The 258,567-nt window shown below is 35.0% G+C and overlaps 14 protein-coding genes, 1 long non-coding RNA gene and 2 pseudogenes across 21 annotated transcripts; 11 read left to right on the plus strand and 6 right to left on the minus strand.

The window, feature by feature from the left end:
- Nucleotides 1–124,095: 124,095 nt before the first annotated feature.
- Nucleotides 124,096–124,878, plus strand: LOC116107626 (protein GRIM REAPER). Its single transcript, XM_031393918.1, has one exon. It carries the CDS (start codon nt 124,146–124,148, stop codon nt 124,614–124,616), a length of 471 nt encoding a protein of 156 aa, XP_031249778.1. The 5' UTR covers nt 124,096–124,145; the 3' UTR covers nt 124,617–124,878.
- A 1,066-nt stretch (nt 124,879–125,944) lies between these two features.
- LOC116107625 (putative RNA-binding protein YlmH) lies at nt 125,945–130,245 on the minus strand. Its single transcript, XM_031393917.1, has 11 exons — nt 130,206–130,245; nt 129,925–130,112; nt 129,632–129,735; nt 129,386–129,517; nt 128,759–128,832; nt 128,550–128,655; nt 128,050–128,118; nt 127,543–127,607; nt 127,355–127,453; nt 126,526–126,625; nt 125,945–126,452 (listed from the first exon to the last, which is right to left on the minus strand). The coding sequence occupies exons 2-11, from the start codon at nt 130,079–130,081 to the stop codon at nt 126,390–126,392; spliced, it is 969 nt and encodes a 322-aa protein (XP_031249777.1). The 5' UTR covers nt 130,082–130,112; nt 130,206–130,245; the 3' UTR covers nt 125,945–126,389.
- Nucleotides 130,246–130,876: 631 nt separating this feature from the next.
- Nucleotides 130,877–135,830, minus strand: LOC116107617 (proton pump-interactor 1-like). The gene is made up of 8 exons (XM_031393908.1): nt 135,631–135,830; nt 134,619–135,005; nt 133,690–133,878; nt 133,431–133,610; nt 133,107–133,301; nt 132,201–132,299; nt 131,601–132,107; nt 130,877–131,508 (listed from the first exon to the last, which is right to left on the minus strand). Exons 2-8 carry the CDS (start codon nt 134,973–134,975, stop codon nt 131,194–131,196), a joined length of 1,842 nt encoding a protein of 613 aa, XP_031249768.1. The 5' UTR covers nt 134,976–135,005; nt 135,631–135,830; the 3' UTR covers nt 130,877–131,193.
- A 12,782-nt stretch (nt 135,831–148,612) lies between these two features.
- On the plus strand, nt 148,613–152,579 carry LOC116107619 (beta-glucuronosyltransferase GlcAT14B-like). 2 transcript variants are annotated; one of them, XM_031393909.1, is made up of 5 exons: nt 148,613–148,974; nt 149,625–150,370; nt 150,492–150,567; nt 150,651–150,766; nt 151,690–152,579. In XM_031393909.1, exons 2-5 carry the CDS (start codon nt 149,797–149,799, stop codon nt 152,187–152,189), a joined length of 1,266 nt encoding a protein of 421 aa, XP_031249769.1. In that variant the 5' UTR covers nt 148,613–148,974; nt 149,625–149,796; the 3' UTR covers nt 152,190–152,579. The 2 variants fall into 2 exon arrangements, with proteins under 2 accessions (XP_031249769.1, XP_031249770.1); XM_031393910.1 differs by lacking the exon at nt 148,613–148,974 and having other exon boundaries at nt 149,328–150,370.
- A 4,548-nt stretch (nt 152,580–157,127) lies between these two features.
- Nucleotides 157,128–157,979, plus strand: LOC116107609 (annotated as a pseudogene).
- A 6,427-nt stretch (nt 157,980–164,406) lies between these two features.
- LOC116107608 lies at nt 164,407–166,684 on the plus strand (annotated as a pseudogene).
- A 1,958-nt stretch (nt 166,685–168,642) lies between these two features.
- Nucleotides 168,643–176,883, minus strand: LOC116107606 (protein SPA1-RELATED 3-like). Of its 4 annotated transcripts, none has more exons than XM_031393898.1 (9): nt 176,781–176,883; nt 176,557–176,659; nt 174,495–175,556; nt 174,207–174,364; nt 172,116–173,076; nt 171,892–172,038; nt 171,448–171,759; nt 170,088–170,147; nt 168,643–169,104 (listed from the first exon to the last, which is right to left on the minus strand). In XM_031393898.1, exons 3-9 carry the CDS (start codon nt 175,398–175,400, stop codon nt 168,913–168,915), a joined length of 2,736 nt encoding a protein of 911 aa, XP_031249758.1. In that variant the 5' UTR covers nt 175,401–175,556; nt 176,557–176,659; nt 176,781–176,883; the 3' UTR covers nt 168,643–168,912. The 4 variants fall into 4 exon arrangements, with proteins under 4 accessions (XP_031249758.1, XP_031249757.1, XP_031249756.1 ...); XM_031393897.1 differs by having other exon boundaries at nt 176,557–176,664; nt 176,781–176,875; XM_031393896.1 differs by lacking the exons at nt 176,557–176,659; nt 176,781–176,883 and adding an exon at nt 175,867–176,102.
- Nucleotides 175,428–182,803, minus strand: LOC116107613 (L-type lectin-domain containing receptor kinase VII.1-like). Its single transcript, XM_031393904.1, has 4 exons — nt 182,344–182,803; nt 182,100–182,199; nt 181,381–181,423; nt 175,428–175,556 (listed from the first exon to the last, which is right to left on the minus strand). The coding sequence occupies exons 1-4, from the start codon at nt 182,801–182,803 to the stop codon at nt 175,428–175,430; spliced, it is 732 nt and encodes a 243-aa protein (XP_031249764.1).
- A 288-nt stretch (nt 182,804–183,091) lies between these two features.
- LOC116107610 (probable serine/threonine-protein kinase At1g54610) lies at nt 183,092–189,289 on the minus strand. 2 transcript variants are annotated; one of them, XM_031393900.1, is made up of 9 exons: nt 189,051–189,289; nt 188,177–188,743; nt 187,151–187,435; nt 186,498–186,815; nt 185,772–185,999; nt 185,313–185,413; nt 184,824–184,938; nt 183,795–184,271; nt 183,092–183,646 (listed from the first exon to the last, which is right to left on the minus strand). In XM_031393900.1, the coding sequence occupies exons 2-9, from the start codon at nt 188,588–188,590 to the stop codon at nt 183,434–183,436; spliced, it is 2,151 nt and encodes a 716-aa protein (XP_031249760.1). In that variant the 5' UTR covers nt 188,591–188,743; nt 189,051–189,289; the 3' UTR covers nt 183,092–183,433. The 2 variants fall into 2 exon arrangements, with proteins under 2 accessions (XP_031249760.1, XP_031249761.1); XM_031393901.1 differs by having other exon boundaries at nt 188,177–188,902.
- A 9,022-nt stretch (nt 189,290–198,311) lies between these two features.
- LOC116107620 lies at nt 198,312–205,390 on the plus strand. Of its 2 annotated transcripts, none has more exons than XM_031393911.1 (10): nt 198,312–198,512; nt 198,651–199,262; nt 199,642–199,923; nt 200,163–200,376; nt 200,571–200,680; nt 200,762–200,961; nt 201,547–201,650; nt 203,578–203,765; nt 203,844–204,043; nt 204,924–205,390. In XM_031393911.1, the coding sequence occupies exons 2-10, from the start codon at nt 198,980–198,982 to the stop codon at nt 205,140–205,142; spliced, it is 1,800 nt and encodes a 599-aa protein (XP_031249771.1). In that variant the 5' UTR covers nt 198,312–198,512; nt 198,651–198,979; the 3' UTR covers nt 205,143–205,390. The 2 variants fall into 2 exon arrangements, with proteins under 2 accessions (XP_031249771.1, XP_031249773.1); XM_031393913.1 differs by having other exon boundaries at nt 198,651–199,152.
- A 7,652-nt stretch (nt 205,391–213,042) lies between these two features.
- LOC116107614 lies at nt 213,043–215,064 on the plus strand. Its single transcript, XM_031393905.1, has 5 exons — nt 213,043–213,112; nt 214,194–214,448; nt 214,525–214,627; nt 214,725–214,785; nt 215,011–215,064. Exons 1-5 carry the CDS (start codon nt 213,043–213,045, stop codon nt 215,062–215,064), a joined length of 543 nt encoding a protein of 180 aa, XP_031249765.1.
- A 1,760-nt stretch (nt 215,065–216,824) lies between these two features.
- LOC116107621 lies at nt 216,825–218,257 on the plus strand. The gene has a single exon (XM_031393914.1). It carries the CDS (start codon nt 217,390–217,392, stop codon nt 217,822–217,824), a length of 435 nt encoding a protein of 144 aa, XP_031249774.1. The 5' UTR covers nt 216,825–217,389; the 3' UTR covers nt 217,825–218,257.
- Nucleotides 218,258–224,134: 5,877 nt separating this feature from the next.
- On the plus strand, nt 224,135–224,632 carry LOC116107615 (transcription termination factor MTERF15, mitochondrial-like). Its single transcript, XM_031393906.1, has one exon. It carries the CDS (start codon nt 224,135–224,137, stop codon nt 224,630–224,632), a length of 498 nt encoding a protein of 165 aa, XP_031249766.1.
- A 6,246-nt stretch (nt 224,633–230,878) lies between these two features.
- Nucleotides 230,879–231,543, plus strand: LOC116107616. The gene is made up of 3 exons (XM_031393907.1): nt 230,879–231,002; nt 231,107–231,298; nt 231,455–231,543. The coding sequence occupies exons 1-3, from the start codon at nt 230,879–230,881 to the stop codon at nt 231,541–231,543; spliced, it is 405 nt and encodes a 134-aa protein (XP_031249767.1).
- A 1,238-nt stretch (nt 231,544–232,781) lies between these two features.
- On the plus strand, nt 232,782–234,762 carry LOC116107622 (cytochrome c oxidase copper chaperone 1-like). The gene is made up of 2 exons (XM_031393915.1): nt 232,782–232,895; nt 234,295–234,762. The coding sequence occupies exon 2, from the start codon at nt 234,324–234,326 to the stop codon at nt 234,564–234,566; it is 243 nt and encodes an 80-aa protein (XP_031249775.1). The 5' UTR covers nt 232,782–232,895; nt 234,295–234,323; the 3' UTR covers nt 234,567–234,762.
- A 2,139-nt stretch (nt 234,763–236,901) lies between these two features.
- Nucleotides 236,902–237,377, minus strand: LOC116107624. Its single transcript, XR_004124500.1, has 2 exons — nt 237,293–237,377; nt 236,902–237,186 (listed from the first exon to the last, which is right to left on the minus strand). It is a non-coding gene; the product is annotated as an uncharacterized LOC116107624 (long non-coding RNA).
- A 734-nt stretch (nt 237,378–238,111) lies between these two features.
- LOC116107623 (cytochrome c oxidase copper chaperone 1-like) lies at nt 238,112–239,285 on the plus strand. The gene has a single exon (XM_031393916.1). It carries the CDS (start codon nt 238,847–238,849, stop codon nt 239,087–239,089), a length of 243 nt encoding a protein of 80 aa, XP_031249776.1. The 5' UTR covers nt 238,112–238,846; the 3' UTR covers nt 239,090–239,285.
- The last annotated feature ends 19,282 nt before the right edge of the window (nt 239,286–258,567 follow it).

Here is a 258,567-nt window from a genome sequence, read left to right on the forward strand (position 1 = left end):
TATATATATATATACATATAAGGCTTCAATTGACAAAACCCTAGCCATTCTCATCCCTTGGGCATGCCACCTTCTTCCCCCATTTCTCCTCCATTTCTTCAAAGTCTTCAAAGAGAATTACATGAGGATTCATGCCTAAGTGAATATATGTTCATTTTGTTGCTTTCTAAGGTAAGAATTTTAGCAAAATTTTGTGATTTGTGTTTTATAAGTATGAGTTCTCATGAATTTATATGTTTTAGCATGAATCAATGGAGAAAGTGAGCAAAGGAAGCAAAGACAAGGATTCTTGCAAGAAAAAGGTAAGTAAACCCAATCTAAGCTTTAATTTGAGTAGTATATGTGTAAGTTGATTCTTGAGTGTTTGTGTATGATGTATGATAAGAAGTATTGGCTGTTTAGATGCTTTTTTGATGGAGAATAATGTCTAGAAGTTCAGCCAAGATGAGTAGTTATGTAGATGTGATGTTTTTGTTGAACTTTGGACGAAATTTTGATGAGTTGATGTTGGAATTTGGAAGTGTTGAATCCGGCCAGATTTGAAGTTAAGTTTGGTGAGTTTTTGCTCCAATTTTGGTGAATTTGGAGAGATGTGGAAGTGTGGCCAACCAAGTATTTGCATGTGCATGTGAATTGTTTGATGAAAATTCAAAGAGAAATGCATGCATGAGTTTGTTAAATCTTATTGAAGAAATTGTTTGAGAAAGGAAAGAATTGGAGTTGAAAGGTTATGTTAGGCTTAACCAAGTGTAAGTTTTAGTATTCAAGAGTGCATTTTGTTATGCCAAAATTTAGAATATCACTTGGTCATGTTAGTTCAATGAGATAAATGGCTTTTAGTGCATGGTTCAAGTTACTTGAACCTTTAGTATTTCTTCAATAGCACATTTTATTTAGTTATTGAATTAGAAATTGTGAAACTTATGACTTTGGGAAAGTGTTAGAAGGGATTTACATGTTAAATTGTTACTTTGATATGACATTGTTGATAGTAGAGAATGGTAGATTATGTCATGACATATCAATATGCCATAATAAATTCTCAAGTTTGTGTACTTGAATTTAGAAAGATTATCCAAATAATGGCTTGGCCAAATGAGTATATTGTTGTTTCTTGTTTTGAGATTAATTACAAACAATATGTAATAAGTGATTTTATTGTATAAAGAATAGAAAAGCTTTCCCAAGTATAGATATCAAAAGAAACATCAAAGAAATAGAAGTTTGGTTTATGTATTAAATACATGACCATTTTAGAAATTGATTGGTATGAGTATAGTTTTCATGCCTTATTATATATTACAAGCTATAGAATTGTGCTAGAAGATCTTGAGAATATGTTGTATTGGCCAAAAGTTTAGTTAAGAATGTTAGAAAGAAATTAGAATTTAGCCAAAGTATATATGTTGTGCCATATGTTAGATTGAATTTACAATGATTAATATGGCAATATAGATTAATGTATAGAATGTAGCCAAAAGAAAAGAAGAAAGAAGGGCATGTATAACAATTGAAGTTGATGGTCATGTAAGAGAATGCAAATTTATGGCATTAAGATTTGTATTTAGAAAGTTGTACAAGGCATGTTTGTTACATTAGAAAAATATTAGAGAGTTGTTTAATGACATGGTTATGTGACATATAAGTTTGAGAAAATCTAGTAGCATAATTGGGCAAGTTAGTAGACTTAATACCTAAGTTGTGGCATAGATTTTTATAGAAGAAATTAGATTGCCCAAAATGTAGAATTCATTCCCTAGTTGAATTGTGCCGTTTAAATCCATGCCTCAATCTAGTCCGATCAGCAAACCAGAATAGAATACAAAAAGAATTTCAGAAAGAAAGAAAAATAGAATACATAAAGAATTTCAGAAAGAAAGAAAATTAGAATACATAAAGAATTTCAGAAAGAATAAGAACATGATCATTTGCATATGCATTAGACATTTTATGTGCATTGCATCTTATGCATTTATGCACAGATTAAAGAGTTTATTTTATTATGTGTGTCTGACTAGCCAAGAAAAGAAAATAGAAGCCCGTGAGAGTAGAGAAGAGAAGAAAAGAAAATAGAAACCCGTAAGGATAGAGAAGAAAAGAAAATAGAAACCCATGAGAATAGAGAAGAAAACAAAATAGAAGCCTACGAGAATAGAAAAGAAATTAGAGATATACAAGAAAAGAACAAAAAATAGATACATGCTAGAAAAGAACATAAATTAGAAACATGACAACTAGCAAGGAAACTTAGCGATTTGTTGAGTAGAGAAAGAAACAGAAAGTTATAATCTAGTAGAGAAGAGAAATAAAATGATAAAGAATAGCACAACACTAGAAGGATTTAGAAAGATTTGAGAAAAAATAGAAGACTACTAAGTAGTATGCCTGAGACTAAAGAGAGAAAGCAAGCAGAAATTTAGAAGCAGTATAATGAAAACGGGGACAACAGAGTAAAAGCATAGTTAGATTTGGTTTACTTACTAAGCATTTTATAGCTCACCCCGTTGCTTTCTTTATTTTGCAGGTATTAGATTGTAGTGGTCGGGAGACGTCAAGCTAGCAAGAGTATTGCACACACCGTCTCAGTGAAGGAATTAATGTGGATTTATATATATGAGAAATAGTCATTGTGTAATAGTATGTTATAACTAGATTAAAGATAAAAATTTTAGATGAACACTCTTTTTTAAGCTAGCAATTCTCTAGATTCTCTCTATAAGATACTCGGTGAATACTTGCCTAGTGAGATATTACTATAAATCCGATGACTGCCAACATAATAAAGAGCCTACGAGTCACACACATTAAAGGCACTTTTATTGAGAATGAAAATAAAGGGTAGTTTCATCTTTTGGACAAAAAAGGTATTTTAGTAATTTTGCTATGCGATTAAATTCGCTGAAGGTCATTGCCAACATTCAATATTTATATTGAAGTTAATGTATCAAAGTTGTAATTATATTAATATTAATGTAGAGCATTAATATTAATATGGATTAAATATATGGAATAAATAAAACTAATATAATTAAATATATTTAAATATCCCATTAATTAAATATATGGATAAAAAAATATTTATATTTATTTATTAGGAATATATATTTAATTGGGAAATATTGTTAGAGTTGGTGCCCTAGAGCCAATCAATTATTGTAAAGAAATGGTGTCAATCTCAATTATCTTCGATATCGTTGATAGGCAAGCAGTTTCGCTGAATCCGAATCTATCGGGTGGCCATGATGCCTTGCTAGAGGCTAATCTTGGTCTTTGTTTAGTGAGACAATTGATTGGTGTCAATCGCGAGACTACTCAATGCCGATATGATGAGGAGCTTTCGGGTCACACACATAGAAGACATATTAAGGATAAATTGGTGAGAAAATGTATTTTCGTCATTTATGATGGAAATGATATTTTTGTCTTTTGAGATGAAAGGGCATTTTGGTAATCTCACAATGCAATTAAATTTGCTGAGGTCGTTGCCTATATTGAATTTCATATTGAAATTAAAATTAGTGAGATTACGTATTTAAATATATTCAGATATTTAAATATTATATATATATTATTTAATATTAATATTTGATGATATTAATATTAGTGAAGATAATATTTATGAAATATGAAATTCATATTTGAATTTAAATATATATATATATTCAATATTAATATTTGATGATATTAATAAAGATAATATATGAATATGAAAATCATATTTGAATTTGAATAAGATGCCATGTGGATTATTACCTTGTTTGGTAATGAGGATTTACTATTCTAGTCATGGAATAAATTTATTCCCAACTAGATTAGGGTATTAATTTTTGTTGCATATAAAAGGCAACTTAAAATTAAAATAAAATTGGAGAACACATTAATTAAATCCAAGCCACTCACCTCACTCTCTCTCACGTTTTTCACTTGGTGGAGAAGAGAATTTTTCTTGAAGAAAAATTCTGCATCCTTTTTGCTTGTGTGTCTTTCTAGCATTTGAGACCGCAAGTCGATCGCCATCCTGTCTTCATGTGGATACCAATAGTTCACTTTTATCTTAAAGTGGGAGCGATTCGTATTGATTGAAGGAGCCTCCAAATGTTGGTATGAAATCTGGAAATTTTATATTCAATATCATTTCATATGTAAATAACGTAAATCGGGTATAAGGTTCTTAGGTTCAATGTTGTTGTTGGGGATTTTATTTTTGTTTTCTGTTGCGTAAACCCTAGTGGCGACTAACAGTGGTATCAGAGCCTTCCTTATACCTTTTACATTGTTATTCGACGTTTGGTTGAATTGATTTTGATATGTATCGATTATGTTATTGCATGATGTGTAAAAACTGATTTTTATTTTGTGTTAAAAATCTGCTGCTATTTATGTGTTGCTAATCTATTTTTTTTTGCATTTGTTTTTAGGGGATTGAAATCAAACAAAGCTTGATTCCAATCAGAGGAGGATGCTGCCTTGTAGGGTGGCGTGTTGCTACTGTGTGATGCCGCGCACGACAGCAACAGGAAGCAGCAGCAACAGCGTGCAAACATGTGTTGCTGCTTCACAGATTGCGTGCGGCTGTTGCGCGCTGTCGCACGAGGAGGAGTGCTGGCCACATGCTCCAGCATGTGGCCTTGGGTTGTGTCATTGCAAACGGCACAGCAGTAGCCTTGTGTGACTACACCAAGCTGCTGCCGCATGTAACAGTGGTGAATGCGAATGCACCGCTACTGTCCTCTTGATTGGCTGCTATTTTCGGGCTGCCCCATGGTGGCCAAGTGCTGCCAGCACTTAGCCTCGGTTGGCACTTGGTTTTTCAGCCAAGGGCCTGATCTGGTGCGTGTTAAAATGTGCACCAAATCTGGATTTTTTGGGCAGCCCACGTAAAGATGCAATGGGCTAAATTTTGGGCCGTGATCGCATTGTTGTGTGATATTTTTAATCCATAATTTTCTATAAAAAAATTTTGCAGCATGATAGAAACATTCTAGAGGCTCAATTGAGTGAGGTCCGATAGCAAAGGACTAAAATGAAAATTTTAAAACTTGTTGGACTTAAATGCAACATTGCCAAAATTCAAGGGGTAACTTGTAATTTACCAACCTAATCAAAATTAAATTTTGATGCGTGATTCTTGTTTGTGAATATGCATGGTGATAAGTTCTTGAAAATACACTTATACTTAGTGGTTTATAGGTGTTGTTTGTGGGAAATTAGGATTAATTTGCATGAATTAACTTAATTGTTTCATAAACGTACTTTTCGGGATGACGGGTATTTTTGTTGTGTTTTCAGGGAATAAGGCTTAAAAATAATATTCAAATGAGAGATGATGTTGGTGAGAGAATTTGTGATGACTGGAAAAAAACGGATCAAGAATCGAAGTTGAATTGAAGAAGTTATGGCAATTTGAAGTTAAAGAGGAAATTCTAGATTATGCACCAGTTTGAGCATGTCTCAGTGTTTCGACAATAATATGAGCTATATATATTGTATCGAGATGATTCTTAAACCATTGGAAATATTATTTAAAGGGCTAAATTTCATATGTTTATTACATTTCCAGATTCCATTGTTATCATGCTCAAAAATTACCATCTCTGGAGTGTTGAAGAATGATGCAAGGTTAGAAGAGGAATTGGAACATGCCGCAGCACTGTGCTGCAGCACAGTTAGTCCAGAACCAACCATGCCGTAGTACTGTGCTGTAGCACACTTAGTCTAGAACCAACCATGCCACAGCACTGTGTCGTAGCACACTTAGTCCAAAATCAACCATGCCACAGCACTGTGCCGAGGCACAGTCACGATAGTTGGAAATTTTTCTTCCGTTTTTGACTAGGAAAATAGGGTTTAAGAGTCCTAAACTAACTAGAATTAAGGAAAACAAAACCCTAACCCTTGTGGGATATAAATAGAAGTCTTTTAACATTATTTTGGGGATTTCTTTTAGAGAAAAAAAAAAAAAAAGGGACTTTGTGTTTTATAAGTATGGTTCTCATGAATTTATATGTTTTAGCATGAATCAATGGAGAAAGTGAGCAAAGGAAGCAAAGACAAGGATTCTGCAAGAAAAAGGATAAACCCAATCTAAGCTTTAATTTGAGTAGTATATTGGTAAGTTGATCTTGAGTGTTTGTGTATGTGTATGATAGAAGTATTGGCGTTTAGATGCTTTTTTGATGGAGAATAATGTCTAGAAGTTCAGCCAATGTAGTATTAGTAGATGTGATGTTTTGTTGAACTGTGACGAAATTTTGATGAGTTGATGTTGGAATTTGGAAGTGTTGAATCCGGCCAGATTTGAAGTTGTTTGGTGAGTTTTTGCTCCATTTTGGTGATTTGGAGAATGTGGAAGTGTGGCCACCAGTATTTGCATGTGCATGTGAATTGTTTGATGAAAATTCAAAGAGAAATGCATGCATGATTGTTAAATCTATTGAAGAAATTGTTTGAGAAGGAAAGAGGGATTGGAAAGGTTATGTTAGGCTTAACCAAGTGCAAGTTTTAGTATTCAGAGTGCATTTTGTTATGCCAAAATTTAGAATAACACTTGGCTATGTAGTTCAATGAAATGAATGACCTTTAGTGCATGGTTCAAGTTGCTTGAACTTTTAGCATTAGTTTGAATGGCATATTGTATTTAGTCATTGATTTATGATTTGAAACTTATGACTTTAGAAAAGTGATGGCAAGAATTGCATATTAATTGTTGCAATAGTGTAGTATTGATGATAGTAAAAGATGGGTGATTATTATAATATTTACAATATGCCACAAATAATTTTCAAGCTTGTATGCATGAATTAGAAAGATCATTCAAAGAAGGGCTGGCCATGAGTATTTATGTTTTCTGTTTTGAGATTTAATAACAATATGTAATAAGTGATTTTCTTGTAGAAAGAAGAAAACTTTCCCAAGTATAAATATCAAAGAACTAAAAGAAATAGAATTTTTAGTTTTGTATTAATACATAGCAATTTAGAATGATTGGTATGAGTATAGTTTTCATGCCTATTATATATTACGGCTATGAATTGTGCTAGAAGATCTGAAATATGTGTATTGGCCAAAGTTTAGTTAAGAATGTTAGAAAGAAATTAGAATTTAGCCAAAATATATATGTTGTGCCATATGTTAGATTGAATTTACAATATTAATAGCAATATAAATTAATATATAGAATGTAGCACAAGAAAGAGAAAGAAGGGCATGTATAACAATTGAAGTTGTGTCATGTAAGGAATGCAAATTTATGCATTAAGTTTTTGTATTTAGAAAGTTTACAAGGCATGTTTGTTACATTAGAAAAAAAATTAGAGAGTTGTTTATGACATGGTTATGTGACATAAATTTGAAAAAATCTAGTAGCAAATGGGCAAGTTAGTAACTTAATACCTAAGTTGTGGCATAGATTTTTATAGAAGAAATTAGATTGCCCAAAATGTAGAATTCTTCCCTAGTTGAATTGTGCCGTTTAAATCCATGCCTCAATCTAGTCCGATCAGCAAACCAGAATAGAATACAAAAAGAATTTCAGAAAGAAGAAAATGAAACATAAAGAACATGAAAGAAAAGAAATTAGAATAATAGAATTTCAGAAAGAATAAGAACATGATCATTTGCATATGCATTAGACTTTTATGTGCATTGCATCTTATGCATTTTGCACAGATTAAAGAGTATTTTATTATGTGTGTCTGACTAGCCAAGAAAAGAAATAGAACCCGTGAGAGTAGAGAAGAGAAAAAAGAAAATAGAAACCCTAAGGATAGAGAAGAAAGAATAGAAAACCCAGAGAATAGAGAAGAAAACAAATAGAAGCCTACGAGAATAGAAAAGAAATAGAGATATACAAAAAAGAACAAAAATAGATCATGCTAGAAAAGAACATAAATAAGAAACATGACAACTAGCAAGGAAACTTAGCGATTTGTTGAGTAGGAAGAAACAGAAAGTTATAATCTAGTAGAGAAGAGAAATAAAATGAGAATAGCACAACACTATAGAGGATTAGAAAGATTTGAGAAAAAATAGAAGACTACTAATAGTATGCCTGAGACTAAAGAGAGAAAAAGCAAGCAAATTTAGAAGCAGTTATGAAAACGGGGACAACAGAGTAAAAGCATAGTTAGATTTGGTTTACTTACTAAGCATTTTATAGCTCACCCCGTTGCTTTCTTTATTGGCAGGTATTGATTGTAGTGGTCGGGAGACGTCAAGCTAGCAAGAGTATTGCACACACCGTCTCAGTGAGGAATTAATGGATTTATATATATGAAATAGTCATTGTGTAATAGTAGTTAAACTAGATTAAAGATAAAATTTTAGATGAACACATCTTTTTTAAGCTAGCAATTCCTAGATTCTCTCTATAAGATACTCGGTGAATACTTGCCTAGTGAGATATTACTAAAATCCGATGACTGCCAACATAATAAGACCTACGAGTCACACACATTAAAGGCACTTTTATTGAGAATGAAAATAAAGGGTAGTTTCATCTTTTGGACAAAAAAGTTATTTTAGTAATTTTGCTATGCGATTAAATTCGCTGAAGTCATTGCCAAACTTCAATATTTTTATTGAAGTTAATGTATCAAAGTTGTATTATATTAATATTAATGTAGAGCATTAAATTAATATGGATTAATATATGGAATAAATAAAACTAATATAATTAAATATATTTAAATATCCCATTAATTAATATTGATAAAAAAATATTTATATTATTTATTAGGAATATATATTTAATTGGGAAATATTGTTAGAGTTGGTCCCTAGAGCCAATCAATTATTGTAAAGAATGGTGTCAATCTCAATATCTTCGATATCGTTGATAGGCAAGCAGTTTCGCTGAATCCGAATCTATCGGTGCCATGATGCCTGCTAGAGGCTAATCTTGGTCTTTTGTTAGTGAACAATTGATTGGTGTCAACGCGAGACTACTCAATGCCGATATGATGAGGAGCTTTCGGGTCACACACATAGAAGACATATGGATAAATTGGTGAGAAATGTATTTTGTCATTATGATGGAAATGATATTTTTGTCTTTTGAGATGAAAGGGCATTTTGGTAATCTCACAATGCAATTAAATTTGCTGAGGTCGTTGCCTATATTGAATTTCATATTGACATTAATAATGTATTAAGTGTGCTAGCCATGAGAATAGAGTGGTAGAAAGATTATGGAAAATACATGTGGTGAGATGCTGAGATAAATATGTGTTTGTAAAGTAATAGGAAGAAATTAAAGAATAAGGGTAAAATGGTCTTTTAATTCACAACTAGATGAAAGAGTGGGGAGTGAAAATGACCAAGAACATGTGTTAAATCCATTGAAAAATGAGGGTATATCGGTAAATGCACATATGGCATAATTGGAATTATCATAAAAGTGTAAGGGCAAAATGGGAATATAAATATATATATATATATATACATATAAGGCTTCAATTGACAAAACCCTAGCCATTCTCATCCCTTGGGCATGCCACCTTCTTCCCCCATTTCTCCTCCATTTCTTCAAAGTCTTCAAAGAGAATTACATGAGGATTCATGCCTAAGTGAATATATGTTCATTTTGTTGCTTTCTAAGGTAAGAATTTTAGCAAAATTTNTAAATAGTTAGGATTAATTTATTAATGCCAATTTAGGTTGTTTAGTACGGAATCGCTTTATTAACCTAAATAACTAATGGTAAAGGGTATGCCTGCATACATGGGGGGTAATCACTCAAGATAACTAAACTGACCATATGAGTTTAGCCTTGATTCAGTAGGTCTCTCGCAACTTAATGTTTGTATTACTTTGAATCTAGAGATCGTATCCTAGGTTATTTAATAAAACTGGAATTGGGTTATGACCATGTCTAGTCCAACGACTCAGTAGGGAGAGATGGGACTTATTAACGTTTGGTATTTTCTGAACTGATGTGATCAAGTGGGTAGAAAGTTAAAAAGTGCTTTTATTATATGTAATCCATGTCTAGTGGTGGCAAATAAACCTTCAATCTTGTTTCTCTCATTGATTTCTCTTTCATTATTAGTTGTTTGATTTACAATGTTTGCTTTTAGATTGTTAGTTTTTGTTGAGTTTTTATAATTCGTGACAAACCTCGTTAGAAGTAGATAATTAATTACGTTCACAAATCCTCTGCGGGAAAGACCCTTACTTGCTCTTTGCTACTACATGACTTTGCAATAGAATTTAGTGAGGTAAAATTAGGTGTTGCATTTGCATGCATCAGCATTAGCCTACGAACCTTGTTTAATTGTTTTGGGTTATGTAATTTAAAATAGGACCTGCGTGCCCTGCCTTTATCTAAACCTCCAATGTAACTTCTTTCTCTCATCTCACTCCCCTCGAATGTAACTCAAGGTTTCATTTCAATAATGCAAAATGTAATTTTATTTTTGAAAGTTGTGTAATGTTCGAGAAGAAGAAGTGATTGAAGGGAAGGAGGCGAAATTACTTGAAGAATCCATTTCCTTTTAAACCTAGGTTGACCTACCGATTCCTTTTGACTTGAGGAAATCGGTTTTAGTTAAGGTTATGCACCAACACGTTTATTTTACACTATGTATGCATGCTAAGGGTGTATGTTATGACTATAACATGCTAAGAAAGATAACATTGGTGAGACATAAAATTAAAAAACCTCTCAACTAAAGTATATTAAGTCAAAATTGAAATGCCTTCCGTCACCATGTCTTTAATAAAACCACTGTTTGTTGGAGCCTTGTTCACCAAAGCGAAGGGTACACTTCTACCAGTGGGAGGTTAAAGTTCATTTGAGTTTTCCTTAATGGTGATGGGTTGACTTAAAATGACGTGTTTTGCTTGTTCACCAAAGTGAAGGTTGATAAGCATGTCATAGGCATAGTAGAGAAGTGCACTTGTTATGTGTACGTGACGGCATGTAGTGTCCACTCTACTGATACTAAGAATCACACTTGAGGACAATGGCTTCGGTCATCGTATTGTTTGATTGGCTTGTTGGCCTGTTTCACATTTGAGGTTGGTAGTGGGAGCTATTAACTGATGTGGATTAAGTTTCTTAGCCTACCTAATCAACCCATTTTGGTTTGTTCCCCTAAGCGAAGGTTTGAAATGGGCTAGATGGGATCTCAGTCCACTAGGAAAGACAACGGGCTTTCCCAAGTTAATAGTGAGGGCTATTGGCTTGAGGAAAATAGTGAGAGCATTTTTAATAAAAGACCATATTAAAATAATAATAAACATTATATTGACTTTACTTTTCTGTATTGTAGATTCATTTAAAAATGAGCAATATCAACCTACGATCGATAATCAAGAAAGAAAACAAGTTAGATGGATCTAATTTCTCGGACTGGTATTGAAATCTTCGGATTGTACTGAAGTCCGAAAAGAAATTATATATCCTTGACAAGCCTTATTTGGCTGAGCCTAATCCTGATGCCACTCAAGAAGTAAAGGAAACTTACCAAAGGTTCCTTGACGATGCTGATACTGTTCAATGCCTTATGTTAGCATTGATGACGCCTGAGTTGCAAAAGTAGCATGAGAAGATAGACGTTGCTGCCATAATTCTACACCTCAAGGAGCTTTTTGAAAGAAATGCTTGACATGAGAGGTACAAGATGTCGAGTGCGTTGTTTAGAAGTCATATAACTGAGGGAGCCCAAGTTGGTCCTCATGTGCTCATGATGATTGGGTACATAGAGAGGCTTGAGACTTTGGGATTTGGGTTGGATGCAGAATTACAAATGGATTTAATTTTGTAATCCTTACCCGATTCTTTTGCACCATTCATTATGAATTTCAATATGAACATGATGGTGAAATCCTTATCAGAGCTTTTGAACATGCTAAGGACTGTGGAGCAGGACATGAAAAAGTCCAAGCCTGTTTTACTGGTTGCTGCCAATAAAGGAAAGGGTAAGGGCAAGGGAAAGGCCAAGGCCAATCTCAATCCCAAGCCCAAAGGACAAGATGCTCTCAAGCCTGAGGGTGGCATTGGGAAAGGTGGGAAGGTAGTCTGCTTCTATTTTTTGCAAGCTTGGCCACTGGAGGAAATATTGTAAGGCTTTCCTCGCGAACAAGAAGAAGTCAGAAGTTTTGACTTCAGGTATGTACATGATTGAGATTAACTTCTCTCCTTCAATATCTTGGGTCATTGACACAGGGTGTGGTACTCACATTTGTACTAATGTGTAGGGACTAAGGCATAATAGGTTACTCGCCAAGGGAGAAGTGGACCTATGAGTTGGAAATGGAGCACGTGTGGCTGCATTAGCTGTAGGGACTTATTGTTTATCTTTACCTACGGGCTTATTATTGGAACTCAAAAATTGTTATTTTATACCTGCAATTTCTAGAAACATTATTTCAATATCCGCTTTGGATAATATAGGATATAATTTTTAGATTTCTAATGGATTGTTGTCCTTTAGTTTGAATGGTATTCTATTTGGAATTGCAAGGTTGTATAACAGATTATATGTTCTTGATTTAAACAATAAGGATATTCTCAACGTTGAAACTAAGAAAGCTAAACATAGCGATCAAAACCATACATACATCTGGCATTGTAGATTGGGTCATGTTAATTAGACCTGCATTGCAAAACTTTAAAGAGATGGAGTTTTGGACCCACTTCCAATCATTTGAGGTATGAGAGTCATACCTTTTAGGCAAGATGACCAAGTCACCTTTCACAGGACAAAGTGAAAAGGCCACTGAACTGTTAGGCATCATCCATAGTGATGTATGTGGTTCACTAACTGTAACGCCCACATCATGGTACGTAGCTTTACGTATCCCCTAATACCCTTAGTTGAATTTTGTTAAAGGTATCTTGAACAAGTGTGAAAAAAATGCCTTAAAATTTCATTATAGGTAAAATGGTCTTTTCACTTATAATTAGTTGAAAAAGTGGGGAGTGAAAAGAGATAGAATTTCATGGAGAAGTTAATAAAAATGAGGGCATTATTGTAATTGACTAGGGGCATAGATGGAATTTCATAGAAAGTGCAAGGGCAAAATGGGAAAGTAGAATTAATAAATGTGATATTTTGAGTTCATTCTTGAAAACTCTATCATTCTCTACTCTCTCACACGCCACTTTCATCTCCAAATTCTCTAATTTTCTTCATCAAATTTCCAAGGCAATTTAGAGGATTTTTGGTTGGATATTGGTAGATATTCAATCCTAAGCATCCAAAGGTAAGAGTTCTTGCAATATGATGTGAGATTAATTTTTAAAGTGTTGAATTCTTATAGTTATATGCTTAGGGTTTAAGAAGAAGAGGAGATCTACCCAAAGAGAGAGTTTCTAGTGTGGAACTACCCAAGTTCAAGGTAAGTAAATCCAACCCTAAGTTTGATTTGAGTAAGTTTGTAGAGATTTGTACATGTATGTATGTGCTTATGTTTTTGAGAAGTTTTGATGAGATTGATACTTGATGATAATTAAAATTCAGCCATGAGAATGTAGACTTTGCCTATATGGTGATTGATAGAAGTTTGGTTGAATTTAGAAAGAGTTTGAGTAGACTTTATGGAGTGTAGTTTCCTAGCCAGGTTTAGTGTTGATTTAATGGAGTTTTGCTCCAAATATTGGTGGCTTGAGAAAGAAGTAGAAGTGTAGCCAAATAGAGTTTGAGTGTGCATGCAATTTGTTTGATGAAAATCCTAAGAGAAAACATGTTACCATGGTTGCCGTGTCACAAGTGTGACCTTCTGAGTGATCTAAGCTTTAAAACAAGACCAAGATCGTAGCAATCCAATGTGTATAACTCGAGATATGCCTTCTTGAATATGACCTATGCAGAATGACTACCTCGAAATATTTTTTAGTCTAATAATCTATGATTGATTTCAAGTATGGGAATGTTGTTGGTAGAAAATACTAGTTCTCTAATGATATTTTTATATGCCATAATGCATTCTCACATTCCCACATTTACATTTAGAAAAAATAGCAAAGAATGAGCATAGTTCCATGCACATACACATGGATAAGAATAGTACAGAATAAAGAAAAAGAAAGAAATGAATTAATTGTAAAAAGATAAGAGAAGAGAAGGTTGTTGCGATGGGGAACCCATGAGTGACAGAGAAGAATAGTCCCACATACATGTCGCCTTCAGTAAGCGGCCTCAGAATCAGAAAGAAGTAAGTGGATAGTTCGTTAGAAGTGTATGTGGATGAGAACTGTACCAACAGAATTTACCAACATGCACGCCGCCTTTAGTGAGCGGCCTCAGAATCAGAAAGAAGAGTTGTACAATATGACAAAAGTGCATGTAGATGAGGACTGTACCCACTCACATGGTCAGGGTTCCGAATCCATGCCTCAACCGAGTTCAATCGGCATAGAAAGAAAGAATAGAATGAAAGAAAGAGTAGAACATGGAAAGAAAGAACAGAACAGAAAGAAAGAAAGAAGAGAACACAGAAAGAAAGAAGAGAAACAGAAAACAGAAAAGAAATTGCATTCTTTATGCATTTATGCACATGCATCATGGCATTCATATTATTCAGAATTAGTTTCTCTAATTGTGCTTACATGTTAGTAAGTGAGAAACAAGAATAGAGAAAGAACAGAAAAAGAATAGAGAAAAAAACAGAGAGATAGAACAGAAATGGAATAGAGAAAGAACAAAGAGAAAGAATAGAAAAGAACAGAGAAGAAGAGAGAAGTGTGATGTAAGGAAAAAATTCAGAATATGAGCAACGGAGATAGAAGGGTAGCATAGCGGGTTTACTTACTGAGCAATTAGTGCTCATCCCGTTGTTTTCAATATTTTTGCAAGTAATAGATGAGATGCGGTTGCTTGGAATGTCAAGATGCGGAAGGGTCGGGCAACACTATCTAGCTTCTTGAGAAATTTATTTACACTATGTATAATTTTGTATATATAAAGAAAAATTGGGCCCATTATTTTATACTCATCTACATGTATATTTTTGTAATATATATATTTAGTGAATTTTACTGTTTGTTTTACGAGTATACTAGCTAGAGAGGGAGTTATTACATTTTTGGTATCAGAGCAAAGATTTTGGGATTTGACAGTGTGCCTCTCCCGCCGCATTGATGTTCCGTAGCCGACCGTTGTAAGTTATTTCTTTCCTTACTTGCAGTAGATGAGTTCATTGCGTTGACTAAAAGTGTTGGTGTTATGTAGATGAGATGTAGAACTCGACCAGGCAATAAAAGGGCAACGAGTACGGGTGAACCTTCCAACCTGTCAGAATTTACTTCCCTTGTCCTCGATGAAGCGAGGATTTGTAATTATACAATAAGTCTTGGTAGAGACTCAGGGAGGCTCGATACTGGAGAGAGTTGAGACCCCAGTTATTGTACAGACCCCTAGAGAGGAGAGAAAGAGGCCGATACCCCTGATAGTGCATAATCGTATTGAGCCGATATATGGGTTGCCTAGTCAACACCAGCCGTCAGAATTCAAGGGTATGACGGACCCTATAGTGGCAGAAAAGTGGTTTAGGTTCGTGGAGCGTACAACAACATTGTTAAAGCTGATGCCCCCAATAATAGAAAGGTGAGAAATAAGAAAAGATTTCAACCCAAGAAAAACATGTGGGTTTGGCAGAATAAAAGGCTGAGAACTATTCCATTAAGAAAGAGTTACTAGATGGTGTTAATGTGGTAACTAAGGAGATGCTTTCAAGGGAGTCCGTGGTGATCCATGGAAGGGAGTTGCCAGTGGATTTGATAGTGTTTGATATGCCCGATTTTGATGTTAATTTGGGCATGAATTTCCTGGGGAGATTTGGAGTAGAGATTGATTGCCGGAATAAGAAAGAAAGATTTAATCTTGATGATGGTGATAAGTTTAATTTCGATGAGGGCCACCAACTTAGTATGTTGATTAGCAGTGTAAAGGCCAGAAAGATGCTAAGAAAAGGGTGCTTGAGGTATATTGCTCATGTAGTGCACAGTAGTGATGTCCCACAACCAGAAATTCAGATTGTGCCAGTAGTTCAGGAGTTTTTCGATGTATTTCCGAAAGTTTTGTCGGGTTTACCTCCGGAAAGAGAAGTATAATTCAGCATTGAACTAGCACCAGGGACAACACCAATTTCTAAAGCCCCTTACCAGATGGCCCCAGTTGAGCTTCAGGAATTGAAAAAGCAACTTCAGGAACTCTTCGACAAGGGTTTTATTTGCCCTAGCCATTCTCTTTGGGGTGCTCCAATTTTATATGTAAAGAAGAAAGATGGATCCTTATGGATGTGTATAGGTTATAGAGAGTTGAATAAAGTGACAGTGAAGAATAAGTACCCGTTACCTCACATAGATGAATTGTTTGATCAATTGAAAGAAGCAGCCATGTTTTCACAGATTGATTTGAGGTCGGGTTATCACCAAGTAAGAGTGGCAAAGCAAGATATTGCCAAGACTGCTTTCCGGACTAGAGATGGTCATTATGAGTTTGTGGTGATACCTTTTGGGTTAACCAATGCCTTAACAGTCTTTATGGACTTAATGAACCGAGTGTTCTAGGATTGTCTTGATCGATTTATAGTGTTGTTTATTGATGGCATCCTGGTGTATTCTAAGACAAAAGAGGAGCATGAAGAACACCTAAGATTTGTGTTACAGCGATTGAGAGACAAGAAGTTGTTTGCCAAATTTTCCAAGTGTGAGTTTTGGCTGTATGAAGTTATCTTTCTGGGCCATACTGTTTCAAATGAAGGTATCTCAGTGGATCCGAGTAAGGTGAGAGCAATTCTAGAATGGCAAAAACCAAAGACATCTTAGGGCTAGTAGGCTACTCTAGACAGTTTGTAGCAGGGTTTGCTTAGTTAGCTAAGCCGCTTACAACTCTTATCAAACAGAGGACTCCTTTCATATGGTCAGATGCCTGTGAAGACAGTTTTCAAGAGTTAAAGAGAAGATTGACCACAACTCTTATCCTTATTTCAAGGACTTGGTGCAGTATTGATGCAGTTGGGTAGAGTAACAGCTTATGCTTCTCGGCAATTAAAAGAGTATGAGACGAGATACCCTACGCATGATCTAGAGTTGACTGCTGTATTTTTTGCACTAAAAATATGGAGGCATTATTTGTATAGAGCAAAGAGCAACATTTATACGGATCATAAGAGCATGAAGTACTTCTTCACCCAAAGGGAGTTGAATATGAGGCAAATGAGATGGTTAAAGCTGGTAAAGGAACAGATAGAGGTGATACTAGGAAGGCTTGCCAGGTTAGAAATTTAGCCTACTTTGCTAGAAAAGATTAAAGAAAAACAAGTTGTTGATGAGTGGTGTCAGAAAATAAGTCAGCAAGTGCTTGAGGGCAAGATATTAGAATTTCACCTGTTAGATGGTGTCCTCCATTTCCGGAATCGTATATGTATTCCCCAAGATGTTGAGTTGAAGAAGAAGATTTTTGCGGAGGCTCATGAAACACCATACACTGCTCATCCTGGAGGAACCAAGATGTATTAAGATTTAAAGAAAAGTTATTGGTGGCCAGGTATGAAGAAAGATATTGGAGATTATGTGGCCAAGTGCTTGGTTTGTCAACAGATGAAAGTAGAACACTAAAGACCATCAGGTTTGCTTCAACCACTCAACATTCTTGAATGGAAATGGGAAAGTATATCAATGGATTTTATTACAGGCCTTCCAAGAGCTTAGAAGGGGTATAATGCAATATGGGTAATAGTAGACAGATTAACAAAGTCAGCCTATATTTTTCCAGTAAAGGACTACCTTAGAGCAGCTGACTCAAATTTATGTCAGGGAGATAGTTAGATTCTATGGTGTGCCCAAGACAACAGTGTTAGATAGAGATTCTAGATTTGTGTCTGCTTTTTGGACCGGTTTATAGAGAAACTTGGGTACCAAATTGGCCTTTAGTACAGCATATCATCCTCAGACAGATGGCTAGACTGAGGATATGTTGAGAGCATGCTATATAGATTATAGAATGACATCTTGGCATGAGATGTTACCTTTAGTAGAGTTTGCCTATAATAACAATTATCAGTCTATAATTAAGATGACTCCTTATGAAGTCTTGTATGGTAGACGGTGTAGATCTCCATTACATTGGGACGAGATAGGAGAGAAAGATGAGTTACAGACAACTCTTGGGCCAGCAAAAGATAGAAGATGTCCAGCTGATCAAGCGTAAAATGAAGTTGTTAGAGTAGATGCCCTAGAGCCAATCAATTATCGTAGAATTGACTGTTTGTAATAATGTTCATTAATCAATAATAAAAGGCATCTTATTCTATATCGCGTAAATCATTATTATTGCAATATGTATTGATATATGTCCTTAGAATGGTAGAACCGTGACGCGGGTATCAAGTGTTTCAAATCTTGATAGTGAAAACCCTATGAGCACATATGGTGGCCATTCTAAAAACGTCCGTAGCCCCAGTATTATTCTGAAGTAAGGGCACAGATAATACGGTAAGGCTATCATAGTGTTGAATAACCCTGTCGAAAGGCAGTGATTGATCTCAATTGCCAAGGTTATTTGGTGACAACCTGGTGCAACACATGGGTGCTTGCTGTAGGTGAATACACCGCAGCAAGTTCACTAGACTGACTCACCAGAGGATTCCATATGGATGGTAACCCTAGTGTCTATGAAACAAATCCTCTAACGAATGGTGGTGCATGTGATCCTTAGACTTGAGATCACCAGAACGCCTTGTGTACCGATTGGTGTAGTTTGACACTAGCCTAACGCAGTTCTATTCAGAGCTGTCAATACAGTAGTGGTTGGCTACATCAAGGAGTGTATCAAGACTATGGTGGATAGACAGAGGATTCATCACTCCTGAGTACGGGAGAAGTTATCTCACAGCACAATTCAGTAAATGGCAATGACACTAAAACTGTGGCCACAGTGGGATTGAGTTGTTGCTCTATCTAGTTTATAATACAGGTCATTGGTCCAGTAACTGAATACACAATATCGAGAGTAACCGAAGGTTGACACTATTTCTATGTCTCAGTCTCGTCAAGATAACGGATGATGAAATGATCGAATTGTACGGTAGCCATATCGTTGACAGGTAGCTACTTTGCTAAATCCGAATCTATCGGGTGGCCATGATGCCTTGCTAGGGGCCAATCTTGGTCTGTGTATAGTGAGATGATTAATTGATGTTAATCACGATACTATACACTACCGGTATGATGAGGAACCTATGGGTCACACATAGAAGATAATTTAAGACTTAGGAAGTAAGAAGGGCGTTTTTGTTTTTTTAGGCGAAAGGGTATTTTGGTAATTTTACAGTGCAATTAAATTTGCTGAGGTCGTAGCCTTTATTTAATTTATTAGAAAAATTAAATATGTGAGATTACGTTTAAATATGTGTTCGCATATATTTAAATAAGTTATCATTATTGTTAAATGTTAATATAGACTAAACATATATTAATTGATTTTAATTGAGATAATGATGAACTAAAATAAATATCTAAATGGGAGTGTTTGGATACAAGGGGTGTTTGGGTTGGAGCCCAAGCCTATTCCATATGGGAATAGGGCAATTAAACTTGACTATATAAACTTAAGTTTAATTGAGAGTTATGTGAATATTTCATTATATCATTTTTCATTTGAGAGAAAAACTTTCCAGCCCCTAAACACTCTCACGCTAGGTTTTTGCTTTTGCTAAGAATCAAAGTTTTCTTTGATTTTTGTTTCTTGGTTCTTAAGGCTAAAGAGGATCTAGCAAATCCCTCTTTAGTTCCTTGCGATTATCTTCGTGTGGACTATATCGGTTCGATCCTACACTTGGATCAGTAGCAAAATACGTTCAGAGACAAAGTTGGAGGAACCTCCAAACGTGCGTATGATTTCTTAAACTCTAAATTGATTTTTTGCAGATTCTTATTTTGATATAAAGTGTAAATTTGTACCCAAATCTTGGTTCTATGGAACGATCCGTGTGATTATTATTTTTGTTTTTCGCTACCTCAATGGATCGTTTCCTAACAGTGGTATCAGAACCTAGGGTACCAGATTTTACAGTTTTATGTGGATGGTTGACTACATGTATTTGATTGATAATATGTTGCCTTAAAAAATCTGCGTAAAATCTGCCTTAAAAGCATGTTTTAAGAAATCAATTAATCGATTAATTTTAATTTGTTGATGATCTGCAGGTTTGGTATATTGGATGATGGATTTTTGTTTAAATAAGTGTTTATAATTGATTGCAAAATCCGGAGCTGCAGATCAGTGTACGCTCGCCGCGGCGATATAACCCATCACCGCTGCGTGCATGTTTGTGTAATGACTTCTTTCTTCTAGTATACTTTAGAACATATACAATAAAAACATACATACTTAGCATATGAAAAATAGTTGGGCCCAAATTTTTCTTTACTTATAAAATATATTTCTTTACATATACCAAAATAACAAGTACAAAAACTTTAGCAACGGTGGATAGTAATGCCAATTCTCTCCACTTGTAGACTTACTTACGACCGTTGCTCACCTATTTCTTGCAAAACATGGAAAAACAACGGGGTGAGCACAAAAATGCTCAGTAAGTAAATCCCTTATCTCTTCTCCTTCTTTGGTTCTTTCCTTACTTAATTCTCTTCTTCTTTCTTTCGTTCCTAGTTCTTTCTCTGTTTCTAATTCTTACTATTCTTCCTTTCTTCCTAATTCTCGTTGTTCTTTCCTTCTCTCTGTTCTTTCTTTCTATTCTTTCTAACCATGATGGAATTCATGGTAATATGCATAAATGAAATGCATATGCAATAATGCATAAATATGCATTTTCTTTCTTCTTTCTGTTTCTTTTTCTATTTCTTTTCTTTCGTGTCTTGCTTCCTCAAGCTTCTCTTTTCTTTCTTGTTTTTCTTTTCTTTTCTTTTCTTTGCTTATTTTTATTCTTTCTTTTTCTTTCTTTTCTTATTCTTTGCCGATCGGACTCGGTTGATGCATGGATTCGGAACCTTGGCCGTGTGAGTAAGTACAGTCCTCATCTACATGCACTCTTGCGAACCGTACAAATTCTTTCTTTCTTCTTAGGCCACTCAATTAAGGTGGTGTGCATATAGGAATTCTTCTTGGTACAACCCTCATCCACATACACTCTTACGAGCTGTACAATTCTTCTTCTTCTTATGCCACTCAATTAAGGTGGCGTGTATGTGGGAATTTCTTCTTAGCACTCACGGTTCCCCATCACAACAACCTATTCTTCTCTCTTCTTTAACACTTTTTCTTTCTTTAATACTTTAGTGCTTTTTCCTTCTTTCTCTTTATTCTTAGAGTGTTTTATTCTTACAATTCTTTATTCTTTCTTAAGTACTACCTATACACAAATATATGCATATGGATGGCTCATACTTAGAATTCTTACTTAAATGCACTCATGAAATGCAAATATGCAATGTTGCATAAAATTAAGGTTTCTATTCATACTCATGCTTCTCTTAGGCATTTCATCAAACAATAAATATGCATATACAAACTCTACTTTAACTATAATTCTATTTGTTTCTTAAACCATCCAAAATGAGAGTAAAACTCTCTTGTATCATCACAATCCCTATCACGGCAAAACACACCCAAAACTTTCTTAAACTCTTCCAATTTCAACCAAACTTCAATCTATCATCATACAATCAAAAACACTTCTCATACTCAAATATATCCAACAACAAGCATAAATAATCACCAATCTCATCTCAATTTCCCAACAATCATAACATATACATGCTTAAAGAAATCTCTACTCAATTGATTTCTTAAACTTTAACTTGAGTTGGATTTACTTACCTTATACTTGAGTAGTCTCCACTAAAGCTCTCTATTCTTGTTGGACTCAAATTTCCCCTTAACCCTAAGCATAAACTTAATAAGAATTCAACTTCTACACAAGTAAATCTTATATATAGAGCAAGAATTCTTACCTCTTGTTGCCTAGAACCAAAACCTTGTCAAAATCCACTCAAAAGCCCTCAAAAATCCTTGGAAAATTGAGTGAAAAGTTGAGAGAAAATGGAGAAGGAAAGTGGCGGTGGAAGAAGAGAAATAAGGGGGTTTGTAAGACTAAACCCTTAATATCTTATTTTATAAACATACTTTCCCATTTTGCCCTTACACTTTCTTAAAAATTTCATCTTTGTCCCTTAGTCAATTACCATAATGCTCTCATTTTTATTGCATTCTCCATGAAATTCTATCTCTTTTCACTCCCCACAATTTCAACTAATTTTGAGTGAAAAGACCATTTTACCCTTAATACAAGTTTAAGGCATTTTCTTCACATTCTCTCAAAATAACTTTAACCAAAATCAACTAAGGGCTATAAAAACATAAATTAAATTACATACCTCTGTTTGGGCGTTACAATTCTCCCCCTTTTATAAGAATTTCGTCCCCGAAATTCAAACAAACAACTCTGGGTGACAGTTATGCATATCTTGCTCCACCTCCCTTGTAGCTTCTTCAACTTTATGATTTCTCTAGAGGACTTTCACTAAAGGGATACTCTTGTTCCGGTGCTCTTTAATCTTTCTGTCCAAAATCTGCACTGGATGCTCCTCATACACAAGATTCTCTTCCAAGTCTACGTCCTCTATGCTCAGAATATGGGAGGGATCACTTATATACCTTCGAAGCATCGAGACATGAAATACATTGTGAACTTTGTCCATATTGGGTGGTAGTGCTAATCTGTAGGCCACCTTTCCTACTCGCTGTAACACCTCAAATGGACCAATGAATCTCGGTGCTAACTTTCCTTTATTACCAAAAAGCATCACCCGTTTGTAGGGGGAAACTTTCAGAAAAACTTTGTCACCTACTTCAAACTCAACTTCTTTTCTTTTCAGATCAACATAGCTTCTCTACCTATCTTGGGCTTGTTTCATTCTGCTTCTGATTAGTTTTACATATTCTATCATTTTTTGAGTCATTTTTGGCCCAAGAGCTATATGTAACTCATCTTTCTCGCCCATCTCATCCCAATGCAGTGGAGATCTACACCGTCTACCATACAAGGCCTCGTAAGGAGCCATCTTAATTATAGACTGGTAGCTACTATTATAAGCAAACTCCACCAAGGGTAACATCTCATGCCAGGATACTTTATAATCCATACAGCATGCTCTCAACATGTCTTCAAGTACTTGATTTGTTCTCTCCGTCTGGCCATCTGTCTGAGGATGATAGGCGGTAGTAAAAGCCAACCTGGTACCCAAGTTCCTCTGTAAACTCATCCAGAAAGCTGAGACAAATCTGGAATCTCTGTCTGATACTATTGTCTTGGTACACCATGAAGTCTTACTATCTCTTTAATATACATTTGAGCCTATTGATCCGAAGTGGTACTCTCCTTTACTGGAAGAAAATGGGATGATTTAGTCAGTTTGTATACAATCAATCATATAGCATTGTATCCTTTTTGCACTCTAGGGAGACCTGTAATAAAATCCATCGAGATACTCTCCCATTTCCATTAAGGAATACTAAGTGGCTGAAGCAACCCTGATGGCCTCTGGTTTTCTGCCTTCACTTGCTAACAAATCAAGCATTTAGCTACAAACTCTGCAATATCTTTCTTCATACCTGGCCACCAATAGCCTTTCTTTAAATCTTGATACATCTTGGTTGCTCCATGATGAGCAGTGTACGGTGTGTCATGAGCCTCTATTCTCAACTCATCATCCTTAGGAATACACAACCGACTCCTAAAACAGAGGACATCATCCAACAACTGAATCTCTGATGTCTTGCCCTCATGCACCTACTGAACTATTTTCTGACACCACTCATCGGTTAGTTGCTTTTCTTTAATTTCTTCCAGTAAGGTAGACTGAACCTCTAACCTGGCAATCCTTTCTAGTATGACCTCAATATGCTCTTTACACAACTCTTCTATTAGCTCTTTCTGTCTTATGAGTCGGGACAAATAAGCTTTTCTGCTCAAAGCATTGGCTACTACATTAGCTTTCCCCGACTGATACTTAATCTCACACTCATAATCTTTAACCAGCTCTAGCCATCTTCTCTGTCTCATATTCAACTCCTTCTGAGTAAAGAAATACTTTATACTCTTATGGTCGGTATAGATATTACTCTTGGCACCATAAAGGTAATGCCTCCAAATCTTCAAGGCAAAGACAACTACTGCCAATTCTAAATCATGTGTAAGGTATCTTGTTTCGTACTCTTTCAATTGACGAGCAGCATAAGCTATAACCCTACCTAGCTGCATCAATACGGCACCAAGTCCCTGCAGTGAGGCATCTGTATAAATGTCATAATCTACACCCTCATGTGGTAACACTAACACGGGAGATGTCGTTAATCTTCTCTTCAACTCTTAAAAACTCTCTTCACAGGCAACTGACCATATAAAAGGAATTCTCTGCTTGGTAAGACCTATCAATGGCTTAGCCAACTGGGCAAACCCTGCCACAAACTGACGGTAGTAACCAGCTAGTCCCAAGAAACTCCTCACTTCTTTTACTGTCTTCGGCCTTTGCCATTCTAGGATTGCCTTTACTTTACTAGGATCCAATAAAATACCCACGAAAGAAACAGTATGGCCCAGAAATATCACCTGATCAAGCCAGAACTCACATTTAGAAAACTTGGCATACAACTTCTTTTCTCTCAATCACTGTAGCACAAATTTTAAGTGTTTCTCGTGCTCTTCTCTCAACTTCGAATAAACCAGGATGTCATCAATAAATACCACTATAAACTGATCCAGACAATCATGGAACACCCGGTTCATTAAGTCCATAAAGATTGATGGGACATTAGTTAACCCAAAAGGCATCACCACAAATTCATAATGCCCATATCTTGTCCAGAAGGCAGTCTTAGCTACATCTTGTTCTGCCACTTTTACCTGATGATAACCTGACCTCAAATCCATCTTGGAAAATACTACTGCACCCTTTAACTGATCAAAAAGATCATTTACCCGAGGTAACGGGTATTTATTCTTCACTGTCATTTTATTAAACTCTCTGTAATAATACACATCTGTAATGACCCATCTTTCTTCTTTACAAAGCAGATTGGAGCTCCCCAGGGAGAATGACTTGGTCGGATAAAACCCTTATCTAGGAGCTCTTGAAGTTGCTTCTTCAATTCTTGAAGCTCGGTTGGGGCCATTCGATAAGGGGCTTTAGATATCGGTGCTGTTCCTCGTGCCAGTTCAATACTAAACTCAACTTCTCTTTTCCGAGGCAAAGCAGTAAGTCTTCCGGAAATACCCAGAACACCATTTTCTTAGCATCTTCCTAGCCTTCATGCTACTAATCAACATACTCAACTGATGACCCTCTCCGAAACTAAACTTATCTCCACTATCAAGATTAAATCTCGCTTTCTTCTTCCGACAATCAATTTCTACTCCATACCTCCATAGGAAATCCATACCCAAAATCACATCAAAGTCAGGCATATCAAACACTATTAAATCAACTGCTAACTCCCGACCATGGATCACCATGGACTCTCCTGACAACATCTCATGGGTCACAACACTAACCCCATCAGGTAACTCTATCTTAATGGGTCGACTCACTCTAGTAGGTTTCAAGCCTAATCTTTATATCATCCTATAAGATATAAATGAATGAGTGGCTCCAGAATCAATTAAAGCATAAAGAGGAACTGCATGAAATAATAACTGACCAGTAACAGTTGATGGATTGTCTTCTGCTTCACCTTGTGCTACTCTAAACACCCTGGCATTAGTGCCTCTGGAATTCTGTGCTGCAGATAGAAGAGGAGCTTTACAATCTTTCATCAGATGCCCTGGCTGCCGGCATCAATAACATACATTACGACCTAACTCTCTCAGACACTCTCCTGGATGAGTCTTCCCACATTTAGGACATGAGGGAAACTCCACTGTTCTCAGCCGTTTATTCTACCAATCTTTTATGTTCTTCTTTGGCTGAAACTTCTTCTTATTCTTCACTTCTCTATTTCTTGCACTCTCAAATCTTTCTCTCTGCGAAGCGGGAGATGGTTCACTTGGTCTCGCTGGGGTGAGCTTGTTTACAAAAATTTCTGCCCTTAAGGCCCGCTCTAAAGCTTCACTATAGGTTTGAGGGGGCTCAGCTCCTGTCATTACATCCTGAGCTATCTTTGGCTTCAACCCATGGACAAACTTATCTTTTCTCAATTCTAGGGTACTGACTATTCCGGGTGCAAACCTAGCAAGGGAATTAAACCTTACAGAATACTCTTTCACTGTACTTGACCCTTGCTTAAAATTAATAAACTCTTGTATCTTCTCATGTACCCGATCCACTGTTCTGTACTCAGCATCAAACAATCTTCTAAACTTGCCCCAGGTCATCACAGGAACATCATGAGTGTCTTCCATCAATTCCCACCAAATTCAAGCATCACCCCAAAACAAGAAACTGGCATACCGGATCTTCTCCCTGTCCATCATAGGAAACAGTGCCGTCATACGCTCAATGGACCTAAACCATTCTTCTGCCACTAAAGGGTCCATTGTACCTTTAAATTCTAACGGCTGATGTTGACTTGGAAGCCCATAAATTGGTTCAATCCGATTCTACACTGTCTGAGGTTCCGGCCTTTCTCTTTCCCCTCTAGTAGGCGGTATTTGAACGGGGGTTTCAATTCTTTCCAGTTCAACTCTCCCCTGTCTTTCCACTAAGACTTGCTGTACAATCCCCCGAATTCTAGCTTCATCAAGGGGGAGTACTGGCGAGTTAGAAGGTTCTGCCGTACCCACTGTTTTCTTACTACTTGCTCGGGTTCTACCTCTCATCTACAAAACAACCACATTTAATCAACTCATGCAACACTTTAAGTAAGGAAAGAAAATTTAACTTGCAATGGTCGGCTAAGGAACATTGCGACGGTGAGAGTGGCACACTGTCAAATCCCAAAATCTTTGCTCTAATACCAAAAAATGTAATGACTTCTTTCAACTAGTATACTTTAGAATATATACAATAAAAACATACATACTTAGCATATGAAAAATGGTTGGGCCCAAATTTTTCTTTACTTATAAAATATATTTCTTTACATATACCAAAATAACAAGTACAAAAACTTTAGCAACGGTGGATAGTAATGCCAATTCTCTCCACTTGTCGACTTCCTTTCGACCGCTGCTCACCTATTTCTTGCAAAACATGGATATACAATGGGGTGAGCACAAAAATGCCCAGTAAGTAAATCCCTTATCTCTTCTCCTTCTTTGGTTCTTTCTTTACTTAATTCTCTTTTTCTTTCTTTCGTTCCTAGTTCTTTCTCTGTTTCTAATTCTTACTGTTCTTTCTTTCTTCATAATTCTCGTTGTTCTTTCCTTCTCTCTGTTCTTTCTTTCTGTTATTTCTATTCTTTCTAACCATGACGGAATTCATGGTAATATGCATGAATGAAATGCATATGCAATAATGCATGAAAATGCATTTTCTTTCTTCTTTCTGTTTCTGTTTCTATTTCTTTTCTTTCTATTCTTTTCTTTTCTTTTGTGTCTTGCTTGCTCAAGCTTCTCTTTTCTTTCTTGTTTTTCTTTTCTTTTCTTATTCTTATTCTTTTTTTTTTCTTTTTTTTTTCTTTTCTTTGCTTATTCTTATTCTTTCTTATTCTTTCTTTTCTTATTCTTTGCCGATCGGACTCGGTTGATGCATGGATTCGGAACCTTGGCCGTGTGAGTGAGTATAGTCCTTATCTACATGCACTCTTGCGGACCGTACAAATTCTTTCTTTCTTCTTAGGCCACTCAATTAAGGTGGCGTGCATGTAGGAATTCTTCTTGGTACAACCCTCATCCACATACAGGCGAAAGGGTATTTTGGTAATTTCACAGTGCAATTAAATTTGCTGAGGTTGTAGCCTTTATTTAATTTATTAGAAAAATTAAATAAATGAGATTACGTTTAAATATGTGTTCGTATATATTTAAATAAGTTATCATTATTGTTAAATGTTAATATATATTAAACATATATTAATTGATTTTAATTGAGATAAGGATGAACTAAAATAAATATCTAAATGGGAGTGTTTGGATACAAGGGGTGTTTGGGTTGGAGCCCAAGCCTATTCCATATGGGAATAAGGCAATTAAACTTGACTATATAAACTTAAGTTTAATTGAGAGATATATGAATATTTCATTATATCATTTTTCATTTGAGAGAAAAACTTTCCAGCCCCTAAACACTATCACGCCAGGTTTTTGCTTTTGCTAAGAATCAAAGTTTTCTTTGATTTTTGCTTCTTGTTTCTTAAGGCTAAAGAGGATCTAGCAAATCCCTCTTTAGCTCTTTGCGATTATCTTCGTGTGGACTACATCGGTTCGATTTACACTTGGATCAATAGCAAAATACATTCAGAGACAAAGTTGGAGGAGCCTCCAAACGTGCGTATGATTTCTTAAACTCTAAATTGATTTTCTGCAGATTCTTATTTTGATATAAACTGTAAATTTGTACCCTGATCTTGGTTCTATGGAACGATCCATGTGATTATTATTTTTGTTTTCGTTGCCTCAATGGATTGTTTCCTAATAGAAGCAAGCTCAAGACAAACAAAAGAGCTATGCGGATTTAAAGAGAAACGATGTAGAATTTGAAGTGGGTGATAAAGTGTTCATTAAGATTTCCCCCTACAAAGCGGGTAATGCGGTTTTGTGATAAAGGAAAACTAGCGCCTAGATACATTGGCCCTTTGAAGTGTTACAACGAGTGGAAAAGGTAACTTACAAATTGGCGCTACCACCAAATATGGATAGAGTGCACAATAGTTCCCATGTATCAATGCTTCGAAGGTATGTCAGTGATCCTTCCCATATACTAAAAGTAGAAGAAGTGGACTTAGAAGAGAATCTTGTTTATGAGGAGCAATAAGTACAGATCTTAAACAGAAAGATTAAAAAGCTTTGAAACAAAAGTATTCCACTAGTAAAAGTCCTATGGAGGAATCATAAGGTAGAAGAAGCAACATGGGAGGTAGAGCAAGATATGCGGAACCGCCACCCTGAGTTGTTCGTTTGAATTTCGAGGACGAATTTCTTGTAGGGGGGGGGGGAGAAGTATGTAGTTTTATGTATCCCCTAATAACCTTGGTTGAATTTTGTTAAAGGTATCTTGAACAAGTGTGAAGAAAATGCCTTAAAATTTTATTACAGGAAAAATGGTCTTTTCACTCATAATTAGTTGAAAAAGTGGGGAGTGAAAAGAGATAGAATTTCATGGAGAAGTTAATAAAAATGAGGGCATTAGTGTAGTTGACTAGGGGACATAGATGGAATTTCATAGAAAGTGCAAGGGCAAAATGGGAAGTAGAAGTATAAATGTGATATTTGAGTTCATTCTTGAAAACTCTATCATTCTTTACTCCCTCACACGCCACTTTCATCCCCAAATTCTCTATTTTTCATCAAATTTCCAAGGCAATTTATAGGATTTTTGGTTGGATTTTGGTAGATATTCAATCCTAAGCATCCAAAGGTAAGAGTTCTTGCAATATGATGTGAGATTAATTTTAAAGTGTTGAATTCTTTAGTTATATGCTTAGGGTTTAAGAAGAAGAGGAGATCTACCCAAAGAGAGAGTTCTAGTGTGGAACTACCCAAGATCAAGGTAAGTAAATCCAACCCTAAGTTTGATTTGAGTAAGTTTGTAGAGATTTGTACATGTATGTATGTGCTTATGTTTGAGAAGTTTTGATGAGATTGATAATTGATGATAATTAAAATTCAGCCATGAGAATGTAGACTTTGCCTATATGGTGATTAATGGAAGTTTGGTTGAATTAGAAAGAGTTTGAGTAGACTTTATGGAGTGTAGTTTCCTGGCCAGGTTAGTGTTGATTTAATGAGTTTTGCTCCAAATATTGGTGGCTTGAGAAAGAAGTAGAATGTAGCCAAATAGAGTTTGAGTATGCATGCAATTTGTTTGATGAAAATCCTAAGAGAAAACATGTTACCATGGTTGCCCTGTCACAGCCGTGACCCTGAGTGATTTTTGGGCATCTTACCGATTGAACTGGGCTAAGCCCTAAACATAAAGTTGTAGCCCTGTCTTTAAGCTTAAAAATGAGATTAAGATCATAGCAATCGAATGTGTATAACTTGAGATATGCCTTCTTGAATATGCCCTGTGCAGAATGACTACCTCAAAATATTTTTAGTCTAATAATCTATGATTGATTTCAAGTATGGGAAGTTGTTGGTAGAAAATACTAGTTCCCAATGATATTTTTATATGCCATAATGCATTCTAACATTTGACATTCTCACATTTGCATTAGAAAAAATAGCAAAGAATGAGCATAGTTCCATGCACATACACATGGATGAGAATAGTAAAGAATAAAGAAAAGAAGAAAAGAATTAATTGTAAAAAGATAAGAGAAGAGAAGGTTGTTGCGATGGGGAACCCATGAGTGACAGAGAAGAATAGTCCCACATACATTTTGCCTTCAATAAGCGGCCTCAGAATCAGAAAGAAGTAAGTCTACAGTTCGTTAGAAGTGTATGTGGATGAGAATTGTACCAAAATAATTTACCTACATGCACACCGCCTTTAGTGAGCGGCCTCAAAATCAAAAAGAGAGTTGTACAGTCCGAAGAAGTGCATGTAGATGAGGACGTACCCATCACATGGCCAGGGTTCCGAATCCATGCCTCAAACGAGTCTGATCGACATAGAAAGAAAGAATAGAAAGAAGGAAAGAATAAAGAATAGAAAGAAAGAACAGAACGAAAGAAAGAGTAGACACAGAAAGAAAGAACAGAACAGAAAGAAAGAAAGAAAGAATAGAACCAGAAAGAAAGAAAACTAATAGAAGAAGAAGAGAAACAAAAAGCAGAAAAGAAATTGCACTTTTATGATTTATGCACATGCATCATGTCATTCATATTATTCAGAATTAGTTTCTCCAATTGTGCTTTCATGTTAGTAAGTGAGAAACAAGAATAGCGAAAGAATAGAAAAAGAATAGAGAAAAAACAGAGAGATAGAATAGAAAAAGAATAGAGAAAGAACAGAGAGAAAGAATAGAAAAGAATAGAGAAGAAGAGAAAAGTGTGATGTAAGGAAAGAATTCAGAATAGAGCAACGGAGATAGAAGGGTGCTAACGGGTTACTTACTGAGCAATAGTGCTCATCCCATTGTTTTCAATATTTTTGTAGGAGTAGATGAGATGCGGTCGCTTGGATGTCAAGATGCGGAAGGGTCACTGCGAGCTTCTTAGAAATTATTTACACTATGTATAGTTGTATATATAAAGAAAAATTGGGCCCATATTTTATACTCATCTCCATGTATATTTTCGTAATATATATATTTAGTGAATTTTACTGTATTTTACGAGTATAACTAGCTAGAGAGAGAGTCATTACACTAACAGTTGAAGCCAGAGGGGATATTCCTACTTCATCACCTTATAATGATTTCAGTGATATGGTTATGTGTCCTTATGAGACATAAATCTAAAGCCTTTGATTAGTTCAAAGAATTCAGGAATGAAGTACAGAATATGTTGGGCAGAAGTTAAGGCTCTTCGGTCGGATCGAGGAGGTGATACTTGAACTCAAGGTTTTCTGAATAACTGAAGGAGTGTGGGATAGTATCACAACTCACCCCTCCATATACACCCCAACACAATGGAGTGTCTGAAAGGAAGAATAGGACCTTGCTTGATATGGTAGGTCCATGATGAGTTTTAGTGATCTACCGACTCATTCTGGGGTTTACCCAAGAGACTGCGACTCACGTATTGAATCATTTGCCGTCAGTCTATCGATAAGACCATTTGAACTATAGAGTGGGCGAAAGCCTAACTTGTCTTATCTAGGATTTGGGGTTTTGAAGCTTATGTTAAGAAATTGACTTCGAACAAGCTGGGCCCAAAATCCTATAAGTGTATATTGTGGGGTATTCGAAGGAGACCAAAGGATACTATTTTACCACGCAGAAGAGCGCAAAATTTTTATTGCTCGTACTGGCGTCTTCTTAGAAATGGAATTTTTCCTAGGAAGTACTAGGGAGAAAAGTAGAACTCGATGAAGTTCTAAAACCACAAGATACATTGACCAAGGACGAGAATATGTGCATAAGAGGTGGTTGAACATCGTGAGAGGGTTACTCCATATCCATGGATCAAAGTGAACCACCTCAAGTAGCATAGGAGCTACGAGGTTGGGAGAGTACGTCATGAGCCCGAGAGATATGGTTTTCTTGTGATTTAAATGAGCGTATAGTCTACCAAGAAAATGAGCCTAGAACCTACAAAGATGCTATATGGATCTAGATTCCGTTAAATGGCTTGAAGCCATGAAATCTGAGATGGACTCCAGTAGAAACCAGTTGTCCTGGTGAATCCACCTGAAGGAGTAAAACCCATAGGGTGTAAATAGGTCTTCAAGAAGAAGACTGACATGGATGGCAAGGTGCATACTTATAAGGCATGATTGGTTGCCAAAGGTTTCAAACAAATTCATGGTATTGACTATGAAGAAACCTTCTCACCAGTTGCCATGATTAAGTTCATCCAGATTATGCTTGCAATTGCTACATATCTGACTATGAAATTTGGCAAATGGATGTCAAAACAACTTTCCTAAATGAAGACCTTGAAGAGGATGTGTATATGACACAACCTGATGGCTTCGTTCTTGATGGACAAGCTGATAAAGTATGCAAGTTGCAGAGGTCCATTTAGGACTCGAACAAGCTTCAAGGAGCTGGAATATCGTTTTGATGAAGCTGTAAAGGAATTCAGTTTTATTAAGAATGAGTTGAGCCCTGTGTTTACAAAAAGATAAGTGAGAGCACAGTGGCATTCTTGGTGTTGTATGCGACGACATGCTTCTGATCGAGAATGATATACCGAACTTGTAGTCGGTAAAGACATGGTTATCCAAGTGCTTCTCCATAAAGAACTTAGGAGAAGCAGCCACCTCCTCGGATAAAGATCTACCGTGATAGATCATGTAGGTTGCTTGGCTTAAGTCAGAGTACATACTTTGATAAAGTATTGGAGATGAATATTGGAAGAATCCAAGAAGGGATTTCTTTCGATGTCACATGGTGCCTATCTCTCTAAGGATATGTGTCCTAAAACACACAATGAGAGAGAAAAATGAAGAAGATCCCAATGGTTAGAAATTGGATCCATCATGTATGCATGATGTTACTCGGATTGATGTCTCATGTGCATTGTTCACGTAGTAGATATCATCGGATCTAGGTGAGCGTCACTGGATAGCTGTCAAGAACATCCTTAAGTACCTGAAGAGGACTAAGGACATGTCTTGGTTTATGGGGGGAACATGAGCTCACTGTAAGAGGATACAGTGATGCTAGTTTCTAGATAGAGAAAGAGATATGTTCACAATTCGGGTTTGTATTTTGGGGGTACAGTGAGCTGGAATAGGGCCAAGCAAAAAATTGTAGCGGACTCTACAATGAAGGTTGAGTATATCGCATTATCCGATGTAGCCAAGGAGGCAGTTTGGATAAGGAGTTCATCACCGAACTTGGTGTGGTCTCCACAATTGTTGATCAATATATATCTATTGTGACAATAATGAAGCAATAACTCAAGCAAAGGAACACGGTCTCACCAGAAGTCCAGACACATACACTCAGACGGTTTATCTCATCAAAGAAATGATTGAGAGGAAAGATGTATAGATCAGTAAAGGTGCATAATGATGACAATCTCATTGATCCAAGACGAAGCCTCTGTCGCAGTAGAAGCATGAAAAACACTTAAGGTCATTTGACAATAAATACATGAATGATTGGCTATAGTGCAAGGGGAAATTGCTAGAGTTGGTGCCCTAGAGCCAATCATTATGTGAGAATTGACTCCTTGTAATAATGTTCATTAATCAATAAAAGGCATTTATTCATATAGCGTAAATATTATATTGCATATGTATGATATATGTCCTTAAAATGGTAGAATCGTGACGAGGGTATCAAGTGTTCAAATTTGATAGTGAGAACCCTTGAGCACATATGGTGGCCATTCTAGAAACGTCCGTGCCCTAGTATTATCTGAAGTAAGGGCACAGTAATAAGGTAAGACTATCATAGTGTTGAAAGACCCTGTCGAAAGGCAGTGACTAATTCACTTGTAAGGTTGTTTGTGACAACCTGGTGCAACACATGGGTGCTTGCTGAGGCGATTACACCGCAGCAAGTTCACTGGACTGACCCACCAGAGGATTCCATATGGTGGTTTCCCTAGGGTCTATGGAATAAATCTAACGAATGGTGGTACATATGATCCTTAGACTTGAGATCACTGGAGCGCCTTGTGCACCGATTGGTGCAGGTTGACACTAGCCTAACGCAATTCTATTCGGAGCTGTCATACGGTGGTGATTGGCTGCATCAAGGAGTGTATCAAGACTATGGTGGATTGACAGATGATTCATCACTCCTAGGTAGGGAGAAGTTATTCACAGCGCAATTAGTATCGGCAATGACATTAAAACTATGGCCACAGTGGGATTGAGTGTTGCTTATCCAGTTTATAATAAGGGTCATTGGTCCAGAAACTGAATACGTAATATCGAGAGTAACCAAAGGTTCCACCTATTTCTATGCCTTCGTCTCGTCGAGATATAGATGATGAAAGGATCGAATTGTACGGTAACCATATCGTTGACAGGTAGCTACTTGCTGAATCCGAATCTATCGGGTGGCCATGATGCCTTGCTAGGGCCAATCTTGGTCTGTGTATTAGTGAGACGATTATTGGTGTTAATCACGATACTATACACTGCCGGTATGATGAGGGCCTATGAGTCATACACTAGAAGTAATTAAGACTCAAAAAGAAAGAAGGGTGTTTGTCTTTTTAGGGGAAAAGGTATTTTGGTAATTCTCACAGTGCAATTAAATTGCTGAGGTCGTAGCCTTTATTTATTTGTTAGAAAAATTAAATAAGTGAATTACGTGTAAATATGTTTCGCACATGTTTAAATATATTACATTATTGTTAATGTTAATATATATTAATATATATATTAATTGATTTTAATTGAGTAAATGGGAAAATATAAAATATCTAATTGGGAGTGTATGGTACAATGGGGTGTTTGGGTTGGAGCCCAAGGCTATTCCATATGGGAATAGGGCATTAAAGTTTTACTATAAAAGAAAATGATTATTTGTAAAGATAAGGGTTTTCATTAGTTCATTTTTCTTTGAAAAAGAACAACACAAACAGCAGCCCTTAAACACTCTCTCACGCCAGATTTGGTTTTTTGCCAAAATCAAAATTCCTTTGATTTCTTCTTCTTGATTCTTAAGGCTAAGAAGGACTAGCAAATCTCTCCTTAGTCTTGTGATGTCTTCGTGTGGACTTCGTGGGTTCGATCTACACTTGGATTGGTAGCAAAACACGAAAGAGACAAAATTGGAGGAGCCTCCAAAAGTGGGTATGGTTTCTAAATCCAGATTTATTTTCTGCAGATTTGTATTATAAAACTATAAAATTTATACCTTTGATCTTGGCTCAATGGAACGATCCTAGAAATTAGTTTTGTTTTCTGTGCGTTAACGGGTCGCTCCTAATAGTGGTATCAGAGCTAGGGTACTAAATTTTACAGTTTTATGTGTATGGTTGATAACATGTATTGATGATATATGTTGCCATATGAATCTGCGTAAAATCTGTCTTAAAAACAGTTTTAAGAAATTATTAATCGGTTGATTTTTAATTTGTTGATGATCTGCTGTTTGGAATATGGTTGATGGATTTTTTTTGAGATCAATGTGTTTGATTGATTACAAAATCTGTTTAAAGTGTTATAGGTTACTGTATGAACAGATCCAGAGCTACAGATCTATGTATGCTCGTCGCGGCGGATAAACCATCTCCGCAGTGAGCGTTGTTCACGTTGGTGTTGGCGTGGTGATGAAACCAGCGCTCGCCGCGGCGATATAAAGCATCACCGTGGTGATTGTCTTCTGGGAGGTTGTACGAAAACAACGTCGCTGCGGCGATAAACCCATCGCCGCGGCGATCGTCCTTAGGACAGGCGCTATACCAAATCGCCGCAGCGAACGTACGTTAAGCGTGAACGTCAAGTTACCAATGCATGAACAACGATCTAACTCATCGCTGACAGCGGAGCGATTCCGAGTGTGTAGGGACTAAAATGTAAATTTCCAAACTTTTGGACTAAACTACAGTTCTGCAAATTGTTAGAGGGTAAATGGTAATTAACCCACAACTTTCAAAAATTGTTGTTTTTGAATGTAGCTTTGTGCTTGTTTGTATATTGCATGGGTGCGATACATGAGCTTAGACCTAAGGTGGATGTTTTAAAATATTTTTGGGTATGTATGGTTGATAATTTATTAAATAGGGCCTGCGTGTCCTGCCTTTCTCCTATTCTCGATGTACACTCTCTCTCATCTCATTCCCTGAATGTAAATCGAGGTTTCTAAATTTATTGATGTAAAGAATTTGTATAATTATTTATTGTAAATTATAACGATATTTTTTGGTAATGTACTTGAGACGGAGCAAAGGACGAGGCAACCATAACTTGAAGACTCAAGATGTTTATTACAGGACCCTAGGTGACCACCGATTCCTCTAGGCTCGAGGAAATCGGTTTTAGTTGGGCCATGTACGCGTACGTTTTAATATTTTGTTTAGAATGACTAAGGTTGAATGTTCAATAACATGCCAAACAATGTCATTCTACACAAAGATAATAATCTGGTGACATTAAATAACAAAAACTCAATTAAAGTAATATAAGTAAGTAAGCCTTCCATACCATGGTTAATCAAACCACTGTTCGTCGAAACCTTGTTCACCAAAGCGAAGGGTACACTTCTACCAGTGGGAGGTTAAAATGCATTGGAGTTTTCCTTAATAGTGATGGGTGACTTAAAATGACGATTTTGCTTGTTCGCCAAAGCGAAGGTGATAAACGTGCGTATAGGCATAGTAGAGTAGTACACATATGGTGTGTACGTGGTGACATGTAGTGTCACATACTGATACTGAGAATCACACTTGAGGACGATGGCCTATAGTGACCATTGGATTGTGTGATTGGCTTGTTGGCTTTTCACATTTGAGGTTGATAGTGGGAGCTATCATGGTGTGGATTAAGTTTGTTGGCCTACCTAATCAACTCATTTGGCTTGTTGCCAAAGTGAAGGTTTGAAATGGCAAGATGGGATCTCGGTCCACTAGGAAAGTCACGGGCTTCCCGAGTTAATAGTGAGGGCTATTGACTTGAGTAAAATAGTGGGAGCTTCGTTAATAAAAGACCATATAAACAACAATAATGAAATGGTAATAACGGTTACTTTTTTTCTGCACTTGTAGATTCACTTAAATTGAGCAAAATGATCCAACATCACTGCGACAAATCATCGAACTGGGAGAGAAATGGAATGGTGAAAATTATGTTGACTGGTATGGAAGTATAAATAATATACTTCAGTCAAGCGTAAATTATCACCATTGAGCAAGCTCTATCACAGAGCCTGCGATAGTTCTATCCATGAGAATGGGTATGTATATGTGAAGCATACACATGAGCAAAAGCAGAAATGACTAAATTATGCTTTCATCAATGACGCCGGTATATGCGACAACAGTGCCAGAAAATGGATTTAGCTTCTATTCTTCATTTTCTTCGAAGAAAGAATGAGAGCATATGTGTCTCGCGTTATTCAGATGTAGGATGGAAGAGGGTACCAAAATTGGCGATCATACCACTCAAGTGGACCAAGTATATGAACAAGCTTGAGATTTTGGGATGTGGACTTAAAGAAGGTTTAGCAATAAACCTAATATTACAGTCATTACCGGATTCTTATTCTCAATTTGTCTATGACTTAATTGAGGAAGATAAGAAGAATACCCTTTCCGAGCTTCTGGATTTGTTGAAGGCCACTGAGTCAGGCATGAAAATGTCAGAAACATTGATGTTGGTTGAAGCCAGCTTAAGTGAAAAGGAAAGGGCTCATAAGTCAATGGAAAGAACTATTGCAGAAAGGAAAAGCGTTTGTCCTCACTATGGGAATCCCAGCTACTGGAGGAAACATTGCAAGGCCTTCCTGGCAAAACAGAAGAAGAATGTCACTTCTTCGTTAGGTACGTTTTGAGATTAACTTCTCCTGTAAACATCTAGTTGACACAAGATGTGGTTCTCACATTTGATTGATGTGCAGGAACTATGGTAGAGTAGATTGCTCGCTGAGGGAGAGGTGGACCTACCAGTTGGAAATGAAGCACGTGCTGTAGGATCTTATCTTCTGATTTAGCCAATGGGCTTGTTTCTTAGAACTTGTGGATCATTATGATTTTTTCTTCAGTTTCTAGAAATTATATTTCTGTGTCCACTTAGGACTAGGGGTGTTCGGTTCCGGGTACTCTGCACTTTTTGAAGGAACCGGAACCGACGGTTCCTTGAAATTTGGAACTAGAACCAGAACCGATGGTTCCGGTTCCTAGATACCCAGAACCAGAACCTGTAACAACGGTTCCGGTTCTGGGTACCTTGTAAAATTCATGACCCCCCAAAATTTTTTAAAATGGCAAAAAAACCCTTAAAAACTTACTAATACCCCCCCCTCCCCAACACCTGGCACTTATTAACAAAAATAAAATTACAAATTATAAATTCAAAATTACAAACTCCATTACTTTGTAAAGGTAGATTCTCAAAAGTCAAACTAACTTACTTTAAATGTTATGAAAAATAAATATAAATGTATTCACATTACTTTTTCTACAAAAGTTTTTATTAACCCCCATAATCTTTAATTTTATTTTATATTAGTCTCGGTTCTTGGTTCCTGGTTTCGGTTATGGTTCCTAACTATAGGAACCGGAACCGGAACCGGAACCGGAACCGCACAGTAACGGTTCCAAAAATTTGGAACCGGAACCTACCTATTGACGACTGGTTCTGGGTAGGAACCGGAATCAAACCCAGGGTACCCGCTGGTTCTGGTTCCAACCGGTTCTTTTGAACACCCCTACTTAGGACAAATGAGAATATTAGTTTACTAATGGATTATTGTCCTTGAGTGTAAATAATATTCTTTATGGAACTGTTTAATAATAATATGTTCTTGAGAAAGACAATAAGGATAATCTCAAAAACGACAATTATGCCAACTTTGGCAAGTTGAGCTAAACATACCTGAAGGGATGTGGGATAGTATCACAACTCACCCCTCCTTATACACCCCAACACAATGGAGTGTCAGAAAGGAGGAATAGGACCTTACTTGACATGGTTAGGTCTATGATGAGTTTTAGTGATTTACCTGCATCATTCTGGGGTTATGCCCTAGAGACTGCGACTCACGTTTTGAACCGTGTGCCGTCAAAGTCTGTAGATAAGACTCCATATGAGCTATAATGTATGAAGACGCGAGCAAAGGACGATGGCAACCATACTTGAAGACTCAAGATGTTATTACAGGACCCCTAGGTGACCCACCGATTCCTCTAGGCTCGAGGAAATCGGTTTAGTTGGGCCATGTACCGGTACGTTTTAATATTTTGTTTAGAATGCATGATAAGGTTGAAGTTCAATACATGCCAAACAATGTCATTCTAACAAAGATATAATCTGGTGAGACATTAAATAACAAAAACCTCAATTAAAGTAATATTGTCAAGTAGCCTTCCATCACAGTGGTTTAATCAAACCACGTTCGTCGAAACCTTGTTCACCAAAGCGAAGGGTACACTTCTACCAGTGGAGGTTAAAAGCAGTTGGAGTTTTCCTTAATAGTGATGGGTCGACTTAAAATGACGATTTTGCTTGTTCGCCAAAGCGAAGGTGATAAACGTGCGTAATAGGCATAGTAGAGTAGTACACATATGTGTGTAGCGTGGTGACATGTAGTGTCCACTCTACTGATACTGAGAATCACACTTGAGGACGATGGCATATAGTGACCATTGGATTGTGTGATTGGCTTGTTGGCTTTCTCACATTTGAGGTTGATAGTGGGAGCTATCATCTGGTGTGGATTAAGTTTGTTGGCCTACCTAATCAACTCATTTTGGCTTGTTTGCCAAAGTGAAGGTTTGAAATGGCAAGATGGATCTCGGTCCACTAGAAGTCAACGGGCTTTCCGAGTTAATAGTGAGGGCTATTGACTTGAGTAAAATAGTGGAGCTTCGTTAATAAAAGACCATATTAAACAACAATATGAACATGGATAACGGTTACTTTTTCTGCACTTGTAGATTCACTTAATTTGAGCAAAATGATCCCAACATCACCTGCGACAAATCATCGAACTGGGAGAGAAATGGAATGGTGAAAATTATGTTGACTGGTATGGAAGTATAAATAATATACTTCAGTCAAGCGATAAATACACCATTGAGCAAGCTCTATCACCAAAGCCTGCTGATAGTTCTATCCATGAGACTGGGATGTATATGTGAAGCATCACATGATGCAAAAGCAGAATGACTAGATAACATTATGCTTTCATCAATGACGCCGATACTGCGACAACAAGTGCCGCAAAAATGGATTTAGCTTCTATTCTTCATTTTCTTCGAAGAAATGAGAAGCATATGGTTCTCGGTCGTTATAGATGTAGGATGGAAGAGGGTACCAAAATTGGCGATCATACACTCAAGTGGACCAAGGGAGAAAGTTATCTCACGGCGCAATTCAGTATATGGCAATGACACTAAAACTGTGGCCACAGTGGGATTGAGTTGTTGCTCTATCCAGTTTATAATACGGGTCATTGGTCCAGAAACTGAATAAATAATATCGAGAGTAACCGAAGGTTGACACTATTTCTATGCCTTCGTCTCGTCGAGATAACGTATGATGAAAGGATCGAATTGCACGGTAACCATATCGTTGACAGGTAGCTACTTTGCTGAATCCGAATCTATCGGGTGGCCATGATGCCTTGCTAGGGGCCAATCTTGGTCTGTGTATTAGTGAGACGATTAATTGGTGTTAATCACGATACTATACACTGCCGGTATGATGAGGAGCCTATGAGTCATACACATAGAAGATAATTTAAGACTCAAAAAGAAAGAAGGGTGTTTTCGTCTTTTTAGGTGAAAAGGTATTTTGGTAATTTCACAGTGCAATTAAATTTGCTGAGGTCGTAGCCTTTATTTAATTTGTTAGAAAAATTAAATAAGTGAAATTACGTGTAAATATGTGTTCGCACATGTTTAAATATATTATCATTATTGTTAAATGTTAATATATATTAAATATATATATTAATTGATTTTAATTGAGATAATGATGGAAAATAATAAAATATCTAATTGGGAGTGTATGGTAACATGGGGTGTTTGGGTTGGAGCCCAAGGCTATTCCATATGGGAATAGGGCATTAAAGTTTTACTATAAAAGAAAATGATTATTTGTAAAAGATAAGGGATTTTCATTAGTTCATTTTTCTTTGAAAAAGAACAAACACAGCAGCCCCTTAAACACTCTCTCACGCCAGATTTGGTTTTTTGCCAAAATCAAAATTCCTTTGATTTCTTCTTCTTGATTCTTAAGGCTAAGAAGGATCTAGCAAATCTCTCCTTAGTTCCTTGTGATTGTCTTCGTGTGGACTTCGTGGGTTCGATCCTACACTTGGATTGGTAGCAAAACACGATCAGAGACAAAATTGGAGGAGCCTCCAACGTGGGTATGGTTTCTAAATCCAGATTTATTTTCTGCAGATTCTTGTATTTTATAAACTATAAAATTTATACCTTTGATCTTGGCTCAATGGGAACGATCCTAGAAATTATTGTTTTGTTTTCTGCTGCGTTAACGGGTCGCTTCCTAATAGTGGTATCAGAGCCTAGGGTACTAAATTTTACAGTTTTTATGTGTATGGTTGATAACATGTATTTGATGATAATATGTTGCCATATTGAATCTGCGTAAAATCTGTCTTAAAAACATGTTTTAAGAAATTATTAATCGGTTGATTTTTAATTTGTTGATGATCTGCATGTTTGGAATAATGGTTGATGGATTTTTTTTGAGATCAATGTGTTTGATTGATTACAAAATCTGTTTAAAGTGTATATGGTTACTGTATGAACAGATCCAGAGCTACAGATCTATGTATGCTCGTCGCGGCGATATAACCCATCTCCGCAGTGAGCGTTGTTCACGTTGGTGTTGGCGTTGGTGATGAAACCAGCGCTCGCCGCGGCGATATAAAGCATCACCGTGGTGATTGTCTTCTGGACGAGCGTTGTACGAAAACAACGCTCGCTGCGGCGATATAACCCATCGCCGCGGCGATCGTCCTTAGGACAGGCGCTATACCAAATCGCCGCAGCGAACGTACGTTAAGCGTGAACGTCAAGTTACCAATGCATGACACAACGATCTAACTCATCGCTGCAGCGAGCGTACTTCCGAGTGTGTAGGGGACTAAAATGTAAATTTCCAAACTTTTGGACTAAACTACAGTTCTGCAAATTGTTAGAGGGTAAATGGTAATTAACCCACAACTTTCAAAAATTGATTGTTTTTGAAATGTATGCTTTGTACTTGTTTGTATATTGCATAGTATCCGATACATGAGCCTTAGACCTAAGGGTGAATGTTTTAAAATATTTTTGGGTATGTATGGTTGTATAATTTATTAAATAGGGCCTGCGTGTCCTGCCTTTCTCCTATTCTCGATGTACACTCTCTTCTCATCTCATTCCCTTCGAATGTAAATCGAGGTTTCTAAATTTATTGATGTAAAGAATTTGTATAATTATTTATTGTAAATTTATAACGATATTTTTTGGAATGTACTGAAGACGGAGCAAAGGACGAGCAACCATATTGAAGACTCAAGATGTTATTACAGGCCCCTAGGTGACCCACCGATTCTCTAGGCTCGAGGAAATCGGTTTTAGTTGGGCCAGTACGTCGGTACGTTTAATATTTGTTAGATGCATGATAGGTTGAATGTTCAAAACATGCAAACAATGTCATTCTAACAAAGATAATAATCTGGTGAGACATTAAATAACAAAAACATCAATTAAAGTAATATTAGTCAAGTAGCCTTCCATCACCAGGTTTTAATCAAACCACTGTTCGTAGAACCTTGTTCACCAAAGCGAAGGGTACACTTCTACCAGTGGGAGGTTAAAATGCATTGGAGTTTTCCTAATAGTGATGGGTCGACTTAAAATGACGATTTTGCTTGTTCGCCAAAGCGAAGGTTGATAAACGTGCGTAATAGGCATAGTAGAGTAGTACACATATGTGTGTACGTGGTGACAGTAGTGTCCACTCTACTGATACTGAGAATCACACTTGAGGACGATGGCATATAGTGACCATTGGATTGTGTGATTGGCTTGTGGTTTTCACATTTGAGGTTGAAGTGGGAGCTATCATCTGGTGTGGATTAAGTTGTTGGCCTACCTAATCAACTATTTTGGCTTGTTTGCCAAAGTGAAGGTTTGAAAATGGCAAGATGGGATCTCGGTCCACTAGGAAAGTCAACGGGCTTTCCCGAGTTAATAGTGAGGGCTATTGACTGAGTAAAATAGTGGGAGCTCGTTTAATAAAAGACCATATTAAACAACAATAATGAACATGGTATAACGGTTACTTTTTCTGCACTTGTAGATTCAACTTAAAATTGAGCAATGATCCAACATCACTGCGACAAATCATCGAACTGGGAGAGAAATGGAATGGTGAAAATTATGTTGACTGGTATGGAAGTATAAATATACTTCAGTCAAGCGATAAATTATACACCATTGAGCAAGCTCTACACCAGAGCCTGCTGATAGTTCTATCCATGAGACTGGGTATGTATATGTGAAGCAATACCATGATGCAAAAGCAGAATGACTAGATAACATTATGCTTTCATCAATGACGCCGATACTGCGACAACAGTGCCGAAAATGGATTTAGCTTCTATTCTTCATTTTCTTCGAAGAAATGAGAAGCATATGGTGTCTCGGTCGTTTTTCAGATGTAGGATGGAAGGGGGTACCAAAATTGGCGATCATACACTCAAGTGGACCAAGTATATGAACAAGCTTGAGATTTTGGGATGTGGACTTAAAGAAGGTTAGCAATAAACCTAATATTACAGTCATACGGATTTTATTCTCAATTTGTCTATGACTTCATTGAGGAAGATAAGAAGAATACCCTTCGAGCTTCTGGATTGTGTGAAGGCACTGAGTCAGGCATGAAAATGTCAGACATTGATGTTGGTGAAGCCAGCTTAAGTGAAAAGAAAGGGTCATAAGTCAATGAAGAACTATTGCAGAAAGGAAAAGCGTTTGTCCTACTATGGGAATCCCAGCTACTGGAGGAAACATTGCAAGGCCTTCCTGGCACAAACAGAAGAAGATGTCACTTCTCGTTAGGTACGTTTTGAGATTAACTTTCATGTAAACATCTAGTTGACCAAGATGGGTTCTCACATTGATTGATGTGCAGGAACTATGGTAGAGTAGATTGCTCGCTGAGGGAGAGGTGGACCTACCAGTTGGAAATGAAGCACGTGCTGTAGGATCTTATCTTCGATTTAGCCAATGGGCTTGTTTCTTAGAACTTGTGGATCATTATGATTTTTTCTTCAGTTTCTAGAAATATATTTCTGTGTCCACTTAGGACTAGGGGTGTTCGGTTCGGGTACTCTGCACTTTTGAAGAACCGGAACCGACGGTTCCTTGAAATTTGGAACTAGAACCAGAACCGATGGTTCCGGTTCCTAGATACCAGAAACCAGAACCTGTAACAACGTTCCGGTTCTGGGTACCTTGTAAAATTCATGACCCCAAAATTTTTTAAAATGGCAAAAAAACCTAAAAACTTACATACCCCCCCCTCCCAACACCTGGCACTTATTAACAAAAAAAAATTACAAATTATAATTCAAAATTACAAACTCCATTACTTTGTAAAGGTAGATTCTCAAAAGTCAAACTAACTTACTTTAAAGTTATGAAAAATAAATAAAATGTTCACATTACTTTTTCTACAAAAGTTTTATTAACCCCATAATCTTAATTTTTTTTATATTAGTCTCGGTTCTTGGTTCTGGTTTCGGTTATGGTTCCTAACTATAGGAACCGGAACCGGAACCGGAACCGGAACCGCACAGTAACGGTTCCAAAATTGGAACCGGAACTACCTATTGACGACTGGTTCTGGGTAGGAACCGGAATCAAACCCAGGGTACCCGTGGTGTGTTCCAACCGGTTCTTGAACACCTACTTAGGACAAATGAGAATATTAGTTTACTAAGGTTATTGTCCTTGAGTGTAAATAATATCTTTATGGAACTGTTTAATATAATATGTTCTTGAGAAAGACAATAAGGATAATCTCAAAAACGACAATTATGCCAACTTTGGCAAGTTGAGCTAAACATACCTGAGGGATGGGGGAAGTATCACAACTCCACCTCCTATACACCAACAAATGGAGTGTCAGAAAGGAGGGATAGGACCTTACTTGACATGGTTAGGTCTATGAGGTTTTAGTGATTTACTGCATCATTCTGGGTTATGCCGAGATGCGACGATCACGTTTGAACCGTGTGCCGTCAAAGTCTGTAGATAAGACTCATGAGCTATGGAGTGGGCGAAAGCCAATTGTCTTATCTAAGGATTTGGGGTTGCGAGACTTATGTTAAGAAATTGACTTCGAACAAGCTGGGCCCAAATCCTGTAAATGTTATTGTGGGGTATCCAAAGGAGACAAAGGATACTACTCTACCACCCGGAAGAGCGCAAAATTTTTATTGCTCGTTCTGGGTGTCTTCCTGGAAAGGAATATTTCTAAGAAGTACTAGTGGGGAAAAATAGAACTCAATGAAGTTCTAGAACCTAAGATTACTAGACGAAGGACGGAATGATGTGCCACAGGAAGTGGTTGAGCATCATGAGGAGGTTACTCCAAACTTGTGGATCAAAGTGAACCACCTCAGGTAGCACAGGAGCTACGTAGATCTAGGAGAGTACGCCATGAGCCCGAGAGATACGGTTATCTCGTGACTTAACATGGTGACGTACTGGTCTACCAAGATGATGAACCCAAAACCTACGAAGACGCTATATCGGATCTAGATTTCGTTAAATTGCTTGAAGCCATGAAATCTGAGATGGACTCCATGTACCAGAACAAGTGTGGTCTCTGGTGGAACCACCTAAATGGGTAAACCCATAGGTGTAAATGGGTCTTCAGAGAAGACTGAATGGATGGCAACGTGCATACTTATAAAGCACGACTGGTTGCCAAAGGTTTCAAACAAATTCATGGCATTGACTATGAGAAACCTTTTCACCAATTACCATGATTAAATCCATCCGGATTATGCTTGCAATTGTTGCATTCATGATTATGAGATTTGGAAAATGGATCAAAACGCTTCCTGAACAGAAACCTGAGGAGGATGTGTAATGACACAACCTGATGGTTCGTTCTTGATAGTCAAGCTAATAAGGTATGCAAGTTGCAGAGATCCATTATAGACTCAAGCAAGCTTCAAGGAGCTGGAACAATCGTTTTGATGAAGCCGTAAAAGAATTCGGTTTTATCAAGAACAAAGATGAGCCTTGTGTACAAGAAAGTGAGTGGAAGCGCAGTAGCATTCCCAATGTTGTATGCGATGACATACTTTCTGTCGAGAATGATATACCGAACTTACAGTCGGTAAAGACTTGGTTATCCAAGTGCTTCTCCCTGAAGGACTTAGGGGAGCAGCATACATCCTTGGAATAAAGATCTATCGTGATAGATCGTGTAGGTTCTCAAACTAAGTCAGAGTCATAGACAAGGTACTGAACACATTCAGTATAGAAGAATCCAAGAAGGGATTTCTTCTGGCATATGGTGTCTATCTCTGTAAGGATATGTGTCTTAACCACACATTGATAGAGATAGAATGAAGAGGATCCCACATGCTTCAGCAAGTGGATCCATCTTGTATGCTAGATTATATCAATGTGCATTAAACACTTGTAGTGGATATCAATCAGGTCAAGTGATTCCAAGCATTGTAATCCAGTACGTTGTACTATGTAACAATGGAGCATTGTTATGGCTGAGGAATCACGGTCTCACCAGTAATCCAAAACTTACTTAGTTGATTCAATCTGATCTGAAGGATCTATAAGAAAGGGAACATGCAGAATTCCAGAATACTATAACCCACTATTGAAGTTTTCTATGTAGCAGAAGCATGATGGGCATGGGTCATTCAATGTTGAGTGCATGAATGACGGCTATAGTGCAGGCACTTGGGTCATTCATGTTGAGTGCATGATGATTGGTATAGTGCAAGTGGGAGATTGTTAGAGTAGATGCTCTAGAGCCAATCAATTATTGTAGAATTGACTCCTTGTAATAATGTTCATTAATCAATAAAAGGATTTTATTCTATATCGCGTAAATCATTATTATTGCAATATGTATTGATATAGTCCTTAAAATGGTAGAATCGTGACGAGGGTATCAAGTGTTTCAAATCTTGATAGTGAGAACCCTATGAGCACATATGGTGGCCATTCTAGAAAAGTCCGTAGCCCCAGTATTATTCTGAAGTAGGGCACAGATAATATGGTAAGACTATCTAGTGTTGAACGACCCTGTGACGAAAGCAGTGACTAATCTCACTGTTAGGTTGTTTGGTGACAAACTGGTGCAGTAACCCCAGTGTCTATGGAATAAATCCTCTAACGATGGTGGTACATATGATCCTAGACTTGAGATCACTGGAGCGCTTGTGCACCGATTAGTGCAGTTTGACACTAGCCTAAAGCAATTCTATTCAGAGCTGTCAATACGGTGGTGGGTTGGCTGCATCAAGGAGTGTATCAAACTATGGTGGATTGACAGAGGATTCATCACTCCCGGGTACGAGAAGTTATCTCACGGTGCAATTTAGTATACGGCAATGACATTAAAACTGTGGCCACAGTGGGATGAGTTGTTGCTCTATCAAGTTTATAATAGGGTCATTGGTCCAGAAACTGAATACATAATATCGAGAGTAACAAAGGTTCACACTATTTCTGCCTTCGTCTTGTCGAGATAACGATGATGAAAGGATCGAATTGTACGGTAACCATATCGTTGACAGTAGCTATTTTCTAAATCCGAATCTATCGGGTGGCCATGATGCATTGCTAGGGGCCAATCTTGGTCTGTGTATTAGTGAGACGATTAATTGGTGGTAATCACGATACTATACATTGCCGGTATGATGAGGAGCCTATGGGTCACACACATAGAAGATAATTTAAGACTCAAGAGAAAGAAGGGCATTTTTGTCTTTTGGGCAAAAGGGTATTTGGTAATTTCACAGTGCAATTAAATTTGCGAGGTCGTAGCCTTTATTAATTGTTAGAAAAATTAAATGAGTGAAATTACGTTTAAATATGTGTTCGCACATGTTTAATATATACATATTGTTAAATGTTAATATTATTAAATATATTATTATTGATTTTAATTGAAATAATGATGGAAAATAATAAAATATCAATTGGGAGTGTTTGGTAACATGGGGTGTTTGGGTTGGAGCCCAGGCTATTCCATATGGGAATAGGGCATTAAAGTTTTACTATAAAAGAAAATGATTATTTGTAAAAGTAAGGATTTTCATTAGTTCATTTTTCTTGAAAAAGAACAAACACAACAGCCCCTTAAACACCCTTTCACGCCAGATTTGGATTTTTGCCAAAATCAAAATTCCTTTGATTTCTTCTTCTTGATTCTTAAGGCTAAGGAGGATCTAGCAATTCCCTCCTTAGTTCCTTGTGATTGTCTTCGTGTGGACTTCGTGGGTTCGATCCTACACTTGGATCGGTAGCAAAACACGATCAGAGACAAAATTGGAGGAGCCTCCAACATGGGTATGGTTTCTAAATCCATATTTATTTTCTGCAGATTCTTGTATTTTATAAACTGTAAAATTTATACCTTTGATCTTGGCTCAATGGGAATGATCCTAGAAATTATTGTTTTGTTTTTCGCTGCGTTAACGGGTCGTTTCCTAATAGAAGTCACTAAACAGACCCACCAAAGGATTCCATATCGATGGTAACCTCAGTGTCTATGGAATAAATCATCTAACGAATAGTGGTACATGTGATCATTAGACTTGAGATTACTAGAGCACCTTATGTACCGATTGGTGTAGTTTGACACTAGCCTAATGTAGTTCTATTCAGAGCTATCAATATGGTAGTGATTGGCTGCATTGAGAAGTGTATCAAGACTATGGTGGATCAACAAAGGATTCATCATTCCCGGGTACAGGAGAAGTTATCTCATAGCGCAATTTAGTGAATGGCAATGACACTAAAGTTGTGGCATTGGTCTAGTAACTGAATACAAGGATATCAAAGATAACTGAGGTTGACACTATTTTTGTACCTCAGCCTCGATGAGATAAGAGATGATGAAAGGATCGGTTTGCACGGTAACCGTATCGTTGACAGGCAAGTTGTTTTGCTAAATCCGAATCTATCGGGTTGCCATGATGCCTTGTTAGAGGCCAATCTTGATCTGTGTTTAGTGAGACGATTGATTGGTGTTAATCGCGAGACTACTCAGTGCCGATATAATGAGGAGCATTCGGGTCACACACATAGAAGACATATTAAGGATGAATTGGTGAGAAATGGTATTTTCGTCATTTATGATGGAAAGGATATTTTTGTCTTTTGAGATGAAAGGGCATTTTGGTAATCTCACAATGCAATTAAATTTGCTGAGGTCATTGCCTATGTTTAATTTCATATTAAAATCAAAATTAGTGAGATTATGTATTTAAATATATTCATATATTCATATATTATATATATTATTTAATATTAATATTTGATGATATTAATAAAGATAATATATGAATATGAAAATCATATTTGAATTTGAATAAGATGCCATGTGGATTATTACCTTGTTTGGTAATGAGGATTTACTATTCTAGTCATGGAATAAATTTATTCCCAACTAGATTAGGGTTTTAATTTTTGTTGCATATAAAAGGCAACTTAAAATTAAAATAAAATTGGAGAACACATTAATTAAATCCAAGACACTCACCTCACTCTCTCTCACGTTTTTCACTTGGTGGAGAAGAGAATTTTTCTTGAAGAAAAATTCTGCATCCTTTTTGCTTGTGTGTCTTGCTAGCACTTGAGACCGCAAGTCGATCGCCATCCTATCTTCGTGTGGATACCGAGAGTTCACTCTTATCTTAGAGTGGGAGCAATTCGTATCGATTGAAGGAGCCTCCAAATGTTGGTATGAAATCTAGAAATTTTATATTCAATATCATTTCATATGTAAATAACGTAAATCAGGTATAAGGTTCTTGGGTTCAATGTTATTGTTGGGGATTTTATTTTTGTTTTCCGCTGCGTAAACCCCATCGGCGACTAACAAATATCCTATTGCAAAATAGGAAGGTATATTTAATTGGGAAATATCCCATTCCAAAATAAAAGGGTATATTTAATTGGAAATATCCCATTCCAAAACAAGGAATAGAAATATTCCTATTCTTAATGGGGAATATTTTATTCCCCACTCAATAAGAAAAGGAATGGGAGAATTAAATAATAAGAAGTTCATTATTTTCTCCCAAGCAAAAACCCTAGCTTTTGAGAGAGAATTTTTCTTTCTCTCAATTGCATGTTCTCTCTTCTTGCACCCAAGCATTCTAGCAAACTTCCTTGCATGTGGATTAGCCTCCTTGCCTTTGTATGGACTTCTCAGGAGCGATTCCATCCTAAATCAACTAGCGAAAAGCAAATCAAATAAACCCAAAGGAGCCTCCAAACACAGGTAATAACAACAAACTTTGTATGGGTTGTTTTATTTTATAAACGGATTTCATATATCAATCTTGATCGTGGGATTAATGGGTTAATTGAATAAAAAATTTGCTTTATATTCCTCGTATTATTCAACCATAACCCTACAGTGGTATTAGAGCTTGGATTGATATATGTTTTCTGTTATTAACATGTTGAATGATTTGATAGAAAATTTCATGTTAGGGTTTTTCGTTTCAATTGTTCAAATTGAAATTGATTAAATCTATTGTTAATCCTATTGATGAATAATGACTTTGGTTCGATTAGGGTTACAAAACCCTGAAAACATGGCTGTCGTAAGGCTGCGTGTTTTGGCATGCAGCCACTGTCCCAAGGCTATGCGTGATTGCGTGCAGCCCCCTATGGTGGTTGTGCTGCTAGCCCTTGGCCATGTGTTTAAATGCATGGCTGGCCAGGGCCATTTTGGGTTGTGCCCAAGGGTCTGTCCTTATGCCATGCACAAATGCGGGCGACATTGTCCCATGTCAAGTCCAACTGCGTGCGGCCTACTATTGGTCATGCACACCCGTGCGTGACTCTTAACCGTGGCCTGTCACAGCCCATGCGCTCCTACACATGGCCTGCCCTTGACAAGCCAGGGCTACGCATTCACGTGCGTAGTTTCCCGGGAGTTTTTGGTTGCGCGATAACATGTGCAGCCTAGTGGGAGAGCCCGTTTTGGGCTTATATGGATGTTGCTGTTAGAGTAGGTGCCCTAGAGCCAATCAATTATTGTTAAATTGACTCTTTATTCATTAATCAATAAAAGACATTTTATTCTATATCATGTAAATCATATTGATATGTGTTGATATATGTTCTAGCGATAGTGGGATGAAGTCCACCCACAAATCTCTCCAATCGGATCTGTAGTGTACTGACCAGTGTGATTGCAAACTTAGCCAATGAGTTGAACTTGATTGAATACTCTTTGATCGTCATATTTCCTTGTTGCAGACTAATAAACTTTTGCAGTTTAGAGGATATCATATCCACCATCCGGTACTGTGATGCGTTGTTTTGACAAACATGCATATGTGTAGCAAGTGCACTAGTCGCAACAAGTAATAGAATGATGAGTAGAGTATCGTTCCCACGAGCATTGCGTGTCAAGTACTAATTTTCCTAATTTGTATCAAGTTGGAGCAAATGAAAAATGGTTGGATTTGTGGGAGACAATTAAACTAAAATTAAAACAAAACTTACAATGTAGTTTAAAATCTAACTAACGAAAGCAATATCAATTCAAGAAAAATATCAATTAAGACAAAGCGGTTAGGGTTTTGACTTCACTAGGATTTTATGAATTAATCTACGATTTCTGTTACTTCTACATTCACATGCAAGGATTATAAATCGGACACCCTAACATGTAAAACATACCTTTTCAGGCTATGTTTTCCTACTTATCCCTATTAAGCTTCCGCACCCAACAAAATGAAGGTTAATAGTTCCAAGTCTATTAAGCTAAATGGAATCCTAAATTGATTTCATGGATTCTCGAAGCTATCTCTAGCGTTCAATCAATCAATGGAATTTACCCTAAGAGGCTAATACATGATTCACTTCTCAGTCTCATCATGCTTAACAAGTAATTTCAATAAAAACAAGAGTAAATACACAATCCATGCAATAGAATGTAAAAGCAACACCAATTTATTGATTGGACATTAAAATCCCAATTAATTCAAAACCCTAACCCAAAAGTGAGTTAGTTCATACTAAAATTAAAGCAAATCAAAATAAAAACTAAAAATGATGGAATAACGAAAAGAGAACAAAATCTTCCCTATTTGATGAATCCAATGACTTTCAATCTCCAATCTTCTCTTCTCCTTCCCAAAAGTGTCGAACCCCTTCAAAAACAACTACGTCTCACTTATATAGTCAATCCCAAAACCTAAGACTCATCCCATACAATTAAAACGCACAGTTTTAATAAACTGTAAATTGCAGACTTCGTCGCGGCGAAGTTTATCGAGTTGGCTTCTATTTCACTATCTGACCCAAGAGTTTCTCGTCGCAGCGAAGAATATACTTTGCCGTGGCGAACTTTTCTGAATTATTCTAAATTTACGAAATTGCCCTCCGCTTGCTTCTTTGCTTGAATCTTCAATCTTAGTGATCTCCAATAGGAACAAGCTTTATAGTACTTCGAATCCGCATCAAATCCTTCCCGAATCCTGAAATTCGCTTGATTTTGGGTCCAAAAACTCAATTCTGCTCAGTTTTGCTCTAACTGCACGTTTTGGCCTGAAACGTAAAATACATGAAATTAAGTAGCAATTCAGGCACAAACTTAAGAAGAAGTATCAAAAAATCCAGCCAAAAAGCATAAATAAAATAGTATAATCCTAAGATTATCATACTGCTCCTCAAACAATTCCTTGAACCCTGACCAAGTGAGAGTGGTTGTATCTTGAGTCTGCTCCATAAGCTCCCACCATGTCATGTAACACCTACTGAAAACTGTACAATGCATGCATAATAACAATAGAAAAGTTAGGCCCAAAGTTTTCTTTTCATTACAATTCATGTGTCTTTTATACATAAAGAGTACTGTTTACAAAAATGTATTTTAAAAGACAAAACAGGGGAAAACAGTGTAGCTATTCCTCATTGCTTGCCGACGCCCCTCCGACCGCAACATCATCTAGAACCTGCATCCACAAAGGAAAATAACGGGGTGAGCACAAAATAATGCTCAGTAAGTAAAACTCTCTATCTGTCTGTCCCCGTATGAATAACTCTTAATTCTTTCCTTATGCTATCTCTGATTCTATTTCTGTTTCTAATAACATCATGGCCTCATCTTACCGGAGGTACGGCCGGATGGCGTTCACACAGCACCATCTCACTCTCTATGGCTATCGGGTGGAATTCACACAGTACCAACCCGTTCTTAGTGACTACCGAGTGAGGATCACAAAGCACCAACTCGGTTCTTTCTAACTATCGGGTGGAGATCACCTAGCGCCTACCCGTTCCTCATGAATTTTGGGTAACGATCACCAAGCATTTACCCGTCTCTAGTCACTATCGGGTGATGGTCACAAAGCATCAACCCGTTTCTACTAAATGTCGGATGATGATCACAAAGCATCAACCTACTTATCTATCACTAACCGGGTAGCGGTCACAAAGCATCTACCCATCTCTACTACTCATCGGGTGACGATCACAAAGCATCGACCCATCACTCTAAGGGCTATTCGGATGATGATCACCAAGCATCAATCCGATTCCCATAACGGTCGGGTGATGATCACAAAGCATCATCCCAACTATACTACTCTTCTAATTCATTCTATTGTAGCATTTTTCAATGCTCTCTACCCTTAGAGTAATTTTACCCACTAAGCTCTCTACTCATAGGGTAATTGCATACACCATTTCCTTACACTTTCTTAGGTCACTTTTCCATGTACAACTAGTGCCTATGGATGGTTCATCTTCACCAATGCACTTATGAGATGCCAACATGCAATGTTGCAAGAATTAAGGTTCATTACTCACACTCAAACCTCTATTAGGCATTTCATCAAACAACTCATGTGCACTACAAAACTCTATCATAGCCATGATTCTAAAACTTTTCTTAACCATCCAAAATGGGGAAAAACCCCTTCACAAAGCCACAAAACCTGCCATAGAAAACACTTCCAAAAAGGGAATACATAATACCCCTTAAATTCCATCTCAACTACCTTGCCAAACCAACAACCCATTTCTCAAATTTGCAAGGTATAAACAATCACAAAGCATAGAAATCTCTATTTAATCCTTCATACATGCTATATTACATGCACATCACATACATACATCATTTCTATCAAAACCCTAATCAAGAAAATTCATAAATCTCAACTTGGGTTGGGTTTTACTTACTTGTTAAGGAGAGACTTCACAAATTCTTCCTTTCACTTGTTTAACTTGATATCTCCTCAAATCTTAACCAAAAGAATGAAAACCCTCAAACTTCAATATGGGTTAAAACTCCCAAATCACACAACTTAAGAAGAAATCCTTACCTTAGGAAGCCTTAGGTTGCTTTTCTACCCCAAAATCCTTCAAAAATCCCTTGGAAATCCTTGATCAAAAGAAAAGAGAAGTTGAGAGGAGAAGAATGGAGAGTCACGTTGAGAAGAAGAAAATGAGAGGGTTCTTTGATTCTAATTCCTTTTAATGAAATATTAACACACTCATTCCCATTTTGCCCTTGTTCTAATTTGGGAATTCCATCCATATCCTTTGATTCATTACAAACTCACCCCCATCTCAACCTATTCTCCATGAAAAATCCTTACAATTAACTCCTCACTTTTCCTGCTAATTAGGGGTAGAAAGGTCAAATTGTCCCTAAGGAAGAAAATATCTAAAACTCAATCAACCTTTTATTCGGCCCGTCGCCGCGGCGAAACTGTCCAGGGAGTTCCCCTTGGTTTCAACACATCTTCGCCGCGACGAAGCTTCTTCTTCGCCCCGGCAAAGAACGGCAGACTGAACTTCTTCTGTTTTCATCCAATTTTCAGGGCAAACATTCAACAAATAATAATAACAAAAACCAACTCGATTAAGGGCAAAAGAGGAAACAATAACAACGTACCTCAAGCGGGGCGTTACATGTCATAACATCTCATCTCAATAGGTACGTAGCATACTAGATCTTTTCTTGATCTACCATAGGAAATAAAGCAATAGCTTTCTCCACCAACTTGATCCATTGTTCTGCTACTACTGGATCATTAGTGCCGCTAAATTCTGGAGGCTGATGTTTACTTGGGAGGCCATAAATCAGTTCAATCTGCTTTGGACGAACCATTGCTTCTGGGGTACTCGTCCCTATTTCTTGACTTGATACCACATTGGTCGTCACTGTTGTCACCGAAGTACTTTTACTTTCCGACGGGGTTCTCCTTAAAGCTTTATTAACAGCCTTCTAGATCATACACTCCAATGTTGCAACATCTAAACCCGCAGTGCTTGAAGTAGCAACTACTAGGTTAGGAGCTTCAGGTGCAGTTGGAACATCTTGTGCATTTGAAGCATCACTGCGACCTGGATCTGTTCTCCTGGTTTTCCTCATATTTATTCCCTATCATAGTCACACATATAACGTTAATCATCTAATCAATCCTTACATAAAATCAAGAAAACATACTTACAACGATTGGACAACTAGAGTAGTGGAACTTTACATGAGAATACCGTCATCAACTCTCATAATTGCATGACTCCGCAATAGAAAACATCTTAAAACACCCATTTTTAAAGTAACAAAATACTTGATCTTATACCAAATGTAAAACCCCCCATCCAGTCAGGTATCCTCTGAATATTTCTCAATGAGAATCTCGGGGATACATGTCTGGAAAAAGAGTTGTATTTAGAAAAAAACCTGTGTAAGGATAATAATAATAATAATATCCAAAACATGCATATAAGATGTCACGCAGGATCCAAACTTATAATTTCAGAAAACTTTAAGAATTTATCCGGAAATTACACAATCAAAACATATTTATAGGGTGGAAGCTTCCAAAGGTGTTTCACAAACATTTATCATTTACATTATTTACATCAAGATAAAAACATCAAGATGACAATAAATCATCTCCCCTCACGTGTAGCCCTGCTGTCCCTAACATTTTTCGCTTCTGGTCTACCTGCAAAGCAATCAACAATGAAAGGGTGAGCGCTAATCGCTAAGTAAGGAATGATCCATTTCATTCTAAATGTGCTATTTGACCTTCATTTAAACATATTTGTTAACACATCACTCATCTTTTACATCTAGGTATACTTCCCCTTTTTTCTTCTTCTAATTCATATGTTTTTCATCATTTTATCCCATGGCTATATAAACATCAATGCATACACATACAAATAAGTATGTAAACATAGTACACACACATTACATGTCATGACATGACATAACATCTAAATATCATCTAACATGAGTATAAATCATCTCATGATGTAAATAACATCATAACTCATGTAATACAACTAAATACATATGAAGCATTTAACGTGTAGCCGATCGGACTTTTCTTAACATCTTAAGCACTTCATATCATCTAGCCTCAAATTCATCTAAAGCTCATATCATCGGGAGGTGTGCTTACATGTTATTTAGCATCTAAAACATATATTCATCTTTCCACAACCGGTATACGAGAATATGCTTACGTATTTTCCATCATGTCTATATGCAGCTCTAACATCTTATCACATGTAAATACATATTTTAGTGAGCTTAACACTTTTAATTCATCTATGGATTATCAATTCATTTACATTACCTCTTGCTCACATTCATCATCTTAAAACATGTATTACATTGCATCTTCATGCCATTTCATAACATTAATCATGCATTGACATCATGACCATGTATATCTTTCAAAGATCATCTAACTAATGGGTAAACATTAGTACATGGCTTAATCACGTCAATATATAATCAATTCATAATCATAAGAATTAATTATGTTAAATATTAAACTTTAATATCTAGAAGCTTATACTTCAGGCCATTTTCCATCCATTTGATAAACGAATTGGCTCTTGGCCTAAATATAAAAGTTGTAGGGCTATGTCTTAAATTCTAGTGCTTCAAGAATCATCTCATTTCAATTTTTAATAACTCAAGTTATGGTCGAAATACTGAAGCATGTTTAACATAACCTCTAAGCTTACCAAATCCGAATTTTTTTTCATATTAAACTATGCCACATCAATTCCTATTGACAATTAACCAATAGGTCAACTTATGGATCAAATAAACCTCCCCTTAATAGTCTTTAGCATCTTAAAGGAAGTGTAAAATCTCATTCCCATAATCATCCATTATTGTTATAACATTGTAAGCTAATGCAAACAACACATCAACACTTCTAATAGCAACCATTCAACACCATGTGGCCTCCAATACTACAATTTTTGCCACAATCAATATCCACACTTCATTTTCTTCAATCAAACATAACAACTCATAAAACATAAAGAGCAATAACTTCATGTATAATGAATTCAAGGCAATAAGTAGAATAAATGAGTTCAACTACACTTGCCATCAACTAATTCTATGCCTTAAAGCCTTAATTTAAGGTTTCATAAAAATCTACAAACCCTAGCATAAACCCTAAAGTCATGGGAGGTTCTTCCTTACCTTTTTAAAGACTTCCTCCAACAAATCCTTTGCCTTTGACTTCTTTTACACCTTAATCCTACATATATAACATTATACCTCAACATCTACCTCAAATCTTCAAATCACATCAAAACTAAAGTTTTTAATCCTTACCTTAAACCCTTCAAATTGAAGATCCAAGGCTCCTATCTTGTTCTCCTTGAAAAATTATGCAAAACTCCTTGAAAACCTAGAGAAAGAAAGCTTGTTTCATGGAAGATTTGAGAGAAAATGGAAGAAATGTTGAAGAAAGGCTCTCTCCTTTGGCTTGAACGAATTTCATCTCATTTATAGGAAAATATTTCATTTATTTTCCAAAATTATGCAATTGGCCCAATTATTTTAATTGTATAACTCATAAGTCCTTAATTCTTCATATAAGGGCATTTTGGTCATTTCGCACTAAACATAATTATTTCTTAATTAATGCCATTAAATGCAATTAAGCCTACTCATCCTTAACTTTTTCAATGCTTATCCATAGGCAAAATGACTATTTTGCCCCTAATACCTTTCTATGGATAATTGATTCATATCGTTCCAAATGAATTGACTATTTTGCCTTTAGTTAGATTTTATGCTTTTTAACATAAAATTAACATCTAAAGGACTATTTTGAGTTAGGAACATACCTTTGACATCTTGGGTATTACATCTCCTCCCCTGTCGGATCGGAGAATCATGATATTCTTGCCCAGTTGATTGTGTACTTCGTTCTTGAATTCTTTGAACTTGTCAAAGGATTCAGCTTATGTCTCATTAAGTAAACATATCTAAATCTACTGAGGTATCAGTAAATGTGATGAAGTAAGAATATCCACCTCTGGCTTGTACTGTTAGCGGTCCACATACATCACTATGGATGATGCCTAACAATTCCTTTGCCCTTTCACTGTGCCTAGGAAAAGGTGACTTAGTCATTTTGCCTACTAGGCATGACTTGTATACCTCATAAGACTTGAAGTCAAATGGGTCCAAAACTTCGTCCTTATGGAGTTTTGCTATGCGAATTTGGTTCACATGACCAAGGCTACAATGCCATAGGTAACTTTGATTAAAGCCATCAACCATGGCTTTCTTATTTTCTAGATTGAAAATCTCATTATTATTTAATTCTAGAACATACAAACCATTATGTAATCTTATAATTCCATAATGAATATCATTCAAACTAATTGATAGCAATCCATTAGTCATCATAAATTGATATCCAACAGTGTCCAAAACGGACACAAAAATAATATTCTTTGAAATTAAAGGTACATAAAACAATTTAAAAGCTCTAGTTCAAGGCCCAAAGGCAAACTTAAATAATAATCCCCTACAGCTAATGCAGCAACACGTGCTCTATTCCTAACTCATAGGTCCACCTCTTCTCGATCGAGCAGTCTACTCTATCGCAGTCTCTACACAAAAGTGCAAATATAAGAACCACATCCCATATCAATAACCCAAGATGTAATAGGAGATACATTGATTTCAATCATGTACATACCTTGAGAAGAAGATGTAAACTCCTTCTTTGCTAGGAAGATCTTACATTGTTTCCTTCAGTGGCCAAGCTTACCACAATAGAAGGAAACTACCTTCCATAATCACATATAGGCTTAAGAGTATCCTAAGGTTTGGACTTGAGCTTAGGTTTGGTGTTAGCTTTAACCTTACTCTTGTCTGCCCCTGTATCAGTGTTAGTGACTACTATCACTACTGGCTTTGACCTTTTGCTCTTACAGTCCTTAAACAAGCTCAAGGAGGGACCATTCATGCTCATGTTATATATGAATTGAGAATCTGGCAAGGCCTAAGTTGATTACCAAGTCACTGTTCAAACCAAAACCCAAAGTCTCAAATCTCTCGATATACCTAATCATGTTAGGTACATGAGGATCAACTTTGGTACTCTTATCCATCTCACTGTTCCTAGGTGATGTCTCATCTTGCTCTTAAGGCAGAGCTTGCCCAATGGTATAATTTTCTTACAGACTCCTAGTATAATTCGAAGATATCAATACATGTCCGTAGATTTACTACCATACAACCTGTTTCCTTTTGATGATCGATCGCTATGGGCGTCAACCCATTAAATGGATTTCTACAAGTACAAATTTTAAATATAGTTAATAATCTTTTATTAATTAATAAGGCCTCTTATCAATTAATATGCTCCAACTATTTTTACTCAAGTTAATAGCCCTCACTACTAAACTCGGGAAGGCCCGTTGGTCTTCCTAGTGGGCTGAAATCCCATCATTCCTAATTTGACCTCTTACGGGGGCAAGTAGACTAAAGTAGGATGAGTAGGTAGGCCATAAGCTCTAGCTTACACCATTTAATAGCACCAACTTATTACACTCAAATGTAAGTATGTCAAACAAACCAATTACACAATCCAACGGCCCCAACCATTGGCCTCAAGTGTAACTTTCAAATCGGTGAGTTTGGACACTAAATGCCCACTTGTGCATTTTAAATATGTGCTAATCTACCATGCCTCTAGTTGTACTTATCAACCCTTCGTAGAGGCGAATCCAACAAAGTACGACTAGTTAAGTCATAATCCATCACCATTAAGGAAAAACTCCAATGAAGATTAACCTTCCAAAGGTAGAAGTGGCTCCCTACGAGGGCAAGTGAGACCATGACAAACGATGGTTTGATTAATCCCATGGGATGAAAGGCTCGATTTATTTTTGACATAATATCTTTTATGAGGGGTTCATGCTTTAATGTTCTCACCATTTTATTATCTTATTTAGCATGTTATTGTTTGACATTCAACCTTAGCATGATTCTACAAATAAGATACTCCATAAACTCGTTTTGGTACATGGCCATTCTAAAACCAATTTCCTCAAGCTTAAAGGAAGTTGGTAGGTCACCCTAGGTTTATTATTCTATTACAAAGAATAAAACATCTTCGGGATTTGTCACACCTTCGCCTCATCATCAAAGCCTATTATACTTTACATATAAATTTAAAGAAACTTTCAGTTATATTCGAGGGGATTTAGATAAGAAGAGAATTTGCATTGAAGAATGGGAGGTAAGGCAAGACACGCAGGCCCTATTTAAAATAAACAAATCCAAAATAATAAAACCTAAGGTCTATGGCCGAGTACTAAACACCATGCATAATATACTCCAATCATATAATGCATAAATTAAAATTTACCATATTTGAATTGTCGGGTAAATTTCACTTTACCCCCTTTAATTTTGTAGAGTTTTTATTGGTCCTTAAACTTTGTAAAATTATTTGAGTCCCTGTCTAGTTTGAAAAATGACTAAACAGTCTAGAATAGCGACAACTTATTCTTTTATTGATGGCTTAGCATAAAAGTTCAAAATGCTTTTCTCCAATCCCTAAAATACCCTTATCCCACGACAATGGGATAATTCCTTTTCAACCCTCTAATTCCCACACGAAAGATCGCGGTGCTTATCCTCACCGACGGCAACAACCATTAAACCTTTGTAGCCCAAAACGGAACACTCCTACAAGGCCCAAGCACGAGTGCAAGGCCTATAAGTCCCAGGTAGTTGGGCACATTAGTGTCTATCCTTGTCTTGCCAAGGCAAGGCATTGCCGCGCAGTCGCCTGGGACTGTCGCCACGCACTTGTGCACAGGGTTGGGGAAAAGTGTTGCACGATTGCATGTGTAGTAGGCACCATGCACCAAGGGGTAGTGCGCTGTGAGGCACACAACCCCAAGAGAGAGGGCCAACCATGCATGAAGGCATGGCCAAGGGCTCTTTGGGGCAGCCTGGTGGTTCATGACAATGCACAACCAGGAGCAACCATGTGCGAAATGCGTAGTAGGAGGTATTGCCGCGAACACCAACGTGCAGTAAGAGGTAGGGCTGTCGCGCGCACTAACACATAGCAGAAATGGCAGGTTGCCCAAGGCTATGCGCACCCATGCACAACCTTGTTCGAGTGGTTGTGCAGAGCCATGCATAGTCATAGAATAAGGGTTGTGCGTAGCCCACAAAATTCAGCCACCAGCTTTAGGGTTTTTGAAACCCTAATCCAACCAATCTTCAAAGAAACTTTATCAACAAAATCAAATAAAAAATAGCAGGTTTAAAATTAAAATTAAAACCTACACATGCCAATCTAGCACCCAATCACATACATGCAATTAATAGCCGAATCAAAGCTTTGATACCACTTGCAGGAACCATGTTGTGGCAAGTGCGGAATTACAATAAAAAAATTCTTGCCATGGCATGATTCCATTACCCAAGATCACGATTTCGACATATTAATCTACATAATTTAACCCATACAAGGATAGAATTATACCTCCCATTGGTGGCTCCTTCTCTGGATTAGAACTTTCAGAACAATTCATTGGCACTGTTCACACACTATTCACCAGTATTGTTCATGGATACTGTTTACGAAGGCACTGTTCATAAGTACTATTCATGATTACTGTTCACAAATACCGTTCACAGGTACTTCACTACTGACCCAACGTAGGATCGGGCACGATAGTATCCACATGAAAGTAGGCTCGGGATCACCCTAGGATTGATTGCTAGACCAATCAAGGGGTTTAAGGGAGTTGGTGGAAATTAGAGAGAGAATATCTCTCTAGGGTTGGCGGCGGCTAGGGTTTTTGGGAGAGTTAATTTTGCTATTCAATTTGCAAAATTAACTTTATGAGAATTGCTCTATTAAATCAAAACCCAATGACCATTTATATAGGCAATCCCAAATAAGAATCCAATAAGGATGTAAATCCTTAATTCCTATTCGGATTGGATTACAATCCCTTTAATTCCTATTTGAATTGGATTACAATCCTTCATATAAGGGATTAGAATATCTCTTAAAGATATTCTCCTTAACTATGAATCCTAATTAAATATATAGTCCTATTTATTTATTTCATATAAAAATACATATTCTAATTAAATAAATATTACTATTTATTTAATCCATATATATATTTATCATATTTAATATATGGGTTTTAATATATATTTAATTAAATTAAATATAGCCACCGGTTCTCGGTCGAACCAATTCAACCAGCTGGGCCGGGCCGAGTTTTAAAACCAAGCAACTAAACACTTATTTTACTGTTTAATCTAAATAGGATAGTAGAAAAGTGCTTCTAAATAGGATAGAGTTTTAAAAAGCTAAGGGCTTGTTTATTACACTTTTTAGAAGCACTTTTCTACTATCCTAATTAGATTAAACAGTAAAATAAGTGTTTGGTTGCTTGGTTTTAAAACTCGGCCCGGCCAGGCCGGTTGAACCGGTTCGACCGGGAACCGATGGCTAGGTCGGGTCAGCTCATATAAAAAATCAAAAATAGCAATTGACCCGTTTTCACCTGCAGTTGAACCGGTCTTTTTGCAACGAACCGTCGGTCCAACCGGTATAAACTAGGTCAGCTACAGTAAAATATAACAAAATAATTAAAAATTAAAAATAATAAAATTAAAACAATAAAACTTAACCCTTTTTAGTTTTCACTTATGCATTTTCTCTTCTCCCTTCCCCTTCGACAAAACCTAACAGTAGAGAGAAGAAAAATTAAAAACCCATTTTACCAAAAACGAAATCAGCTTCTACGATCTTGGGCTTCTTTGATTCTGATTTCAATTATCAAAATCTTCAACTAATCTTCAATCTTCGGACCTTGGACAACTTCTAAATCTCTAATTTTCTAGATATGATTCCAATTTTGTTAAAAATTCTCCCAATAAATTGGACAATGGCGTCAACCCCTTAGCAAAATTACCAAAGTGCCCTTTTCACCCATAATGACAAAAATGCCCTTGGACTCCCAAATTACCAAAATACGCTTTTCAGCCCAAGGATAATATTGTCCTTCCATTTCCATTTCTCACTTAATTACCTTCTATGTGTGTGACTCAAAGGCTCTTCACTTTGCCAGCAGTGTCCCAATAACTAATTAAGCATGAAGCAATTAGTGTTTTCGTACACCAATCAAGATTGGCCTCTAGCAAGGCATCGTGATTCTTCAGTAAATAAAGAATTAGTGATTTAGGCTTACCTTGTCTACGGTATGGTTATCATGCAATTCGATCCATTTCATCATCTTTTATCTCATCAAGGTTTGAGGTATAGAAATAGTGTCTACCTCAAAAGCTACCTTGACATGTTCTATACGTGGTTCTTGAATCTAATGACTATGAAATTAGATTCGAGCACCAACGTGATTCCACTGTGGCCACAAATTTGAGGTCATAGTTCTTTAACCAAATATCTTGCTAAGATAAGATCTCCTATAAATAGGAGTGATGAATCCTTTATTGATTCACCATAGCCATAGTGTACTTCTTAATGTAACCAATCACCACCGTTCTGGTAATCCCTAAAAGAGACGACGTTAGGCTAGGGTCAAATCACATCTACATTTACACGCGACGCTCTGGTGATATCAAGTCGAAGGACCACATGCACCACCATTTGTAAGAGGATATATTCCATAGACACTAGATTTACCATCTCGTGTGTAATCCTCTGATGGGTCAATCCAGTGTACTTGCACAAGAAAGCACCCATGCGTTGCACCAGATCTGTTACTACCTTTTGATAGGGTCGTTCAACGCGATGATAGTCTCTCTGTATAGTATATGCCCTTGGTCAGATTTATACTATGACTACGAATGGTTTAAGAAGGGCCACCATTTGTACTCATAGGGTTCTTACAATTAAGATTTATAACATTTAATTCCCTCGTCACTGGTTCCAACCTTTCTAAGGACATATACTATTTTCTTTACGTGTAGTAAATAGATGATATAGTATATATGCTCATAAATAAGCGATGCCTTTTACTCATTTATTTGGAATGAGTTTACAAGAGATAAATCGTTGGCTCTAGTGCACCTACTCTAACATCTTGTACCTTGTCAATATATGTACTTGACTTGTGCCAAGCAACCTATGAGATTTACCATGATAGATCTTGATACCAAGGATGTAGGCTACTTCCCTGAAGTCCTTCATGGAGGAGCACTTGGATAACCACTTCTTTACTGTCTACAAGTTCGATATATCATTCCCAATAAGCAATGTGTCATCGACATAAAATACTAGGAATGCCACTACGATCCCACTGAACTTCTTATACACATAGAGCTCATCTTCATTTGTGATGAAACCGAATTCTTTAACAACTTCGTCAAAATGAATGTTCCAGCTCCTTGATGCTTGCTTAAGTGTTAGAGTTGGTGCTCTAGAGCCAATCAATTATTGTAAAATTGACTCTGTAATAAATGTTTATACATCAATAAAAAGGCATATTCTACTATATCCTGTAAATCATAGTTATATGTAATGATATATGTCCTAAGAATTGTAGAACCATGATGAGGGTATTAAGTGTTTCAAATCTTGATAGTGAGAACCCTATGATCACATATGGTGGCCATTCTAGAAACGTCCATAGCCCCAGTATTACTCTGATCAAGGACACATATAATATGGTAAGACTATCATAGCTTTGAACGACCTTGTCAAAAGGTAGTGACTGATCTCACTTGTCAAGGTTGTTTGCCGACAACCTGGTTCAATGCATGGGTGCTTGCTGGAGGCAAGTTCACTAGATAAACCCACTAGAGAATTCCATATGGATGGTAACCCCAGTGTCTATGGAATAAATCCTCTAACGAATGGTGGTGCATGTGATCCTTACACTTGAGATCACTAGAGCACCTTGTGCACCGATTGATGTAGTTTGACACTAGCACAACGTAGTTCTATTCAGAGCTATCAATGCAGTAGTGATTGGTTGCATCGAGGAGTGTATCAAGACTATGGTGGATAGATAGAGGATTCATCGCTCCTGGGTATGGGAGAAGTTATCTCACAGCCCAATTCAGTGAATGGCAGTGACACTAAAGTTATGGCCATAGTGGGATCGAGTTGATGTGCAATCAAATTTATTATTCCGGTCATTGGTCCAGTAACTGAATACAAATATATTGAGGATAACTGAGGTTGACACTATTTATGTACCTCAGTCTCAGTGAGATAACAGATGATGAAAGGATTTGATTGCACGGTAACTATATCGTTGATCGGTAGTTATTTCGCTGAATCCGAATTTATCGGGTGGCCATGATGCCCTGCTAGGGGCCAATCTTGGTTTGTGTTTAGTGAGACAATTGATTGGTGTCAATCGAGAGACTACTCACTGCCGATATGATGAGAAGCCTACAAATCACACACATAAAAAGACAGTTTAAGGATTAATGTGTGAAAGGGGTATTTTCGTCTTTTCAGACGAAAGGGTATTTTGGTCATCTCACAGTGCAATTAAATTTGCTAAGGTTGTTGCCTGTGTTTAATTTTAATCATCTCACAGTGCAATTAAATTTGCTAAGGTTGCTGCCTGTGTTTAATTTTAATGTTAAAATTAAAATTAGTGAGATTATACTTAAATATATGTGCGCATATAATTATATGGATTATTATTATTAATTAAATGTTGATATATTATTATATATTAATTGATTTTAATAATAATAATAATTAATTAAAAATTTAATGTTGATATATTATTATATATTAATTGATTTTAATTATTATATAAGTGCAACTTAAAAATTAAAATAGTAAGAGATAATTATTTTTCACTCAGCCAAAACCCTAGCCTCCTTCACATTTTCTCTAGAAAGAAAAGAGAGAATTTTTCTTGAAAAATTTTGCACATCATTATACTTAGAGCATTGATTTAATCTAGCAAATTAAATCATTGTGAGTAATCCTGTCTTCGTGTGGATCAATGTTCGTGAGATTCCATTCCTAAATCGATAAGTGAAATCAAAGCCTTGAAGTAGCCTCCAAACGTATGTAAGTTATTTTGAATCCTTGTATGGATTTATCATAATGTTTTTAATGCAAAATTTATAAACATGTAAACATTATAATCTGTACCCAGATTTGGGATTAAGCATTTGATTAGTTTCTTTTTGTTTTTGAATATGAGTTTTTCCGCTACGTATACCCGATTACTTGCGTACATTAAGTCCATAAATGGACCTTTGTAACTTGCATACCTTTCCTGCTTAACCTTTAAGAACAAAACCATCGGGCTGTGTCATATAGCATCCTCTTCAAGGTTTCTATTCAGAAAAGTAGTTTTGACATCCATTTGCTAAATTTCATAATCATTGTATGCAACTATTGCAAGCACCATTTGAATAGCCTTTAGCAATGCTACTGGAGAAAAGGTTTCATCATAGGCTATGCCATGCTTTTGCTTGAAATCTTTGGCAACCAGTCGTGCTTTATAGGTATGCATGCACGTTACCTTCCATGTGTGCCTTGAAGACCCATTTACATCCTATGGGTTTTAGCCCATCGGGTAAATCCACCAGTGCCCATACTTGGTTCTGGTACATGGAGTCCATTTTGAATTTCATGGCCTCAAGCCATTTAGTGGAGTCTGGATCTGATGCAGCATCACCACAGGTTTAAAGTTCATCATCCTGATAAACCAGTACGTCCTCGTGCTGAGTCATAAGAAAACTGTACCCCTCAAGCTCACGACGTACTCTACTAGACCTACATAGCTCTTATGTCTGAGTTGGCTCGCTTTCTTCCACAATCTGTGGAGTGACCTCCTCCTGATGTTCCTCCATTTTTAGTGGTACATTTGCATCTTCCTCATTAACCATATCTTGTAAAAGTCGAAACTTCACTGAGTTCAACCTTTCTACCTCTTGTACTATTTTGGATAAATTCCTTTTCCAAAAATACCACAGATTGAGCTACAAAAACCTTTCTCTCTTCTAGCTAGCAGAAATAGTATCCCATGGTTTCCCTAGGATATCCCATGAAGATACATTTGTCAGATATTGGGACAAGCTTATTTGACATCAATTTCTTGACATAAGTCATACAACCCCAAACTCTCAAATAAGACAATTGAGGCTTTCACCAATTCCATAGTTCATATGGAGTCTTATCCGTTGATTTGGACAACACACGGTTCAGTGTGTGACTCACAGTCTCTAGGGCATAGCCCTAGAATGCTGCAGGTTGATAAGCCAAACTCATCATCGAACAAACCATATCAAGTAAAGTCCGATTCCTCCTTTCCGATACGCCATTGTGTTATGGTGTATCTGGAGGTGTGAGTTATGAGTCGGGATACTATCCCACATTCCTTAAGGTATCCACCAAACTCCAAGCTCAAGTATTCACCTCCTCAGTTCGATCAAAGGGCTTTAATACTCTTTCCAAGCTGGTTCTGTACTTCATTCATAAGCATTTTAAACTTTTCAAACAATTCAGATTTATGTCTCATCAAATAGACATAACCATATCTACTGAAATCATCAATAAATGTGATCAAGTAAGAATACCTTCCTCTTTCCTGAATTGTCAGAGGACCACATGCATCACTTTGGATGATCCCTAACAATTCTGTGGATCTTTCATTGTTCCCAGTGAAAGGCAACTTGGTCATCTTGCCTAAAAGGCATGACTCGTATACCCCATATGATTTAAAATCTAATGGGTCCAAGACTCCATCCCTATGGAGTTTTGCTATGCGAGTTTGATTGACATGACCTAGCCTACAGTGCCAAATGAATGTTTTGTTAAGATCGCCATTCCTGACTTTCTTATTTTCAAGATTGAATATCCCTTTATCCATATCAAGAACATATAAACCATTATGTAACCCACCATTTCCATAATGAATACCATTCAAACTAAAAGAAAACAATCTAATAGCTATATCAAAATGATATCCAAAGTGGTCCAAAGTGGACACCAAAATAATATTCTTAGAAATGGAATCTACATAATAACAATCCATCAGTTCTAAGATAAGGCTCAAAGGCAAAGATAATTAATAAACACCTACAGCTAGAGTAGCAACTCTGGCCCCACTCCTAATGTGTAGGTCTACCTCCCCTCGGCTGAGCAATCTACTCTACCGCATTCCTTACACATTAGTACAAATGTGAGATGCATATCTTGTATCAATGACCCAAGATGGGTTAGGAGATAAGTTTATTTCAATCATGAACATACCTTTAGAAGAAGATGCAGCAACAATCTTTTTCATGTTCACCAAGAAGGCCTTACAGTGTTTCCTCCAGTGGCTGGGATTTCCACAATGAGGACAAATGCTCTTCCTTTCCTTTATGTCTCCTCCCATTAGCTCATGAACTAAACCAACATTAGACTCAGCATCAACTTTGTCCTTGTCATTGCTAGAGTTAGCATCAACCAACATCAAAGCTTTATCCATGTCTTGCTCCATGGCTTCCAATACCTCCAGAAGCTTGGTAGGGTTTTCTCCTCATTGTTCTTAACAAAGTCTTGAACATATTGAGAATAAGTATCTGGCAGGGATTGTAAGATTAGGTCTATTGTTGTACATCATCAATAGGAAATTCCATTAATCCAATGCTTCAGTGTACTCTAACATCTTGAGTACATGAGGCTGTACTTTGGCACCCTTATCCATCTTGCACCTGAATAAATTGTGTGACACCTTAGACCTCTTAGTTTGATGGAGTGTCAAGACCATGGCGGACAAATCCATGTTCTCACACTGTTTTTGTAGTTTTGGTGTCAACGATAATAGCATGAGAAACCTTACACGATTAATGTTGAATTCATGCTGACATTGTCAATAACCGTCCCTTGGTTCTTGGGAGGAATCATTACCAAGCTCTAAGGCTTGTTCCATGGTATATAATTCACCATTAGCCTCAAGTACATATTGAAAATGTTTATACCAGCTTTTGAAACTATTATTACCATCAAATTGATTTTCTCTCATAGAGTGATCGCAATGATAGGCTGTTTGAAGTCATTTTGAGATTTTACAAGTGCAAAACAAAGTGAGTTAATATCATGTTATAAATTTAATTAATTAAGGACTTTTAATTAAACGCTCCCATTATTTTATTCAAGTTCTAATATCCCCCACTATTAAACTCAGGAAGTCCCGTTGGCTTTCCTAGTGGACCAAGATCCCATCAATTCCATTTTTAACCTTCATTGATTGAAAAGGCAAAAACGGGTTGATATAGGTAAGCCACAAACTCAGTTTATACTAGATAATGGTGCTGACCACTAATCCTCAAATATACATTCTACAAACAAACCAATTACACAATCCAATGGCATCGACCATTGACCTCAAGTGCAACTCTTGGATCCATAAAGTAGATACTACATATCTCCCGTGAATTATAAAATTACACTTTCTCTATGTGTGCCTCTAGTATGTCTTTGACCTTCGTTGATCGAAAAGCCAAAACTACTAGTTAAGTAAACCTGACATCATTAAGGAAAAACTCCACTGCAACTTAGCTTCCCATTGATAGAAGCATACCCTTCGTTATTCGAAAAGGTAACGATGATCTATGGTTTGACTAAGCCTATGATGTTAAAAGGTGTTAATAGACTTAATATCGTTTATGAGGGATTTTTTCTCTTTTGGTCTCATCAGTTTTATTATCTTTATTAATCATGTTATATCCATAACATTCAGCCTTAGCATGCCAACTAAAGCAATAAAGATAAACATATTTGTGCATTGCCTTAACTAAACCAAATTCCCCGAGCCTTGGGGAATTTGTATGTCAACCTAGGTAACTAAATTACAAGAGGACTTTCAATTTAAAAACCAGCCTTTTTCAATCCAATGCTTCTTCTTCTCGATCATTACTCTAATTAAAAATAATTTAACTTTACACCAATAAAGTGTAAGTTTATGAATCAAATTTGCACAACGGAATGCAAATAAAAAAGCTTTGATCCATAAACCTTGAGCCCTAGATCTTTATACCCGTTTATGGTGTTTGCATATGAAACATATATTAAACTAAAATCAAATTTTCATACCAGCGTTTGAGGCTCTTTCAATTGATGCAAGTCACTCCCACTTCAAGTTAGAAGTGAACTTCCGGTATCCACACGAAGACAGGACGTCGATCACCAAGCGGTTTGATGTGCTACCCAAACCTACAAGTATCAAGGATGGAATGCAGAATGTTTCTAAGAAAAATTATCCTCCTTCAACAATGGAGAGTCCACGGTTTGGAAGAGAGAGAGAGAGAGAGAGAGAGAGAGAGAGAGAGAGAGAGAGTGGACGGCTAGGGTTTAGTTTTGTGAATAATATTATTTGTTTTTGATTTTAAGTACACTTAAATAGTGTACACCAAAAAAACCCTAATTTAATTTTGGAATTATATCAAATAATTCCATAATTAAATTAAAAATATATTCAATTGCCAATATCAAGGTAATTTCCCACATGGCATTTTATATTTCAAATTCAAACTTGAATTTGATTTTATATTATCTTTAACAATAATATTATTCAAATATTAATATTAATGTTAACATAACATTTAAACATATACATTTATTACTATATATATTTAAATACATAATCTCACTTACTTTAATTTCCATATGAAATTAAATATAGGCAACGACCTCAGCAAATTTAATTGTCTTGTGAGATTACTGAAATGCCCTTTCATCTTAAAAGATGAAAATACCCTTCTCACTTATTTATCCTTAATCTGTCTTCTATAAGTGTGACTCGAAGGCTTCTCATCATATCGGCAGTGAGTCTAAATACAAACGAGGATGCGTGCTATCGTAGGCACCCAGAATTAAAACCCTAAAAAATACACGTAGTAGTGTGAGTAGGGATCGTTCCCACGAAGAGTGTCTAGCCGAATTTAATGTTACGTGAACAAGGCTGGGGGGTTTTGAGTAAAACAGAAATAATTTCAGGAAAAACAATTCAAATTAAACTATCGAAATCAATCAAATAACGAAACTTGGTCTAGGTCAACATCCACCATTGGAATCTTACAATTGATCATCGATACAAAAATAAATCAATTCATACCCTGAATATTCACCGTTGAAACTATTTTCCTATCTCTCCTTAGTTATAATTAATTAAGAAACAAGCGATCTAATTAACCTTACTACTAAACAACCCTAGACAAGCACTAAAGATTTAATCTAGTGGCAGCCTTAAGACCTAGAGAGATCGATGAAGCTAAACAACACAAACTCAAGCGGTTGCATTTAATTCAGTCCAATGTTCTTCTTAAGACTTAATAGTTCCTGACGCAGTAAATTCTTAAACCCTAATTACTTCACAAGTTAGAGGGATCAAACAATTACAGATTTGATATCTAACTTAGCAGTAGATTGCAACAATTAATAAACTAGTAGGCCTCCTAGTAATTAAATGCAACAATCATGAAAATATGCATAGAAGAACATCCAATACTCAAACATAAATTGAACACTTAAAGAAAAAAACCAGATTGATCTCACAGTTTATTGATTCCGAGGTCTTGTTTCCTTCGACCAAGTTATAAAAATTAGCCACTCATGGCCATCACGAAAATTCAAAGGAAAAATGAAAATCCACCAGGGAGAGAAGAGAGAGGCGTGTGTGATATGTGTAATCCCTAATCTAATCTCCCTCTCTCCATATCCAATTCGAATTTTAATTCTACTAAATCTAAATCTCCTAAAAATATTCTAAAATCCCAAAATAACCTTTATCCTAATCTGAATAACTGAAAATAAAATAAAGTCTTAATACAAAATAGGAAAGTGGTGTGTCCAGCTGTAATTTGTGTGCAATAGGTCTTCAAATCTTCCAATAATAAAATGCCTATTTGAATTTCATGACAAGGCAGAATGTTCCAGAACGTCCAATGTAGAAGTGTCAACTTTAAGCCTGATTATAACCTTTATGCAGCGCGTATCTCTCCAAACTCAAAACATAAAAGTTGTAGATCTCTTTCTTAGCGTTCCACAACATTTTGAATCATCTCAATCGGAGCTTGGATGGGAGAGTTATGCCCAGATTACAAAATGATGTTGAAACTGTCCGAATTCACTTAATTAGTTCCGTTTTGCAATTAACGTCTCCATTTGCATCCTAAATCAAAATAGAATAATAATGAGTACATTTAGGCAGAAAATAAGTATAAAAGACTAGACATTAAGGGGGGTAAATATGTCATTTTGCATTCTCATCAATTGGCCTCAAGCAAGGCATCATGGCCACTCGATAGATTCAAATTCAGCGAAACAACTTACTTATCAACGATGTGGTTATCGTGCAATCAAATCCTTTCATCATTCATTACCTCATCTATTAGAGTAGGTGCCCTAACCCAATCAATTATTGTAAAATTGACTCTGTAATAAATGTTTATTTATCAATAAAAGGCATATTCTTCTATATCGTGTATGTAATGATATATGTCCTTAGGATGGTAGAACTGTGACAAGGGTATCAAGTGTTTCAAATCTTGATAGTGAGAACCCTATGATCACATACGGTGGCCATTCTAGAAACGTCTGTATCCCTAGTGTTATCCTGGCCAAGGTCACAGATAATACAGTAAGGCTATCATAGTGTTGAATGATCCTATCGAAAGGCAGTGATTGATCTCACTTGTCAAGGTTGTTTGCCGAAAACCTGGTGCAACGTATGGGTGCTTGCTAGAGGCAAGTTCACTATATAGACCCACATGAACAGTAGACCATGAACAGTAGATGGTGAACAGTAATCGTGATCAGTGACCGTGAACAGTAATCGTGATCAGTGACCGTGAACAGTGTTCCTGTCTGAAATCAGAGATGTTTAAAGGAGCCTCCAAACATACGTAAGTATTCTAATCCTTGAATGAATTTATTTTATACATATTTTGTTTATACATATGTAAACGGTATAATCTATACTCGGTACTTGCCATAAAGGTAATTGATTTACCGATTGAATTTTTGTTTTTCGCTGCGTTTGGTAGATCGATTACTAACAGTTGTATCAGAGCCTCAAGTATTAGATCATATTGTTTAATTGATGTTTGATAACATGTTATTGCAAGATTTGAAGTGTTTTTTAAATTTGGAAAAAATTATGTATGTTGAATGTCTTAATTAATCAATTGATTAAATAATGTGTTGATTGAATGTGTATTGGTTGGTTGGTATCCTCGTCAAATGTTTAAGCATTCGATTTGATTTGGATTCATGTCATTATGTGAAAAATTGCAAAAGACGTTACTGTGCCTGATTCGCTGTTTTGCGACGTTAGTCGCGGCGAAATAACACTTCACCGCAACGAGATGCAAAAAGTGAATCTGGCCGTGGCGAAATAAACCTTCGCCGTGGCGAGATTCTGAAAAAGTAGATCTAGCTGCGACGAAATAAAATTTCGCCGCGAAATAAACCTCTCTAGCACAATTTGTGTTATCTGGAAGTCCACGATCGCCGCGGCAAAATAATACTTCGCCGCAGCGATCATGTGTGCATGAACTTCACCGCAGCAAGAAACATATTGTTCCATTTTTGCTTTCTGTTTTTCGCATAGGGGCTAAATTGTAGTTTTTTGAACCTTTAAAGCCAATATTCATTCTGCACGTGTAAAGTGGTAACTTGATAATTCAACCCACCCAATTAAAAAATTGATTGTTTTTTAATGTATGCAATGTTCTTGTTTGATAATTGCATGGTGCCCGGTACATGAGCCTTAGACCTATTGTTTATTGTTTATTGGGTTTGGTGGTAATTTTTTTAAACAAAAAGGACCTGCGTGTCCTGCCTCTCTCTCTTAAATCTCCATGTAATTCTTCTCCTCATCTCACTCCCCTCGTATGCAACGCGAGGTTTCTATTTTATTGATGTAAATTAGAATATGATTTTTATTATAAAATTATTTGTAATGATCGTGAAGAAGAAACAAATGAGCTATGAAGAGGAATGACTTGAAGACCCAAGATTAACTTTTAAACCCTAGGTTGACCTACCATTCCTCTAGGCTTGAGGAAATCAGTTTTAGTAGGCCATGTATCGGCACGTTTAATTTTTTGTTTAGAATGAGTGCTAAGGTTGAATGTTCAATAACATGCCAAACAATGTCATTCTAACAAAGATAATAATACGGTGAGACATTAAACAAAAACCCATAAATAAGATATACTAAGTCATGTATGCCTTCCATCACCATGGTTTTAATCAAACCACTGTCCGTCGGAACCTTGTTCGCCATAGCGAAGGGTACACTTCTACCAGTGGGAGGTTAAAATTCATTAGAGTTTTCCTTAATGATGATGGGTCGACTTAAAATGACAGTTTTGCTTGTTTGCCACAGCGAAGGTTGATAAACACGTCATAGGCATAGTAGAGAAGTACACATGTTGAGTGTACGTGGCAACATGTAGTGTCCACTCTATTGATACTGGGAATTACACTTGAGGATGATGGCTAGGCCGTTGGATTGTGTGATTGGCTTGTTGGCTTACTTCGCATTTGGAATTGGTAGTGGGAGCTATCAACTAGTGTGGATTAAGTTTGTTGGCCTACCTAATGAACCCATTTTGGCTTGTCCGCCACAGCGAAGGTTTGAAATGGGCCAGATGGGATCTCAGTCCACTAGGAAAGCCAACAAGCTTTCCCGAGTTAATAGTAAGGGCTATTGGCTTGAGGAAAATAGTGGGAGTGTTTTTTAATAAAAGACCATATTAAGAAATAATAAACATTATATTGATTTTACTTTTCTGAATTGTAGATTCACTTAAAAATGAGCATTATAAACCTGTGACCGATAATCGATAAAGAAAATAGGTTGGATGGATCCAATTTCTTGGACTGGTATCATAATCTTCGGATTATACTTAAGTCCGAAAAGGAATTATATATCCATGATAAGCCATACATGGTTGAGACTGATCCTGATGCCACTCAGGAAGTGAAGGATACTTATCAAAAGTTCCTTGATGACGCTGATGGCGTTCAATGCTTGATGTTAGCATCGATGGCACTAGTGCTACAAAAGCAACTAGAGAATGTGGACATCAGGAAGAGGTTACTCCACAACTTGTAGATCAAAGTGAACCACCTCAAGAAGCACAAGAGCTACGTAGATCCGAGAGAGTACACCATGATCGTGAGGGATACGGTTATCTCGTGACTCAACATGGTGACGTACTTATTTACCAAGACGATGAACCTAGAACCTATGAAGAGGCTATATCGGATCCATATTCCGTTAAATGGCATGAAGCCAAGAAATCTGAGATGGACTCCATGTACCAGAACCAAGTATGGTCTCTGGTGGAACCACTTGAAGGGGTAAAACCCATAAAGTGTAAATGGGTCTTCATGAAAAAGATTGACATGGATGGCAAGGTGCACACTTATAAAGCATGACTGGTTGCCAAAGGTTTCAAACAAATTCATGGTATTGACTATGAGGAAACCTTTTTGCCAGTTGCCATGATTAAATCCATCTGAACTATGCTTGCAATTACTGCATATCATGATTATGAGATTTGCCAAATGGATGTCAAAACGTCTTTCCTGAACAGAAACCTCGAAGAGGATCTGTATATGACACAACCCGATGGTTTCGTTCTTGATGGGCAAGCTAAGAAGGTATGCAAGTTGCAGAGATCCATTTATGGACTCAAGCAAGCTTCAAGGAGCTGGAACATTCGTTTTGATAAAGTCGTAAAAGAATTTGGTTTTATCAAGAATGAAGATGAGCCTTGTGTTTACAAAAAAGTGAGTGGGAGCGCAGTGGCATTCCTAGTGTTGTATGTCGATGACATACTTCTGATCAGGAATGATATACCGAATTTGCAGTCGATAAAGACTTGGTTATCCAAGTGCTTCTCCATGAAAGACTTAGGAGAAGCAGCCTACATCCTCGGAATAAAGATCTACTTAGGATACTTTGGCCTAAGTCAAAGTATATACATTGACAAGGTACTAAAGAGATTCAGTATGGAAGAATCCAAGAAGGGATTTCTTCTGATGTCACATGGTGTTTATCTCTCTACGGATAAGTGTCCTAAAACACATGATGAGAGAGATAGAATGAAGAGGATCCCATATGCGTCAACAATTGGATCCATCATGTATGCCATGTTATATACTCGGATTGATGTCTCATGTGCGTTAAGCACTTGTAGTAGATATCAATCGGATCCAGGTGAGCGTCACTGGATAGCTGTCAAGAACATCCTTAAGTACCTGAAGAGGACTAAGGACATGTTCTTGGTTTATAAAGGGGAAGATGAGCTCACTATAAGAGGATATAGTGATGCTAGTTTCCAAACGGATAAAGAAGATTATCGATCGCAATCAGGGTTTGTATTTTATCTCAATGCGGGTGCAGTGAGCTGCAAGAGCTCCAAGCAAAACACTGTAAGGGACTCTACAATGGAGGCTGAGTATATTGCATTATTCGATGCGGCCAAGGAGGCAATCTGGATTAAGAAGTTCGTCACCGAACTTGGTGTGGTTTCCATGATTGTTGATCCGATAGATGTCTATTTTAACAACAATGGAGCAATTGCTCAAGCAAAGGAACCACAGTCTCACTAGAAGTCCAGACACATACTCAGACGTTTTCATCTCATTAGAGAAATGGTTGAGAGGAAAAATGTACAAATCAGTAAAGTGCATACTGATGACAATCTCGCCGATCCATTGACGAAGCCTCTGCTGCAGCAGAAGCATGAAAAACACTTAGAGTCATTCGGTATTAAATACATGAATGATTGGCTATAGTGCAAGTGGGAGATTGTTAGAGTAGGTGCCCTAGAGCCAATCAATTACTATAAAATTGACTCTGTAATAAATGTTTATTTATCAATAAAAGACATATTCTTCTATATCGTGTATGTAATGATATATGTCCTTAGGATAGTAGAACCATGACGAGGGTATCAATGTTTCAAATCTTGATAGTGAGAACCTTATGATCACATATGGTGGCCATTCTAGAAACGTCCGTAGCCTAGTAATATTTTGACCAGGGACACAGATAATACGGTAAGGCTATCATAGTGTTGAACGACCTTGTCAAAACGTAGTGACTGATCTCACTTGTCAAGGTTATTTGCCAGCAACCTAGTGCAACGCATGGGTGCTTGCTAGAGGCAAGTTCACTGGACAAACCCATGAAAGGATTCCATATGGATGGTAACCCTAGTGTCTATGGAATAAATCCTCTAACGGATGGTGGTGCATGTGATCCTTAGACTTGAGATCACCGGAGCGCCTTGTGCTCCAATTGTTGTAGTTTGACACAAGCCCAACGTAGTTCTATTCAGAGCTATAAATACGGTAGTGATTGGCTATGTTGAGAAGTGTATCGAGACTATGGTGGATCGACAAAGGATTCATCACTCCTAGGTACGGGAGAAGTTATCTCACTGGCTAATTTAGTAAATGGCAATGACACTAAATCTGTGGTTACAGTGGGATTGAGTTGATGCTCAATCCAATTTAATATTCCTATCATTGGTCCAATAACTGAATACAAACATGTCGAGGATATCTGAGGTTGACACTATTTCTGTACCTCAGTCTTGATGAGATAACAGTTGATGAAAGGATTTGATTGCATGGTAACCATATCGTTGACAGGCTACGGTTTTGCTGAATCTGAATCTATCGGGTGGCCATGATGCCTTGCTAAGGGCCAATCTTGGTTTCTGTGTAGTGAGACGATTAATTGGTGTTAATCGCGATACTACTCACTGCCGATATGATAAGGAGCCTACTGGTCACACACGTAGAAGATAATTTAAGAATCAATTTGTGAGAAGGGTATTTTCGTCTTTCAGGACGAAAGAGTATTTTTGTAATCTCACAGTGCAATTAGATTTGCTAAGGTTGTTACTTGTATTTAATTTTAATATTAAAATTAAATTAGTGAGATTATATTTAAATATATCTATGCATATATTTAAATGAATTATTATTATTAATTGAATGTTAATATATTATTATTTATTAATTGATTTTAATTATAACAATAATTAATTAATTAAAATACCATAAAGGGTGTGTTTGGTTGCAAGGGTGAACTCGGGTTAGAGCCCATGTCTATTCCTAAGTGGAATAGGGTTTTAATGTTTGCACTATATAAGTGCAACTTAAAATTAAAACAAAATGAGAATTATTCATTCAATTAAAACCCTAGCCACCCTATATCTCTCTCTCTCAAGAAGAAAACTTTTCTTGTTCTTCTTTCTTGATTCTTGAAGCCCTTGATTTTTCTAGCAAAATAATCAAGAGTTCTGCGGATTATCTTCGTGTAGACTTCCGTGAGTGCGATCCTACTTTGGATCGATTGGCGAAAAATCACGCGAACAGTAACCATGAACAGTGATCGTGAACAGTAATCGTAACAGTATTCCTGTCCAAAATCAGAGATGTTCAAAGGAGCCTCCAAACGTACGTAAGTATTCTAATCCCTGAATGGATTTATTTTATATAGATTTTGTTTATAAACATGTAAAGGTATAATCTATACTCGGAACTTGGCAAAAAGGTAATTGATTTACCAATTCAATTTTTGTTTTCCACTACGTTTGGTAGATCAGTTACTTACATCATCATGGCTAAGGTATACAAGTAGTGTCAACATCAGATATCCCTGATATCTTGGTATTCGGTTATTGGACCAACGACCGGAAACAGATTGAATTACATTACAATTCAATCCCACTCAGGTCACAGATTTAGTGTCATTGCCATTTACCGAATTGGTAGGTGAGATAATGTCTCTCGTACCTAGGAATGATGAATCCTTTATCAATCCACCATAGTCTTGATACACTTCTCGATGTAGCCAATCACTACCGTTCTAATAGGTCTTAATAGAATTACGTTAACCTAATGTCAAACTACACAAATTGGTGCACAAGGCACTTCGATGACTCAAGTCTAAGGATCACATGCAACACCATCCATTAGAGGATTTATTCCATAGACACTAGGGTTACCATCTATGTGGAATCCTCTGGTGGGTCTGTCCAGTGAGCTTGCCTATGGCAAGCACCCATGCATTGCACCAGGTTGTCAACAAACAAACTTGACAAGTGAGATCAGCCACTGTCTTTCGACAGGGTCATTCAACACTATGATAGCCTTATAGTATTATCTGTGTCCTTAGTCGAAATTATACTGGGGCTATGAACAATTCTAGAATAGCCACCATATGTTATCATAAGGTCCTCACTATCAAGATTTGAAGCACTCGGTACCCTTGTCACGGTTCTACCATTCTAAGGACATACGTTATGACATATAATAAATATGAATTACATAGTGAAGAAAAAGCCTTTTTATTGATTATAAACATTATTACAAGAGTCAACATTACAAAATGGATTAGCTCTAGGGTACCTACTCTAACAATCTCCTGCTTGCACTACAGCTAATCATTCATGTATTTAATACCAAATGATCTTAAGTGCTTTTCATGCTTCTGCTATGACGAAGCCTTTGTCAGTGGATCGGTGAGATCGTCATCAGTATGTACTTTGCAAATCTGCATATCTTTTCTCTCAACCATTTCTCTGATGAGATGAAATCGCCTGAGTATGTGTTTGGGTCGTTAGTGAGACTGTGGTTCCTTCGCTTGAGCTATTACTCCATTGTTGTCACAGTAGATATCTATTGGATCACCAATAGTGGAAACCATACCAAGTTTGGTGACAAACTTCTTAATCAAAACTATCTCCTTGGCTACATCGGATAATGCAATATACTCAGCCTCCATTGTAGAGTCCCCTACAGTGTTTTGCATGGAGCTTTTCCAACTCACTTCACCCCTATTAAGACCAAATACAAACCCTGATTGCGATTGATAATCATCTTTATCCATTTGGAAACTAGCATCACTGTATCCTCTTACAGTGGGTTCATCTTCCCCTCCATAAACCAAGAACATGTCCATAGTCCTCTTCAGGTACTTTAGGATGTTCTTGACAGCTATCCAATGACTGTCACCTGGGTCCGATTGATATCTACTACAAGTGCTTAACACACATGAGACATCAATCTGAGTGCATAACATGGCATACATGGTGGACCTAATTGTTGACGCATATGGGATCCTTTTCATTCAATCTCTCTCATCGTGTGTTTTAGGACACATATACTTAGAGAGATAGACACCATATGACATCGGAAGAATCCAAGAAGAAATCCCTTCTTGGATTCTTCCATACTGAATCTCTTCATTACTTTGTCAATGTATGTACTCTGACTTAGGCCAAGCAACCTACGTAATCTATCTCGGTAGATCTTTATTCCGAGGAAGTAGGCTGCTTCTCCTAAGTCTTTCATGGAGAAGCACTTGGATAACCAAGTCTTTACCGACTGCAAGTTTGGTATATCATTCCCGATCAGAAGTATGTCATCGACATACAACACTAGGAATGCCACTGTGCTTCCACTCACTTTCTTGTAAACACGGGGCTCATCTTCGTTCTTGATAAAACCGAATTCTTTTACGACTTCATCAAAATGAATGTTCCAACTCTTTGAAGCTTGCTTGAGTCCATAAATGGATCTCTGCAACTTGCATACCTTCTCAGCTTGCCCATCAAGAATGTAAACCCCGCGTTATTATTCTGATGCCCTAAGGTATGAAATTTACCTTTTCAAGTAATTTTCTTTTTTGAATGGAAGGGTAAAATGGTCAATTTACATGTATTTCGGGATGTGGCCATTATAAAGTGTAAAGGGTGATGTCATTGAAGAGAAATGAGGGTAGAATGGTCATAAAGTTGACTGATAAGGTTAAATGGCATAAACGGTAACCAAGGGTATAATGGTCTTTTCATACAAAACCATATGATTAAGTGTCCATAAAAGTGCACCAAGGGTAAATTAGTCATTCACCTAATGGGATTGCTTAATGGTTAAGTGTTTTAAAGAAGTCAAATGGCATTAATTGAGTGGCTTATGCTTTATGTTGTGGTGAAATGACCAAAACGCCCTTATATGAAAAATTTATGCCAAATGACCCTTATACCTAACTTTTATTGACCAATCACATTAGAGCAACAATTGAATAAATATTTACAAGGTTTAAAGAGAGAGTAGTCGCCTTGTACACCCCAAACATATCATCTTCTCTTCATCTCTCAAATCCACCATAAGCCACTAATCCAAGCTTTTATTCTCAAATTTCTTAGATTTCAAGTTGATTTTCAAAGGAGATCACTATCCACCCTTAAAGAACTTCAATTTCGGTTAAGCTGAGTTTCAAAACCCTAGTTTTTCTAAATTTTGTAGTTAAAAGAGAAATTCATAAGTGGTTATGTGTGTAAGGTGAAAGGGTGAAACTTTGGAGCCAGGAGGAGTACCTTTGTGCTTTGAATACTAAGGTAGGGAAAATATCTCCCTTGACTAAAATTGATAACACCTAGGTTTATGAAACTTACATTTATTTATGTTAATTGAGTGTGATGCTATTTTTGGTTATGGATGTTTAAATGGGTGTTTGATTGGTTTATGTGTGCATGGGGATGATTATGCCAATTAAAGATTTGTAGTTGGACGATGTTTTGGCACTTTTTGGTTCTGTAAAAAGGAGTTTTTTATGCCTTTTATACCTATAATGACATGGCAAATGATGTGAATGTGCAAATGAAGGTGACATGGTTAAAATGAATAGAATTCGGATTTGGCTTTTTAGGACTTAACTGTACATGCTTCACTGAATCGGTCATAACTGAAGTTATAGAAGTCCGATTGAGTTATTCTTGAAGTATTAAAAGTGAGAAATATACCTAAAACTTTTAGTTTTAACCAAAAATCAATTCGAATTGGAAGATAAGGGAAAAATTGCTTGAAAATTGACAAACATATGGCATCCACCTTCTTCATGGAAATTCCCATTTTTTTTTCTAATTCTAATAAACCCTGAATAATCTTACTACTGAATTCCTTGTATTGTATCAGAAATTGAATGAATTAAGTTAATGTTTAGTAGGAGAATATAGTATGTTGAGCATGGGAGATGTATTCCATATATTTGCATTCATAATGGTAATGCATATAGCTATTTAGTTGTTTTATGAAAAATTTATGAAATGTTAAAGAATGAATTCCATGAGTCTCTTGAGGTATAACCAAGATCAGAGGAATGGAATTCTTATGGAAACCAGGAGTCCTTTGAGGTGACGACTAAGAACAAGTTAATGGTTCAAATGAATCCGTCGGATAACAAAGACTAATGAAACCATTAAGTATAAAGACAAAAGAAATAAGCATGCCTATACATGAATATTCATAGTCATATATGTTCTATGTTTATTATGTATGGTTATGTTATGACTTTTGTTTTTGAAAAAGTCCAAGTGTATGATATGTTTTATGAACTTGTTATGTCAAAGAATGAAGGTTGTTTTTTAGGTAGGGAAGGTCCTAAGTAATATCTTGTATAATGAACCTTAATAGTTTTTAATGGCCATATTCCTTACTGAGCGATTAGCGCTCACCCCACGAAATGTTTTAAATGTTTTGCAGTAAGGTTAGGCATGAACTGGGAGAGATTCCGAGGGACCTATGAGCTGAAGGGTTGTTTTAATGATGATATTGAATAGTTTTGCTAATATTTAGTGTAGTAATTATGCTCATATTTCATAATGTAGTAAATATGTCCATGTTCTATAGTGGAGTAAATATGTTGTATTAGTAAAGGAAATCAAATTACTAGTAAATTTTGTAAAAGTATATAGTTCTAGTAAGTATTACTATGGATTTCATAATTTACTCCAAGAAAGAAACTATATTTCTTTTTTGACTTATACAATGAACTTATTATAGTTTAGAAATTGAATTAAATAATAAATTACTAATATGTTTATAAACTACAAATTTATTCTTTAAATAGGATTTTAAAATAAACTCTTTTCTGGCGTGCGTTTTGTAGGTTCTCATGGCCAAGGGATACTTAGGAAATACCTGGTATGGGAGGGTTTTACAAAGAATGAACCATTGGGTTGTGTCTATAAACATCCTCTTCAGGTTTCCATTCAAAAAGCCGTTTTGACATCCATTTGCCAAATCTCTTAATCATATACAACAATTGCAAGCATATCCGGATGGATTGAATCATAGCAATCGGCGAAAAGGTTTCCTCATAGTGAATACCATGAATTTGTTTAAAACCTTTGGCAACCAGTCATGCTTTATAAGTGTGCACCTTGCCATCCATGCTAGTCTTCTTCTTGAAGACCCATTTACACCTTATGGGTTTTACCCCTTCAGGTGGTTCCACAAGAGACCATACTTGGTTCTGGTACATGGAGTCCATCTCAGATTTCATGGCTTCAAGCCATTTAACGGAATCTAATCCGATATAGCGTGTTCGTAGTTCTGGGTTCATCATCTGGTAGACAAGTATGTCACCATGTTGCGTCACGATATCATATCTCTTAGGCTCATGGCGTACTCTCCCAGATCTACGTAGCTCCTAGCTACTTGGGTGGTTCACTTTGATCCACAAGTTATGGAGTAACCTCCTCCTAATGTTCAACCACTGCTTGTGTCACATCTTCTCGTCCTTCGTCAGTATATCTTATGGCTTTAGAACTTCATTGAGTTCTACTTTTCTCCTACTAGACTTCTTAAAAAAATTCCTTTTTCTAGAAGACACTAGTACGAGCAACAAAAATTTTGTGCTCTTTTAGTGGTAGAAATAGTATGCTTTGGTCTTTTTAGGATTCCCACAAATATACATTTGTAGGATTTTGGGCCCAGCTTGTTCGAAGTCAATTTCTTGACATAAGCTTGGCAACCCCAGTACTTAGATAAGACAAATTGGCTTTCGCCCATTCATAGTTCAAATGGAGTCTTGTCTATAGACTTTGACGGCACCACGATTCATAATGTGAGTCGCAGTCTCTAGGCATAACCCAGAATGATGTAGGTAAATCACTAAAACTCATCATGACCTAACATGTAAGTAAGGTCTATTCCTCCTTTCAGACACTCCATTGTGTTGGGGTGTACGGAGGGGTAAGTTGGATACTATCCCACATTCCTTCAGGTATTCAGAAAACCCTGAGCTTAAGTATTCACCTCCTCGATCCGACCGAAAGCTTTAATAGTTTTGCCTAACATTCCTGTACTTCATTCTTGAATTCTTTGAACTTATCAAGACTTCAGTTTTATGTCTCATGAGGTAGACATAACCTATCTACTGAAATCATCAGTAAATGTGATGAAGTAGGAATATCCACCTCTAGCTTCAACTATTATGGACCACAAACATCCTATGGATAATGCCTAATATTTCAGTAGCCCTTTCACTTTGTCTTGTGAAATGTACTTGGTCATCTTGCCTAAAAGGTATGACCGCATACCTCAAATGACTGGAATCAAGGGTCCAAAACTCCTCCCTTTGAAGTTTTGCAATGCGGGTCTGATTAACATGACCCAATCTATAATGCCAAAGGTATGTATGGTTTTGTTCGCTATGTTTAGCTTTCTTAGTTCCAACGTTGAGAATATCCTTTTGTTCAAATCAAGAACATATAATCCATATATAACCTTGCAATTCCAAATAAATACCATTCAAACTAAAAGACAACAATCCTTAGAAATCTCAAAACGATATCCTATATTTCCAAAGCGGATATTGATAATGTTTCTAAAATCGCAGGTAAATAACAGTCTTTAAGTTCTAATAATAAGCCCGAAGGCAAAGACAAACAATAAGTCCCTATAGCTAATGCAACCACATGTCCTTTATTTCCAACTCGTAGGTCCACTTCTCTCTTGGCGAGCATCTACTCTATCTTAGTCCCTCCGCGTCAGTACAAATGTATTACCACATCTTGTGTCAATGACCTAAGATGTTGAAGGAGAGAAGTTAATCTCAATCATAAACATACCTGAAGTCGAAGCATCTGACTTTTTCTTGTTTACGAGGAAAGCCTTGCAATGCTTCCTCCAGTGGCCAGGCTTGCCACAATAGAAGCAGACTACCTTCCTACCTTTCCCAATGCCACCCGTAGGCTTAAGATCATCTTGTCCTTTAGGCTTGGGCTTGGGCTTGGGCTTGGGATTGGCCTTGGCCTTTCCCTTGCCCTTACCCTTTCTTTTACTGGCAGCTACTAGTAAAACAGGCTTGGACTTCTTCAAGTCCTGCTTTACAGTCCTTAGCATGTTCAAAAGCTCCAGCAGGGTTTTCACCATAGCGTTCATATTGAAGTTCATTATGAACGGTGCATAAGAGTCAGGCAAGGATTGCATAATTAAATCCACTTGTAATTCTGCATCCAACTCAAACCCTAAAGTCTCAAGCCTCTCCATGTGCTCAATAATTTTGAGCACATGAGGGCCAACTTGGGCTCCCTCAGTCAAGCGACTTCTAAATAGTGCTTTTGAAACCTTGTACCCCTCATGTCAAGTATTCCCTTCATAAAGCTCCTTGAGGTGTAGAATACTGGCAGCAGCGCCCATATTCTCACGCTACTTTTGCAACATTGGTGTCATCGATGCTAACATCAAGCATTGAACGCCAATAGCATCATCAAGGAACTTTTGATAAGTATCCTTTACTTCCTGAGTGGCATCAAGATCAGGATCAACCATGTATAGCTTATCAAGGATATATAATTTCTTTTTGGACTTAAGTATAATCCGAAGATTACGATACCAGTTTGAGAAATTGGATCCATCCAATGTGTTTTCTTTCTCGATTATTGATCGCAGCTTCATAATGTTCATTTTTAAGTGAATCTACAATTCAGAAAAATAAAGTAAATATAATGTTTATTATTTCTTAATATGGTCTTTTATTAAAAAACACTCCCACGATTTTCCTCAAGCCAATAGCCCTCACTATTAACTCGGAAAAGCCCGTTGGCTTTCCTAGTGGACTGAGACCCTTCTGGCCCATTTCAAACCTTTGCTGTGGTGGACAAGCCAAAATGGGTTGATTAGGTAGGCCAACAAACTTAATCCACACCAGTTGATAGCTCCCATTACCAACCTCAAATGTGAAGTAAGCCAACAAGCCAATCACACAATCCAATGGCCTAGCCATCATCCTCAAGTGTGATTCCCAGTATCAGTAGAGTGGACATTACATGTCACCACGTACACTCAACATGTGTACTTCTCTACTATGCCTATGATGTGTTCATCAACCTTCGCTGCGGCGAACAAGCAAAACTGTCATTTTAAGTCGATCCATCATCATTAAGGAAAACTCCAATGAATTTTAACCTCCCACTGGTAGAAGTGTACCCTTTGCTATGGCAAACAAGGTTTTGACGAACAGTGGTTTGATTAAAACCATGGTGATGGAAGGCATATGTGACTTAATATATCTTATTTGAGGGGTTTTGTTTAATGCCTCACCAGATTATTATCTTTGTTAGAATGCCATTGTTTGGCATGTTATTGAACATTCAACCTTAGCATGAATTCTAAACAAAAAATTAAACGTGCCAGTACATGGCCCACTAAAACCGATTTCCTCAAGCCTATAGGAACCAGTGGGTCAACCTAGGGTTTAAAAGTTAATCTTGGGTCTTCAAGTCATTCCTCTTCATAGCTCCTTCGTTTCTTCTTCATGATAATTACAAATAATTTTATAATAGAAATCGTATTCTAATTTACATCAATAAAATAGAAACCTCGTGTTACATACGAGGGGAGTGAGAAGAGGAGAAGAAATACATAAAGATTTAAGAGAGAGGGCAGAACACGCAGGTCCTATTTGTTTATAAAAATTACAAACAAACCCAATAAACAATACACAATAGGTCTAAGGCTTATTTACCAGGCACCATGCAATTATCAAACAAGAACATTGCATACATTCAAAAACAATCAATTTTTGAATTGGGTGGGTTGAATTGTCAAGTTACCATCTTAAACGTGCAGAATGAATATTGGCTTTAAAGGTTCAAAAAACTGTAATTTAGCCCCCAAACAAAAAACAGAAAGCAAAAACGAAACAATAGGTTTCTTGCTGTGGCAAAGAAATTCTTCGCCTTGGCAAAGTTCATGCACACATGGTCGCTGCGACGAAGTTTTATTTTGCCATAGCGACCGTGAACTTCCAGAAAACACAAATCATTCCAAAAAGTTTTATGTCATGGCCAGATTCACTTTTTGCATCTCATCGCGGTGAAGTGTTATTTCGCTGCAGCTAACGCCGCAAAATAGTGAATCAGGCACAGTAACGTCTTTTGCAATTTTTTCACATAATGACACGGATCCAAATCAAATCGAATGCTCGAACATTCGACCAGGACACCAACCAACCAATACACATTCAATCAACACATTATTTAATCAATTGATTAATTAAGACATTCAACATACATAATTTTTCCAGATTTAAAAACACTTCAAATCATGCAATAACATGTTATCAAACAAAAATGACATGTTATCAAACATCAATTAAACAATATAATCTAATACCCGAGGCTCTGATACCACTGTAAGTAATTGACCTACCATACGCAGCGGAAAACAAAAATTCAATCGGTAAATCAATTACCTTTCTTTGCCTAGATCCGAGTATAGATTATACCGTTTACATGTTTATAAGCAAAAATTTGTATAAAGTAAATCCATTCAAGGATTAGAATACTTGCGTGCGTTTGGAGGCTCCTTCGAATATCTCTGATTTCGGACAGGAAAACTGTTCATGGTACTATTCACGGTTACTGTTCACCGTCTACTGTTCACGTGATTTTTCGCCAATCGATCCAAAGTAGGATCGCAGTCACGGAAATCCACATGAAGATAATCTGCAGAACCCTTGATTATGTTGCTAAAACAATCAAGGGCTTCAAGAATCAAGAAAGAAGAACAAGAAAAGTTTTCTTCTTGAGAGAGAGAGAGATAGGGTGGCTAGGGTTTTAATTGAATGAATAATTCCTCTGCATTTTAATTTTAAGTTGCACTTATATAGTGTAACAATTAAAACCCTATTCCACTTGGGAATAGCCATAGGCTCCAACCCTAGTTCACCCTTGCAACCAAACACACCCTTTATGGTATTTTAATTAATTAATTAATATTATATATTAATTCAATTATTATTATAATTAAAATCAATTAATATATAATAATATATTAACAGTCAATTAGTAATAATAATTCATTTAAATATATACATAGATATATTTAAATATAATCTCACCAATTTAATTTTAATATTAAAATTAAATACAGGCAACAACCTCAGCAAATTTAATTGCACTGTGAGATTACCCAAATACTCTTTCGTCTTGAAAGACGAATTTACCATTGTCACAAATTGACTCTAAAATTATCTTCTAAGTGTGTGACCCGTAGGCTCCTTATCATATCGGCAGTGAGTAGTATCGCGATTAACACCAATTAATCGTTTCACTACACACAGACCAAGATTGGCCTTAGCAGGGCATCATGGCCACCCGATAGATTTGGATTCAGCGAAACCACAGCCTGTCAACAATATAGTTACCATGCAATCAAATCCTTTCATCAACTGTTATCTCATAGAGACTGAGGTACAGAAATAGTGTCAACCTCAGGTATCCTCGACATGTTTGTATTCAGTTACTGGACCAATGACAGGAATATTAAATTTGATTGAGCATCAACTCAATCCCACTGTGGCCACAGATTTAGTGTCATTGCCATTTACTGAATTACGTAGTGAGATAACTTCTCCTATACCTAGAAGTGATGAATCCTTTGTCGATCCACCATAGTCTCGATACACTTCTCAATGTAACCAATCACTACAGTATTAATAGCTCCTAATAGAACTACGTTGGGCTAGTGTCAAACTACACCAATTGGTGCACAAGGCGCTCCGGTGATCTCAAGTCTAAGGATCAGATACACCACCATCCGTTAGAGGATTTACTCCATAGACACTGGGGTTACCATCCATATGGAATCCTCTGGTGGGTCTGTCCAGTGAACTTGCCTCTAGCGAGCACCCATGCATTTCACCAAGTTGTCGGCAAACAACCTTGACAAGTGAGATCAGTCACTGCCTTTTGACAGGGTCGTTCAACATTATGATAGCCTTACCATATTATCTGTGTCCTTGGTCAGAATAATACTAGGGCTACGGACGTTTCTAGAATGGCCACCATATGTGATCATAGGGTTCCCACTATCAAGATTCGAAACACTTGATACCCTCGTCATGGTTCTACCATCCTAAGGACATATATCAATGCATACAATATGATTTACGTGATATAATAGAATATTTCTTTTATTGATAAATAAACATTTTTTACAGAATCAATTTTACAATAATTGATTTGCTCTAGGGCACCTACTTTAACAATCCAAACACTTACTTAGTCAATTCAATCTAATCTGAGAAGTCAATCAGAAAGAGAATGTGCAGATTTGCAGAATACCTACTAACCCACTGTTGAAGTTTCATTTGGAGCAAAAGCATGATGACCACTTGGGTCATTCGTTGTTAAATACATGAATGATTGGCTATAGTGCAAGTGGGACATTGTTGGAGTAGGTGCCCTAGAGCCAATAGATTATTGTAAAAAATTGACTCTGTAATAAATGTTTATTTATCAATAAAAGACATATTCTTCTGTATCATGTAAATCATAGTTATATGTAATGATATATGTCTTTAGGATGGTAGAATCGTGACGACGATATCAAGTGTTTCAAATCTTGATAGTGAGAACCCTATGATCACATATGGTGGCCATTCTAGAAACGTCCGTAGCCCCAGTATTATTCTGACCAAGGACACAGATAATACGGTAAGGCCATCATAGTGTTGAACGACCCTGTCATAAGGCAATGACTGATCTCACTTGTCAAGGTTGTTTGCCGATAACCTGGTGCAACGCATAGGTACTTGCTAGAGGCAAGTTCACTGGACAGACCCACCAGAGGATTCCATATGGATGGTAACCCTAGTGTCTATGGAATAAATCCTCTAATGGATGATGGTGCATGTGATCCTTAGACTTGAGATCACCAGAGTGCCTTGTGCACAAATTGGTGTAGTTTGACACTAGCCCAACGTAGTTCTATTCAGAGCTATCAATACAGTAGTGATTGGATACATTGAGAAGTACATCGAGACTATGGTGGATTAACAAAGTATTCATCACTCCTGAGTACGGGAGAAGTTATCTCATTGGGTAATTCAGTAAATGGCGATGACACTAAGTCTGTGGCCACAGTGGGATTGAGTTGATGCTCAATCCAATTTATTATTCTGGTCATTGGTCCATTAACTTAATACAAACATGTCGAGGATATCTGAGGTTGACGCTATTTCTGTACCTCAGTCTTGATGAGATAACTAATGATTAAAGGATTTTATTGCACGGTAACCATACTGTTGAAAGGCTGCGGTTTCGTTGAATCCGAATCTATCGGGTGGCCATGATGCCTTACTAGGGGCCAATCTTGGTCTGTATGTAGTGAGACAATTAATTGGTGTTAATTGAGATACTACACACTACCGATATGATGAGGAGCCTACGGGTCACACACTTAGAAGATAATTTAAGAATCAATTTGTGAGAAAGGTATTTTCGTCTTTCAGGACAAAAGGTATTTTGGTAATCTCGTAGTGCAATTAAATTTGCTGAGGTTGTTGCCTATATTTAATTTTTGTATTAAAATTAAATTAGTGAGATTATATTTAAATATATCTATGTATATATTTAAATGAATTATTATTATTAATTAAAATCAATTAATATATTATAGCTCACTACAGCTCTATTAAGATAAAATATAAACCCGGATTGTAAGCGAAAATCATCTTTATCTGTTCAAAGATTAGCATCACTGTATCTTCTTACAGTGAGCTCATTTTCCCCTCCATAATCCAAGATCATATCCTTAGCCCCTTTTTGGGTATTTAAGGATGTCCGTTGACGGTTATCCAGTGTCACTCACTTGGATCTGATTAATATCTTCTACAAGTGTTGAATGCATATAAGACATCAATCTGAGTACATAACACATTGCTTACTAAGATCCTATTGATATCTTCTGCAAGTGCTTAATGCCCATAAGATATCAGTCCAAGCATGCAATCACAACATCGCTCTCTTGGATCCGATTGATATCCCGTACAAGTGCTTGATGCACATGAGACATCAATCTGAGCATACAAGATATATCCACTTGCTGAAGAATGTGGGAACCTCATCATTCTATCTCCCTCAATGTGTGGTTTATGACACATATCCTCACAGAGATGGACACTATGAAAGAGATTCCTTCTTTGATTCTTCCACACTGAATCCCTTCAGTACCTTGTCTATGTACTCCGACTTGGGCTAAGCAAACTTCCTGATCTATTATGATAGATCTTCATTCCGAGAATGTAAGCTGCTTCTCCTAAGTTCTTTATGGAGAATCACTTGGATAACCAAGTGCTTACCGACTGCAAGTTTGGTATATCATTCCCGATCAGAAGTATGTCATTGACATACAACACTAGGAATGCCACTACGCTCCCACTCACCCTTTTGTAAACACAGGTCTCATCTCCGTTCTTGATGAAACCAAAGTATTTTATGGCTTCATCGAAATGAACATTCCAGCTCCTTGAAGCTTGTTTGAGTCCATAAATGGACCTCTGCAACTTGCATATCCTTTTAGCTTGTCCATCAAGAACGAAATCATCGAGATGTGTCATATACACATCCTCTTCAAGGTTTCCATTCAGGAAAGCATCATTGACATCCATTTGCCAAATCTTATAATCATGATATACAGCAATCGCAAGCATAATCCGAATGGATTTAATCATGGCAACCGACAAAAAGGTTCTTCATAGTCAATACCATGAATTTATTTGAAACCTTTGGCAACCAGTCATGCATTATAAGTATGCACCTTGCCATCCATGTCAGTCTTCCTCTTGAAGACTCATTTACACCCTATGGGTTTTACCCCTTCAGGTGAATTCACTAGAAACCATGAATGGCTTTGGTACATGGAGTCCATCTCAAATTTTCTAGCTTTAAGCCATTTAATGGAATCTGGATCCGGTACAGATTCATCGTAGGTTCTAAGTTCATTGTCTTGGTAAACCAGTACGTCACCATGTTGAGTCACGAGAAAACCATATCTCTCGGGCTCACGACATACTCTCCCAAATCTACATAGCTCCTGTGCTACATGAGGTGGTTCACTTTGATCCATAAATTGTGGAGTAACCTCCTCCTGATGTTCAACCACTTCCTGTGGCACATCATCCCATCTTTTGTCTAATGTATCTTGTGGTACTAGAACTTCATCGAGTTCTACTTTTCTCCCATTAGTACTTCTTAGAAAAAATTCATTTTCTAGGAAGACACCAGTATGAGCAACAAAAGGTTTTGTGCTCTTCTAGACGGTAGAAATAGTATCCTTTGGTCTCCTTAGGATACCCCACAAATAAACTTTCGTAGGATTTCGAGCCCAGTTTGTTCAAAGTCAATTTCTTGACAAAAGTTTCGCAACCCCAAATCCTTAGATAAGACAAGTTGGGCTTTCACCCACTCCATTATTGATACAATGTCTTATCTACAAACCTTGGTGGTACACAGTCTAGTGTGTGAGTTGCAGTCTCTAGGGCATAACCCCAGAATTATGTGGGTAGATCACAAAAACCTCATCATGGACCTAACTCCCATATTCCTTTAGGTATGTTTAACTCAACTTGCCACATTCGGTGTAGATGTGACTTTGAGAATATTCTTATTGTCCATTTTTGAAAACATATTATCATGAAACAGTTCCATAGAATATTATTTATACTAAAAGACAACAATCCATTAGTAAATCAATATTCTTACTTGTCCAAAGTGGACACAGAAAAATTATTTCTAGAAATTGAACGAATATTATAACAATCCACAAGTTCCAAGTAACAAGCCCATAGGCAAAATCAGACAATAAGATCCTACAGCTAATGCAGCATCATGTGCTCCATCTCTAATTAGTAAGTCTACCTCTCCCTCAACAAGCAATCTACCATGTCGTAGTCCTTGCACATTAGAACAAATGTGAGTACCACATTCTATGTCAATGACCTAAGATGTTAATGGGAGAAGTTAATCTCAATCAAGAACATACTTGACGAAGAAGTAACATTCTTCTTCTTTTTTGCTAAAAAGGCCTTGCAATGTTTCCTCCAGTGGCTGGGATTCCCACAGTAAGGACAAACGCCATTTCTATCTATAGCAGTTCCTTCCAATAACTTCTAAGCCCTTACCTTCTCACATGAGTTGGCTTCAAAACGTCAATGTTTCTGACATTCTCACACCTAACTCAATAGCATTCAACATATCCAGAAGCTCGGAAAGGGTATTCTTCTTATCATTCTCAATGAAGTCATAGACAAATTGAGAGTAAGAATCTGGCAAAGACTATAATATTAGGTCTATTGCTAAACCTTTATTAAGTCTACATCCCAAAATCTCAAGCCTGTTCATATACTCGGTCAACCTGAGTATATGATCGCCAATTTTGGTACCCACTTCCATCCTACATCTGAATAATGACTAAGACACCATATTCTTCTCATTTCTTTGAAGAAAATGAAGAATAAATGCCAAGTCCATTCTCTGCCACTGCTGTCGCAGTACTGGCATTATTGATGCAAGCACATTGTATCTAGTCATTTCTGCTTTCACATCATGTGTATGTGATGAGAATGCAAAATGACATATTTACCCCCTTAATGTCTAGCCCTTTATACTTATTTGTTGCCTAAATGTACTCATTTTTATTCTATTTTCATTTAGGATGCAAATGGAGGCGTTAAATGCAAAACAAAACTAATTAGGTGAATTCGGATAGTTTCACATCGCTTCGTAATCTAGATATAACTCTCTCATCCGAGCTCCGATTGAGATGATTAAAAATTCTGTAGAACCCTAAGAAAGAGATCTACAACTTTAATTTTTTGAGTTTGGAGAGATACTCACTGCATCAAGGTTGTAATCGGGCTTGAAGTTGACGTACCTGCACTGCTAACGTTTTGGAACATTCCGCCTTGTCATGCAAGTCAATTAGACAGTTTATTATTGGAAGTTTTGAAGACCTATTGCACGCAAGTTACAGCTGGAAACACCACTTTCTTATTTTATATTAGGACTTTATTTTATTTTCAATTAATTAGATTAGGATAAATGTTATTTTAGGATATTAGAATATTTTTAGGAGATTGAGTAGAATTGGATATTTTTAAAAGGGGGAGAGAGATCAGATTAGAGGAGATTACACACGCCTCTCTTTCCTCTCTTCTGCAATTTTCTCTTTTTAGTTTTGATGATGGCCATGAGCGGCTAAAACTTTTATAACTTGGTCGAAGGAAACGAAGGCTTCGGAATCAATAAAACTATGAGATCTAATATGTTTTTTTTTAGTGCTCAATATATGTTTTGAATATTGGATGTTCTTCTATGCCTATTTTCATGATTGTTTCATTTAATTACTAGGAGGTCCACTAGTTTATTATTTGTTGCAATCTACTGCTAAGTTATATATCAAATCCGTAATTGTTTGATCCCTCTAACTTGTGAGTAATTTAGGTTTAAGAATTTGTTGCGTCAGGAATTATTAAATCTTAAGAAGAACATTCAACTAAATTAAATACAACCGCTTGTGTTTGTGTTGTTCAGCTTCATCGATTTCTCTAGCCCTTAAGGCTGCTACTAGATTAAACCTTTAGACTTGTCTAGGGTTGTTTAGTAGTAAGATTAATCAGATCACTTGTTTCCTAATTAACTACAACTAAGGAGAGATAGGAAAATAGTTCCAACGGTGAATACTCAAAGTAACAATTGATATATACTTGCATCGATGATCAGTTGTAAAATTCCGATGGTGGATGTTGACTTAGACCAAGGTTTGTTATTTTGATTGATTTCGATAATTTAACTTGAATTGTTTTTCCTGAAAGTGTTTCCTTTTTACTCAAACCCCCGGCCTTGTTCACGTAGCATAAAATTCGGCTAGACACTCTCCGTGGGAACGATCCTTACTCACACTACTACATGTGTTTTTAGGTTTTAATTTTGGTAGCCTACGACAACACACCAGATTTTTGATGAGAATGCAAAATGACATATTTACCCCCCTTAATGTCTATTCTTTTATACTTATTTGTTGCCTTAATGTACTCATTATTATTCTATTTTGATTTAGGATGCAAATGGAGGCATTAAATGCAAAACGAAACTAATTAGGTGAATTCAGACAGTTTCGACATTGCTTTGTAATCTGGGCATAACTATCTCATTTGATCTCGGATTGAGATGATTAAAAATGCTGTGGAACCCTGAGAACGAGATCTACAACTTTCATGTTTTGAGTTTGGAGAGATACTCGCTGCATCAAGGTTGTAATTGGGATTGAATTTGAAGCACCTGCACTACTGACGTTCTGGAACATTTTGCCTTGTCATGCAAGTCAATTAGGCAGTTTATTATTGGAAGTTTTGAAGACCTGTTGCACCCAAGTTATAGCTGGAAACACCACTTTCTTATTTTATATTAGGACTTTATTTTATTTTCAATTAATCAGATTAGGATAAATGTTATTTTAGGATATTAGAATATTTTTAGGAGATTGAGTAGAATTCAAAGGCTTGAATTGGATATTTTTAAAAGGGGAAGAGAGATCAGATTAAAGGAGATTACACACGCCTCTCTTTCCTCTCTTCTGCAATTTTCTCTTTTGAGTTTTGATGATGACCATGAGCGGCTAAAACTTTTATAACTTGGTCGAAGGAAACAGAGGCCTTGGAATCAATAAAACTGTGAGATCTAATGTGTTTTTTTTTAGTGTTCAATATATGTTTTGAGTATTGGATGTTCGTCTATGCCTATTTTCATGATTGTTTTATTTAATTACTAGGAGGCCCACTAGTTAATTATTTGTTGCAATCTACTGCTAAGCTAGATATCAAATCTGTAATTGTTTGATCCCTCTAACTTGTGAGTAATTAAGGTTTCAGAATTTGTTGTGTCAGGAATTATTAAATTTTAAGAAGAACATTCAACTAAATTAAATACAACCGCTTGTGTTTGTGTTGTTCAGCTTCATCGATTTCTCTAGCCCTTAAGGTTGCTACTAGATTAAACCTTTAGCGCTTGTCTAGGGTTATTTAGTAGTAAGATTAATTAGGTCGCTTGTTTCCTAATTAACTACAACTAAGGAGAGATAGGAAAATAGTTCCAACGGTGAATACACAAAGTAACAATTGATATAAGAATAAGAAGAGAAAGAATAAGAAAGAATAAGAATAAGAATAAGAATAAGAAAGAATAAGAATAAGAAAAGAAAAGAAAGAATAAGAAAGAATAAGAATAAGAAGAGAAAGAATAAGAACAAGAACAAGAATAAGAATAAGAATAATAATTAGAATAAGAAAGAATAAGAATAAGAATAAGAAAAGAAGGAATAAGAAAGAACAAGAACAAGAAAGAAAAGAGAAGCTTGAGCAAGCAAGACAAGAAAGAAAAGAAAAGAAATAGAATAAGAAATAGAAAGAAGAAAGAAAAATGCTTTTTTATGCATTATTGCATATGCATATCATTCATGTATATGGCCATGAATTCCATCATGGTTAGAAAGAATAGAAAAAAATAGAAAAAATAGAAAAAATAGAAAGAAAGAACAGAGAGAAGGAAATAACTGCGAGAATTAGGAAGAAAGAAAGAACAGTAAGAATTAGAAATAGACAAAGAACTAGGAACGAAAGAAAGAAGAAAAGAATTAAGTAAGGAAAGAACCAAAGAAGGAGAAGAGATAAGGGATTTACTTACTGAGCATTTTTGTGCTCACCCGGTTGTTTTTTCCATGTATTGTAGGAAATAGGTGAGCAGCGGTCGGAAGGAAGTCGACAAGAGGAGAGAATTGGCATTACTGTCCACCGTTGCTAAAGTTTTTGTACTTGTTATTTTGGTATATGTAAAGAATTATATTTTATAAGTAAAGAAAATTTGGGCCCAACTATTTTTCATATGCTAAGTATGTATGTTTTTATTGTATATGTTCTAAAGTATACTAGTAGAAAGAAGTCATTACATTTTTGGTATCAGAGCAAAGATTTTGGGATTTGACAGTGTGCCACTCTCACTGCCGCGACATNATCCACTTCAATGACCACAGTCCACAAACAGGAACCAAGAAAGCAAAATGGAGAAGGCACAGCAAGCGGATAAACAAACTGAAAACAAAACAAAGGAAAAGCTTACCAAGAAAATTAGGAATACGAAGACGTACCTCTTCTGAGCAGCCAAATGATATGATAGTTTTAGAACTTTTGAGTATTTCATTCCCACAAACTTCAACATCTGGAAGATGCTCTTTGTTATTTAAGTAATTGTATACCTCCTTGAATAGTTTAGATTATCCAATATGGATTTAGATATTCTATCTGCATTACTTTCCAGAAATTTGCGTAAGAGAATCTTGTAGAATTGCTTTATTCATAATTTTGTAATATAATTTTTATGTCAGAGAAATTTGAGTATATATAATATTATCTTTTGTAGTATTTTTATTTTTATTTAGGGGGCGTTTGGATCATATAATGTTTTATTATAGGAGATGTTATATTAATTGAAAGATAGATTACATTGAAGATTATTGGGAATATTTATGAAATGTGTTTAGTTGGTTCGAATAAATTAGTTAATAATATGTTTGGTTGGGAGGATAAATGGGTGGGAATATTATATAAATTACTAAATTGCCTCCTTTTTAAATATTAATATAATATTATTGTTTTTGAATCATTTTTTTAACCTCCTATATTTGAAATTTTGCTAAAACACCCCAGTCATATAAAACTTTAATTTGTAACAAAATACCTCCACCCACCCTAAGCCACTGCTGGCAGCCAACCACCATTACCATGCTAGTAGTCGACGGAATGGCCCACGACTGGCCATATATGGTCAATTGTGCGCTGGCAAAGCCATCTCCGGCCATGGATCACAAATCCATGGCTGTGAAACGGCCAAATCTTTGGCTGTGAAACGGCCATAGAAACGACCTTATCGACGCGCAACCAACTAGATTCCGCTGGTCATGCACCATTATGGCGACTACCGCCGGTAGATAGCAGTGGTCTTGGGTGGTTGAGACTATTTTTTAATTTTTAAACTTTTTTGTGGCTGGAGTGCTTTAGCTAATTTATCAAATATAAGGGGGTTGGGTAATTATTATTTGGTAGACATTTGAAGGTAATTGTATCTAAAATGGTATTTAATTAAGGGTAAAAAAGTAAGATTACCCCCTAATCTTTTAAGAACAGCACCTGAGGAGGGTATCTGATTACCCTTACATTACCAACAGTAAACACTATTTGCAATTAAAGATACCTATAATATTTTTATTACTTGCAAACCAAACAATGGAATCTTTTAAAATAAACGAAGATTACCCCTGTTATCTTACATTACCCCAATCCAAACGCACACTTAAGGGTAAATAACTATATGGGGACGTTTGGTTCAGGAATGCTAGATTACTAGGAATATTGGATTACTGGAAAGATAGATTACCTTGGAAGATTACTAGGAATCTTTAAGAAAATATGTTTGGTTAGTTGGTGGGTATGTAATATTAATATGTTTAGTTATGGGAATAAATTGGTGGGTATGTTATTTAAATTACTAAATTGACCCTCTTTTAAATATTAATATAATATTATTTTTATTATTAATTTTTGAATAATTTTTTAACCCCCAATATTTCAGATTTAGCTAAAACACCCCCGCTTATATAAAACTTTAATTCATGACGAAATCACCCCCACCTCCTGCTGCCGCCGCCTGCTGTCACCGCGAACAACCGCTGGAAAATTACCGGAGCCCCTAAAAACACTGAAAATTCTGTGGGAGGCTCCGGGAGGCTTCGATATGGCCGTTTTTTGCCATATTGATGGCCAAAAACGGCCATATCGAGCTAGATCTGGCCGTTAACGGCCAGATCCCTGGCCATTATCGGCCAGGTCTTCGGCCATCAATATGGCCAAAAAAGGCCATATCGAAGCCTCCCGGAGCCTCCCACAGAATTTCTAGTGTTTTTGGGGACTCCGGCAATTTTCCGGCGGTGGTCCGTGGTGGTTGACCCGCTGTCGACGGTGGTGGTTGGGTGGCTGTGGTGGTGGTGGCTTGGTGGCAGTGGTGGTCTGTAAATTATTTTAAATATAAGGGTATTATTGTCCAAAATTTTAATTAAACAAGGGTAAAATTGAAATAGGATATTAATGTAAATTTGTTTTAAAGTAGGGGTATTATTGTCCAAAATTTTTATTAATAAGGGATAAAATTGTAACAAAAAAAGATAACCTTGGTAATCTCAGAAAACCTAAGAAAATGGAGGTAATCAGATTACCTCTTATATTACCAATAGTAACCACTATTGGTATTTAAAAATTACTGGTATCTTATATTACTTGACAACCAAACGTGGTAATCAAGTAATATAAGATGACATTACCCCAGTAATGCCACTTAACCCCGAACCAAACTGCCCCTATAGGTTTACAACTCAACGCTTTCATTCAATACAATAAGGACGCATTTGGTTGGGGGTCATCCCCCATTATTGAGATAATGTCATCTTATATTACTTAGATTATCACGTTTGGTTGTCAAATAATATAATATTCTGGTAATCTTTCAAAACCAATAGTAATTAATATTGGTTATATAAGTTGTAATCTGAATACCACCATTTTCTTAGGCATTTTGAGATTATTTAGCAATCTTATTTTTGTGACAATTTTACCCCTTATTAATAAAATTTTAGGACAATAATGCTCTTATTTTGAAATTAATTTACATAAATTGCCATTACATTTTTACCTTTAATTATTTAAGATTCTGGACAATAATTCCCTTGTATTTAAAAACAAATTGCAAGCCACTAACCACCACCATCGTTTGCTCGTGGCCATCACTGGATGAAGTCGCTAGAACAGCACACAATTGACCAATCGGCCATGCACTATTCTAGCCACTGTCATTGGTTGTGGCCGTTAATGACCATGGATTTGGCCGAAAATGGCCAGATCCATCGATTAGGTCGAAAAAGACCATAATAGATCTAGTCACTTTCGGGCAGATCTAATGGCCATCTGGTCGTTTTCGACCACCGATCTGGTAAAAAACAACTAGATTGGCTTACATCCAGCCAGATCCGACCGGTCGTGCAACGTGGCCACTATCTTCGCAATCGACGATGGTGGCTTAAGGTGGGTGGGGGTGATTTTGTTAGAAATTAAACTTTTATGTGGTTGGGCTATTTTAGCAAAGTCTCAAATGTAAGGGTTTAAAAGAAATTATTAAAAAAAAATTATATTAATATTTTAAAGTGAGGGTAATTTAGTAATCTATATAACATACATACCGATTTATTCCTCTCAACCAAACATATCAATATACCTACCAATTTATTCTTGTTATACGGTAAATCCACAAGGTACAAAAGCATGACACGTATCCTACGACTAGGCAGTTGGCACATAATCACTTACCACGTGCTTTATGACCATGCATGTATTTGAGCCACGTGTTATACTAAGAGAGGGTGGCTTCCTCTGTAAGACTGTCATGGGTTACTTCGATAGTAAGATTCGTAATTGAGTTGTCATCTAGGCATATGTCACCTTATGAGATGACTGCTTCACTATTAAGTGTCCAATCAGGGTGGTCTGTCAAACCACATGTCATAAGATAAGAGGGTTGCTTCATGAACAAGACCCCTTATGCAATAGTATAAATAAGGTCTCCCACGCCAAATTAGGGATGCAGACTTTCATATTCTCTTTATAGCTAAGAGCAATTGCCTCACTTGAGAGCAACTAGCATTTGTAAACACATCAATAAGATAATAGTGGACGTAAGACTTGCACCTTGCTTTCGAACCACTTTAAAAATTGCTCTTGTCTATTTTTCTTATTTATTTACTTGCGATATTTTTATTATTGCCCACGGGTTCAGCATCATATTTCACGATCTCGCACATACTCTTTGCGCGAACTCCCTTAAAAGGCTCACGTACTTCTCGTTGATGTGAAAAATCATAAGATTTTAGCGCTAGAAGGAGCGGCCTCATAGATCTCTTCAGCTTTTCCAACACATTCCTTCTCATTTCACTAGTTCGTTTGATGTCATCATGACACACACCACAAAGCTAACTCAAAGAATAAAGTTGTCACCAGCCAAGTCGAAGGGGCTTCTACCAGCCACCGAAGGCCAGCCTCTAAGCAACGTCCTCCACTAGCATGAAGAACGCACCACCTGTCACACAAGTGGACCCCTCGATGGCAAATGTCCTTGGGACACTCACTACCACTCTCCAAACTTTGTTACAAATTTTGGATATTGTCCCAACGATCCTAACAATGACACCGAGAACCCCAAATCCTAGCCAACAGAACATTCTCCTGATGACGACAGTTAGGGGGAGCAAGTTGCATCTGCGTGAATTGCAACATCTTCACAAAGTTCAGATGAAGATAAAGAACAATCCAACCGGTAGAGACACGTGTGAGGTGTCTTAGAATGCGAAACTCCAAATCCTACTAAGCGTGATAGTAATAACTCATGCCAAGAAGGTGCTCGCAATGGAAATGGCCAACACGGCTCACGTCGTAGCAACACTCAAGAGAGATGTACTGGAGATAACCTGACTCACTTTGCCCATGACGAGCATGTTAGTCAGCATTCACAACGAGAAAAAGATCACTCCCCTCATACAGTTAGTTTATTCTTGTCAGACAATAACATGCATTCAAACATATTTGAATGACTGGGGAAAAAGGGCGAAAAGCCCCACACAAAGGCCACCGTGACAAGGCAAGGGCACCACAAAATAGCCAACGAATTCACATTGAGATCACGGGAAGTAGTCACCCGATGATCCCACACATGGACACATTGTCTTAGGTGAGCTCAAAGCTTGACAAAATGATCATGGTGCAAGACGTAGAAGATCTCTATTCTTTGCTAATGTTCTTCACAACCTAGTTTGTGAATTCGTGTATAATTTACAAATTCTCGTATTTTATCAGCACAACCGAATAATTCACGAACTATATGCCCCAACGTATAATTTGTGAATTATTCGGTCATATTTTTGCAAACAAAAATTTGTTATTTAATAAGAGAAAATAGTGCCGTTTTAGGGTGGAGTTTATCAAACGAAATGAAATCTCCTCTTCTTCAGTTCTTCTCTTTGTCTCTTCTTCAACTGTTCTTCTCTTGATCTCTATGATTTATGTCCCTTGATCTTTACGAATTCTTTTCTTCATCTGTTGATCTCTTCTTCTATTCCAATCTCCAGCCACGGTTCCCGCTTCTCGATCGTTAGTCCGTCAACCTTCACTTTGAATTTCGTTAACTCTTTTTTCTTCATCTCTTGATATCTTCTTCTCTTCTCTTTTTAACTCTCTTCTCCGAGGTTCAAGTTCAAGACTTCAAGCCTCAAGGTACACACTTTTGTTATTAACCTATTAATTATTATTGCTTTTTTTATTCCTTTTTTTGCTTGATTTGTTTATGAAATGATTGATTGATTGTGTGTGTCTGTGTTATCCATAGTAAAGCCTTGTGTGCGATTGTCTTTTTTATTTGACTGTCTTGGATTCTTGTTATGTTGGTGGATTGCTTGTGTTTGTGCTAGTGTGCTAGTGTGCAAGTAGTAGTAGTAGTAGTAGGGGCTAGCTTGCTGTTTTAATTGGTGGATTCTTGTTATGTTGGTGGATTGACTGATTTGTTTATGTAACATGTTTGATGAACTGCTTGTGAGGAATGGTTCCTTACATTTAACGATTGAATATAGTAGTCATGTCCTCAAAACTCTTAAAATTCTGGAGATTATATACTGTTCTGGAAGGCCTTGGGAACAATTGCCATGTTTAAACATATTGGTTATCAATTATTTCACATTTTACTCACAATTTAATGTTATTATAAAGCTTTTTTCTGCCAATGGATCCATTGCAATAGGGATATATATATACCTGTTTCTTTGAAGTTTATATTATTCTGTAGAATTTAGAATATACATGCTTATATGTTATTAGGGGATGTGTATAATTGATGGCGACAAAACAAGAAAACTAGTAATATATGCTTGGAATAATAGGGTAATACAATCATTAATTGATTAGTAATGATGAAATTCACATGGTCTTTTTTTTTTTTATCAATCTTTTTTCCTTTTGTATTTGATGATGTTCTCTTCTCGGTCTGTTCTTTTAAATGTAGACTCAAACCAATATGATACAAACAGAATATAAAATTTAGGAGCATGTTGGGGAGCTCCAAGGGAATAATTGGAAATGTAAATTATGTCAAAAAGAATTGAATGGTGGGGCTTATAGAATTAAAGCACACTTGTCGCGAATTACCGACCATGATGTTAAGATTTGTAATAAAGTTAATCATGAGACACAAGCATATGAATTCTTAGCGATGGCTGGAAGTGGAAGTAACAAAAAATTAAAAAGTTCAGCCGATTCTTCTATTGCTTTAAACTCTAATGATCATGAGGAGGAAACAGATTCACCATTTTCACCACTTTCTATAGGTAGCCAAAGACGTCAAAGTCAAACATCTTTACTAGAAATGAATAAGAAAAAAGACAAGGACTTTGTTAATAAAATGTTTGCTAAGTGTTTTGTGGTGAACAATATCACTTTTAATGTTGTTCAAATGGGTGCTTTTGGAGTTAAGGCAGTGGATGAATATGGTGCAACATACAAGCTTCTATCTTACTCAACTCTTTGAGCTAAGTTAATTCCATAATCTAGAAAAGGTGTTGATGAGTATGTTGCTATGGTAAAGCGTTCTTAGGATACATTTGGATTTGGTTGAACTATAATAACTTATTTATGGATTGATATAGGGCACCAATCTTTCATTAATTTTGTGGCATATTCACCTAGCGTGCAATATTTATAAAATCATTGGATGTTTCCCAAGAAAGAAAAACTGGGATTTGTCTTGAAGAAATTGTTGTTTTTGTGATTGAATCAATTGGACAAGAACATGTTGTGCAATTCATAATTGATAATGGTAGCAATTTCATATCTGCTGGAGACATGCTTATTGGATTGTATCCTCGAATGTATAAGATGAGGTGTGTTGCTCATCGAATTTAGCTTCTTATGAAAGACTTAAATGATGAAGTTAATTGGGTAAAAGTTGCAAAGATGAAGCAAGAATAATAGTTATGTTCATGACACGGTACACAATTCTTCATGCATCAATGAAATAGTACACCAAAGATAGACAATTGAGACAACCTTGTGCCACAAGTTTCGCTTCAAACTTTTTAATGCTTCAATCTATGTTGGATTTGGAGAATGAACTTCAACTTTTTGTTGCTTCATCTGAATGGACGGCTTTTGATTATTGTAAGAGTAAATAAAGTAAAAGGACCACTAAAATTGTTCAGAGTGATTTTTGGGCTAGACGAAGGGAGTTTACAAAATCTATTGAACCATTGGTTCGAGTTCTTCATTTGGTTGACGGTGATGGATCTACTACTGGTTACTTATATGAAGCAATGATAAGAGCAAAAGTTGCAATTAAGAAAAGATGTAATAGTGAGGCAAACAAGTATGAGAGAATTTGGGAATTGTTTGAGAATCGTCAGGTCAACAACATCATTCATCCAATACATGACAGCAATTTCATTCATGAAAACCTGCTTCTAGTAGAAGAAAAGCATCCATTTATGAGAAGAGTTCAGTTGTATTGTAGTAGGTAGGGGTGTTCAAAAGAACCGTTCGGAACCGGAACCGTTGGGTACCCGGTGTTTGGTTCCGGTTCCTACCCAGAACCGATCGTCAACGGGTAGGTTCCGGTTCCAAAAATCTGGAACCGTACTGTACGGTTCCGGTTCCGGTTCCGGTTCCTAGAATCAGGAACCGGAACCGGAACCGAGAACCGGGACTGAAATGAAATGTTATTAAAGAATGGGGGGGTTATTGTAATTTACCTGCCACATATAAATACTTTAGATTAGGGCAAAAAAAATTCATCTTCTTTCTTCCCTTCTCACGCTCTTCATCTGCTCCTGCCTCCTGCTACTCTCTGTCCATTCACTTCAAATTAAGGTAAAATTTCAGCTTTTTTTCCTTGCAAAATAGTTCATTTTCTTTCTTCCCTTCTCACAATTTTCGTCTACTCTTGCTCTCTGTCCACTCAGTTCAGATTAAGGCAAAAACTTCAGCATTTTGTTCCTTTAATTTGCTTGGCTTTGTGAAATCGTGATCCTTGGAATCTAGAAGAAGACACTAAAGCACTCCAATTTCTTAAGGTAATTTCCATTTCTTTCTTTTTATTTTATTTTTGAATCTTCATTTCTGCNAGGTCAAAGGACTACATCGTGCACTGATATAACCAAACGATAAATCATTGACTACATGCTTTTCCAAGTGATTTGTCGTTATTCGGTCACGTTCGAAAAACAGTTCACCAACCGTTAATCCATACCAATGCCCTAGTGACATGACTATCATCGTCATCCGTACTTATATCAACTCATGATATCTTTCGGAAGCATCCGGTATGCCTACTGTACAATATAGTTGCCCAAATTTATATTGCTTCCGCAGGGAACCTTTTTCGATAATTCATTTACCTATTAAATGAATCATCTGGACAATTCATATACATACTTTATTTTAAATGCATGACTGAATAAAGGAAGCAATTTACATATATGAATTGAAGAACTCTTTCTTCTATTATTTATGATATATATAGATACAAGACAAAATGCTCTGAAACCGACAACACGAATGGTTTCTAGGGCATACACTAATATACACTAACAGATATGCCTAATATTGTTAAAGAGTATCTCAAATGTGCGTGCACAACATAAGTCATCCAACATGCGGTAACACTTTGAGAAAATTTTCAATGAGACAACCAGCATAGTAGACCGAACGAAGTGTTCGTATTGTGGAAAGATGTTGGTGTATAATGTGACGAATGGAACTTCTTCTATGCGTAAGCATTTATCCAATTGTAAGAAATGCCCAAGCAATGTAGATAGAAGCCAAACACTTATCTCATCTTTCAAGACCATAAACAAAGAAGGAGAGGAAAGTAGTATGATTAACACATAGAAATTTAATCAAGAGGTGTCTAGGCAGTTGCTTGCTGAAATGGTTATTATTATGGAAGAACCTTTTCGAATGGTGGAGTAGCCACCGTTTAGGAGATTTCTAAATTCATTGCAACCTTTGTGGTCTAATATTTCTCTCATCACATTGGCTAGGGATGTTGTGAAGCGTTTTGATTATGAGAAGGTTTTACTGAAAAGTAAGTTGCGGTCTCTAAAGTCTAGCATTGCTTTGACTATCGATATATGTGTTAGAGTAGGTACCCTATAGCCAATCAATTATTGTGGAATTGACTCTTTGTAATAATGTTTATTAATCAATAAAAGGCATAATCTACTATATCATGTAAATCATAGTTGTATGCATTGATATATGTTCTTAGGATGGTAGAACCGTGACGAGGGTATCAAGTGTTTCAAATCTTAATAGTGAGAATCCTATAAGCATATGTGGTGACTATTCTAGAAATGTCCATAGCCCCAGTATTATTCTGACCAAGGACACAGATAATACGGTTAGACTATCATAGTATTGAACGACACAGTCCAAAGACAGTAATTGATATCACTTGTCAAGGTTGTTTGCTGATAACCTGGTGCAACACATGAGTGCTTGTTGTAGGCAAGTTCATTGGACTGACCCGCCAGAGGATTCCATATAGATGGAAACCCTAGTGTCTATGGAACAAATCCTATAACGAATGGTGGTGCATGTGATCTTTAGACTTAAGATCACCGGAGCACCTTATGCACCGATTGGTGTAGTTTGATACTAGACTAACGCAGTTCTATTCAGAGCTGTTAATATGGTAGTGATTGGCTGCATCGAGGAGTATATCAAGACTATGGTGGATCAACAGAAGATTCATCACTCCCGGGTACGGAAGAAGTTATCTCACAGCGCAATTCAGTTAATGACAATGAAAGTAAATATGTGATCACAACGGTATTGAGTTGTTGCTCAATCTAATTTATTATTCCGGTCATTAGTCTAGTAACTGAATACAAATATATTAAGGATAACTGAGGTTGACATTATTTCTATACCACAGTCTCAATGAGATAATATATGATGAAAGGATTTGATTTCACAGTAACCATATTATTGACAGGTAGCTATTTCGTTGAATCCGAATCTATTAGGTGACCACGATGCCTTGCTAAGGGCCAATCTTGGTATGTGTATACTGAGATGATTAATTGGTGTCAATCATGATACTACTCACTCTCGGTATGATGAGAAGTCTACGGATCACACATACTAAGGAGACAATTTAAGGATGGTTAACTATAGAAAGGTATTTTCGTCTTTTGGACAAAAGGGCATATTGGTAATTTTGTTGTGTAATTAAATTTACCAAGGTTGTAGCCTGTGTCCAATTTTATTGAAATAATTTAGCAAAATTACGAGTTTAATTATTGAAGTTATATTTAACTAAATAATTAAACAGGGGCCTATATGCAATTTCGCCTAAGTCGGTTGTTGCAAACTTTGGGGGTGGAATTGATATTTGTCTGTTCTATTTAAAGAAAAGCAAAATAGGTTTTGTAGAGAGAATTCATTATTCAGCTGTGGGAGTGAAAAAATTTGAGAGAAATATTTTCTCTCTTCATCTCTTTTCACTTTATCCTTCGAAACCTTGAATCCTTAAAGCCAAGGATTGGTTCTAGCAAAACCAATCTTTGATCTTTGACGTACTGTCTTCATGTGGATGACGTAAGTTCGATCTTACACTTGGATTGATTGCGAGATTGCTTTCACAGATATTAACGGAGCCTCCAAACGTCGGTATGATCCGATCCTTGCTTGGATTTATGTTATTTCAATTTAAGCATGTAATATATATATATCAAACCTTGATCTTGGGTTCATCAGAGTAATCGATGAGAAATTTTTTTTTCCGTTGCGTTTACCCAATCGATTTACTTACAATATGGACTTTAATTCAAAATATTAGCCACTTATGTCTCACTGGTCACTACATTGATGAAAATTGGCTTATACATAAAAAAATTCTTAGTTTTATGTCCATTAGTAGTCACAAAGGAAGGGAGATAGGGAAAGTGGTTGAGAAGTGCATTTTCAATTGAGGTATTGAAGATAAAATGTCTACTATAACGGTGGATAATGTTAGCACTAATGACGTGGCAATCGCTTACTTGAGGGGCAAATTAGCACTACTTCTGTATGGTGAGTTCTTCCATATGAGATATATTGCTCATATTATGAATTTGATCATGAAGGATGGTTTTAGTGAGACAAATGATTGTATTAGCCAAATTCAGAATTCGGTCAAGTATTTGAGGAGCTCCCTTGGTAGAGTCAAAACATTTCAAAGATGTGTGAAAGAAGAAAGTATTGCTTATAAAGGTGGTGTGTGTCTTGATGTTGCTACTAGATGAAATTCCACCTATTTGATGTTAGATGTTGTAGTAAAATTCAAGAAAGCTTTTCAAAGGTTAGAAGATAAGGATCCCAACTATGTTGCAGATTTGTCAGATGATACACCTTTTGATGAAGATTGGGAAAAAGCAAATGTATTTGCTAAATTCCTTAGAAAATTTTATGAAGCTACAAAAAAAAAGTCAAGGGTCAAACTATGTCACTTCTAACACTTACTTTCAAGAGACAATTGGTATTGTACTTTGTTTAAATGACTAGGAGAAAGACACAAATCCAGTATTTAACAACATGTCAAAGAAAATGAAAGAGAAGTTTGATAAGTATTATGGAAGTGTTGATAGATCGAACATAATGGTATTGATTGCAGCAGTTTTAGATCATCGGTTTAAAATAAAATATGTGGAGTGGGGGTACAAAAAGATTCATGTCAATGATTTGCAAATGGTTGGGTTGATGTCTAGAAAGTTGAGAGATTTGTTACAATGGTTGTATGATTTTTATGTGGAGGTTGTATCAAGTTTCCAAGAAAGCCAAGCTTCCAATTCCTCCTAAATTACTGGAATTGGCCAGTCTTCAACTGCTGGTGTGAGTTGTGATGATAGTGAGTATCACCGCTCCTTAGATGAGTATGAGGAGGAGATGGAGGTAGAGGTTCATGATATGACCAAATTAGACTTAGAAATTTATCTCGAGGAGAAATGTCTACCCGTGAAGTCCAACTTGAACATACTAGATTGGTGGAAAGTAAATGCTGCAACGTATAAGGCTCTCTCGCATATGGCAAGAGATATGTTTGACATTTCGGTATCTACAGTTTATTCTGAGCAACTTTCAGTACATCAGGTCGTGTACTTGATCAATTTTGAAGTTCTTTAAGTGCACCCGTTGTGGAAGCATTAGTTTGTGCATAAGATTGGTTGAGATATGTATATACCCCAACTACTTTTGAGGATTACTTGATGGATGCAGAAAGTTATGACTCAGGCAACAATATAATATCAATCTTTTATATTTATATTTAGTTAATTTATTCCCAAATAATTGTATTCAATATTTTGAACTTATTAATTAACTTTCTTGTATTTATTTTGTAGAAATTAATGCACATGAGGCAAGCAATTTAGAGCATGGAGCATGAGATATTTTCAATTTTTCATATTTGGATACTATTAATTGTTATATTACTTATTTTATATGTTATGTAATCTCATCATTTTAATTTTGGAGTTTGTAATTTTGAATTTGTGATTTTCAATGGATTATTGTAATATTTTAATTTTAAATTTGTGATTTTCAACGGATTATTTTAATTTTGGAGTTTGTAATTTATAATTTTTTTTTTTTTTTGTTAACAAGTGTCAGGTGGGGGGTATTTGTAAGTTTTTAAGACTTTTTTTTTTTTGTCATTTTAAAAACTCTTGGGGGGTAATGAATTTTACAGGGTACCGAGAACTGGAACCAGAACCATTGTTATAGGTTCTGGTTCTGGGTATCTAGGAATCAGAACTGTTAGTTCTAATTCCGGTTTCAATTCCTTCAAAAAATGTAGGGTATCCGGAACCAAACACCCCTATAGGGTAGGGTGATATTTGGGGTTTTTTGCAAATTGGGAGGTGTCAAGGTGACCTAGGGTATATTTCGGGTTTTTTTTTTTAAATTTAGTCGAGCCGTCGATGCTCGGCTCGCAAATCTGTCAAACTATTAGAGCCCGAGCTCAACTCAATTGCACCCATAAATTGGTGGAATCTATTCTTCACATACTTAGCAAATTTTGACGTCAATTACCTAAAAGCTTTCTATCAGCTTCCATTACTGATTTAAAACATTGGAGAGGTCATGTTGGCAACCCTTTGATGTCGTTACTAACATAATGTTTAACTTCATGCGATTAAATATAAACGAATCTCGGACATAAATTGAAATAAAAACTAGGCATATCAATTTTTCGCTCAAACAAGTTCTATTTCCAATATGACTAACCTACAATTTATAGTCTAAATTCTTCTCCTAGTTACCTAAAGTCTAAAACTTTAATGTCGCGGGATGACTTAGCATTTGCCTTATTTTAATAAAATTTAATAATAAGGATAAAATGTGGTGGTCCATATTCCATAATAGATATATGCGAAAGGCGGTTGATCTTAAAAAGTTCATATTTAGAAAGAAAAAAAATAAAATAAAAAAAAAATAAAAAAAAATGTAGAAAGTGGGAGCCCACAAGTTGACCCATAAGGCACGTGTATTTGACCAGCCCCACCGCCCGATCCGCTCTATGCGCTTTGCTTTCGTTTTCTTCTAAATCCCCGTTCATTCTGTAAACTCAAAACATCCATCCTCACNGAACCGGAACCGTCGGTTCCGGTTCCGGTTCCAAAAGTTAAGGAACCGTCGGTTCCGGTTCCGGTTCCGGTTCCTTCCAAAAGTGTAGGGTACCCGGAACCGAACACCCCTATGTATAATGATCAAAATAGACATTTTATTTCTTACAATATTTTTATAATTCTAAATTTATATTTTGTTAGGTATAAAATAAATATTTAAAAATGTAACCAAAATTTATGTTAAATAAATTACTATTAATTTTAAAAAATAAAAAATTAGATCTGGCCGATGGTGGTCAATCACCGCTTAACTAGGTCAACAATGAAGCATTAACATCACAACCGGTCCTTTCAAGAGTGGCAAGAGCCGATCCGTTGAAATCTAGTGAAATCACCATATTTCAATGTGTCATTTTGCCGCAAAAGGCAATGAAACATTCAGCCTCCTTTTGCGGCCAAACTCTGTCATCAACATCTACTATTGCTGCCACCATCAATTCACTGTTTCTGTTCCCTGTCAGTTCAATTTTGTTTATTTTATTAAAAACACTTAAATTATATATAAAATAAATTATTATTTTTAAACTTCTTTGTAAATAAAACCATAATACAAAGGTATACATGTCATTTGAACACACAATATCAACTTTGAAAATAATCTGATTTTGAAAAGCTACCCCAAGTAGCCTTTAAAATCCTTTTATAAATTCGATTATTTTATAATCAATTTTAAGACCCGTTTACCAAATACTTTATTGTTGTAGTTTAAAATTTTATTGATTATTGATGAAATATGGAATTATGAAGATACTCATGCTGGAATCAAGTAATTATTGATTTGCATTTATTTGATTGATTACTATAATATTTTGTAATTAAGTCTTTATTATATTTCCTTTACTGTATTATTTCATTGCATTTATTGTATTCAAAGCTACTATATAAATTGACTAATGTACTCGTTACAATACATGAAATATATACAAAATTACAGTCTTCTATTCTCTCTTCTCTTGACATCCTTCAGCACTGTTTCTACTACTTTGTCAAGCTTCCCTCTATTGGCATCCTTCGAAAGTCTTCTGCCTCTTTTGCCTTCCTTCCAGCCTAAACTCTAACAAGATATTAGAGCAATTCTTTGCTTCCGCCAAAATCCTCTCTAAGCCATTGTTTTTCTGAACCTGCAAAACAAGGCAGTAGGATTAGATTATCTTTCTCAAACATCACTAAATGGACCCAACCAAAACACCCATAGAGTTGGACTTAGAGTCCATAGCCACAAATGAGTCACCAAACACAAACCCATACAACCAAACTAACCCAATTCATCCAGCATACCCAAACACCCAAACTGGTCCAACCCATCAAACAGACCCTAACTACCAACCTGGATCCAACTTCCAAACTGGCCCATTTCTATTCAGGTTTATAGGTCAAAACCCTAACTTAACAAGTCAAAATCCCTACTCAATTTTCCAGATTCTTCCAACCACCGCCGTTCGAGCGAAACCAGGGATGCCCTTTTTTCGTCGGTTTCCGAAGTATCTGAGCTTCTGCTCATGAAACAATCCCTCGTTGGATCTTAAAATTACACCACCTAGGCCAAAGACTTTTGGTGAGCTCTAGTAACCAAAAATAAGGAAGGGTTCATCGATGGAACCCTTCCTCAACCCACTAAACCACACCTTTCCCAACACTGGACTCGGTGCAATACCCTTGTTCGTGTCTGGATCAGCAACTCCCTAAGCCAAGAGATTGCTGCTGACTTGCCTCAAACTGAAAATGCCTAAGAGATGTGGGCAAACATCTGAGAGATGTATGGCCAATTAGATCTCGCAAAGATCTTTACTTTGCGTAAAAACCTTCTTGAGATCAAGCAACACAACCTGCCAATCACTGCTTATTTCAATCACCTTTTGGCTATTTGGAACGAACTTGATGCTGTTGAAGAATCGTCTAAAAGGCTCTCCACAATTCTTCAATAGATCAAGCGTGTTAAGGATCAAAACAGGTTAATTCACTTTTTAATTGGTTTGAATGATAGTTTTTTAGCTTTTTAGGCATAGATGTTGGCTACATCGCCAATGCCATCTCTCTGGCGCACCTACCTTTTGGCAGTGCAAGACAAAAGCCAGAGATTAGCTTCGTTTGACTCTTAATCAAGTGCTGAGGCTACTACTTTTGCAATCACCCCACAGCGCTGTAGATTGGACCAATAAAGACAAAGAATGGCAATGGCAAAGAGGGGCTAGGGCAACCTGAAGGAGAAAGTTTTATTTTGTATGGAGGAGTGAACGGCCCAGATCAAATCCCCTTATCCAACGGCTTAGAATCAAGTGGGACTTATGGGCTAAATAATAACTTGGGCTCAAGTTTTGTTACTGGCCCAATTCGGAAAATGGCCTAGCTCATTCCACCAATTTTAATTCATCTCATGGGCCATCCAAGTCCAACAAAACCATTACTGTGATCATTGCAAACAGAGAAACCACACAAGGGACACATGTTGGAAATTACATGGTCGCCCCCAAAACCAAGGGTCTAGATCTGCCATTACCAATCAAGTAAGTCACCCTGTCACTTCTAGAAATAGTGCTACGACCCCTATGTTTAGCCAAGAACACTATCACCAGATCCTATACATGCTAAACCAAAGTCCACAGGCCAATACAACATCTTACGCAGGTACATCCTTTTGTTCCAATATTATTAAAGAAAATATTAGATAATTGATTCAGGGGCCAGTGACCACATTGCTTGCAATCCCAAACACTTCTCCCACACATCCACTATACCCTACACCTCAATCGCATGCCTAATAGTACATATGCACCAACCACTCAATTAGGGACTGTCATCTTAACAAACACTTAGTTCTTTAGAATGTCTTGTTTGTTCCCACTTTTCATTTCAATCTCATATCTGTTTCTAAACTATGTCAAGATAATGTCTGTGTTTTAAAATTCTTTCCTAACAAATGTGAGTTTTAGAACCGTTCGACTAAGAATCTAATGGGCTCAAGTAAAGTACACCATAATTTTTATTATTGGATAAGTGATCTCTGATTCTAAAAACTACATGTCTTGTATTACTGATAATAAAAGTTCTATTTGTAATACAAACATTAATAAAAATCCTTTTATTTTGCATCAACGTCTAAGTCATAGTGCTAATATTCCTCAACCCAATTGTCCTGTTTGTCCTATTGCAAAACAGTTCTGCACAACATTTCCCAAACACACACCTTCCACCATATGCATTTTTTCCTTAGTTCATATGGACACATGGGGTCTATATCACACAACCAATCACGATGGCTCTCGATTTTTTCTAACCGTTGTTGATGATTACTCTCGTGGAACCTACGTCTACCTCATGCAATCTAAAACACAGACACTCACTCACATCAGACATTTTTTGTCTATGGTCGAAACCCAATTTGATATTTCAGTTCAACGAATTCAAACTAATAATGCTAGGGATTTTTTTAACACTCAATGTTTGACCATTTTTCTTTCTTGGTATTATCTATGAGAGCTCATGTGTCTATACACCTCAACAGAATGACATAGTTGAACGGAAACATCGACATCTCTAAGAGGTCGCCCGTGCCCTAAAACACCAAGTCAACACCTCTATCTCCCTTTGGGGCTAATGTGTGGTCACGGCCACGTGCCTGATCAATCGAATGCCAAGTTGGGTTCTCCATGGTAAGACATCCTATGAGCTTCTTTTTGGTAAACAACATATAGTTGATCATCTTCGAGTATTTGGGTGTTTATGTTATTCTACAAATTTTAGGGGGCATGATAAATTTTCTCCTCAGGCTACTCAATGTGATTTTATGGATTGCCCAATGCATCAGAAAAGTTATCAATTATATGATCTAACCTCAGAAAAATTCCTAATTTCTAGAGATGTGGTTTTTCATGAAGACTCTTTTCCATTTTTAAACAAGTCCACTTCTGATAAATCTCCACAGTCTTCAACTTTTTTGGAAGGTAAGATGCTCTATCAAGACCTCATTATAACATGCATCCCATCCATGATATGGGACCCTCCATAGAGATGGGCGCGGGCCAGGTCGGGGCCGGGGACCCGATGCCCCGGGCCCGTCCCCGTTACCCTCTCCGAGGACCATCCCCGGCCCGTCCCCACGGGCGGGGATTTTTCTCATGACCATCCCCGTCCCAGCTCGGCCTGATAACTGGGGCTTCGCGGGAAATTTATCCCCCGGACAGGGATTTTTGCCCCGTGTAAATCAAAACTTTCCGTAAAATTAATTATTTTAATTGTGAAAAACTAGTATGTTGATAAGTATTATATTTAACAATTTGACTGTTTAATTTCAATAGTTAATTAACTTAATTCATTAAAAATGCAAAATTTAAGGTAAGAAAATATAAAGTCTAACAATTTCTTGTAACATTTAAATTAAGATTTAAAAAGCAAATTGATATGAATAATTGAATATGGTGAATGACAATTTCTTGGTAAAAATTGGAACATACTCATGGATTTCAAAGCAACAAAATATGATTATCATTCAGGCTACATTGGTACAACTATGCGTCTATGCCATTCACAGTTCAAAAAGCTTGTAAACCATATATTTCCAATTTCTTAACAACTTGTTAAAGTAAAATATCATCTAATTTCTGAATAGCTGGAACGATAATCTACTTTCATTAAGTGATTTATTAGATAATCGAAAACTAAGGATCTTAAATACTATTTGAAATTCAAAAGAACTGCAGGAAGAGGCCATTGAACGACTGGAAAAAGCCAGGGCCCATTTACGGAAAGTTAAAATGTTGGATTGTTGCCACTGGAGTACTCAGACAACTCCAACAAGAAATCAAGAATTAATACAATAATTATATGGAGGCTTAGTTATTAGGTAAATTGCTTAGTTATTCAATTGTATGGAGGCTTAGGTTTAGTTAGCCATGTTAATTAATTAATTTTTCATGAAATTAACATAACTAAATTCAATCTTAACATAATTTACTAGGTAAATTGGTGAATTAATTCATAAAACACTATCTCAACTACAACTAATAAAATTAGTCCATTTGTGAAAGGGACAAATCTCATTATTTGATTAAGTTTAACATCATATTTAATTGATCAATTAATTAATTACAAGGATAATTGAATTTGTGTAATTTGCAAGTCATTAAGCAATTGTATATATTCTTATATTGGTTTGTAAATTGTAATAATCTAATTAAATTTTTTTTTTTTTTGGGCCATGTCTCATGTATTATTATTTTGTGAAATTCACAAAGTAATAATACATATATTTAATTATTAAACTCTCTCGTTTAAATTATTTTTCTATAAATTTAATACAAACATTAGAAAATATTATAAAAGTATATATCATAAATTTAATTATGATTTAAACCTTAACTTTATATACAATTTTGTAAAGGAAACAAAAAAAAAAAATTCTCAAAAAAGTGGGGCAGCCGGGGCTCCATGGGGATGGGGCGGTCCGGGGCTGGGCGAGTTGGGGATTGCACTATCCCCTTCCCCGGCCCATCCCCGAATGCGGGGACATAACTAAGGACCATCCTCGACCCTATCCCCATTTTTTCGGGGATTCCCCAGCCCATTCGGGCCTGGCCGGGTTGGGACGAATCCCCGCGAGGCCGGGGCAAACGCCCATCTCTAACCCTCCATGATCACTTTAAAACTAGTTTCCACTTCTCTTGATTCCTCTCTAGAAAAACAGCACACTAGTCCGCCTTTAGCTTTGGATAATACTCCTATAGTCCTTGTCCTCCCTCAGAGAAGGTCCACAAGGGCCACCCGCCCAGCTATTTGGATAGAAGATTATGTCTATCCTACCATTCAAACTACAACAGGTACACCTTACCCTACTTCCAATTATGTTACTTATGACAGACTGTCCCCTGCCCACAGGATTTGTGTCAGTTAGATTTCTACCCAACAAGAGTCTTCATGCTATTATGATGTTGTTCCCCATGCACATTGGCGCCAGGCCATGGCCAACGAACTCAGTGCTCTTTCTCAGAATCATACCTAGGATTTTGTTCCCCATCTTCCTCACAAGAAGCCCATTGGCTATAAATGGGTTTACAAGACAAGTACCGTGTTGATAGTTCAATAGAACGATACAAAACCCGTCTCGTTGCAAAACATGTTATTGTTCGGGCTTTCTTATCTATTGCTGCCATACGTGATTGGACTCTTCATTAGATGGACGTCTATAATGTCTTCCTTTATGGGAATCTCCATTGAGAAATCTACATGGATCTTCCTCCCAACACCATTCCTATGGAACAGAACACCAAACTCACATCCCAACAGTATGATCATGAGATAGCCTCTTCAGAAAATGATCCTCTATTAAATGATCTCACTATCAGAGACTCGTGGGGAGACTTATTTATCTCACCATGACAAGACTCGACATAAGTTATGTCATTCACATATTGAGTAAGTTCATGCATGGGCTAAAACGGTCTCATATGGACACATTAATCAAAGTGCTTAAGTAATTAAAGGGATGTCTTGGACTAAGACTCCTTTTGTCACGAGGTGGGAATTTGGGCATCGCATCATATTGTGATTTAAATTGGGGTCCATGTCCTATGACTAGAAAATCTCTTATAGGATTTTTTATCAAATTTGGAGGGTCTCTTATATCATGGAAAACGAAAAGCAGTCAACAATATCACTTTCCTCAACTGAAGCGGAATATAGAGTCATGGCAAAAACAACTTGTTTATTGAAAGATTTAGAAGTGCAAAACGGGGAGACCGGTCACTTTATACTGCGATAATAAAGCTGCCAATGATATCGCAGCAAATCCAGTTTTCCAGTAAATCCAATTTTCCATGAAAGAACCGAGCACATAGAGATTGACTTCATTTCATTAGGGAAAAGATTCAAAAAGGGATTATCAAGACCATGCACATACGAACCTCGGAACTAGGGGTGGATCCATAGTGTGTTAAGGGTGGGCCACTCAATTTTTTTTTTTTAAATTAAATATGTTATTCTGATTTGGTTTGACTTTAGCCCACCCTTAATTTTTATTTTTAAATATTAAAAAATGTGCCCCACTCCCAATTTTAGTACTAAAAAGTCTTGGCTCACCCTCCATTTTAACACAAAAAAATTTTGGCCCATCGCCCACCTCCAATTTTTTAATAAAACTTGTAAAAGTAAAACCTTCCTCTACAATTGGAAACCCTCAGTCTAGCAGTCCCTCACGTCTTCCACAGTTCCTCTGCTGCTCTCCCTAATTCTTCATAGTTTAGACTTCAACAAAATTCTATCAGCTATTTTCTCTCTAGTTAGTATTTTTGTGTGTGTGTGTGTGTGTATAATGCTTTTCTTTTATTTGTGTGTATTAGCATAATAGCATTGTGCATTAAATTTTTTATTGAGAAAACTTCTAGGAAAAAAGGGGAAGTTTTTAGATTCCAATATTTTGTGATAGGTAAATGATTGTTTTGTGGTCCCAAAGTTTGGAAGAAAAATAATATGTACATAATAGAAATAGAAATATAGATAGAATTAAGGAGACTTTTATTTTTATATATTGTTTAAGTCTTTCAGACTTTAAGTTGATGATTGAAAAACTTTAAGTTGGAAATTTTAGAATTTCCATAGTTATTATAGAATTCAATTCGTGAGTTAATTTATTTCTTTGTATTTATATAATTTTATTTCTTTGTATTTAGATATGGAAAAATATTTTAAAAGAAAGTCAATTGTTGAGATATCTCAACTTTGTTCTGGTGTCAGTAATAATGAAAACCAACCTTCTTCAAAGAAAAATTGCTTTGAAGTTGACTTGGAAAATCTTCCTTTTGATCTTGGATTTTGACCAAGAATTACGTTTTATCATCTTAATAATCGAGACCAAGTTAGAATGCGTTATCTACAAAAGGTTCCTTGTCAACCTCGCAACCATAAGTTTCCCAAATCAAAATCTGGTGATCATGAATGGAGTTTCCAACATTCTTGGTTTGACAAATATCCTTATTGGTTGGAATATAGTGTTGAGAATGATGCTGCATATAGTTTATGTTATTATCTTTTCAAACCAAATGAAGGTGAGCAAAGTGGCGGTGATTCTTTTGTTCTTGATGGGTTTCGCAATTAGAAGAGACTTGAAAAAATTTAATATCATATTGGAGATCCTAACAGCTATCATAACCGAGCTTTGAAAAATTGTCAAGCTTTGATGAACAAAAAGCAGGATGTGAGTACAATTATTAATAAGAAATTTGACCTACAGCGAGAAAATTATTGTATTCGGTTGAAAGGATCAACTTCTGCTAGTCGGCTTCTTCTTCGACAAGGATTGCCTTTTCGTGGCCATGATGAGTCTGGTAATTCAATGAATTGGGGAAACTTCCTTGAACTTTTACACTATACAACTAAGCAAAATGAAGAATATAGATTATTAGCATTGGAGAATGCTCCAGGACATGATAAATTAATTACTCCTAGTATCCAAAAAGACATAATCAATGCATTTGCAATTGAAACCATCAAAAACTAATTAGTAATCTTGGAGATGCTTTTTTTTTTCTATATTGGTTGATGAAGCTCGTGATCGATCCAACAAAGAGCAAATGGCAATCATCTTACGTTTTGTAAATAAAAGAGGATGTGTTGTTGAGTGTATATTGAGCATTATGTATGTCACAGATACGACTGCTTTGTCACAAAAGATGGGAATCGAAACATTGTTCTCTAAATACAATTTGAGCATATCAAGATTACGTGAACAAGGATATGATGGTGTGGGTAATATGCGAGGTCTGTTTAATGGGTTAAAACACTTATATTGAAAGATAATGAATATGCCTTTTATGTTCATTGTTTTGCTCACCAACTTCAATTGGCACTTGTAGTTGTGGCAAAAAAGGATACAAATTTTGAGAGACTTTTTTTGAAAGTTTCTTGTGTGATAAATATTGTTGGATGGTCACCTAGACGTCTGGATCTTCTTAATGAGAAACAAGCTTTGAAGGTGAAAAAAACTATTGAAAATGATAAGCTTTCAACAAGACAAGGCCTTAATCAAGATACTAGTCTTAAACGGCTAGGGGAAACACGACGGGGTTCACATTATGGGACTTTATTGAGCTTAATTAATTTGTTTTCATTTGTTATTGAAGTGCTTGAGGATCTTACTGAAAATTCTGATAATAGAGTTGAAGCTAGTGATTTGGTGGATTATATGACTTCTTTTGATTTTGCTTTTAACCTGCACATGATGAAAAGCATTTTGTGAATCACATTTGAACTTTCACAAGCATTACAAAGGAAGGATCAAGATATTATAAATGCTATGTCTTTGGTTCACTTGTTGAAAAGAAGATTATTGTTGATAAGAAATAATGGATGGAATAATCTACTTGATGAAGTTTCTCATTTTTGCATTGCTCATAATATAAATGTGTCAAATATGGAAGAGAAATTTGTTGCATGAGGAAGATCACGGCGTAATGTTCAAGAGATGACAAATTTATTTCATTATCATGTCAAGTTGTTCTATGCCATAATAGATTTGCAACTATCAGAGCTTAACAGTTGTTTTAATGAAGGTAATACAGAATTACTATTTGCATGGCCTTCCTAAATCCAAGTAATTGTTTTCAAGCATTTGATAAGAGAAAATTAGTTCGTTTTGCTCAATTTTATCCACTGGAATTTTCTTCTACTGATCTTATGACACTTGAACTTCAACTTGATAATTACATTGATGATATGTGCTCGGATAATGATTTTTCAGAACTAAATGACATTACCAATCTTGCTTATAAAGTGTTTGAAAAGAAGAAGCATTTTATTTACTCATTGGTATATTTGCTCTTCACATTGGCTTTAACCTTATCAATTGCAACTGCAAGTGTAGAAAGGGCATTTTCTACTATGAAAATTGTGAAGACTCATTTACGCAATTGGATGGGAGATTAATTCTTGAATGATAGCCTAAGTCCATATGTTGAGAAAGATAGTGTTGATAAAGGGATGGTCATGCAACGATTCCTCAATATGAAGCCCCACCGAGGACAATAGTAAATATAATTTTTTTTTGTTTTTTTGTCACTTTTGACTAGAAAAACAGAATATGAATATTATGTACAATTAGTTTTCATTTGGCCCACCCTAATAGAAATTTCTAGATCTGTCCCTGCTCGGAACAACCAACATTCTTATTTACTACACAAGCTTGGGGGTTTTCAACATCTACAAACCACCAACTTAAGGGGGAGTATGGAATGCTAAAGATACTCATGTTGGAATCAAGTAATTATTGATTTGCATTTATTTCACTGATTACTGTAATATTTTGTAATTAAGTCTTTACTATATTTCCTTTACTGTATTATTTCATTGCCTTTATTGTATTCAAAGCCACTATATAAATTGGCTAATGTATTCATTACAATACACAAAATATATACAAAATTACAGTCTTCTGTTCTCTCTTTTAATAACATCCTTCAGCATTATTTCTGCTACTTTGTCAAGCTTCCCTCTATTGGCATCCTTGGGCAGTCTTCTGCCTCTTTTGCCTTCCTTCCAGGCTAAGCTCTGACAATTATTTCCACTTGGATTAATAGTAAAGTCCAATATAATTGGTGTGTTAATTATGAATCTTCTCACACCGCTAGCGAATGCGCATGTGATTCAATTTATAAGCATTAGATTCTCATAACTAAGTAGACGCGTTTTGAGTAAATGATACTTGTGATGAAGCCCGAATGCAAATTTGTGCAAGTCTTTAGAGCGGAAATTTCTACGTTGGACCCCAAATTTGACAATTAGTATAAAAATGGGATTGCCATCAGATGGACGGAGATTTGACAATTGGTGTCAAAAATGGCTCGCTATCAGATAGGGATGTAAGGATCTCACGAGAATACAAGATCTACAAGGTGAGAAGCTTATCACGTCATCTCTAGAGAATAAACATGAAATTGAGTTTATAAGCTCCACATAACTAAGTAGATTTGACAAATGGTATCAAAATAGGTTCTCTATCAGATAGTACTAATGTAATGATCTTACAAAGATATAAGATCTATAAGATAGGAAGTTTTGTCACATTATTGCTAGAGAATAAACACGAGATTGAGTTTATAAGATCCACGTAACTAAGTTTGTCACACTCACACTTCCATGAAGCCTATATACAAATTCCCGTGGGCGTGAGGTTAAAGCGAACAATTTCTATTTGATTGAACGTCGGGATTTGACACTGACACTAAAATTATAAATATAATTAGAAAACTCCAAATTAAATTCTTTTTCATGTTATATTTCTTTAATTTTCCGTATTTTTAGGGGGGTGAAGGCATTGCATGAACATGCAATAAGCAATTAATTTCCAGAAGAAAACGAAGAAAATATTGTTAAAACTTAAAAATGGCTACGTGCACATGGAAATGATCTGGTAACTCAAAAACCAGAGACGAAGAGAGATTATTGAGTCAACACGCGTAATCTGGGTTGGAGTTCAAAGTCAAACAATGTTCCATGGATTTGTGCGATGGTCCTCAGATCAACCATGGAGATTGGAACGCGTGTCCAATCATAACCCATCAGGCCGGATCCAATGCGGGAAAATATGAGCCCGTATTTTGAGCCGGAAAAGAAGATCCTTTACACGTGTAACAGGAGACTTCTCCTTCGTGTTCAAGCAAATGGGGTGCTACTGGTCTTGGTCTCCTCTGTATTTGTCCTAAATGTAATTAATTTAAAAACAAGTTGGAAATTAGCAGGTTCACCACTAGGCAAATTGCTTGTTATTTTGTTAATTTATGTTAATTGACTTCTAGGTTATTTATATAAAAATGGTCTCGTGAATGTATTATTAAGAGGTAATGAGTTTAAGTTCCCTTTTTATTGCTAATACGGGTAACTATTGAAACTCTTACTCATTTACTAGTTTTAAGATCTCAAGGATTAGTTGAAATACGCGTAAATATTAAATATACATTGATCAATTTAATCAACTGATTGTAATATTATACATGGCTTTGATGTACTGAATGAAGTCAAATTTAACAACTCTTCCCTTATGTAATTAGTTGTTATTATCTTATAATTTATCAGAGTCTAAGCTCTGTTAACCCCATTAATTAAGTATATCTAGTACATGATTGATCAAAATTAAATAAGAAGCCATGAAATTTTCAAACTTGATTTGATGAAACTCTACTGTCTAGTGTCTACCCGAGAATCTAGATCACCAATAAGGCAATAAAGTAAATACAATAATTTAATTAATAATAAAACTTGGCCGTGTTATTAAAAATTGTAACACCTCACTTCTCTTCCCATGATATCATGCAATAATTTATCAAACCTTGCAGCTTCAAATACCCACAAATTTCTCCCTTAGCTTTCACTCTTAAGCTTAACATGGCTGCTGCAACTTCTATTGCTTCAGCTCTCCTCTCCCTAACCCTGATTCTCCTCTTATTTTTACAATCCCACCTAGTTTTTTCCTTTCCATTTGATGTTGAAGATGACGATGAAGTTTATGTTCTTGACAACCCGATTCCGAATTTCCTATCGAGAAGCAGGTTCTTGGCGAGGGCGAGCAATATGATAAAGAAAGGAACACATTGTGATCCTGAGTACAAGAATATCTGTAATGGTGTTTCAGCCAACAATGGCACGAGCCTGCTCTACTGCTGCAAGACACATTGTCGAAACGTTCTCGGCGACATGAATAACTGCGGGCGGTGTGGGGTGAAATGCAAGTTCGGAGAGCGTTGCTGTAATGGAAGTTGCATAAGTGTTGTTTACAATGATAATCATTGTGGGAAGTGCAACAAAAAATGCCCTTATGGGGTTAAATGTGATTATGGAAGTTGCGGGTATGCATGATGATATGATATGAATTCATAAACAGATGAAATTAATTAGATAGATTGGATCATTAAATCTGATAATCAATAACTCTACATTCATTTTATGAAGAGTTGACGATGGTTATGTAAAGATAATTAAGTTCGATCGGGCGTGCATGCAAGCCATGCAATTAATGGAGTTTGAGTTTGGAGAAAAAATGAGAAGTGAAGGGGTTATGGATTGAAAAGGCACATCTTGTGAATTTAATAACTCTTTTAAGTTTCATACAAGTTTTGTTTGTCCATCTCATATATAATTGTGTGCCTCTACTACTTATGTGGGTTCTTATCCATTTTTTTATCTTTCAAGTGATTTTGGTGAGTTATTTTATTACTTCAAGAAAATTGAGATATTAGAGGAAATTAAATATAAATTTAAAAAGTATATTCATATTTCTGTTTCTTTAATCTTTTATATTTGAGTAATACTACACTAACAAACACTCCTCACTAACTTTTTCTTACAAACGCAACGTGTCAGTTCGTAATTGGTCAGCTCGCATAGGTATTGCCTGACCAAGCCAATTGCGAGCTGCCACATGGGTTAGTGAAAAATGTTTGTGAGGCTAGTATTATTATTTATATTTACTTGATAGAATCATATTCTATCATATGTATTCATCATAATCCTTCCTTAGTTTGAAAAAAGGGAAAAATTAATTAAATAAGAATAAGTTACATTAATACATTTACCAACTATTTTTATAGATATAACGTATACATTTACGAATAAGTAGTTTTTTTGTTTGGTTTCAGTTCGATTCGGTTTGGTTTTTGGTTTTTTTTCCACCCTATCATTAATCCTTTTGTGTAGCACTCCACATCCTTAAATTTAATTCGTAGAGAAATGGATATCCCAGAGACAAATTAGAATTCTAGCCTACAATAATTATGCTTTATAATTTTATTATGAAATGTCAAGTGATCTTTAATTGGTACCCTAGAATTTTAAATGAATTGATGGTCTCAAAATGAGTTATATGGATGTGACCTAAATAATCTTCTATTTTTTTAATAATAATTGGGGAAAAAAAGAAGCTAAACTTGAACCATAATTAGAGGCATCTAATACACACTTAGCATTAACTAATACACGAAATTGTTTACTTTAATAGTTCTATATCAAAAAGAAAAGAAAGTTTCATCATACATCCAAACACCAAAAGAGAAAAAAAAAAAATTAATATTTTCTTTAATTGATGTTCAAAACATGTCCATTTGTTCAAACAAAAACAAAATGGAAGGTTTAACATATTGTGTGAACAAAATTAATGGGATCGAAAAATAAAATAAAAGATGAGAGTATAGTTTAAATGATAAATTTGTTAATATAAAAAAATAAAATAATTACAACATTTTACCGGGTACAGCTTGTTTTTCCCATTTTCTTCCCTACCATTAGTCCTTTATGCAGCTGCTGGGTTGAGTTTCCATAAGACCCCCTCTGGTTTCTGCTTCAAAGAAGAAAAACCCATATCTATGTTGGATAATTACTTGATTTTGAAGGGTCAGAAAGAAGAGATAAAAGATAAGTTACACAGCGATAGGGCACGATTAGGGTAATCAAGCTCAGAAATCATGCTCTTGTACAATGTTAAATAACCACTTGACCCAAAATAACTAAGTTGGCAAGTAATGGCTCGACACTGGTTTATATTACGCTCTAACATGTTGAGTGAAGAAACATGTAATCTAGATGACAGCCACTGGTTCAGCTCGATGATCATGAAACAACATGCGCCGAGGCTTCCTACAAATACTGTATGAGCTCAACTGCAAACTTTCCTTTCCTTGTGGAGTTTATTTCTCCTATCTGGACAACAGCAAAATACAGTTATATAGAAATTTGATCCCAGAATGGTGTTTCATCAAAGTTGTAAACTCACCTTCAGTCTTCCTTTGCCACTAACTGAGACAACATCACCAGTCTTGAGAGTAGTACCATTTTTTGTAACGGTGGTCCAATTGACTCGCACATCCCCGCTACTGCCAAGGACAGAGAATTTTAGCCATGTCTCAGTTAAGTTTTCCGTTTCACATTTTAACTTTAGGGTCATGATTCATGAAGTTCAGTGAAATTAAGAACTGATTCATTTTGGCATTCCTACACTCAAATTGCTATAAACTCGGATGACATGTATAAAACAACTTATTACAAAATGAATAAATAACTACATGAACAGAAAAGATCTAGCCAAAAGCGAAGATGTATTGATTCAAAAAGAGATGACTGGTGCAATAAAGAATTCAGCTCCATTAATTTATGTTCAATGTGAAGAATGGTAAAAGATGCAGATAGACATTAGTTAGCATGTCTTTCCTAAGCTCTCCCTATCTCTTAGACTTCAACCAAAAGTACTATTATTAATTTTTAATTCTCACATTCTGTAGATACTGGAGTAAAAATCAAGTTTTGCTTTGAATAATTGAAAAAAAAAATGCACACTCTTTCATTATCATTCATTTTAGAAGAGATGAACCCAAAAAGCCAGAGTAGAAGGACCAAACTGAAATTGAGTAGCCTGCACACAGTAGTAGTATCCTAAAGTTAAATGTCAAGCTTATGGATGTATGTACAATGAACTTGGCAACCGTCTTTTTAAACAGTAAAACCAATATCAAGGAAAATTATTAGAACATACAGAGAGAGATGAAAAATTGAATATAGTAACATAATATCAGGAATAGATTCTGTATAAGCAAAGTAGGTTGTACCTGATCAAATTAACTAGTTTTGACCGTGATATCTTAAAACCTGCACTAGCTAGGGCATCAACCCTCAGTGATGCTTCTATGGTTTTGAATGACTTCGTCCTGTAAATTTGAAGGTGTCACACAGTCATTGAAAAATACCAAATGAAGAGTATCACGGAAATTAAAATTACCAAAATAATGGTTGCAACCTTGGTGGTTCATATTCAAGAGCAAGCAATGGTATCTTTGTACAAGAGACTGAAACGTTACCAACCTGTATGGGGACAAATGCATTAGAGATGGTCAAAGAAACACAGCAACACTGAAAGCACTTAAGCACTGTGGTCTGCAGCAATATAAGTACTATAAACATAATTATTTTGCATTGGGAAATTGCCAACATGCTAAGTCATATCTTCTTTGAAGCCAGACTGTATTGCATTATTTCATACCCCACAGTACATTTAACCCTTTGCCACTAAATAACTGAGAGGTGAAAAAAATATTTATGTACTTGTAAGACCAAAGAAACCAAATAAAAAATGACCAACATATGGTTAATGTGGTGAGGCAAAGCAGAAACTAGGGTAGTTGTGGTAGTAATGTTCCTTACAGTTAATTCCAAAAAGTGGAAAAGAAGGGAATTTTTAAATTTTTGTTTACCAAGAAAGGTTGAGGTAATTTAAGAGAAAGAATTTATGAAAAGTAATTCCCACCTTCTCCAGTGATGATATAAGATAGTCAGCGAGTTCTGGAACAACTAGGATTTGAGCCCCCTTTTCTCCCTGAACAATAATCAGAATAAAAAAGTATATTAATTAACTCAACCCAACAAGTCCCTACCCCACATTTTGGGGTTGACTATAATTAATCACAACATTAAATTATCTTTTAAATTTATATTTAAAAGTTCCCATTACGTGTTGACAAGGTTCCAGCAAGGTGTCCACAATAAATTGGACAAGTTCAAAGTGATGAACATGATAGAAGCATGTCAAACACATGTTCAAGTATATAACTGCATAACAAGCATTCAAAACAGATAGCTACTACATTACTGTGCAAATGATGTTTAGGTAGTTAAACATGTAATCTGAACCAGGTTAATTAAGGATTTGTGTGAAGGAACTAAGACAGCCTTCTAGCGCTATAAGCCAATCTGTGTCAAATAAAGAGAGCCTAATGTGAGCGACATGAAACAAAATGTAGATAATACCTTTAAGATAATATCTCCAAGCTTTTCCCTAGCAATCCCGGTGCCCAGAATAGCACCAAGGAAGTCACCATGAGAACAAGGTTCAAATACAAAATTTCCTGTGATACTGGATGAAGAAGTAAAATTTAAGACGATAGAATGGAATATTCATATTACTGATGCCCTAAATGCTAGAAGAGTTTGAAAAACGAGGCAATAAAATAACTTACCTCAATGCTGCAACTACATCTGGATCACTTGTCAATGCTTCCGGATGTCCAACAGAAATCCGGCATCGCTCGGCCTAGACATTTGGGAGGGTATATTAACATATAATCAGAAAACAATTCTATGCCTACTACTTAATGTCAGATAAACCATTTATCTGACTACGAAAGAGAATACATGCAATTACATTCAAATGAAAGTTGTGCAAACTACAACAGCAATCATCCATAGACAGCATTATTACATGGTTCACAGTTATATTTGTTTCACTGAGAAAATGAAGTGTGAAACCACCCCAAAGTTTTCTACAGAAACCTACCCTGTGATGCCTTGCCGTCCCACTCTTGAGATGAGATACTTTCACTTCAAAGTTCAACACACTTTCTAATATTCTCCCCGGTATAGGTTAACATAAGGAAATAATCATGTGAACCTCAAGTTCATGGGAATGCTAAATGTGAAACCAAAATTTAAGTGCATTTGATCCTTAATTGTTAAACCATCTTACAATTGAATTCCAATAATTTCACACTCTCATAAATATTTCAAATGAAATGCACTTTTTTCATTTGAAACAATCAAATACTCAATTCATTTGAAGACTTATTCACAGCCAAAATTTATCGAACCTGAGGGTATCCTCCCTGAGCAACTGCTTTAACATCAGCTAATTTTTCCAACACTATCATTGATTCCTTCAATATTGGAGGGGTAACAAAATCCGTGTGTAGAACTCCTCTTCGTAAGGACGCCCGTTTCGCCTAAAACAAACAACAAAACACACACACACACTAACAAATTCTTACTAACTCACAAAAAGGCCTTAATCATTTCCAGCTCAATGAAGTCAAAGTTCTTAAAAATTTCCTTCTTACCATTTCAAGAATATACTTCACTTCCTCAATGGAACTTTTATCTCCAACACCCTTAACTAAATCATCCACATCACCCTTTATAGCTTGAGCAAGGTGACATATTCCTGAACAAAGAGAATAGCAATTCAACAAAATAAAATCAAAATTCTTTCTTTTCTACACGAACAATAAAAAAATACAAATTTTTTTTTTTTTTTTTTTCCTTCTTCACTAAGTTTAACGCTTTGCTGAATCATAAAGCTCAATAGATGACGCATGTCAGCAATTAAGCCAATTGGGTCTGTATAATTTACCTGGTGAGTGTTGTTTGAGTGAAGAGATGAAAGTGAGAGAAGTAGAAGTTGGGTGAAAAGAGAAGGTGTGAAGAGGATGAGAGAAAGAAAAAGCTTGAAATGCTCTTCTAGCAGTGAAGCCGTTGGCAGCCATGGCTAGTGTGCGTACTGCGCTCATTTCCAGTTGCAGGCGCCGGAGACGACAAAGCCTTAGATAAATTTTTGCGTTTACAACTCGGGCTGATTATAAGATAATCAATAAATTTTAAAGAATTTTATTTAAGAATGTTTTATAATATTACCTGAGATTTCTGAAAATTTTCAAGAGTAAACGACCCTCGATATTTTTTAGTTTCTAACAAATTTAATGATTTTCTTTAAACAGAAATCTAATTTTTAACTAGAATCTGAACAAATTCATGAACTTCCCCCAGTTTTCAGATTCTTTTTTTTTTTTTTTTTATACTAAAGTGAATCAATATTCTCATTTCTTATTATTATAATTATATGCTCAGTTGCTCACTTCTATTAAAAATTATTTGCTCAATTTGTATTTGCATTTCCAAAATTCAGATTTTTTTTTTTTTTATGGTAATTGAGTGCTCGTATCAAAATTATTTGCTCAATTTGTATTTGCATTTGCATTTCCGAAATTCAAATATTTTTTTTTTTTTTTTATGATAATAGAGTATTCAAGTCAGTTTAAACGCACAAGATGAATACCCTACTACTTAAAGGACCAGATAACCAATATTGTGATAAATGACGTCAAAGTTTAAACCAAAAACTTAGACAGAAAAAAACATCTTACTTAACGAAAAGAAAATAAACTTGTTTAACCACTTGGGGTTAATCCAGAAATGATTCACTACCTTCATTTTGTTATTGTATAACTGAGAGATGTTATTGAAGCAATATTTTATAAATTTTGTAGAATTTCATACGACCATAATATCAAATACATACATAGTCATGGATAAACTGGCTACATAGATATAAATTGTATCTGCAAAGAGAAGGTTGCAAGTAACATTCATGCATTTGCTTAAAGTCAAAATTTGAAAATACATCAAACCAAAGGTATAAAAGTTTCCCCCATTGGTAAAACATTTCAGACTGATTGTGCAACAACATTATGAGTTTTGAGTCCATCCCCAGACAGGATGCAAAGAACAAAATTAACTTGAATGTTTTGTGTCTTTTTTGCCTCTTCTACAAACCCCCTAGTAAACTCACCATGAAGCAGAAAATTGTCAATAACTCATCTACTCATTTTCTAGTTTCACATCTTCACTGAAGATAATAGTAGTATACCACAGCTGCCAGAACCAACAAAACTGCCACAGCTGCAGGTGCAGCCCATACCCAGTAGTTGGTAGACTTCTTGCGCTTTAAGATGGCTTTTGGAAGTGATTCCGGACCCCTTGATCGAGTCCTATGCTTCATAGTTTTCTCCTTATGAACCTTCGATTTTGCCAGAACTGGAGCTTCTTCATTCACATCAGCCTTTTCCTGTTCTTCAGGTTCTGTGACAGCGTCAGCTGAATCCTCGTCAGCACCAGGTCCGGATGCTGCAGCCTTCTTCTTCGCTTTCTTTTCACGCTCCTGAAATGAATTATAGAATAGTCATATTAGTTTCAAGTTGAATCTACATAGACAGTGAAACAGTAACGACAAGAGAATGTATAAATAATTTCCTTGAGCTTCTTTTCAGCCTCCTTTTGCGCTCTTATAGCTGCTTTGACTGCAGCTTTCTCAGCCAACCTCTTCTTCCTTTCCATGGCTTGCTTAGCTTTTGCTATCTCCTCTTCTCTTTTTATCTCCTTCAACTTAGCTTCATCAACTTCCTTTACAGGGGAAGGCTTTTCTGGCACAGAGATCTCCCTGTCCACTGTCTCAGTTTTCTCCACAGGGGGTTTTGATTCAGTTGCTTTGCCACCAGCTTCTTTCTGAAGCTTCTGTGTAGGCAAAGCATCTTGTTTTGGGGTAGATTTGGCATCTTCCTTTGCTCGTTTTACATTAGCTTTTGTCACAGTCTCAGGCTCCGGTGCTGGAGTCTCCACTAGCACCAAGGGCTTTTCATCTGGGTTCCTGATCCGTCCATCCCTGCTCAATTGTCGACTGTCCAATGATGGTAAAATTCTTTTCTCATAATCATCCCTCACAGCTTTGTTGCTGTTCCACAGGCTCATAAATTTCTCAACCTAATAAACAAATAATAATAGCAATGATAAGACAACAGAGAATTTTTAGCTGTGCGATATTGAAGAGAAAAGACAAGTGCAGGTGTAACAAACCTGTGCTTCTGAAAATTCCTGAAGAGCCTTGACATCTTTCTTTACAGCAAGCTCTCTGGCTTTGGTCAAGACTTGACGAGATTGATAAAAGTTGGCATTCTGAAAAATAGGGGTAAATTCATTAAAGGCTTCTTGTACTATACAAATCAGGAAGCTTGATAGATTACAAGATGATATCAATTTAGGTCATCATCAAGACCAAAAAGAAAATCAAGCACATATTATTTGCATTTATCACGAGGAATTTTTTAGCGAAACTTCTGACTTATTAATTAAAAAGTCCATTGAAAGTTTAGCTGCCAAATAATGGTTGGGAGACAGCAAACTTTAGGAACTATTGCTTCAGCACAACCTACTAAAACCAGCATGTTTGCACCATCTTTCAGTGCTGACATATATAAGTTCCTGGGCAAAAGCAAGCACATGCACAGACAGACATATATGCCATGTCTCTGTTCTGGTCACCTAATAGGAAGAAGTAGAGAAAATCAAACCTCAAACCACAAGCTGCTCTGGACCTGCTCAGGGAAAACAACTACAAGCCTTGGCTTCAAATATCACGAAACCAAAGCATGAAGAAAAAACCCACCGGAATAGGATAGCATATTTAAAAGTCTCTATTGGGACAACACATCTTTCTCATCTAGTTGACCCAGACTAAATTATATTAAAGACCAAGGCAGCATAAAAAACAAATAGCTGAGACTTCATCTAAAATAAACCAAGTCACTCTAATGCACAAGAGACCACCACCCTCTCTGAAACAATTAGCAGAGACTTCATCTAAAACAAACCAAGTCATTAATGCACAAGAGACGACCACCCTTTCTAAGATATAGAGAGAGAAGAAAAAAGAGAGATTTATTGTTGCAACAAAATCTGGAAATGGAAATAAAATGCATTTACCCCCTCATCACGCTTTTTCCTTAGTTCCTGAATGCTAGCAAATGCTTTGTCCCGCATCTCAGTCACAGTTTGCAAATCCTCCTGTAAAGCTCTAATGTCCTCTTCAAGTGCCTTCACTTTCCCCTCAAGGGGAGTGATCTTGGACAAAAGTGCTTGTCGCTCCTTCTTCACTCCATCCAAATCAACGCCCATAAGCTACCATGAGACAAATATGGTGAATTATTAGTTCATATTTGGTTATAAAAAAAACATGTATTTAACCAAGCATAAAATCAACAAAGAAGTGGGCTGCAAAACATACAACTCCAACTTGTAGCATCTTACTTTAACTTGGTCTTGAATAACATCTTTCTGACCCAATGACTCCTGAATCTTTGCTTTGACAGCATCATTAGCCACAACTTTTTCCCTTGTTCCCTCAAGCTGTTTGATTTCTCTAAGGATCTGCTTCTCCTCAGACAATGGGATGCTCTCATGTTGAATGTGATATTGCAAGCTATGGATCTGCATTCACCAATCCTCAGTCAGAGAAAGACAAGGAGTCACTACAGAAAAAATGATTAATATTTGCAGTAAATCATACAAGATCATTCAGCTCCTCCTCAGATGAACATATACCACCAGAACGACCACCATTGTTTGAAGGTCGCAGCTTTCCAAGAGCCTGCTGCAGAGGTTCCAGTTCTTTTTTCTTCTCATCCATAAGTGACTTAACCTGCCTACCCTCAGATTTCAAAACCTTCAGCTGAGTTAATAACTCAGCTCGATCTGCCTAGAAACAGAAGAAAACAAACAATATCAAAAAAAATTTACTTTTTAAGGTGGGGTTAAATTAGAAACGTTATTCAGTTACATCTTTATCTGAGGATTATATAGAACTTGGTTGAACATACCCGAGTAACTGAGTGTTATGCCAGTACATAACATTCAACATATTTAAAAATAAAAATAAAAAAAACCTTCACTTCAACTGACTTTTGTATCACAAAAAACCAGCCTTTATTGTTTAACATCCGAATTTCAAGCATCTAAAAGGTTTTCCAACCTTCCAGAAAAGGGGTTAATTTGGTGATATTTCTCAAAATGTTGAGCAATGAAACAAAGATATGTGCATATTTGTACAAAAATGTAAAGCGGAAGAAAGAATGAACGAAACTTTGGAACTTTGATTCGCTAATATGAATACCTATCAACTAAATACCTAAATAGCTCACCTTTATGTACCACGTAATTTAAAAGTTGTAGATTGTCAATGACTGCTCCATTTATGGACATGATCATCTAATTTATTTTATTGTAAGACACTTCCTTATCTGATTGATACACCAGCTTCATGATATTCTAGCCGATATTACACGTGTTAGGATTTCGGAGACGTGCCAACAGGACAGCATTAAATAAGACTCTTAAACTATAGGAATTTAACTATAAAATGATATTGTTATAGCTGACATTTCACCAACTATATATCATGATATATCAAATAACAATAAACTCAGAGTTAAAACTCACCCTCTTTATTTTCAATTCATCCAAGATCTGAGACCGAGCTTTATTCCTCTTTTGAATCTCTTTATCAGCCTGGTCGATTTTCACCTTTATTTTTGGATCATCATAAGTCCTGTACCTGACCAACCAAAAAGAATGGACCTGCATAGCCGCAGGCCACTCGTCAACCGCATCCTGCGGTAAATTGGCCTTTGATACATTATTATCTTCCCCTTTAACAGGCTCTTCTATATGGGTACCGAATGTAAGCGGTTCCTTATTCCCTGGACCCTGATCAAGTTTCTCATTTTCCTTAGACTTGTGCACTTCAGTTACAGTCTCCACAGGTACTTGGGCCATCTCAGCAACCTCAACACCCATTATTTTCAACAAATGACAGCCTTACAAAATCTGAAATGCCAAACAGAAACTACCCATTAGCAACATGAGCAAAACAATCAAACCCAATTTCTTTAACAAATATAATTAATAATTAAATCAAACAGATTAATAAGAATACAGTTAGAAGAAACCATTGAGAAAAAACTCAAGAATTTCACAGCAAATTAAAGAAAATAAAATGAGACAAAGATCTATAATTCTTTAACACGGATCTTCTAATCTATAATCTTATCTATAAAATTATTATAGAAAAACCCTCACCGATCATCCAAATCCAAACGGCCAAAGAAGATAAGTGTATCCAAACAAATTAACAAAAAAATCATATAAAAGATCACATAAGATGACGAATTACAAAAGCATTCAATTGATCAATATAGAAACATAAAACAAAACAACTTCATTTAACTACAAGATCAGACCTTTACACATCAAGAAACGAAACATGCAGTAACAAATCCAAAAAGGTCAAACATAGTAGCGATCAAAACGAAATATGAAAACAAAATGCTATTGAAATGACTGAAAAGTAAAACGAACAAGATCAATGGAAAAACAAAATAACCTATAAAAGATCCATTAAGATACTATACCCAAAAAAAAAAAAAAGCAAAGAAATGAAAGATTTCTTTACCAGGAGAAGAAGAAATAAAAGACAGAGCAGAAGACCCTTTTGAGTAAGGGCCCTCAACCTCAAGTAGAAATATAGGGATGAAAACACGGATAAAAAGGGAAGTAGATCTCTGGGTAGCTCTTAACAGCAAAAACTCGTTCCAAATTGGAAGAGAGAGAGGGAGAGAGGGAGAGAGAGATATTTGAGGTCAGGTAAGTAGAAAATTTCGGAAAGTTTTAAATTTTAATTAAATTAAATTGGTAAATTTCTACAAACAGTAAAAGCCGCAACCAAACCGTTTTTCTTGTCCAAGTCACAAATTAAGGTCGTTTTTCTGATTATTCTCTTTTTTTAGTGCCTGAATTTGTTTTTTTTTTCCTTTTTAATATATATTTATTATAAAATAATTAAAATATTTTCGATTTTTATAAGGAATATATAAATAGAGTAATACTACACATACATTATTTTTATACAATATTTTTCATACAATATTATGTGACAAGATATGATTAGCTAATTTAAAGTTAAAATTAAACTTTCACCCAATCATATTTTGTTACATAATATTGTATGAAAAATATTATATAGGAATGATGTATGTGTAGTATTATTCATATAAATAATATGATGATACTAAATAATATAATATATGATGTGATGTGATGTGACGTTTTCAATTTTTATTCTTTTTCTATTTGCAAAAAATAAATCTAATTCAGATAGAATTTTAATTCTAAGACAGAGAACTTAAAGTCTCAAATTCAAATAGAATTTTATAATTTTTTTCAAAGTTTGTTGAATATTATCCAAAATATTCTTGAATATTCATTTTTTCTCTTAAATATAAATTATTTATATTCGAAAAAATTTAATTCATGAACTATCACGTAGCTTATAAGAAATATTGGGTGCGTTTGGCTCCCTATTTTTATCCATATTCCCAATCCTATTCTCCAAATAATGTTTGGCATACTATTCCAGAAATATTACCCTATTTTTTTAATTCTTTTAGACCCCATAAGGTTATTAATTTCACTAAATGCCCCCTAATTTTTTTTTTTAAAAATTAACGAAAACCCTCCCATCAACCCAACTTGTCAGATTCCGGCAACCACCGTCGGTGATAGCCGGAATCTGTACAACGGCCTAAATTCTGACCATAAATGGCCGGAATTACACCGATCTGGCCATCAGCGATGGCCAAATCTTGGCCGTCGTTGACCGAAAACGACGGCCACATCTTTGGCTGTCGCTGACGGCCAAAGATGGCCGTCGTTTTGGCCTTTCCGGCCGTCGACAGCCATAACAGGCCGTAGATCTGGCCTTTTCGGCCAGATCCGTGGTGGATCTGGCCGGAAAAGGTCATAATGATGCGTTACGGCACAGATCCGATCGGTTTGTGCCGTAACGAAATTTTCCGGCCAGATTCTGGCGGTGGTGGCCAGAATCTGACACTGCAGGTGGTGGGGGTGTTTTTGTCATTTTATATAATAGGGTCTTTAATTAAATTAGTAAACCTAAGGGCTTTTTCATAAATTTTTCAAATTTACCTCGTAATACTCCCCTATCCAACAATCTAATACTATCCTCAAAATCCTATCCAAAATACTACACCAAACGCACCCATTATTTTTAATGTAAATACATTATAATTTATTTTTTCTTTCCACTAATCATGATTCAATTATTTTTCAAGCATTTAGAATGTGTTATTAGTTTAATGAGTAAATCACTATTTCCACCCAAAGTTTGAAGAAATCCTAAGTTAATAGTCCAAGTTATATTTATTTCAATTTTCCACCCTTAAAATAACACTGTTAGCAATTTTTAGGGGTATAAAGGATATAATTACCATAATACCCTTAACTCTAAATTAATAAATTACGTTTTAACCCCTAAATTAATAGAATTATAACCTTACCATTTTTTTTAAATTATCTCAATAACACCCTTGGTCACTGCACGCTCTCTCGATTTTTGCCTGATATGGGCTGTTTCTGACGGCGTCGAACCCCCTGGTCACCTCCATCACCTTCCCCGTAGTTTTTCGTCCAAAACCCCTTTAGTTCCCAACTCATTGGCCCTCCAATTGCTGGTGTCGTTAGGCTTAGGGTTTTTCTATTCTTCGCCGAATTCCGGTCGATTATGGCGACAAAAATCCAATTGGACACCACCACTGCAACCAGCGTCTCCAACTCTATAAAACCCCTATATCCCTAGCAACCATTTAGTTGTCATTCGCGGGTTGAGAGTTCGTGTTCATCGACCATTTTTTGATGAAGTGGTGGACGGCAAACGATGAGCTGTCGTGGCTGGGAAGTTAAGGGTTTTGTAGGGGAGGATGCGAGGAGTCAAATAGTGGTGGTGGTTAGGGTTGTTGTCGTTCAAAACGGTCGGAAACCGACAAAAACCAGTCCCATGTTGTGGTTGACGTGGTCGGCGATCGACGAGTGATGAGGGGTTGTGAAGGGTAAGGTTTGGTAGAGGGGAGGATGGGGGTTTAAATAGTGGTGACAAAGAAGATTTTGGGTGGAAGAATCGCCGAAAAAAGGGCGAAAAATATCAGAGACGCCGTTTGCTAACGAGCACTAAAGGACTGTTAGAGGCGGCGATATGCTAACATGCGCCGTCCATGCAAAATGACTAGTTTACCCCTTTACCGTTACAACAAACCCTTTTTCATCATTTTAAGGGTAAGAATCTAGAATAAATATAATCAAGTGTACCACTTGGAATTTCGTAAAACCTTAGGTGGGAATATGTCGTTTACTCTTATTTAAATGAAAATCATAACTCCAAGATGATTACCAATTACATTTCCAAGATAGAGTTCAATTTCCTCCTCAAGGTTTGAGAAAATTACAAAGCACCCAAAAGATTGGATAGTAGCAAATACATCTAAAATCACTATTAAGTGGTCTAATGGTAAAATAGCAAAAGAGTTCAACATGGGTTCTTGAATTCGAGTCCCCCTAAATACTAATAGAGGTGACAACTGAGGAGATTTACTCGACTATTTATTTCAGGATCCTAAGAGATTAGTTGAGATGTGTGCAAACTAATCGGGACATCTCCGATCACCAAAAACAAAAATTGATTATTTTGTCATAAAAAAAATTATAAGACCCTCACTCTAGTTATATATTTTTTTTAATTTTTTATTTCTTTTCAAATTTTATTATAAATATATAAAAAATCAAAAAATCAAAACTGAAAAAGAATTTGAAACTTTGTTTCAAAAAGATTTTAGTATTTTCTTATCTTATTATACACTTCACTCTCCAATTTTATTTTACTCTATTCATTTTTTTAGTATGTAATTAAATTAAATTAAGGATTTATAGATAGAGAGAAGGTATTATAATAAAGAAATTAATTTTTGGGAACTATTTGTTAGTATTCGAAACTCTTTGGGTTTGTCAGGGTTTATCAAACGTTGAGGAGGAAATTGCAATCAACACCAGTAAAGTACCCGTTTTGTCTCTTTTTTTTGTCACATTTAGGCATTTTGCCTCGGCAATATACGTTTCCGTGCCTAAAAACCACGTGTCTTACGTTACTCTCTTTGGTGACACGTTTTGATGATGATTACAAGACCACCGTGTTGAGATTACATACTAAATTACAGAAATACCGCTACCGTATCCAGCAAATTACAGTCTTACTCGGTCCGCGTGCCATGTCATCTCTGACTCTTACTTTGGATTTTGGAATCAAAATCTGATAGATTTTTTTGCCCTAATTGGACTCAAGTCAAGGGTCCCAATTTGGTAAATTCATGTTTTATCCTTTTTCATTTTTAGTAAATGGCAATGCAAAAACAATTAAATAAATCAAAAGTATTAATTTAATTTTGGAATACATAAATAAGATATTTTAGTTTGAAACATATTTTTTTTTTAGGTAAATACAGTATTTTAATTCAAGAATAAAAAATACAACCTAAAAGGGACTCCTCTTTAGATTCAGGAACTTGGGACTGCACTAAACAAAAGGGAACAAAAGGAAACAAGGGTATCTAGCCTTTAAATTCAAATATATTTTTTTAATATTAATATGTAAATTTATATATTTTGGCCCACCCTAAAAAAAATATTAATGGATAAAAATAGTAATGTATAATAAATTTTATTTTGGCCCACCCTAAAAGAATTTCTGGATCCGCTACTGAGTTCTATCTCTGGTAAATAATATGATGATACTAAATAATATAATATGTGATGTGATGTGATGTGACGTTTTCAATTTTTATTCTTTTTCTGTTTGCAAAAAATAAATCTAATTCAGATAGAATTTTAATTCTAAGACAAAGAACTTAAAGTCTCAAATTCAAATAGAATTTTATAATTTTTTTCAAAGTTTGTTGAATATTATCCAAAATATTCTTGAATATTCATTTTTTCTCTTAAATATAAATTATTTATATTCGAAAATTTTTAATTCATGAACTATCACGTGCTTATAAGAAATATTATTTTTAATGTAAATACATTATAATTTATTTTTTCTTTCCACTAATCATGATTCAATTATTTTTCAAGCATTTAGAATGTGTCACTGGTTTAAAGAGTAATCAACTATTCCCACCCAAGGTTTGACGAAATCCTAAGTTGATAGTCCAAGTTACGTTTATTTCAAATTCTCACCCTTAAAATAATACTGTTAGCAATTTTTAGGGGTATAGAGGGTACAATTATTATAATACTCTTAACCATAAATTAATAAATTACGTTTTAACCCCTAAATTTATAGAATTATACCTTACCATTTTATTTTCAAATTATCTCAATAACACCCTCGATCACTGCACACCCTCTCGATTTTTGCTCGATCTGGGCTATTTCCGACGGCGTCGAACCCCTTGGTCACCTCCATCACCTTCCCCGTAGTTTTTCATCCAAAACCTCTTTGGGTTCCCGACTCATTGGTCCTTCCAATTGCTAGCGTCGTTAGGCTTAGGGTTTTTCTATTCTTCGTCGGATTCCAGTTGATTATGGCGGCAAAAATCCAATTGAACACCACCACTGCAACCAGCGTCTCCAACTCTATAAAACCCCTATGTCCCCAACAACCGTTTAGTTGTCATTCGCAAGCTGAGAGTTCGTGTTCATCGACCTTTTTTGGTGAAGTGGTGGATGGCAAACGATGAGCTGTCGTGTCTGGGAAGTTAGGGGTTTTGTAGGGGAGGATGCGAGGAGTCAAATGGTGGTGGTGGTTGGGGTTGTTGCCGTTCAAAACAGTTGCAAACCGGCAAAAACCATTGCATGTCGCGGCTGTCGTGGCCGGCGATCGGCGAGTGATGAGGGGGGGTTGTGAAGGGTAAAGTTTTATAGAGGGGAGGATGGGGGTTTAAATAGTTGTTACAAATGTGATTTTGGGTGAAAGAATCACCGGAAAAAGGGCGAAAAACGTCAGAGACGCCGTTTGCTAACAGGCACTGGAAGACTGTTAAAGGTGACGATCTGCTAACGTGCGCCGTCCATGCAAAATGACCAATTTACCTATAATGCTTTCTTTCTAGCTAGTATACTAGTAAAATAATTAATAAAGCTCATTAACAATATATATAAGAAAATACACATATATACGAGTAACAAAGTATGAGCCCATATTTAACTTTTCTTTATATACAAATATTTACAAAATATACTCAAAATAGCAACGTGACAGTGTAGCCCAACCCATCCACTGTGCGATGTTCCGTGCGACCGCAACTCACCTATTACCTGCAAAAACATTAAAAACAACGGAGTGAGCACTAATTGCTCAGTAAGTAAACCCGTTATGCTACCCTTCTCTCTCCACTAATTAAAATTCTGAATTTTCTTTCCTTTCATCACATTTCCCGATTATTCTCTATTCTTTCCCTATTCTTCTCTTTGTTATTTCTCTGTTCTTTCTTTATTCTTTCTCTGTTTTGCTCTCTGTTTTCTAAATTTTTTCACTACCCATGATAATGAGCATGGTATTATGCATATTCATGATGCAAATGCACAAATGCATAAATTATGCATTTTCTTTTCTATTTTTATTATTTTGTTTTTCTATTTGTTTTTCTTTATTTCTTTCTTTCTTTTCTAGTCTTTCTTTCTTTTCTATTATTTCTTTCTATTATTGCCGATCGGACTCGGTTGAGACATGGATTTGGAGCCTTGGCCGTGTGAGTGAATTCTCTAATTCTGGGTACAGTCCTCAATCACACACACTTCTAACGGACTGTACATTTCTTCTTTCTGAATTTTGAGGCCGCTCACTAAAGGCGGCGTGCATGTGGGACTATGTCACTCATGGGCTCCCCATCGCAACAACCCTCTCTTCTTTTTTTATCTTTTTACATTTCTTTAGGTAAAATTTCAGATTTGAATACCTTTAATATTCTCATTTATTTCTATTTTCTCTTTAACATATTTTAGGGCTTTTTCATGCTCTTATAAATATATATGCATGTAGATGGTTTCATGCTTATAATTCTTTCTAAATTTACATATTTAAATACAATTATGCATTATGGAATGCCAACATGTCATTCACTACTATCTACAAACACATCCCAAGGTAACACATAATCATACTCATACATGCACTTCCCCTTGGCATTTCATCAAACAATTCATATGCACAAATCAACACTAATTTGACTACACTTCTATCCAGTGGCGGATCCAGCCACTTTTTCTCAAATATATTTTTTTAATATTAATATGTAAATTTATATATTTTGGCCCACCCTAAAAAAAAATATTAATGGATAAAAATAGTAATGTATAATAAATTTTTATTTTGGCCCACCCTAAAAGAAATTTCTGGATCCGCTACTGAGTTCTATCTCTATTTAGGCCATCAAAAATTTGGAATAAACTCCTCCATAATTAACTCCAAATCTGCCCAAAATCATAATTCCAAGATGATTATCAATTACATCTCCAAGATAGAGTTCAATTTCCTCCTCAAGGTTTGAGAAAATTAAAAAGCACCCAAAAGATTGGATAGTAGCAAATACATCCAAAATCACTATCGGGTGGTCTGATAGTAAAAGAGCAAAAGAGTTCAATATGGATTTTTGAGTTCGAGTCCTCCCAGGCACTAATAGAGGTGACAACTGAGGGGATTTACTTGACTATTCACTTAAAGATCCTAAAAGATTAGTTGAGGTGTGTGCAAACTAATCGGGACATCTCCGATCACCAAAAACAAAAACTGATTATTTTATCATAAAAAAATTATAAGACCCTTACTCTAGTTATATACTTTTTTTACTTTTTTATTTCTTTTCAAATTTTATTATAAATATATAATAAATTAAAAAATAAAAACTGAAAAAGAATTTGAAACTTTGTTTCAAAAAGATTTTAGTATTTTCTTATCTTATTATACACTTCACTCTCCAATTTTATTTTACTGTATTCATTTTTTTAGTATGTAATTAAATTAAATTAAGGATTTATAGATAGAGAGAAGGTATTATAATAAAGAAATCAATTTTTGGGACATATTTGTTAGTATTCGAAACTCTTTGGGTTTGTCAGGGTTTATCAAACGTTGAGGAGGAAATTGCAATCAACACCAGTAAAGTACCCGTTTTGTCTCTTTTTTTTGTCACATTTAGGCATTTTGCCTCGGCAATATACGTTTCCGTGCCTAAAAACCACGTGTCTTACGTTACTCTCTTTGGTGACACGTTTTGATGATGATTACGAGACCACCGTGTTGAGATTACATACTAAATTACAGAAATACCGCTACCGTATCCAGCAAATTACAGTCTTACTCGGTCCGCGTGCCATGTCATCTCTGACTCTTACTTTGGATTTTGGAATCAAAATCTGATAGATTTTTTTGCCCTAATTGGACTCAAGTCAGGAGTCCCAATTTGGTAAATTCATGTTTTTTCCTTTTTAATTTTTAGTAAATGGCAATGCAAAAACAATCAAATAAATCAAAAGTATTAATTTAATTTTGGAATACATAAATAAGATATTTTAGTTTGAAACATTTTTTTTTAGGTAAATACAGTATTTTAATTAAAGAATAAAAAATACAACCTAAAAGGGACTCCTCTTTAGATTCAGGAACTTGGGACTGCACTAAACAAAAGGGAACAAAAGGAAACAAGGGTATCTAGCCTTTAAACACAAAGATCCAAACTCTACAAACAAAAGAGCCTATACCAAGAAGGGCAACTAAAGGCCAAGCTAGAACAAATCAGGACCCTACTTTGCCATCGGCATTAACCACCCCTCCCCTGGTGTCTTGTCCGGCCACAATGTCTATGTCGTTGGCGGCTGCCTTTATAAAACCCGACATTGAGGCCGTGTTAGATTCGACATTTGTACCTTCCATGTTTGATTCAGAATCTGCCTCTGTCCCTTTTCCAATCTCTATATACAAGTGCTTAGGCACTGTCTCATTCAAAGCCCTCATTTCCTCAAATCTCCTCAGGTACTGAAGCTAAACACTGAAAGGTATTACAATTCTATTAGCTTGCCGCCTGCCACCCGCCCTTTCTTAGTCTTAACTTCCACCATTAGCGGGGGATTGGATTGGAATTCAGTTCCACTCTGAATTCAACCTCCAGCTTCCCTTTGCCCTTCTGATGCACTGTTTGAAAGCCATCATTTTCACCCCCCACAATCAGTACTTTTCTCCCTCTAGTATCCTGTAGCTCGACCTTAGGTTGTTTCGGACACAACGCTTCCCCATGCCCAAAGACACGACAGTACGCACAATGGAAAGGTCGCCATTGATACTCCACTCGAACAACCATCATCTTGGAATCCCGATTCACCTCACTAGGCATCATAATTGTCGTCAATTCCGGCAATTTCAGGCTAGCATCCACTTCCACAAGAACTCGTGCAAATCCAATACGCCCTGTACCAACTCGCCATGTGTCTTCTGCAATTTTATCCATACCTAAGGGTTTGCCCACACAACTAGCAATATAGCTTAACCCTTCTGGACTCCATAGTTCTAACGGGACATCAGAAACCTTGACCCACGGGGGAATAAGTTGCGGTGATTTTTGCTTAACTCCATTTCCAGTTGTCATTTTTGTAGTAGAATGGGCCTATTTTGGAATAACTATGAACCATCCTCTAAGCACTGTATCATGTTTGCCTCCTCCTCAAATTTGAAGAAAAATCAACTTTCAACTTTCATCATTCATCATGATTTCCTTAATTCTGTATTTCTGCCATAATTTCAAAGTCAGGAACTGAACTGAGCGGATTGGGTTTTTTTTTTTTTTTTTTTTCAATAAACCACCCCATCAGGCAAGTCTCCCACCCTTTTGATTAGCTTGAATTTAGAACATTAATATACTAACAGAAATACTACATTAACAACTATTTCTCACAATCTTAATATAACAGCTCGCAATTGGTTGATTCCTAATTAATTAATTAATAGGACCCATAAGGGATTTATGTGAGTTCTGTTATGAACTGACCAATTACAAACTGTCACGTTAAAGTTGTCATGTCAAGATTGTGGGAGAAAGTTTATGAAAGAGGATTATTATTGTAGTATTATTCTTATATTAATATTGAGCATAATGTTAACATCAAGAACTTTTGTTTTAAATATTAAATTCAAGCAAGATAGTGATAAAGGGATCTCTCAATCAATTGAAAGATTCCTCCATAATCCTTCAATTTGTCATATTCTCTATCATTTTCATATAAATCTACCAATTTCTTCTCATAAATACTCCCTGTTACTTTTGTCGCATATTATACGCCTTTCTTTTGTATGTTTATAAATATTTAAGTTATTATTAGCTTTTAGGGAAAAATTTTAAACAAACAATTTCAGCAAAATCAATATTTGTGCTTGAGTTTTGAAAGAGGCCTGGTGTTGTCTTTGGGCCTAGGCCTTTTTTTCTATTTCGAAATTATAGAAGTATGATGTTCACAAATTTCAAAATTATACAAATATGATATAAAAATCCTTTAAGTAATTATTTTACCTCATACTTATCAAATTTGAACTACCATTTTTTTTAATATAAATAAAAAGTTAATAACAACCACTCCAACGTACGATAAAATAACAAATATTTCATGAGGTTTATGAAATAAAAATTTCTGCCGATATTGAATTATTAGTAAAATTATTAAAATCTGTACTATTATAAGTTTATAAATATTATCAAATCATCATCCTACCGTTTATTTTGATATTTAAAATTTAATGATACATAAATTTCTATTTTTTTTTTCAAAATCTATAAATTTTTTTATTATTATTTTATCATATACCTAAAAGGGATTATGTCATTAGCCTATAAATTTAGGAAAATATTACACACACAACTTCTTTTTTCAAAATTTCTCTAACAATCCCAACATGACAGTTTATTATTAATTAGCCTGCAAATGGGCAGACAAGATCTATTTTAACAGACATAACCCATTTTACGAATTAACTAATGACAAACTACCACGTCAAGATTGTGAGAGAAAATTTATAAAAATAAATTATCAATGTAACATTACTCGTAAATTTAACTATCTAAACCTAACTTTTCGGTGACTTGTTAAAATTTGTATAAAACGGGCACATATTTTTATAAACCTATATCTTTATTTATAAAATAGAATTAGAAACGAGGTGTAATTCACTATTATTACTTTATTTTATTTCATTATTTTATCTTAAAAACTCAAAAAAATATTTATTTTAATATTCTTAAAATATAATTATATTTTATTTAACTCTTAAAATATTAATAATTATCTTTCAATTCAATAAAAAAATTATCAAAATAGGATAACAAACGATGAATCTATTTTTTTATTTTCTTATAGAAAGATGAGCCTAAAAATAATCAAATCACGACAAAATCCCAAAGTCAACAACTCATGTCGGAGTCACGTGCGTAGAATAAATGAAATATGAAACCGTCCGCATTAAAATGTGGTGGATAGGCAGTTCATCTCAAGACGTGAGAGCCTTTAATTATTCGGGGCCCGCATGATTGGATCACCAGTCGACACATCACATGATCTTGAAAATTCCTTGATTTCATACTTTATCTTTTTTTCATTATTTTACAAGTCAACTATATTATTCAAAAATTATTTTTTTTATTAATAGCAACAAATATATTACAAAACATTTTAATTTATTTTCAAGATAGTCAACAATAATTTATTTATTTTATTATTTTCACAATTCTGCTTTGACATTTATCATATATCATTATTTTCATGATCGGTCATTTCCTCAGCAGAATTTTTGGATGGATCATTGATTAATTTATTATTTTTGTTATGCAAAAATATTTTTAAAAACAAATATGATGTACATTTTCAAGGCTTTAAAATATAAAATGAGTTCTTTATTTTAATTTTTATTAATCTTATGACATGATAGAACTTTAAATTATGTGGAAAAAAATTAATGCGCACGATCTTAATTTTAAACTCTAGAGTCTAGATTGATTTTGGATCTAACGGCTGAAAATCCGTTGGATGGTGGCGAATCATTGCTTTGACCCCATGCATGGAAGAATGTCACTTGTAGCGTGATACTTGGAGGAACCAGTACTATGTACCTCCTACGGACAAAAGGACAGGTGCACATGGGTTTAAGGGCATCCACGTGTCATGNTTATGACATGATAGAACTTTAAATTATGTGGAAAAAAATTAATGCGCACGATCTTAATTTTAAACTCTAGAGTCTAGATTGATTTTGGATCTAACGGCTGAAAATCCGTTGGATGGTGGCGAATCATTGCTTTGACCCCATGCATGGAAGAATGTCACTTGTAGCGTGATACTTGGAGGAACCAGTACTATGTACCTCCTACGGACAAAAGGACAGGTGCACATGGGTTTAAGGGCATCCACGTGTCATGCAAAATAAAAAAAAATATATATAAAACGAAATGATATATTCTTTGAAGAGAAAAATCATTAGTTGGCATATAGTTTTAATGTGTGTCACATTAATTAAGTTTTCGGCATGGAATGTGAAATTTATTTAACATAAATAATATGTGTGATTGGAAAATAAGTTAAATCAGTACATGAATCAGTTATTTATTAAAATAAAATACCAAAACACATTTTAAAAATCATAAATATTTTTTCATTAATTTTAATAGATTTTTTTCTAACTGTGAGTCGAAATTTTGAATGGACATTCACATTGCTTTTTTAAAATGAAGTCATTGATAAAAGTATTATTAATCAATCAAAATTAATATTTAATCTATATCTAATCTCCTCACATCCGTTTCCCTTAATTATTACTTATACCAAACTATTTATATTTATGATGGTTTGACATTTTAATCTCATTTATACATTTTCCTATTATAATAATGACCTATTAATTAATCTAGGTAGTTGGTTAGAGTAATTAATACTCTATCATGATCAGTATTAATGAAGCCAAAGCTATAATTAAATTAACTAATGTTAAAGTGGAGGCTAATCTCTTCTATAATTATTAAATCTTGTTTATAATTATAGAACAGAAGAAAAAATTAATTGTAAACTAAAGTTAAAAAATCGAACCTTTTTAACTTTTGTTATAATAACAAAAATGATAAACAATCAATGAATCGTTAAAATTAATACTATTATGAATTTTAAATTATTTTTTTACCATTTATTTTAATATCGGTAAAAGGATTTTGTTATTTTAAAAATTTGAAATAAAATTTTGATTTAATCAAATTTTTTAGGGTTAATGATTAATTCTATAAATTATAATAAAATTAGAGTATAGTGAGCTATTTTTAAAGTTTTAAATAAAAATAAGATTTAGAAAAATATTCAAATTGAGTCATATGCTCTTTGGACTCATTTATTTTATGCACACAAAAAATGTTTCCAAACAATCAATTACCGATACAGCCGTAATCAGAGCCGTCAGATCATGAAAATAGTCAACAGAATCATCCATCAAGACCGTATAAAAACACAAGCAGAATAATAAAATGAAACCACAAGTACCCGAAAAAAGAAAGCTAACAGTTATTTACATATACAATTCACATAAAAAATGCAACCTAAATCTATCTGTTGCAGAAAGAAAAAAAAAAACAGAACAAACAGTGGAGGTTAATGTGTTTCTGTATGTAGTTGTTGCTTTGCCGACTTCGATCAATCCTAAAAAGCGAGTTTTCAAGTTCAGCAGGATACCAAAACGTGTTTTTTTTCAACTCAAAGGCTTAACCCACTTCTTGTCTTGTCTGTTTTTGTAGTTTTCTTTCTTTCTTTCTTTCTTTTTTTTTCCAGTTTGAAAAACTTGAAAGCTACTAAAATACATTTTTAATTAATCAACTCTGTAAAACCTGCGCAAACAAGGTCTTTCTCCGTGCCCTTTATCAAGATTCAAGAAAAAAAGGTTTGTTTTCTTTTAAAGTTTCGGTCTTTTGATCAGTTTTGGTTCGTTTGATTGAAGATTTTATATGGGGTTTAAGGGTTTAGATTGATTGAGTTATGATCCGAGCTTGTTTTTGTGATCTGGGTATTGTTTGTGGTTTTTAAAGTAGTGATCTTTAAGTTGTGTTTTTACTTTGGGGAAGATTAGTGCTGTGTATTTGCTGTAAATCTGCTGGGGAAATGTGGGGTTTGATCAGATTTGTTCTCAGATTTGGCATTGTAAGGCTAGTGGTTGTGTCTTTATCAATGGATTTATATAAAGCCACCTGTTAGCTCATTGTACAATATATTAATATTTAAGTAATTGCTTATGCTTGTTTGATTCGTTTGTTGGTCCCTTGTCGATTTTCCTAATGCATCTTTTCTGTTCTTTTATGGAATATTATATACCATATATCTCTCTATACCCGCCCACAACTAGACAAACTAATATTTAAATATGCATTTTATATTATAGTATATTTGTGTTTAGTTTTAAAAGTATTCTCCTGTTTTGATTTCTAGACTGCAGCTTGATGTTTTGCAAGCTTCAGTTTCTTTGTTTTGGGGGAAATCATATGATTGGATTTGGTTGAATATTCTAATTTTTCTTGTTGAATGTTGATTTAACAGATATATTTTTTGAAGATCAGAGTTTGTAGCATTTAAGAAGTTTGTGATCTGAGTGCTGAGGGTATAGGTGAAGATCTTGTGGTGTTTGATCCAGTAGAAGGTTTTCTGAGTTGCTAATTGAGGAAAATTGGGATATTAGAATTGTGGATTGAAGGGCCGATAAAGTTGTTTGATGGGATCTCTAAACATGGAGAAGAAGTGGGTATTCCCACTGGTGATAAGCTCTCTTGTGTGTATATTTCTTATTGCAACTTCCTTCAACATGGGTCTAATCTCTTCGTTACACACGATCAATGCTATCTTCTCGATTTTCCCCTCTCAATTCTCAGCAAACCATACTGATCCAACATATGCCGAAATGAAGGTTAAACAGGCTCCACCGCCTCCTTCTGGCCCGACAATTCCTCGATTTGCTTATTTGGTTTCTGGGTCAAAGGGTGATCTGGAAAAGCTTTGGAGAACTCTTCAGGCGCTATATCATCCAAGGAACCAATATGTTGTTCATTTGGACCTTGAAGCCTCAATCGAGGAAAGATTGGAGCTTGCATCGCGAGTGGAGAAAGATCCCATGTTTTCAAAGGTTGGGAATGTCCACATGAACATCAAGGCTAATATGGTTACTTATAGAGGACCAACTATGGTTGCTAATACGCTTCATGCTTGTGCTATTCTTCTCAAGAAAAGTAAGGACTGGGATTGGTTTATTAATCTTAGTGCTTCAGATTATCCTCTTGTGACTCAAGACGGTAAATCTCGTTTACTCAACTTGTAGACTTATATTATCTTATAATTATGCTTTATATTTTTGGAAGGAGAATTTCAAGTTCTGCAATGAACAGACATTTATTAATTAGCTTTAATTTGCAGATCTTCTTTTCACATTTTCAACTTTAAACCGGAAACTTAATTTCATTGAGCACACGAGCAGGCTTGGTTGGAAAGAGTAAGCTCTTTGTTCCCTCTGACTACATATTATCAGGACTTTTTATGTGTTAAATGATAATAAATTTTATTGTTATTCGGCAGGGATAAACGAGCAATGCCTTTGATGATTGACCCAGGACTTTACATGTCGACTAAGTCAGATATATTCTGGGTCACACCACGGAGAACTTTGCCGACAGCATTTAAATTATTTACTGGTTGGTATTTGATCTTTCACTTGTTTTGCTTGCTAGTCATGCTATTAAAATTGTGCACCTATGTTTCTGTTCTTACAATAGGAAACTATCAATATTGTTTAAGGGGGGGAAAAATATGAAAAGAAATGAAGGAATCTGTATTCTTCCCGTTCGGGCATGTTGGGGTTAACTAAGATAGACCTCTGCGAACAATTCAAATTTTGAATTCATATTCTTTCCGTTTGTGGGTTGAGGTTTGACTAAGTTAACCATTTATAAATAATTCAAGCTGAATTTTGGAAGTACTTTTCATTGGCTTAATTAGGTGACGTTTACTGGCTTCTGACATATGCAATTTCTTTTAGAAATTAGAATTTGAAGCTGTATATAGATGTAAGTAAGGAGTTTTATTTTTAACACCAAGGCAACTTTTCTAATATTTCCTATTAGGCTTGTGACATATGAAAATAAATGGGTTAACTTTTAAGGATTAACCCTCTATATGTTAAACTGTAGGTTAATCGGCACACAGATTGGCTGAATCTGTTTTTGTAAATTTACTAACTTCATTCAATTAGACACGCAGTGTTTGCAAAAAGGGTGTCGTCTTGCACCTATCGCTTTTAAAAAAATGGAAATTCTTAATTTTGGATTTGGTTAGATTTCAATCACTACCAAATTTGAGTTAATGAGCTAAGGTTCATTTGTAGAAGTTAAATAACCAAAATATGGCGAGGTATAAGGTATCTTTCATTTAAGATTATTATTTTTGTACTGTATACTTAGTTTTGAACTTTGGGTTGCAATTACGTAGTGCCTACCACTATTACTGGAAAGAAATGCTCTGTATGCATGTTGCAAAAGGCTGTATCTCTTATGCTAATCTAAATCCTTATTTGTGAACTTTTGGTGTTCTGCTATTAAAACATTTGGTTGTGTTGCAGGGTCGGCATGGATGGTTCTTTCTCGTTCATTCATAGAATATTGCATTTGGGGTTGGGATAATCTCCCAAGAACTTTGCTCATGTACTACACAAACTTTGTCTCTTCTCCTGAATCCTATTTTCACACTGTCATCTGCAACGTCCCAGAATTTGCTGATACTGTTGTCAATCATGACTTGCACTACATTTCTTGGGACAATCCCCCAAGACAACACCCACACGTTCTCTCACTTAACGACACTGATAAGATGATTGCAAGCAATGCTGCTTTTGCCCGGAAATTCAAACAAGGTACTCGTGTCTTGTACAAGATTGACAAAGAGTTACTTGGTCGGAAGAATGGGACCTTCACCCCTGGTGCTTGGTGCTCTGGTGACTCCACTTGTTCAAAGCTTGGAGACCCAAACAAGATCAAACCGGGTCCTGGAGCTGAAAGACTTCGCACCTTAATTACTAGGCTTGTAACGGAAGCTAAACACGGTCAGAACCAGTGTAAGTAGATCTCATGACAGTTTGTTGCAGACAGAAAGATTACTACCCAGAATCTGGCCAACGGCTTTGAAAGTCATAAAGGGAAGAATTGTTGATGGTGAAGTTACATTTTCGCCTCATTTTTGTTAGAGTCTGAGTATGTTAGTACATCAGAAAAAAATGTACCCAAAAGAATTGAGATGGATGGGATCAAATACTGTTCCTGATCATCCATTCTTTTGTTAGGCCGTCCACGATTATACAACTCGGAAAGCTTTCCGCAGTTATTTTTTCCCACGTCTCATTGTTAATAAATTTTTTTCACTCCCAAATAATTAGATATAGTACGGATTTCAACTTGGAAACTATTTCTGTTGTGTGACAGTTCAAGTAATGCAGCCTGGTACTAATAAGATCAACATCTTCTTGTAAAGTCACTAGGATGGTGCCAATTTATTATCTCAAATCAATGCAAAGTTGTTTCTGAAAATCTGAACTTACAAAGTTTCCAGGCATGTTAGGCCTCGAAGAGGAGTTATAATAAATAATAATTGCCAAAGTCTGCAGATTCATGAGTATGGAAGGGACTTGATTTGATCATGTCCTCATTTGCTTTGCATTATTGATGATAACAAAGAGGATGGTTAGTGGTTGGATTATGAAAACTAGAAGCATTGAAAATATTTTTCTTCACATGGTCAGAATCAAGGGCAACATTTTTCTATTGAATGTGCAAAACATGGCAGAGAATACAAAACCATACTCTTTGGAGTTATCAATCCAATTGGTTATCTTATTCTAGTACAAAAGTTGACCAAATCAAAGCCATCACAGCTTTGTATTATTGGGAAAAGTGATGAGTAAAGCTTGGAAAAGTCTTGTATATCTTTAAGGAGCAAAACTGAATTTCACTATCAAATTGATGAATTGGAAATAAATAGTTCTTGTATGTGGTACCCTTTTCTTCAATTTCAACAATTCTGGTATTAGGTATATGCATTCATTATTCTAAAGCACTGCTTGAGTGCCTATATGTGTTCATTTTTCATGCTAGAGTTACTCAACAGTCAACTCTCCCAAAGTCAACAACGCATGTCGGAGTCACGTGCGTAGAATAAATGAAATATGAAACCGGCCACATTAAGGGGTGTTTTGCTGAGCTTATGAAAATTAGCTATAGCAACAATTGCTTATAAGCTAATTAACTTATAAGCATTTAAAATTTAAGCAATTACGTGTTTGGTTAAAGTTACTTATAGGACTGATAAGTAATTGACGTGTTTTGGTAAAATGTGGCTTATAAGTACTTTTATTATAAAACTAAAGTTACTACATTAATAAGGACATACTATGAAATTTTAAAATTAACAAGGATAATGTGGTAATATACTTGGTCAAACTAGCTTATAAGCAAAGTGCTAAACAAAAAAATAAGTACCTCCCCCCCAACTTATTTTTTTTAGCTTATAAGCTCAACTTATAAGCTCAAAAAATTATAAACAAACAGGTCACTTAATTTTAGAGCTTATAAGCAAGTTTGACCAACTTATAAGCTTGACAAACACCCCCTAAAATGTATGGATAGGCAGTTCATGTCAACTCTCAAGACGTGAGAGTCTTAATTATTGCGGGGCCCCCATGATTGGATTACAAGTCGACCATCACATGATGTTGAAAAATCCTTGGTTTCATACTTTATCTTTCTTTCATTATTTACAAGTCAACTATATATTCAAAAATGATTTTTTTTTTATTATAATAGCAACAATAGGATTTCATAAATGAATATATATTACAAAACATTTAATTTATTTTCAAGATAGTCAACCATAATTTATTTATTTTATTATTTTTACAATTCTACTTTGATATTATCATATATCATTATTTTCATGATCGGTCATTTCCACACATAATTTTTGATCGATCATTGATTAATTTATTATTTTTGTTATGCAGATGACAGATCACAAAAAAAAAAAAAATATATAATATAATAATATGCTCCGTTGAGAGTCGAACTCAAGTGCTTACTAAACGGGTGCTCTCAACCCTGAGCTACGAGAGCTTCTTGATCCAATTTTTAATTATAATATTTTCCACAATAGTTAGCTAGAAAGCTCTCATATCTATTTAATAGTGATAAATTAAACAATTTCAGATTAATAATTTTATACCATTCAAAGAATAAATTTTTACACCCATTTTCCTTATTGCACAATCTTATTTTTACATGTATAAAAAAGGTTTTTAGAAAAAAAATAACAACAGTGTACTCAAGTTTGCTCCTAATTTTCCTTTCAACATAAAATAATATAATTATTGCTTGAAAACAAAGTTTAAAATACAGGTTTAGCATGTATATAACACTACTCTTCGATTCCCATTTGAGTATTGCGATTTAAATGGGGTCTATGACAGTGAGTGTTGAATTAGTTTCTATTGAAGATTAGCTGAGATGCGTGAAGGCTTTAAAATATAATGAGTTCTTTATTTTAATTTTTATTATCTTATGACATGATAGAACTTTAAATTAGTGGAAAAAATTAATGCGCACGATCTTAATTTTACTCTAGAATCTCGATTGATTTTGGATCCAACGGCTGAAAATTCGTTGGATGGTGGCGATCATTGCTTTGACCCCATGCATGGAAGAATGTCACTTGTCGCGTGATACTGGAGGAACCAGTATTATGTACCTCCTACGGACAAAGGACAGGTGCACATGGGTTTAAGGGCTCCACGTGTTCATACAATAATTATATATATATATTCTTTGAAAGAAAAATCATTAGTTGGCATATAGTTTTAATGTGTGTCACATTAATTGTTTTCGGCATGGAATGTGAAATTTATTTAACATAATAATATGTGTGATGGAAAATAAGTTAAATCAGTACATAATGAATAGTTATTTATTAAAATAAAATACCAAACACATTTTAAAAATCATAAATATTTTTTCATTAATTTTAATAGATTTTTTTCTAACTGTGAGTCGAAATTTTGAATGGACATTCACATTGCTTTTTAAAATGAATTCATTATAAAAGTATTATTAATCAATCAAAATTATATTTATCTATATCAATCTCCTCACATCCGTTTCCCTTAATTATTACTTATACCAATCTATTATATTTATGATGGTTTGACATTTTAACTCTCATTTTATCCTATTATAATAATGACCTTTATTACTAGTTAGTTGTTAGAGTAATAAACTCTATCATGATCAGTATTAAGAAGCCAAAGCTATAATTAAATTAACTAATGTTAAGTAGGCTAATCTCTTCTTAATTATAAATCTTGTTTATAATTATAGAACAGAAGAAAAATTAATTGTAAACTAAAGTTAAAAAATCGAACCTTTTAACTTTTGTTATAAACAAAAAATGATAAACAATCAATGAATCGTTAAATAAACTATTATGAATTTTAAATTATTTTTTTACCATTTATTTTAATATCGGTAAAGGATTTTTTATTTTAAAATGCAAATATTTGATTTAATCAAATTTTAGGGTTAATGATTAATTCTATAAATTATAATGAATAGTTAGTGAGCTATTTTTAAAGTTTTGAATAAAAAATAGATTTAGAAAAATATTCAAATTGAGTCATATGCTCTTTGGACTCATTTATTTATGCACCAAAAAATGTTTCCAAACATTCAATACCGATACAGCCGTAATCAAGCCGTCAGATCATGAAAATAGTCAACAGAATCATCCATCAAGACCGATAAAAACACAAGCAGAATAATAAAATGAAACCACAAGTACCCAAAAAGAAAGCTAACAGTTTTTACATATACAATTCACATAAAAATGCACCCTAAATCTATCTGTTGCAGAAGAAAAAAAAAACAAACAAACAGTGGAGGTTAATGTGTTTCTGTATGTAGTTGTTGCTTTGCCGACTTCGATCAATCCTAAAAAGCGAGTTTTCAAGTTCAGCAGGATACCAAAACGTGTTTTTTTTTCAACTCAAAGGCTTAACCCACTTCTTGTCTGTCTGTTTTTGTAGTTTTCTTTCTTTCTTTCTTTCTTTTTTTTTCCAGTTTGAAAAACTTGAAAGCTACTAAAATAACTTTTTAATTAATCAACTCTGTAAAACCTGCGCAAACAAGGTCTTTCTCCGTCCCTTTGCGTCTAGATTCAAGAAAAAAGGTTGTTTTCTTTAAAGTTTCGGTCTTTTATCAGTTTTGGTTCGTTTGATTGAAGATTTTATGTGGGGTTTAAGGTTTAGATTGATTGAGTTATGAGCTTGTTTTTGTGATCTGGGTATTGTTTGTGGTTTTTAAAGTAGTGATCTTTAAGTTGTGTTTTTACTTTGGGGAGATTAGTGCTGTGTATTTGCTGTAAATCTGCTGGGGAAATGTGGGGTTTGATCAGATTTGTTCTCAGATTTGCATTGTAAGGCTAGTGTTTGTGTCTTTATCAATGGATTTATATAAACCACCTGTAGTCTCATTGTACAATATATTAATATTTAAGTAATTGTTTATGCTTGTTTGATTCGTTTGTTGGTCCCTTGTCGATTTTCTAATGCATCTTTTCTGTTCTTTATGGAATATTATTACCTATATCTCTCTATACCCGCCCACAACTATACAAACTAATATTAAATATCATTTTATATTATAGTAATTTGTGTTTAGTTTTAAAAGTATTCTCCTGTTTGATTCTAGACTGCAGCTTGATGTTTTGCAAGCTTCAGTTTCTTTGTTTTGGGGGAAATCATATGATTGGATTTGGTGAATATTCTAATTTTTCTTGTTGAATGTTGATTTAACAGATATATTTTTTGAAGATCAGAGTTTGTAGCATTTAAGAAGTTTGTGATCTGAGGCTGGGTATAGGTGAAGATCTTGTGGGTTTGATCCAGTAGAAGGTTTTCTGAGTTGCTAATTGAGGAAAATTGGGTATTAGAATTGTGGATTGAAGGGCCGATAAAGTTGTTTGATGGGATCTCTAAACATGGAGAAGAAGTGGGTATTCCCCTGGTGATAAGCTCTCTTGTGGTATATTTCTTATGCAACTTCCTTCACATGGGTCTAACTCTTCGTTCCACACGATCAATGCTATCTTCTCGATTTTCCCCTCCATTCTCAGCAAACCATACTGATCCAACATATGCCAAATGAAGGTTAAACAGGCTCCACCGCCTCCTTCTGGCCCACAATTCCTCGATTTGCTTATTTGGTTTCTGGGTCAAAGGGTGATCTGGAAAAGCTTTGGAGAACTCTTCAGGCGCTATATCATCCGGAACCAATATGTTTTCATTTGGACCTTGAAGCCTCAATCGAGGAAAGATTGGAGCTTGCATCGCGAGTGGAGAAAGATCCCTGTTTTCAAAGGTTGGGAATGTCCACATAACATCAAGGCTAATATGGTTACTTATAGAGGACCAACTATGGTTGCTAATACGCTTCAGCTTGTGCTTATCTTCTCAAGAAAAGTAAGGACTGGGATTGGTTTTATTAATCTTAGTGCTTCGATTATCCTCTTGTGACTCAAGAGGTAAATCTCGTTTACTCAACTTGTAACTTATATTATTGTATATTTATGCTTTTATTTTTTGGAAGGAGAATTCAAGTTCTGCAATGAACAGACATTTTAATTAGCTTTAATTTGCAGATCTTCTTTTCACATTTTCAACTTTAAACCGGAAACTTAATTTCATTGAGCACACGAGCAGGCTTGGTTGGAAGAGTAAGCTCTTTGTTCCCTCTGACTACAATTATCAGGACTTTTTGTGTTAAATGATAATAAATTTTATTGTTATTCGGCAGGGATAAACGAGCAATGCCTTGATGATTGACCCAGGACTTTACAATGTCGACTAAGTCAGATATATTCGGGTCACACCACGGAACTTTTGGGTGTTTGATTCAGAATCTGCCTCTGTCCCTTTTCCAATCTCTATATACAAGTGCTTAGGCACTGTCTCATTTAAAGCCCTCATTTCCTCAATCTCCTCAGGTACTGAAGCTAAACACTGGAAAGTATTACTATTCTATTAGCTTGCCGCCTTCCACCCGCCCTTTCTTAGTCTTAATTTCCACCATTAGCGGGGGATTGGATTGGAATTCAGTTCCACTCTGAATTCAACCTCCAGCTTCCCTTTGCCCTTCTGATGCACTGTTTGAAAGCCATCATTTTCACCCCCCACAATCAGTACTTTTCTCCCTCTAGTATCCTGTAGCTCGACCTTAGGTTGTTTCGGACACAATGCTTCCCCATGCCCAAAGACACGACAGTACGCACAATGGAAAGGTCGCCATTGATACTCCACTCGAACAACCATCATCTTGGAATCCCGATTCACCTCACTAGGCATCATAATTGTCGTCAATTCCGGCAATTTCCGGCTAGCATCCACTTCCACAAGAACTCGTGCAAATCCAATACGCCCTGTACCAACTCGCCATGTGTCTTCTGTAATTTTATCCATACCTAAGGGTCTGCCCACACAACTAGCAATATAGCTTAACCCTTCTGGACTCCGTTCTAATGGGATATCAGAAACCTTGACCCACGGGGGAATAAGTTGCGGTGATTTTTGCTTAACTACATTTCCAGTTGTCATTTTTGTAGTGGAATGGGCCTATTTTGGAATAACCATGGAGCATCCTCTAAACACTGTATCATGTTTGCCTCCTCCTCAAATTTGAAGAAAAATCAACTTTCAACTTTCATCATTCATCATGATTTCCTTAATTCTGTATTTCTGCCATAATTTCAAAGTCAGGAACTGAACTGAGTGGAATGGAGGTTTTTTTTTTTTCAATAAACCACCCCACCAGGCAAGTCTCACACCCTTTTTTATTAGCTTGAATTTAGAACATCAATATACTAACAGTAATACAATACCAACAACATTTTCTCAAATCCTGATGTAACATCTCATAATTGGTTGATTCGTAATTAATTAGTGTGATTTATGCGGAACCCATGTGAAACCTGTTATAAACTAACCAATTACGAACTGTCACGTCAAGAACCATCACGTTGGAATTGTGAGAGAAAATTGTTGGTGTAGTATTATATATATATTAATATTGAGCATAATGTGAACATGAAGAACTTTTGTTTTAAATATTAAATTCAAGCAAGATAGTGATAAAGGGATCTCTCAATCAATTGAAAGATTCCTCAATAATCCTTCAATTTGTCATATTCTCTATCATTTTCATATAAATCTACCAATTTCTTCTAATAAATACTCCTTGTTATTTTTGTCGCATATTATACGCATTTCTTTTGTATGTTTATAAATATTTAAGTTATTATTAGCTTTTCGGGAAATTTTTAAACAAACAATTTCAGCAAAATCAATATTTGTGCTTGAGTTTTGAAAGAGGCCTGGTGTTGTCTTTGGGCCTAGGCCTTTTTTTCTATTTCGAAATCACCAATTTCAAAATTATACAAATATGATATAAAAAGCGTTTAAGTAATTATTTTACTTCATACTACTCATATTAAAAAAACTTATCAAATTTGAACTACCATTTTTTTAATATAAATAAAAAGTTAATAACAACCGCTCCAATGTACGATAAAATAACAAATATTTCATGAGGTTTAGGAAATAAAAATTTATGTCGATATTGAATTATTAGTAAATTATTAAAATCCGTATTGTTATAAGTTTATAAATATTATCACATCGTCATCCTATCATTTATTTTGATATTTAAAGTTTAATGGTACATAAATTTTTTTTTTTCCAAAAATCTATAAATTTTTTTATTATTTTATTATATCCCTAAAAGGGATTATGTCATTGGCCTGTAAATTTAGGAAAATGTTATATCCACAACCTCTTTTTGTAAACTTTTTTTAATAATTTCGACATGACAGTTCGTTATTAATTAGCCTACAAATAGACTGACGAGATCCATTCTAACAGGCAGAACCCATTTGCGTATTAACTAATGACGAACAACTATATCAGGATTGTAAGAAAAAGTTTATGAGTGTAACATTACTCGTAAATTTAACTATTTAGATCTAACTTTTCGGTGACTTGTTGAAATTTGTATAAAACAGGCATATATTTTTATGGACATATATTTTTATTTATAAAGTAGAATTAGAAACGAGCCCAAAACTTATGAGTCCTTTTGATTCATTATTAATACTCTATCTGATTTCACTATTCTATCACAAAAACTCAAAAATGTATTTATTTTAATATTTTTAAAATTTAATTATACTTTATTTAACTTTTAAAACATTAATAATTATCTTTCTCGTAACCCAATCCAAGAAAAAAGGTATGAAAATAGCAAACCAAAGGAGCAAATAAATCTATGTTTTTATTTTCTTATACAAAGACGAGCCCAAAAATAGTTAATTCACGACAAAATCCCAAAGTCAACAACGCATGTCGGAGTCACGTGCGTAGAATAAATGAAATATGAAACCGGCCACATTAAGGGGGTGTTTGTCTGAGCTTATGAAAATTAGCTTATAAGCAACAATGCCTAAGATTAATAATTAACTTATAAGCATTAAAATTTTAAGCAATTACGTGTTGGTTAAAGTACTATAAGTGACTGTAAGTAATTGAGCGTGTTGGTAAAATGTGGGTATAAGTACATTTTATTAAAAATTACTAAAAAAGGTACTAACATAATAAGGACATACTATGAAATTTAAAATTAAACAGGATAATGTGGTAATATACTTGGTCAAACTAGCTATAAGCAAAGTGTTTAAGCCAAAAAAATAAGTACTCCCCCCCAACTATTTTTTTTAGCTTATAAGCTCAACTTTAAGCTCAAAAAATATAAACAACAGGCAGCTTAATTTTGAGCTTATAAGCAAGTTTGACCAACTATAAGCTTAGAAAAACACCCCTAAAATGTAGTGGATAGGCAGTTCATGTCAAATCTCAAGACGTGAGAGTCTTAATTATTGCGGGGCCCCCATGATTGGTTACAAGTCGACACATCACATGATGTTGAAAAATCTTGGTTTTCATACTTTATCTTTCTTCATTATTTACAAGTCAACTATTATTCAAAAATGATTTTTTTTTTTATAATGCAACAAAATAGGATTTCATAATGAATATATATTACAAAACATTTTAATTTATTTTCAAGATAGTCAACCATAATTTATTATTTTATTTTTACAATTCTACTTGATATTTATCATATATCATTATTTTCATGATCGGTCATTTCCACCAACATATTTGGTCGATCATTGATTAATTATTATTTTTGTTATGCAGATGACAGATCACAAAAAAAAAAAATATATATATATAATAATATGCTCCGTTGAGAGTCGAACTCAAGTGCTTACTAAACGGGTGCTCTAACCAGCGAGCTACGAGAGCTTCTTGATCCAATTTTTAATTATAATATTTCCACATAGTTAGCTAGAAAGGCTCTCATATCATTTAATAGTGATAAATTAAACAATTTAGATTAATAAATTTTATACCATTCAAGAATAAATTTTTACACCCATTTTTTATTGCACATATTATTTTATAACATGTATAAAAAAGGTTTTTGAAAAAAAATAAAAACAGTGTATCTCAATTTGTCCTAAATTTTCATTTCAACTATAAAATAATATATGTATTGCTTGAAAACAAAGTTTAAAATACACGGTTAGCATGTATAATAACACTACTCTTCGATTCCCATTTGAGTATTTGCGATTTAAATGGGGTCTATGACAGTGAGTTGTTGAATTAGTTTCTATTGAAGATTAGCTGAGATGCGTGAAGGCTTTAAAATATAAAAGAGTTCTTTATTTTAATTTATTAATCTTATGACATGATAGAATTTAAATTATGTGGAAAAAAATTAATGCGCACGATCTAATTTAAAACGAGATCTCGATGATTTTGGATCCAACGGCTGAAAATTCGTTGGATGGGGCGATCATTGCTTTGACCCCATGCATGGAAGAATGTCACTTGTCGCTGATACTTGGAGGAACCAGTATATGTACCTCCTACGGACAAAAGGAGGTGCACATGGGTTTAAGGGCTCCACGTGTCATAACAATATAATATATATAATTCTTTGAAGAGAAAAATCATTAGTTGGCATATAGTTTTAATGGTGTCACATTAATTAAGTTTTCGGCATGGAATGTGAAATTTATTTAACATAAATAATAGTGTGATGGAAAATAAGTTAAATCATACATGAATAGTTATTTATTAAAATAAAATACCAAAACACATTTTAAAAATCATAAAATATTTTTCATTAATTTTAATAGATTTTTTTCTACTGTGAGTCGAAATTTGAATGGACATTCACATTGCTTTTTAAAATGAGTCATTGAATAATTATAAGTATTATAATAATCAAAATTAATATTTAATCTATATCAATCCCTACACCTTTCCCTTAATTATTACTTATACCAACTATTTATATTTAGATGGTTTGACATTTTACTCTCATTTATCCTATTATTATAATGACCTATTAATTAATCTAGGTAGTTGGTTAGAGTAATAATACTCTATACTACAGGATTAACGAAGCCAAAGCTAAATTAAATAAATAATGTTAAAGTGAGGCTAATCTTTCTAAATTATAAATTGTTTATAATTATGAACAGAAGAAAAAATTAATTGTAAACTAAAGTTAAAAAAATCGAACCCTTTTAACTTTTGTTATAATAACAAAAATGATAAACAATCAATGATAGTTAAAATTAAACTATTATGAATTTTAAATTATTTTTTTACATTTATTTTAATATCGGTAAAGATTGATATTTGTTATTATTTAATCAAATTTTTTAGGGTTAATGATTAATTCTATAAATTATAATAAATTAGAGTATAGTGAGCTATTTTAAAGTTTTAATAAAATGATTTAGAAAAATATTCAAATTGAGTCATATGCTCTTGGACTCATTTTTTATGCCACAAAAAATGTTCCAAACATCAATTACCGATACAGCCGTAATCAAGCCGTCAGATCATGAAATAGTCAACAGAATCATCCATCAAGACCGTATAAAAACACAAGCAGAATAATAAAATGAAACCACAAGTACCCGAAAAAGGAAAGCTAACAGTTATTTACATATACAATTCACATAAAAATGCAAACTAAATCTGTCTGTGCAGAAAGAAAAAAAAAACAAACAAACAGTGGAGGTTAAGGTGTTCTGTATGTTAGTTGTGCTTTGCCGACTTCGATCAATCCTAAAAAGCGAGTTTTCAAGTTCAGCAGGATACCAAAACGTGTTTTTTTTTTTTCAACTCAAAGGCTTAACCCACTTCTTGCTTGTCTGTTTTTGTAGTTTTCTTTCTTTCTTCTTTTTTTTTTCCAGTTTGAAAAACTTGAAAGCTACTAAAATACATTTTAATTAATCAACTCTGTAAAACCTGCGCAAACAAGGTTTTCTCGTGCCCTTTGCGTCTAGATTCAAGAAAAAAAGGTTGTTTTCTTTAAAGTTTCGGTCTTTTATCAGTTTTGGTTCGTTGATTGAAGATTTTATATGGGGTTTAAGGGTTTAGATTGATTGAGTTATGATCCGAGCTTGTTTTTGTGATCTGGGTATTGTTTGTGGGTTTTAAAGTAGTGATCTTTAAGGTGTGTTTTACTTTGGGGAAGATTAGTGCTGTGTATTTGCTGTAAATCTGCTGGGGAAATGTGGGGTTTGATCAGATTTGTTCTCAGATTTGGCATTGTAAAGCTAGTGTGTGTCTTTATCAATGGATTTATATAAAGCCACCGTTAGCTCATTGTACAATATATTAATATTTAAGAATTGTTATGCTGTGTGATTCGTTTGTTGGTCCCTTGTCGATTTTCTAATGCATCTTTCTGTTCTTTTATGGAATATTATACCATATATCTCTCTATACCCGCCACAACTAACAAACTAATATTAATATGCATTTTATATATAGTATATTTGGTTTAGTTTTAAAAGTATCTCTGTTTTGATTCTAGACTGCAGCTTGATGTTTTGCAAGCTTCAGTTTCTTTGTTTTGGGGGAAATCATATGATGGAGTTTGGTTGAATATTCTAATTTTTCTTGTTGAATGTTGATTTAACAGATATATTTTTGAAGATCAGAGTTTGTAGATTTAAGAAGTTTGTGATCTGAGGCTGAGGGTATAGGTGAAGATCTTGTGGGTTTGATCCAGTAGAAGGTTTTCTGAGTTGCTAATTGAGGAAATTGGGATATTAGAATTGTGGATTGAAGGCGATAAAGTGTTTGATGGGATCTCTAAACATGGAGAAGAAGTGGGTATTCCCACTGGTGATAAGCTCTCTTGTGTGTATATTCTTATTGCAACTTCCTTCAACATGGGTCTAATCTCTTCGTTCACACGATCAATGCTATCTTCTCGATTTTCCCTCTCATTCTCAGCAAACCATACTGATCCAACATATGCCGAAATGAAGGTTAAACAGGCTCCACCGCTCCTTTGGCCGACAATTCCTCGATTTGCTTATTTGGTTTCTGGGTCAAAGGGTGATCTGGAAAAGCTTTGGAGAACTCTTCAGGCGCTATATCATCCAAGGAACCAATATGTTGTCATTTGGACCTTGAAGCCTCAATCGAGGAAAGATTGGAGCTTGCATGCGAGTGGAGAAAGATCCCATGTTTTCAAAGGTTGGGAATGGCCACAAGAACATCAAGGCTAATATGGTTACTTAGAGGACCAACTATGGTGCTAATACGCTTCATGCTTGTGCTATTCTTCTCAAGAAAAGTAAGGACTGGGATTGGTTTATTAATCTTAGTGCTTCAGATTATCCTCTTGTGACTCAAGAGGTAAATCTCGTTACTCAACTGTATACTTATATTATTTATATTATGCTTTATTTTTTTGGAAGGAGAATTTCAAGTTCTGCAATGAACAGACATTATTAATTAGCTTTAATTTGCCGATCTTCTTTTCACATTTTCAATAAACCGGAAACTTAATTTCATTGAGCACACGAGCAGGCTTGGTTGGAAAGAGTAAGCTCTTTTGTCCCTCTGACTACATATTTCAGGACTTTTTTGTGTTTAAATGATAATAAATTTATTGTTATTCGGCAGGGATAAACGAGCAAGCCTTTGATGATTGACCCAGGACTTAAGTCGACAGTCAGATATATTCTGGGTCACACCACGGAGAACTTTGCCGACAGCATTTAAATTTATACTGGTTGGTATTTGACTTTCACTTGTTTGCTGTAGTCATGCTATTAAAATTGTGCACCTATGTTTCTGTTCTTACAATAGGAACTATCAATATTGTTTAAGGGGGGGGAATATGAAAAGAATGAAGGAATCTGTATTCTTCCCGTTCGGCATGTTGGGTTAACTAAGATAGACCTCTGGAACAATTCAAATTGAATTCATATTCTTTCCGTTTGTGGGTTGAGGTTTGACTAAGGAACCATTATAAATAATTCAAGCTGAATTTTGAAGACTTTTCATTGGATATTGGTGAGTTTACTGGCTTTGACATATGCAATTTTTTTAGAAATTAGAATTTGAAGCTGTATATAGAGGTAAGTAAGGAGTTTTATTTTTAACACCAAGGCAACTTTCTTAATATTTCCTATAGGCTTGTGACTATGAAATAAATGGGTTAACTTAAGGATTAACCCTCTATAGTTAAACTGTAGTTAATGGCACACAGATTGGCTGAATCTGTTTTTGTAAAATTACTAACTTCATTCAATTAGACACAGCAGTGTTTACAAAAGGGTGTCCTCTTGCACCTATCGCTTTTAAAAAAATGGAAATTCTTAATTTTGGATTTGGTTAGATTTCAATCATACCAAATTTGAGTTAATGAGCTAAGGTTCATTTTAGAAGTTAAATAACCAAATATGGCAGGTATAAGGTACTTTCATTTAAGATATATTTTTGTACTGTATATTTGAACTTTGGGTTGCAATTACGAGTGCTACCACTATTACTGGAAAGAAATGCTCTGTATGCATGTTGCAAAGGCTGTATCTCTTATGCTAATCTAAATCCTTATGTTGAACTTTGGTGTTCTGCTATTAAAACATTTGGTTTTGTTGCAGGTCGGCATGGATGGTTCTTTCTGTTCATTCATAGAATATTGCATTTGGGGTTGGGATAATCTCCCAAGAACTTTGTCATGTACTACACAAACTTTGTTCCTTCTCGAATTATTTTCACACTGTCATCTGCAACGTCCCGAATTTGCTGATACTGTTGTCAATCATGACTTGCACTACATTTCTGGGACAATCCCCCAAGACAACACCCACACGTTCTCTCACTTAACGACACTGATAAGATGATGCAAGCAATGCTGCTTTTGCCGGAAATTCAAACAGGTACTCGTCTTGTACAAGATTGACAAAGAGTTACTTGGTCGGAAGAATGGGACCTTCACCCTGGTGGCTTGGTGCTCTGGTGACTCCACTTGTTCAAAGCTTGGAGACCCAACAAGATCAAACGGGTCCTGGAGCTGAAAGACTTCGCACTTAATATAGGCTGTAAGGAAGCTAAAAACGGTCAGAACCAGTGTAAGTAGATCTCATGACAGTTTGTTGCAGACAGAAAGATTACTACCCGAATCTGGCCACAGCTTTGAAAGTCATAAAGGGAAGAATTGTTGATGGTGAAGTTACATTTTCGCCTCATTTTTGTTAGAGTCTGAGTATGTTAGTACATCAGAAAAAAATGTACCAAAAGAATTGAGATGGATGGGATCAAATACTGTTCCTGATCATCCATTCTTTTGTTAGGCCGTCCAAGATTATACCACTCGGAAAGCTTTCCGCAGTTATTTTTTTCCCACGTCTCATTGTTAATAAATTTTTTCACTCCCAAATAATTAGATATAGTACGGATTTCAACTTGGAAACTATTTCGTTGACAGTTCAAGTAATGCAGCCTGGTCTATAAGATCAACTCTTCTTTAAAGTCACTAGGATGTGTGCCAATTTATTATCTCAAATCAATGCAAAGTTGTTCTCGAAAATTGAACTTACAAAGTTTCCGGCATGTTAGGCCTTAAGAGGAGTTATAATAAATAATAATTGCCAAAGTCTGCAGATTCATGAGTATGGAAGGGACTTGATTTGATCATGTCCTCATTGCCTTGCATATTGATGAACAAAGAGGATGGTTAGTGGTTGGATTATGAAAACTAAAGCATTGAAAATTTTCTTCCATCATCAGCACTTCTATTGAATGTGCAAACATGGCAGAGAATACAAAACCATACTCTTTGGATTCATCAATCCAATTGGTTATTTATTTAGTACAAAAAGTTGACAAATCAAAGGCATCACAGCTTTGTTTATGGGAAAAGTGATGAGTAAAGGTTGAAAAGTCTTGTATATCTTAAGGAGCAAAACTGAATTCACTATCAAATGATGAATTGGAAATAAATATTTGTATGTGGTACCCTTTTCTTCAATTTCAACAATTCTGGTATTAGGTATATGCATTCATTATTCTAAAGCACTGCTTGAGTGCCTATGTGTTTCATTTTTCATGCTAGAGTTACTCAACAGTCAACTCCTAATTTTGGCTACATTCCACATTACATAGTGACCCAGAAATCAAATATTTTCTAGCACTTGATAAGAACCTGGATTCTTAACACTCAACACAACCAAACAAAATACAGTATTCCAAACCAAACAATATTCAAAACAGATCAGAGACAATAAGAAAGCACTAATATGAATATACTTCTATATTGATTGATATAAAAATGGATAAAAACAATAATGAAGAACAATAAGAAAACAGTACTGAATGTAAAGATAACCTAATAATTCAAGGAGCTAGGGGCCTCCCTTCCAATATCCCACCAAAATATTCTCTACCCTTTATAATTCCTATCCCTAAATTTATCACAAACGTCAGACAATTCCATTGTAATTGCCACGTGGATACCAACTCCCACTGCCACATATGCCATTTGCCCTTATTATTCCTTTGTAAATTTGAGTTAGGATGAGTTGGGATCTTATCACACTCTTTTCATTATAATTGCACTCTCTAGTCACAAATCCAATGTTACAGAGGCTCAACCTTTAACTTTCCACACCGTTGATTGAACTGAAACCTTATCAAACATCAGAGAAGTATCTGCTAATCCACAGAAGTTGGATTGTCAGAGGCCTTCATTTTATTAAAGGTTTAAACTCAAAATTTCTAAATTACTTTTAACATGTCTAACGTTTTATGGTACAAGTGTCCTCTCTTACAATAACAAAATTCAGTACATGTATTGCAGTCTAACCCAGAGGAGAAGTTGGGTTCTTTGTTGAATTCGATGAACCTGAATGTCAATTTTATATTGCCTAAAGATTGGTATTACTTCTAAGTTTCATGTAATATGACGAGAACTTGAAGAAATACAGATCAAGCCAAATGTAATATGACGATGCATTTGAAGATTAATTCTAATTGTAGGTAAAAAAAGGGGTTATAAAACATATGCATTACATAATATACAAGAGAAGTGATTTATCCTTTTTTTTTTTTTTTTTTTTTTTTGGGTTCTTTACGATTATCCACATGAACTTGATCAAAGATCAGTCTCAATCTTCTTGTTCATATCCGCTATCATCTAATGCCAAAAATTGTTTTGTTCAACTCCCTATACCCACCTTAAGCCAATATAGCTACACAATCTTCTCTGGTTTAAACATTCTTGTTCTTATTTCATTTTCTAGCCTCTGGCACCAATATCTTCTATCATTTTAACTAAAATAAAGAATAGTTTAGGAAACACAGGCCAACTTAAACCATCTCCAAGATTTTTATATTCCCGGTGGAATTTGCAGCTAATAAGGTGGTTGAGGACTGGCCACGCCAACAGACCGATGAGATAAACTGTGCAGCATCATCCATTTCATGGCCAGAGAGGGGGTCCCTGCTGTTAAAGTTGAAAGACAGTGCTGGCATGGGGAAAGCTTTATGGTATACAAAAACCTGTTCCATGGAGAATATTTGACATCAATAAACAAATGAAACCAAAAATGCCAAAACAGGTGTAATATTTTTGTAACTGGAAATTTTGCCAAGTGCAGTTCCAAAATAATTTGAGACTTTAAGCACGTCAATTATACCAGCACCTATTAAGAGTTGGTTATCTGACTGCTTTAGCATAAAGTTTTCTAGACATTGTTAATACGGGCCATAACATCCAGTGAATAATTTATCAGTTTGGTTTCCATTCAAGATGGTTCATGCAGCCAATTTCCAGAAGTGGGGATCAAGGCAAATTATTGGGTTTAGGGGGAAACGGAGAGATGAGAGGATTAGAGCTATTGACTTCTACCAGGCAGTTCGTGTTTATGAAACAGCTCTAAGTGTAGGAAATAGATATTGGATTAACCAAAAAGGTGAATGAAACCCAACTAAAAACTATTGACTTCTTCAACATAATCGTGTTTAAATGCCAATACTGACTAGTGACTGCAAGCATGAAGGAAATTAGATAACACTGGGGACTTCATTTTCATATCGCCATCTAAAACGTCTAGAGTAGGATATAATTATACATGGTGATCCGCCAGTTCATGTTTTCGGGAAAACATGAAATGTGACTTCCAAACATGAGGCAACCACATGATACCTGATTTACTTGATTTGCAATGAAATCAGTCCTAATAGCGGATGTGCATGTAAATCAAAACCAAAATGATTTGTTGATCTCCTTGATTTCCAATGAAATCAGTCCAAACAGTGTATGTGGATGTAAACCAGAAGCATATGATTATCTGATCTCCAGGCAAATTGGATACTTACAGTAGAGACCATAAACTTTATTAGGGTCATTCAATAATTTAAAGCTAAACACGGAAGAAACTCAAAAATTCTTCTCAAATAAGCAAGTCAACTATGTTCAAACTGCTGCACCAAATAATATATACAAGCATGGTTAACAATCAAAATATAAAATTAGCTTCTACCTCATTAGTTTCTGAGCCTGTAGCAATGTAACCATCAGATACCGACAAACCTACAAAATTCTGTAACAACAAAAGCATGCATTGCAACAAAAGTATGTCAACCATGGTGGGACAATAGGATCAATGTCAACATTGATAATAATAAAATCAGAAAATGGGAGCAAGTTCATTACAAAGTTAAGAGAGTTCAGTAATAAAAATATTAAAAAGCAAAAAGGCAGGGAGCATGAGAAATGGCCACTGATGCAAAAATAAAAATACACGTAAACCATAACAACTGATATCATGCCAAAATCCTTCCTCCTTTCATAGGCTTATTTGACTACCATTTTCAACTAACAATTCTTTGATGAAGATTGAACATGGATCTTAAGCTAAAAGAATGAAATTAAATCTTTCAAATAATTGCATATATTAGCCATTTGCTTCATGTCATGTGTCAATCTTGAAAACACCAGGATTCCAACCCAGCCAGTTACGTTTTAAAAGCAAATAACATTATGCAAGTGACTGAAAATCTTATGCTCCAGCATCACCGTGATGCTTGATTTTTTTCAATTCTTTTAGCAAATTTTTACTATGGTCAACCAAATTTGAAATAAACAGCTCCCTCCAATGAAGATGAAATTAAATCCCTTTTCCAAGTAGAGCAATACTAGGAATTTTGGATAAAAAAGGTGTCTAAAGCCTCTCTCTTGCTTGATTCTTACGAAACTTCAATCTGCTGTCTCATCAGGAAGGGAACCTACAAACATTCCTATTTTATCAGGATTTCTAAATCCTCGGTTTCTAATCATTCAATGAGCACATTATATTTCTAATACACGAGGAAGAAAAGATGAAGAACGATGTATCAGAAAATCTTTTGGAATTTATATATCTATCTGTTGCAAACTATGCACTACTGTCATCTGAAAAACAACAGGAAAAATCTTTCTTTGTTAGGATAGATGGATATACTCCAATAGCTAACTCCTAAAATATTTGGTTATTGGAAACATTTTCACATATTCAATGTTGTTTCCAATTCGAAAAATAAGTGAAAACATATATATATATATATATATAATTTTTATTATGCAGACTTTAAATTTTAGCAATTAGATATTTTTAGTGGTTCAGATTTGTTCAAATTTAAAAGACACACAATAAAAGAATTGTACACAATAAAGTCCGTAAAATAAAAATTATCAGGACGCCCTGATAAGAGGAAAACTCTCTCTCTCTCTCTCTCTCTCTCTCTTATATATATTAAAGACTTCATAATGGCTTTCCTAAATATCAGATTGATAAATATCTTGATGTTAATACCTCATAATATAAACATAAAATCAGTCAAATTCAATATGAATAAATGTACCTTCACATTTGTGTGACCTGTGAATGACTGAAGGGGAGTATCAATAACTCGAGATGTGCACGTTGACAAATCCCAAAGCTTTATAGTGTTATCTGTGGATGCTGAAACAAGAGTTGTAGTGTCCACAAACTTGACATAACTCACAGTTTTGTCATGTCCAACTAATGTGCACAGTGGAACCTTTGCATTACGGAGATCATAATAATAAATCCTATGATCAGCTGAACCAAATGCAAGTGAACGACCAGAATCCAATGGAAACTGCACACAGCAAACATTGGCCTTTGTTTTGATGGTACCAATACTTACTCCCTGCAGTAGCAACCCATGTAAGAAGAACAACTTATCACACATCCAGAATTAAATCTACACGGTATGAAATTAGATAAAAACAGTACGTTTAGTTTCAAAGCTGACATCCACCAAATGCAAAAGTAGAATTGCCTGATTGATACTCCAAAGCTTAACTGAACCATCATCACTCCCGCTAGCCAATAATGTTGGATCTGTTGATGAAAAGTCAATGGACCAAACGCGCCTGTCGTGCTCTCTCATTTCTGTAAGTACTTGACTTCTTGAAACATCCCATACCTGAAAATATTAAGCAACTTGTTCAAAACAAAGTGGTAGAAAGCTCAAAGGTGAATAAAATGTAAAGCTTGTCCTACCTGTACCACACCTTCAAAGTTGCTTGAAGCAATCTGGCTTTTGATATAAGTATTCCAACATATGCTGCTGAGCTTCGATCTACTAGCCATTTCAACCACAGGATAATGGATATCACGATTTTCATTTATGATTGTATTGCATTCAAATACTTTAATCTTCTTGTTTACGCCAGCTGTTGCAAAAAATTCTCCATCACGATCAAAACTGAGGGAGCATACTAGGTTGGAAGAATTTAATAAATCCCCTTGGTTCAAATCTGCCTTAACCTTCAACTTACTGAATGACAGATATTTGCACAAACCCTCAAGGAATGGATTTATCCACCCAATTTGTCTACCTTCATTATATCGCTCGTTATTGACTGAACTTCTTTCAGTTACAACAATAGATCCTCTACCATCACTACTTAAAGGTGAATGTCTAATCAAAGGTTTTCCTGGAGGCCTGATTGGTCTGCATCTTGTCAAAAAATATGCTGCCTCCAATTTCTTGAAGTTCTTCATCAACCGAGAGCTTTTAAAAAGAACACTCCCCTCGTTTTTGGTGATGGTAGCTGATTTCTGATTATCGTCTAGATTATCATCACATTCCTCAATGTTGTGAACCTGAAGTCCTGGTCTAAATCGTTTTCTAGAACCCAAGGTAGAAGAATCATCATTATCATCAATATTTAATGAAGGAAGATTTAACATTGAGTGCTCATCCTTCCCCAACTCCCCATATGAACCACCCTTTTTCTTAAGTACTGTTTGCTGCTTCTTAACTTCTTCAATATCAGAACAAATAAAAGAAACAGTGGCCTGCAACTTATCAGCAGCTTCCTGCTTTCTTTGTTGTATCAGCAAAAGGAATTCCAGCAATAACTCCTGCTCATCTGTTCTCTCCCGTAGCTCTATTGCTGCTTCACGTTCTTCCAAATCATTTCTTGGTTCATTGAGAAACTCACTCTGTAACAGCTCACTGTTAACAAGGCATGGAAATGTAAGATTCCCATGGATATAAATTAATGGAAGTAGATCAAATGCAAAATTTATTAGAGAAGGTAGGATGGTATTTCTAAATGATTGATACTACTTATCCCAAATCATATCCCAAAATTCACATCCCAAACGACATGTCATTATATCTGACATTGTCATATCATTTAACAAATCATTAATTTATTTACATGTCAATGCCACATATGGGAATGCATCATTTGGGATGTGATTTTCGGGATATGTTTTGGGATGAGTAGCATTATTCTTCCTAAAATGCAACATCATCATCAGATGAATACAATGCAAACAAAGACTCTCCAGTTGCTTAACCACGATATGAAGTCATACCAAGACAATCACATGGTGGTTATGCCAAAAAAAAAAAAAAAAAAATGGGAAAGAGATTACATCCTATCAGTTGATGTTTTTAGGACTTATTTACAATTACCTAACTTGGACATGATTCATGAACCTATCTTCCTAATTACTAGGGGCAGGCCTGACCCTGTGTTTTATGCAGGAAATCTTAAACAAACACAGTCAGGCAGCTAAATTTAGTCTGATTTCAAAAATTCCTAAAATCCTAGCTCCATTTTTACATGCAATAAATACATTTCCTTATAATCTATATACCCCAAAAATAATGATGACAATCTTCATTATTCTTATTAAGAGAACCAATCAAACAATTTTGCACAAAAGCTCACAAAATAAAGCAAATTATGGAGTGATAACAGTCAATATTAATAAGTGCTAATGTAAACTATTTTAGCAAGTTAGTAAAACCCTTGTGTACTATGGTTGCACAAAAAACAGACAATCACCTCAAAGCACTTTGGTAAAAATATTTTATCCGACATTTTAAGACAGAAGTGTAATAATTGTAACAAAAATTAGTCATCTAAAAATTACAATTAAATTGAATTTGCAATGTCCAGTCAACAAAGATCTCTAAAAAGAGGGTTCAAGGCTACAGAAAATGGTAAATGAATGCTAAAGGTGTGTGATGTGGACTAAAACTAAAATTAAAGAGCTACACAAGCCGGACATTGGGTATAATAAAGATTAAAACCACAATGTATGTAAAAAGCAAATGTAAGGAGAAATCACCCCATTTTTGGACGACTACTTGGCTCAGGGTGCAGTAACCATAAGCAAAATGAAGCTTCCTTTGGAAATTTCAGCAGCAATTGAGGAGGAAGAACCCGATGTCTCAAACTAGACATAGTTCTGCTCTTTTCTTCTCTTAAGCTAAAAGGGCAGAATAACTAGAAAGAAATCAAATCATCAAATAAGTGTACAAAGAAAACCAAAACAACAACTAAAACATTACTTAGAAGACCCTACACTAGATAAATTAAGAAGAGTAGAAAAAGTTGCTGCGTCTTTTTCACATACCTCAAAAAGAAGAACACCCAATCGGTAAATGTCTGAAGCACAGGAAACAGAAGCACCAGCAACTTCTTCAGGACTGGTGTACCAATTTGTCTCCATAAGTAAAATCTGTTTCATTGGGAATGGTTGCCTCTTTTCTTCAACTTGTTCCATATTCATTGTATCCAAGATTTTGTTTTCTTCAGTCTCTTTTACTAAAATTACATGTGTTCCACAAACTGAGCTTGATTGCATGCAACTAGCTTCTGACAAAGCATTTCTTTGAGTTGTCACTGGCTGAAGCTCTTCACTTGTCAACCTTCTTCGTTGCTGAAGCATGTCATGGGGCAAGGGATAAGATAAATCTTTATCCTCCAAATTTTGGCTATTTAATCCTTCCTCAAAAGAATCAGATCCAGAATCTGAACATGAGGCAGATTCAATGAAAGAGACATGGTTAAATGAGGACATGACAAAGCATGATGGCCGAACATTAAGAACAACAATTCCTTGTGAATGTGCTACATTTACAATCTCCACTATTTGCCTAAATATGTGCAAGCATTCAAAGACATCTACAGATCGTTCGGGTCTATCCAACCACTGCCTCAAGCTAACATCACCCCACTCTATTGCACGAACAAAAGGGTTGATAGCCGCATCATCCTCACAAACCCCAGATAAACCACCCTGGTTTCTTAGGGGATCACTATCATCCAGCACAACTCTATCACTCTCCTTTATAAACCCAAAACCATGTGATGTATCAACCGAAACCCCAACTCTTTCCGCATGACTAAGTCTAGGGTTTCTGTTTGAGACTCCAGAAGTATTCAATGCCCTAGAACTATCAGATTCCTGCCAAGCAGAGTCAGAAGAACCTTCCATAGTCATCCGCCTAGGGCTGCATGAAGACCAATATACACACATCTAAGAAATGGACGAATTAACCAGCTTCTACCACACCCCGGCACCTCCACCATAACCACTTTCAATCAAGAACTCATTTCCAAATACACTGTAAAAACCACTATAAACTTCTGGCCAAGCTAAAACCCTCAGCTCCAAAAACATAAACATAGAACCCTGTTAGACACACACAAAAGAAAACAACATCAACCTCTCAGCATGAAAGATTATCATCAAAGATAACAACATCAACACCCTACTATCACCAACGCCACCAATCAACAAAACACTCAATAAACAAAACAAGTACTCCAAAATTCAACAAACCATGTCTTAACATAACCTAGAACACTTGGATGCAATTCACAACACCAAACATCAAAAAGCACTAGTGCAACAGCACCAACAAAATTACAAAAACCATTCAGTATATGATAATATAATAATAATAAGAATACACATGCTATAAAAAGAGAGAGATACGCACCAGTAAAGCCTGGAAGGGATCATTATTGTGATCTTGCTAAGGTAACCTGATAACAGAACCACACAGCCAAAAAGACCTTTAGTTTACACAGTAAACAACAAAAGCTTCACAGCCTCATTAAATTCCTGACTTCTTTTTTTTTTTCAGAAACAAAATCAAACAAACAAACAAAAAACTACCCACAAAAAACCCAGAGTCTGTTGAATAAACAAATAGTTCTTCCAATGCAGTAATGCACATCAGCAACTTATTTAGTATTTCTTTTTGAAACATAGGCCACTCTTTTAGTTTCTCTCCGTTATCTTCCCGCTTTATTCCACTTGGCTACGTGGCACAACTACAACCCACAAGTACTTCCATCGGTATTGGCGAAAAACATAAATTAAGAGAACTAGTGGGCCATGAGATAAAAATGAAAGAAATATTATATTCATCTAACAAGTTAAAAAAAAATAAAAAAAGGATCTTTGTTACTCAAAAGGAGAAACTGCTGGTTATTAAATAATTATCATGCGGTTTAGCATACAATTAAATGGTCTAATGACCATGATGTGGCTCTTAACGACATATACAATCTTGAAAAAAGATTCAGTTTTGTTTATTTAATGGAGATAAACTGAGTCTGAACAACTGAGAAAGAAGTAAAGTGATTGAATACAAAGCTACTGTAACTAAATGATGAGAACCCACCTGGGAATCATCTTCAAAATTAGATCTTTTTCGTTGTTCGTGGTAAAATCGTGAACCCGGTATTAAAAAATTCAAAGCTCCCACCTCCCAGTTTAGCTTCAGTCTTCACTTCATCCAAAAACATGAATAAAGATTAGAACTTTAGTTTTGGAAGATGAAGATGAAACTTGTTTAACTGTTTAAGAATTGAAAAGACGCTGTTGAGATCAGATTTAGAGAATAACCAGTAAAGAAAAGGGAGCGAGGATTTGCAAATTAAGGTCTCTTCTTTTTCCATATCAAAATTTATCCCTTCTCAATTTGTAATCTTTCTCATCATTACCTTATTTAGATAATGTTATGAACATTGAACATTCAACTTTATCTTTATTTAGATATTATACTTTTTTTCTATATATATTCCGGCAAAGTATCAATGAACATTTAGGGTATTTACAAAAGTAGCTATTTTTTTTTGTCGAATTAAAAAGAAATTTGTCGTTTGTCATTTGATTATATGAAAATAAATATATGAATATGTGAGAAATAAGATGTAAAAGTGGGGGCAATTCGGAGGAATCAAGAAGTTATGGGGATAGAAATATGAGATATTGGGGTATAAAAATAAAATTTTGAAATAGTGTAATAAGATAGGCCACCGCCCACCGGCATTTATTGAGCAGAACTAACATTTGGACCAAAATAAAACACATTTCAGGTTCAGGGACTGCCACGTATTTCTCCCATTTTCTCAACGTTTCGTTTAAGAACTTGGCCACATGTTTTTGAGCTCATTCACCAACCCTACTCAAATCTTTCTTCACAATTTCAATCTATTTAATATACTTCCCATGTGTTTTTAAAGAAAATCCTCTTATTTATTAATTAAAAAAAATATTTTTGATAATCAAATAATGAACGTCAGTTGAAGAATCTTGTGTTTATTTCCGACAAATTTGACCTAACAATGTCACTAAATAAACATGATAGTAATGCACCCATTAAACCTGTGTTACTCAATATTTTTCTTATTTATTTGAGAATTTTGTCGATCTAATAATAAATATCGGGTGTTTCTAGAAGTTAAATAATTGATTTCATTATACATTCATTGGTGCGTTTGTTTCCCTATTTTTGTCCTATCTTATTCTTATCATTTCTAAAATACATATTTGTTTTTCTATTATGAAAATACTATTATATTATATTTAATTATTTTTAAACCCTTTAAGTTTGATAATTTAACTAAACACTTCTAAAAAAAAAGTTTAGAAATTAATAAAAACACTCCCAACCCACCCACATTTGCCAGATTTTGGCCATCACCGTCGGAAGGTGGCTGAAATCTGTTATAGTGGCGCACTACCGACTGGATCTGACTGGTAGTGCGTCGATCTAGCCTTTTACGGCCAGATCCACTGTGGATCTAGTCGAAAAATGTCAAATCTACCGCAAAAAATCTAGTCGTAGCTAGTCGTCAACGACGGCCATATCTTTGGCCATCGTTGATACCCAAACACGGCCAGATATGTCCGTCAATGGCCAGATCTGTCCGTCAATGGTTAGATCTAACCATAGATCTAGCCTTTTCCGGCCAAATCCACGGTAGATCTGGCTAGAAAATGTCATATCAACGCACGACCAGCCATATCCAATCGGTCTTGCGTCGATACTACGGTGGTAGCCAGCTGTCGGTATTTAATGGGTGGGTGGGAGTGTTTTTGTTAATTTTTAATGTTTTATGACATAGGTGTTTAATAAATTAACAAACCTAAGGGGGTGTTTTGTTAATTTTTAAATTCTATCTCGTAATAACCACTCAACTCTTCCCCATTGGTACACAATTTTTCACTACTCTATTCCATATTCTATCCAAAATACTACACTTATTTCCTTATTCTCAAAATATTATTCTATATTATTCAGTTCTTTTTAAACCCCTTGGATTTGTATTCAATGCTTTTTAAACACCCTGGATTTGTTAATTTAACTAAACACCTCCAAAAAAGTTTTTAGAAACTAACAAAAACACCTCAGTAACCCACATTTGCCAAATTCCGGCCACCACTGCCGGAAACTAGTCAAAATCTGGTATAATGGTGCACTACCAGTTAGATCTAGTTGGTAATGCGCCGATCTAGCATTTTCAGCCAGATCCACAATGGATCTGGCCAGAAAAGGCTAGATCCATGGCCAAAGATCTAGCCGTAGCCAGTCATCAATGACAGCCAAGATATGGTCGTCATTGACGACCAAATGAGGCCAGATCTGGCTGCCAATGGCCAGATCTAGCCGTAGATCTTGCCTTTTCAGTTAGATTCACCGTGGATTTGGCCGGAAAAGCCCATATCGAAGTACGATCAGCCAGATCTAACCGGTCGTACGCCGATACAACAACTCCGACCACCCTTCGACGGTGGTGGCCAGCTGTCGGTATTTAATGGGTGGATGGGGGTGTTTTTGTTAATTTTTAATATTTTATTATAAGGGTTTTTAGTTAATAAACAAACCTAAGGTTTATTTTTGTTAATTTTCAAATCTTACATCGTAATAACCACCTAATTTTACTTTTTTCAAAATATTATTCTAAAAAGTATCAGAATAATAAATCAAGTGCACCCTTACTTTTTAAAAAATATTATCTAAAATACTAAAACAAATGCACCCTTCACAATTTTGATTATATTATTTTGAGATATTTCATTATACTAAACCATTATAAACTATTCTGTTTAAATTCCATGACGTAATCTTCTTTCTTATGATTCTAATTTCTCGTATTATATTATTATTATTATTAATATTAAAGTTAATATAAGTCTGGGGTATAAAATATGATGTGAATTAAACAATAGGAGGTTGGTGGACCTTACTAAGTTGATAAAATTTAAACTCCAAACACTATAAATTGAGTTAGTGGTTGAGACATCAAAATTCCATCACTCATCCAAACGTTATATTATATGTCTTTAATTATGTATTAATTAATTAGATTACATCACTCAGTTACCTTTTAATGTCTTCTACGATGTAATTATTAGGGGCGTTTAGTTGGAGTTAATATCATATTTTATTTCTTACACTACAATGTTTAGTTGTTAAGTGATATAACATTTCAATAATCTTTCAAAACCAACAACAATTAATGTTGGTTATATATATAGGTGATAATCTGAATACCATAATTTTCTTACGTATTTTAATATTACTGGATAATCTTAATATTGTTACAATTTTATCCTTAATTATTAAAATTTTTGGACAATAATACCCTTATTTTGAAAATAATTTACAAAAATATTCATGGACTATCTTATCTTTATATACAAAAAAATTTAAGACATAAATACCCTTGAACTTAAAAACAATTACCCAAGACTAGTGGTTGGGCCGACCGTGCACCGATTTAGCCATGGACGCCGACGATCGGCAATGGCTTGGATGGTTGGAGTATTTTTGTTAATTTTTAAATTTGTATTATGTGGGTGTTTTAGCTAAATTCTCAAATGTAGAGAATTAGAAATAATCTAGATAATAATAATAATAATACCAAAAAAGAAATGTAATTCAGTAATCTATATAACATACCCATCAATTTATTTCAATATAACAAAACACATTTAATATAAAATTTCCAGTAATATTCAAGGTAATATATCTTCTCCTTAATATAATATTCTCAGTAATACAAAATTCTTTGAACCAAAGGTATCCCTTATATTATCTACTTATGGATACATTGAATTATGAAGAAATGTTTGAAAATAGATGAGGGGAAGGGGGTGTAGGAGAAAGAAGCACTTATGTCAGAAGTGCTTTTCTTTCTATTTATGAAAAAGGACTGGTGGATGGACACCTAGGGACCATTCAGTATGACTTATTGTAAAGAATGGAAAATACAATAATGGGTTTGATTGATACGGTGCACAAATAATTTGTGCTATGCATTCTTGTCCACATCTTTATCTTTCAGATTTTCTGGATAGCTTATGAAATCAAATTCTCTCTTCTTTAATTCCAAAAAAAACACTACTGTTTTTGGAAGCAATATTGCTTTGGAAATATTATGATTTTCATTTGGTATTTATTCCAACAATAATACAAGATTGTTTGTTGAATACTGTCAGATCGATTAATATTAAATTAAACTATTACCCTCGGAGATTATTAGAAAGGAAAAAAAAAAAAAACCTTATAAAAGTATCAAAAATCTCTCTCATGGGTATAGACGAATCCAGGAATTACTATTAGGGGAGATAAATAATTTAATATAAATTTAGGAAAACTAATTGAGTGAGATTATAATTAAATTAATATACATGTGCAAGTTCCTTGAATTGAAGAACCTGTACTGTGCAGTTCCAGTTCCGATTCCTTTTTTTGAGAACCTGTACTGTGCGGTTTCGGTTCTCCCGAAAAATAGAGAGTACTCGGATCCGCTCACCCCTAGAAAAAAGTAAGTGATTAGGGTCAAATATGAAAACATTAACAGAAAATACTACATGATGAAAACAAATGAAACCTGAGCAAAATTAAAATGATTTTTATTAAGTGGGGTCATTTAACAAGTTTGTTCCTGCTCATGGTTGTGTTTTTATCAGGTTGACCCACTATTCTTGTGTTTTGTTTCCTCTTTTATGGCCAAGTATTAAGCAGGCAAAGCAAGGAGAATAATTTACCTAAGAAGGGAAATCCCCTTCAGTCTAAACCTTGGAGAGGCCCAAGGCTAAGCTGCACAAAAAACCAAGAGAACAAGAGGATGTACAATCCTTTTAAGCCTGCCATTATTGGTGATGGCTCCAACCATGTATATCTTCTTCTTTTTTCTTTTTCTTTTTTTGATACCTGGCTGTCGAGATCAGCTTGCATGCACGTCGGGTGTTTAAGCCTAATAGATTAGATAAGTCACAAATATGATAAGTAATCATTTTGTGGGATTCGAATACAAAACCTTTAAATAACCCACCCAAATGTGTAAAATCTTGTCTAAGTGATTTGTATATCTTAATATTGCTTCCAATCATTTTTAGGGTAAAAATACATCGAAGGAGTTTCTTGAAAGAATCTCTATATGATATTTATCGAACAAAATATAAAATTATGATTGGTGATCTTAACTATACATTGTCATTAATATATACATATGGAAAGGATGCCAATCTTTGCTCAAAGGAGATACACTTTCAAGTCCATAGGTATTTGATAGTTGTATTTATACAAGACACTTTGTAATAAGCTTTTCAGAAATTACTTGTATAAGTTGCAACTATTTTCCTTTTCTTTGAGAAAAAAAAAAAAACTTTTGGGTGGGAATATTTTTCCATAAAAGCAGTTGTGGTATCAAATCAAGAGTTGACCTAATTATATCTCATATCTGAAGCAATTCTCAGTACTCCGTTATGGTATCAACAGGCTACATATTCCACTTCAACAAGCACAAAATTCCAACATACACTTTTTATTTTTAAGAAGTTGATTAAGGGTGAGAGTTTGAAGTGAATCTCCAACTCAAAATTTTATGATTTTCTATGCGTTGCCCATTGGCTGCGCAGAAACCAACATACATTTCGTCAGCTAAATCATAGAGGTCAATTTCCATCTCAAGCAATGGCGTTCGAGGCTTCTTCATCTTTGAAGGAGCCATTGTTACCTTAATGTAATTATCTGCATAATCAATCCATGCCCGATAAATCTCACCATTGTTCAGCTTTAATCCAAGGAAAGACCAGGAGGTCTGATTGCCATTGTTCTCAAACCAATACCCGGCTTTGTATGCAGTCAGAGAAAACATAGATCATGTGTTGATACCAACATGGTTATCATCGATATCTTGAAATTCTTGATTTCTAAACAAGTCGAATTCAACACCAAAGACATGGGTATTGGGATTATCGTTGCTGGTTTTATTCAAAAAGCCAAGATACTGAGCTGGTGCAGCGTCTTCAATGCCTGCGGAAGGTACAAAGATGAAGGGGCCGGGAAGTTGATTCTTGTAGGGGGTGATCGAGAAGGTGAAAGATGTTTTAAACGATCGAACTAGAGTTGAGTTTGGAACCTTTGTGGAGATCTTAAAGGGGAAGAGAACTCTTCCGACGGAGAAAGGGGTATATTGGGTGAGAGAAATAGCAGAGGAGTCTAGCATTGCACTGCCACAAAGCCGTATTTCTGAAGCAGTAAAGCCATTATTGTAGGCAAACCTGACAGCATTGCCACACTGAAAGCAAGAAATGGCCAGTAGTAGCAGCAATGGTAGTTTGAAGAGGGGCATTGTTAACTAGCTCTGGAGTTCTAAGTTGTACCTATCAGCAAATATATAGCAAAATCTTTCAACTCCTTCCTGAACAAAACTGATATATGTCTAGAGTCTAGAGGGGACAATCCAACTTTGATTTTTCAAGAGTACGAAGGACCCCATGTGCCCCTTTTTACAACTTGGCGGCTGCATGGATAGAAATCAAAGTTGGGTAGTAGACAACTTGATATAACTAGGAAACAAAAGGATGTACGAATCTTAAAGAGGAAGCGAGAGACAGAGACCAACACCCTACTTGACAGCTTTGAGCAACATATTACTTCCTTTTATCACAAAATAGGAATATAGGACAAGGACAGTCATGTTTCCAAAATAAATTATGCTTAAATAATAAGCTCTACAAGAATGGCCAAGATCTTAGAAATTACAGTTGCCGAGTGGAAAGAAAATACATGTGATAAATGGGAGAGAGATTTCTCAGTAAGCTATTAACAATAGCTAATAATGGCCACTGGCCATCTACCTAAAACACCACCTATACAAAGGCCCCAATTAACAGCTGAGATCATATTTGACGAGAGAGAATATCACCAGCCAATTTTTTCCGCAGTTATCTTCCTGATAATGCTTTTTGCCATCAGGGGTTTACTTGAGACAGCTCCCGGAAACAAATAACGAATTGGTTGATAATTGGTTCCCTTCAGCTTGAACTTTTCTGACCTTTGCCTTGTCAATGCGTGCTCGTCTAACAGCTTCCTGAATCTGGCGATCATGGTCCTTAAGCATCTGATCCATGTTACCAGGAACTAGCAATGGACCAGAGTAATGGATTTTGGGACCCTTTGACCCATACCCAAGCTAGCAAACAATAAAAGAGTCAGATACTCAAAATAGCACGGATAAAGTCAAATCCCTAACACCAGAATTCATCCTATTCATTAGGATGTTAATCAAGAAATCTGTAAAACAGATTATTGAGAGGAAAATAAGGCACAGCCATACTAACCATAATTGGATCTTTGTTGCCAATTTTTCCATCTTCCTTTTGATGACAAACAGCAACACCTTGAGGTTGATGCTTCTGGTCCTGTTGTATCAAAGATTCTGAGGTTTCTTTGAAAGATCCTGGAAACCTAGCTATTAGCTTTGGAATTTCCTGTTGTGAAGAACTGGACCTTTCTCTCCGATCTTCAGACAATAAACTCCTCCTTGCTGCCACTAAACCTGACATTGATGACAGGTCAGCACCAGCAGAAATCTTTGGAGCATCATCTGGGTTTTTCCCAGCCTTTGCCCAAGCAGCTCGGTGAGACAACGGCCCTGAATGAGAGGCTCTCTTATGATGATGCCCCTGGGGTTCTGCAGTGGATTCTACCGCTTGTGATGGTCTAGGAGGATCTATAGGGAATCCAGACGCAACTTCTTCTGGATGAGGATTAAACATTTCACTCCGGCTCTTAGAATTGGACTGGCTTTGTCGTTTCTGTAACAAGAAAGCAATCATATTAATGTGTAATTTATCCAAATTAGAGCCTAAGTGAGATGAAAACAAACAACAAAAGCAATGGAACAGAGAGGTTGAAAAGGTGAATTATATATATAAAATCCTTAAAAGAAGGCTTAGCTGCTAGGTTGCTAAACGGGGAAGAAGAAATTTAGAAGTATTCATAATAAAACAGTGTGGCATCACCGTTTTAAATGGCTATCCTATTAAACAGCAGAATTTCAACACAAACTCTCCTATACCTCTCAAGCCTAGCAGAGTTGAATGGCCACCACAATTTTTGATTTATTTCTTATCCTATGTTTGTTTTGGGATTCATCTCTTTCATACCTAATATCTACCTTACTGCAGAATTATGTGATTAAGTTATTGATAAAATACATACCAAACCATAATTAAGAAAATGCAGGGTTTTTTCATTGTTTACATACTAATAGATTTACAACTACAATGCACTAGTTACTAAATGCATTGCCAGTAGGTTACAAAAGGAAAATGACGTACAGGAGGAACCTTTTGAAAATAGATTACCTGCATGGACAAAACCAATTCAGCATTGGCATTAGGGGCTGGAATAGCTCTGGACTCTCTTGTTCCTTTCCTTTCAAGGTCAAGCCTCTGGCCCTTGCTTCCTACTGCGCCTTGTCTACAGAGCAAACAAATACAAATCTTATTAGTATCTGGCATCCATACATGTCAGCATTTCAGCAGTACATAAGTTCAAATCAACTTTAGAGTAACTTATTAATCAAAGACCAGAAATCAAGTTACAGTCCAACAAATTGAAGCCCCACAAGAAGAGAAAAACAACGATTAAACTGATAACTACATATTTAATGTGAGCACATCGACTTAAATGTAATTTTCACTAGAACAATCAAAACGAAAAGGAAAAACATGCTCTTAAATGACCACTATCAATTTTGACACAAGGCAAAAATGCCCAATGAGGCAAACTAACAGACAATATATTTGTTTACTGATAACAATAAACTATGTCATAGTTGTTAAAACATGCACCTTCTAGCTTCCTCATCCCGTATTTTTGCGTCAAACTCTTTGCTTGGAGGATACTTTGGCAAATTGGAAGGATCACAAGGAAGAGGTTTCACCGTGAAGAACTGGAGAACAAAAACCAAACACTAATCAGAACACAGGGTAGAAAAAAAAAACTATTAATTGATTACCGAGAGAACGAAATAACAGAACACTATGATTGAAACAAATGAAAACATATTCAAGCTACAAAATAATGCATCAAGTACATTTATAAACTTAAGGAGAGAGGAGAAACAAAAACTGCACAGGAATAAAATACAAGGTATTGCTTGTTCCCAAGCTATGCAAACTCCATTATCCAAAGAACTTGAGAACCAATAAGCCCATCCAAAAACATCCTCCAACAAAAATATTTGGTTATTAAACACATTCAGTCAATTGAAGAACTATGGCCATCATTTAAAAGATTCTGTATCATACCTCACTCTTCAGAGCAGAAGCTGCAGATCCTCTATCAGCTGGATCAATTGAAAGAAGGGTCTCCATAAGCCCTAAAGCTGGTGCAGGGAAATCCTTAAATGTTTCAGCCACACAACGTTTATAAGGCTGTTGGGGCTTAAAGATTGTAGCATGCGGCAACTTTGATTTTCTCCAATAATCCTCTGAAGGGGAACCACAAAGCTTAAAAATTTTATGCAACTGCTCCACCTAACAAACAAAAAGATACAAACTTTTGAATAATTAACAGAATAACTTCAAACTAAGCAAACAAATGATTGAAAAGGAAAATAGAAAAGAACAAGAAACTCTGCATTAGATCTCTTCTTTCACAAAATCCTGCAATTATGGGACAAAAGTATGGACATATTTTAGGAGTTCATACTCCAGACACTGCTCCTTCGAGAGGTAGAAACTGATTAAAAAAAAATATCATTCAACCATATTAAACATGCTTGTGCATAGAACAGCTTCATGAAGGAGCCCCTTTTGCAGAGCATTTGAATGCATTCGTCCATGAAATTCCAACAGAGGCGAAGTCCAACATATCATTGGGAACTCTCATCATGACCCTTATTCCTAAGATGAAATTGATTGTAATGCAGCAAAAAGAAGGACAATGAAAAGAGAACATAGAAGCGCCAGATAAAATAACATGTGGCAAAGAATCTAACTCTGACTGGTGGCAGCAAACTCCATAATTTATACCTCAGTTCTTCCAGGCATGATAGGCTTGCCAGCATACAACTCTGCAAGTATGCAACCTGTACTCCATAGATCTACAGCAGTACCATAGTAAGTCGCTCCAAGTAAAAGCTCTGGTGGCCGGTACCAAAGAGTTACAACACGACTTGTCAGCGGCAGATTTTGATGGGGATCATAAAAACTAGCCAGACCAAAATCAGCAATTTTCAAGATGCCATTGTTGTCAATCAAAAGATTGGAACCCTTTATATCACGATGTAGAACACCACGACTGTGACAATGATCAAGCCCATGCAGAAGTTGCTGCATGTAACATTTAACCTGCCAAAAAACAGTATAACAAAAATTATAGCCTGAAAATCATAAAAATAAGGGTTAAAAAGAAATCAACGCCTAACCTAAGTATATCTATATTTCACAGGCTACTTCCATATGACTGCTACGTTAACCAATAAAATATTGTAATAGGAATGTAAAGAAAGTTCAGTAAGTAGAAAGATCATTTTTATTTTTGGTTAGAAACAAGAACATTTGTATTAAGAAATAAGAAGATACTAAATTTGTGTAAAGTAAAAAGATCACGAATTACATGGAATGTCACTTCCAATAACCCAGTTGAAGCCCTAGAAAACAAAACAAAACCTTTTCACAAGTACCTGGGATTCTGAAAATTTCACACCAGGATGCGAGGCAAGACCGGCCAGATCATGTTCCATGTACTCAAAAACAAGGTACAAGCTGCAAGACATCCTTGACGTAACCAGGCCTTCCAGCTTTATTACATTCATGTGATCAAGCCTACGGAGAATATGAATTTCCCTTGCCATAAAGCGAACACTCTCAGGCTCCAAGTTATCAAACCTTACTTTCTTCAGGGCAACAATTTTCTTCTGATCAAGATCACGAGCTCTATAAACGTTACTGTAAGTGCCCTGGCCAATCTGCATTAATACACGTCATCAGACTATGTATGAAAACAAACCCCAAGCAATATCAACATAAAGTAGATTAAATAACTACTTGTAAAATAGAATCATACAGTTTTATGTTACTAAGACAATTTTACAAGAGTAAGGCTGCTCAAAAACCATAACATTCAAACAAGACTCTACCTGGGCCTTGGCTAATGCGATGAGAGGACATGACAGATTTTCTAGTTATATCTTAAATAGCATTGCATAAAATAAATTAGAAACAAAAAAAAAAAACAGAAAAGAAAAGGATAGACGAAAACAAAGCTGCAGTCATAAAATGTTTCTAAGTTAGAAACATTGTTAAAAGATATCATAAGTCAATTACTTGAGGTTGAAGATAATTCTCTTTCAACATTCTTCTGTACCATTTGGAATTCAGTACAACAAAAAGTTAAAAATTATCAATCTAATGCAATTGTCCGTACCAACTTTTAAACCACAAAGGTGCCAAATATGGCCCCAAGCAAATCATGGGTTAAGAGATAGCTAGCATTTTAATTCTATCACCATTTCACAAGGAATACATGAAATTCAACTTACAGAGCAGCATAAATACAAACTAAAAGTCAAGCACTCGATCAATAAGACAGACACATGTACTTATAAATTTATCAATAAAGAAAATTAAAAAATGATAATCTAAATCACAAAATAAGTATCCCATTGATTCATATAATCTATTAATGAATCAAAGAAGAAGAAGCTTACTTTGTCCAGCTTCTCAAAAGAATCTGCACGTCGTGGAACCCATCCCCTGATCGCCTCTCCAGCCACTGTGGCCAACCAGGCCGGCCACCCTGCTGCCACCTGCTCACCTTCTGTAGCTTTAGGAATATTACCCATCCCTGGATGATGTTGAGCAACAACATATTCCATTTTCTCCCTCTTCCGATCGAAATTCTCACCATGCAACCGAACAGACCCATTCACCTGCTTATCAATCAACATTGTTCTCCCATCATTACTATCATATCGATCTTTCACCCGATATGCGTCCTCTCTCCTTGAGGAAGTTGCCCTTGATACTCTTAAGTCAGATGAGGCCTTGCTCGACAGGCGCTCTCTTGGACTCTCTTTACTATCTTCAATAGCAGAGGGTTTACAACAAATGCAACCCATCATACACCAACACCACCCAAAACCGTCCTTCAAAATCAACAGTTACCCCACAACTATAGCATTTCCACTGTACTACTTTCCTCTTCTTCTACACCAAGTTCTATAAAGAATAACTTTTCCGCAACTAAATCAAGGACATTCAAGGTAGAAACCCCTCTAAAAATCAAGATTAACGCAAACACAATTATTGCACCATCAATATACTCTTTTCCACTCAATAAAGCAAAAAAATTGCAATTACAAAGAACCCCAGATTCTCACACCAAAATGCTAAAAACCTCCAAAATCATGCACAATACCTCAAAAACAACAGTCCTAAAGCAATAAAAAAACAACTTCAATATCAATATCCAATAAATTCACAACTAAATAAACTCAAAACACTTCAACACTACCAGAACAAAAACCTAAAAACTCACCTACCCGATTAAAAAAAAAAAAAAAGGAACCAAAATCTTCGTACCTTAAGCCATAATTGTTTATTCCTCCGCAACTAACACACTGCCACGAGCAAAGAATTTGCAAAAAGACTGAAACATTGAAGGTGTGTAACTTAAAAACAAAAAAAGAAAAAAACAGAAAGGGAGTGATCTAGGGTTTGCAGATCTAGGGCACACAGAGATTTTTGATTTGGAAAGAAGGAAAGGCTCAGGCACAAGTATAGTAAAGAGTGTAGTTATTTTCACAGAAGATGAAAAAATTATTTGTTTTTCTTTTTATTTTTATTTCTGTGGGTGGAAGTATTTAATAATTAATTATTTATAAGAATAATATAATTTTTATTTATTTAATTAAAAAACTAATTTTGTCACGGCGCTTATTTTAAGTGCGCGAAGGCGCAGCTTTCAGTAAGAAGACATTCTTATATTTTTTGTGTTGAAAATCCCACGCGCTCTGAAGAAGAATGTTGTTACACTCTCTCAATTATTAGTCTTACTATTCAAACAAAAAAAAAGTCAACTCATAATAAATCATCAATTATTGATAAGAAAATATTTAATTAATTAATTATAAAAAAAAAAATGACAAGATTATTCCTCCACTTAAGAAAAGAAATTGTGTTAATAATGGTTTTACATGATATAGTTTAATAATATTTTCTCTTGAAATAATTAACAATTTATTTAAACCTAGTTATATAGAAAAATTAAAATAATATTATGAATTATATAGATAGTCTTTAATATTTTTTAATGATTCATTTTGTATTAATTAAGTATGCATTTTTAAATAGCAAATATTTCTTAATTTTTCACTTTAACCTTGTCTTTTTTTATTTGTTTATTTTAAAAATAATTTCATTTTCCTTTTTTATATTATATTCTTAACCTTTGTAACAAGCAAAGCCATAAAAGTACTATCTTTTTTCTCCATTTTGGCTTTATGTGCGCGTGACATCACGCGCATTATAAAGAGTGTGAAAAGTTTCACTAAAAGTTCAATCTATTACTCTAACTAGTAACTTCCCAAGAAAAAGTTGGGTCGTTGGCTTTTCCTTCACTTTATCAATTTTATTAATTAATTAATAAAATTAAATTTTGTGTTAAGTAGACGAAATTCCCATTTTACCCTTCCAACTCAATTACACTAAAAGTCTAAAACCACTACCATTTTGTACCTTTTAACTGGCCCCACTCGACTTAATTATATATTTAATCTGTGATTAACTTTAAGCTTCTGATTATGTCCTACTTACTTATTCTTTAATTAATATAATTTTATAATAATTAATTAATAAAAATGACATCTTTTTTTTCTGAGTCACGAGTTGGTTCTTTTACTTTTATTTTTTTATTTTATTTTGGTGATTCTCGACAAGACAAGTAGACAACCAATAAATTTTTTTTTTTTTTAGAGTTTTTAACACCGTTAAAAGAAAAAAAAATTTGATAACTATAAAAAAAAAAGCCTATAAAAATATTGGGTTACATTAGTAATTTGTTATTAATTAGGTTAAATTATGATTGTACGTGTTAATTTAGTGATAACTAACAGCACTAGTAATGATAGTAGACAACTGGGATATCATTTTCACATAATTAAATAAGGATGATTCTTGGTCAGGTTAACTACTCTTAACCACTTTTATTTCATATATTTATCGTTAAATCTTTTTTTTTTTTTTCTTGTTTTAGTCATGAGAGATGTTCGGCCAGCTTGCACCACCTCAACCAATCTCTTAGAGCCCTAGAACTGTCAGTCGAGTAAGAGTCCTAGTGATTATCTCTATTAGTGTTAGGGAATATTCGAACTCATAAAACTTTTTTTTACCCTTTTACGATCAGACCACCCGTGATGGTTAAAATGTTAATTTCATTGCCCTCGAGGAAGGTACTAGTCTCGAAGATTTGTTTCTAAAACTATTAAATACTCTTTATAATTTTCTTAAAACCCTTTGACTTTATAAGAATAAAAACACTAATAAAATATCAACCCTAATAATATAATAATAACACTTAAAATTTCTACTATGACAATAACATTATAAATAATATACAATAAAGAAGTCAAGAATTGACTACCAATTTAGGTAGCAATGTCAATGCCTACTATAAAGTCATTGTCTTCCATTGAGTATTAGTAGAAGTCTAGATGATTTTATGACTAGACTCTTGTATTTAAAATTCATACAATTTAATTAAGAAAAAAATGACATTGATAGAAAGCTATGTTTCTGACATATTCACAATAAAATCATTAGATGACCAAAACATTATTAATTAATCTCCAAGATCTTCATACTTCATATAGTCAAACTTGTTTTATAAATACATTATCCTATTTCCATAAATCAAATGGGCGTTGAGGTATTTTGAACTTAAGCAATACTTTAGTTTTGTAGAATTTTTTAAACTAAAAACTTCACAAGAGTTAAGTGTAACTTAAACCATACCTCGAGGACGAAATTGTTATTATCATGAAAATATGAAAAAGAAAGTGAGATGAGACAACTATCTTTAGGTGGTCAAGTGATTCGATAGAGTCTTGGGTGTATTACTCAAGAGGTATTGAGTTCGAGTCCCTCTTTGATTGCTAATAGGGGTAATTATTGGATCTCTTACCCAACTGGTAGTTCTAGGGTCCCGAAGGAATAGAAAAACTACCTCTGAATAGTCGAGTGATTCGATAGAAACTCTTGGGTGTATTACTCAAGAGGTCCTGAGTTTGAGTTCTTTCTCGATTGCTAATAAAGGTAGTCACTAGAGCTTTTATCTGGCTGATAGTTATAAAGTCTCAAGGGATTAATTTAGGTTCAGATAACCTCACTCATAGATGAGACATAGATATGAAAATGCAAAGGCGGTTTGTCATTTACAAAGACTACTAACCAGACAATAGTTGTCCATATCTCTACTAAATAATGAAGACTTTATCCGTATGATCATGCAAACATGAAATTTATGGTGGTGTCTTCACTCTATGTGACAAAGAGACAAGTTAATGGACCCAAATAGGCCCACCTTTAGGCACATACATGGGCCTTGTCTCCTTCTGGTTCAACACATTTGTAGCTTCTCATGATCACAGGTTTTTTCTTTGGTTGCCTTGCCTACTCCATTATCATGTTTCCAACTTCATTTTGGCAATCTATTTATTGAATTAATTAAAAGGACTTAAACCTCTTTTTGGGTAACAAGATTAATGAAATAATAATGAGGGAGATATTACAGCAAAACCTCTATATAGTGATACTTTATATATGAATAAACTCTACATAGTTATAAAAAATTTCTAATTCCAATTTGAGATAGTTATAAATAAAAATAAACTCCACATTGTAATAAGTTATAATTTTTTTAATTCCCACCTTAAGGAAAGTCGCATTCACATAGTAATAATTATCTGTATATTATAAAAATATATATTTTATGTTACATTAAAGGTTTAAAATGAAACAAAATATTTATCTAAAGTTGTTTGAGATAATGATTTATGCTTTAGAATTGTTTCCATATCTTTTAATTTGTGAGTATGTAATAACTCGCTAGCATAGACACCTTCTTGATGAAGCCAAAATATTTTTAGCTTCTCAAACATGTTTAGAGCTTCATAGTATGAAACTTTTTGTATTTTCATATTATCATCCTTAAGATTATTTATTTTCTCTTCTTATTAAATTGCAGCAATGATTTATTCTTTAATTAAAACATATATGATTTGTTGCTCATTTTTATGATCAAGAAATACATTAATATCTATTCGATTAGTACAATGAAGTTGTCGAATCTGATTACTTAATTCTGCAATGATTCTTTTATTCTCCTCATTCGCTTCATTTGTAACTTGCAATTCATCAACATCGAAGGTCCTAATTTTGCAGTGTTTAAAACCATTTATAATTGTTTATGGTTTTACATCAACTGACCATGCATCAACTGCATTTACAGTTCCATCAATGACACTTATTTTTGCTAGTTCTAAGACACGATATTCTATCAGTTTCAAAAGTAGACAATTGAAGCACTGAATTGAAATCCTAATATTACTAAAACATGAATTGAAATCCTAATATTGTAATACTAAAACATGAATCATAAAATAAGAAATCAAAACAATAATTTTTGTAATTATACCTTCATTAAGTTATAACCTCTTTATAGTAATAAAATTAGTTCATCCCATCATTATGACTATAAAGAGGTTTTACTTGTATTAAAAATATATACGAAATAATGAATATGAATTATCTTTTTATTTATCTCAGAATTCGCGTACATGCAATGTTAACTACGTGTAACATTACTATATTTTGTATCATTGAATTATTTTTACCTATTATAATAAATATTACATTTCACATCACTAAATTCGGTTTATAAGGCTTGAATCCTCTTAATTAAGTATAGATGTTTTCGGTGAAGGATGCTTGTGTAAAACTCAAACACAAATATGTAAGATAATTTTGTGTACTTTTTTATTTATTAATTTTAATAAAAAATTAATATTTTATGTTAAAATTGGGGAATTAATTGAATGAATATTGAATGGACCCCTTGGTTTTATGAGTGTACTTTATGAAGCATAGTAGATGAGGTAACATAATGGACCACCTTTTAAATGACCCACAAAATTAATCACTCATTATGATTTTATGACTAGACTCTTCTATTTAAAATTCATACGATTTAATTAAGAACAAAATGACATTGATAGAAAGCTATCTTTCTGACATATTCTCAATAAAATCATTAGATGACCAAAACATTATTAATTAATCTCCAAGATCTTCATACTTCATATGGTCAAACTTGTTTTATAAATACATTATCCTATTTCCATAAATCAAATGGGTGTTGAGGTATTTTGAACTTAAGCAATACTTTAGTTTTGTAGAATTTTTTTAACTAAAAACTTCACAAGACTGAAGTGTAACTTAAACCATACCTCGGGGACGAAATTGTTATTATCCTAAAAAATATGAAAAAGAAAGTGAGATGAGACAACTGTCTTTGGGTGGTCGAGTGATTCGATAGAGACTCTTGGGCGTATTACTCAAGATGTATCGAGTTCGAGTCCTTCCTTGATTGCTAATAGGGGTAACCATTAGATCTCTTACTCAACTGGTTGTTCCAGGGTCCCGAAGGATTAGAAAAACTACCTCTGAGTGGTCGAGTGATTCGATAGAAACTCTTGGGTGTATTACTCAAGAGGTCCTGAGTTTGAGTTCCTTCTCGATTGCTAATAAGAGTAGTCACTGGAGCTTTTACTCGGTCTGTAGTTATAAGATCTCAAGGGATTAGTTTAAGTGTATATTAGCTGGTTCAGATACCCCACTTTTATATATATATATATATATATATATATATATGAGTGAGATGAGACATAGATATGAAAAAGCAAAGGGGTTTGTCATTTACAAAGACTACTAATCGGACAATAGCTGTCCATATCTCTACTAAATAATGAAGACTTTATCCGTATGATAATGCAAACATGAAATTTATGGTGGTGTCTTCACTGTATGTGACAAAGAGACAAGTTAATGGGCCCAAATAGGCCAACCTTTAGGCACATACATGGGCCTTGTCTCCTTGTGGTTCAACACACTTGTAGCTTCTCATGATCACAGGTATTTTCTTTGGTTGCCTTGCCTACTCCATTATCATATTTCCAACTTCATTTTGGCAATCTATTTATTGAATTAATTAAAAGGACTTGAACCTCTTTTTGGGTAACAAGATTAATGAAATAATAATGAGGGAGATATTACAGTAAAACCTCTCTATAATGATACTCTATATAGGAAAAAACTCTATATAGTCATCAAAAATTCTAGTTCCAATTTGGGATAGTTATAAATAAAAATAAACTTCACATTGTAATAAATCATAATTTTTTTAATTCCTACCTTAAGGAAAGTCACATTCACAAAGTAATAATTATCTGTATCTTACAAAAATATATATTTTATATTACATTAAAGGTTTAAAATGAAATAAAATATTTATCTAAAGTTGTTTGAAATAATGATTTATACTTTAGAGTTATTATCACGTCTTTTAATTTATGAGTACATAATAACTCGCTAGCATGGACACCTTTTTGTTGAAGCCAAAATATTTTTAGCTTCTTAAGTATGTTTAGAGCTTCATAGCACAAAACTTTTTTGTATTTCCATACTATCATCCTCAATATTATTTATTTTCTCTTCTTATTAAATTGCAGCAATGGTTTTTTCTTTAGTTAAAACATACATGATTTGTTGCTCATTTGGATGATCAAGGAAGACATTAATATCCTTTCAATTACTGCAATGAAGTTGTCGAATCTGATCACTTAATTCTACAATGATTCTTTTATTCTCTTCATTCACTTCATTTGTAACTTGCAATTCATCGACATCGGAGGTCCTAATTTTGCAGTGCTTAAAACCATTTACAATTGTTTATGGTTTTACATCAATTGACCATGCATCAACCGCATTTACAGTTCAATCAATAACACTTGTTTTTGCTAGTTCTAAAACACGATATTTTATCAGTTTCAAAAGTAGACAATTGAAGCACTGAATTGAAATTCTAATATTATTAAAACATAAATTGAAATCCTAATATTGTAATACCAAAACATGAATCATAAGATAAAAAATCAAAACAATAATTTTTGTAAGTTGTAACTACACCTCCATTAGATTATAACCTCCTCATAGTAATAAAATTAGTTCATTCTACCATTATGACTACAAAGGGGTTTTACTTGTATTAAAAATATATATGGAATAATAAATATGAATTATCTTTTTATTTATCCCAGAATTCTCGTACATGCAATGTTAACTACTTGTAACACTACTATATTTTCATATCGTTGAATTATTTTTACCTATTATAATATATATTACATTTCACATCGTTAGTGAATGAGTTTGAAACTTGGTTTATAAGGCTTGAATCCTCTTAATTAAGTATAGATGTTTTCGGTGAAGGATGCTTGTGTAAAACTCAAACACAAATATGTAAGATAATTTTGTGTACTTTTTTTTTTTATTAATTTTAATAAAAAATTAATATTTTATGTTAAAATTGGGGAATTAATTGAATGAATATTGAATGGACCCGTTGGTTTTATGACTGTACTTTATGAAGCATAGTAGATGAGGTAACATAATGGACCACCTTTTAAATGACCCACAAAATTAATCACTCATTCAATCTTTTCACCAAAATACTCAATTATTAAATCATTATAATTTGTTTTCACCTTTTACCAAGTAGAAAGCAACAATGATTATGAACTAGATTTCCAACATCTCTTTACTTAATATTTGGATCAATTTATAAACATTGAATTATTATTATTATTATATAAATTTTGATTATTTGATTTTTGACATTCTGGTTGGAACTTTTGAGTATTAAAATCTAGAGGGAAAACAAAATGGGCCATAAGTATTGCTTCAGGCCCAACTCTCAGATTTGGAAATCCATGCAAGCTCTGGCCCATTATTATTAATTTTGATTATAAATCAAACGCCCACTTGAATAACTTAAAAACCCTTCATATCCTTTGTAGTTAATCCTAGAAAAATTTAATAAAGATCAAACAGGCATATTTCCACCCAAGGTTTAGCCAAATCCAAGGTTTCCACCCCAGGTTTCATAAAAATAAATTAAAAAATTACCCTTTAACCCCACATAATTTTGGCCATTTCTAAAACCCTTTCCATCCCACACGACTTCCTTTTTAGGCCGATTTGGCCGTTTTTCGAAGCCAATGACCTTCTCAAACACCACCCATGGCACCCTTGTCCATCCACCACCAAAACCTCACCCTCCTCCTTGCGAATTCAACCACCATCCCTCAACATTCTTCACCATCACCCACACGCAAGCCTAACTCCCCCTCAACCACCACCCGACATCCTTCACCATTTCAACCCCCACCTTTGCCGCTGTCCCCACCGCAAGTTTGAAGAAGTTTGGTTTGTTTGATTGTGGAGTTGCTTTGATTGGTAGATGTTGGAGATTTGTGAGAATATTGATAATTGATTGTGTATAGTTTTTGAGGAATTTGGATTGATTGTGATTTGTTGGTGTAAATTTTTGGAATTTTTGCCATACCCAACCGATTCCTGCAACTTTCTCACCCAGACACACCCCAAGGGCTAGATGAAAAGCCCTACCCACCCACCCATTGCATGCGCAACTGCCCTATGCAAGCGCGTGCAAGCCTCGCCCACCCATCGCCTGCATTGGTCGCAAAAGAAAGGCCGGTAGACGACAAATGATGAGTGAGGGAAGCTGATGTGGGGGTGGGTTTTAAAGAGGAGAGAAAGAAGGGTCGAATGGAGGTGGTAGGTAAATTTCCAATGAATGAGGCGATCGCAAAATGGCTGCAAAGATGGAGGTTTGCGAAGTCGAACAATCGTTGTTTTCTAACAAATAGAGGGTGCTCTATTGTGGGAGGAGGGTGGGGAAAGGTGAGGAGGAAGCAAGGAAGAGAAAGAGGATTGTTTTAGGTGGAAAGGTAGTTGGAAAAAGGCTAAAAACGCCCACGATGAAGTTTGCTAACGTGCACCGCTCCTGGCTAAAATGTGCCAAATACTGTACAACGATGTTACAGTGCCCCATGCATGCGTCCGCCACCCGACCTTGGTTTCAAGGGCGGATTGAGAGAAATTTGAGATATGGAGGGTTATTTTTAAATTTTTATTTTCATTTTAGATTTAATGCAGTGAAAATGACCACTTTATCCTATGACCATTACATTAAATGATTTTCTATTAATTTAAAAGTGAGAATTTGTAATTTATGAAATTAGGGGTAAGAACCTAGGATTTCGCCAAACCATAGGTGGATAAATGTCGTTTTATTACCAAACTGATAGATATTTTTTTAATTATTCACCATGATAACAAAGTGACAACCCACCAAATTAACACAAATTCTCCTTCAAAATCATAATAAAATAACTCCACTAAACCATACTCTAAAAACCCAACTTCAATCACTTGCTTTCAAATTCATTAAATAAATGTAGGGAAAATGATAGCCCTTGATTTGGATAAGGATACCAATAAATTCAGAGAGATTTATAGTTAAACAAAACCAAGATAATTTTTTAGTTGCAAAAATAATGTTGTTTAATTATACATATAGTAATCTTTTAAATGGTTGGATCATAATTTACGGATATTTTTTGAATTTAAATAAGGTTGTCTCAAGATGATAAAATAGGAACAGTTACAGTGGACACAGTCTCAAGGCTTTTGTTTTTGTTTTGTCGAAATTAATGAAACAAACACATATTAATGCTTAAACTACTTGTCAGTTGTCACGTTCCCCTGAACCTGAACAACAAGAAATTCATCAATTCTCAAATTCCTATAAACACTTTTTTTTTAAAAAAAAAAATGTATTTCCACCAATTAAACTTCCAGTTTTGACATCGGGAAACACAACCCACTTCATGAAATTCTTTAAAGGTGTGTATTTTTATTTTATTTTATTTTTTTAATTCTGTTTTGGAGTTTGGATTAGAAGTTAATTGTAATTTATTGGGAATTAACGCAGGTGATTAATTAATTTATTTTTTAATTAATTAATTTATTTTTTGTTGCCAGAACAATGCGTCGTCAGATATGGGATCACATTGGTTTTTGAAATCAAGTTTAGTGAGATTGATTTAGCGGCAAACCCAGAGTGCAATTTAGATCGTACTTTTGGAATCTAGTGAAGTTTCAGTGATTGGGTTTTTAATTTCAAGAATTGGGTCATTGCTATTTTTGTTGGGTTTTTGATCAGTGGAGTCAATTTGGGGAATTTAGAGAAGTTTCAGGAATTGGGAATTGGGTAAAGCGTAGGAATTTGATCAGCAAAATTTTTGTTTGAGGGAAGTTGTGACTGAGGAATTTAAAGAGAAGGAGATGAGAGGTGAACTAATTGAGATACAATGACTGGAGGGTCATTGGGGATACGCACGGGGAGTAATGGGTCATTGCAGTTACTCAGCAACGGTGTTGGTTCAGTTTCATCTCATCAAACGAAATCGATATCAGCAATATCTGGAAGAAAGCCTCCTTCAAAGATGTTACTTTCAGGTTCCAGAGAGAGGGAGAAAGACAGGTTTTTCCCATTTGTTTTCTCATTATTAGGCCGTAGAAAAGTTGCAATGCTGCTGCTTGTAGTCCTTGCTCTCTTGGTCTTTACATTGGGTTCCTTCATAGTTAATAAAGGTTTGTATTTCTTGTTATATTGCTACATTTTCATTTACTATGAAATTGAAGAATGTTCTGTCTGCTTGAGTGAAAGATAGCGTTAGGTTTGATAATTTAGCAATAAGGACTGTAATAAATTTACTCGGCATTTGCTTATTATAGAGGTGGCCTGATTTAAAGATGACATCATGTTTTATTTAAGACTGCAGAGCATTAATAATGAGAATGTAATCAAATAACAAGTGTTTTTTAAGTTTTTTTTCTGAATACCAAGCATGCAGAAATGTGATGATTGATGCTTTTCACAAGCCATTACATAATCAGCTTGCTGTTTTTATTGTTTTGAGGTAATAATTTCAAAATTGTGGTTTTGCTTATTGTGCAATTGATGCACCAGAAAGTAGTTCGAATTTTGATGAACGTACTGGAAGGTTGGTTCCATATGGCAACTCAGGGGCAGGAGATCCTGCAGGTAATGTAGATGTTGTAGAAAAAAACTCGAAGGATAAAAATACTTATACAAAGAATGATGTGAGAGGAAGTGATGAAAGTAGAGTCCAGAATCCTCCTCCTCCTCCTTCCTCGATCAAGGCAGTTATTCCTCTATCAAATCATCCATGCAAGAATTTAGCATTTCCTCCTCCCCCTCCACCTGGTTTCCGGAGACCTGGACCGCGGCGTAAGTTTTAAGTTGTCATTCTTCTTGTTTTTGATAACATCTTTAAAATTCAAGGAATTGTATCATGCCTTTAATTCCGATGAAATTAAAAGATGACTCTTTAATACCTTAGCATGTTTTTGGACACTTTACAAGGACCTAGTCAGAGCTATAATTTCAATTGAAATAGCAAATCTGCATGTCTGATATATATCCCGTGATGATGATTTGATCTTGTTCATGTTTGTCCATTTATGCAGCATGTCCTGTATGTTACCTCCCTGTGGAGCAGGCAATAGCTAGTATGCCAAGTTCCCAATCATCATCCCCTGTGCTCCAGAAATTGACATATGTTCAGGATGAAAATCCAGTTAAAACTGAACCACATGGAGGTTCTGACTTTGGTGGATATCCTTCTTTAAAACAGAGAATTGATTCTTTTGACATAAAAGAGTCCATGACACTGCACTGTGGGTAGGTTTAACTTTTGTTGGTTTTTTAATTTGATACTCTTGTAACTGTTTTAGATTATAATTTATATAATTAATTATTATTGTTATTTTGGGAATGATGCCTTTAACTAATATAATATTTTCCTTCAGTTAACTGATTCTAATTTTTCTTCTTGTGCCATTTTTGTGGTTCATATATATTTTCATTTCAATTAGATTTGTCAAAGGAAGTAGACCTGGAGTCCGAACTGGATTTGATTTTGATGAAGCTGACCTTGCAGATTTGGAGCAGTTCCATGAGGTCATTGTTGCTTCGGCTATATTTGGTACTGCTGAGCAAAATTAACTTATATAGAGAAGTGTTCATTTCTACCTTCTTCTTTTCCTGATCATGATATCTTTGGCAGGGAACTATGATTTACTGCAGCAGCCCCAGAACATTAGTGAAGTAGCGAGGAAAAATATCCCTTTCTATATGTTTATTGATGAAGAGACAGAAGCTTATATGAAGAATTCTAGCATTCTAGACAGCAGTAAGAGAGTTGGGTTGTGGAGAATTGTTGTTGTCCACAGCATCCCTTATAGTGATGCAAGACGAAACGGAAAGGTCTGCTCTGATTTATTCCATTTTGAATCTTAAGAAATGTGGTTAAATTGCTTGCAATTTTGCTTTTATTCCTTTTACCCTCATATTAGCATGTCTGATATCCTGAATATTATTTTGTAATTTTAACTGTTTTGATATTAAAAATATCTGCATGAGACAATATGACAAGATTTGAGTAAACTGTTCAATAACATGACATTATATCATTTTGGCAAATGACTAAGTGGACCAACCCTTACTTATCTGTGAGATGTTCTTGTATTAGTTTCCAGTGAGTTCAATGCGCAAATGCTTGGGGATAAAGATGGCTTTGATGGGTTGGGTCAAGTATTAGATCATTTGGAGATACATCCCGATTATAATTATTTGTACAAGTATGCCTTGTTTGAAGGATAATCTGGTTAAAAATATATTTTATGTATTATGACTAAAAAATGTGTTAGTACTGGAGAAATCATTTTTATGCACGTCAGAACCAGACTCTTATGTGCTGTTAGGTGATGTGGATTTTGTTTATTGTGTTAAGTGGTGCTTTAGTTTCTCAAGTTTGCTGGATGTTGTTGACCAGGGATGTACATGTTTCAGGTTCCGAAGCTTCTTTTGCACAGGATTTTCCCCAATGTTCGATATTCTATATGGATTGATGGAAAGCTCCAGCTTGTTAAGGATCCATATCAAATTCTTGAGAGGTACAATTATTTTCTGTTTTCTGTCATCCTTCTTTTAGTTATTATTGGAGCTTGAAGTGGTGTATCTAAGAAGAGGGTAAACGAATTTCAAGATTATAGAACTTTTTGTTATACTATATAGAGTGCTTTTCTAAATTGTCATGACACAAAGCTCTATCCGTCCACCAATATATGCCTGATGGTCATGCTATTATGGTTTGGCTGCTGAGTTTTGAGCTAATGGCAATATTTTAAGCCAAAACAATTGGGCAAAAAGAATAGGAATGAGGAAACACTCATANTGCCTTGTTTGAAGGATAATCTGGTTAAAAATATATGTTATGTATTATGACTAAACAATGTGTTAGTACTAGAGAAATCATTTTTATGCACGTTAGAACCAGACTCTTACATGCTGTTAGGTGATGTGGATTTTGTTTATTGTGTTAAGTGGTGCTTTAGTTTCTCAAGTTTGCTGGATGTCGTTGACCTGGGATGTACATGTTTCAGGTTCCGAAGCTTCTTTTGCACAGGATTTTCCCCAATGTTCGATATTCTATATGGATTGATGGAAAGCTCCAGCTTGTTAAGGATCCATATCAAATTCTTGAGAGGTACAATTATTTTCTGTTTTCTGTCATCCTTCTTTTAGTTATTATTGGAGCTTGAAGTGGTGTATCTAAGAAGAGGGTAAACGAATTTCAAGATTATAGAACTTTTTGTTATACTATACAGAGTGCTTTTCTAAATTGTCATGACACAAAGCTCTATCCGTCCACCAACATATGCCTTGATGGTCATGCTATTATGGTTTGGCTGCTGAGTTTTGAGCTAATGGCAATATTTTAAGCCAAAACAATTGGGCAAAAAGAATAGGAATGAGGAAACACTCATAGAGACTTTCTCATTGTTACTTGGGGAAGATGAATCGTCTCATTTTGTTGTGTTAGGATCCCATATTGGAAAGGAATGTGAGGGTTAAGTGGTTTGTAAGGAGTGAGACACCCTCTCTTGGCAAGCTGGTTTTCCAAGGTGAGTTCTACCCAACCACCTAGGCTCTTGACCTAAGGCCCATTCCCAACAATTGGTATTAGAGCTCACCCCCGTCTTGGGCACCTTCCGGAAGAGGCGACATGGAAGAGGGCTTCTAGTCTTCTATTGAAAGGCAGTATCACTAAACTGCCCAGACTAGGCCACCTAGAGTAAAGTTGTCTAGAGTGGGCCAACGTGGACATTGAGTCTCGAAGCGCGGGGGAATGTTAGGATCCTGCACTGGAAAGGAATGGGAGGGTTAATTGGTTTATAAGGAGTGGGGCACCCTCCCTTGGCAAGTTGGTTTTCCAAAATGAGTTCTATCCAGCCACCTAGGCCCTTGACCAAAGGCCCATTCCCAACATATTGTTGATGTTATGCAATCTGCAGCTTTTGTGTGCGCTAATCTTGATTTGATCTATTTGCATTGAGGTTATGAAACAATTATCTCCTAGCCTTTGGGCTCTTTATGTGACATTTAAAAGTTTTTATCCTGAAGTTCTGGTAAAAATTGTAGGAACTAAATACCAATTGGACTGTCACTCTTGGCCAAGCTGTTAAGAGTTACTGTTATGATATATTTAGCCTTATCTTTCATTTTCTTTCTGAATAATCAAGAATAAATTTCTGCTCTTTTTGCTTGTGTGAAGAAAGAATTTCAAGCTTTCATATATAAAAAATTAGTCAGCATTTGGCAGTTTCACAGCAATGCACATGTTGTTGACACACCTGACACACCTGACCTCTGGATATCAGTATAATATGTTAAAGTAGTTTATAAAGTATCAATAACATTGATATTCATGCTTGAATTATGCTTATGGTCCACAAAGGTGGGGACACGATAGAGCACTGATGTTAACTTATTTTGACCACCTTAGTTTGTCATTACTTCAAACTATTATCTTTTCTTCAGATTTTTGTGGCGCCAAAATGCTACTTTTGCAATCTCAAGACACTACAGACGCTTTGATGTGTTTGTGGAGGCTGAAGCTAACAAAGCTGCAGGAAAATATGATAATGCAACTATTGATTACCAGATGGAATTTTACAGGAATGAGGGTTTAACACCATACTCCGAGGCCAAGCTTCCTATAACTAGTGGTTAGTGCATGATTATGTGTAAATATTATCTTTTCATGTCAGAGTTGCAATTTCTGATTTCTGATTATATTTCTGTAGATGTTCCTGAAGGCTGCACCATAATAAGGGAGCACATTCCCATCACAAATCTGTTCACCTGCCTATGGTTCAACGAAGTAGATCGTTTTACTTCGAGGGATCAGTTAAGCTTTTCCATAGTTAGAGACAAGATAAGGGCAAGAGTTGATTGGAGTGTCAATATGTTTCTGGATTGTGAAAGGCGCAATTTTGTGAAACAGGTATGTATTTCGTGTTGCATACTGTGGTAGTTGGAAGATCAGTTCTATGCATGACCATAATTACTATAGACTTCTTTTCAGTTTGTTGCTATTTCTACTTCTTTTTCTGATTGTGTGAATTTAATTTCAACCCCCTTTCAGTCTTGGTGTGAGTAGAGCTTGATCCCTAATCTCTCGTACAACCCCAATAAATCCAACCAATTCAATTAGTTAGTACCAGCAAACTAAAGAATAAAAAGTAGTTAAACATTTATGTCTACAATTTGTCTTCTATTAATTGTATTTTTCTATATTGAAGAGCTTGTTCAGGTTTTCTGTCAATACCACCTCTTCTCAAGTGGCTTAGAATGAATAAAACACCTTTTTAATTGGTTGCAGTGTCGGCAACTTCTAATTGTTGATGGATGAACTAGCATGTCTCTTGCATCCTAATATTTTATTCTCTGGGGACTTGAATTTCGAGTGGTCTATTGAGGCCAAAGAGTGATTTATTCGTTTCCTGTGAAAAGCTTACTTTGCTTTGATAATTTGCTGTGCAGTTTAATCCCGTCTTAAGTGATTTTGTTTTCCTTTTTCTCTATATGCTAAACTTATGTAACATCTTTGGACAACACTGGTCATTTAATATTGATATCCATACAACCACAACATTTGAAGTTTAAAGAATCATTCTGGGCATACCCAGATATTGGCGGTTATGTCTTTCTCGATAAGGATGAAAAGAAGGGATTTGTTGTTACGTTAAGTCGTAATCTGTTTTCATCTGAAGTAGGTTTGAACCTATGGAATGTGCCAAATGATAACAAAAACGCTTCTTTTACATCCTTATTTGGTTTGATGGTTGTGGTGTATGCTCATTGTGTGATCTTTTTATGGACAGGCATACCACAGAGATGTGTTGGAGCAAATGGCCCCTCCTGCTGCCAATACTCAGTTACCAATTCATTTGCCGGTTGGTGGCAATGTCACTGGAAGCAACCTGGTGAGAAGGAGACGTGGCAAAAAAGATAAGAAATATGGTTCCAAGCGACATCATAAGGTTTCAGCTGGAAATAAAAACAAAGAAGCTGGAAATAAAATCAGTAACATTTCATTTTAAGTGTATTTTTTTGCCTCCAGAAAAGAAAAAATGAAGAAGAAGAAATGATGTAACTTTGATTTTAAACCGGTTTCTAATTATACATGAAGGAGTAGGAGAATTAATTAGGGAAGTTTAGGATGATCAAATTTTTGTTTAAAGAATGTCCATATCCCTTCTTCTTTTAACTGTTGTAAATACTTAAAACTTCATGTCACACAAGCTGCTGCCAAGCTACATTTTTGAGGTGTTTATTATTTCAATTATTTTTTCAGTTTATTAAATTAAACACATTTATAATGTTAGGGAATTGATGAACATTGAAATTTTACTCAAGTCAACAATTTTTTTTCTTCTTTTTAAATAACACAATCCTTCTTTATTGACTTTGACATAACAATGGTGACAGAAGTCTTCCCCACACGGAGCAAAGGAAATGTTCCTTGGCAAGGTTTAGCGAAATTCAAAGTTATTACCCTTGGTTTCATAAGTTTCAGATTCCCACCTTTAAATTAACACCGTTTGTGATTTTTTGGGTTTTGGCATAGTATGGATAGTGCTTTTACTAAACTACCGTTGAAAAATAAATTAGAAAATTATTTGTAACCCCCCGATTTTGGCTATTTACGAAACCCTTTCTAGATTTTGGCCCACCCACCGACCCCACTAGGTGCAAAAGAAAGGTCGATGAATGACAATGGTGAGTGACGGAAGCTGATGTGGGGGTGGGTTTTGAAGAGGGGAGAATAGGGGGTCGAATGGAGGTGGTTGGGTAAATTTCTGATGAGTGGGGTGATCGGAAAATGGCTGCAAAGATGAAGCTTTGCGAAGTCGAAAATCACCGCCCAACAATCACAAGGAGATGGGTAGGTTGTTGGGGCAATCGTCGAGCACCTGATGTGCATCGACAAAAGATGAGCAAATGGTGGTGAATGGGTGGATTCTCTGACCAAAAACAATCACACAAACTCTCTAATTAAACAACCAAACAGACCCAATACTTCAATTGCATCAAAAACTCCTCAATCAATATCCAATTCCAACAAACACTAACAAACCCTAAGCAGAGTGGTGGACGACAAACGGTGAGCTGTCGTGGCCAAGAAGGTTAGGGGTTTTGTAGAAGGGAGGCCAAGGAGTCAAACAGTGGTGATTGTTGGGTTTTTCGTCGCTCAAAACGATTAGAAACAGGCAAAAAAAGTCACACGATGCGGCTGCCGTTGTCGACGATTGGCGAGTGATGAGGGGGGGTGGTGAAGGGAGAGGATGAAAGGGGCTTTTGTGAGTGAAGGGTGGGGAAGCTATAGGTGGAGTCTGGGGTGATGAACGACGCTAGAATCAAGCCAAATCGGCGGTTGCGAAGGTGGAGGTGAGTTGTGGAGGGTGATAAATTCAGCCAAAAACCAGGGGTGGAAACATGATTATTTAGAAATTTTCATTTTCATTTTATATTTAATGCAATGTAAAATGGTTATTTTATCCTTTGACCATTATATTAAATAATTTTCGTTAATTTAAGGATAAAAATATGGAATTTATGAAACCAACGCCAGGGGTGGGAACCTTGGATTTCGCTAAACCTTGGGGAACATGTTGTTTACTCTTCCAACATGATTTCAATTCCAAAATAACAAAATTATCCAAAACATTATTATCGTTACAACAATAATGTTTCGCTTATAACTGAGTTATATAATAAGATAAATATTACATAAAATTTATGTAAAATAACTACTCTATTCTCTATTTTTTGTCTGGTCGTATCACATTACTTTTATTAAGAACTATTAGAAAAATAATGGAGTGAATCATTTTCTTATCCAAAGTTTGCCTTATTTTGTTCTACCCATAAACTTTGAAAAAAACATTTTCCCTCCCATCGCTTAAATTCAGACGTTAATTTTATCAACAAAAGGATTTTTTTTGGGTTTGCACAACATTATGTATTATGGGAATGATATTCTCACACCCCTAAATTACAACAGATTACATTGTCCTTCACCAACTTGGAAATTAGCCATTAAACCCCTACCTTCAATTTCTATAATTACAAAACAACATTTCATTAAAATTGTATATATTTTATGAAATCATATATATAAAAAAAGAAAAATCCGAAAATAAAAAACAGGTAAGAAAAATTGAAAAAAATACTAAAAAAAAGTTGGCCGGAATCATCGGGTGAAAATTGTTTTTGTTCTTTTTCAAATTTTTATAATTTTCTTATTTTAATAACTGATTTTATTTTTAAATTTATTAACCGTAGATTTAATATAAACCAAACAAGGGGTGAAAAATACATTTAATAAATTTTGGTTAGGAAAATGTCATTCAACCTCATTAAAAATTATAAAATTAAATACAAAAGGGTATTATTGTCTTTTTGTAGCTTTACCCTGTCGGGTAAATCGTAAATCTATTAACGGAGATTGACAATGGGTGGGAAATTGTTTTTTTTTAAAGTTCATGGGCATAAAATTTAGGGAAAACCTTGGGTGGGGAATTGTCATTCACTGAATTTGAAAAGTGAAAACCCTAAAAAGCAGTTTATCAGAATCCCTGTTGCAATCGAATACCCAGTTCAAGCTGAAAATTTGAAATAATTCGTGAGTACTTTCTGGCTTTTCTTCCCTTTTCTTCTTCATTTGTATTTGATTTTGACATGTTTCGTTTGTGCTACAAAAGACTGCAATTTCAACTAGTCCCAAATTGGAGAAATGCGGCATACTCGACGATCCATTTGAGTTTTCTTTCGCAGAATACATCACTTTTTTCTAAATCTTTCTCATCGGTTGAAGTTGTGGCACATGATAGAGAAAAACAACCAGAACAAAATTCATTCACAGTGTCTTATTTCATAAACTCATGTGGGTTGTCCCCAGAAATTGCTGCTTCTTTATCAAAGAAAGTAGCTTTTGAGACCCCAGAAAATCCAGATTCTGTACTTNGGGTGATGAACGACGCTAGAATCAAGCCAAATCGGCGGTTGCGAAGGTGGAGGTGAGTTGTGGAGGATGATAGATTCGGCCAAAATCCAGGGGTGGAAAATAATTTTTTAGAAATTTTCATTTTCATTTTATATTTAATGCAATATAAAATGATTATTTTATCTTTTAATAATTATATTAAACAATTTCAGTTAATTTAAAGATAAAAATATGGAATTTATGAAAATAGGTAAGGGTGAAACCTTGGAGAACATGTTTACTCTTCCAACATGGTTCCAATTCCAAAATAACAAAATTATCCAAAACATTATCATCGTTACAATAATAATGTTTCGCTTATAACTGAGTTATACAATCAAACAAAAATTACATAAAATTTATGTAAAATAACTAATTTATCCTTTATTTTTTGCCTAGTTGTTATTTTCATTTTATATTTAATGTAATGTAAAATGGCTATTTTATCTTTTAACCATTATATTAAACAATTTCCGTTAATTTAAGGATAAAAATATGGAATTTATGAAAACAAGCAGGGGTGAAACCTTGGAGAACATGTGTACTCTTCCAACATGATTCCAATTCCAAAATAACAAAATTATTCAAAACATTATCATCGTTGCAATAATAATGTTTCGCTTATAACTGAGTTATACAATCAAACAAAAATTATATAAAATTTATGTAAAATAACTGGTTTATCCTTTATTTTTTGCCTAGTTGTTATTTTCATTTTCATTTTATATTTAATGCAATATAAAATGACTATTTTATCCCTTAACCATTATATTAAACAATTTTCGTTAATTTAAGGATAAAAATATGGAATTTATAAAAACATGCAGGGGTGAAACCTTGGAGAACATGTTTACTCTTCCAACATGATTCCAATTCTAAAATAACAAAATTATCCAAAACATTATCATCGTTACAATAATAATGTTTCGCTTATAACTGAGTTATACAATCAAACAAAAGTTACATAAAATTTATGTAAAATAACTGATTTATCTTTTATTTTTTGCCTAGTCGTTATCACGTTCCTTTGATTACGAACTGTTAGAAAAATAACGGAGTGAATCATTTTCCTATCCAAAGTTTGCCTTATTTTACCCCTAAACTTTGAAAAAAAACATTTTCCCTCCCATCGCTTAAACTCAGACGTTAATTTTATCAACAAAAGGATTTTTTTCGGTTTGCACAACATATGTATTATGGGAATGATATTCTTACACCCCTAAATTGCAAACACATACAATTTCCTTTACCAACTTGGAAATTAGCCATTAAATCCCTACCTTCAATTTCTATAATTACAAAACAACATTTCATTAAAATTGTATATATTTTATGAAATTATGTAAAATAAGGAAAAATCTGAAAATAAAAAAGGTAAGAAAAATTGAAAAAATACTAAAAAAAAGTCTGCCGAAATCATTGGGTTGTTTTTGTTCTTTTTCAAATTTTTATAATTTTATTATTTTAATAACTGCTTTTATTTTTAAATTTATTAACCGTAGAATTAATATAGACCAAACAAGGGGTGAAAAATACATTTAATAAATTTTGGTTAGGAAAATGTTATTCAACCTCATTAAAAATTATAAAATCAAATACAAAAGGGTATTATTGTCTTTTTGTAGCTTTACCCTGTCGGGTAAATCGTAAATCTATTAACGGAGATTGACAATGGGTGGGAAATTGGTTTTTTCAAAGTTCATGGGCATAAAAATTTACGGAAAACCTTGGGTGGGGAATTGTCATTCACTCAATTTGAAAAGCGAAAAGCCTAAAAAGCAGTTTATCAGAATCTCTGTTGCAATCAAATCCCCAGTTCAAGCTGAAAATTTGAAATAATTCGTGAGTACTTTCTGGCTTTTCTTCCTTTTTCTTCTTCATTTGTATTTGATTTTGACATGTGTCGTTTGTGCTACAAAAGGCTGCAATTTCAACTAGTCCCAAATTGGAGAAATGCGGCATACTCGACGATCCATTTGAGTTTTCTTTCGCAGAATTCATCACTTTTTTCTAAATCTTTCTCATCGGTTGAAGTTGTGGCACATGATAGAGAAAAACAACCAGAACAAAATTCATTCACAGTGTCTTATTTCATAAACTCATGTGGGTTGTCCCCAGAAATTGCTGCATCTTTATCAAAGAAAGTAGCTTTTGAGACCCCAGAAAATCCAGATTCTGTACTTGGCCTTTTCAGAAAAAATGGTTTTCCAAAGCTCACATATCCAAACTAGTTAAAAAATTACCGACATTGCTTGTAGCAGGTGTTGAGGAAACTCTTTTACCCAAGGTTGAGTTTTTCCATTCGTGGGATTTCTGGTCCTGACCTTGCGAATTTACTATCCTCAACCCTGTTATTTGCAGCAGAGCTTAGTGAAAACAATTATCCCTAACTATAATTTCTCAAGAGTTTGGTTTCAACAATGAAAAAATTGTCAATGTCTGGAAGCGGACGTTCGTTTGCATGATGTGCAGAAGACTGTTGTTCCCAAAATCTCTACCTTGAAAGGAATTGGAGTGACACAATCAGGATTTCAACTTTGGTCACCTTAAGTCCTTGTGTATGTGTGTAAGTTTTGAGAAGTTTGATGAACATGTCAAGAAGGTCACGAGATGGGATTCAATCCTCAACCATTGCATTTATGGACGCACTCATAACGTTGCGGGCATGACCGAAAATTCCTGGGAACAAAAACGGAAGGTTTATAGGAGTTGGGGTGGTCTGAAAATGAATTCTGGTTAGCTTTTAGAAGCCATCCAGATGTATGACATCGGTCTGTGGAGACATAAATACCAAAATGGACTTTTTGTGAACAAGATGGGTTGGCAACCTTCAGCGGTTGCTAGACACCTAGGGCTTTATGTTGTAGTTTGGAGAAGACAATCATCCCCAGATGCAGAGTTTTAGGGTTTTGTTGTTTAACGACTTGATTAAGAATAATTTAGTATGTCTTCTGTGTGAAGCCACTGAAAAGCACTTCATAGACAAATTTTTGTCCAAGTATCAGGAACAGTTCCAACTATTTGATATATATCAAGGGAAAGTTGATCTTCCAGAACTAGGCATTGGGTTTGAGCAAAAACCTGAGGCAAACTAACTGTAGCTTTTTATATGTGATTTTTTCGTACACATGTTTTTCTTTTATTGTGTTGTTAATGTGGTGGCCTTTGGCCTGAACTTATTCAGCTCTGAATACAGCTTAGAGCTTCTTGTATCAGTTCTCATTGTTTAATTGGACAAACTGGAAGAATAAAGCTGATGAACACACGGGAATAAATGATTAAATCATGTTATACAAATCTCTATGCTGTTTGTCCATGTCAATCCGAAAATAATAAACATTTCCCCTTTTTTCTTCTTCTCTTGATGGATGTTGCTGTAAGCATTGAAATGGCGTATGATCTGTTTTTAACTTTTTTAATTTGTTTTTCAACAGAGTATTTAAGTAGTACATTTTCTGAAGTTATAAATTTGACTTGCATGTTTTTAGCACCATCTCTGTGAAAAAGTGTCTTTACAAAGTTGTACTTATGTTTCTTATTTAACACTGGTTTTGGGTTTACTTACTTATCATTAGTCTTGTCATGGTTATCCGATTTAGTAAGAGTAGAAGATTCTATAATTATCAAATTGGAATGCTGGACATAGTTTTACTCCTGGGAAGAATAATAACAAGCAAATAAAATTGAAAAGAAAGGAAAGATTGTAAATTAAGTTAAATGGGAGAAACAGATTGCGGTCAAATACTGACACGGTTTGCTGAGAGTGTTGAAAATGGTGGTTTTTAAATAGTGGTGGATGACAACTTTTCTTTTCAGTTAATACATTATTATTATGAAAGGATTTTTTGAGAGAAAGAACTGTGGAGTTGTTGTTTATGCCACTGAGAAGTACTGGTAAATTCTATCTAATGTATCACCTATCTTCCACTATTAGAGGAAGAATCATTTCATACTTGCCATTTCGATATACTGGAAGGTTGGTTCATATGGCAACTCAGGGGCCGGAGATCCTGTAGGTAATATAGATGTTCATGACTTTGGTGGATATCTTCTTTAAACAGAGAGTTGATTCTTTTGACATAAAAGAGTCCACGGCAGTGCACTGTGGGTTGGTTTAACTTTTGTTGGTTGTAATATGAACCCTTGTAACTGTTTAGATTATAATTTAATAATTAATTATTATTGTTATTTTGGATATGATGCCTTTAACTGATATAACATTTTCCTTCAGTTAACTGATTCTAATTTTTTTTTTCTCTTGGCATTTGTGGTTCATATATATTTTCATTTCAATTAGATTTGTCATAGAGTAGACCTGGAGTCGAACTGGATTTGAATTTGATGAAGCTGACCTCGCAGAGCAGTCATGAGGTCATTGTTGGTTCGGCTATATTTGATAATGCTGAGCAAAATTAAATCATATAGAGAAGTTTTCAATTCTACCTTCTTCTTTTCCTGTCATGATATCTTTGGCGGGGAACTTGATTTATTGCAGCAGCCCCAGAACATTAGTGAAGCAGTGAGGAAAAAAATCCCTTTCTATATGTTTAGATGAGAAACAGAGGCTTATATGAAGAATTCTAGCTTCTAGACCAGTAAGAGAGTTGGGTTGTGGAGAATTGTTGTTGTCCACAACATCCCTTATAGTGATGCAAGACGAAGGGAAAGGTCAGTTTTGATTATTCCATTTTGACTCTTAGAAATGTGGTTAAATTGCTTGCAATTTTGCTTTTATTCCTTTTACCCTCATATTAGATGTCTGATATCCTGATTATTTGTAATTTTAACTGTTTTGATATTAAAAATATCTGCATAGATAATATGAAAGATTTGAGTAAACGTTCAATAACAGACATTATATCATTTGGCAGATGACTAATGGACCAACCTTTACTTTGTGAGATGTTCTTGTATTAGTTTCCGTGAGTTCAATGCGCAAATGCTTGGGGATAAAGATGGCTTTGATGGGTTGGGGTCAAGTATTAGATCATTTGGAGATACATCCCGATATAATTATTTGTACAAGTATGCCTTGTTTGAAGGATAATCTGGTTAAAAATATATTTATGTATTATGACTAAACAATGTGTTAGTACTGGAGAATCATTTTTATGCACGTTAGAACCAGACTCTATTGCTGTTAGGTGATGTGGATTTTGTTATTGTGTTAAGTGGTGCTTAGTTTCTCAAGTTTGTGGATGTCGTTGACCTGGGTGTACAGTTTCAGGTTCCGAAGCTTCTTTTGCACCGGATTTCCCCAATGTTCGATATTCTATATGGATTGATGGAAAGCTCCAGCTTGTTAAGGATCCTATCAATTCTTGAGAGGTACAACTATTTTCTGTTTGTGTCATCTTCATTTAGGCATTATTGGAGCCTGAAATGATGATCTAAGAGGAGGGTAAACCGAATTTCAAGATTAAGAACTTTCTGTTATACTATACAGAGTGCTTTTCAAATGTCCTGACACGAAGCTCTATCCGTCCACCAATATATGCCTTGATGGTCATGCTATTATGGTTTGGCTGCTGAGTTTTGAGCTTATGGCAATATTTTAAGCCAAAATAGTTGGGCAAAAAGAGCAGGAGTGAAGAAACACGCTTAGAAATTTTCTCATTATTACTTGGGGAAGATGAAGCATCTCGTTTTATTGTTAATGTTATGCAATCTGCTGCTGTTATGTTTACTATTCTTGAGTTGACCTGTTTGCATTGAGGTTATGAAACATTATCTCCTAGCCTCTTGGCTCATTATGTGGCATTCAAAAGTTTTTATCCTTAAGTTCTGGTAAAAGTTGTAGGAACTAACTACCAATTGGACTGTCACTTTTGGCCAAGCTGTTAAGTGTTACTTTTATGATATACTTAGCCTTATCTTTCATTTTCTTTCTGAATAATCAAGAATAATTTTCCTCTCTTTTTTGCTTGTGTGAAGAAAGAATTTCAAGCTTTCATATATAAAAAATTAGTCACCATTTGGCTGTTTCACAGCAATGCACATGTTGTTGACACACCTTACCTCTGAATATCAGTATAATATGTGAAAGTAGTTTATAAAGTATCAATAACATTGATATTCATGCTTGAATTAAGCTTATGGTCCATAGGGTGGGGACACAACAGAGCTCTGATGTTAACTTATTTTGACCACCTTAGTTTTTCATTACTTCAAACTATTATCTTTTCTTCAGATTTTTGTGGCGCCAAAATGCTACTTTTGCAATCTCAAGACACTACAGACGCTTTGACGTGTTTGTGGAGGCTGAAGCTAACAAAGCTGCAGGAAAATATGACAACGCCTCTATTGATTACCAGATGGAATTTTAAAGGAATGTCCGAGACCAAGCTTCCTATAACTAGTGGTTAGTGCATGATTATGTGTAAATATTATCTTTTTATGTCAGTTGAGATTTCTGATTTGTGATTATATTTCTGTAGATGTTCCTGAAGGCTGCACCATAATAAGGGAGCACATTCCCATTACAAATCTATTCACCTGCCTATGGTTCAATGAAGTAGATGATTTTACTTCGAGGGATCAGTTAAGCTTGTTTACAGTTAGAGACAAGATAAGGGCAAGAGTTGATTGGAGTGTCAATATGTTTCTAGATTGTGAGAGGTGCAATTTTGTGAAACAGGTGTGTATTTCGTGTTGCATATTGTGGTGATTGGAAGATCGGTTCTATGCATTATCATAAGGTACTATATGCTTCTTTTCAGTTTTTTGCATTTTCTACTTCTTTTTCAGATTTTGCGAATTTAATCTAAACCCCTTTCAGTCATGGTGTGAGTGGGGCTTGATCCCTAATCTCTTGTACAACCCCCAATTCAATTAGTTAGTACCAGCAAACTAAAGAATAAAAAGTAGTTAAATTTTTATGTCTACAATTTGTCTTTTATTAATTGTATTTTTCTATATTGAAGAGCTTATTCTCTGGGGACTTGACTCTCAAGTGGTTTATTGAGGCCAAAGAGTGATTTACTTTGTCTTAAGTGATTTTGTTTTTGTTTTTCTCTATATTTGCTAAACTTATGTAACATCTTTGGACAACACTGATCATTTAATCTTGATATCTCTACAACCACAACATTTGAAGTTTAAATAATATTCTGGGCATACCCAGATATTTGCGGTTATGTCTTTCTCAATAAGGATGAAAAAAAGGGATTTGTTGTTTTTTTTTTGTGTTAAGTAGAGGGATTTGTTGTTACGTTAAGTTGTAATCTGTTTGCATCCTTATTTGGTTTGATGGTTGTGGTGTATGCTCATTGTGTGATCTTTTTATGGGCAAATGGTCCCTCCTGCTGCCAATACTCAGTTACCAATTCGTTTGCCGGTTGCTGGCAATGTCACTGGAAGCAACCCGGTGAGGAGGAGACGTGGCAAAAAAGATAAGAAATCTGGTTCCAAGCGACATCAAAAGGTTTCAGCTGGAAATAAAACCAGTAACATTTCATTTTAACTGTTATTTTTTTTTTTTTTTTGGCATCAGAAAAGAAAAAAAATGAAGAAGAAGAAATGATGTAACTTTGATTTTAAATCGGTTTCTAATTACATGGAGTAGGAGAATTAATTATAGAAGTTTAGGAGGCTCAAATTTTTGTTGAAAGAATGTCCATATCCTTTCTTCCTTTAACTGTTGTCAATACTTAAAACTTCATGTCACACAGGCTGCTGCCAAGCTACAATTTTGAGGTGCTTATTATTTCAATTAATTTTCCAGTTTATTAAAGAGTTAACCACTTTTTCCCACCCAAAAAAAAAAGTTTAATGATGAAATTTTCTTGCTCTTAGACCTTTAAATTATCATATTAGTACTCAAAGCATAATTTTATTAATAATTTTCTTTGTGATGAAAGGTAAGATGGTCAAAAGTTCGTTATAAGTGAAGATAGAATGGTTAACAAATATTTTGGCCGTTGGAGAAGAAGAAAAGAAAAAAGGATAGTGCACGTTAGCCAAAGACAGTGCAAGTTAGCAACATCGTAGTCGGTGGTTTTTTTCCCTTTTTCAATTAATCCCAACGTCCAAAATCACTTTCGAAACCACCCACGGAATCCTCATCACGGAGTTACTGATAATTTGATTAATGTTGCACTTTCAAGTTTCAAGTTTCAAGTTTCAAGTGATGTAACAGTAGCAAATTAATTATAAGAAAATAATATTACATGATCCTATAAATAAGTTGTGATATTAATTCAACTTTGTGGATATCCCATATAGTATTAACTATTATGGACATTATTGAGTACTTTTATATAAAATTATGTATGCTATTATTTTATATTCATATAATTTATTAAGCTGATTTTATGTATTTATTTATTCATTCTTTTTCTAGTATGAACAGAATTGTTAGACTGAAACATAAATTCATGGCATTGAATTTAGGTATAAAATAAAATAAAACTAAAGTAAATAAATTAAAAAAAAATTAATTAATTAATTTACTACTTTCCTTTCCATTAACCAAAAATAATTTAAATAAACACAAAAAATGTCTAGAAATCCACCTTTATTGACTTTGACATAAAAATGGTGACAAAAATCTTCCCAAATGATTCCAATTCCAGAATAACAAAATTATCTAAAACACTGCCATCATTAGTTCATTGCAGCTACTAGAAAAATCATGTAGACCCATGAATCCATGACCCCACCTTTGTTGAATTGCTTTGCCGAAGAAGAAAGCAAGTTCTTGAAAAAGATATGGGCATTTTTTGCATGGGAGGTATGGTTGGCACTCACTTATCTCTATGTTTTCTTGTTTTGCCAGCTGCTGTATCTTAATATTTCACCCTAACAACCCTACCCAAGTTCAATTCTTCCATAAAGTTTTTGTTTTTACCATCAATATAGCTGTTTTACAACCCATGAGTAATGTAAAATTCAAACTTTATAGTTAAAAAGCCGGTTTTCCAGTTTCATTTCTCTTTAACCCAAGGATTTCTTGGATCTATCTCTCTTTTGTTTTCTATAGTGTAAGGGTTCAAAAGGGTTTCGATAGTTGGTTGGCGGGGGAGATTTTCAGTGTTTTGATTGGTAAATTGAGTTCTTTGATGTGTTTATCGTAGGTAAAGGTGAGGTTTAGGGTTAGGTTCTTATAGGTTGTACCTGTTTTCTGAATCTGGATTCTTGATCCATGGAACTGTTTCAGCCCGTTAGGGGTTTTATTGGGTTGTTGAAAGTGTATAAATTTGGTGAGATTTAGGGTATTGACCACTTGAATTCACGTGCCGGCTTTTCCTCTGTAGATGCCCATGTTGTTGATTTGAATTAAAGTTGGATTGTTGATTTGGTCCATGGGCTCAGCTGGGTTCTTTTTGATATGTATTTTGCATTCTGTTCTAGCTCTAACATGTGGAACCTTTATGATGTTTTACACCAGAGAGATTTCAGTGTTTAGTCATGGTATTGAGGTTGCAAGTAAGCTTCAAGGTTCAACACCTCATGATCAGCTCTTGATCCAAACCTCTGACTCCTTTTCTGGGTTGCTTTTGTTTTCTATTGGGTTCCTTTTATTTATGGTAGCATTTGTTAAAGATCGAGAATTCCAGAGCTTCTTTGCTAAAGGGTGTGTTCTTCTTCATGTTTCAGTAGCTGTTTGGAGAGTTTACTTCGGAAGGGCGCTTGAGGATCTTGCTCATGATTTGCCTAGGCAGGTTGTTGGAGATATTGCATTAGCTCTTTCATGGATTTTCTTTCTTGTGTATTCATGGAGAGAGAAGTATGATTAGTTAAGATTTTGCATTGCCAAGTACAATTTGGATAAACAGTGTTTAATGGATGGAACTGTGAATTTGAGGCGGATTGAAATGGTTAAATTTGAATTATAGTTTGTGTACAATTCTGGGTTTAGCCTACTGGAGTTTCTTGCGTTTTCTTTTAGATTGCAGGGTGAATCTTTACTGTTTGGGATATTTGGAGAGCAAGCGCAAACTAGACTCCGGGTTATGGTGGGTGCATTGCTCTGTTTCTGATTTGGAACATCCTTCAAGTGCAAGAAACTGGGATTGACAAGTTCACTTGAGGATATTGAATATGCTTCAATTTCTGTTCTTGTTAAGCACACTTTAATATTGTTCCTTTTATGTTTTGTCATTCAATGAAATTTCCTGTAAATTCTCTTCATCTTTATATGAAAATGACAAGAAAATATATTCACAAACAGCTTTTTCTCACTTTGTTAAATCTTGTTGCTTTTGTGTTGTTCAACAACTTTGCTGGGGCATAAACATCTTTATGACTCACCAAGATTCACATTGCAAACAAAATGTAATTCCTTAACTTTTTCCAAAGCTAAGAAAGAGATAAAATATTCTCTTTTCTATCATCAAAGTGAGAAAAAGTCAGTGCTAATTGGCAGCATTCATATGCAAGCAAGTCATTTTCTTTCTCTAGTTTTCCTTTAGCTTCAGCTTTGTTGGGATTCCTATCTGTTATCTTTTAGCTGCTGTGGGCGGTGGCACTTTTATTCTTTTGCTTAGCAAATAACCAGAGCAACAAATTGCCACTGATCTGTTGAGTTGCTGTTCTGCCTAGGGTTGATTGGTCTGGGTACTCCACATTTTTTGAAGGAAATTCCGGGTACTTGGGTTAACTTTAATTATCCCATACTTTTAAAAAAATGACAAATACACCCCCAAAAAATTACAAACACACGTCCAATAATTTACAAAAGTTACAATTCAGTCATGGTTCCTACCTAAGTACCCGTACCTTGGTTTTGGTTCCAATTCCTGATTCCAGCACTGTAGGAACCAGAACCAAACCCGAGAATTTACAGTTCCAATTTTTCAGAATCAGAACCGACGGGTGGGTACTCGCGGGTTCTAGTTCTACCCTTTATATATGCTCACCCCTAGTTTTGTCATTTGTCACGGCAGTTTCAATACTCACACGAACAGTGTGGCCTTAGATGCTATACTCCCCTTGAAGCATCTTAGTGAGTCTTAACCCAACCTAAACAAAAGGTGTTTAACTCAAGAGAACAAAGAAGCCAAGAGAGGAGGCAAGAAGTGCATATGCGTGAGAGCATATAGCGTGTGAAGCACCTAAGGCCGCACTGTTCCTGAGGGTATTGAGTTGATCCGTATCACAAAACGTTCAGCGTTTACTCAAATAATAGCAGTTATAAAATTAGTTCATGCATGATAAAATATTATGAAAATATATTTTTTTAATCTCCTGGAACTGTATGCAAAAACAATCATTTTTTTTTGTTTCTAGTATTTATCTACATGGGCCAAGAAGCCCAACAGCCAAATATAATTTAATCGACCCGAACTCCGCCCATTCCACTTCTATTACTTTTCTTCCCTGGTCGGTTGTTCACAACCTAAAACCTCAGCCTAAGGTTTAATTTTTCAGGCGAAAGTTCAACTGTGAGTCTCGCTTCTCTTTCTCTTTGAGCCAGAAGGCACTTCTGTTATGTTATTTAATGTGAAAATGTTTATATATGGTTGCTTTTACCCTTTTTACGGTCTCTTGCTTTATGGGTTTGTGTTATATCCTCTGTATATTTGTTTATATGGGAATGATTTAATGTAAGAATTGCTGCAAACTCACCGTATTTATGATAAAATCTTAAATGGGTTGCTGTTAAAGATTGATAGTTTTGAAGTAAATTAAGTATGTGTTGTTTGTTGGAACTAGATTCCCGATTACTTAGGTTGAAGAATGAGGCTTTCTTTATTTTTGCGTAGTTCTCATTGATGATCAGTTCAGTAGGTTGAGGTTAGATGACATCCATTTAAGTGATCTTTTTGTTGAGATGTCTTGGAGTTTCCAGTGATTCATGCGCAATCTTGGTCATAAAGATGGCTTTGATGGTTGGGTCAAGTATTAGATCATTTGGAGATACATCCCGATTATAATTATTTGTACAAGTATCTTGTTTGAAGGATAATCTGGTTAAAATATATTTTATGTATTATGACTAACAATGTGTTGAACTGGAGAAATCATTTTTATGCACGTTAGAACCAGACTCTTACATGCTGTTGGTGATGTGGATTTTGTTTATTGTTAAGGTGCTTTAGTTTCTCAAGTTTGCTGGATGTCGTTGACCTGGGATGTACATGTTTCAGGTTCTGAGCTTCTTTTGCCACAGGATTTTCCCCAATGTTCGATATTCTATATGGATTGATGGAAAGCTCCAGCTTGTTAAGGATCCATATCAATTCTTGAGAGGTACAACTATTTTCTGTTTTGTGTCATCCTTCATTTAGGCATAATTGGAGCCTGAAGTGATGCATCTAAGAGGAGGGTATACCGAATTTCAAGATTATAGAACTTTCTGTTATACTAATCAGAGTGCTTTTCTAAATGTCCTGACCGAAGCCTATCCGTCCACCATATATGCCTTGATGGTCATTTATATGGTGGCTCTGATTTTTTGAGCTTATGGCAATATTTAAGCCAAAATAGTTGGGCAAAAAGAGCAGAGTGAAGAAACACGCTTAGAATTTTCTCATTATTACTTGGGGAAGATGAGCATCTCGTTTTAATTGTTATGTTATGCAATCTGCTGCTGTTATGTTACTATTCTTGAGTTGACCTGTTTGCATTGAGGTTATGAACAGTTATCTCCTAGCCTCTGGCTCATTATGTGGCATTCAAAAGTTTTGATCCTTAAGTTCTGGTAAAAGTTGTAGGAACTAACTACCAATTGGCCTGTCACTTTTGGCCAAGCTGTTAAGTGTTACTTTTATGATATACTTAGCCTTATCTTTCATTTCTTTCTGAATGATCAAGAATAATTTTCCTCTCTTTTTGCTTGTGTGAAGAAAGAATTTCAAGCTTTCATATAAAAAAATTAGTCACCATTTGGCTTTTCACAGCACTGCACATGTTGTTGACACACCTTACCTCTGAATATCAGTATAATATGTGAAAGTGTTTATAAGTATCAATAACATTGATATTCATGCTTGAATTAAGCTTACGGTCCATAGGGTGGGACACAACAGAGCTCTGATGTTAACTTATTTTGACCACCTTAGTTTTTCATTACTTCATACTATTATCTTTTCTTCAGATTTTTGTGCGCCAAAATGCTACTTTTGCAATCTCAAACGCTATAGACGCTTGGACGTGTTCTGGAGGCTGAAGCTAACAAAGCTGCAGGAAAATATGACAACGCCTCTATTGATTACCAGATGGAATTTTAAAGGAATGTCCGAGGCAAGCTTCCTATAACTAGTGGTTAGTGCATGATTATGTGTAAATATTATCTTTTTATGTCAGTTGAGATTTCTGATTTGTGATTTATTTCGTAGATGTTCCTGAAGGCTGCACCTAATAGGGAGCACATTCCCATTACAAATCTATTCACCTGCCTATGGTTCATGAGTAATATTTTACTTCGGGGATCATTAAGCTTGTTTACAGTTAGAGACAAGATAAGGGCAAGAGTTGATTGGAGTGTCAATTGTTTCTGGATTGTGAGAGGCGCAATTTTGTGAAACAGGTGTGTATTTCGTGTTGCATATTGTGGTGATTGGAAGATCGGTTCTATCGTTATCATAAGGTACTATATGCTTCTTTTCAGTTTTTTTCATTTTCTTCTTTTTCTCAGATTTTGCGAATTTAATCTAAACCCCTTTCAGTCATGGTGTGAGTGGGCTTGATCCCTAATCTCTTGTACAACCCCCAATTCATTAGTTAGTACCAGCAAACTAAAGAATAAAAAGTAGTTAAATTTTTATGTCTACAATTTGTCTTTTATTAATTGTATTTTTCTATATTGAAGAGCTTATTCTCTGGACTTGACTCTCAGTGGTTTATTGAGGCCAAGAGTGATTTACTTTGTCTTAAGTGATTTTGTTTTTGTTTTCTCTATATTTGCTAAACTTATGTAACATCTTTGGCACAACCGGATCATTTAATCTTGATATCTACAACACACACATTTGAAGTTTAATAATATTCTGGGCATACCCAATATTTGCGGTTATGTCTTTCTCAATAAGGATGAAAAAAGGGATTTGTTGTTTTTTTTTTGTGTTAAGTAGAGGGATTTGTTGTTACGTTAGTTGTAATCTGTTTGCATCCTTATTTGGTTTGTGGTTGTGGTGTATGCTCATTGTGTGATCTTTTTATGGGCAACTGTGTCCCTCCTGCTGCCAATACTCAGTTACCAATTCGTTTGCCGGTTGCTGGCAATGTCACTGGAAGCAACCCGTGAGGAGGAGACGTGGCAAAAAGATAAGAAATCTGGTTCCAACGACATCAAAGGTTTCAGCTGGAAATAAAACCAGTAACATTCATTTTAACTGTATTTTTTTTTTTTTTTTGGCATCAGAAAGAAAAAAATGAGAGAAGAAATGATGTACTTTGATTTTAATCGGTTTCTATTACATGGAGTGGAGAATTATTAAGAAGTTTAGAGGCTCAAATTTTTGTTGAAAGAATGTCCATATCCTTTCTTCCTTTAACTGTTGTCAATACTTAAAACTTCATGTCACACAGGCTGCTGCCAAGCTACATTTTGAGGTGCTTATTATTTCAATAAATTTTCCAGTTTATTAAAGAGTTACCACTTTTTCCCACCCAAAAAAAAAGTTTAATGATGAAATTTCTTGCTCTTAGACCTTTAAATATCATATTATGTACTCAAGCATAATTTTATTAATAATTTTCTTTGTGATGAAAGTTAAGATGGTCAAAAGTTCGTTTAAGTGAAGATAGAATGGTTACAAATATTTGGCCGTTGGAGAAGAAAAAAAAAAGGATAGTGCACGTTAGCCAAAGACAGTGCAAGTTAGCAACATCAGTCGGTGGTTTTTTTCCCTTTTTCATTAATCCACGTCCAAATCACTTTCGAAACCACCCACGGAATCCTCCATCACGGAGTTACGATAATTTGATTAATGTTCACTTTCAAGTTTCAAGTTTCAAGTTTCAAGTGATGTAACAGTAGCAAATTAATTATAAGAAAATAATATTACATGATCCTATAAATAAGTTGTGATATAATTCAACTTTGTGGATATCCCATATAGTATTAACTATTATGGACATTATTGAGTACTTTTATATAAAATTATGTATGCTATTATTTTATATTCATATCATTTATTAAGCTGATTTTATGTATTTATTTATTCATTCTTTTTCTAGTAACAGAATTGTTAGACTGAAACATAAATTCATGGCATTGAATTTAGGTATAAAAATAAAACTAAAGTAATATTAAAAAAAAATTAATTAATTAATTTACTACTTTCCTTTCCATTAACCAAAAATAATTTAAATAAACACAAAAATGTCTAAAATCCACCTTTTGACTTTGACATAAAAATGGTGACAAAATCTTCCCAAATGTTCCAATTCCAGAATAACAAAATTATCTAAAACACTGCCATCATTAGTTCATTGCAGCTACTAGAAAAATCATGTAGACCCTAATCCATGACCCCACCTTTGTTGAATTGCTTTGCCGAAGAAGAGCAAGTTCTTGAAAAGATATGGGCATTTTTTGCATGGGAGGTATGGTTGGCACTCACTTATCTCTATGTTTTCTTGTTTTGCCAGCTGCTGTTCTTAATATTTCACCCTAACAACCCTACCAAGTTCAATTCTTCCATAAAGTTTTTGTTTTTACCATCAATATAGCTGTTTTACAACCCATGAGTAAGTAAAATTCAGACTTTATAGTTAAAAATCCGTTTTCCAGTTTCATTTCTCTTTAACCCAGGATTTCTTGGATCTCTCTCTTTTGTTGCCTATAGTGTAAGGTTCAAAGGGTTTCGATAGTTGGGTGCTGTGGTGCTGTGTTCGCGGGGAGATTTTCAGGTTTTGATTGGTAAAGTTTTTGATGTGTTTATCGTAGGTAAAGGTGAGGTTTAGGGTTAGGTTCTCATAGTTTGTACCTGTTTTCTGAATCTGGATTCTTGATCCATGCAACTGTTTCAGCCCGTTAGGGGTTTTATTGGGTTGTTGAAAGTGTATAAATTTGGTGAGATTAGGGTATTGACCACTTGAATTCACATGCCGGCTTTTCCTCTGTAGATGCCCATGTTGTTGATTTGAATTAAAGTGGAGATGGGATTCAATCCTTCAACCATTGCATTTATGGACGCACTCATAACGGTTGCGGGCATGACCGAAAATTCCTGGGAACAAAAACGGAAGGTTTATAGGAGTTGGGGTTGGTCTGAAAATGAATTCTGGTTAGCTTTTAGAAGCCATCCCAGATGTATGACTCGGTCTGTGGAGAACATAAATACCAAAATGGACTTTTTTGTGAACAAGATGGGTTGGCAACCTTCAGCGGTTGCTAGAACCACTAGGGCTTTATGTTGTAGTTTGGAGAAGACAATCATCCCGAGATGCAGAGTTTTAAGGGTTTTGTTGTTTAACGACTTGATTAAGAATAATTTGAGTATGTCTTCTGTGCTGAAGGCCACTGAAAAGCACTTCATAGACAAATTTTTGTCCAAGTATCAGGAACAGGTTCCACAACTATTTGATATATATCAAGGGAAAGTTGATCTTCCAGAACTAGGCATTGGATTTGAGCAAAAACCTGAGGCAAACTAACTGTAGCTTTTTATATGTTGATTTTTTCGTACACATGTTTTTCCTTTTTATTGTTGCTTGTTAATGTGAGTGCCTTTGGCCCTGAACTTATTCAGCTCTGAATACAGCTTAGAGCTTCTTGTATCAGTTCTCATTGTTTAATTGGACAAACTGGAATGAATAAAGCTGATGAACACACGGGAAATTAATGATTAAATCATGTTATACAAATCTCTAATTGCTGTTTGTCCATGTCAATCCGAAAATAATAAACATTTCCCCTTTTTTTTCTTCTTCTCTTGATGGATGTTGCTGTAAGCATTGAAATGGCGTATGATCTTGTTTCTTAACTTTTTTAATTTGTTTTTCAACAGAGTATATTTAAGTAGTACATTTTCTTGAAGTTATAAATTTGACTTGCATGTTTTTAGCTACCCATTCTTGTGAAAAATGTGTCTTTACAAAGTTGTACTTATGTTTCTTATTTAACACCTGGTTTTGGGTTTTACTTCCGTTATCATTAGTCTGTGTCATGGTTATCCGATTTAGTAAGAGTAGAAGATTCTATAATTATCAAATTGGAATGCTGGACATAGTTTTTGCTCCTGTGAAGAATAATAACAAGCAAATAAAATTTGAAAAGAAAGGAAAGATTGTAAATTAAGTTAAATGGGAGAAACAGATTGCGGTCAAATACTGGACACGGTTTGCTTGAGAGTTGTTGAAAATGGTGGTTTTTAAATAGCTGGTGGATTGACAACTTTTTCTTTTCAGTTAATACATTATTATTATCGAAAGGATTTTTTGAGAAAGAAACTGTTGGAGTTGTTTGTTTAATTGCCACTGAGAAGTACTGTGTAAATTCCTTATTCTAATGTATCACCTATCTTCCACTATTAGAGGAAGAATCATTTCATACTTGCCATTCTCGTATATACTGGAAGGTTGGTTCCATATGGCAACTCAGGGGCAGGAGATCCTGTAGGTAATATAGATGTTGTAGAAAAAAACTTGAAGGATAAAAATCCATTAAAACTGAACCACATGGAGGTTCTGACTTTGGTGGATATCCTTCTTTAAAACAGAGAGTTGATTCTTTTGACATAAAAGAGTCCACGGCAGTGCACTGTGGGTTGGTTTAACTTTTGTTGGTTGTTTAATATGACACTCTTGTAACTGTTTTAGATTATAATTTATATAATTAATTATTATTGTTATTTTGGATATGATGCCTTTAACTGATATAACATTTTCCTTCAGTTAACTGATTCTAATTTTTCTTCTTGTGCCATTTTTGTGGTTCATATATATTTTCATTTCAATTAGATTTGTCAATGGAAGTAGACCTGGAGTCCGAACTGGATTTGAATTTGATGAAGCTGACCTCGCAGATGCAGTTCCATGAGGTCATTGTTGGTTCGGCTATATTTGATACTGCTGAGCAAAATTAACTCATATAGAGAAGTTTTCACTTCTACCTTCTTCTTTTCCTGATCATGATATCTTTGGCGGGGAACTATGATTTATTGCAGCAGCCCCAGAACATTAGTGAAGCAGTGAGGAAAAATATCCCTTTCTATATGTTTATTGATGAAGAAACAGAGGCTTATATGAAGAATTCTAGCATTCTAGACAGCAGTAAGAGAGTTGGGTTGTGGAGAATTGTTGTTGTCCACAACATCCCTTATAGTGATGCAAGACGAAAGGGAAAGGTCAGTTTTGATTTATTCCATTTTGACTCTTAAGAAATGTGGTTAAATTGCTTGCAATTTTTCTTTTATTCCTTTTACCCTCATATTAGCATGTCTGATATCCTGAACGTTATTTTGTAATTTTAACTGTTTTGATATTAAAAATATCTGCATGAGATAATATGACAAGATTTGAGTAAACTGTTCAATAACATGACATTATAATCATTTTGGCAATGACTTAGTGGACCAACCTTACTTATTTGTGAGATGTTCTTGAGTGTTCCATGAGTTCATGCGCAATTCTTGGCATAAAGATGGCTTTGATGGTTGGGTCAAGTATTAGATCATTTGGAGATACATCCCGATTATAATTATTTGTACAAGTATGCTTGTTTGAAGGATAATCTGGTTAAAATATATTTTTGTATTATGACTAAACAATGTGTTTAACTGGAGAAATCATTTTTATGCACGTTAGAACCAGCACTCTTACATGCTGTTGGTGATGTGGATTTTGTTTATTGGTTAATGGTGCTTTAGTTTCTCAAGTTTGCTGGATGTCGTTGACCTGGGATGTACATGTTTCAGGTTCTGAGCTTCTTTTGCCCAGGATTTCCCCAATGTTCGATATTCTATATGGATTGATGGAAAGCTCCAGCTTGTTAAGGATCCATATCAATTCTTGAGAGGTACAACTATTTTCTGTTTTGTGTCATCCTTCATTTAGGCATAATTGGAGCCTGAAGTGATGCATCTAAGAGGAGGGTATACCGAATTTCAAGATTATAGAACTTTCTGTTATACTAATCAGAGTGCTTTTCTAAATGTCCTGACCGAAGCCTATCCGTCCACCATATATGCCTTGATGGTCATTTAGTATGGGTGGCTCTGAGTTTTGAGCTTATGGCAATATTTTAAGCCAAAATAGTTGGGCAAAAAGAGCAGAGTGAAGAAACACGCTTAGAATTTTCTCATTATTACTTGGGGAAGATGAGCATCTCGTTTTAATTGTTATGTTATGCATCTGCTGCTGTTATGTTTACTATTCTTGAGTTGACCTGTTTGCATTGAGGTTATGAAACAGTTATCTCCTAGCCTCTTGGCTCATTATGTGGCATTCAAAAGTTTTGATCCTTAAGTTCTGGTAAAAGTTGTAGGAACTAACTACCAATTGGCCTGTCACTTTTGGCCAAGCTGTTAAGTGTTACTTTTATGATATACTTAGCCTTATCTTTCATTTCTTTCTGAATGATCAAGAATAATTTTCCTCTCTTTTTGCTTGTGTGAAGAAAGAATTTCAAGCTTTCATATTAAAAAAATTAGTCACCATTTGGCTTTTTCACAGCACTGCACATGTTGTTGACACACCTTACCTCTGAATCAGTATAATATGTGAAAGTGTTTATAAGTATCAATAACATTGATATTCATGCTTGAATTAAGCTTACGGTCCATAGGGTGGGACACAACAGAGCTCTGATGTTAACTTATTTTGACCACCTTAGTTTTTTCATTACTTCATACTATTATCTTTTCTTTCAGATTTTTGTGGCGCCAAAATGCTACTTTTGCAATCTCAAACCTATAGACGCTTTGACGTGTTCTGGAGGCTGAAGCTAACAAAGCTGCAGGAAAATATGACAACGCCTCTATTGATTACCAGATGGAATTTAAAGGAATGTCCGAGGCAAGCTTCCTATAACTAGTGGTTAGTGCATGATTATGTGTAAATATTATCTTTTTATGTCAGTTGAGATTTCTGATTTGTGATTTATTTCGTAGAATGTTCCTGAAGGCTGCACCTAATAGGGAGCACATTCCCATTACAAATCTATTCACCTGCCTATGGTTCATGAAGTAATATTTTACTTCGGGGATCATTAAGCTTGTTTACAGTTAGAGACAAGATAAGGGCAAGAGTTGATTGGAGTGTCAATTGTTTCTGGATTGTGAGAGGCGCAATTTTGTGAAACAGGTGTGTATTTCGTGTTGCATATTGTGGTGATTGGAAGATCGTTCTATCGCTTCATCATAAGGTACTATATGCTTCTTTTCAGTTTTTTTTTCATTTTCTTCTTTTTCTCAGATTTTGCGAATTTAATCTAAACCCCTTTCAGTCATGGTGTGAGTGGGCTTGATCCCTAATCTCTTGTACAACCCCCAATTCATTAGTTAGTACCAGCAAACTAAAGAATAAAAAGTAGTTAAATTTTTATGTCTACAATTTGTCTTTATTAATTGTATTTTTCTATATTGAAGAGCTTATTCTCTGGGACTTGACTCTCAGTGGTTTATTGAGGCCAAGAGTGATTTACTTTTCTTAAGTGATTTTGTTTTTGTTTTCTCTATATTTGCTAAACTTATGTAACATCTTTGGCACAACCGGATCATTTAATCTTGATATCCTACAACACACACATTTGAAGTTTAATATATCTGGGCATACCCAATATTTGCGGTTATGTCTTTCTCATAAGGATGAAAAAAGGGATTTGTTGTTTTTTTTTTGTGTTAAGTTAGAGGGATTTGTTGTTACGTTAGTTGTAATCTGTTTCATCCTTATTTGGTTTGATGGTTGTGGTGTATGCTCATTGTGTGATCTTTTTATGGGCAACTGTGTCCCTCCTGCTGCCAATACTCAGTTACCAATTCGTTTGCCGGTTGCTGGCAATGTCACTGGAAGCAACCCGTGAGGAGGAGACGTGGCAAAAAGATAAGAAATCTTGGTTCCAAGCGACATCAAAGGTTTCAGCTGGAAAATAAAACCAGTAACATTCATTTTAACTGTATTTTTTTTTTTTTTTTGGCATCAGAAAGAAAAAAATGAGAGAAGAAATGATGTACCTTTGATTTTAATCGGTTTCTATTACATGGAGTGGAGAATTATTAGAAAGTTTAGAGGCTCAAATTTTTGTTGAAAGAATGTCCATATCCTTTCTTCCTTTAACTGTTGTCAATACTTAAAACTTCATGTCACACAGGCTGCTGCCAAGCTACATTTTGAGGTGCTTTTATTTCAATAATTTTCCAGTTTTTAAAGAGTTACCACTTTTTCCCACCCAAAAAAAAAGTTTAATGATGAAATTTCTTGCTCTTAGACCTTTAAATATCATATTATACTCAAGCATAATTTTATTATATTTTCTTTGTGATGAAAGTAAGATGGTCAAAAGTTCGTTTAAGTGAAGATAGAATGGTTACAAATATTTTGGCCGTTGGAAGAAGAAAAAAAAAAGGATAGTGCACGTTAGCCAAAGACAGTGCAAGTTAGCAACATCAGTCGGTGGTTTTTTTCCCTTTTTCATTAATCCCAACGTCCAAATCACTTTCGAAACCACCCACGGAATCCTCCATCACGGAGTTACGATAATTTGATTAATGTTCACTTTCAAGTTTCAAGTTTCAAGTTTCAGTGATGTAACAGTAGCAAATTAATTATAAGAAAATAATATTACATGATCCTATAAATAAGTTGTGATATAATTCAACTTTGTGGATATCCCATATAGTATTAACTATTATGGACATTATTGAGTACTTTTTATATAAAATTATGTATGCTATTATTTTATATTCATATCATTTATTAAGCTGATTTTATGTATTTATTTATTCATTCTTTTTCTAGTGAACAGAATTGTTAGACTGAAACATAAATTCATGGCATTGAATTTAGGTATAAAAATAAAACTAAAGTAAGTATTAAAAAAAAATTAATTAATTAATTTACTACTTTCCTTTCCTTAACCAAAAATAATTTAAATAAACACAAAAATGTCTAGAAATCCACCTTTATTGACTTTGACATAAAAATGGTGACAAAATCTTCCCAAATGTTCCAATTCCAGAATAACAAAATTATCTAAAACACTGCCATCATTAGTTCATTGCAGCTACTAGAAAAATCATGTAACCCATGAATCCATGACCCCACCTTTGTTGAATTGCTTTGCCGAAGAAGAAGCAAGTTCTTGAAAAGATATGGGCATTTTTTGCATGGGAGGTATGGTTGGCACTCACTTATCTCTATGTTTTCTTGTTTTGCCAGCTGCTGTTCTTAATATTTCACCCTAACAACCCTACCAAGTTCAATTCTTCCATAAAGTTTTTGTTTTTACCATCAATATAGCTGTTTTACAACCCATGAGTAAGTAAAATTCAGACTTTATAGTTAAAATCCGGTTTTCCAGTTTCATTTCTCTTTAACCCAAGGATTTCTTGGATCATATCTCTCTTTTGTGCCTATAGTGTAAGGTTCAAAAGGGTTTCGATAGTTGGGTGCTGTGGCTGTGTTCGCGGGGAATTTTCAGGTTTTGATTGGTAAAGTTTTTGATGTGTTTATCGTAGGTAAAGGTGAGGTTTAGGGTTAGGTTCTCATAGTTTGTACCTGTTTTCTGAATCTGGATTCTTGATCCATGCAACTGTTTCAGCCCGTTAGGGGTTTTATTGGGTTGTTGAAAGTGTATAATTTGGTGAGATTAGGGTATTGACCACTTGAATTCACATGCCGGCTTTTCCTCTGTAGATGCCCATGTTGTTGATTTGAATTAAAGTTGGATTGTTGATTTGGTCCATGGGCTCAGCTGGGTTCTTTTTGATATGTATTTTGCATTCTGTTCTAGCTCTAACATGTGGAACCTTTATGATGTTTTACACCGAGAGATTTCAGTTGTTTAGTCATGGTATTGAGGTTGCAAGTAAGCTTCAAGGTTCAACACCTCATGATCAGCTCTTGATCCAAACCTCTGACTCCTTTTCTGGGTTGCTTTTGTTTTCTATGGGTTCCTTTTATTTATGGTAGCATTTGTTAAAGATCGAGAATTCCAGAGCTTCTTTGCTAAAGGGTGTGTTCTTCTTCATGTTTCAGTAGCTGTTTGGAGAGTTTACTTCGGAAGGGCGCTTGAGGATCTTGCTCATGATTTGCCTAGGCAGGTTGTTGGAATATTGCATTACTCTTTCATGGATTTTCTTTCTTGTGTATTCATGGAGAGAAGTATGATTAGTTAAGATTTTGCATTGCCGTACATTTGGATAAACAGTGTTTAGTGGATGAACTGTGAATTTGATGCCGATTGAAATGGTTAAATTTGAATAATAGTTTGTGTACATTCTGGGTTTAGCCTACTGGAGTTTCTTGCGTTTTTTTTAGATTGCAGGGTGAATCTTTACTGTTTCGGATATTTGGAGAGCAAGCGCAAACTAGATCCGGGTTATGGTGGTGCATTGCTCTGTTTCTGATTTGGAACATCCTTCATGCAAGAAACTGGGATTGACAGTTCACTTGAGGATTTGAATATGCTTCATTTCTGTTTCTTGTTAGCACACTTTAATATGTTCCTTTTATGTTTGTCATTCAATGAAATTTCCTGTAAATTCTCTTCATCTTTAATGAAAATGACAAGAAAATATATTCACAACAGCTTTTTCTCACTTTGTTAAATCTTGTTGCTTTGTGTTGTTCAACAACTTTGCTGGGCATGAACATCTTTATGACTCACCAGATTCACATTGCAAACAAAATGTAATTCCTTACTTTTTCCAAAGCTAAGAAAGAGATAAAATATTCTCTTTTCTATCATCAAGTGAGAAAAAGTCAGTGCTAATTGGCAGCATTCATATGCAAGCAAGTCATTTTCTTCTCTAGTTTTCCTTTAGCTTCAGCTTTGTTGGATTCCTATCTGTTATCTTTTAGCTGCTGTGGCGGTGGCACTTTTATTCTTTTGCTTAGCAAATAACCAGAGCAACAATTGCCACTGATCTGTTGAGTTGCTGTTCTGCCTAGGGTTGATTGGTTCCGGAACTCCACATTTTTTTGAAGAACCGGAACCATTCCGGGTACTTGGGTTAACTTTAATACCCCATACTTTTAAAAAATGACAAATACACGTCCTAATAATTTACAAAGTGTTACAATTCAGTCATGGTTCCTACCTAGTACCCGTATCTTGGTTTTGGTTCCAATTCTTGATTCCAGCACTGTAGAACCAGAACCAAATTTGAGAAATCGGTTCCAATTTTTTTAGAATAGAACCAACGGTGGGTATTTTCCGGTTTTGGTTCTACCCTTTACACATGTTCACCCTTAGTTTTGTCACTTGTCATGACATTTCAATACTCACCGAATGGTGTGTCCGTAGATGCTATACTCCCCTTGAAGCCCTTAGTGAGTCTTAACCCAACCTAAACAAAGGTGTTTAACTCAGAGAACAAAGACCCAAGAGAGGAGGCAGAAGTGCATGCGTGAGAGCATATGTGTGTGAAGCACCTAAGGCCGCACTGTTCCTGAGGTATTGAGTTGATCCGTATCACAAACGTTCAGCGTTTACTCAATAATAGCAGTTATAAATTAGTTCATACAATAAAAAATTATAAATATTTTTTTTAATCTCTTGGAACTGTATGCAAAACGCAATCATTTTTTTTTTTTTGTTTCTACTATTTATCTACATGGGCCAGAAGCCCAACAGCCAAATATAATTTAATCGACCCGAACTCCGCCCATTCCACTTCTATTACTTTTCTTCCCTGGTCGGTTGTTCACAACCTAAAACCTCAGCCTAAGGTTTAATTTTTCAGGCGAAAGTTCAACTGTGAGTCTCGCTTCTCTTTCTCTCTTGAGCCAGAAGGCACTTCTGTTATGTTATTTAATGTGAAAATTTTATATATGGTTGCTTTTATCCCTTTTTACGGTCTCTTGCTTTATGGGTTTGTGTTATATCCTCTGTATATTTGTTTATATGGGAATGATTTAATGTAAGAATTGCTGCAAACTCACCGTATTTATGATAAAATCTTAATGGTTGCTGTTAAGATTGATAGTTTTTGAGTAAATTAAGTATGTGTTTGTTTGTTGAACTAGATTCCCGATTACTTAGTTGAAGAATGAGGCTTTCTTATTTTTTGCGTAGTTTCATTGATATCAGTTCAGTAGGTGAGGTTAGATGACATCCATTTAAGTGATCTTTTCTGGAAAAGTTTGGGCGTTTATTTAGTTTTTGGATTCCTTGCTATCGTATCATAACTGTTTTTTTTTTTTTTTAATATGGCTTTCTAGGTTTTTGGTTTAGCAATTTCTCAAACTTTAATCAATGAATATTGTGTTGTTATAATTCTGGAAGTTCATCATTTTTTTGGTCGTCTATGGAATGAATTGTTCCTTTCTTTATGTACTGTATTCTTTAGATGCCTTATTTTTTTAGGTAAGATTGCGGGAAAAAAATTGGTGTGCTTCTTATGGTTGAAAATTTTCCAGATTTCTTATATTATTAGATTGATACTGCTGGTCAAGGGTTTGGGGTGTTGATCTATAGATATGGAACTCAGTTTTTTTTCTTTCTTTCTCCTCTCTCTGGATGGTGGGGGTATGTTTGATCCTTTTACTGGAAGAGCATGTACTGGACCTCATTCTGAGATTCAGTTGTTTCTTAGAACCATAGTTAATCTCTTACCTCATTACCAGTTTTTCTAGAGAGCCTGCGAATAAGGCCTCTTTTTATTTTCCTTGACACAGTTGATCTATTAGAGGATTTGCAGTCCTGGTGTGTATTGACTCTTTTTTATTATTTTAGGGGAGATATTATTTGCAAGTAAAAGATCGTAGGAAATGAATTGGCCAAGGGGTATATGGAAAAGACCTACAAAAAAATTTGGGAAGGAAAGTTTGAAGAAATTTTTGATTCTTTGTCAGTGATGCCACATGTTATTATGGTTGATCATTTCATTTTCATGTCTTTTTGACTAGGTTTTTGTTGTTTTCACTACATAATCAGCTTACTTTTTCTGTAAAGAATGGAAACCAACTAAAAGTACAAAAATACCATACTTTATGAGCCCATAATCATCCATAGATTCGGATTTTATGTATATTAATAAATATTTGTTTGGTTAGAGCTTTAGTCAACATATTGGAGTTTATCCACCATGCTGTCTCAAGCTTATTCTCTGCTTTGAATTGACACACCTTTTTTTTCTTATTATTTCTTCTGCTAGCATTCTGAATTCTTCGAGTACTTGTGACAATGGGTGGACTGCCCCTGCAAGATGCTTCTTCTACCTTAGCTTTGCCGGGGTCTCAGCCAAACCAAGGTTTGGCAATCGTAAAACCTGACCAAGAGTCAAAGCCAAAGAAGAAGATCTGCTGTGCCTGCCCTGAGACTAAGAAGCTGAGAGATGAATGCATTGTGGAGCATGGTGAAGATGCTTGTGCAAAATGGATAGAAGCTCATCGCATGTGCCTTCGTGCTGAGGGCTTTAATGTTTGAGATTAATAGAGGTAGTTTTTACAATTCAAACCAGATGGGTATACCAACATTAAAATTTTACAATTGCAGATAGCAGATTATTTGCAAAAGAAATAAAGCAAGAAATTGGTATTTGACTTTTGAATGCAATACTTGTATTTTATATGATTTTTGTTACCTTTATAAATAATTTGAATTGAAAGAGGATGAAATACATTGACACAATTCTTTTTGTATTAGTGTTCATCTTATACCTTATTGGTTTTCCTTATATCTTTGTTGTTAAATCTTAATCATAGGCTATGTTGGATGTAACAAAAGTTAGATGCATACTTAATTCATCTTAATTTTAAGCATAATTTTTGGTTGGTTATAGAACTCAGATCATAACATTCACCTTTCATGTGTAATTTTCTTCTTTATAGATCTTCCTCTAAAAAGATCTTCCTGCATTGATTCTGGTTATTATGTTGATTTGAGCTTCGAACATGAAGTTAAATTTATTAATCAAGAGACTACTATGAATTTCACTTTGTTTTGAAGCAAACCAGGACTGAATTGACTCCTTGGTTACTCTTTTACAACTGCTAACACAGCATATGCCAAGTTACTTGTGGTCTCTTCAGCCCTTTCTAGAGTGCATTTGTCCAAAAATTTCTGGGAAAAAGAAATTCAGTACATTGGAACTTGTTCTTTTTGCATTTCTTTTACTTTTGGACCTCTGTCTCATACTGCATTTAGTGATTATCCATTATATTTAGTGATTATCCATTATATGGCTATGGTGTTAGAGTATCTCCAAATAACTCTTTATATGATTCAAACTCTTTATTATAAAAACTAAAAAGTCTATCTATTAAAAACAAAAGTCTAATAGACTCTTTATCTTTAAAATATAAATTAGAAAGTGAGTTTGACTCTTCACATTTAGAGAGTTAAATTTGACTATTTATCCTAATTTTAATTAATAAATTACAAGTTCTTATGTATTTTATTTATTAATTCTCTCTCCCATTAAATCTCTTTTTTTAAAATAAAGAACATCTTTATTAAATTTAAAGAGTATTGGATATGAATAAAAATTATATTCTTTATATTCAAAAATTAATGAAGATGCTTTTTAAAATAAAGAACACCATTGGAGATGCTCTTAAGTTTCACTCTCTATCATAATTTTAATTAATAAACTACAAATTTCTATGCATTTTATTTATTAATTCTATCTCCTATTAAGTCTCTTTCTTGAAAATAAAGAGCATATTTATTAAGAGCATCTCCAATAATGCTCTTTATTTTAAAGAGCAAATAAAGAGCATCTTTCATATAAATAAAAAACATCTTCATTGATTTTTAAATATAAAGAACAAATTTTTTATTCAAATCCAATAAACTCTTTAAATTTTAGGAGAGAGAATATATTTTTTCAAGAAGAAAATTTAATAGGAGAGATAAATCATAAATAAAATATGTCAAACTCACTCTTTAATTTATATTTAAAGAATAAAGAGTTGTTAGACTCTTGTTTCTATAGATAAACTCTTTATAATAAAAAGTTTGGGTTATATAAAAAGTCATTTGAAGATTCTCTAAATTTAAAGAGTTTATTGAATTTGAATAAAAAATTTGTTTTTTATATTTAGAAATGAATGAAAATATTTTTTATTTATATGAATGATGTCCTTTTGGAATAAATAACATGTAGAACTTTTGTGGCCGACCCTGACCCTAAACAATTGGCATTAAACTTAAAGAGGAAACTTGCATAAACCAATACAGCAAAACTAAACCATTTTTCAGTATGATCTTCGTTTTAGTTTACCCTAACGTTGTTGATAAATCAGGAGTGGGTTCTTGAGGAAGCCAGTTTCTCATTATATATGTTCTATATATTTTTTGGCTATTTTTCTTAAGAGTAATTATCTCTTACCTCCCCTGAAGTTCAAGGAAATATCAACAAACCTCTAAGGTATGAGAAAACATTAGTAACCTCTCTTCAGATTTAGAAAATCATCATTTACCTCCTTTTGACCATAAAATGTAAATGATGATTTTATGAGATCTCAAGAGAGGTAGTGATGATTCTAATACTTTAATAAGGTGTTGTTGATATTTCTTTAAACCTTAGTGGAGATAAGAGATAAAATGCCTTTTCCTATGATGATAGTTTCCAATAACAACTTATGACTCAGTTTCAGGATCGCTTTGATTTAATTATAGTCAATATTTTAATTTTGGTCAAGTAAAGCATGTCGGTGTTTGATAAAATCTTTTTTAATAAATTATTTTATTAGTGACTTTGTTAGGTTACTTATTGTGGTTAATTATGAAGTAAAGAGAGGCAAGGGAGAGCAGAGTGTATACTAATAACAGCAATACATTAAAAACCACAAAAGGCCAAGGCCATTACATGATTATGGAAAGGAAATACAAGTATGACTGACACACTCACACACACTTCACACGTGTTATTATCAAGGATTACATTATTCCAACAATTTCAGTCACTTGAAATTATTGTTAAACATAGTATTTAGATTAATGACCACCACAAGTGCAGTCCACGCAAGCGCAGCTGGTGCCACACTTGCACCCGTCGTTCTCAGCTGCCGCCGGAACGTCCATGACAATAGTGGTGGTGTAGCTGCAAGAATAAGAACCAGTTTGTATCAGCTCATGCACCATGACCAAAACCAAGAATATCAAAGAGAAGCAAAAGGCTATGATTGGACCCATAGGGAAGAAAGTACCTCTTCTCAGTCTCAACGAAGTCAGCAACATAGCTGCTTCCCTTCTTCCTGCAAATCCGAAAAATTTGCTACTGTAAGTAATATGATCACGTAACTTTCAAGCAATAACTCAAGACATTTTCAGCATGCAGCTACATGCAAACCTCTATTTCCCATTAACTTACTTAACAGGAAAACTATTTTGTATCGATGAGGATTCCTCCAACGTTAAAAATGGTGTTGGTATATACAGTACCTCCACCAACACATGATACAGAGGATTTCCTCTGACGCTAAAAATGGCGTCGGTTATACAGTACGTTTACATCATATAAAAGAAGCAAGACAACGGACCAGCTATTTGCTTCATAGCATGATCATCAGCTCAATAACAAAACAAAGGCACGAACTCCAAACAACATGAGCTCCGAAACCATGCACAAATAAGAACAGCGTAGTTCTCATTGATGATCAGTTCAGTAGGTTGAGGTTAGATGACATCCATTTAAGTGATCTTTTCTGGAAAAGGTTTGGGGCGTTTATTTTAGTTTTTGGATTCCTTGCTATCGTATCAATAACTGTTTTTTTTTTTTTTTAATATGGCTTTCTAGGTTTTTGGTTTAGCAATTTCTCAAACTTTAAATCAATGAATATTGTGTTGTTATAATTCTGGAAGTTCATCATTTTTTGGTCGTCTATGGAATGAATTGTTCCTTTCTTTATGTACTGTATTCTTTAGATGCCTTATTTTTTTAAGGTAAGATTGCGGGAAAAAAATTGGTGTGATTCTTATGGTTGAAAATTTTCCAGATTTCTTATTTATTAGATTGATACTGCTGGTCAAGGGTTTGGGGTGTTGATCTATAGATATGGAACTCAGTTTTTTTTCTTTCTTTCTCCTCTCTCTGGATGGTGGGGGTATGTTTGATCCTTTTACTGGAAGAGCATGTACTGGACCTCATTCTGAGATTCAGTTGTTTCTTAGAACCATAGTTAATCTCTTACCTCATTACCAGTTTTTCTAGAGAGCCTGCGAATAAGGCCTCTTTTTATTTTCCTTGACACAGTTGATCTATTAGAGGATTTGCAGTCCTGGTGTGTATTGACTCTTTTTTATTATTTTAGGGGAGATATTATTTGCAAGTAAAAGATCGTAGGAAATGAATTGGCCAAGGGGTATATGGAAAAGACCTACAAAAAAATTTGGGAAGGAAAGTTTGAAGAAATTTTTGATTCTTTGTCAGTGATGCCACATGTTATTATGGTTGATCATTTCATTTTCATGTCTTTTTGACTAGGTTTTTGTTGTTTTCACTACATAATCAGCTTACTTTTTCTGTAAAGAATGGAAACCAACTAAAAGTACAAAAATACCATACTTTATGAGCCCATAATCATCCATAGATTCGGATTTTATGTATATTAATAAATATTTGTTTGGTTAGAGCTTTAGTCAACATATTGGAGTTTATCCACCATGCTGTCTCAAGCTTATTCTCTGCTTTGAATTGACACACCTTTTTTTTCTTATTATTTCTTCTGCTAGCATTCTGAATTCTTCGAGTACTTGTGACAATGGGTGGACTGCCCCTGCAAGATGCTTCTTCTACCTTAGCTTTGCCGGGGTCTCAGCCAAACCAAGGTTTGGCAATCGTAAAACCTGACCAAGAGTCAAAGCCAAAGAAGAAGATCTGCTGTGCCTGCCCTGAGACTAAGAAGCTGAGAGATGAATGCATTGTGGAGCATGGTGAAGATGCTTGTGCAAAATGGATAGAAGCTCATCGCATGTGCCTTCGTGCTGAGGGCTTTAATGTTTGAGATTAATAGAGGTAGTTTTTACAATTCAAACCAGATGGGTATACCAACATTAAAATTTTACAATTGCAGATAGCAGATTATTTGCAAAAGAAATAAAGCAAGAAATTGGTATTTGACTTTTGAATGCAATACTTGTATTTTATATGATTTTTGTTACCTTTATAAATAATTTGAATTGAAAGAGGATGAAATACATTGACACAATTCTTTTTGTATTAGTGTTCATCTTATACCTTATTGGTTTTCCTTATATCTTTGTTGTTAATTCTTAATCATAGGCTGTGTTGGATGCAACAAAAGTTAGATGCATACTTAATTCATCTTAATTTTAAGCATAATTTTTGGTTGGTTATAGAACTCAGATCATAACATTCACCTTTCATGTGTAATTTTCTTCTTTATAGATCTTACTCTAAAAAGATCTTCCTGCATTGATTCTGGTTATTATGTTGATTTGAGTTTCGAACATGATGTTAAATTTATTAATCAAGAGACTACTATGAATTTCACTTTGTTTTGAAGCAAACCAGGACTAAATTGACACCTTGTTTAATCTTTTACAACTGCTAACACAGCATATGCCAAGTTGCTTCTGGTCTCTTCAGCCCTTTCTAGAGTGCATTTGTCCAAAAATTTCTGGGAAAAAGAAATTCAGTACATTGGAACTTGTTCTTTTTGCATTTCTTTTACTTTTGGACCTCTACCTCATACTGCATTTAGTGATTATCCATTATATGGCTATGGTGTTAGAGCATCTCCAAATGACTCTTTATATGACTCAAACTCTTTATTATAAAGAGTTTATCTATAAAAACATTGGACTCTTTATCTTTAAAATATAAATTAGAGAGTGAGTTTGACTCTTCACATTTAGAGAGTTAAATTTCACTCTCTATCATAATTTTAATTAATAAACTACAAATTCTTATGCATTTTATTAATTAATTCTCTTTCTCATTAAGTCTCTTTTTTAAAAATAAAGAGCATCTTTATTAAATTTAAAGAGTCTATTGGATTTGAATAAAAATTATAGTCTTTATATTTAAAAATTAATGAAGATGCTCTTCAAAATAAAGAGCACCATTGGAGATATTCTTAAGTTTCACTCTCTATCATAATTTTAATTAATAAACTATAAATTTCTATACATTTTATTTATTAATTCTCTCTTCTATTAAGTCTCTTTCTTGAAAATAAAGAGCATATTTATTAAGAGCATCTCCAATAATATAAAGAGCATATTTATTAAGAGCATCTCCAATAATATAAAGAACATTTTTCATATAAATAAAGAGTATTTTTATTGATTTTTAAATATAAAAAACAAAAATTTTATTCAAATCCGATAAACTCTTTAAATTTTAGAAGAGAGAATGTGTTTTTTCAAGAAGAAAACTTAATAGGAGAGATAAATCATAAATAAAATACGTAAAACTCACTCTTTAATTTATATTTAAAGAATAAAGAATTGTTGGACTCTTGTTTCTATAAATAAACTTTTTATAATAAAAAGTTTGGGTTATATAAAGAGTCATTTGGAGATTCTCTAGATTTAAAGTGTTTATTAGATTTGAATAAAAATTCTGTTCCTTATATTTAGAAATTAATGAAGATATTTTTTATTTATATGAAATATGTTCTTTAAAATAAAGAGCACCATAAAACTTATATTTAGAAATTAATGAAGATGTTTTTTATTTATATGAAATATGTTCTTTAAAATAAAGAGCACCATAAAACTTTTGTGGCCGACCCTGATCTTAAACAATTGGGCATTAAACTTAAAGAGGAAACTTGCATAAACCAATACAACAAAACTAAACCATTTTTCAGTATGATCTTCGTTTTAGTTTACCCTAATGTTGTTGATAAATCAGAAGTGGGTTCTTGAGGAAGCCAGTTTCTTCTCATTATATATGTTCTGTATATTTTTCGGCTATTTTTCTTAAGAGTAATTATCTCTTACCTCCCCTGAAGTTCAAGGAAATATCAACAAACCTCTAAGGTATGAGAAATCATTAGTAACCTCTCTTCAGATTTAGAAAATCACCATTTACCTCCTTTTGACCATAAAATGTAAATGATGATTTTATGAGATCTCAAGAGAGGTAGTGATGATTCTAATACTTTAATAAGGTGTTGTTGATATTTCTTTAAACCTTAGTGGAGATAAGAGATAAAATGCCTTTTCCTATGATGATAGTTTCCAATAACAACTTATGACTCAGTTTCAGGATCGCTTTGATTTAATTATAGTCAATATTTTAATTTTGGTCAAGTAAAGCATGTCGGTGTTTGATAAAATCTTTTTTAATAAATTATTTTATTAGTGACTTTGTTAGGTTACTTATTGTGGTTAATTATGAAGTAAAGAGAGGCAAGGGAGAGCAGAGTGTATACTAATAACAGCAATACATTAAAAACCACAAAAGGCCAAGGCCATTACATGATTATGGAAAGGAAATACAAGTATGACTGACACACTCACACACACTTCACACGTGTTATTATCACTGATTACATTATTCCAACAATTTCAGTCACTTGAAATTGTTGTTAAACATAGTATTTAGCTTAATGACCACCACAAGTGCAGTCCACGCAAGCGCAGCTGGTGCCACACTTGCACCCGTCGTTCTCAGCTGCCGCCGGAACGTCCATGACAATAGTGGTGGTGTAGCTGCAAGAATAAGAACCAGATTGTATCAGCTCATGCACCATGACCAAAACCAAGAATATCAAAGAGAAACAAAAGACTATGATTGGACCCATAGGGAAGAAAGTACCTCTTCTCAGTCTCAACGAAGTCAGCAACATAGCTGCTTCCCTTCTTCCTGCAAATCCGAAAAATTTGGTACTGTTAGTAATATGATCACGTAACTTTCAAGCAATAACTCAAGACATTTTCAGCATGCAGCTACATGCAAACCTCTATTTCCCATTAACTTAAATAACAGGAAAACTATTTTGTATCGACGAGGATTCCTCCAACGTTAAAAATGGTGTTGGTATATACAGTACCTCCACCAACACATGATACAGAGGATTTCCTCTGACGCTAAAAATGGCGTCGGTTATACAGTACGTTTACATCATATAAAAGAAGCAAGACAACGGACCAGCTATTTGCTTCATAGCATGATCATCAGCTCAATAACAAAACAAAGGCACGAACTCCAAACAACATGAGCTCCGAAACCATGCACAAATAAGAACATAGCCACAACATAATAATAATCGAATCATAACATAAATTACAACAAACGGGTCGTGCTCAAAAGTTTAATAATATGGAGATACGAATCACTTACACACACTTGGTCCTGTCAGCGCAGTCGCAGTTGCCGCAGTCCGACATGTTGTTGAACTTCGAAAAACTGAAACTTGAAAGTGTTTTTGAGTAAGCTGATGAATTTGTATGAATGCTTATATCTCGAAGCGTTGCAGCACGGCCCGTATTTAAAGGGGAGGGGAGAGGCGGTGCAATTGGATAGTGTCAACTTCACCTTGGGCGGCGGGCCCAGCTGGGCATGAGAGGAGCACACGCCTCTCGAGGAAAAGTCTAGAGGAATCTTAATAATGGAAGATGTTTGGCTTCGTTTCCTCCTCTCATGTCAACTTCTCTCCTTTTTTTTTTTTTTTGCCCTCTTTTTAGCTCAAGCCTTAGCCTCTCTTTTTTGTAACAGGGACGTGACCACCATGATAATTAACCTCTTATTAACTATATATTATACTAATTAACTTTGAATTTATATAAATGAAATTCTAAATCTAAGTTTAGCTTATGATTTATTTGGAAATGTCTTCCTAAACAGGTATTTTACAGAGAGTCATCAAGGAACTCCCTCAATAAATGGTCATTAATTTGATTTGACTGGATTATATCTAGCTAATTAATGAAAATTTTAAAGAGGTGGCGTATGGAATTTATTAAGGGTCAAAATACAGTAAGAGAGTACAAAACTTTAAGATATTGGGCATCGAATTAAAGATATTGCGTATCCAAGTCACATATATACAAGCAAATTTTTGAAGGTATCGATGGGATAGCAAGAAAAAGAAAAATACCAGGCTCTAATTAATGGCAGGAAAAAATAAAGAAAAGATTCTCTCGAATTGCAATGCAACCACATACTAATCGCGTAGTCAACTACGATTTTTAGATGTATTATTTAAGAGGTCTTGAGTTTGATTTATCTTGACTTTTAAGAGGAGTGGATTCTTACCTACTGATAGTTTTAGGGTCCTAAAAGATTAGTTAAAGTGCACATAAGTTGGTCCGGATATCCTGATTAACAGTTTCAGAATCGTAAAAGATTAGTTGAAGTACGTACAAACTAGCAGAACACCCCATCATAAAAAAATTTGTGATTAAAAAAAAGAAGAAGAAAAGAAATAGATAAGAAACAGAAGAGCTTAGTGGATTTGCAAGCAACTGCTTCTTCAACTAGCCAATGTTGTTGTCAAAAAAGGTGCAGCCATACATACATGTTTTCAATCTTTTTATCCTCAAGATTCAGAGAAAAATAAATAAATAATCATGGTTATCCTCCTTGTTTCCTCTCATTTTCTCTCCCATACACGTCTATATCAATGTTTTTGTTTGGCTGCCAAGAAAAATCTGAGTTGCAATATGACTTATTCCTCTGGATGATTACTGGTTCTGGGAAATAATATATGGTTTTTCTTTTTTAATTGATCACCAATTACCGAATATGTGTTCATGTCTTATGATAGGTTGAGATTGACAGAATGTTAGGTACGTATCTTTTGGCATGAATTTTTAAAGAATATTGTGTAATAAACTATATAAATTTGATGTATTTGTATTTTTCTCATGGAAAGTCCAGGAAAATTGATCAAATATTAAAACTATATTATACATTAATGACCTCTTGATCGAGATTGCTTACAATCAACAGAAAAATGATAATTTGAAACAATATCAAAACTAAGCACTTTTTTTAGGGGGTATCTGAGCTAGTGGATCCTGGAAGCACTGGCCGGGCCACCATATAAGTGTTTGAGGGGACTTAAACTCAATAGTTCATATAACTTTTTTTTTGCTTTTTTATTATCAGGCCATCCAGTGATGGTGGTAAAAATACACTTTTCTTATCACATAATTAGTCAATAATCAATGTAAATATAAAGCATAAGAAAATTAAAATAACATTAACAAAAACAATCAATTAAATCATTTCATTAACTAATAAAAAATTTTTTAACCCTAGCAAAATCTCAAAATCATTTCATTAACAATAACAAAATCCTACAAAATCTAAAAACGTGAATTAGCTAGCAAAGTGAATTAATTACTATGAGAATTCTTACAGAGAAATCGACACTTAATTAATCTTGATTAACCTCTTGTTGTATGAACCGCCATTCTTTAATGATTCAATACTTTCAACCTCTTTGAGTACAATATCGATTAGCATTGATGAATTGCATGAGTTGGTGTTTGTTTCCCGAGAAAATGACAAAAGAAAATCAAATAGAAAAAACTTAACATTACTGATCTTTATAAATGTTATATATAGAACACATGTTGATTAATTGTTGAACACACTTCAGAATCCAACGTTATAGGGGAAATGCGACCTTAGCCCCCTTCTGTTGAGTGGGAAATAACATCTTTTCCCTTTTCAAACTATCGTAAAATTACAAACACCCCTAAAACAGAAATTACAAACCACCCCTTCTCTAAATAAGGTTGTTGATGGTGGCAACAAGGCTTTGTTGTGCCCGTGGAGGCCTCTAAGGCTTCGTAGCAACCGCTTGAAGCCACTAGAGGACTCGTAGCAACCACTTGAGGTGGCAGAAGGCCTCACGACCGTTGTGAAAGCCATGAAGGCTTCTTGGCGGCATCGATTTAGGCCATTTTTGGCCTTTCGACAGCTACCCGTAGCTGGATCCGACTTTTACTTGACTTAAGAGGCCAGATCTAGCTTCCAGACAGCCAATAGAGATTGGATATGGCCTCGAGATGTGCCATTGAGGCCGTTAATTATGGGTGGAAAAAAAGTCCGAAAATGGAACCAGGTCGATTATCCGGTTCGCTTTTTGGTTTATGGGTTTTTCCAAACCGGTTAACCGAAATTTTAAAACCGGTTTCCAAGAAAAAAACCCAAAGTATATATTATACTCGACTTCTAACTTGAGTCCACCGCCACTTTTCTCTTTCATCTTCCTTTTCTTCACCTCCACTTTTCTCTTCTTCTTCTTCATTTTTCTCTTTCTTTTTCGTCTTCTCTTCTCTTCCTTTTCTTTTGAGCCAAGCCCACTTCTCCACACTTATCCTCCACACATTGACACCCTATACACTTCAAGAGACACCTCATAGCACTCTTAAACTCCCTCACTCGCCTCACAATCAAGTCCCTCCCTTGCAACGTAACTTTCTTCTCCTCATTCAACTCATTAAACAAACTAAAACTCAGCCGATTTCTACCACTCATCTTCGCCAAAACCGCAGCAATCTCATCCGATTTCTCATCCGTCTTCCTCTGCCGCTTCTTCATCATCTCCCCTTCCTTCAAACACCTGATATGATGGCCGAAACTACAGCAATTTTATCCGATTTCACTGTTGTTGCATTTCTCTTGGCTTTCTTTGTTTTTATAGTAACGTTTTGTGTTTATATTATACCGATGAAAGAACCACTGGATTACGAGTTGAGAAGCCAATTGCGATGGTGGAGTTTGTATTTTCTGCAATCAAATTACTTTTGACATTCCTTCACCTTATTCCATCACTGTTGGGTCTCAAGAAGAAGAGTTCGGGAGATGGGGTTTGGAAAAAGCGAAGAAGGGGAATGGAAGGTGAAAACAAATACTCAAAATCTAATTTGAAGAAGCTAAAAAATAGAAAATATTTTTTTTTTGAAACCAGTCCAAAACCAGTTAACCGTTCGTTTAAAATTGGTTTAAGTAGTAATCTGGTTTGATTTCGATTCGAAATTCCACTTAATCCAGATTCTGGTTCGGTTTAGAAAATGGCCAAATCAATTCGGTTAACAACTTTTTTCCACCCTCATTCGTAGCCTTAAAAATATAAAGGCCGAAAAAAAATTTCAGATCGAATCCGAGTCACCCAACCCAGTTAACTAAAATCTACTCAAATTTACTAGTGGTGGAAAAAAAAACTGAAAATCGGACTGAACTGAAAAACCAGACCGAAACTGGTTTGAAAATTCGGTTTTTTTGGGTTTCTATTCGGTTTGTCACATTTTGTAAACCGAATATTCGGTTCGGTTTCGGTTTTTTAAAATAACAAAAACTGTTAACCGAATCGGATTTTTAAACCGGTTTAATGAATAAAAACATAATTTTATATTTTTTAATTTTTAAAAAATTTATCCCTAGGTCTTCACTAATGCGCATTTTCCAAAATTCAATTTAAAAAAAAAAAATTATATTTTGTGCATTTTAAAAAAATTTATCCCTAGGTCTTCACTAATGTAATTTTAAATTATTAATACTTGATGTACATTAAAATTATTTGAATTCAAATTATTCAAATACAATAAATATAACTTTAATTCAAGTTAAAAAAAACTTGAAAAAAAAAAAGGGCCAAAGTGGAGGGTTTGACCGAATTAGGTCGAACAAATGCAAGCCCATTATAATTAACTGGTTTAAAACCGGTTGACCAAACCGAATTTTCGATTCAGTTTTAAACCAGTTTATAACCGAAACCGGACCGATTTCGGTTCAATTTTTGTTTGAAACCCAAAACCGGTTCGGTTCAAGATACCGGTTAACTGGTTTTTTTCCACCCCTAAAATTTACCTATTTTGCATAGAGAAAGTGAAGAGGAATATGTGTTACCCATTTTGCATGATAATAATAATATAAGTGGATATATAGATATTGATATTGATCTTAGAAATTATATAAATAGTTGAGAGAAAATGATATAGATTCTTAATTTTATGATTAATTTTGATTACGTAATACCATAATTTAAAACTAATAATACCATAAAATTTTTTAATTAATCTTTGGAATGATATTAATTTTTAGAAAGTTTTTATTAATTTTTTGAAAAAATGTATTCTACGATATGATATGATACGTCATACATGATTCGAAAAATTAGGTTTTCGATATATGATACGATACACGATTTGATAATCATGATCAAAATTATCTTCTTGAAATTAAAATATCAACTTTAACGAAATGTCGGTTAGGGTCGGATTTCCCATATGTGTGGGGCTTTCTAACACTAGGGTCTTCTAGTTTCTTTAACATAAAATTATTTTAACAACTTCTTTTTAGAATGAATTTCTGATAACTTTTTATTTTAAATTGTTACACTAGTGTAATTGATACGTGGGCCATGCCATTGATCATAGTCACGCCGGCACAGGCATGTGGACATTCATATCACCCTCATTTGTTTCCTTTGAGAAAGTTATTATCTCACCTTTCTTTAGATAATTGGCGAGGGCAAATGCGCACCAACCTTTCCTATTTAGAATCATGATTATCAATTCGTATAACATATCATGTATTAAAAACATAATTTTTCAAATCGTATATCATATTGTATTGTAGAATGCGACTTTTTAAAAAATAATAATAATAATAATAAAATTTTTCTAAAAATTAATATCATCCCCAAGATTAATTAACGAATTTTGTGATATTATTAGCTTTAAATTATGGTATTACATAATTAAAATTAATCATAAAATTAATAATTTATATCATTTCCTCTCAACCATTCATATAATTTCCAAGATCAATGTCAATATATATATATATATATATCTCAACTTGTGTTATTATTATCATACAAAATAAGCACCACATCTTCCTATTCACTTTCTCCATGCAAAATGGGTAAATTTAAGTGGATTTTAGTGAACCAGGTTGGGTGACCCAGATTTGACCCGAAAATTTTGTTGGGTCTTTGGCCTAAAATAATAAAGTCGTATCGATTTGTATTGATATTTTTAAAGATATGAACCAATATGTATCGTATTATACGATACATATCAACGTATCGAAAGGTTTATAATACACTCTCTGATACCTATCGTTGTCGACCGATATCGAATCGTATCGTAGGATACGTATCACATATCGTAGGATACTAATAACAACCATGTTGAGAACCGGTTTTAACTGTGGACCCTATGTTCGTGTTGAGAGACAAAAATGTCATTAATGCCTTTCAGAGTCTAGGGCCTCGAAGTTTATTGAGTGATTCCCCCCAAGATTTAGACTAAAGTGCCTCACACTTTCAGTTGGAATTACTAACCTGTATGCACTTGCCAGAGCTCAAAATTAGTTGAGGATCTCTTAAATGCTTATTTCTATATGAGAAAACAAAAGTGAAAGAATAATGAAAATATAAAAACATATTATTACAATCTTCTCTACAATTCTTGGTGGATAGAAGTTAGTAATAATTCCAGGTATACAAAACTAGTATGTATGTTATATATAGGGGTCAAATTGAGTTGAGTATCTGACTACTCGAGCTCGAGTCGAGTATCTGACTACTTGAGCTCGAGTCGATATTTGACTACTCGAGCTCGACTTGAATGCTACAATACCGAGTTCGAGTTCGAGCTTGAGCCTGAGAAATTGAGTTTGAACTCGAACTTGATACCTTAAAGGGATACTTGAACTTGAATTTGAGTTGGTCGAAATTTAAAAAAAAAAAAAAAAAAAAAAAAAAAAAAAAAAAAAAAAAAAACCAGTAGACCAAAATGGCAACAAGACTTGAAAACGTTTCATTTGCTTCCCAAAAACAATTTCTCACAAATACAAATCATATCTTTCTCCTATTTCTCTCTACAAACAACACTTACATTACCAGCCAACAAATACCATCTCCACGGCTCCACCCACTACTATTACCTGTTGGGGTTATTTCTATGAGCACAATGTTTTTCTGAAATGGTGTAAACAATTGTTAAATAAATAAAAATGTTTTATATCAACTTTATAATACATATGTATATGTATGTACATCAATGGTCAAAGGTTCCTAAGCTATTGAATAAGATAAAATCTTCGTTTATATGAAATGGTCATATATGGGGGATACGAGTTTTATCGTAGCTTTAAATTATGTTCACAACCATAAACTTGGAGTTGAGCACTATGTTTTTATAAGGTGGTTGTGTTGTTTGCCTCCATGGGGGTGATGAATCTTGAATCACTAAAATGAGGATTTTAAGGTAGAGACACTTGTGCGTTCGATATGCATTAAACTAGACCAAATGAAGTTTAGTAATTCTGTGTAACTACCGTAACAGAAAAGAAATAAACTTCACACCTTAGCACTTAGGCATATGTACCTTAATCCTGAGTGGATAGTGTACCTTTGATTTGTAGATTGTGGTCTTTGATTAGAGTAGAAGGTGGGATTATGTTATTTAATGGATCAATATCCTGGCTGATTGGGATTGTAGCTCTATGGGTCCAAGAACATTATTCCATAGATATGGAATTCATAACTCTAAAAGGTTTAAGGGATACTGCCTTGTGGGTTTTACAAGGTCTTGAAAGATGAGACTTGGCCAAACGTTCGATGGAGTGTTCATTAAACATTTATCATTCAGTGGAAGTAAAACTAGTCGTAGGGAAAAGATGTAATTGGAAGGGTATATTGGTATAGTGACCTAGTTCTAGTTATCGTGTTCCATGAGGGTATATATGTAGCTGTCACTAAATGGAAAGGTTTTAATGAGATAATTTAATCTGATTAAATTATTAAAATTTCTAATAAAATAATGTTTAATTCAAGAGTGCAACTTTGTCCCTATAGTAGAGTCGGACAACATTAATGCATTCGATACCTTATATTTATGAGATAAAGGGGTACGGAACTAAATACGTTGAAGCCTATTATTAAACATTTTCATATGGGTCCCCTAGATAGCTAATAAAAGTTATCCGAGAAAACATGTGTAAAAAAATAAATTATTCTAATTTAATTTGACTTATTTAGAATAGTTTGAGAAATTAAATTAGACAAATTACGAAAGGTCTTCAGAGACATGCATTAAATCATTAAATGTATTAAATGGTTTAATATATTTGTGGAGAAAGACTTATATGATTGTCATGCCAAATATGAGATAATAGTGAGCTAAAACATAATATGATTGGTGGAGGAATACTTGCATGAATGTCATATAAAGTTTTGGACTGATTTGAATTTGTCTAATTTCACTAACTATAAAAAGGAGCCAAGATGCCTATTACACGCAGCTTTGGTTTTAGATCAAAATTATTGATCTCAAACTCTTTCCTCACATGGCCGAACCTTCCTCCTCAAATTCCTTTTAATTTTTTGTGTTCAAATTAGTTTTAAACACAAATTTGTAAAGGATTCACACATACTAGCTTAGAAAGTGTTCTGGAAGTGTTAACACCCACTCATTACGTCCAGGAAGCTTCGGATATACCTTAGGAAGGTTCATTGGTGTTGAAGCTTCATTGGAAGGTAACAAATATTCACATATCTAATTTAAATAGCTCATTTTAATAGATCCTTGTGTGTGTTCAACAACTCCTTATTTTCGACCCCATCACTACCCACTGCCAATTAAATTACTCTTTTCTTTCAGTTTCACTTATCCTTAAACGACGATGCTTAACCTGTAGAAGACCATTTACGTTAACTCTCATGGTTGCCTCTGCCACTACCAACCCCATCACAACTCCTCCCACTTTCTAGCCCCATCGTAAAAAAAAAAAAAAAAACATGATCATCATCATCATGGCCACCATCGGCATAAAAAAATCTCGCCTTTCTATTGATCTCGCCACTAGGCATTTCATTTTGAAAGTACTAGGGGGAGACAGGGACAAATCGACAGAGCAAATAGACAAAGAGGTTTTAAACTTTTAGTTATAGGGTTTTTTTTTTGGTCAATTTTCAAAATCCCCAAAGAGATTTTTATATATTTTGAATATGGGTGAATTTGTCAATTTTAAAACTAAAAAATTACATATCGCCCGTATTACTTTCAAAAGTATCACATATGCCCTCAAGCTTGAGCTTGTTGAATTGAGTAGTATGGTTATTAGTATCCTACAATATGCGATACGTATCCTATGATATGATACGTATCAGAGAGTGTATCCTAAACCTTTTGATACGTTGATATGTATCTTAAGATACGATACGTATCGGTTTGTATCTTTAAAAATATCGATATAAATCGATATGCTTTATTAATTTGGGTCGAAGACCTAACAAAATTTTCGGGTCGGATCTGGGTCACCCAACTTGGATCACTAAAACCCGATTAAATTTACCCATTTTGCATGGAAAAAGTGAAAAGAAAGATGTGGTGCCCATTTTGCATGATAATAATAATATAAGTAGAGATATAGATATTGACATTTAGATATTGACATTGATCTTGGAAATAATATGAATGGTTGAGAGGAAATGATATAGATTCTTAATTTTGTGATTAATTTTGATTATGTAATACCATAATTTAAAGCCAATAATATCATAAAATTCGTTAATTAATCTTGGGGATGATATTAATTTTTAGAATTTTTTTTTTTTTTTTTTGAAAAAATCGTATCCTATGATTTGATATGGTACATGATTCGAAAAATTACGTTTTCAATACATGATACGATACACGATTTGACAACCATGTTCGAACTCTACTCGACACTGTAGTCGAGTCGATTGAGCTCGAGCTCGACTCGACCTTTTTCAAGCTAAGCTCGAGCTATTGCCAAGCCGAGCCCGAGTTGCTTGCGAACAACTCGGCTCGAATTTCACCCCTAGTTATATATATGTTTCTCCAAAAATAAAAAATGCTTAAGTTAACAATTGAAAACTCTAGCCTTAAATTTCAAAAATTAAACACAATGAAAATTCTAATTTTACATCAAGTTGAATCAAACTATCAAATTAAATAATTGTAGAACAAAATCCAAACATCAAACTCATGAATTAGATATACAGAAATATAACATCCTCAAGCTTAGAAAATTAGATATTAATTGAGATTGATATCTTTCAAACCTTGATGAAATTTTCATTATATCAAAAAATTTTCTAATCCTTTTGAATGAAAACAGAAAAAGCATAGAAAATGGCTGGTTAGCTGGCCTTATTTCACGCTTGTGTTTGTCAATGGCTTGGAGAATATATGCACCATTTTACAAATGTTTTTTTTATCTGTCTTTTCATTTAGCAATGTGATAGCAATATCTAATGTACAAAACCATGTCTTTTTTTTTTGAAGAAACTATCTTTGTCGATAAAATAAGAATGATTGTTAGGTGACATTTATTTTGAAACCCGATCCGACCCAACCGATTTAACGGTTTGACCGAGACTCAGGGCTTTCTCCTGCCCGGGTTACCGCTTTAAACTATTCCTAGAATCCCTAACCTAATAGCCGATGAACGAGAGGCTATCAAGTGCTGAGGTTCGAAGGGTTTTATAGAGTGGAGGCTACTGATTCAAGGCTGATGTCGGATTGAATTTTGGATGTCAGAATCAGTCAAAATTTGGCTGGAAAATTCAACCCAATTGCGGCTGTATACACAAGTCACAATCAGCGAATAAGGGCTAACAAGTGCCAAGGTTAGAGGGGGTTTGTATATTGAAGGCCAGTGATTCATGTGGCGGTTTCAAATTAAATTTTGGTCGTTGATATCAGCTGGAATTTGGCTGGGAAAAGCGAAACCCTAACTGTCGCAAGGGTGTGTTTATTGGATTTTAAACCTGTAGGGATTGATGTGTGTTTATTGGGGGTGTGTTTACTAGATTTTAAACTTGCTTGATTACCGGTCAGACCGCCGATTTAACCGGTCAACCCAAGACCCGAACCTTTGGCCGGGTGACACACTAGTTCAGGTTTCAAAATACTTATTATGCCCTCTGATTACTAGCTCGTACCTTTAATACACACCTTCCTAACTTGCATATAACTGGGAATTCCTCTCAACTTTCTCATAGTTTCACGCTCTTTCTGATTTTTATATGCAGCAGCAAACCCAAGATTTTTGCTGAGGGGGAGCCTCTGCGTCCCAGCCGTTGTTTGCCAATCAACTAGTGAAAACTTTTAAAAACCACCAAACCTTGAGCAAAGGAATAATATAATATCAATAAGTTGAAAGGAAATGATGTAATTGTTGGAGTAGATGCCCTAGCCAATCTATTATTGTAAAATTGACTCTGTAATAAATGTTTATTTATCAATAAAAGACACATTCTTCTATGTCGTGTAAATCATAGTTATATGTAATGACATATGTCCTTAGGATGGTAGAACCATGACGAGGGTATCAAGTGTTTCAAATCTTGATAGTGAGAACCCTATGATCACATATAGTGGTCATTCTAGAAACGTCTGTAGCCCCAATGTTATTCTAACCAAGGACACAGATAATACGGTAAGACTATCATAGTGTTGAATGACCCTGTCAAAAGACAGTGACTGATCTCACTTGTCAAAGTTGTTTGCCGACAACCTGATGCAACGCATGGGTGACAGACCCACCAAAGGATTCCATATGGATGATAACCCCAGTGTCTATGGAATAAATCCTCTAATGGATGGTGGTGCATGTGATCCTTAAACTTGAGATCACTGGAGCGCCTTATGCACTAATTGGTGTAGTTTGACACTAGCCCAACGTAATTCTATTTAGAGCTATCAATACAGTAGTGATTAGCTACATTGAGAAGTGTATCGAGACTATGGTGGATCGACAAAGGATTCATATCACTCTTGGGGACGGGAGAAGTTATCTCACTAGGTAATTCAATAAATGGCAATGACACTGAATCTATGGCCACAATGGGATTGAGTTGATGCTAAATCCAATTTATTATTCCGGTCATTGGTCCATTAATTAAATAAAAACATGTCAAGGATATATGAGGTTGACATTATTTATGTACCTCAGTCTCGATGAGATAACAGATGATGAAAAGATTTGATTGCACGGTAACCATACCATTGATAGGGTTCGGTTTCGCTGAATCCGAATCTATCGGGTGGCCATGATGCCTTGCTAGCAGCCAATCTTAGTCTGTGTGTAGTGAGACAATTAATTGGTGTTAATTGCGATACTACACGCTACTAATATGATGAGGAACATATGGGTCACACACTTAAAAGATAATTTAAGAATCAATTTGTGAGAAGAGTATATTCATCTTTCAGGACAAAATGGTATTTTGGTTATCTCACAGTGTAATGAAATTTGCTGAGGTTGTTGCCTGTATTTAATTTTAATATTAAAATTAAATTTGTGAGATTATATTTAAATATATCTATGTATATATTTAAATGAATTATTATTATTAATTAAATGTTAATATATTATTATATATTAATTGATTTTAATTATAATAATAATTAATTAATTAAAATACCATAAAGGGTTTGGTATCAAGGGTATATTAGGGTTGGAGCCCATGTCTATTTCTAAGTGAAATAGGGTTTTAATTATTGTACTATATAAGTGCAACTTAAAATTAAAACAAAAGAGGATTATTTAATAATAGAAAACTCGAACCACCCTATCTCTCTCTCGTGACACTCTTGAGTGAAGAAGAAAATTTTTCTTGTTTTTCTTTCTTGATTCTTGAAGCCCTTGATTGTTCTAGCAAAATAATCAAGGGTTCTGTGGATTATCTTCGTGTGGACTTCCGTGAGTGCGATCTTACATTAGATCGATTAGCGAAGAATCACGTGAACAGTATCCAGTGAACAGTTCGGTAAACAACATATGGTAAACAGTAGCCAGTGAACAATAGCCGGTGAACAATATTCATGTCCGAAGTCAGAGATATTCGGAGGAGCCTCTAAACGTCGGTATGAACTAAATCCCTTTATGAATTTGTTTTTATATGGTTTTATTTTACATTTCAGTTTATGCATGAAAACGTTATAATCTGTACTTGGATCTTGGATCATGTAATTGATCGATTCATTTTAAATATTATGCTTTTCCGTTGCGTGAATCCAGTTAGTTACTAACAGTAATAACACAATTGAATAAATCTATGAGAAAGAAAAACCTTGAGCAAATATGTTGAAAATCACATCCAATTCAAAGGAAACGCAATAAAATTTTGAACGTGGAAAAGCTCTTCAATGTGAAGAGAGCAAAAACCATAAGGATCTCAAGATCTACTTAAATCCAATATAATCAAAAGAGTTCAAAACAACCACAATCCACCAAAAATATTCTATACTAATTTAGAGCTTAATCACAACTCTAATATAAGTAAAATACATAAATGTTTACAAAGAGATAAATTAAAATCATCAAAGAAGCAATTAAACTGTGCGTTGTATAACTCCAAATCCTATGGTTAAAATGAAAACTCAATTGTCTAGATTAAAAATTTAACAAGGCTTTGCCTTATTTACTCATCAGCCAAACAGAATACAAAAAATATACTTAAATAAAAAAAATTAGAATTCAGAGCAATATTACTAAACAAAAAGGAGGTAAAAAAACAACAAAAGTTTGCATCATTTTCTCATCAATCTAAAAGACTAAAAACACCTTAATAAATCAAAAATAAAAGCATCGTAGTATTTAGAGCAAAATACAAAACAAAGAATGTCGAAAAAATGAACAAAATTTAGCCTCATTTCTCATCAACCTAACAGACTAAAAACAACTAACTAAAATAAAATAAAAACCGTAGAATTTAGAGCAAATTACAAAAGATAAAGACGGCCAAAATAATAATAAAAATGAAATTTTTTTGCCTCATTTTCTCATCAACAAAACACAGAACAAAAGTTAAACAAAAAATAACTAAGAATCCAGAGCACAAAAATGAAATAAAAAAAACCTAACACATTAAAAAAAAAAAAAAGTAGAAAAATTAACCTCATTTTCTCGGCAACCAAATAGGCAAGAAACAGTTGAAAAGAGCTAATACCTTAGAATTCAGACGTTGAAGTTGAAAAGAAGAGCAAGCTTGAGTTTGTGTTCAAAGGTTAGGTTTTTTTTGCACTAGTTTGGGTTTTTCAATTTTTTTTTTTTTTTTTTTAATTTGAGCGTAAGCTTAGGCCTATCCTCAAAGGGCCTGAGTCCGTGGCTGCATACAGGTAATTGAAATAATTATAAGATTATCATAATTTATGGTGCTCTTACCACATTTAGCTAATCATCACTGATTTGTATAAAACTATATTTGTTCTACTTACCTTTCTCTTATGTTTTTATTTCCTTAAATTGTAACAAACTTTTTTCCTCATCTACCACCCCAATACCCCACAATATTTTAAAAAGTATTAGTTACCACCCTTTTACCTTGTACCGTTAAAAAAAAAAAAAAAAAAACCCCTCAGTTACTAGCGGTTCTATTTCTTCTTCAACTTAAAAGACATTTTCAACTCTCTACAAGCCCATCATAGATCCATCTAACCTTCCCTACCGAACCCACCCATTGTAACCAAACCCGGGAGAGACTTAATAACTTGGACCCATAACCATGATCAGGGTCACCCAATGAACTCGTCTGCAGGTAAAAGATAAGTTGCATAGCTTAGAAACTATGTAAACTAATTTAATATAGAACCATGATCAAACATCAACATAAATAATAATAATAACATATTAATTATACCTAAATATCTATAAATTGAAACCATTTTCACTTGATGTTTGAGATTTGAGATTGAATAGAGATCTCTTCTGCTCTTGTGCTCTCTTTCCTTACCATCAGAGAAAACCCTAACGCATAGGGGGTGTTTGGTTGGCGTAATGTGAGATAATAGGGGTTATGTCATCTTATATTAGTTGATTATCACGTTTGGTTGTCAAGTAATATAAGATTTCGGTAATCTTCAAATACCAATAGTAGTTATTATTGATAATATTGGAGGTAATCTGATTATCTCCATTTTCTTAGGTATTCTAAGATTACTAGGGTTATCTTTTTTTATTACAATTTTATCCCTTATTAATAAAAATTTTGGACAATAATGCCCTCATTTTAAAATAAATTTACATTAATATCCTATTTCAATTTTACCCTTGTTTAATTAAAATTTTGGACAATAATGTCCTTATATTTAAAATAATTTACACACCACCACCACCACTGCCACACAACCACCACCACCACTGCCGCCCAGCCACCACCGCCGACAGCGGGCCAACCACCATGGACCGCAGTCAAAAATTCACCACAGTCCCTAAAAAAGAACGAGATTCGGTGGGAGGCTCCGAGAGGCTTCGATATGGCCGTTTTCGACCATATTGATGGCCGAAAACGGCCATATCGGAGCCTCTTGGTCACGGCGAGCTACTGACAGGGACTTTCGGAGACTTCCGGCGGTGGTTTGCAATGGCGTCAGCGGCGCCAGGAGGTGGGGTGATTTCGTAATAAATTAAAGTTTTATATAAGCGGGGGTGTTTTAACTAAATTTGAAATAGTGAGGGTTGAAAGAAATTATTCAAAAATTAATAATAAAAATAATATTATATTAATATTTGAAAGGGGGATAATTTAGTAATTTAAATAATATATCCACTAATTTATTTTCCATAACCAAACATATTAATATAACATACCCACTAACTAACCAAACACATTTTTCTAAAGATTTACGATAATCTTTCAAGGTAATCTATCTTTCTAGTAATCCAACATTCCCAGTAATCTAATATTTCTGAACCAAACGCCCCCATAGAGTATTTACTAATTAACTGGGCTCACACATAATACTAAGCCCATACCCTTGTCCTACACAATAATGTTGCTAAGGTGCACTAAGCCCAATAAGCTTCTTTAATCATAAACAAGACAGTGGGTCATACCAGTCAACTCTCATAATTAAACATTCCAATCAATTCAGTTTTCATTAAACAATAGATAATGGGCTAAGCTGTTTCTTTTGCAAGAATAGATTTTTTTTTTTTTTTTTTTTTTTTTTTTTTTTTTTTTTTTTTTTTAATGATGGGGTTCGGTCAGTTCATACATATTTTAACAATTTTTCGAGATCTTGGAACTACCAGTTGATAAAATTTTTAGTGACTATCTCTATTAGCACTTGAGAAGAGATACATTTTTTTTTTCTTCTTATAATCGGTTTATGCCCATCTCAATCAATCATGTAGGACCTTGAAACTATTGATAGGGTAAAAGTTTCAGTAACTACCTCTATTAGCACTTGAGGAGTGATTTGAATTCAGAACTTTAAGAAATACATTCAATAATCCTTATCAAATCACTCGACCATCCAAAACTAATTAAGAAGAGATACATTGTTAGGATACATATATATATATATTTTATCACCCATCTTCTCCATGGGTGAGCCCACCGATGAGGCGATGACGAGCAATTTGGCTTCATCTAGGATTTTGAATGCGTTTTTGTTTTAGTATAGAAAGCTAATCATGTCCAATGGTTGTAGGAAATGTGGACAGAGACCGATGACATAGATATTATGAAACAATCAATAGATAAATAGTAATTTACTCTAATAAAAT

This window comes from Pistacia vera, unplaced genomic scaffold (genome assembly GCF_008641045.1).
Source record: "Pistacia vera cultivar Batoury unplaced genomic scaffold, PisVer_v2 Contig543, whole genome shotgun sequence".
Taxonomy (NCBI): domain Eukaryota; kingdom Viridiplantae; phylum Streptophyta; class Magnoliopsida; order Sapindales; family Anacardiaceae; genus Pistacia; species Pistacia vera.

Excerpts from the sequence above, each read along its gene's own strand:
- LOC116107622 (XM_031393915.1), top strand. The coding sequence starts at position 234,324 with ATGGGTGGACTGCCCCTGCAAGATGCTTCTTCTACCTTAGCTTTGCCG.
- LOC116107617 (XM_031393908.1), bottom strand. The coding sequence starts at position 134,975 with ATGGGTGTTGAGGTTGCTGAGATGGCCCAAGTACCTGTGGAGACTGTA. Across the intron at positions 133,879-134,618 it reads ATGAATTGAAAATAAAGAGG|GCAGATCGAGCTGAGTTATT; the intron begins GTGAGTTTTAAC and ends TTCTGTTTCTAG. Across the intron at positions 133,611-133,689 it reads AGGAGGAGCTGAATGATCTT|ATCCATAGCTTGCAATATCA; the intron begins GTATGATTTACT and ends TGGTGAATGCAG.
- LOC116107610 (XM_031393900.1), bottom strand. The coding sequence starts at position 188,590 with ATGATGGGTTGCATTTGTTGTAAACCCTCTGCTATTGAAGATAGTAAA. Across the intron at positions 187,436-188,176 it reads CTTTTGAGAAGCTGGACAAA|ATTGGCCAGGGCACTTACAG; the intron begins GTAAGCTTCTTC and ends GTATTAATGCAG. Across the intron at positions 184,272-184,823 it reads AATTGGTTTTGTCCATGCAG|AAACGACAAAGCCAGTCCAA; the intron begins GTAATCTATTTT and ends TTCTTGTTACAG.
- LOC116107613 (XM_031393904.1), bottom strand. The coding sequence starts at position 182,803 with ATGCCCCTCTTCAAACTACCATTGCTGCTACTACTGGCCATTTCTTGC. Across the intron at positions 181,424-182,099 it reads TATGATTTAGCTGACGAAAT|GCTTAAACACCCGACGTGCA; the intron begins GTATGTTGGTTT and ends CTAATCTATTAG. Across the intron at positions 175,557-181,380 it reads AAGCTGATCTCGACAGCCAG|GGTTCTATGTTTATGTTTTT; the intron begins GTATCAAAAAAA and ends TGTGTCTAACAG.
- LOC116107619 (XM_031393909.1), top strand. The coding sequence starts at position 149,797 with ATGGGATCTCTAAACATGGAGAAGAAGTGGGTATTCCCACTGGTGATA. Across the intron at positions 150,568-150,650 it reads AGCAGGCTTGGTTGGAAAGA|GGATAAACGAGCAATGCCTT; the intron begins GTAAGCTCTTTG and ends GTTATTCGGCAG. Across the intron at positions 150,767-151,689 it reads AGCATTTAAATTATTTACTG|GGTCGGCATGGATGGTTCTT; the intron begins GTTGGTATTTGA and ends GTTGTGTTGCAG.
- LOC116107626 (XM_031393918.1), top strand. The coding sequence starts at position 124,146 with ATGGCTGCTGCAACTTCTATTGCTTCAGCTCTCCTCTCCCTAACCCTG.
- LOC116107621 (XM_031393914.1), top strand. The coding sequence starts at position 217,390 with ATGGGCTCAGCTGGGTTCTTTTTGATATGTATTTTGCATTCTGTTCTA.
- LOC116107615 (XM_031393906.1), top strand. The coding sequence starts at position 224,135 with ATGGGATTCAATCCTTCAACCATTGCATTTATGGACGCACTCATAACG.
- LOC116107614 (XM_031393905.1), top strand. The coding sequence starts at position 213,043 with ATGGCTTTGATGGGTTGGGGTCAAGTATTAGATCATTTGGAGATACAT. Across the intron at positions 213,113-214,193 it reads CGATATAATTATTTGTACAA|GGTGGGGACACAACAGAGCT; the intron begins GTATGCCTTGTT and ends TATGGTCCATAG. Across the intron at positions 214,628-214,724 it reads GATTTTACTTCGAGGGATCA|GTGTGTATTTCGTGTTGCAT; the intron begins GTTAAGCTTGTT and ends TTTGTGAAACAG.
- LOC116107623 (XM_031393916.1), top strand. The coding sequence starts at position 238,847 with ATGGGTGGACTGCCCCTGCAAGATGCTTCTTCTACCTTAGCTTTGCCG.
- LOC116107620 (XM_031393911.1), top strand. The coding sequence starts at position 198,980 with ATGACTGGAGGGTCATTGGGGATACGCACGGGGAGTAATGGGTCATTG. Across the intron at positions 200,681-200,761 it reads TGTTGCTTCGGCTATATTTG|GGAACTATGATTTACTGCAG; the intron begins GTACTGCTGAGC and ends TATCTTTGGCAG. Across the intron at positions 201,651-203,577 it reads CCATATCAAATTCTTGAGAG|ATTTTTGTGGCGCCAAAATG; the intron begins GTACAATTATTT and ends TCTTTTCTTCAG.
- LOC116107625 (XM_031393917.1), bottom strand. The coding sequence starts at position 130,081 with ATGAGCGCAGTACGCACACTAGCCATGGCTGCCAACGGCTTCACTGCT. Across the intron at positions 129,518-129,631 it reads TGAAGTATATTCTTGAAATG|GCGAAACGGGCGTCCTTACG; the intron begins GTAAGAAGGAAA and ends TGTTTGTTTTAG. Across the intron at positions 127,608-128,049 it reads TTATATCATCACTGGAGAAG|GTTGGTAACGTTTCAGTCTC; the intron begins GTGGGAATTACT and ends GTCCCCATACAG.
- LOC116107616 (XM_031393907.1), top strand. The coding sequence starts at position 230,879 with ATGGGCTCAGCTGGGTTCTTTTTGATATGTATTTTGCATTCTGTTCTA. Across the intron at positions 231,003-231,106 it reads TCATGGTATTGAGGTTGCAA|CATTTGTTAAAGATCGAGAA; the intron begins GTAAGCTTCAAG and ends TATTTATGGTAG. Across the intron at positions 231,299-231,454 it reads TTGTGTATTCATGGAGAGAA|ATTGCAGGGTGAATCTTTAC; the intron begins GTATGATTAGTT and ends CGTTTTTTTTAG.
- LOC116107606 (XM_031393898.1), bottom strand. The coding sequence starts at position 175,400 with ATGTGTGTATATTGGTCTTCATGCAGCCCTAGGCGGATGACTATGGAA. Across the intron at positions 174,365-174,494 it reads TGGGTGTTCTTCTTTTTGAG|TTATTCTGCCCTTTTAGCTT; the intron begins GTATGTGAAAAA and ends ATTTCTTTCTAG. Across the intron at positions 170,148-171,447 it reads CAGGTCACACAAATGTGAAG|AATTTTGTAGGTTTGTCGGT; the intron begins GTACATTTATTC and ends TTGTTGTTACAG.